At 29.5% G+C, this 281731-nt stretch overlaps 19 protein-coding genes across 35 annotated transcripts; 9 read left to right on the plus strand and 10 right to left on the minus strand.

Moving 5' to 3' along the window:
• Positions 1-4588: 4588 nt before the first annotated feature.
• On the minus strand, positions 4589-47080 carry LOC135962181 (probable lysine-specific demethylase 4B). Of its 3 annotated transcripts, XM_065513957.1 has the most exons (11): positions 46560-47080; positions 16442-16963; positions 15637-15975; positions 15410-15558; positions 15166-15333; positions 14767-15026; positions 14323-14706; positions 12860-13372; positions 8964-11325; positions 6829-7196; positions 6207-6343 (listed from the first exon to the last, which is right to left on the minus strand). In XM_065513957.1, exons 2-10 carry the CDS (start codon positions 16868-16870, stop codon positions 7160-7162), a joined length of 4641 nt encoding a protein of 1546 aa, XP_065370029.1. In that variant the 5' UTR covers positions 16871-16963; positions 46560-47080; the 3' UTR covers positions 6207-6343; positions 6829-7159. The 3 variants fall into 3 exon arrangements, with proteins under 3 accessions (XP_065370030.1, XP_065370029.1, XP_065370031.1); XM_065513958.1 differs by lacking the exons at positions 6829-7196; positions 8964-11325 and adding an exon at positions 4589-5028 and having other exon boundaries at positions 5907-6343; positions 46560-47067; XM_065513959.1 differs by lacking the exon at positions 8964-11325 and having other exon boundaries at positions 46560-47073.
• Positions 47081-48586: 1506 nt separating this feature from the next.
• Positions 48587-50185, plus strand: LOC135961827 (parkin coregulated gene protein homolog). The gene is given in 5 exon segments (XM_065513446.1): positions 48587-48950; positions 48986-49097; positions 49450-49621; positions 49815-49964; positions 50025-50185. Coding segments are annotated over 5 exon segments (921 nt in total). The 5' UTR covers positions 48587-48624.
• Positions 50186-51064: 879 nt separating this feature from the next.
• Positions 51065-52631, minus strand: LOC135960504 (uncharacterized). The gene is made up of 4 exons (XM_065511808.1): positions 52457-52631; positions 51930-52076; positions 51471-51603; positions 51065-51370 (listed from the first exon to the last, which is right to left on the minus strand). The coding sequence occupies exons 1-4, from the start codon at positions 52614-52616 to the stop codon at positions 51283-51285; spliced, it is 528 nt and encodes a 175-aa protein (XP_065367880.1). The 5' UTR covers positions 52617-52631; the 3' UTR covers positions 51065-51282.
• A 2731-nt stretch (positions 52632-55362) lies between these two features.
• On the plus strand, positions 55363-56629 carry Den1 (Deneddylase 1). Its single transcript, XM_065511245.1, has 2 exons — positions 55363-55432; positions 55492-56629. Exon 2 carries the CDS (start codon positions 55545-55547, stop codon positions 56190-56192), a length of 648 nt encoding a protein of 215 aa, XP_065367317.1. The 5' UTR covers positions 55363-55432; positions 55492-55544; the 3' UTR covers positions 56193-56629.
• Positions 56630-57187: 558 nt separating this feature from the next.
• On the minus strand, positions 57188-62353 carry LOC135959645 (fatty-acid amide hydrolase 2-A). The gene is made up of 3 exons (XM_065510639.1): positions 62056-62353; positions 61754-61973; positions 57188-58533 (listed from the first exon to the last, which is right to left on the minus strand). Exons 1-3 carry the CDS (start codon positions 62302-62304, stop codon positions 57350-57352), a joined length of 1653 nt encoding a protein of 550 aa, XP_065366711.1. The 5' UTR covers positions 62305-62353; the 3' UTR covers positions 57188-57349.
• Positions 62354-68475: 6122 nt separating this feature from the next.
• On the plus strand, positions 68476-74260 carry LOC135962369 (cytochrome b5 reductase 4). The gene is made up of 5 exons (XM_065514266.1): positions 68476-68611; positions 68669-69016; positions 72657-73647; positions 73711-73800; positions 73882-74260. The coding sequence occupies exons 2-5, from the start codon at positions 68692-68694 to the stop codon at positions 74090-74092; spliced, it is 1617 nt and encodes a 538-aa protein (XP_065370338.1). The 5' UTR covers positions 68476-68611; positions 68669-68691; the 3' UTR covers positions 74093-74260.
• A 1114-nt stretch (positions 74261-75374) lies between these two features.
• On the minus strand, positions 75375-80567 carry SdhA (succinate dehydrogenase, subunit A (flavoprotein)). Its single transcript, XM_065514265.1, has 5 exons — positions 80320-80567; positions 78040-78554; positions 76411-77287; positions 76129-76331; positions 75375-76059 (listed from the first exon to the last, which is right to left on the minus strand). The coding sequence occupies exons 1-5, from the start codon at positions 80371-80373 to the stop codon at positions 75729-75731; spliced, it is 1980 nt and encodes a 659-aa protein (XP_065370337.1). The 5' UTR covers positions 80374-80567; the 3' UTR covers positions 75375-75728.
• A 2207-nt stretch (positions 80568-82774) lies between these two features.
• Positions 82775-86833, minus strand: Spt-I (serine palmitoyltransferase subunit I). The gene is made up of 6 exons (XM_065512482.1): positions 86399-86833; positions 85037-85530; positions 84845-84974; positions 83673-83870; positions 83122-83487; positions 82775-83053 (listed from the first exon to the last, which is right to left on the minus strand). The coding sequence occupies exons 1-6, from the start codon at positions 86447-86449 to the stop codon at positions 82886-82888; spliced, it is 1407 nt and encodes a 468-aa protein (XP_065368554.1). The 5' UTR covers positions 86450-86833; the 3' UTR covers positions 82775-82885.
• A 2755-nt stretch (positions 86834-89588) lies between these two features.
• On the plus strand, positions 89589-92534 carry Ctf4 (Chromosome transmission fidelity 4). The gene has a single exon (XM_065511210.1). The coding sequence runs from the start codon at positions 89705-89707 to the stop codon at positions 92450-92452; it is 2748 nt and encodes a 915-aa protein (XP_065367282.1). The 5' UTR covers positions 89589-89704; the 3' UTR covers positions 92453-92534.
• Positions 92535-93297: 763 nt separating this feature from the next.
• On the plus strand, positions 93298-95461 carry LOC135959648 (arginine-hydroxylase NDUFAF5, mitochondrial). The gene is made up of 5 exons (XM_065510645.1): positions 93298-93514; positions 93585-93840; positions 93894-94118; positions 94936-95148; positions 95234-95461. The coding sequence occupies exons 1-5, from the start codon at positions 93351-93353 to the stop codon at positions 95393-95395; spliced, it is 1020 nt and encodes a 339-aa protein (XP_065366717.1). The 5' UTR covers positions 93298-93350; the 3' UTR covers positions 95396-95461.
• A 259-nt stretch (positions 95462-95720) lies between these two features.
• RN-tre (Related to the N terminus of tre oncogene) lies at positions 95721-108163 on the minus strand. 5 transcript variants are annotated; one of them, XM_065510644.1, is made up of 6 exons: positions 107239-108163; positions 103557-104238; positions 103079-103464; positions 102940-103004; positions 97152-97206; positions 95721-97092 (listed from the first exon to the last, which is right to left on the minus strand). In XM_065510644.1, the coding sequence occupies exons 1-6, from the start codon at positions 107388-107390 to the stop codon at positions 97026-97028; spliced, it is 1407 nt and encodes a 468-aa protein (XP_065366716.1). In that variant the 5' UTR covers positions 107391-108163; the 3' UTR covers positions 95721-97025. The 5 variants fall into 5 exon arrangements, with proteins under 5 accessions (XP_065366716.1, XP_065366714.1, XP_065366715.1 ...); XM_065510642.1 differs by having other exon boundaries at positions 97152-97257; XM_065510643.1 differs by having other exon boundaries at positions 95721-97206.
• A 585-nt stretch (positions 108164-108748) lies between these two features.
• On the plus strand, positions 108749-113388 carry Xpd (general transcription and DNA repair factor IIH helicase subunit Xpd). Its single transcript, XM_065512294.1, has 9 exons — positions 108749-108833; positions 108902-109359; positions 109419-109549; positions 109626-109846; positions 111007-111140; positions 111197-111444; positions 111500-111781; positions 112437-112715; positions 112771-113388. Exons 1-9 carry the CDS (start codon positions 108829-108831, stop codon positions 113320-113322), a joined length of 2310 nt encoding a protein of 769 aa, XP_065368366.1. The 5' UTR covers positions 108749-108828; the 3' UTR covers positions 113323-113388.
• Positions 113389-115084: 1696 nt separating this feature from the next.
• On the plus strand, positions 115085-141208 carry Pu (GTP cyclohydrolase punch). 3 transcript variants are annotated; one of them, XM_065513550.1, is made up of 6 exons: positions 115085-115129; positions 132313-132703; positions 134812-135021; positions 140567-140732; positions 140856-140972; positions 141042-141208. In XM_065513550.1, the coding sequence occupies exons 1-6, from the start codon at positions 115100-115102 to the stop codon at positions 141169-141171; spliced, it is 1044 nt and encodes a 347-aa protein (XP_065369622.1). In that variant the 5' UTR covers positions 115085-115099; the 3' UTR covers positions 141172-141208. The 3 variants fall into 3 exon arrangements, with proteins under 3 accessions (XP_065369622.1, XP_065369624.1, XP_065369623.1); XM_065513552.1 differs by lacking the exons at positions 115085-115129; positions 132313-132703 and adding an exon at positions 117660-117981; XM_065513551.1 differs by lacking the exon at positions 115085-115129 and having other exon boundaries at positions 131936-132703.
• LOC135962201 (uncharacterized) lies at positions 124924-128029 on the minus strand. Its single transcript, XM_065513983.1, has 3 exons — positions 126940-128029; positions 125780-126865; positions 124924-125423 (listed from the first exon to the last, which is right to left on the minus strand). Exons 1-3 carry the CDS (start codon positions 127921-127923, stop codon positions 125175-125177), a joined length of 2319 nt encoding a protein of 772 aa, XP_065370055.1. The 5' UTR covers positions 127924-128029; the 3' UTR covers positions 124924-125174.
• Positions 141209-145735: 4527 nt separating the features above from the next.
• px (plexus) lies at positions 145736-198016 on the plus strand. 9 transcript variants are annotated; one of them, XM_065514389.1, is made up of 14 exons: positions 145736-146329; positions 146420-146920; positions 146993-148712; positions 155407-155626; positions 155743-155837; positions 159932-160086; positions 160154-160447; positions 160523-160715; positions 160803-160930; positions 161073-161291; positions 161356-161497; positions 161575-161653; positions 193404-194177; positions 194241-197708. In XM_065514389.1, the coding sequence occupies exons 3-14, from the start codon at positions 147003-147005 to the stop codon at positions 196601-196603; spliced, it is 6372 nt and encodes a 2123-aa protein (XP_065370461.1). In that variant the 5' UTR covers positions 145736-146329; positions 146420-146920; positions 146993-147002; the 3' UTR covers positions 196604-197708. The 9 variants fall into 9 exon arrangements, with proteins under 9 accessions (XP_065370461.1, XP_065370462.1, XP_065370465.1 ...); XM_065514390.1 differs by having other exon boundaries at positions 145736-146035; positions 146395-146920; XM_065514393.1 differs by having other exon boundaries at positions 145736-146020.
• A 5135-nt stretch (positions 198017-203151) lies between these two features.
• Positions 203152-211922, minus strand: LOC135962395 (5-oxoprolinase). The gene is made up of 7 exons (XM_065514306.1): positions 211614-211922; positions 211260-211548; positions 206803-207115; positions 205256-206746; positions 204920-205180; positions 203659-204859; positions 203152-203586 (listed from the first exon to the last, which is right to left on the minus strand). Exons 1-7 carry the CDS (start codon positions 211806-211808, stop codon positions 203437-203439), a joined length of 3900 nt encoding a protein of 1299 aa, XP_065370378.1. The 5' UTR covers positions 211809-211922; the 3' UTR covers positions 203152-203436.
• Positions 211923-213574: 1652 nt separating this feature from the next.
• On the minus strand, positions 213575-215788 carry LOC135960362 (protein MTO1 homolog, mitochondrial). The gene has a single exon (XM_065511634.1). The coding sequence runs from the start codon at positions 215725-215727 to the stop codon at positions 213694-213696; it is 2034 nt and encodes a 677-aa protein (XP_065367706.1). The 5' UTR covers positions 215728-215788; the 3' UTR covers positions 213575-213693.
• A 6259-nt stretch (positions 215789-222047) lies between these two features.
• Positions 222048-231819, minus strand: LOC135960859 (KH domain-containing, RNA-binding, signal transduction-associated protein 2). Its single transcript, XM_065512259.1, has 7 exons — positions 231589-231819; positions 224377-224462; positions 224035-224298; positions 222813-223101; positions 222504-222743; positions 222275-222437; positions 222048-222203 (listed from the first exon to the last, which is right to left on the minus strand). The coding sequence occupies exons 1-7, from the start codon at positions 231653-231655 to the stop codon at positions 222092-222094; spliced, it is 1221 nt and encodes a 406-aa protein (XP_065368331.1). The 5' UTR covers positions 231656-231819; the 3' UTR covers positions 222048-222091.
• Positions 231820-241468: 9649 nt separating this feature from the next.
• LOC135959785 (uncharacterized) lies at positions 241469-252678 on the plus strand. Its single transcript, XM_065510855.1, has 2 exons — positions 241469-241560; positions 252024-252678. The coding sequence occupies exons 1-2, from the start codon at positions 241469-241471 to the stop codon at positions 252676-252678; spliced, it is 747 nt and encodes a 248-aa protein (XP_065366927.1).
• Positions 252679-281731: the final 29053 nt, after the last annotated feature.

A 281731-nucleotide genomic window follows, 5' to 3' on the forward strand; every position in this document is an offset into this window, starting at 1 on the left:
AGTAGCATTCTACGAAATTTTCCCCATATAATTATTATAAATGTTCATTAACCTTAAAACTACTTTTATTTTTTTACAGTGGGTCAAAGTTTTAATTTTTTGATCGAAGGTAGCATTATAAATTGATATAAAAGAAAATAAAAAATTAAGTTTCATTAAAATTCATTCATAGAGTTAACAAACAGCGAATGGCCTTTTTAAAATCCGCTAAGTTTTCAACTCTTTTTTACTTTAAAGTAATAAATAAATTTATTAACGAAAATGTTACAAATTTTAATATTAAACATAAATATTTAATATAATAACTCTAATGTTATTTTGAATGTTTATTGTAAGAAATAAAAAATGAAATAATCGTCCATTTTAAATCCTAACAAATATTAAATTATAGTGAAATATTCAAATTTCTATATTACAGTTGTATGAGAGTATTGGAAGTGATTTTTCATGGGTTGGGTTATGATGAATTTATTATAATTTAGAGAGGTATTTAAAAATGAAATAATCGTCCATTTTAAATCCTAACAAATATTAAATTATAGTGAAATATTCAAATTTCTATATTACAGTTGTATGAGAGTATTGGAAGTGATTTTTCATGGGTTGGGTTATGATGAATTTATTATAATTTAGAGAGGTATTTAAAATGAATTTGAGTGAATAAGTACCCAGCAAAAAAAGTGAGGAAGAAGATGCAGAATTTTCACAACAAATAGCATGCTTGATGTACTTCCAATTTTGGTGAAAAAGCTATGAATTTTACATTAGCTTGTCATTGGAGGGATGTTGTTCATTTTTGACAACTTTTTACTTAATAAATTCGATGCTTTCGATGCGATTTTAAGGTGTTATTTTAATGTAGGTAGTAGATACCTATATTTTTTGGCATCTCGGATGGAAATATAAATAATAGAAAAAAAGTGATGTAATTGAGCATTTATGAATTGATTTTAATGTAGTTATAAAATTTAGCATTTTAAAACCTAAAATTCATTAAAATTAATAAAATGTGATAATCACAATTTAATTAAAAGAAAACATATTTTAGTTTTCGTTTAATTAGTTGCAATTATATGAATTATTTAATTATAAATAATTTAATATTTATTAAAATTAAAGGCTTTCATAAAAAAACAGGTAAATATTCAATTGGAGGTATGTCTGAATGTAAACAAATTCAACTTTTGTGTTTTTTTAAATTTATAAAAAGTAAATAAAATATGTACATTACAAAACATGAATATATGAAACAATGGTTGATTAATTTTAATGATTAAAAAATGTAAAAATTGTTTGTATACCAATTTCTACAGGTTTTAATAAATTTTATAAAATTCAAAAAATGTAGGAAACAATTACATCAACGAAATATTTATAATTCAGTGTCAAATACCCATATTTAAAATCACATCTTCAGAGGTAGAAAAGATTCATTTGCAACTTTAGATGTGATAAAAATGTCATATGTAAAGATGCACTTCCATTATTTTTTACTGGGTACTAAAGAACTCATAAAAATATCCATTCTTCTTGAACTTCACTTTTTTTTTGGGTACATATATATCTTCAGTAATCGTTTGATCTATTTTTTTTTCACAGTGAGTTTTATTTTGATAAGCTAATTCTTGTGGCTGTTTGTTTTGCGGAGGTAGTGACACTTCCTGGAATTCCTTGTATATATCATTTAAAAAATGATTTTCATATTTGACAATCTGTAAATTTTGTCTTCTGTTATTCATGTTGGAGTGCATTTATTAAGTCCGGCTTATTATTTATCTGATGTTTTTTTTTTTTGTAATAATTTATTTATTTATCTGCAATTTATATAACGAAGCCTCTACAGAACACTCCACAAATTCTCAACAACATGGATATCTGGTGGTTAAACTGGAGTTTTAACGATGTGGGGACAGTTCCAAATAAGCCATAAGTTGCGACGTGTGCTTTGGGTGATTGTTCTGGTAAAACCTAAAATCGTCTCTTATACCCAATTTCGACGAAATATATTCAAAAACTGATTAACTCTATGCAATCTAGACTTAAATCACGGGAATCACGAAAGATAGGAAAATTAGAAACCATAATTAGAAAAATGTTCAACTACTGATAGGCTACAGATTTTTAAAATATTCCACAAAAAATGCTGTTCCTCGGGGCACTCTAATGAACAATAAAAACATTTAATATCTTGTATAATTTTAGAATTTTTTTTTTATTATTTTTAATTTCATTTATGAAATATGTTGGTTGTTTGTTTTTATTCTTATACATAAATATTTAATAATTAAATTGTAGATCTTTAAGGATTTATTAACTTTATGCTTATCATTATATATTATTACATAATTATTATGTTATTAATATCAGTAACTTAATAAAATACTATAATCTTTAATATTGAAACATATTTTAAATTGAAATTAAATAAATAAATAAACAATATATAATGTATGTATGTATGTATGCATTTGCGTATAAACGAATGAACGTATACATAAATAGCTTACAGTAAATATAGTTGGATAAATAATTTATTAACATGTTATGGATTTTTCTTATAACATAATGGCAATAGATTATTTTTTATGTTGAATAATAAAATGGTAAGTTGATTGGTTGGTTTGTTTGTTTTGCTTTAGTGTTAAATAAATTGTAAACTTAATTGTATAAATAAATAAAATAAAAAGATTAATACATAAAATCTAAAACAATAGAATGGTTTCTTTGTTTTATTACCATTTGATTAACTACATATATAAATGTTAAAAATATGATGTAATATTAAAATTAAAATATAAATGTGTACAAAGAGGACTTTTAATGTAACAAAGAACATCATAGTCTTAATAATGAAAAGTAAAAACGACTCAAACATTAATTCATGAAGTATTTATGTATGTATATGCATTATGGATGTGTGAACATATTAAAGTAAACAACACTACCACAAAATAGATACATATGTAAATGAAATATAACAAACATATTTTATACATCCATATGTAATAAATAAAGATCATTCTAAAATAAAGATCATTCTAAATAGTATATGAAAATCTAAAGAATATTATTACATATACATACATATATATGTATGTGGTATGTAGATTATTTTTACAGTTAGTATTCGTGTTTATTACTGATTTTTAATTACTATTACTATTGTTGTTTTTTTTTTTAATTTTCTCAGAGCAAATATATGTAGTTAGTTAGTTAGTTAGTGGTTTGTATGAATGATTTTTAATAAATCAATCTACAAGTATTTTTGCAGCTAGATGTCATCAGTTTAACTGATATAATATATCTATACGGAAAATAACTTATTCAAGTAACATAATATGTTTACAGCCCTCAAAATTCAATCAAATTGTTAAATTAATAAATTGGCGACAAAATGGCACGATTTTATCAAATATCGATAATTAAAAAAAAAAAAATAAAAAAAAATAGTAAATCTTTCAGATGCTTTTTCATTACTTCGCTTTACTATGAGGCATTATTTTAGAAAAATCACTAAAATCGAAGTTTTCATTTGAGAAGAACATTATGAAAGTGAACAATCAATTCGAAGATTTTTATGTTCACATTGATAATGTTCTAGTTGAAATTTGTTCGTAATATTCGGTGAAATTTGCAAAATAAAATACAGTTTTTGATTTGAAAGTATGTAGTGCTTAAAAGAAGTATGTAGTTGGTAATAACGTAGTTTGAGGATTACTCAAAAATCGTGCCAATTGGCCGCCGTGTAGACCCTACGCCAATATTTGTTGCTGTTGGGCTTTTAACAATGATTCATTTGATGTGATGACTGCAGTGTTTATGGATTGATGGACAATATTTGATGATGCGGACGATTGCCCTGATGTGGTTACAAGGGGTACAGCAGCGCCGTTTGGCGACAAAACAACTGTTGTTGAGGGTTGAAGTGCGGGTGAAGATACAACTGCTGGATTTGTTGATGATAAATTGAGAATGTCTCTTAGTTGAGAGTTTAGATCTTGTAAAGCTATAATCTGTTGCTGTCCTGGCTTTGTAGGATGAGGAGCTGTAGTTGCCAGTAAAGCTCCATTTGGAGACTGTAATATTATAGTATTTGGTGGTAGTTGAAAGCAAGTGACAACACCATTAGGTTGGACAGCTTGAATTATCTGTGGAGCTGATGAACTTGAGCTGGCGGCTTGCTGCTGACAAGTAGATGCCATTAATACACCAGTATTACTGTTGGTAGCCTCAATAAAATCGTCTGCTTCACCAGACATTAATAAATCTTGATGTTCCGAAGATTCTACCTCTTCAATTAGATCGCTTTCTTCTAATTCATTCTCTTCTTGCTGTTCACTTTCTTCATATTCGTGAAAATCGCACGATTCATTTATTTCTCCCATCTCTTCAACATGCATTTCTTCCTCCTCCTCATCATCTTCATCGTCGTCGTACACTTCTTCTACATATTCTACCAGTCCAGATGAATTGTCACCATCCTCATTTGTTGTTAGCGGAGGTGACATTAATGCGGTCGAAACATTTGTTACTACTTCCGTGGGACAATGTGTGTCTACGGTTAAATCGTGCGGAAATTTTGGAGTCAATGCTATACCTTTTGGTATGCGGAATTTTTTTATTATTTCTTCGGTAGTAACTGCAGCCGAATTTCTATTCTCTAACTCGGTATTTGACATTTCTCTAATGATGATCGATTCATCACTACATCGCTTCTGTATCACTCCGCCTGGCTTAGTTGTAGTTGCTATAGAATGGTTGAGTGGATTGTGTTGGTTGCTGGTATTGATAGTCGTTAGACCCCCCACAATTTTGCGTGCTAGTAAGATCTGAACCGGTTGACAAGGATCTGATAGTTGAGTGGTTGATGGCGCCATTGTAGCTTCCACTTTTTTGATGCTGTTTATAACAATTGGAGATTTGTGGTTTTTCCTTGATATAGTTTTGATTACTTTTATGTTGTTGTTGTTGGCGCATATTATTGGAGTTGATGTTATTTCGTTGCTTATTGCGGTATTGTTGTTGGTGCTAAATGATTACGTAGGAAATGTAAAAAAAAACAAATATAAATACATATTTACATATATTATGTCATTGCTTAAGAAACGAAACACTAAAGGCCCAAATGCCGAAAATTAAAGAAAAAAACAATATATGTATGTATGTATATAAACTTTAAAAAAATCTAAAATGCTTTACAATGAATTACCTATAAATTCAAAACAAACTAAAAAAAAACATCAATCAAATACTATGGAAATTTTTCTCTGTTTTAATTTGTTTTTACTGTTTTAAATGTACATTAGGACGGGCACCACGTGATGGCCAAAATTGTTTTATTTACGAAAATCTATTTTTCTAGTTATTTGGGAACAAAAACCTCACGCACAAAATCAATATATTTTATAAATACGTACATATGTATATATTTTTTATGTTTTAATATTTTAAAAACTAAAAGATTAGTAAGTAGAATAAGAGAACTACTGGTTAGGTTAATATGTGTTGATATACATAATGGAAAAATCCTGCGCTAATCTAATACCTACAACAATCTTTATAGGGAATTAAAAATATTTAGTTATTTTTCTCTAGTGTTATAAATATCATAACTGTGCGTTATAGTTTTCAATTAGCTATTCGAATATCCTAAAAAGTGAACAAGTTATTGCCCTGATGTACATATACACAGGCATTTCAAATAATCTTCAGTTACATGTTCATACATACTTACATACATGTATGTATGAACATAGGAAACATCTATCTATGTATGTATGTATATTAAGTAAAAATATAAATATGTTCAACTATGAAATTTGGGCCTATAGTTTATTAAACGTATGTATTTATTAATTACTAGGTGGAATAACGGAAATAAATAGAAATAATAAATTAACACCTACAAATGCATTATTGTTCATAACAAAATCAGTAAATTGATCGACGAAACCAAAAGATGTATTCTTCTTGGTAATATTGTATTGTCTGGCTTGGGCCGCAGCTTTTTCTTGTTTGGCTAAGACTTCTTCATAGAAAATTTTCACTGGATCTATAGTTGCCGTAGTTGTTGAATTTGCGTATTCATTGTTGCTACTACTTTTACTATTAATACATTTTGCATTTACTGATGATGGCGACGTCGCAAGTGATGCTGAAGTGGAGGATAATGAGGATGATGTTTTTGTGGTGTTTGTGTTTGTGGTATTGTTATTGTTATTATTAGTGTGTGATATTGATAGTAAGAATGATGTTGATAAATTTGAATTTTCATTCATTTGGGAAGGCTTAACAAATACATGGTCGCTGTTGGAGGACTTGGTGTTGAGTTCTTTAGAAAAATCTAATTATTTTCGGAATCCACATGATAAGGATGACGGAAAAACAAAAACGGAAAACCATAAGGAGAAATAAAACATGAAAATAAATAAAAGAAATTAGGAAAATAACATTGATTAGATTCTTTTACGTTTAGATAGATTTCAAAATTCTACATCATTTTTTATTTAATTTTATTTTTTTCAATATTATTAAAAAATGTAATGAGCGTGATATAAAATAAAATTTAAAGGAAACTAAATTTAATGATAATTGCATTCTTTCACGACTTTCAGATAAACATACACATATGTATACATTACTGTTAAAAATTTCCAAACATTTTTATTGTACTTGGATAATATGAGTAATTTAATGATAACGAAATCAATGCAATCATCTTTATTTACAAAATAATAATATAATAAAAAAAGTCAAGAAATAAATAAATAATGAATAATAAATAACAATAAATTAAAAGTAATTGAAAAATAATAAAAATCCACATACCTTTTGTTTAAAAATGTAGTTTTTGTATTAAAATATGTAGTATGTATGTATATGGAATAATTTGGAATATTAAAACAAAAACTAGCTGCAGCAGCCAACGTGCAAATTTGAGAGGTGTGTGACAGAAAGAATGATAGTGTATGAAGAAATGATAAAAGGAACATTTTAGGTTTAATGAAATTGTTAAATATGACTCGGAAAATATAGGAAACACGGTTAAAATTATGGACCCTGGTGATACATGATTGATTCCCCACTTTAAAACAAATAATACTTTTCCCAAATAATTCATGTATGTATGTATTTAATTCCTTGATTGATCAAGATATGATTAAAGAGCTAACAGCACGGCTTCGTTGATATCGTAACTAATAACAATAATTGAGGATAATTATTTTATTTTATTTGTGGACATATGTGAATTTTTGATTGTTGTTTTTAAATGAAAAGAGAAAAAAGAATTAAAAAATAACAAAAATAAATTAAAATTTGTTTGTAAAATAAAAAAAATATTACTAATAAAAAAACGAAAAATAAATAATGCACGTAAAAAAAGAAGAAAATATAAAATCGTTTAAAAGCAAACAAAGCTAATTTTGTCATACTTTTTTCACAAGAAGACTAATTCAAATAAAATGCACAAAATTTTACAAAATATATAAATTGATTTTTTATGTTTGTAACAAAGTAATTATAAATATGTATGTATGAGTAGTAAGTAGGGTATAACTGTTTGCATTTTTTGTAAATATGCAAGCTCCAGTTCCAAAATCGTGTAAGGCATGGAAAAAAAACTAATGGCGTTTTCTTTTCTGACACAAAATGTTGCCAACATATTTTGTATCATTTATTAAAAAATGTTTTACATTTTAACAATCACAATAGAACAAAAACCATTACCATTTATGCAATTTTCTTTTATGTACCTTCTAAATGTTGTAAAACTATACATTTGGCTGTTTAAAAAGTGCTGCATTTCCAACCCTTTGATAAAATTGAGGGTGAAACGTGTAGCATATCTTCGGGGTTTTAGGGCAACATTACACGTTGTTGTTTTAGAAAAGAACACATAAAATGGTAAAAGGCAGAATAAAGGCATAATTTATGTTAGAAAAGAAAACGCTTGTAATGTTGTTATTTTGGCCTATAAGGCTTAATATTACATAAATGAATAAATAAATAAATAAAAAATGGTGGGTAATGATTTTGTAAGTTCGATTATACATATGTATAAAAAACCACAAAAAAATATGTTATTTCAATAAAAAAATCTTTAATAAGTTGAAATTTATTTAATTTATTTGGTGCGTGAACTTTTTTTACGATCACGATCATATTTGTTTCCATTCCCTACAAGATTTTGGAACTGGAGTATGTCAACAAAAAAATGATAACCCTAATGTATAGTAGTATAAAATTATAAGTTTTAAAATGTACGTATGTATGTATGTAAATTGTATTTTGTATTGAAATAAAGATTGTTAACATATTATGTGAGGGTAGTACATAGTATAAGAGAAAACTAAAAACGGAAGTGAATTATTTTTCAATGTTTACGGAAAAGTAGCAGCAACAATTAATCCGTTTTCAGAAGAAGTTACAATACGAAAAAAAATAAACGTAAAAATTGCATGTACATACTTATTTATATACACACATATGTTTCTAAACTACAAATAATGGTCATATAAATTTAAATACGCAAAATTGCATAATAACCAATAACCAATGAATGACCACAGTTAAAATAAAAATAAAATTAAATAGTCGAATAACTACATATACGTATGTTTGTATGTATGTATGTATATGAGTATAGTTATTCGCTAAATGTATTATATCGACTTTTGTTACTTCGACATGTTACTTCATTTGAATTGATCTTTCAAATAAAATATACATATACTTATAGTATGTATGTACCGAAATATAATAATCTAATTAAAGCGGTACTTCCTGGATCATTTGTGAAAAAAAAAAATAAATACTAAAACAAAAACTGAAACTGAAACATAAAACTATTATATTTTCTAACTACTCTCAATTAGTCGATCAATCAATAAAATAAGTTTACGGGCTCTACAGATTTTAGACAACAAATAGAGATTAATGAAAATATAGAGTCAATGTGTTACCTAATTTCTTTGGTTTCCAATAGTGAGGATGAATTAACATCACTCACAGCATTAATCATAGAAGTGGGCGAGAAAGGTAAATGATACATTGAGGTGGCAGCATCCAACGAATATGTGTCAGAACTTTTTATAAGTAATTCGTTTTTCAATTCCATAAATTGATGATGCGGAGCAGTTAACGATGGCAGCTGATGATGCGCTGTATGATGATGTTGGTGATGGTTATGGTTATGTTGAGCAGAAGGATTATTTTGGTGATGCGATTGATGATGGATAGTTTGATGCTGTCCGTTGGAGCTAACAGTTTGCTGATGATGTTGTGGATGCATCGAAGGATCAGAGGTGGTAGTTAAATGATTACTGTACGTATATTGTGGTGTTGTAGCTGACATACTGTATGGACAGAGTTCAATTTCATTAGGCTCGAGTTTATTAGCCGCTGCTTGATAGCTTTGGAGGCCGTCGGGTGTTAAAATTTGATAGCTTTGCACGGTACCAATAACATGCTGTTCGGTAGACGCATGACTAGGAACTGTTGGTGTGGGAGCTGAAGATGATATATACGCAACATTTTCAAGTTCGTAATGCTGCTGTATAGAATGACTAGATGCATTATTGTTATTTGTTTGTTGAGTCTGCGGTGAATTTGATTCCACTTTAACATGCGTTGGATGTGTGGTTACCAATGTTTGCTGTGTAGATTGCGTGGGTTGGGCCTGTAGAATTTGTTGTCGAGGTGCTGATGATGGCGGAGCCGTAGTATAAATTGTCTGTGTACCGTCTAAAGTTTGCAATGACTGCAACGGTACTAAATTCCCAGCTTGATCTTGAATCATTATACTTTGACCTTGCAACTGTTGTTGCAGCAGAGCTTGCTGTAAATCAATTTGATTCGAATAAATCAATGTAGTGGTTCCAGCAGCTGCTGGGGAATGATTTTGAGCAGCCACTGCAGAGTGTTGTGTTGGCTGATTATTCAAGACCCGTTGTTGCGTTTGCATTATACTTGACGTGGCACCTGGATTTGCTAAAGCCAATTGTGCACCACCGGGTAAAATCATTCCACTAAATTCTAGGGATGGTAACTGCTGTTGTTGTATTTGCTGCTGCTGTTGTTGTATTTGCTGCTGCTGCTGCTGTGGTTGAACGGCTTGTACAATATTTTGCTGTTGAATTTGTAAACTACATCCAGATTGATTAGAATCCGCGTTTTGCACTTCATCCAAGACACTATCAATTTGAGCCAAACGTTTTTGCACTGCAGCATCTTTATTAGGGCTGTGGGAAACCATAAGTTCATTATTGTTCATATTGGCCAATGTGTTGCGAGGTTTCCTTGCTCTTGGTGTTTTCACCGCTGAACTTCGTGATCTTTTAGCTGGAGGTGGAGTTTCGGCAATTTGAGAGTTATTTTTTACAGGTGTACCAGCGCCGCTATTGGCATTTGGATCTGGCAACGCCATATCACCATGTTTATCTTTCTTATGCATTTTCATTTTGTCCGGCCGGGAGAATTCTTTGTTACATATGGGACAAGCAAATATTTTACGATTATCTCCCTCATGGAAGAGATAGGCGTGACGTTGGAAACTGTATTTATTTTTAAATGTCTTATAAATATCGTTTTTAGCACATACCAAACAATACGAGACACCATCAATAATGTGTTCGTACCTTTGAATGTCTAAGCCTCTAACCGACATTTTTTCCAAATATTCACCCTGTTCATCAGCCGCTACTGAACGTGTTTTACGTTTACGTTTTTGTTTAACAGTAGGTAATGTGCCTCCACTCGGTATAGCTATGGTTTCGGTAATCGTTTGATTTGATTCCTTATCATGGTGAGTTATAGTTTGGTAAGTTATTCCTGGTTGCTGATCCTTTTGTGGAGAGTGTGAAACGTTCTGGAATTCCTCATAACTATCATCATCTAAACTCTGATCTTCATATTTGACAATCACTTCCTGCTGCTGAAGCTGCTGATGGGAATGCTGATGTTGTATGGCGTTTGTGTTTGTTGTTTGTATAATATGATTGTCATTTATTTCACTCTTTATTACTTCATATTCTCCACCCTCGAATTTAATGATTGTACTTCCGTTCGGGGCAACGTCGCCTTCATAGTTTTCATACACAATTGTCGTTGTCGGAGTCGGGTGTTGTGTAACTTCTTCTCTATTTGTTGGACTGGTTGTGGTGGTGGTAATATAGCGGTACTGAGATTGTGACGTCTGTGTTGTTGTCTCGTTGCTGCTGTTGTTGGCATTGGTCGATATTGTTGTTGACAATGGCGGCGGTGGCGACGTTGAAGATGTTGTGGTGAGCAGTAGGGGGGACGAACTAATAGTGGTGACCACATTGTCTTAATTTTTAAAAATTTGTTGTTTTAAAAATTAAATGTGTATTTTTAAAATAAATATAAAAGATTTGTTGAGAAAATCAAAATAAAATTAAATCCAAAAATTAAAAAATATTTTAACAAATAATAATATCGAACTGTATGTACTGTATGTATGTATAACAATAAAAAATTATTTCCATATTTGTTGTAGTTGCAATAGTTTACTAAAAATAAAAACTACAATAAAAAAATTATAATTAAATTAAAAATATTTTATAGTTTACAGAGTCTTTAATAGCGATCATTTCTCGCTGTCATTGTAATACCAATGAACACAATAATGTACGCATGTATTTAGAACGCAAAATCTCATAAAGAATTCGGTCCATTTAACTAAGCCTACATTATTACAATTTAAAAACTAATAAATAAACTACTTACTATATACATACGTATATACGTACATATGTATGTATGTATTAAAAAAGAATATTTTATAACAAATTAAAAATACAAACAAAAAAAAATAAAAAAAAAAAAATAAAAAAAAAAAAATAATAATAATTTGAAACAATAAAATTGCCTTTCAATATTTTCAAAAACTCGAATACAAAAAATACGTCTTTCTAACTTTTACAGGTTCCATTTCTATGTGTGGTGAATTTTCATTAGTATACACACATACTACATACATACATACATATGTATGTATAGTATGTATCTAAGGATGTTTGTACATTATTTATCTGTATGTACAAATGCATACATATTTTGTTTATAAAGAATTTATAAAATAATTGTTGATAATAATTTTGTGCATTTTATAAAGAATATCTTTATTTTGAATATTATGAAGGAAGTTCCAAAGGATGTAATAACTACAACTATACTCAGTTGTTCTTGGATTGATTTAAATCATAAACAAGTATAATCAGCTGCTTTGTTTGTAGTTCAGAATAATTGCTTGAATTTTGCGATAAAATAAATAAAAACAAATTGTATTTTAAAAACAACAAAATGCGCACATAAACATTATTCGAAAAAGGATAAACAAGTAAGGTGAGTAAGTACTGGAGATGTGTAGGGAGTGTGTTGTAGTAGAATAAGGGGAAATGATAATACACCAAAATTATAGAAAATGGATATGGATATATGGGTATGGAGATGGAGATGGGTATGTGTGTATGTAAATGTTAAAAAAAATCATAATGGTTAATGAAAAGTGCTTCTAGTTTTAATGTCAGAGGATGAAAATAATTTGGCAAAATTCTAGAAAAATTTAAACAAACCAAAAATGACAAACTAAAACTAAATAAACTTCAAAAAAATAAATTAGTAAAATAGGATTAGATTATACATATAAACAACAAAAACATACAAATTGATTTTTATATTAAAAATAATAATGAGTTGTGATGAGTTAAAAAAAAAAAAATAATAATAATATACATATATATATAGTAGTATATAAAAACCAAAAGCAACAATAAATTATGAAGTAGACCAATTAACAACAAAACTTTTGTTTAGTATTAAATAATCAAGTAACACTTACCGTGATTATCATGAGATTGCGATGATGGTTGTTGCTGCTGTTGGTATCGATGTTGTGTATCACAAATAATTTCCGATTTGTACTGATAAACAGCGCCGTCAGTTGTTGTAGCCGTTATGGGACTAGATGCTGTATGTGTGGTAGGACTTAAAGTCGTTGTTGGAGCTTGCATTGTAATATACTGGGGCTGATGATGAGATGGAATGCCATTCAATGTAGTAGCGGCTGGCAACATGGTTGCATAAACTATCGTTTGTTCGGTTTGATTTTGACTAGAAATTACAGTTTCTGTCGATACACCTTCTGTGCCAACGACGTCAGCGTCTGTAGAAGATCCCGGAGAGGAGCAAGCAATAGTATTAGTTGTATTAACACTTGATAATGTGGTCATTGGTGTTGTTTGTTGTTGTTGTATTTTTGGTATTCTTCCTTCGAATTTACGCTGTTGTTGCATAAACTGCAATGACGGATGTTCACTTTTCGTTAGCGTGGCAATATGCTTTAGAGTAGTATCTGGAAATTTCAATTAATTATATAATTAATTACATTTGTTTGAGGCATATAGTTTATTCAGAGATTGTAAAGAAAGATTGCAATAGGACACATTTTAACGAAAATATCTAATATACAGTACATACTAGTAATTTTTTTTAATTTGTGGGTAATAATATTATAAAGTATCTTGAATAAGAACTTTGACTACATATAAGAAATATGTAAACAAATTAAATAAATTCCTTTTTTATTGGGACTTATTTAATTTCACTTCCTTTCTTCCAGTACTGTATATACAAATTAGTAGACAATTCAAATGCAAATGTGTCCTTTTAATATATTTTATTAATTTGTTAAATTTTTTAAAATAAACTACACTAAGTAAATGAACTATTATAATACAGGCCATTATTACAACTTGCTGATATAGTTAAATTTACCTTTAAGGGAACCTTTTTCTATTGCTTAAAGTTACCTTTAACTATAACGGCAAGTTGTAATAATGGCCCCCTAAGTGTATAAACAGAACTCCAATGATATTTAAAATTTTAAACATAGTTGATATATGTAGATATTTTTGGCAATTTTCCCATTGCAATTCTTTATACACAATAAGATAATAAAAACTTAAATTGTTAATACATAAATGTAGGTAGGTATTAGTTAAGCTACAATAAATATAGTATTAGTTTTTTAACGGAAAAAGGAAAAGTATCAAAAGTTTAACTTAATGAAAAAAGACATACATGGCGAATAAACGAATATGTGTTCTTTAAAAATGAGCAATGAAATGACGTAAAGGTAGGTGGTTAATTACATAGGGATTTGAGTATTTAGTGGTGTAAAATGGGTGGTGGGTAGGTTGATTTTTTTTTTTTTTTTGGTGATGATGTGATATAAAAGCGATTCAGATTCAAAATAAAAACACATAAAGTCCAATCACATAATGAAAGCTTTAAAGCTCTCACCTCCTCCGGCATTACCAGTTACTGTTGTTTGTGATATTGGGGTTGTTGATCTATTTAATGTTGGACTGTCTGAAGTTAAAGAATTTCTATCATCGCCTTTCTTTTTTTTAACTGGAGTTTTACGAGGTGTTTTCGTAATATTAATTTTTGAATTGGATCTGTTACCACGTCCAGACTTAGTTGTTGCTGTTGACGATGTCGACGAGGCCGGTGATATGGAACGGTCATCTTTCGATTTATCTTTGCCTCGAGAATTGCGCCCTTTACTGCTATTTCGCGAGTTAGTTCGTCGTTTGCTGGCCAACCAATCATCATCATATTCAGCATCAGTTTTACGCTTATTTTTACGTTTGTTAAAGTTACGATCATCTTCATCATCCTCATCTAATTAAAGTAAAAAAAGATCACACTCTATTCTAAAGTTTTCGACAGCGATTCCTATACCTGTACCATCATCTATATAAGCTAAAAGTTCTTTCTTTGTTTTTAGAACTGCAGGACCTTCAATACACCTATTTCCTTCGTTTTCATCGCCCACAATAGCAGGTTCTTCCTCTTCGGCATCTAATGTTAATACGCTTTCTTTCAGCACCGCCTTTATGTCGTCAGGTATATTTGGGTTTTGCTGAATCTCATCTAAATCCAAATCTGGGTTTCGTTCTTTAAACGATTTTGTTTTAGTTGGATTGCATTGTTTTTTCATTCTATTCAAGACATGTAAAGGTAAATCATCCTCAGCACCCCTATTACTATAGGGGTACATGGGGCATTGAAATAGTAGAGAAAACAAACAAACAGATAGTTAACAATCAAGTAATATATTGAGAATGTGATTCTAAATACTTTTTATTGCACATGACATCTAAATGCGAAGGTAAAGGAGCGGGTACTATTGCATTAGGAGGATCCTCCGGGTGTAGACCTAAATCTGTGCCTTCAAGCCAGGCTTGATATCGTTCTGGTTGAAAACGTTTTACAAAAGTGTCCATAGAAATCTTAACCATATCGTTGCTACAAAAACATGTGTCATACACAATTAGATTTAATTAAGAATTTGTTTGACAAAATAATGAAATGAATCAAGTACCTGCAGGTACATTGTGTGGCACGTTTGCCATATTCTATCCAACGTTCCATGGCAAAATTAGTTGATTCAGCACAATTAAAACCGTGATTAAAACCCGCATGATAACCAAAGGGAAATGTTATCATTATCTCCCCCGACTCTTGTGTAATCTACAATCACAAAACAAAAAATTGTCGATGAAAAAATTGTCTTGAAAATGTCTATCTCTCCTGTAACACGTGACTCACCTTATTTACAGGGACGTCATGTTGTTTTAATATTTGTGGGCTTATTAAAGTCATCTTATGTCGCAAGTAAGCATTACAGTTTTTATAACTGGCAGGAAAATACTGATTGGCAACCTTTTCTAATTTGCGGCCATATTCAGGTGGCACTGCATACCAAGTTTTCGGAGCACCAAAGTGCAAATAATTTATCGAATATAAATCCATATCTTCTGTATGCCAAGCAAATGTAGTTTTCCACATACCAAAATAAAGGTAAGCTGTATTTACACCGTCAATTTGAATACCATAATCTTCGTTGACGTAATCGAGTATGGTTCCCAAACGGTTAATATTCCAACTCTATGCCAAAGAATTTGAATAAGATTCATATATTAAAATCAAACACACTGGTCTGTCTGATCGGAAAGAAAGGGAAGTAAAAATCAAAGGTTTACTTTTTGCAAAACATTTTGTCAATCCTAAGCTTTGCCTTTTATGTTATGTTTATGTTTCTTACTTATTAGCAGGGCTGAAGCTTACATAATGAGCATATTACAACCTTCGTTTATAATTTCATTTAAGAAAATGGTACTTTTGAGTTTATATACACCCCACCCCACTCATCGGATAATGGTTTGTAGATCGCCATATTTTATACATATTTAGAGTCCTTATAAAAATTAAAGACGATCTAGCAATGTCGGTTCTCAGTCATTATACACGTAATACATGTTTTAGTATTATTTAAGACAATATTGATTGACAATTCACAAAGTAATCCTCTGATATTACAAACACCCTCATATTGTATTGTATTTTAACTTACACATTGATCTGGATCTGTAATGCTACCACTAACATCGGCTCCATATATTGGAGCCACATAAGTTATATTTTTCCAATATTTTCTTTCTAAGTCTTCGTAATCAAAATGTTTAGGTGTCTGATATCGCTCTGTGCTGGCCAATTCAGAGAATTGTTTAACAGTCAATGGCTTCTTCTGTATATTAATTTGTTGATACAGTCCCTGTTTGCCCGTTACAACTTGGCAAATGGGAGCCGGTATTGTTATCTTTAGAGCGTCTAAGTCATTGTAACCTGATTTTCGGGGAACCCATTCAGGCGGCGGTACTACTTTAGCCAAACCAGCCTTATGGGCTCCTTGAGATTCCATGTAAGCTACATATTTAGGAAAATCTTTAAATTCTTCCCATGTTGGACGAAATACCATAATACGCGCTATATCTGCAGACATTTTTCTTATTTACGATTACTTTTACCAACCAATCGCAATTCTATTACAACGGAATTATAATGTAATATGTATTTATTACTTCATATGTTTAATCTGCAATAAAGGAAGAATTATAGAAATATTCTTATTTTGAATCATGTTTCAATCATAGAGCCCTTTATTTTCTGCAATTTTTCATTTTCAAATTTCAACTACCCAATAAATGATAGAAAATAGAAGAAAATACACAGTCAGAAACATTTGTACACCATTTGTATTGGTTATTTTAACATAATAATGTCTAGTCATTTTGTAATATAAAATATACATACATACATGAATACATGTACATATATACATACATACATACAGCATGTAACTTAAAAAAGCAGCAGCTGTCTTTCAAAGGTATTACAATACATATCCTATGAGGAACAGCTGTATTATAAGGAAATTTTTATAATCTCGAAGTATGTAGATATTAAACATGGGAATGCAACAAAATGTAGAAATAAAAACACTTTAGGTAAAATAACTAAATAATATGAGTTATGAGGAAAATTGCTTGTAATACAATAATAATAATAATAATCTTTAATAGGGACGATCACTTCCTACTAAGAGAAATGTTGTAAACTTGTTCATAAACATGATATTTTGTTGGGACTTTCAGTGGATGATAATTTGAAAAATGGAGTACATACTTTCATAATACATAGTATGTACATATGTACATATATATTACAAAATAATAGTAATATCTCTTGGGAAGGATAATAGGGACATAGTATTCAAATCCAAATTTTTGATTTATTTTATTGGATAAATTTTTTGGAAAAAAATATTCTTTAATTAAATTAAGAGAGCTGACAATCTATCAGAAAATGTATTCAAATCAAAAAATGTTTTAAAAATAAAATTTTTATCTAGATAAGATATCGCAAAATGTGAAAGAAATTATAAAACATCAGCATTTTGTATTTCAAATATGTATATGTACTTAGAAATTTACTGTGATCATCACCAACTAGTTAAAAGAATTAGGCCCTAATTTTGTAAAGCACAGTAAAAACAAAATTCCACACATTTCAAAAATTTGATTTTTGCTTTATGTACAAATTCTGAACCAAACAAGCGCACCTTTCACAATTTGAAAATTTTGTATATAAAACAAAAACAAATTTTTAAAATGTGTGGAATTTTGTTTTAGCTATGCTTTGGTGATTGGTATTTGCAATACAATATATTGGTGACGAGAACTGGAATACTGGTTCGATAATAGAAAGACTTGTTTGTATCTGGCGAAAATTGTTTCTATAATACCCAAGAAACAAGAAATTTTAGCCAATATAGTTTTCAACTAAAATTACCATTTTTTAGGATGAAATATTATAAACGTGAACGTTTTTGCAGAATAGCGATTCCCAGCATTCCGCTAAAACTGTGAATTCATTTCAACAGCACAAAATCTATACATTACTCCATTACATGGATTTTGTGCTTTCAAATCCTATTAATTAAATGTGGGAGAAACAGAATCATACAATTGGATGAACCAAATCACAAAAATTAACATGAATTGTGGAATAAACTTAAAGTTACTTGGTCTTCCATATCACACGGAAATTGTGAGTTCTGTGAGAATAAAAGCGATTTTCGTCAGATATGAAAATAATAAATAAATTCGATGGCATTTTTAAACAAAAATATAAAATTTCTATATAATTGTCCCTTTTATTTTTTCCAGGCGTATTAGTTTTTCTAGAGCATTTGGAGATTTTTTAATATTTGAAATTTTTGACCGTACATATTATTTATTCCAACATTGTATATTCATTAAATTTTCCAAATTTTATTTCAACTGAAGTAGAAATAGGTTTGTATATGATTAGATCCGTATATTAAAGATACATAGACATTTATTTACATACATATGTATATTCATATACCTATTTGTCTTAAATGTAAATAATAGTTTTGTATATATGTAATTGCCCATATATCCTCAATTTTCGGATCCAATTATATGTACAAATATAGGACCCACATATTTTGTATGTGGGTATTAAGAATATTCAATATTTGGAAAGATTTTTTTGTGAAGATGTTATATATAGAAAGAAATTTAAATGTCGTAAAATACTTTTTTTCATTTAAATTTTTGTGAATGATTCATTTGAAAAGATTGACAAAAAATCTTAATATTAATCACCAAAAAAAAAAAATCAAGAGAAAATGGAGGATTTTTCATTTAACCGTTAAATAACAGAAAAAATACACATCAACATATACAAATTGTATATTATACATAGATACATACACAAGTACATATGTATGAATGTATGTATCTATGTATGTGCATTATATTATTAAAAGTATAATTTGCTACGCAGAAAACTGTACCCAACCACCCGTTCGGTCACAGAGCAGAACAACAAAAAGAAAACACACACATATGCCTATATTTCTATATATAATACACACACACACATACACATACGTATTCATGTATGTATTTGTTTGTTTGTATGTGTGAGTGAGTGAGTGAGTGAGTGTACATAAAATAAAAACACAAAAGGAAACGAAACAAAATAATTCGCATATGCTAAGAGCAGAAAAAAAGAAACTAATGCAAAAACAGGACATGAAAACAAGGATACAACAAAAAGTATACAAAGAAGAAAAGAAAAGAAGACAGAATAAAGATAATGTTGAACACAGAGTACTCAGATAATAAATATATATAAGATTCAGTGTTACCACCATTTTTATTGCATTTGAAAATTTTAATTTTCATAATTCATCGCTTTAGTTATGAAACAAATAATTTCCTTCCAAATGATTTAAACAATTTGACAATATTGTCTGTCAGAAATGGTGACAACACTTAATATAATAAATTAATAAATAGTGAATAAAAAATATGTAAGTACATACTAATTTAGCAAAGCGACTATTTTAGGAAAATCTGTTAGTAATAAATAATAATTGATATACATATTTGTACATTTAAAAAAAAAAAATTAATAATCACTCACAACTTGTAGTTTGGGAACGTTCTATATCCTTAGGAAATATTTGTTTGCATTAAATATGTAGTTGATTTATCCAGTTTATGTATTTAATGATTGCACGCAAATTATTAATTTTTGTTTTAATTATTTTACAGTTTTTCTCTCTTTTCTTTCAAATATATGTAAATATTTATGAGAAATACACAGAAATCGGCATGTTCCATGAATTTGGCAGTGCTTTAAGAATGACAACCATTTCCAAAACCTTTACACGGTTATAACAAAGGATTTTGCACTATTTTTTTTGTTTTGTTTTTTTTTTTACTTATTGCACAACTATAGATGTAATTATTCGAAAATATAGTAATTGAATAATATTTTACTAATATTCTTTTATTATGTTGTTTTTGTATCTTTGGTATATTTTTAGTTTTGTTCGTTGTTTAATTTATATGTTGTCCTGCAACATTTTAGAAAAATTATAATGTCGAATCCTTTTTTGTATGTATATCGTACTTTTTTATGTATAAAATGACTAAGAGAATATTGTATAATGCGCACTTCAGAATAAAAAAAAACATCAAGACACGTTTGACAGTCAAAATAATATAGTATTCTTTCTTGCGATACGTGTAGCGAAGCTACGTGCCTGAGATCTGAGAGTAAACTAAAATTTAAAATCCTAGCGTCACATTAGAAGAGTGTGTGTTTCAACGAAGAATAAACTAAAAAGGAATTCGAATAAACAGTCACGCACACACAAATACTACATTGGCTTGTTTTCGTATATACATACAGTATTATGTTCTCTTTTTTAAACTCTGAATACAGGATATATGCGTTTATGGTCATTATCCTTTTTGGTTTTTGTAAAACTGAACACAGTATATCTAACTATATGTATGTATGTATGTATGTAGAGAAAAAAATAATAGCTTATACGAGTAAAACAATGTTGACAAATATGAACAAAAAGGACTTTTTGTTATAATGACTGACTTTTTTTTTGTAAGAAATAAAAAGTTCTATAATGAAAACCATTACTGACTGCCTCTTAAAACAATTTTTGTTGAAAACTGTTAGACATAGACAAATTGGGCGTAATTCTTAATTTTTTAATAGTAATTCTCTGGTTTTTATAAAAACCTCGAATTCATTTATCAAAACTTTTTTTTATAAAAAAAAATTTGATTTTTTTGTTAAAACTCGATTTTTAAAATGGTTTTTATAAAAAAAAAATAAAATTTTAGGAAATCTTATTTTTTTATAAATTCTTTAGTTTTTCGTCCAAAGTATACTTTCAGATAAAGATTGAAATTTTGTTTGTATTTTTAAATTTTTTTGATTAAAAAAATTGTATTTGTGAAAAAAATATGGAATACCGGAACTAAAGCGGATATAGATGAATAGACGGAATTGGATATATATCCGTTTCAAAACGATCTAGAATATATGTAATGAAAAATGTTGATTTTACAAACAGAATGACACACTTATATATGTAAATATTCTATAATGTTTGTTTAATTTGTCACTAACACTACATTCCTGTTTGGAAATTCATCAGTGCACTGCATCTGATCTGAAGAAAGCTGGTGCTCATTTGTAGCCTTGTCAATCATTTGTATTTGCATATCAAACGCTTCAGTGATGCATATCAGAACAGTGTTGAGTTTCCGAAAAGGAACTATCATCTCAAATCTATACATGTTATACAGTGCTCATTGCCAGTAAGTCTTTTTCATTTCTCTATCATCAATTGAACATTTTCATTTTAAAACATTTTGCTTCAATAAAAAGTTTAGAGATTTCTATATGTATTTCGATTTATAACTTTTCATTACCGAAAGATTTTGTAATTTCACATACATATCTAGAGCTCGATCAACATTTTGATGATGCAAGTCGCATGATTATGACGTTAAACAAGTATTAATCTCAAGATGTTAGAATTAATATATCCATTGTTTCTCAGAAGAACAATTATAATTTTAAAACTTAAACTATTTAATTGTTAGTATAATTTAAAGAGTACTATCTGGTGATATCTCTGTTATGTAATTTTTGATCAGTGCGCAATCCAGAGTTAATTATTGTACGTTTTTGAACAAAAATATAAGTGCATATTATGATATATAACAAATTTGATACAGGTAAGGTCCGATGTTAATATCAGGTCGATTATTGTTGATCCACCCTGTAACTAGCAACATTTCTTTGATTTCTTTTCTTACTAGCTGTTATTGTGACAAAAACATGTAAAATATTTGCTCAAAGTACTCGTTTGTTAAATAGAGACTGATAATGAGACTACTTTCAAAGTACTTGGCTCATATGTAATACTTCAACTAAATATAAACGTTGAAACAAATGTAAAAAACAAAAAACTTACGTTTTTTCATCAAAAAATTAATTTCATAATACATGTAACTTCTACTGCCACTTTTCTCCCTTTCTTGATTTGTGGTCAACCAAATAATTGTTTATAAAAGTCTGCAAGTTGCAACGAAAGCTGCACATTATCATAAACAAGCACAGACTCAAAACAGGATCAAGCCTTTATACATACATACATATATATGTATATTAAATGTATGTATATATATATATTTAGGAAACAATCACTTAAAGCACAACATGTTTTCAAGAAGTGTTGCCGTTTGGTTACAGTTGTTACATTTTTCATAACTTTTAAACATGTATTAAATAAAATTCAGTTTGGTGCCTCTTCTTCGTAACTTTTTATAATCCTAGATAATTACATTGTTTTGAATACATAGTTCCAAAATAAACTTATCATATTTTTATGTTCTACACCACCATAGTGGGGAGGATATTATATTAGTCTATTATAAAACAAGTATGTTTTCGTAGAAATTAATACATTCTCTACAGATTGTAAAACACTTTTATTTTATCTTAAAAATATTTAAATTTTACTTCTCTTAATCAAATTAATAGTACATAGTTAAATTTACATTCAATTCATATGGTTGGTGGATGATTGATATGTTAAAATAATCCAATAAGTGTTTTTATATTGAATTTGTTTTAAAGTGTCCAATCCAAAAAAATTATTTGGTTTGATTTAGTAAATATTTATATTCAAATTTTCCAGCGAAAATCGGTTTCAAGACCGATTTCATCTGATTTCGATATAAAGTTTTTCATTTCATCAATATTTAAGATATTCGTTGAGGTCTGCATATAATAAGCACTTCAATTGTATTTTATATTTGGGAATATAAAATGGGGGTTTCCAGTACTTGAATTCAATGTATTGACTACTTTGGACCAGTTATTACACATTCTATGTGTAACCTATGTAGGATCAATTGACTGACATCTTGCTTAGGACACGCACATTTTAAAATTACGTAGTCACGTATGTAGCTATTTATGTAACTAAACGATAGGTAAAATTACTTGTTCGGGACAGTCAACCAGAACTGCTGGGTACATATACAGATATGTATATTAAAGCATGAGCTTCCGCTATGAGCCATATACATACATACATATGTCCATAAGAAACAAGCCGCTAGGACTTATATGCTCATTAACGACTGGACATTAGCATGACCCCATATACATACATACATATATGGAAAAAGAAAACAATTTTAAATGTTTAGTTTTTTGCGACGATTTCGAAAAATGTTTGTCGAAAAGATTCTCGTTACCCGATTGGCCCCAATTTATCATCAGTTAGTTTTATATAATACATACATACATATATAATGAACAAAATAATACCCATCCAAAGCAAATCTATTTGTTAATGTCAGATCTAGTGAAAATATAATGCATGCTAACCAGATACCGAAAGTAACAGGTCCAGTTTAATTTCAGTGGGTAATTGACACCATTTATCAGTTAAAAGTAATTTGTTGTATTTACTATATATGAGGCTATCAGTGCAAAAGTGGTGTAACTCCAAAATATTTATTTAGTGGTATATTCAACTTACACCACTTTTGCTACATTACTTTTTTATATTATGCTCTGTGCAATAACGATTTTTTCAGCTGTATCTGCTTCACTTTTGAACAGTGTATCCGACATTGGATGGGAAAGATGGGAAAAGTTCGTAGCTAACAATGGCCAGTTTATGTAGAAATTCAGTGCAGATATTATTTGTTTTCTATGTAAAAATTAAGCTTGTGTGCACTGTAAATCGAAAAAGCCTAATTGAAGTGCTACCCTAATGTACATACATCACTTATCAAAATAAAAGAGAGAAAAACAGAGAGAATGAGAAAAATGAGAGTTTTGCTTATATTTTCCATTTACACTAAACGCCAAAGAAGAATAATAAGGACAAAAATAGTAATAAAAGGACACAGACTGCGTTTTTATTTGCAGCTTATACAAATACAAGAAATGTTTTACCGTTAATAAATGGCAGACAAAAACACTAGATATACATACATACATACATACATAGGTCTATATATATAATTCAAATATCACTGAATTATGACCGCTGACAAAAACAATGTAATGTTGCTTAGCTTTCAATAAAAACCTAGGTATGTACTAGTATGTACATTAGGCCGGGTCGATTTGTATGGATGATCAAAAAATAAAAAATCGTATAGCAGAAACGCAATATACGGAAAAGGGTTTCTTGGGGAAAATTTCTTAGAATTTTCCGTAGAATGCGTTTATGCTATACGATTTTTCATGAAAAAAATCGACCCGCCCTAATGTACATATTATTTCTTTGTTATTAACTTTAAACCAGTAGCAATACGATAAAAGGATGACACATAAAAAAAACACTTTTTATAGCCAATTTATACAAGAAATCGAAAACAAAATAGTCGTTTGATCGGTCAGTAGTCGGCTGATAGGTGAGCATAATCTTATTTCCGATCCGATTTTCAACTTTTTAACCATGAAAAACTTTATAACTACTATAAATTCATATAACGAATATAAATGCAAATTTGTCGATTCTGTTCAAATTTCATATTTTATTATACATAGATTAATCGTTAATTACAATAAAGCTGTAATAATCTGTATATCGCAAAACGAACAATACAATACGATGATTCTACATAATATTAATAAAAAATGCGTAGGCAAAATATGGCGTTTTCCCATTAACTTTTTAATATTTTGTTTTAACATAAACATTGACAGTGTATGTACTCGTATATATGTAAATATCGAGGGGCTATATTCAAAATCCTCTATCTTAGAAAACACAAGTTTTCAGCAGATCAAAAAAACAGTTTATTTCGCTTATTTATATAAAAAATATTAAATACTTTCTTCTGCAATATATTTTTAAGGCCGCTACTAAATTCCACATATGATTTAATTTAAAAATTTTGAATTATTGGAAAATTCATTAAAGATATAGATAGGATTTTTTTTACAAAAATATTAATTTTGTATTAATAAAACTAATAGATAAAGGGTTTTGCATTGTAAGAAATACATTTAAAATTTAATTTAATTTGATCAGATTCGTAATCGTAATTCGAAATTAGATAAATGTCAATAAAAATTGCAAAAAAGTATAAGGCTTTCTTTAAAATGTACTCGCATAACTCATATATAGCTTGTTTGCTAAATATTTTGCCATCGAAATATCATTTTCATAAAAATCTAAGATAGAGGATGTTGAATATTGTCCCTCAATATGTACATGCATACTATGTAAAATAAAAATAAATATGTAAATATATTTTCATTATTCTTTCGATACAAATGTAAAGTTTTATATATTTATTTCACCACTGAAAAGTTCGTTATTTTAAATTAACATTTATTTCTTAGTATATACATACATATATATGTATTTACACATGAATGTATGTATTTCTTCATAATTTTGTATGTATGTATGTAATCGTAGCGTATAGTATAACTTGTCTTTTTTACTCATAACAAATGTATCCTTCTTTTCAGCGTTTTTCATGCCAAAGGACAATAACATTGTATAGCTAGTATTTGTTGTACAAAAAAGCTACAGAAGGGAGGAATAGATGAAAAAGCAACAAAACATGCGTCCCCTTTTATTTTATTATTATTTTTACCGCCGCTTTTTATTTATTATATTGTTACTATTTCACAAAGTAAAATAAATATAATATGTGTATGTATATGTGATACACACACACACACACACATCCATATACAAATACATATAAAAGTATAAATATTTCATGAATACTGCGCACGCTCTAAAATCCTTCGTATCTATGTGAATGTAACTATAAAGTACTTTATAATAATATACGTATTTATCACACGAATGTAGTGATGTATGTGTGTATTTTTACACATCTGTATAAGTGAATACCGCTATGTATGTGTCTGCATCAGAGTGAATAATAAATAAATCCATACATTCGTTTCGTCTTCCTGTTACCGAAGTAGCAACGGCGCGCCGATGATATTGAATAGGAATAACAGAATAAGTATAACACAAATATATTCATATGAATACCCAGTAAATATTATCCAACGACTTGCCTAAATTTGTGCCCTGATAGGCTAGTAGATAGTGTGCTCGACTATTAATTGCGGGTTCGATTCCCGCCAGAGACTCTGGGTGTAGCTGCAGACAAGCAAAACGCTTCGCAGTTTGTGTTTGTTTTTTAAAAATTCGAAATTAAATTCGTTAATTCGAAGTTATGTTCGAAAAATGTTTAATGATGTTAAAATAATCTCTAGATCATGCATAACCCTGATGAAAATGCAATATTATGTTCGAAAAATCGAAATTAAATTCGAAAATTCGAACTTATATTCAAACATTTTAGAAAGCTGTTAAAATAATCTTCAAGTCAGGAGGATTCTTAGTTTCATTTGTGGCCAATTTTTTACATTTTCCAATTTTGAAAAAATACATTGAAAAGTATTTTTTTCCGAATATATCGAGGGCTTATATTCAAATAGTGCTATCAAAAATTTGTCATCTGTCATTTTAATTAAAAAAAATATATATTTTTAATATTGTGCTATCTAACATACAAGTTATTTTGTTAGTAAAAAAGTGCTATCTACATAAGAAATATTTGTGTATATAATAAAATAATAAAAGTAGTTTTTTATAAAAAATAAAATTAGATGACGACACTAGAAATCCTACAATTGAAATGTCTTGAGAAAGTAAGCTGTCTACACACTTTCTTAAAACCACGAATTTCTTCACGTATGAAGAACTAACTACATTTGTCCTATTCAACTAAGCAATTGGAAGTACTTACAAGAATTCAAGCCTGTTATTCCGAAATAATATCATTATTTTTATGATAATTTAAAACATGCGGGTAAAGATTAATTCTTTGTTGCATTTCAAAATGGTTTAATATAAAATTAACTAACTATTATTTCAAATTCTTTTAACACGATAACGTGTTTCTTAATATTTTATTTATTCATTATTTTCTTTAAAAAATAACAAATTATTTTATTAAAAACACGTGTTACTTACATAAAAACCTCAAAGTTTTAATTAAAGCTCATTTTTATTTTTGTTCAAATAGTGCTATCTGCTTATTTCACTGCTAGAATCGATAAAACTTCAACTTGTAAAAACTGCTATCTAACATATAAGAGCGAATATCAGGAATTAATAAAACATTACGAAAAAACTCAAATGGCGCCACTGTGCGTCGGTACGGATTTTGACCGAATACGGCAAAAAAAAAAATGTTTAGTGGGTACATACATACATATGTATGTATCTATGTATGTACGAAAGTTTTACACGACCGCTAAACAACAACATTTGATGATTTTAAGTCTCAAATCTTAATTTTAAGTTTTTTTATTTGCAGTTATGTACATAATATACATACACAAACATATTATACTAACAGGACACGATTAGAATTTAATATTTTACTAAAAGTACTATGTACTATAGAGAAGGTTTTTTTTAAAAAAAATCTGTAGACAATATTTTCCTTATGCTACAAAAATATTTAAGTGAAAAGCTTAGAACGGGCACGCATTCTGTACGACAGAGTTTTAACAAAATTCAACAACTGCCTAGTTATAATTGATGGAACATATGTATGTAAAATAGACCTCAACATTTTATGCAAAAAGAGGATAAATTTGGTAAAAAAACAAGTAAGGAAGTATGGTCGGTCAAGCCCGACCATATAATACCCTACACTAAGTAAAAGAGCAAGAACATTTTTCTTTTAAAATTTCAATAATTTATATTTTTGAGTGATTTTCGGAAGTGGGCCTTATATGGGGGCTATGACCAATTATGGACCGATCGCCATGATATTAGGTCGTGTGATTTATGCGATTTATGCAGTGATCGCAAAGTGATTTTCGGAAGCGGGTCTATATGGGAGCTATGACTAATTATGGACCGATCGTAACAAAATTTGGTGACATGAATTTTGTGTATATAAAACTTATTTGGAGCGGAATTTGTGGAGATACATATATAAATTAAACATTTATGACCGATAAAGTCCAATTTCGGGAGGACATTTGTATGGGAGCTAGGTTTCAATAGGCTTGGTCCTTGAGCCGAAAAAATACTATGTACCAAATTTGATCGAAATATCTTCAAATTTGCGACCTGTGCTCTGCGCACAGAAAGTGATTCTAAGTCGATCGGTATACTTTAAGGTGGGTGTTAGACTAATATTTTTGGGCGTTACAAACATCTGCACAAACGCATTATACCCTCCCCACTATGGTGGCGTAGGGTATAAAAAGCAATGGTTTGCAAGCAATTTGTAGTTGTGGTCTGAAGAGCATCCCTTTTGTCACTTCTTCAACTATGACTTCGGATATTTATATAAAAGAATATCTACAGATAGATGTTTGCTGTCTCCTATTAGATTTCACTACTCTTCAGCAAAGTTTTAGCACAATTATGTTCACTGTCATTATTCAACGTAATAGAAAAATATATGAACCTATCCCTTATTAAAACCAGCTTCGGGAAATTGAACAATATTGGTCTATTGTCAAAGGAAAGTTAAAACTGAGTGGTAATGTTGTTCTTGGCAATACAAATTTGTTAGCGATTTGGAATAAGTATTCTTTTAGCTTTTCTTAAACATTAATAAATGAGTATCAATTTGTGGTTCAATAGTTTTCAATCGGTCTTTTTGTAACATAGATATTAAAAACATTTATGCGACCGTATTTTATGTGAACAATGCTTTGTGTACTTTATTTAAATCGTTTGGAGGCATAAACTTTCCATTATTCCTTGTAGGTGTAAATTTTGTTTTTATTTCGCCCCCTTAAAAACAGCATGAACCTAAAAATGGTAACAAGTTTCTTACTTAGCAATGAATACCTCTAACTGCCATAAGTCACCACAATAAATATTAACGATGTTTGATATAAAACCATTTTTATATTGGAAAAAGATCTTTTTGTTAAAAAATAAAGTAAAAAAAGTACGTTTTGTTAAAAATTAAACTAAGAAGTACGTTTTTATGCGTGTTTTTTTGTAACGATAATATTTTTAATGAATGTTTTTAATTATGATCTAATATGCAAATAAATTACACATTGAAATTAAATATATTAGTTTTCTCGTTTTATACTAGTGTTGTAGGTTTTGTTAAGTTGTAGGTTTTGTAAAAGCACCAAAAAACAATTTGTCAAAAAAATGCGAAAAAAGTACCTTTTGTGTGCGGCTTTTCATGTACATTAGAGTGTCGATATTGTGCCATCGATTTTTCGATAGCTTTTGGCATGAGCTTACGACATATCAAAAAAATCATTTTCGAGGCTCTCAAATTTCAGAAAATATCGATTGCTAAATCGACCCACCCTAATGTAAATAGTTATTGTTTAACAAAATATGTATATCGGTGCTAGGTAGAGAGATGTTTATGCATAACTATTGTTGTTTTATTCAATCTTCTGAAATACTTTTTGATCGTTACACACTATAAACATCCAAATACTCGTAGTTACATATCGTTACCTTAATAAAGAAAGGCCCAGATTATATGAATATCATATTTAGCCAAAAAAAAAACGAGTTAGGGACTTTCTATATTAAGTTAACGATATGCATCTCTATTTTATTGGTTTAGATGTTATGAAAGATATGAATGTGTGATTTTAAAGACTATAAACACAATAAACAATTGCCCAATTCACAATCGGTGTCGTAGCGTTGTATGTCGTAATTTTTTTTTATTAATATTTAGTTTTTGTTTCGAGAAATTTAGTGAAATTTAGAAAAATATTTATGACAAACAACTTACAACTCTACGACACTCATTGTGAATTGGGCAAATATTTATAAATCTTTAAGTCTTTTCATAAAAGTAAATCAATCTTTTTTTAAACTAAAGTATTTTTGTTTTTATACCCCCATGTAGAATATTTGGAGGAATGGCTTTCCTGATATGTATACAAAGATATGTTTAAAAATAATGGTGCTATGGTTAAACAAATGCCGGCTAAGTTAATGGGGGATGAATGTTTTCAGGCTAATGAACAAGTGGTTCAAGGACAGTAGACGTCCTTGCACCTAGAAAACATGCGTGTTTATTTTCCACCCCTTTTATGTAGGCACTACGTCGGATATAAACCCAAAATACAAGGCAAATAACACCACCAAGATACATGCCATTTTCGAACATAAACTTACTAAAGAGCTTGTTACCACTAACATTAATGGCAGTGGAGCAAGTGTCTGGTTGTGCACAACAAGAACGGTGGATGATGACGAAACTGAGGACTCCTTATGAAGTGATGGTGGATGAAGAGCTAAATATTTAGAGATTTCTACTGGTATTACTAGCTAGTGGTGGTAGTTCCAATCCTTGCAAAGAGAACACAAAAATATAAACAAATTAATAATAAAAATATGCAAAAAAAAAAAACACGAAACAAAAAACAGCTGATTTCAAAATAGTCAGCTGTTTTAGCAACACAGGTTTTAAACGTTCAAAATTTAAAACACACCTGCCTTTCCTTAATTCTTAAAATACCCATCTGCAGCAAAAATTTTGAAAATACTAATGGATAATTTTATGATCTCTAAAGCATGAGGATGCTGTCAAAAGAGAACGTGAAGAATTGAATGATAAATAAATGCTTTAAATGTGGATTCCATAATGTCAGCGACCTAAAACAACTGCAGGCAAGAAGCAAACATAAGGCGTTGTCCCGTATTTTAAAAGTACGTATAAAAAAACTTCCAGATGTTCAGACAACAAAAACAATCGTTGGTAGACGATGAACATTTTACAACTGCTGCCGAAAGGATATCACAAAGAAATCTATTGAAATAAACAAACACATAACCGCATTCGCATTCGCATTCACACTCACACACATATATATAGTATACTCTTTCATTATACATACATACATACATACATACATACATATGTATTATTGTTTTGAAATACATTCTACAAATACTTTTGTTAACGACATCTGGATCATTACTTCCACAGGTTTAACAAAATAAATGTTTACTAGTGAACGTATAACTTTTCTTTGTTTATCGTATAGGCGGTTTATATTGGAGATGGTTAATAGTTTTGTTTCTGTAGAACATTTGCTAATAGAAATGCTTCAATTTAAAGGATACATATTACTATTAACAAAAACAAAATGTTTTTAAAAATAAAACCACAGGATGAATGTATGTATTTACAAAATTCAGTTATTTAGTTTATAGCTGATATGATGAGATGTCGCGACATGTCGTCCTAAAAATTGTGTTAAGTTCCAGATCGCATTGTCTCATGATTCAGTCAAATTGGTCCATAAATATTTCGAGATATAAGTGAAAACATCAACACCTCGATCAAAATATTAATTAAGGTATTTACAGACGACAACAATAAGTATTAATATTTGTCAAAAACTCAAGTACAATATATACAATTTCATCGTCTAAACCATGATACAATAATTGTAGAAGGTAGCCCTATAACGTCACTTTGATTTTAATTTTTTTCATATTTTTTTAAATTTTTTTTTGTTTGATGTTACAAGAATTGTATAATTGAGAATTTATTTTCTACTGAGTGTACCTTACATTGTTGTATCATGGTCTAAACAAAAATTAGATTTTCAAAAAGTACAAATGATTTTTTTGATTTATGATTCAAGAATTTTTTATTTTCATATGTATCGGACATGTTTTTATGAATACAAATAAGGCGAAAAAATGGGGAAAAAATACAAAATAAAAATAAAGATTGCTGAAAAATACTATTTAAGACAAATACTTGAATTTTTTTTCATCAGCTGAATTTTAAGTGCGATAGAGCCAAAACAAAAGGACCTAAGGGTATGAAATTTATAATATTTAATATTTCTAATTTCTCAAAAATGTTTGGAAAAATAGGTACAACATATATGGATATGTGGAAATACGTTGACCCACCTCAGCGAACATCCGCTTTTAATAACATGATATATAAGTCGAACTCTCACTACTAAATTTTGTGACGATTGGTTCATAATTAGTTGTAGCTCCCATATATGGCCTACTTCTGAAAATCACTTTAACTAGCATAAATCTCGTAAAAAAAAAATTGGAATTCAAATAAAATTTAACACAAATACGTTATATATATACAAAAGTCATGTCACCAAATTTTATAACAATAGGTCCATAATTAGTCATAGCTCCCATACAAGGCCCACTTCCGAAAACCATTTTAACGCGTATAGATTTCTTAAAAATTTTGGTATTCAAATAAAATTTACACAGAAAACATGTCACCTAATTTTATGCCGATTGGTCCATAATTAGTCATAGCTCCCACATATTGCACATTTTAAAAGAAAACTGTTTATAATCATAAATATTCGTGATTCTTATGAAATTCTGAACCGATTTAACTTTCTCCGTATATTTCAAAATACAAGAAAACCAAATCCATGCGACCAAAAAACTTGTTGGTTGGTTACTTATAATGATTATGGAATACCTAACGAAAATAAAAACCTTTCATAATGTTACAGAAGACCAAAAAAAAATAAAAATCTTTAATGATTGTTATCAAAGACCAAAAAAAATAAAAATATTTTATAATTGTTATTAAAGACCTAAACTAATCGAGTCTCCATGGAATTTTTTTGCACGAATATAGTAGTACCATGTTCTTATCGGAGAAATCAGTCGATGGCAACCGAACTTCAGTTGCGTTCCAAGAGTGCAACGACAACGCAACTGAAGTTCGGTTGCAATCTATAATCGATCCAAAAATTATTTTTTTTTTAATTTTGACGAAGAATTATTGAAAATAATTAATGTAAACATTTTTGAAAAAAATCATTAAAGTTCTAATATATCGGTGGCCTTTATTCAAAAACCTTCTATCTTTGATCGACGAGTTCGATATATTGCAATATTGTTTTAATTTGATCTGTGTTTGGGGACCATTGAATTGTATTCGTTATTAAATATATTATTTAATTAATAGTTTACTAATATATTTAATAGCAATTTGTTCTTATTTGTATATATTCCCAGAGTGTTCAACATTGCACCGTTTTTCTAAATTTTTTATACATATGTACTCGATTTTATACGTAATTCGCATAAGTTTAAAATAACATTTAACACAGGTACATATTAATATTATGTAAATATTTGTGTATGTATTAGGGTATTCAATAAATCGGGTTTCTGGTTTAATCGTTTAATCGAGCAAATAATTAATCGAGGTTTAGATTTATTCGGTTAATTTAAAATTATTCAATTAACCGAATAATTTATATTTTCATTTTAAATTGAATTGAATACAACAACGAATTTTGTGTACAAAAACATAAAAAACAGCAAATAAGGTATTTGAGATAATTTTTGTAAACATATCGCCTATTTGCTGCAACAACGTCATAACTCAAAATCCGTGTTTTATGAACTGAGTAATACAAAATATTTTTAAAGTGCAAAAAAAGGAATTTCGGTTAATCGGTTAATCGACACAAATTAATCGGTTTATTTGTTATTTGAAAATCGGCAATTTCGGTTAACCGATTAACGGTTAATCGATTGAATACCCTAGTATGTATCTATGTAAGTATGTATGTGAGAAACTTAAATGACAGGAAATGTTGCAAGTAATTTTACGTGACTTAACAGGGAATTTACGATATTTATAAGATTTCCGTACCGATGGTAAAGCATTGTATGGGAAAATTGTCGATAAAATAAACTTAATAAGTGTTGACAAGATATAAGGTTACATCCATTATAGTAATATGAATATCAAAATAAATAAACGAAACTCTAATCAAAAACCATACATATATGTGTATGTATGATTATCCTTATAAAAGGATATCCAAAAAAAACATCTGTCTCTTAAAACTATTAAAGTACATTGAACTTAATAATTTTCGTGGGCAATAAATAAATATGTAGTATAAATTCCTAATTTCTTATTTGTATAAATAAAAAACAAACGTCACAGGTAAAAAAAATAATACCAGATGGCGTCAACATAAAATATACTCATACATATATGTATATGTATGTAGATACATATTTACGTATATACAGTCGAACACGATGACTCCGAATGTAATTATGAATGAACAATTCGTTTGAAAACTTTTGAATTGAATTTATTTGGTTCTTCCTTAATGTATGAAGCAAAAAGAAAACTTGAATTCAAGTCAAACATTACTGTGTTAATACAATTGAATTTTTGCCTTGAATTACAATGAAATTTAAGTCGAAAAAGATACTTTAATTCCAGCTTTGAGCCTCAAAAGTGATTATACACCAACAATTATTTGATTTTTTTTAAGATAATGAAAATTCTAGAATTTATCCTTCGATTAAAATTTTAAAGTCTTGGTTTGTTGGAGATTGGTTGTGAAAAAAAAAGATTTATATATGATTTTCATGATCTTAAAAAAATCAAAATAAATTCGCTGGTGTTTACTCACTTTTGAGGCTGTGTGTACTTTAATTATAATGCAATTTATTTTTATTTTGCAAAAATAATCCATATTTAATAATAGGTATTTAAATTCAAATCGGAGTGTAGTTACATTCTTGTAAGAATCTTAATTTCTGGTTTTCTTGGAACATTTTCAAGGTCTACTAGAATAATATGGATGCGCTTCTTCTACTTATATTCATTGAAATATTACATTCTGTGTGTTGTGTAAAAAAATTAAATAATTTTCTGAGGATTTGCTTATGAAATTTAATTTTGCCTGATAATTGCGAGCATTAGTTCCTCCGTTATTTTTTTTTTTTTTGTTAATTTTAATTATTTTTTGTTTGACAAAATTCGATTCAAGAAATTCAATTTGAATTCCAATTAAATGTCCAATACATGAATTTTTTGGGTTTCTGTTACATATGCTATGTCATAATTTGATCATAATACCATAAGTGAGACCACAAAAAAGTATTCACTATAGTCAGTATTCGTTATAGCCGTGTGCCTCTGTATATATACAGTGACGGACATTACAATAGAATAACTACCAATATTTCATTTAAAACCAGGAGCAATCATAAGGATTGGTGTGGGCCAGAAAATATAAAAAAATGGCAAAATGTGTAGTGGACGGACGAAACGACCATTAATTTAATTGGTAGTGATGATAAGACATGGGTTAGACGTCCAAAAAATGGCAAAAACCAAAAACGTTTAAACATGGTTGGGGAAATATTATTATGCTTTTCTTGGTATTGCGTTGGTCCAATTTATTGGATTAAAGAAAATATGGATAAGCACTTGTATGTAAATATTTTGGAGAATGTTATAAAGCCACATGCAGAATGGAATATGCCCTTAAAATGGCTTTTCCAGCAAGATAATGACCCAAAGCACACGTCAGGTCTTGCCAAAAAATGGTTTTTACCTGAAAAATTTAAAAACAAGGAAGAACTTTGTCAGAAAATTCAGGAAATATGGTATGCAATTTCCCGATCTACATGCGAAAGTTTGTTAAATTCAATCCCCAAAAGATTTGATGCTGTTATTAGAAATAATTGATATGCAACAAAATATTAAGAAAACAACGAATTCTTATGATGATTTTTTTATTTTTAATCATTTTAAGACTGATTGATTCTATTTGAAAGTCGCATATTTTATTTAGTCTTTTAGATTTGACATCGTTTTTAACATAAGAATGTGTTATTTTTTTATTTTATTTTTTTCTATTTATTGTTTACGTTATGAGCATTAATATATAATGAACAAATTTTTAAATGATATTTTGTAGTTTTACCGCTTTAATCGAATTCATATGTAGTGATTCTATTGTATTGTCCGTCACTGTATTTTCCATTATAATTGAGAAAATTATGAACATATGTACATATAAAGAATTTCTTTATTAAGAATTTTTTAGATTATGGAAGGTCAGGATCACTAACCTTTGAACAATAAAGGCAGACAAATACAACCGGAAAGCATTTCTTAATGTGGTTCAAACGTTGGCCAAACCTTACTAGAAAATGTCAGTGGTAGATTTCACCTTTCATACATTTAAATGTCATCGGAAACAAAATAATTCCTAACAAAGTATTACAATATTTTGATCGAAAACTTTTATCTAATTCAACCTATTTTCTTCAACAGTTATTACCAATAACTATCCGTGCCAAATGTTATTGTTCTTTAACGCCTGACGGTCATTTTCTGCCCATTTTTAATTCCAAAAATTAGTGATCAACAGGGACTATTTGGGGAAAATTGCATACTCCTTCCCTTTAGGCCCTATGGTGTCTTCAACAAACTTACAGAGGGACATAGCAAGTTTGTCTTAGAATTTTATAAAGACCCAGAATACATATAATTCTGTGAGTCTATGATCAATATTTACACGTGTTAGTAACACGGAATGACATAGCTGTATTAGGGTGGCCCTTAATAAACGAAAGTTGGATTTTGGCCATTCTCACCCCCCAGTTTGGTGAAAATTAGTAAAAAAAAAAATCATCCATAAAAAATTTTAGGTAAATCGGTTGGGGTTAAGACGTGCCGCAAGCCCTCTGAAGTTTTGAGATGCATTTACAAGGGGAAAAATGCATTTTTTCAGTTTTTGTAAAAATTTTGCCATTAAAAAATTACTTTTCCAATTTAATTTAAAAAGAAGAGAAATGTGTACGCAATTGTCGTTCTAATGAAACATAAAAAACAGAAATTGGTCAAAAAATGTTAAAGTTATTAAAAATTCGCCTGGCCATTAACGTGTCTCAGGCAACTAGAACAAGAAAGGTAGGAACAAAATTAATATATTTTCATAAATATTAAAATAAAAGCTCATTTTTACTTAAAATATGTCCATATTTACTTGTATATGAGTTTTTGTCTTCGTAGGATACCGTTAACCTATTCTTAGGTATGAACAAAAAAATAAAATTTTTAACGGCAGTTTCAATTCCCTATTATATCGAGCTTCCTTTCCTTGATTAAACGCTATTGGCCAAGTTAGCAAATTTAGATATTTTGAGTTTTTATATAAAAAATCGATTTTTGTTCAGAAATATGAGTGATCACAGATCGAGTTCCTTTTCTTGATTAAACTCTTATTTGCTAAGTTATTAGAGAATTTAGATATTTTGAGTTTTTATATAAAAAATCGATTTTTGGCTAGAAATATGAGGGATCACAGATCGAGCTCCTTTTCTTGATTAAACGCTTATTGGCCAAGTTATTAGCGAATTTAGATATTTTGAGTTTTAATATAAAAAATCGATTTTTGGCTAGAAATATGAGTGATCACAGATCGAGTTCCTTTTCTTGATTAAACGCTTATTAGCCAAGTTATTAGCAAATTTAGATATTTTGAGTTTTTATATAAAAAATCGATTTTTGGCTAGAAATAGTGATCACAGATCGAGCTTCCTTTCCTTGATTAAACGCAAGTTATTAGCGAATTTAGATATTTTGAGTTTTTTTATAAAAAATCGATCTTTGTTCAGAAATATGAGTGATCACAGATCAAGCTCCTTTTCTTGATTAAACGCTTATTGGCCAAGTTATTAGAGGATTTAGATATTTTGAGTTTTAATATAAAAAATCGATTTTTGGCTAGAAATATGAGTGATCACAGATCGAGTTCCTTTTCTTGATTAAACGCTTATTGGCCAAGTTATTAGCAAATTTAGATATTTTGAGTTTTTATATAAAAAATCGATTTTTGGCTAGAAATAGTGATCACAGATCGAGCTTCTTTCCTTGATTAAACGCTATTGGCCAAGTTATTAGCGAATTTAGATATTTTGAGTTTTTTTATAAAAAATCGATCTTTGTTCAGAAATATGAGTGATCACAGATCAAGCTCCTTTTCTTGATTAAACGCTTATTGGCCAAGTTATTAGAGGATTTAGATATTTTGAGTTTTAATATAAAAAATCGATTTTTGGCTAAATATGAGTGATCACAGATCGAGTTCCTTTTCTTGATTAAACGCTTATTGGCCAAGTTATTAGCGAATTTAGATATTTTGAGTTTTTATATAAAAAATCGCTTTTTGTTCAGAAATATGAGTGATCACAGATCGATTTGCTTTTCTTGATTAAACGCTTATTTGCCAAGTTATTAGCGAATTTAGATATTTTGAGTTTTTATATAAAAAATCGATTTTTGGCTAGAAATATGAGTGATCACAGATCGAGCTCCTTTTCTTGATTAAACGCTTATTGGCCATGTTATTAGCGAATTTAGATATTTTGAGTTTTTTATAAAAAATCGATCTTTGTTCAGAAATATGAGTGATCACAGATCAAGCTCCTTTTCTTGTTATTAGAGGATTTAGATATTTTGAGTTTTTATATAAAAAATCGATTTTTGGCTAGAAATATGAGTGATCAAAGATCGTGCTTCTTTTCTTGATTAAACGCTTATTGGCCAAGTTATTAGAGAATTTAGATATTTTGAGTTTTTATATAAAAAAAATGATTTTTGGTCAGAAATATGAGTGATCACAGATCGAATTCCTTTTCTTGATTAAACGCTTATTGTCCAAGTTATTAGAAAATTTAGATATTTTGAGTTTTAATATAAAAAATCGATTTTTGGCTAGAAATATGAGTGATCACAGATCGAGTTCCTTTTCTTGATTAAACTCTTATTTGCCAAGTTATTAGAGAATTTAGATATTTTGAGTTTTTATATAAAAAATCGATTTTTGGCTAGAAATATGAGTGATCACAGATCGAGTTCCTTTTCTTGATTAAACGCTTATTGGCCAAGTTATTAGCGAATTTAGATATTTTGAGTTTTTATATAAAAAATCGATTTTTGGCTAGAAATATGAGTGATCACAGATCGAGCTCCTTTTCTTGATTAAACGCTTATTGGCCATGTTATTAGCGAATTTAGATATTTTGAGTTTTTTATAAAAAATCGATCTTTGTTCAGAAATATGAGTGATCACAGATCAAGCTCCTTTTCTTGTTATTAGAGGATTTAGATATTTTGAGTTTTTATATAAAAAATCGATTTTTGGCTAGAAATATGAGTGATCAAAGATCGTGCTTCTTTTCTTGATTAAACGCTTATTGGCCAAGTTATTACAGAATTTAGATATTTTGAGTTTTTATATAAAAAAAATGATTTTTGGTCAGAAATATGAGTGATCACAGATCGAATTCCTTTTCTTGATTAAACGCTTATTGTCCAAGTTATTAGAAAATTTAGATATTTTGAGTTTTAATATAAAAAATCGATTTTTGGCTAGAAATATGAGTGATCACAGATCGAGTTCCTTTTCTTGATTAAACTCTTATTTGCCAAGTTATTAGAGAATTTAGATATTTTGAGTTTTTATATAAAAAATCGATTTTTGGCTAGAAATATGAGGGATCACAGATCGAGCTCCTTTTCTTGATTAAACGCTTATTGGCCAAGTTATTAGCGAATTTAGATATTTTGAGTTTTAATATAAAAAATCGATTTTTGGCTAGAAATATGAGTGATCACAGATCGAGTTCCTTTTCTTGATTAAACGCTTATTGGCCAAGTTATTAGCGAATTTAGATATTTTGAGTTTTTATATAAAAAATCGATTTTTGGCTAGAAATATGAGTGATCACAGATCGAGTTCCTTTTCTTGATTAAACGCTTATTGGCCAAGTTATTAGCGAATTTAGATATTTTGAGTTTTTATATAAAAAATCGATTTTTGTTCAGAAATATGAGTGATCACAGATCGAACTCCTTTTCTTGATTCAACGCTTATTGGCGAATTTAGATATTTTGAGTTTTTATATAAAAAATCGAATTTTGGTCAGAAATATGAGACAGACCGAACTCCTTTTCTAGATTCAACGCTTATTGGCCAAGTTATTAGCGAATTCAGATATTTTGAGTTTTTATATAAAAAATCGATCTTTGTTCAGAAATATGAGTGATCACCAGGGAAACCAAAATATGCAAATGCATGTTTTTTCTGGTGAGTCTAATGAGCACATGGATAAGATATTTACACGTTTCAGAACTATTTAAGAATTTTGGCATCGATTTGTTAGTGCATATTTTTGCATATTTTACACTTAAATACATATTTTTGCATATATTTGTTTTAAGAGCATATTTATGTCATATTTTGCGTTTTTAGAGCATATTTTACTGTTTAATAGCATATTTTGAGTTTATCAAAAACAAATTTTGTCTTACTTATTTTTCGCTGTTGTGTTACAGGTTTTTACTTCCTTTGTTTAAAATTCAAAATTGAAAAATAGATGGCTTTTCACCAAAAAAAATTTAAAAAACAGAAATTTTTTTTTTAAATTTAAAATAACAATTCGAAAAATTTTTTTATCCAAAAAATGAAAAAACTGAAAAAAAATGTTCAAGGCGTATTAATCAGGTGAGAGCGTCTCGGCAACAAACACAACAAGACAATATTTTTTATTTGTCAAGAGATTGAGAATGTCAAAACAGAAAAATTAAAAAAAAAATAAATAAATTACTGGTAATTTTTTATAAATGCGTCGAACGTGAATAAAAAGCTTAGTGATTACAATATAACTTTTAAACTATCCATTTAACAGTGTCCATCTGTTTGTGTAAAACTGTAGCAAGTCCAAAATATACAAACTAATTCTTGTAAGGAGTTTGTAATGAAAATCAGCATTTAGCTTTGTCTGTCTGTTTAAAATACTCACAAGTCCAAAATACACAACCTAATTCGCGAAAGGAGTTCTAAGCATTAAGCTGTATATGTAAAATACTCGCAAATCCAAAATACACAACTTGTTTAATTGATTTTCATAAATTTATTTGAATAATTTTTCGTTTTTTATTTTTTCAATTTAAATATTATAAATGTCAACCACAAAGAGTAAACAACTATTTGACACTTTCAAACTCAATATAAATAAACAAACAATAAATCAGCTGTGCTAGTAACTTCACCTTATTGAATACACCTTGAAAATGTTCAAGTAAAAAAAAAAAAAAATTTTCCAAAAAATTTAAAAAACTGAAAAAAATTTTTGTTCACCTAAAAATATTTAAATTTTGTATTTTGAAGTATAATTAGGTGAAGGGTATATAAGATTCGGCATAGCCGAATATAGCTCTCTTACTTGTTTTAATATAAAATAAGCACTATTTTAATAATAGCTCCATCTAAATATCAAATTTTAGTTCTAATTCAAACTTAACCGTTCTAAGTGTTAAAGAAATATTGTCTTTTAAATTTGCTCCTGTAACATCAGTTGACGTCGAAAGAACATTTTCTATGTATAAAAATGTTTTCAGATCCAATAGACAACGATTTTTATTTGAAAATTTAAGTAAATTTTTTGTGGTTAAAAATTATGTAAAAGTTTGTTTTTTTAAGAGCATATTTTTTAAATTTTAAGAGCATATTTTAAAGTTTTTACTGCATATTTAAAGCGCCTAAAACGCTTTTTTTGGAGCATATTTCCGGTTTCCCTGGTGATCACAGATCAAGCTCCTTTTCTTGATTAAACGCTTATTGGCCAAGTTATTAGAGAATTTAGATATTTTGAGTTTTTATATAAAAAATTTTGGCTAGAAATATGAGTGATCACAGATCGAACTTCTTCTCTTGATTAAACTCTTATTGGCCAAGATATTAGCGAATTTAGATATTTTGAGTTTTTATATAAAAAAATAAATTTTTGTTCAGAAATATGATCACTGATCGAGGTCCTTTTCTTGATTAAACGCTTAATGGCCAAGTTATTAGCGAATTTAGATATTTTGAGTTTTTATATAAAAAATTTTGGTCAGAAGTATGAGTGATCACAGAGCGAGCCAATTAGATAAATCAAAAAAAGTGGGCGTAAAAGTATGCGTGGTCAATTTTTCATTCCGTAAAAACCTAAGTTGGGCTATGACCAACATTTAAAAAAAAAAATTTGTCTAAATCGGTCCGGCCGTTCTCTACTGATGCAATTACCAACGAACGACATTTGATTTTAATTTATATAGATTCGAAGAGAATACGAAATTAAATAAATTATAAATACTTAAAGATTTCTGAATAAACATTTATGATTAATTATTAATTAATTTTAGCCAGCATAAAAAAAAAAGTATTTCACGTCGGCATTCCAAAGAAGATTTTTGGCAAACAAAACTCAAATTGAAAATTGGTGGAGACCATAAAACTGTAGGAAGTTCTTGGATGATTTATTTTACACTCAGAATTATCTTCTGTCGTCTTTTATTACAATCGCAGCATATTTAACACATTTTAGAGCTTTCAGACGATATTCCGATAGGATATTTCAATGGCCAAATTTTTAATTTTTTTCTTATTTTGGCTTCGCATTAACTAGAAGTATTGAATATGTATTGAAATAATTTTATTTTTTTTAATTTTAGATAGGTATCTTTATTCAGGATTATTTGTAATATGTACATATATGAGTAGATGTGATGCAAAACTCGTTCATTGCAAAAATTAAAAAAAATCGAGATAACCATTGATTCTGGCAGCCCTTTTGGGGCTTTATGGTAATCAATATAGAGATTGTATAGGATGCATGTGCTTTTCTATATTTTTACATGACTTAAAATTGCAATTAGCAGCAATAGTCATTTTCAAAACTCTCTCATTACATATTCCGTAGCAAAACTCGATGGTTCAATTGTGTTAATTATTCTATTTGAAGTGTGCTTATTTCTAAATTGTCAATATCTTAATTACTTCTGTACTGAAAGCACCAAAACAAATTTAAATTTAAAAAAAAAATTAAAATGATTCGAAATTTTTTTTTCCAAAAAATTAAAAAAAAACAACTTTAAAATTTGTATTTTGAAGTTTAATTTGGCGAAGGGTATATAAGATTCGGCACAGCGAAATATAGCTCTCTTACTTGTTTTTATATAGAGTTTGATATAAATGCGTACCGGCGAATATTTTTTATATGTGTAGTTTGACATTATCGCGTGCTATTTCTTTAATTAGCTGTGCTGGGGATGTTACCTTATTAAATTCACCTTGGTTGGGACTGTTAGCCAATTAGAGTTGTGCCGCTTTGAACTAAAACGCTCTTTTTTAGTGATTCAGTTAAAAAGTTATACTACGCCTACAAAACAATTACAAAAACAACCCTGTAGTACATAAAATAGTCGATTGATAAAAAAACACTAATTATAAATTAACTATTTTGCAAATGACTACAAATTGGTTTAAATCTCATTCAGATATCAACCAAACATATTGCAAAAAATCAAAAAAGCACACATAAGATGTAAATAAAAGCAAAATAAGAAAATCTAAAAAAGAATGAAACAAAAGAAGCAAGTCATGAAGTCTAATGTCACTTGTCAATCAAAGCAAACAAGATCTTTGAGGTAAAGAGTGCTAAATTTTAATAGAATTATCAAAAAAGAGAACATAATAACATTTAAATATTGAAGGTTTGTAATAATATTGTAAAATAGTTCATTAAAAATTATAATAAATAAATATACAGTAAGAGGCTTTTAATGCAAAAGTATAAACCGATTATTAATAACCAATATTTTAATTAACTGCAAATTGGTGAAAAATAAGTAATTTGTAGTCAAGTAATGCGCATTCATTATAAGATGGTGACGATAGTACAGGTGATTATTGATTGGATATCAACAAAACAACTTTGTCAGTTCCAGCCCAAGGTATATTAATTATAATTAATATACCTTGTTCCAGCCCAAGGCAAATTTATTTACAGGTATAGCCAATTTTACAACAAATACAACTTTACCAAACAGCTAAACAACAGCAGACTGCAAAAATCAAAAACAGGGGTGAAAATAAATACGTGAAATTTACTTTCATTAAGTACTCCATTCACTTTTATATTATCAATTATTCACTTGTCTACTATTTTATATTTTTTATTAAAAGAAACAAAAACGTTAATTTAAATTAATAAAGAAATGTAAACAAACTTTGACAGCTAGAAGTGAAAAAACAAATCGAGCAAAAAATAGTCAGCTGGCTTTTCGACGTCACCTTATTAGATACTCCTTGTTCCAGCCAACATAAACAAATTACATGTGGTTTTTATAAAATCAGCTGATTTTATGCGCTCACCTTGAGAATACACCTTACCCCCATTTTCTCAATATCTGGTTATCGTTTTTCGTAACGATAAACCTCCGATTAACATTTTTTTTGTATGAGAACTGTCACTTTATCGTCACGATAAAAAATAACCAGAGATTGGGAAAATGGGGGTTAGAATATAATGAATACGTCTTGGGTATAAATTTTTAAATCTGCCTTGGCTATCTATATACAGTTGCGAACAAAATAATAGCAGTAGCACGAAATTTTGAAATATTTTAACTTTTTTCACAGTGTACTGTGTTTGACATACAAAAGAGAGTGGACGTCGAATATATTAACTACAGCCTGAACTTCCAAATAAAACCAGTTTAAACCCTCCAGTTCACAAAATATTGCTATATTTGCTTGTAAACCAGTCGGCATTCAGCGTACTCCAAACAACTACCACTATGTATTTTTGTTAATAGTGGCTTTTTCCTTGGACTTCGTTCTGAGAAGTTTGCATTTAGAAATCATCTGCTTACTGTCATATCAACAACTTCTAAATTTCATTAGGTTTTTATTTGCTTGACAGATTAAATGGATTGCATTTGATGATTCTGATGATATTTCAATCGTTCTGAGGTGCAGTTTTCCGTTTGCAGTTCCTATTTTTTTCTTTCTATTCAATAGCGTTTGATATAAAGTTGAATATATGGAAAAGATTTTCCTTATTTTTTTAACTTTAAAGTTAATTTTCGCTAAGCAATGGTGTTATGTATTGCGCAACCCCCTAAAACAGGAATTATATAAAAAAGAACTATATTTAACATTAAAAATACAATAAATTCAGCATATTTAACTAAATTTTACTTTAATCTTAAAAAATATTTGACTTCTTTAAAAAAAAAAATAATTCAATAATCCGGCACTGCTATTTCAATGTTAATAAAAAATACATATTGTCATATATAAGAGCGTCTATTTCCGAAATTATCATTATTTTTACAAAAAGAATATCTCACAAAAAATGTACAGGCTTGACCGATTATGGATAAACAAAATTTTAAGTTTAAAATTTTTAAAGACATTGTACGCCGTTTCAAAAAAATTTCTTAGTGGTACTGCTATTTTCTTGTTCGTAACTGTACATACATATCGTTAACTAAAATGCAAAAAGGCGTAAGTAACAAAAATATAATTTTACAGGAGAAGCAAAAACCTTTGTAAAATGAAAACTATAACATGTTTAACGAAGTTTTTTCGAATTTAACTTTAAGTACACTGACAAATTTTTGATCGAAGAAGTTTAAAATTTTGCCAAGACATGTAGTTTAATGGCATTTATATAATAATCAATCAAAAACTCGATTTTGAATTTTTTGTTAGTTACGCCTTTTTGCATTTTAGCTAACGATATATAAAAATTAAATGGTCCATGTATGGAATGGCATCACGTGAGAACGTCTGGAGCGATTTGGCTGATTTTTTTTTATTCGATTCGAAATTTTCAGGAGATGGTGTTTGTAAAGACAAAATTCGAAAATTTTAATTTTTAATATATTACCACCTTTCATTTTTCTTAATAAGAAACATTTTTTTGAGAAACTTGAAGAACTAACATTAGTAAATATCTACCGAGCGATGCCGGGCGGTCAGCTAGTAATGATTAAATACAACAGAATGACGTTATGGGTTTTTTGACATAAACAGGTTATTTTCTACTGAAAAATTTTATGCGAAATCCTGAGAAAGAAATATAATTTGGTCGAAAAAGACTAGTTTATAACAAAACTAATCACTTTGGGATGTTTCGAACTGCATATACGTTTGCTCTGATTTAGGTCTTCACAGATATTGGTATTTTTTAAACAAAAATTTGGTACAAAACTTTAATGAGTGGCAACGTTGAAGAGAAATGGAATTCGACCTAGACGGCAACATTGATATCTATGCGAAAATATCAGACTGAAAGAAAAAATCGAATAAGATGTAAAAATTCGGTAAAGAAACAACAATGTCTAATGAGATTAATTTCAGCAAACTATACGATAAGAAGAAGCACATGAAATATATACATATTATTTTAAACAAAATGCATTTAACAAGAACGACAAATTTAAAACTGTGTTAATTTCCAAAATTGCAGAATCGATTTTTCATTCTTTGTTACTTATGAAAATGGCAGAATATGAAAAATTGCAGAAAACTTCGTTGATAATAGAGCTTGGGGTTTGTTTATGTATTATTAAAATTTTACTTACCGAAATTTCATATTTTTTCTAATTGTACATATATCTTTTCACTAGTAAGTTTTATTTAACTTTTTTTCAACATAGATTATATATAAGACACATTTTATTATTTTAATCAACACATTTGTTATGAGTCCACTAAACATGTAAGTACATACAAGAAATTATTTGATTTTTTGTTCAATAAAAGAACTTGCATTTAATGAAAAAAGGTGGCATTTAAACACAGCATACAATTTTTTTGCATTTCGACTATTTTTTACATGACTTTCTATGCAAAAACGAGACAAAATTAAAAATTTACAATTTACACAAGTGAATCAAAAACTTTATCCAGCTTGATTACAAAATTATTTCTGTCTATTGTGTACACTGGTGTACGTGACGAGAAAATGAATTATTCACAATAGCTGTTTATGTATATATGTGATGAACCCACTGTGAATGACTGAGGAAAAAAATATATGTATGCAGATACCTAAACAGTCATTTATCCTTTCACTTTACTAACATTCATTATCTTTTAAATAAATTCACTAACAAATTATTAATCATATATAAAATACCGATTAACGCAATATTTAAACAAGTGTTTTTCTATAATTTTGCAATTTTTGACGACAAATTTTCAGACGGTCGTATTTTTTATTAGCTTTGTGGTACAATAAAGTTGTAAAAGTATTGGGTATTTGTATACCGAGTACTCAACACTATTTTTCCAAGTACTCAATAAGAAAAATCAACTACTCAATTCTTTAGGGGGTCTGCAAAAAAGGAAAAATATCGTTAAGACTAAAAAATATATAATTATTGCAATTACAGTTGTGTCCGATATTGACATACACTTTAAATACACTTTCAGCGCAAAATAAAAATTAAATAGAATTCCCGCTATTGATGTTAACACCACACAATCAAAAACAAAATGCATGCTTGACGAGTCATCCTGCAAGTGTACACCAAACCATCATACCATTTTGATAGTGTATGTTGTATTGGTAGTATATATTGATTGATGATGGTATTTCAATCAACTCGATTATAAAAACCAAAAATTTGCATTTTCATTATTTAAAATTATTATCGAATATACGGTAACGGTAGTCAAGTTGATTGTATTTAAGGGGTAATGACAGTTTAGCGGTAACGGTAGCCACTCTTGGCTTGGCATACCGGTAACACTGATACCATAGCAACTAATTGTTTGGTTTTAATTAAAAAATCTAAAATAGTTTTTTTTTTTAACACAACTTATAGAAAAAACTTCTTGTCTCCGATCTTCAATTAAATTACTTATAGGTTAAAAATCCATGACTTTAAAGTTTAAACTATTGTGGTGCGAATTTAATACTTTTAATAAAAACATTTACATGTTTAAGCCCGGATATTAAAAGTTATATAGAAAAACAAAATGTGATTATTGAAATTAGACAGAATATTGTATAACCACGTATAATATTATGTAAATATTTGATTAATCGTCCCCTCAATAAAGCAATAGTGCAATAGCATATACACCATTATTTTTTATTTCATAATATGAATATACATTACTTTTGTTCTAGATGTCTACTAACACAAAAATTTTAAAATCAATTATTTCGAAATGGCAAAAAAATTATACACTATTGATTTATTAAGGGGATGAAATCATCCTTGAATTTTAGAATTTTTTATTGTTAATAACTGTTTGCCGGTGTGGGTAGATTTGGCGGGACGCACATATTGGGTTTTTACCAAAATTGTAACTACTTCAGGTCACCTATTTATGCTGAGATGTATTATAAAAATAATTTATGTATTCGATGAGTCCAATTTTATTCTTATCATCTAAACGTAATTGATGCAAATTTTGGAGTCAATCAGAAATGGAAACATATACCGGAAGTCAATTAAGTGTCTGAACATAGGTATAAGTGCGACTTGTTTTTTATTATAAATTGAACAGTGTATCCAGAAAAAGTGGACTTAGCTAAGGGATTTATCCTATATATTTAATACAATTAGATAATTTAATTTGACAAAAATAAGTTGAAAACAATTTTTGTATAATATAACGGAGACTTAAATTAAAATGGCGTATACAACACGTTCAAATTTTAAACATAATCACTATTTTGCTTGTTGTAAGACAGCTTTCGAGGAAGGTAGAGGCTATCGTTCGAAATCTGCCAATCCGCCATCATCATTGTTGTCATTGTATTCAGCTCCAATATCAGGGATTAAAACACGACATGTTCCACCATTTTCAATACAATCACAACAAAAGAATACAGTAGTAGCAAGTGGGCCTTTAGATTATTCTTCCGAAACTGCAAGTGAGCGAGGAAAAACGAAAAGTAAGTTATGGATTGTAATATTTAAAAAACAATAATCAACAATTAAATACTGTTTATTTAAGTTATTAAGTTATCGCTTTCTAATGTCGGTTCAAGTTATTGTTCAAAAAACTTTCATCACAGCAACTCCTTTCGCATGTATTTCGATCGCGGAGATCTGCCAATCAAAATGGAATACTTGTGTGGTGGTGACAAAATTGGCTGGACCGTAAGTAGTTTCATAAAACAATTAAATTTCCTTAAAAAGTATTTTGTAGCGGTTGTAAAAAAATGTTTTATAGGCCTATGGTAGATCCGAATTTCTAAGGCGTTATTTGGAAAAGTATTTGAATTGCCTTTCATTTGATAACAATATCGTCTATGTACATGACTTAGTAATCGAGATATAGGTCAGAAAATCGAGGTAGTCGTGATTTTCCGTTTATAACTCAGCCATTTATGGTCCGATTTTCCGGATTATAAATAGCGAATCGAGTTTAAGTTTTTTAGGACTACTCTATAAAACATAAAAAATTTAAGTGTTCTTATTATTTTGTCCATAACGGCATATGTACTTACAGGTGGATATAGAAAAATTGGATTATAGTTTATATCTTCCTTTGTTTTTTGATGGTCTTTGTGAAATTGAACATCCATACAAAACATATGCCAGGCAAGGTGTTTCAGATCTTTTATTAGCAGGAGGCGAAAAAGTACATGCTGTCATACCACAGTTAATATTGCCATTAAAGAGTAAGTAAACTTATTTAAAAATGTGGACATCGGACAATTTGTTCTCAATATATAGGTGATGCCAAACAATAACAGTATGATTGCTGTATAATACATTTTCATCACATGTGAAAAACCTTATGTTACAGGACATTTTTGTCCTCGAATCCATCCCGTTTAATACTAATATACATGTTTCTTTATTTACATGCAGATGCCTTAAGTACAAAAAATTTGGAAGTGATGTGTACAACATTGAAAATTATACAACAGTTGGTGTTGTCATCGGATCTGGTGGGACCAGCATTAGTACCGTTTTATCGACAGTTATTGCCAATGTTTAATGCTTATAAAGTCAAGAATTGTAAGTTTTACATTAAAAATTTTTAATTCATGATATTTTTTAATACGTTATTATATATAGTGAACTGTGGAGATGAAATTGATTACACTCAAAAGAAAAACATGAATTTGGGGGATTTAATTGATGAAACACTTCAAATTTTAGAAATACATGGTGGCGAAGATGCTTTTATTAATATCAAGTACATGGTTCCTACGTACGAATCTTGCTATTTAAACTAATGATTATTTTAAATTGTTTTTTAATTAAACTAAAATTCCATACTTACATTTGACCAACTCACAGAAAAAAGTGATTGATTCCTACGTCTCCCAAAATATTTTGGGTGATATTTTGATGATAACCGTTCAAAAAAAGCATTTATACTTTTTTCAAAATATTTTCATCATTTGAAAGGGATCTCCCAGCCGCATACAACACTATATGTATTTGGTTTCCTTTAATATAGAGATATTTCGTAATTTATACGACTTTTCAAGGATTTTTTATCAAAATTATTACTATTTCGTCCCCTTAATAAAACAATAGTGTATAATTTGTTTGCCATTTCGAAATAATTGAAATGTGGTAAACATCATGTTTCAAACATGGTCAATATGGGTACCAAAGTATTTGTTTTGATAAGTGGATACTCGTAGTGCATAAACAAATTGGAATTTTGCAAAATTTGTGCATTTTTCGTGGTACTGAAGAGTAAACTTTGGAGTTAATCCAGCTCAAAAGTTTTTTTTATTTTCAACATGATATATGGATGAAAATGGGGCTGAAAATTAAAAGAATTTATTACAACAACGCGTTAAAAAATTGATTTGCGTCAGCTAAATAAAACAATAATTTTGATACCCATATTGACCATGTATAAAACTTAACTTAACTGTGCGACAACATGCAAACTCCCAATAAACCATACATATACAGCGATGTGTGCAGGTGGAAGAGAATTTCTAATGATTCCCGATATTATATGTGTAGTTTTGGAAGAATATTTCGGGAGACATCCTAAAACAACCCAAGTGTTATTACAAATGGGGAGTTACAAAATCACTTTTTTCATCTCTATACTAAGCGAGTCGCTTTAACGTACATACATAAATAAAATATTTAGTTGTTTCAGTAGTAAAGTAAATGAAATTTATTTGCACCATTTATACATATATCTGCATACAAATACATACATATATACACAATCCGATATACATACATACGAAATATGTACATATGTACATAGGAAATAATATTACATTCATTACAATTTATTTATTTATACATATTCATTAAGACGAACAAATATTCTTTGTTAATGAGACCAATAAATGTTTTACTTTTTTTCCATAAAAGTCCATTCCTTACCGGTAGTGACAGCCATTGCTATATTATGAGCAATGGCTTGATTAGCAACAGCAGATCTAAAACGAAATAGACAATTTTGGTTACAGCAAACTCATATATTTAAAATATGTATTATGTATGTACATATGTATTTAAACATTTAATTAATAGACTTACTGCTGTTGCTGATTATAAGCAAGATCAGAAACGAGTTCATTGCTTTTTATATTATGGGGCGAATAACGATTATAGAATCCCCAAATTGAGTTCATTAATTTCTCATTGTACTTCACAGGACTATATTCCATTACTAAAATGTAAAAACAGTACAGTACAGTAATAAATGAAGTAATATATTAAGTATTAAATAAAGGACATCAAGCCCTAACCGCAAAAATATCTTAAGTACATAACAACAAACTTTAAAGGAGACGCTTTTTTGTGATTGTTTGCATATTTTAATTCAATGCAAACATATATATTATGCATTTAAGCTAAATCAGTTTTTATGGTATAAAATTGTAACGGAACTTTATACACCTAAGAAATAATCAAAATTGAATATATTATAGGTTAAGATATTTTTGCGGTTAGGGCACGACATACAGTACAAAGGTTTTGCAAAATAACACATACATTTTTTGTTGCCACTGAAAAATTTCGGCTCATTTTTATCTCCACTTGATTTCAATCGTGAAATTATTAAATCTCTATCACGATATTGTTCACGTAATTTGCATGCTACAAATGCTCCTTGAGGTAACGCTGCCATTTTTTTACAATCTAAATGTAAAAACAAAGAAAAATTATATACATACATACATATTTATATGTATATACATATGTACATTAAAAATTAAAATAATATGACAATAAATAATCAAACAAACAAAAATAACATTTATTGATCACACTAATTTTTTGCAAAAATTCGAAATGTTAAAATCGCTTCAAATAAAATAAAATAAAACCAAAGTTCAGAATGTGCGACCTTTAAAACTGATAAGAAAATTTAAATTGACAAATGGTAATCTAAATTTTATACACATAGTACATATTTATATCACTACTATGTAGTTAGAATTTAAAACTGGAAAATTTTTCATTGTATTTTTCGAATAAATAAATAATACTACTACTGATACTTTTTGCAGGAATATTACCTTGACAATCTCCGAAAATATCTAATATCACTTCTTTGACAATTGCGCAAAAATATTGATCAATTTGTTTAAAAATGTCTTTTAACAGCAACAATATATGTTGCAAATGTTGTGAAAATTGTTTCTCTGTATTAAATGTATCACGTTGCAAGGACACCATTCAAAGTATTTTATAAATTGTTTTTATTGTTTTTATTTTTTTTTTAAATAAATAATATGTATTTATTTAATCCGCTCGTCTTTTGTTTTTTTTTATTGAAATAGTTATTGTATGACTACAAAAAATATTGTGAAAGCTTTGTTTGGTATATAAAGCCTTTTATACTGCCGCTTAAGATGAGTTTTTAAAAATTATAATTTGAGAGATTAAGAAAATGTTGAAAAATACATATCGCTCACCTAATGCAAAACCGTCACAATTCATAAAATGCATTTTCAAGAAAAATTACTTTCAATGCCATTTTCTTATTCTTTAAATGTACTTAATCCAAATTAAGCATATGTGCAAGGTATATTAATATAGGTACCTTGCATATGTGAAAATATTATCTAACTCAGAACATTACTGGATATTAACAAAAAATATATTGAATTATCTCATTTGTTCAGTTGGAGAAAAGTTATTTTAGTACCCACTTTTAAAACTTTATTTTGACTTGTGACGGTCTTGCATTAAGTGGCGGTATATGTACTATATAATTAATATTATATGTATGTATAGTAGACAGTATCAGTATGTGTACGAATGTCCATATGTATGTTAAATGTTGAGCCTATTATACATACGTGTCTACATACATATGTAAATATACATCATATGAGATTACAAGATTAATTTTGTTTTCGAGCAGAATTTATTACAAATATGGACCCTTATTATCAGTGGGTAAAACGAAACAGAAATATATTAATAGAAAATTATGCGAATTTGAATAAAAACAACAAAGATATTTTAGTTTTAAAACATTGGCAATAGGTACTTGATTAAATTATTTAATATTCCAAGCTTTTAATATTTTACTTTAGTCACGTAGACTCTGATAAGTAAGACATACAGAAGAACTGTGCTGACAAAAACTTAAATACATATGTTCTCAAAAAACTTATACGGAGAGAATGTATTCATAAAAAAGATTATAATTACATATTATTGTTTGAGATTTTTGAAGTTTCTGTTCTATGTGTATTTCTATATAATTTAGAGATTCCTTAATTATTGAAAAATTTCAGGTATTTTTTCTAGATTATTTTTTATAATCACACACCTGTCTAATAAGGAATATACTATACATATACAATATTAAATACTGAAGTCGAAAGTGATAGTAAAATGAAATGAATTAGACTAAATACATATGTACATTAGAGTTCGTTTGTGACCAGGTCACGTCATTTGATTTTCGGGTATCATCATTTTTCTGAAGGTTTTTGCGCAAATAACAGTAATGGCGTCCCTTTTTTTTTGGAAAATTTTCACTCCCTGTGGTGGTTCAACGCACCTAAAGACGAGCACAAGGTGCATTTAATAAGGTGCCATCGGCAGCACAGCTGATTATAGAAATAGCACGCACAAATGTCAAACTACATATATAAAAAATATCCGCCAGTACGCCCGTATGTCAAACTCTATATATAAAAAATAAGTGAATTCGCCTGTATTTATTTCAATTCGCCACTGCTGTTACCTTGTTAAATACGCCTTGGTTTGACATTAACAAAATGAAAACAAAGTTTGACATTTACAAAATGTAATCAAAGTTTGACACAAGGCGTATTTAACAAGGTGACAGCAGTGGCGAATTGAAATAAATACAGGCGAATTCACTTATTTTTTATATATAGAGTTTGACATACGGACGTACGGGCGAATATTTTTTATATATGTAGTTTGACATTTGTGCGAGCTATTTCTATAATCAGCTGTGCTGCCGATGGCACCTTATTAAATGCACCTTGGTTTGACATTTATTCTACACCACGGCGAAAAATGAACATAGTAGCAAAAAACGATCAGCTCAAGCCTTGGATCAGCTGTTCTGATAACACTACCCAAGGCGTATTTAACAAGGTGACAGCAGTGGCGAATTTAAATAAATACAGGCGAATTCACTTATTTTTTATATATAGAGTTTGACATACGGGCGGATATTTTTTATATATGTAGTTTGACATTTCTGCGTGCTATTTCTATAATCAGCTGTGCTGCCGATGGCACCTTATTAAATGCACCTTGAATACAACAATGCAAAAACAACGCATTTTGTTTTTGTTAAAATGTAGGGTAAATGTCAAAATCAAGGCGAATTAAAATATTACTATCAAGGCGTATTTAACAAGGTGACAGCAGTGGCGAATTGAAATAAATACAGGCGAATTCACTTATTTTTTATATATGGAGTTTGACATAATGGCGTTCCGGCGAATATTTTTTATATATGTAGTTTGACATAATCACGTGCTAGTTCTGTAATCAGCTGTTCTAGTGAGGTCACCTTATTAGATTCGCCTTGATTACTATGTTATTTACAATAACAAATAAATGTAAACATAAACAAAGTTTGACATATAGTGTACATTAAACCACAGCGAATTAAGAAACAGCTGATTTTATGCACTCACCTTCTTAATACGCCTTGGAAGAAAATAAAAAATTTCATGTTTTGCGTATTATCAAGTTTTTGTTTAAACCAAAGTATATTAATAAAGTAGACTCATTAGAACAGCTGACTATTTTTTTTACTTTGGTCTGAACTGTCAATTCACTTGTGGTTGTTGTGGCGAAAAATACAACAAGCCCAAAAGCAAAAACAACAACAGGCAACTTTGACAGCTCAGACCTTAAACCAAAAACAAAATTGCTTGTTGTTTTTGTAAATGTTGTATTTGTTGTAGTACTGTCGCTACTTTATTAATTTACTTTGGTTTAAACATAACTAGATGTAAACACAGATATAAAAAAATATTTAAAAAGAGGAGGTATACAACTTGTAATAATTTAATTTCAGAAAGAAAAAAACGTTTTAATTTATTTTTAGTTAATTAAATTTGTTGCAAATAAACGATTTCAATAAATATTAAGGCAACTAAAATGAGTTCCTATACCCATGCCGATCCAATTGCTCTCAGCTTCAATGAAACTTGTTTACGGATGTCGGATATACAACTTTTGCAAGGTCCTCATTGGTTAAATGATCAAATAATTTCATTTTATTATGAATATCTTGAACGTGTGAAGTATAAAAATAATCCAGATTTATTATTTGTGCCACCGGAAGTAACTCAGTGTATGAAATTTGCCGATGACGGTGAGTTGGAAACTTTGTTGAATCAATTGGAAGCACCGAAAAAACCATTCATATTCTTTGTATTAAATGACAATGAATCCACACAGGCCGGTGGAACGCATTGGTCTCTGTTGGTATTCTCGAGGCCAGAGAAGTCATTCTACCACTTCGATTCTTGGGGAAATAATAATTCGAATGCTTCCCATCAGTTTGTGCAGCGTATTAAGGATGCCTTAAACTGTCGCATTTGTCAAATTAAGCCAATACGGTGTTTGCAACAAACCAATGGCTACGACTGTGGCATTCATGTGATCTGTATGACAGACAACATTGCCGATAATGTTAATCGCTATGAATGCGTCGAAGGTGTGGGGCATTTACATCAGGATATAATCTCAGCTAAAAGGTCAGATCTTTTAAAATTGATTCAGTCTCTCGGCGGCAAAATTTAATTATATATTTAAGTTTGATTTTTTTATTTTTGTCTCCAATTTTCTTTCCATCATAAATAACAGTATATATTTTATTTTACAAATTTAATTCACGAAATTATTATTTTTTTTTTTTGTTAAATTTAAGATCTCGACTAATTTGTGTGTTTAATGATAGTACTCTTGAATAAATTTCCTTATTTATAGATTTAATAAGCCTTTTTAAAATTTCCTAATAACGTAATCAATCGTAATTTTACAACATTAATATGTAAATGGATAAGAGATTTAGAGATCAACAAAAACCACTATTTACATATTCTACTTGCAGAAACAAAAATACATATACTAATTAATAACAAATTGATTAATTTATACATACATACTCAACATACATACCTTCATTTTGAATTAAATAAAATATTTAAATAAATAAAAACTCTATTATTATGACATAATTAAGGGGCAACTGTGCCAGTTGTCTGTCTTTTTTCTGAATTCATCAAGTTACACACATAATTGCGAATTTCTTAAAATGAGGTGATATCTTCTCATTCTAATTGTATTAACTATAAAGAATATTTTTTGGGTTTTTTGAGTATTTTCAATAATATTTCAAATAACTTGGATGATATAACGAATTTTACTTTTAGGGAGAAAAAAAAAACAAATAATACTGATAACTAAAATTTGCTAACAATTTATTTGCTCTTATACTTGGGAACACTTTTTTATATTTCTTTATTAACTTTTTGAAAAATTCATAAAATAATAAACGGACATTACGTCGTCATATATTCCAAATCTTCAGGTTCTACAAATTTCCAAATGATATAGTTCTAACCTTCACTAGTTGTCGAAAAGGTTAATATATTTACCTCCATATTAATAAAAAAATTTAAACAATGTTTTAAAGCAAAATTTCGATACAAAATTTGATTCTAAAACGTTGTTTAAACTTAAAAATTGTTTATGAATAAGGGCTTTCAAGAATGAATGAATAAATAAAATAAAACTATGGTGTGAAATATTTGTTTATTTCCAAAATACATATTATTAATACAATAGTTTATACAAGAACACACAAATAAATTAATATACATATATAAGTAGTATTTTAAAATACTTTAAAAAAATATTGAACATAAGTTAATTAAAAAATCGTTCAAAATCTAAGTTTAAATGCTTATTGCTGGTCTAGCCCAACCTCCAAACGCCTTTTCCAATTCTTCAGCCACAGCCAAACAGAGACGATCCTGATTAAAGTTGGCTATAACTTGAACGCCAATTGGTAAACCTTCTGATCCTAACGTACCCAATGGTACAGCTGTTGCTGGAAATCCCAAGACATTGATAATACCAGTATAAGAAAAATTAATAGGCTTTATAATGGGTTCATTGTGGTAAGGAGCTACGGTGGGGTGAGTTGGATATATTAGAACGCCGTTATCGCCAAGAAGTTTTTGCATTTCTTCGCGCAGTTCATTGCGTTTTTGAACTAAATGATGATATTTGGAGGATCCAAATTGACATTGAGATTTATCCAAGATAGCAGTGAGTAGTCCAATAAAGGTATGTTTAGATGCTCCTATAAACCATTTTAACAATTCCGTATAAGGATTGATGGCAAATTTTAAATTACCCAGTTGGTGTTCAAAGCCATAGCCGGAATCATCTTTCATATTAGCGAACCATATCGTAGCAGATTGCCGAAATTGTGATAACTGAACTTGTTCAACAGGAACATTTAGCTTGTTCTGCAAATGTTCAACAATGCGATGAACACCCTCTTTTATATCCTTATCAACTGGTGATACTAAACGACCACCACCATCGTTTTCCTTGTAAAAGAACTTAAGCTTTTTCAAATCGACTGGTTCATCAAGTTTCAACAGAGAGGATTTTTCGCCTGCTATAATCTTCAGTACAGGCTTCAAATCTTCAGCATGTCTCACCATAGGTCCAATGCCCAAAAATGAATTTTGCTCGACGGAAAATGGAATGGGAAATTGTCCTTCATTAGATACTACAAACTTTGAGGGTTTGTGACCAAAAATGCCATTGAAAAAGGAAGGCATACGAATGGAACCTCCAATATCGGAACCTAATCCAAAGGGTGATGCAGCTGCTGCCTGTATACATCCCTCACCGCCACTAGAACCACCTACAATTCGATTTGTATCGTATGGATTACGACTACGCCCATGGACTGTATTGTTGCTTTCCCACCACATACACACTTCCGAAACATTCGTTAAAGCAAATGGAATAGCTCCAGCCTGACGCATTAATGCAATTGTTTCGGCATCCTTTTCAGCTTTATAATTTCGTCGTTCATACAGTCCTGAAGTGTGCAACAATCCTAAGAAAATAAAGATTGGAAAATAAAATAAATCTACAAATCAAGTAAGAGAGTTATATTCGGCTTCACCAAAGTACACCTTAATATAAAGATTAAAAACAATTTATGTTAAAAATATTTTTTAGTGCCAAATATTTTTGTTGAAAATTTTTTTTAATGTGAAACAAAATTGTTGGTGTATAAATTTAAATAGCAACCGAACTAGCACGGATATATGTATTAGAGTGACAATCAGTTGTATGGAAAAAAATTATTTGTTAAAATTTTGAAGAGTGCCGGGTGGAATATTGTGACACTAGGCCTAAAAGTTAAGTGCTGAAAATTTGAGCCAAATCGGTCAACGATTTCTGGACGCACATCGAGGTCAAAGTTCAGATATATGCAAAATTTTACTATTTATATGGAATAAATAGGTGAAACTCGTTAAATTTCTGCATTGTTTTCTAGAAATGTATAGATTTATTTATATTAATGAATATTACATTAAAAAAAATTATTTGGAAGTTAACCCTGCATCTCCTTTGGGTTAAAATGACCCAAAAACTGTGTTATTGCCAAAATTCGGAAAAAATGCAAATTTTTCAGATATTTTAAAAATTTTGCTACTAAATAAATACTTTTGCAATTGAATGCAAAAGAATCGAAATGTGTACGTAATTATCATTGTAATGAGATATAAATGACAAAATTTGGTTAAAAAATGTTAAAGTTATTACAAATTCGCCAGACCATTAACGTGTTTCAGACCACTTGAACAAAAAATTTAGGAAAAAACATATTTCGAGAAAAATTAAAATAAAAGCTAATTTTTATTTAAAATATATTCGTATTTACTTGAGTATGAGTTTTTGTGTTCGTAGGATACCGTTAACCTATTCTCAGGTATGGCCAAAAAAAAATATTTTTTTTAACGGCTGTTTAAAATCTCCATTTTCAAATTTTGTTAAACAAATTTCAGAATTTTTTGATCATCACATTGAAATTGAGATTTTAATGCAGTAATGTACAATAAGTAAAAATACATTGATTACAAAGAAAAAAATTGGAGTTATCTCACTTTTTGTTGTTGTTTTGTAGTGATGAGCAAAAGCGCTTAGTCCAATTTATCACAAGAAAAAGCTCTAAATCCCAAGAAAAAGTACAGTTTAACCATTTCTGTCAAATTGTTCAATGACATGTATTAAAACAAGTAAGAAAAAATGCCCAACCATAATTTTCAGAAGAGGATCTTATTTGGGAGCTATGACTAATTATGGACCGATCGCCATCAAAGTTATTTGCGTTGAAATTATGTGTATACCAACATTTTTAAGAGATTTATGCTCGTTAAAGTGATTTTTGGAATCGGGCCCTATATGGGAGCTATGACTAATTATATACCGATCGGCATGAAATTAGGTGACATGATTTGCATAGTATTTCCAAGTATTTCGGGAGGACATTTGTATGGGAGCTAGGGGAAATAATGGACCGATTTCAGCTAGTTTCAATAGGCTTCGTCCTTGGGCCTAAAAAAAGTGTATATACACCACATTTTATCGAAATGTCTTCAAAATTAATCGACTCATAAAGTGATTCTGAGGGTATTAGACTAATATTTTTGGGCGTTACAAACATCTACACAAACGTATTATAGCTATGTATATTCGGCTGTGCCGAATCTTATATATCCTTTACCAAATTGTACTTTAAAATACAAATTTTAAATATTTTTAGGTATACAAAATGTAAAAAAAAATTCAAAATTGTTTTTTTCAAGTTTTTTTTTAAATTATTAGTGAAAAACAAGTAGGAGAGCTATATTTGGCTGTGCCGATTTTTATACATATATCTTTCTTAAAAAAGTTGTTTCCAAATTTTTTTAAAAATTTTTTTAAAATTTTTCAAAATTTATGGCAAAAAAATTTTTTTGATGAAAAAAAAATCGGGTTAAAATATATTTCCTGATTTTGACCCATTGTAGGTCCAACTTACTTATATAAATCTTTGCAATGGACTTTGAAATTTCTATCATTAGATACCCATATTGTCTATATTAATGACTTAGTAATCCAGATATAAAAACTAGTAAATAGGAAATGAAAGACAAGTTCTAAGAAAAATACCTAAATCCATAGAAAAAATACAAACTAAGCAATAGAATAAGTCCAAAAAACCTTTTATCTCGGCAAATACTTATGTTATCATTTTGCTTTTATGCACATCGAAAACAAAGAAAAATACAAAAAAAATTGCGTTTACAGAATTCAAAAATATTTACGCAAAAAAAAGTTTGAATGTTTTTTGTCTCTCCTGTACAATTTTAAAATATGGACTTAGAGCCTTTGCATGTATTTGTTATTTAGTGACTTCGAAAAGTTGATTTCAACAGGCAGACGGACATGGCTATATCGTATCTGCTAACAATAACGATCCAGAATATATATACAAATTCTACATACTATATGAGGTTCCAAATGCAAAATGTAGAAATTTCAAATGGAATTGCAAATTTCTATACAGCCCAATTATGAACATTGAATTTGAATAGGAAAAATGGCAAAAGGGAAAAAACTCCCGGGGAATTTTTATTCATAATTGGGCTGATATACTCTTAACTCTTTCAGCCACGCTTTTTTGTGTACAAGTGAGACGGACATGGCTATATCGTATCTGCTAACAATAACGATCCAGAATATATATACAAATACTACATACATATATGGGGTTCCAAATGAAAAATGTAGAAATTTCAAATGGAATTGCAAATTTCTATACAGCCCAATTATGAACATTGAATTTGAATAGGAAAAATGGCAAAAGGCTGATATACTCTTAACTCTTTCAGCCACGCTTTTTTGTGTACAAGTTTAAAAGCAAAACTTGAAAAAACCACCCCATTCCAAGGTTTTTTGTGGAGTGAAGTAGTTAGTTTACTAACCACCTTGGCGGTTGGCATTAAAAATAACCAAAGTATATATACTTTGAAAATAACTATGATACAAATTTTTGTTTCGTATAAATTTTTTTGAAATCGAATATTTTTGACTAAATTTTGTGACAAAACAACCGAAATATCAAAGTAATACTGAATTCGATGATCAATAAACACTCTGTGCTTTTTTATTGAATGCGTGAAAGTCTCTTAAAAAAAACTGATTTTTACAATATTTTCAAATTAATATATTTATCTAACCAGAGCACCCTGAAGACAAAGTAGGTATATACAAATTTAACTTACCCTTTACCGCTATGCAATCTTTGGTTGATATCGGCACTCCCAAAAACGGCTTTTTATCTGCCAATTCATTCTCAGAAAATTTACCAGATTTAATTAATTCATCTGCTTCTTGAGCCTCTTTCATTGCATCATCGAAGCGCTCATCTACTACACAGTTTAGTAAAGGATTCACATCTTTAATTCGTCGGATGAAAGATTCCAAAACTTGAACACTTGTCAGCTGCAATCAAAAGTGACATACAAATCGATACATACATATTTATAAATTGTAATTGTCAAATCAAATGCTTATTTTTATTTACCTCTTGTCTTCGAATCTTTCTAGCCAATGAACTTGCAGATTCTAATAGAATTGGATCAGTTATTGCGGGCATAGATTTTCCATTAACACCGTATATTAATTGAAATATAAATCGTGCAATTATATTTATTAAACGAAACACCCAACTCTCTAATGTTCTTGCAAATGATGACCATGTACAGCAGGCAGTTTCATTATTTAGTGTGGTGGGCTTTTTTTGTTGGGCATTAGATGCTCCTGTCTCCGACATTTTTAATGTCAATATATTTTATTTGTATGTATATATATTGGAATGTTTAAAATGCCACAGGGAAATAATCTAATGAAAAGAGAATAATTTATTTAACTTCTAATAAAAACATTGGAATAATAGTATGTCAATTATTTAATAATGCAGTGTCTAATTAGTTAGACATCATAATGAAATTTATAGGTAAAAAAATATGTACATATATATTTTTAATTTACTTTTTTATGGTTAATTTGTTTTGTTTATTTAAACGCTTTATTACTCATAAAATAAAATATAGATAGAAGCTTTACTGACTGGATAAAACGTAATAATAAAACAATCAAATGCAACGCAGTCAAGCCCTTACTCTTGTTACAACAAACTACATGTTAATCAATGTATTTTATTGTTGTTCCAGAGTATTTATTTTTAATATTTAATCTTTCACCTTCGCCTCTAATTTTTGCCTACGAAATTATCTTTAATCAATTCATTATTTATTTATTTATTTAATCAAAAATTTATTCGAATTAGGAATGAGTTTAATTTCTTGGACCGGAGCTTAAGAAGTCATGATAACATAAGCGATTCAAGCACATTGCAATTGTGTTTTGTAAGATAGTTTTTTAACGCCACATTAAACAAATATTTCAAGTCAAAAATCATTTATATTTGTTTGTCCATACCTGTATCAGTCAGTATAAACACAATCATTGATATTTTTAATATAGAGATTATCAATACATATGGATTTGTATGTACATATTCTATGTGTGTATACTGACAATGGAAAAATATTTGTAAACTTTGACCAACACAAAAATTAAGTAAATACAATATACAAGTTATTTTTTAGTACTGCACTGCAAAATGCTTCTGATCATTTCCTTACCTTACCGAAATACTTCTAATGATGACCGGGAATTAATTTTTAAATCCCTGAGTTGAAAAAAACAAAAGCGTAAAAATTTCCATTTTTATACGTAGTTAAGAGTGCGCAACAAAAAAAAAATTAAAAAAAAATTTGTCGTAAATTCAGTATTTGGTGTGCTGTATCAAAGGATTTTTTTTATTATATTTTTCACAAGGGACACATGTAATTTTGGCATCCTGTGAAAAACTAAACTTCATTTTAGTTTGGTTCATCGACACCTTATATATTTTCAATAAAAAGTAATATTACAAGTCTTCCACGCCAATAAACTTATACTACAAAAGGAATTTACAAAAGTAAATTCCTGAGTAAAATCTATTTAAGTAACTCTATAAATAAATCTAAAATTAAATAAATATTATTTATTTTTCCTCGTTACAAACGAGGACGCCCTAATGTACACATGAATTTGCCAAAAATGAAAATAGTTCCCGCCCTACTACAAATATACATATGTATGCACGTATTTTCGTTTAACTAATGGAAAACGCTACAATTCTCCAAAATGACATCATTTTACTATCAATACTGATTTCATGTATGTATATTGGACCTATCCTAAAAATCACTTGCCCTTGGATGGGTCCAACTTTAATTTACTCTCTTTGTTATGAATCCATATATGTATGTATATGCTATCAGCAAAACACACATCAAAAGTTTATTCCAAACATTAAAAAATATTTACAAGAAATTTTAAATCTCAAATTCATAGACTTGGATTTTTATATTCCAGAGCAAATTTGTGCCCCACCAAAGAAATTCTTACGTAATTGAGTCAACTACAATGTATGTACATAGTCATTTAAGAAATTTTCCATTGTTTTTTTGTATTATTAATCAGAAATGCAGTGCATGTCTTGTTCCAAAACTGGTTATAGAATTTTTTTTCATTACTTTTCGTAAAATAAAGAATTAAAATGTTTCTTTGTTTTGAAACATCAAACAATCCATTCTCCCTCAAGGAATGACAAATAATAAAATTATAAAAAAACTTACACTTTTCCCGGCAGCCGCTACAATACTAAATTAACAATTATTAACAAAAAAAAATGTAATTAAAAAAATGCAGAGCAATTTCCATTTAATTGCCAGCAGAAACAAGTGAATAAAAATAATATGATAATATTTTTACTCGTCGCAAATTGTTTTTGTAATCATATATCAAGGCGAATCTATAGAAGGTGACGACAGAACTACAACAAATACAACATATACAAAAACAACATGTACTTTGTTTTTGTAAAAAGATAAGTGAATTGTCAAAGTTGCCTGTGGTTGTTTTTGCTTTTGGGTTTGTTGTATTTTTCGCCACAACAAACACAAGTGAATTGACAGTTCACTTGTCTAAACAACTGAATAAAAAAAATAATCAGCTGTTCTTCTGTCGTCACCTTCTATAGATTCGCCTTGTCATATATTTTCTTTTGCATTATATTCGCCAAGGCGTATTAACAAGGTGAGTGCGTCCCGGCAACAAATACAACAATGCAAAAACAACAGGCAATTTGTTTTTGTTAAAATGTACGGTAAATGTCAAAATCAAGGCGAATTAAAATATTACTATGTTATTTACAATAACAAATGTAAACATAAACAAAGTTTGACATATAGTGAACATAAAACCACAGCGAATTATGAAACAGCTGATTTTATGCACTTAAAATATGCTGTTTCATAATTCGTGCATTTAATAAGGTGCCATCGGCAGCACAGCTGATTATAGAAATAGCACGCACAAATGTCAAACTACATATATAAAAAATATTCGCCCGTACGTCCGTATGTCAAACTCTATATATAAAAAATAAGTGAATTCGCCTGTATTTATTTCAATTCGCCACTGCTGTCACCTTGTTAAATACGCCTTGGACTCCACTAAAGGAAGGGTCACACATGGCAAATATTTTCTCAAAAAAGCGTAACCACTTTTTTTTAGTACAAATTTGTTTGACGTGTTTACTCTTACAAGTGTTTTGTATGATCAAACAGCATCAAATAAAATAAAACAAAATTTTTTGTTTTGAATCATCCTAAATAAAATAAGTTTTTGAAATAAATAAATGAATTCAAATGTATTTTATTTAGCGGTTACGTAGTTTTCGTCAAATATTTGTCATCTGTGACCCTACCTTAACACTGCAGCCACACGATCAAGTTTTTCTTGATAGTCTTTTACATATACTGTTTGCCAAATTTATAAAAATTGAAAGCGGTGACGTAGGCAGCACGCAACTTGAAAAAAAATTTTAGTACAAATTGGACATAAAAATGTAATCAGCTGTTTTCTTGAATGAAAAATTGAACACCAACTTGAATGTGAAATTGAATGCAAGTTCGTTTCAATTCTTAAAAGTGTGAGTGTATTAGTAAAAAAGTGTGAGTGTATTAAAACTTGAAAGGCAAAACTTGATCGTGTAACCCCCAAGTAAGGCGTATTTAACAAGGTGACAGCAGTGACGTATTGAAATAAATACAGGCGAATTCACTAATTTTTTTATATGGAGCAAAGCGTATTAACAAGGTGAGTGCATAAAATCAGCTGTTTCTTAATTCGCTGTGGTTTAATGTACACTATATGTCAAACTTTGTTTATGTTTACATTTGTTATTGTAAATAACATAGTAATATTTTAATTCGCCTTGATTTTGACATTTAACGTACATTTTAACAAAAACAAATTGCCTGTTATTTTTGCATTGTTGTATTTGTTGCCGGGACGCACTCACCCAAGGCGAATCTAATAAGGTGACCTCACGAGAACAGCTGATTACAGAACTAGCACGCGATAATGTCAAACTGCATATATAAAAAATATTCGCCGGAACGCCATTATGTCAAACTCTATATATAAAAAATAAATGAATTCGCCTGTATTTATTTCAATTCGCCACTGCTGTCACCAAGGTGCATTTAATAAGGTGCCATCGGCAGCACAGCTGTTTATAGAAATAGCACGCACAAATGTCAAACTACATATATAAAAAATATTCGCCCGTACGTCCGTATGTCAAACTCTATATATAAAAAATAAGTGAATTCGCCTGTATTTATTTCAATTCGCCACTGCTGTCACCTTGTTAAATACGCCTTGGCTGTCACCTTGTTAAATACGCCTTGCACTCACCTTGTTAATACGCCTTGATATGGAGTTTGAAATAAATGCGTACCGGCGAATATTTTTTATATGTGTAATTTGACATTAGTAGTGTTCGCGTACTTGATAATTTGTAATAATTTGTGCAAATTATCACTAGAAGTTACGAGATTCCGTTCGTTTACTTTTAAAACGTCACGGTCAAGGTGCATTTAATAAGGTGCCATCGGCAGCACAGCTGTTTATAGAAATAGCACGCACAAATGTCAAACTACATATATAAAAAATATTCGCCCGTACGTCCGTATGTCAAACTCTATATATAAAAAATAAGTGAATTCGCCTGTATTTATTTCAATTCGCCACTGCTGTCACCTTGTTAAATACGCCTTGGTCACGGTGTTAAAATGTATCAAAGTGGCAACACACATTTAACCCTAACATAAGAAAGGAATAGCAAATATGTATGAAAAATGTATCGCTATCCTCTTTCTTCGATGGGGTTAAATGAAAAGCTGATACCCCACTTTTGTAAACGTCAGTTTTGACGAATCTGTATATCAAGGCGTATTTAACAAGGTGACAGCAGTGGCGAATTGAAATAAATACAGGCGAATTCATTTATTTTTTATATATGGAGTTTGACATAATGGCGTTCCGGCGAATATTTTTTATATATGCAGTTTGACATTATAGCGTGCTAGTTCTGTAATCAGCTGTTCTCGTGAGGTCACCTTATTAGATTCGCCTTGCTGTATATTTTATTAATTTTTTACTGGAAAGTACGCGAACACACTTATTATCGACTGCTATTTCTATAATCAACTGTGCTCCCGATGACACCTTATTAAATTCACCCAAAGTAAATTAATAAAGTAGACTCAGTAGAACAGCTGACTATTTTTTTTACTTTGGTCTGAACTGTCAATTCACTTGTGGTTGTTGTGGCGAAAAATACAACAAGCCCAAAAGCAAAAACAACAACAGGCAACTTTGACAGCTCAGACCTTAAACCAAAAACAAAATTGCTTGTGGTTTTTGTAAATGTTGTATTTGTTGTAGTACTGTCGCTACTTTATTAATTTACTTTGAATTCACCTTGGAGTCTATCATAGTAGAAAAATAGAAGGTAGTTTCATTCTCTCTTTATTTTTTAAAATTCTACGTCTGACATGCTTAAGGATTTTGACGTTTTCGTTAAAATAGTAATGCCATATCAATTTAAAATTTTCCCTTTGGGAATACATAATTTTCATTAATTTGAAAATTATTTAAAAAAAATAGAAAAAATATTTACCCAACAACAACAACAGTTTATGGATATATGTAAAGCTTACGAAGAAGATTTGCCAAAACAGCCAATGGTGTGCTCCGACCATTTAGTTAAAAGTAATATTTCAGTTAAAACAAAGCGTGTGAGATTGGATATGAATGCTGTCCCAATGAACACAAGGTAACTTCAAAATACTATTTATTATGTAAACATATTTTGGGATATATATCACCGATTATTACCGATCATAATACATTAACTATGCACGCTGGAGTAGAATCGAAATTATTTGAAAATAAATCTCGTATTTCTAAACGGCGTACCCAAGGAATATTCGAGTTTAAGATTTGAAAATGAACCCCACAAATACTTCAATGGCGGCGCTATGGGACCCAAAGTAGGGCACCTTCGACATGTAAATTTGTTAAACGCGTGCCATTTTTTGTTTTCCATCCGATTTCAAAGACTTTTTATATTTTCTGAGAGTGCTCGGCTAGATCTCGAAAATACATTCTTCCGTGTACTACTTGTCTCTTATAATTAAACCTCCATTTAAAAGATATAAAATATTTACATAGTAATAAAAAAAATTAAGAAAATGCATACATATAAAAATAGTCAACGTGTTTTAATAAGTAATCGAACGTTAGGAATTGAATCAATAACTCCCAACACAACATAATACATTTTTATTTATATAATAAATTAAATTACACATTTTTTGTAAAAAAATTCTCGAAAATCATAATCATTTTTTGGAATGTGGCAACGCTTTTTATAATGCTCACAAAAAAAGGAAACTTCAAAAAACCTTATTTTAAAAAAAAAAAATTGATTGAAACTACCTTCTATATTTTTATCATGGAGTCTATAGTACAGCTGACATTGACATCTCAAACAACATAATCAAAAACAAATTGCAAATGGTTGTTGTAAATGTTTTACTTTTCGTAGAATCGATACCACTTTATAATAAATTTGCCTCGTTCCATATGATATTTCTGTGACCGTATTTACCCAGGTACTTTTTTTTATTATTTATTTGTAATACATATTGATATTAAATAAATATTCTTAGACATTTCTGCATATCCATCTCTAATGGCACAAAAACCATGCAATAATTTGCTCCCTCAATCAAAGGGTGCAAATACGTCGTTTTTGTCTGTGGCGACATCTCAAACATTACAAAGTACCGGTTCCGCTACGGGCAATCCTCGTAACAAATGTGCGTTGAAACCGGGTCATTCGTTAATGGACTGGATAAGGCTGGGAAATTCAGGAGTCGATTTATCTGGTACTGGAGGACGAACAGTGTCGGTAACAAAAGAAGAATTGGTTAAGCATAACACAAAAAATGATGCCTGGATGGCAATACGGGGTGTTGTATATAATGTATCACGATATATGGAGTTTCATCCCGGAGGTACGTACATAGGTATATGAATGCTGAGTTAAAATGTTTATGATAGCGATTTTAACGAAATTCAGTCACCTTTCTAATTACATCTATTAATCTTATTTCAAAATGTATAGGGTCACAGATTTCCTAATTTACAATTGCACAATTTATTTAATAAGATTTAAAATAAAAATAAGAAAAAAATTAAATAAGTCAAATTAACAGGTTTTCGTGAAAACAGTAAGATTTATACAGAAACATAACAAATTGTAGGTATTGACAGTTTGACTATGTGAAAACTTTCCTTTAAAACCAGAAAATCTATTAGTATTATCTGATAGCTTTGTTCCAAAAGATATGTATGTACATTAGAGTGCTCCAAGATTGTATGGACGAAAAAAACTTTCTAGGTACAGGCCGTCCCCCCCTCTAGAATTGTTCTATGTATTGTAGAAACACGTTGTGTAAAATATTAGGATGATAGGATAACGTTAACTGGTGGCGCAACGACGCTGAAGTTTTGAGGTGCATTTACAAGGGGAAAATATGCAATTTTTTCAGTTTTTGTAAAAATTTTGCCATTAAATAATGACTTTTACAATTTAATTTAAAAGAATCGAAATGTGTACGTAATTGTCGTTATAATAAGATATAAAAGACAAAAATTGGTGAAAAAATGTTAAAGTTATTAAAAAATCGCCAGGCCATTAACGTGTCTCAGGCCACTAGAACAAGAAATTTATGAACAAAATTAACATATTTTGAGAAATATTAAAATAAAAGCTTATTTTTACTTAAAATATATCCATATTTACTTGTATATGAGTTTTTGTCCTCGTAGGATACCGTTAACCTATTCGCAGGTATGACCAAAAAAATTAAATTTTTTTAACGGCAGTTTCAAAACTCCAATTTCAAATTTTTAAAAATTTTGTTAAACAAATTTCAGAATTTTTTGATCATCACATGGGGATTTATTGACAACATAATAGGAAATTAAAATGTGAAAAAAGTATGTCAATACCTCCTATAGTTTTTCCATACCTGCGATATAAATTTTGCGATTTTCGAGAAAAACTAATTTTTTGGCCATATTTTGGGGAATGACCAGAATTTCATTACTGTAATGATTTTTGAGTAAAAGCTATTCAGAATAATATAGTCCAGGTAATTTTAAATATAGTCTGAAAGTTTTACTAAAATCGGAAAACTTTAACCCTTAAATCGTGAAGGTCAAAGGTCAATTTTTTCAATATTTGGAATATCTCATGGAAAGATAGCGAAATATTATATATTTTTGTGCCGATTTTGATGAAACTTAAGAAAAATATAAAATGAAGTCTGGTATTCACAATAACAGTACAAAAATGGAAATTAACCCTTAATAGCACTTGGGGTCCAAATGACCCTCAACTTTTAAAATCACGAAAAACACATTAATTTTGACCCCAAGTACTCTTAAGGGTTAATTTCCATTTTTGTACTGTCATTGTGAATACTAGACTTCATTTTATATTTTTCTTAAGTTTCATCAAAATCGGCCCAAAAATATATAATATTTCGCTATCTTTCCATGAGAAATTCCAAATATTGAAAAAATTGACTTTGACCTTCACGATTTAAGGGTTAAAGTTTTCCGATTTTAGAAAAACTTTCAGACTGCATTTAAAATTACCTGGACTATATTATTCTGAATAGATTTTACTTAAAAATCATTACAGTAAGGAAATTCTGGTCATTCCCCAAAATATGGCCAAAAAATTAGTTTTTCTCGAAAATCGCAAAATTTATATCGCAGGTACGGAAAAACTATTGACATACTTTTTTCACATTTTTATTCCCTATTATGTTGTCAATAAATCCCCATGTGATGATCAAAAAATTCTGAAATTTGTTTAACAAAATTTTTAAAAATTTGAAATTGGAGTTTTGAAATTGCCGTTAAAAAAATTAAATTTTTTTGGTCATACCTGCGAATAGGTTAACGGTAACCTACGAGGACAAAAACTCATATACAAGTAAATATGGATATATTTTAAGTAAAAATAAGCTTTTATTTTAATATTTCTCAAAATATGTTAATTTTGTTCATAAATTTCTTGTTCTAGTGGCCTGAGACACGTTAATGGCCTGGCGATTTTTTAATAACTTTAACATTTTTTCACCAATTTTTGTCTTTTATATCTTATTATAACGACAATTATGTACAAATTTCGATTCTTTTAAATTAAATTGTAAAAGTCATTATTTAATGGCAAAATTTTTACAAAAACTGAAAAAATTGCATATTTTCCCCTTGTAAATGCACCTCAAAACTTCAGCGTCGTTGCGCCACCAGTTAACGTTATCCTATCATCCTAATATTTTACACAATGTGTTTCTACAATACATAGAACAGTTCTAGAGGGGGGGACGGTCAAAATTCGCAATTTTATTTTTTTGGAGCACTCTAATGTACATACATATTTATTAATAACAAATAACATTAACTACTAGACCAGATTTTGTCTTAAAAATAAACTATCAAGGTGCATTCAATATACGTTTTATATAAGATTTATGAAGTGTTTTAGGGCCTAAATTTATTTGATATTTACAATAATATTAACCAATATAATTTTTTTATTTAATATATGTATATACTAAATAGATAAACAATTTTAAATAATTAAAAAAATAGGCGGGGTATTCAATCGGTCTGCTATTAGGTCGTATTGTCATAATGTCCTAAAATATTATTTTATTTTAAACGAATTGTTGTTGGGCTAGAAACTAAAAAAACGTATTTATGACAAAACAATATACATATCGTCACCTAAAATGCAAAATAACGTAACATCACTTTTCATAAGTTTATAGGAGAAGCAAAAAACGATATAAAATGAAAACTTGAGATATTGAAACAAAATTTTCAAATCTGAATTACAATAACTCTAGAAATATATTTTATGAAAAAAGCTAGTTTTTCAAAGCACACTTTAAGGTATGTGGCTTACGTTTTTTTGAATTGTTATTTTCTGAAACAAAATCAATCAATATAAATTTTTATGAAAAAATAAAAACTTAAATAAAAATATTATTTTAATTTTAAATAAAAGCAGTTTATATATACATTTTTAATTCTATTATGTTTTTTTTTTATTTTAATTACTAACAACTACTTTCTTAAACTACAAAAGGTTCTTCATTAAATTTTCATTAAGACTGCAAAAAATATTCAATTGCAACAAATTTATTAAAAACTAATTAGGATAGTACCTAAAATAAGATAAAAACGATTTATTAATTAATTACTCAAAGCGTATACGTTATTTTGTTTAAGAAAATCGTATACTTGATGATACTTTAGTTTCAATTTTGGTTATAACTTGGTTATTTTTGATAGTAAAAGTTTAAAATTTTGTACACATATGTAATGTGATGTAGTGAATCATAATCAATAATAAAATCAATTTCGAATTTTTTGATACGTTGTTTTGCATTTTAGGTGACGATATGTATTTCAGAAAGTCTTATTAGTTTTGATTTTTTTTTTTTTTGAAACACAAAAAAATGTTTTACTAAAATAATATTTTAAGACATTATGACAATACGACCTAATAGCAGACCGTTTGAATCCCCCAAGTATGTTGAATTTCTTTCACACTGTATATATTTTTTATAGGCGTGGAGGAACTTATGCGTGGCGTAGGATCAGATGCTACCAAGCTCTTCGATGAGACACATGCTTGGGTAAACTATACGCAACTGTTGAATAAATGTCGTATAGGCCCTCTTACAAACACTGTTAAATTAGACGCCGTAATCAAAGAATCATTTAGTTTGCCGAATAACAAAACCTTTGATTCATTTGCAAAACCACAAATTCCAGCACAAGAGGCTGATATTTTACCACGTTTGGACTGGATACAAAAACTTGATGAAATAACTTTATACTTTTATACGAAACAGTTTTGCAATCCAGGATATTTAATACGAAATCTAAATCATGAAGATAATCATATCGAAATTTGGATATTTATTGGCGTTTATGTGCATACATTTGATTTTAAATTGCAAGGACAAATTAAATGGCCACCAAAAGGAGTACAAATGTCTACTGAAAGCGGTAAAATTGAGGTGAAGTTTAATAAACATGACAATCAAATAAAATTGTGGAGTGATTTAGGCAAATACAAAAGGTCAAAAATATTGGCTACCGACTTAGAGCCGGATACGTCATCATTAGATTTTAAAATATCCTACATAAATAAATTCAATAAGGATTCCTTCGTTATTTTGTTGGAAAATGAAAGCGTGCTGTATACCCTTCCAATAGGTTATCATATAACGATTGAAGGACTTGTAAATGAAATAAAAATTACTAAATGTTATACACCTGTTCCTAAAAAATATATCGGTAAATGCATAAACATTGAAATGGACACGGAATACGTAAATTTTTTAATAAAACAATATCCACACAGTAAAAGTTTTTCTCAATACTTGTGCCACTTGGAAAAGGATAACACATTAAAAATGTCCTTACCAAAGGGAAATTTTAAATTATCGACTTTAGCGTCTCATAGAAGATTTTGTTTTCTTGCAGCAGGGAGCGGCTTGACACCAATCTTAGGTCTGCTAGATCATCTACTAAAGAGAAGCACAAATCGAATGTAAGTGCAGTCAAATGCATAAATTCTATATACCTACTTTAACTACATTATTTTTAATTTCAGAGAAGTTTTAAAATTGCTTTATTTTAATAAAACTTCAAAAGATATTTGGTGCAATGAAATGCTAAATAACATATCTATAGAGGATGAAAGGCAAGAATTACGTTATATATTATTATGTTTATATATGTACATATGTATGTTAACAATATTATTATTTTTATTATTATTTAGATTTGAGTTTGTCAATATACTGTCAAACTGCGAAGAGTCTTGGTCTGGAATAAAAGGACGTGTAAGCTCAGATTTGTTATTTCCTATTGTAAACAAATCTATGGGTAAAATCTCTTATATTGCCGTGTGTGGTCCAAATAATTTCAACTTAAATGTGGAAAAAATACTAAACGAATTAAATTTTCCTAACGAAAACGTATTTATTTTTTAAATATTTTATACTTTACTTATTAGGTACTTTTAGTAAATGCATATTAATAATGGCCCTAAATAAGTAACAATGTCGCAACAAAACTAATATCGAGTATTTAATATAGTATGTATTTGAAAATTGTACAATTACAGAAATATAAATGTATGTTTGTCTTTCCGTTTGTAATTTCCACATTTTTCATTTGCGATCTAATAAAGTATATCAGCCCAACTATGAATAAAAAATTCCGCGGGAGTTTTTTCCCATTGAATTTGAATAGGAAAAATGAGAAAAGGGGAAAAACTCCCGGGGAATTTTTATTCATAATTTGGCTGTATATATATTCTGGATCGTTCTAGATGTCGAAGTCGAAATAGCCATGTCCGCCTGTCTGTTGAAATTAACTTTCCGAACGTCAAAATATCCACACTGTTCGATAATTCTTTTTTGACAACTTTCATTATGTTGCATGTCTTTACTAATCTGGACTGAAGGGCATAACAATATATGTTTCTGAAATATGGGTCGTTTTTTTTTGTTTTGACTATTTTTTAGAGTCCGTCCGAAACTAGTTTTTTATGGCGAAACCGAACGTAATATTCGTCCAAAAAAACATTAGGGCTAATCCGAAACAAATCGAATATTTTCTTTTTTAGAGTGTGTTTCAGTTCATTTTAGATACCCTGCAGCACACACTTTACATAGGGGACTCCATTAATCTTGTTTTTTCCAGGTTGGTACAAGTTTTTACAGGATGCTTGGACATTTTAAATAAAATATAACTTTTAGTATTCTTTTAATTGTATTTAAAATTTGTTACTCCTTTAAAATTCCATAATCTTTGATTTTCAAAATTTCGTGCGAAATGCCGTCATACTACATATAAAATATTTGCGAAATAATTTCGCAAACGCAGTACTCTGTTCTTCTTGATAAAAACATGTGAAATAATCTGGCAACCTTATTTTTTCCACACGAAATAACATAAGCAGCACTTCTTTCGTACGAAACAACCCTCGTTTTTCGCAAATATGAACAGTGTACTAAGCCTTATCTGAAACCGAATATTCAGTCGGAATCTACTATTTTTCTATCGTTGAACATTTTTAATACAGAATGAAAACAAAATATTGGAAAATTGTAATAGAAAGACAAATGGAAATGGTATTAAAAAAACCAAACATTATGTAATTATTTGTTTACAATATTAACTAAGTGTTTGTTGTCTTTGTTGTGATAAAATGAAAACTGCTGAGTTTGTTGATGTTTTAGAACTCATCCGGAATAAAAATACATACAATTTTAGAATATTTTCTTAAATTTCAATTTTTAATTTATATTTTACAACTACAACTTTTAAAGCGTCAAAAGGAGGCGAAGTGGATAGAGGAGATTTGTAATAAATAAAACGAATAGGAAAGCAATGAGGAATTCACACCTACATCAAACTTTTTTTTAACGTAGGACAACAAAAAGGAACAGGTAAATCTAAATAAAAATTGGTAACATTTGTAAAAAAAGATGGTTGTAGATAAAAATTTGTGTATTTCGTTTCACAATATTTAATACGTTGAAAAGTGGAAGGATGTAGCAATAGTGATATTAAATCTGTGTGTCCGAGGCTTTGAAATTAAGAAATTAAAAATAACGAGGTTTAGTACGAGCGGATTGCTGGTGGCACAGTTTGCACAGTACTGTCCAATGTTGAATCAATAACAGCTCTGTATTTAATGTCAACTGAACCTTGGTCGTCGGTAATCCATGTAAGTGTGTGTTTGCGCCAATGTTCTTCCTTGGGTTTCCTTTGTTGACCATCTAAAGGTTTACTGAAGTCGAACTCATCAATACGGGTTTTGTAATCTTCACGGGCATGAGCACCACGGGATTCTTTACGATTTTCAGCAGCTACAATGGTCATTCTAGCATTAGCTAAGAGATTTTGCAATTCCAAAGTTTCAACTAAATCGGAATTCCAAACCATGGATCTAAATTTTTAAAAGAAAAAATGTACGTTTGGATGATCAATTAATTAAAGAAATTTTGTGTAAACATACTTGTCGACAACTTTGACATCCTTGAATTGTTTATAGATTTCACACATTTTATCAACACCTTGTTTAAGTACTGGACCATCACGGAATACAGCAGCATGATGTTGCATAGTCTTTTGCATTTTCAAACGTAAATCAGCAGTTGTAATACTACCGTTAGCGTGACGCAACTTGTCCAAATTGGCAACAGACATTTCACCAGCATTCTGAAAATATGTACAATGTATATATGTATTTAACGACGTATATTGTATATTATTGCATGTAAATGTGTATAATACATACGTCTTTCAACGAAGGTGGTGTGGCACCTGGTTTGTTCTCTTCGGCTATAGTTTTTGCGCAAGCACGACCGAAAACAACCAAATCCAATAGGGAATTAGCACCTAGGCGATTGGCACCATGTACTGAAGAACAGGCAGATTCACCGGCAGCATACAAGCCAGGCACCACTTTGTCATCGCCATTCTCATCAATGGTTAGCACTTGCCCTTTGTAGTTGGTAGGAACACCGCCCATATTGTAATGAACAGTAGGTAAGACTGGTATGGGTTCACGGGTTACATCAACACCAGCAAAAATCATGGCAGTCTCCGATATACCTGGCAAACGTTGAGCCAATTGCTCTGGAGGCAAATGGTGCAATTGCAAATAAACATGATCCTTTTCGGGACCAACTCCTCGGCCTTCCATTATTTCAATAGTCATTGAACGAGACACAACATCACGAGAAGCCAGATCCTTGGCAACTGGAGCATAACGTTCCATGAAACGTTCGCCCTTGGCATTGACTAAGTAGCCACCTTCACCGCGACAGCCTTCAGTAATGAGGCATCCGGCGCCATAAATACCAGTAGGGTGGAACTGTACAAATTCCAAATCTTGTGAGGGCAAACCTTGACGAGCGACCATGGCAGTACCATCACCAGTACATGTGTGAGCAGAAGTACAAGAGAAATACGCACGACCATAACCTCCAGTAGCAATGACAGTATTGCGTGCACGGAAACGATGAAGGGTGCCATCTTCCAAGTTCAGGGCGATAACTCCACGACATTCTCCATTTTCGAAAAGTAAATCAAGAGCGAAGTATTCGACAAAGTAATTACAATCGTAGCTTAAAGACTGTCCGTATAGTGTGTGCAATAATGAATGTCCAGTTCTAAAATATATTAAGTGTTAAAAGAATTAATAGAAAACAAACGACATTGTACATTCACTATAGTGGTTCATCATAAATGTATAAAAAACACAAAGTACGTCAACGTACTTAAACATATGAAGGGAAATCTCATTCGTAATATCTAATTTCAAACATCCTACATAGCCGAAGATGTCTTAAAAATGTTTGTACATGTGCGGTAGCTTAACAAAAATAATACTGCACTAATTTTTTATGTTTTTTTTATCAACGACGTAAAAAGGTTTTATTTATATTCGATAATATTTCTTCGAAAAAAAAGATAATTTTGAGATCGCACCGTGTAAAAATTCGTGCAAGATATTTCGGACGATTTTTCTTCCATGTATTAATATAATTTGGAATGCTCATTGATTTGTTTTAGTCACGAGGACTAGCATATAGATAATAGTCAATATTCGAACGAACACTGCTGAATAAATGTTTCTTATGATTTATGGTTTATTTATATTCGATATTTCTTCGAAAAAAAAGATAATTTTGAGATCGCACCGTGTAAAAATTCGCGCAAGATATTTCGGATGATTTTTCTTCCATGTATTAATATAATTTGGAATGCTCATTGATTTGTTTTAGTCACGAGGACTAACATATAGATAATAGTCAATATTCGAACGAACACTGCTGAATAAATGTTTCTTATGATTTATGGTGAAGCAACTAGAAATGTTTTTCATACATGAGTATTTTCTTCAAACTATTCATTGTCTTACCTATCAGCTACAGCACAACATCTGTGTGCTTGTCCGCCTTTACCGAACTTTAAACTTTGTCCTCCAAAAGCACGCTGATAAATTTTTCCATCTGGTGTACGTGAAAAGGGCATACCATAATTCTCCAACTCTATAACAGCCTTTGGGGCTTCACGTGTCATATAATGAATAGCATCTTGATCACCCAACCAGTCAGAACCCTTTACAGTATCATACATATGCCACTTCCAATCATCATCCTCCATATTACCCAAGGCAGCATTAATACCACCCTGAGCTGCAATTGTGTGAGAGCGAGTAGGAAAGAGTTTCGTCACAACGGCTGTCTTAAAACCTTCAGCCACTAAACCGAAAGCGGCTCTCAAGCCAGCACCGCCAGCGCCAACCACGACAGCATCATATGCATGATCTACAATTGGATATTCCTTCGAGATGGCATCAGGTTTCGAAGATGCATTCTTGTTTCCATGTGTAATATGCAAAGCTCGTTGTGGCACAACAGCTGATACTCTAAGCTAAAATCATACGTACATAAATTATCAATATTATTTCATTTATAGTTATCATTCGAATACGATAATAAACAATCACTCTGTTCGTCTACCTGTTAGTTTTACTATTGCCCAATCTTTCATTTGTTTTTGCATTGAAAATTTCCAAATAAACGAAAAAAGCGAATATGTAATTGAAAACGGATGTATTAACAATTTTTCACGTAACAATCTACGATGTTTCATAAAAAGTTTCAAATAAATCTAGAATTTTTAAAATTTTGATTCCAGATTAGTTTTCATTTGAGCAAAGAAACCTATTGCATATTTTTAATGTAATAAAAATATCTGTAAGAAACCCACACATTTGTACACCTAGAATTAATTCATCTTTTTTGAGAGAGTTTTACTGTTTTAAAATATTTCATTCTACTCTTTTTATTGAAAATTTACTTTTTTGATATCAGGTTTCATTGCTATGTAATATTAAGGCGAAATAAAAAACTTAAGATATCTAGGAAAAATTTCCATATTAAAAACTGTTCATTGCTACAAACTTGTAAAGATTTCAGTTTTTCGAAAAAAAAACATGTTAAATTTCTATAGTAGTTAGTAGACTTGGGCATAATAATTGGTAATTTTCGTCCAGAACAAATAACTGAACAAGTTCGTTCTTTTTGTTCAGGGGCCGAATTCGATATCGAGTAAAATGTATCGTAATTTTATTATTTCAGATAATGGCATTTAATAAAATGGAAACAATACAGATGAGAGCCTTATTTAAAAAAAATCAGATTTTTCCCACATCAACATGAATCGTTTCGAGTTGTGTTTCTACAAAATGGTGTTCTACGAGGCAGTCTAATTAATACAAAAACTATAAAGGTTATAAGAAGTAGGAGCTGAAAAATCTTGTAGTCTATTGATAATCTATGTTAATTTATACATACAAATGTAAACCAACATGTATTTGTTCAACGTTATAAAATTTTTAATAAAATATACGTTGACAATAATGCATATCTGTGATATCTAGAATGTTATTAAAACGAAAATACCTCCAACAGCTTATACTAAGAGCAGTTCTGCCTATTGTTTACGAAACCGGTCATTGCACTATTAAATAAAACCTTTTTAAAGAACTACCTGACACTGCCACAACCAATAAATATCTATCTGTATTTTGTCTATTTATTCATTGTCAATCAAAATTACCTACTACAAGATTCCTTTATTTATAATTTATCAGTACATGGTAAAGCTGAATGAAGTAAACTTTTAGAAACGAAGAAGACTGGTCTGAACTTAAACTAAAAGATATATGTATATATATATGTACATATTTTCTTTCATTTATACAAGTGTCAAAAAATATGGAAATTTTAATTCGTGAATATGCACGTAACATACCTACATATACTAATAATAATATTAGATAATTTCTAATCACATGCTGGCAAATAAAAAGCAAAATAAAGAACCTATTTAATTGTTTGACTATATAATTTTTTTTATAAAGTTTATTAAAAATTGCTAGAGAAAAAATTACATAACCGCAAAATATTTAAACACTTTTCGAGAACTACGAAAACCCATTAATATTTAATATAATTTTCGTCGCGGGGGTAGACTTTCGATAATTGTTGATTGTCATTGCTGAAGTTACAACTCTATACTTTAGATGCAAATTATATTATTTGCAAAATAATGATTGTGTAATTACAAGTCAAACGATTTTCCTTTTACTAAAAATTTATACGTTTTATCACACCATCCAAAATTCACCTACCATTGCAGCCGCATTTTTTGCCAAAATCGATGGCACACGCATTAAACTTGCCATTATTTACTTTAATAAATATAGCACCGTTTAAAGGCAACGTTTTTAAACAAATTTTGCGATTTTTATTGTTGTCACCTTTTTGATGAAATAATAACCAATTTTATATTTTAATTCGTTTTTAAATTAAGTTCTCTAAAAAAAATTCCCCCAACTGTTAAACTCTCCCACACACACACGACTTTTCATGCGCTCGAATTTTTTGTGACTGAATGGAAAATAGTAGTAGGCAACAGAACTGGTAAACATAAATCTCAAAATGTACCAAATTGTACTTTCAATTACTTAAAAATGTACCAAAACTATGCATGTAGTCAAGGCGTATTAAATATTTCGAAGCGTGTTATATTTATTTAAATTCAACTATGTAATATGAAAAAAATCAGTAGGTCATTTAAAATCATAATTTAAAAAAATCAAATATCTTATCTTATATATAAATAGGCCACAAATTTTTTTGTGATACACTTTTAAGTATGTTATTGTCCACCAATATTGAGGAAATATATATGGTTTAAAACAAGGTATTTTAATTATAATTAATATACCTTGGGTCAAAAGGTTTTTTTCTGTAGATGTGCACAATATTTTTTTATAAATATTTCAAAATTCTTTGAATAAAAGTGGTCAAAAGAGTTTTAAAAGTGGTCGAATTTCGGCCACCAGGTCACAAAGTATACAGAGGCGACACGGCAAAAAAAATATATTTGTCTCTTTCGTTCGAAACAATTTCAACTGGTTTGGTTTTGTGCAAGGCGAATTTATACAAGGTGGTGTCAGTTCTACAAAAACAACGATTGGTCTTAACAAATGTCAAAAAACCAAAATGAAAAATTAAACAAATAAGTATTTAAACTTAATATAGTGTAGATAATTGAATAGTGAGGGCTTTACTAATTTATGTAAACAATAGATATTTTGTTAATAAGCTTAGAATATGTAGATATTTAAATATAAAAACAAGCTTTGACAGTTGTTAGAACCAAAAAGCGAAAAAAAAAAATTATCAGCTGTTTGAATGACTCCACCTTGTATAAATTCGCCTTGGTTTTGTGCTTATTTATATAGTTGTTTGTTTTAACGCACTGTCTGTATTAAACCGCAAATTTGTTTTCTCTTTCTATCGAAACAATTTCAAAAAAAGCTGATTTTAGTGTTTTTGAACTGTCAAATTTGACGCCTCTGTATACTTTGTGACCAGGTGATCCTAGTATTTATTAATAGTCAATAAGGTGCCATCGGCAGCACAGCTGATTATAGAAATAGCTCGCACAAATGTCAAACTACATATATAAAAAATATTCGCCCGTACGCCCGTATGTCAAACTCTATATATAAAAAATAAGTGAATTCGCCTGTATTTATTTCAATTGGTGAGTGCAAGGCGTATTTAACAAGGTGACAGCAGTGGCGAATTGAAATAAATACAGGCGAATTCACTTATTTTTATATATAAGTTTGACATACGGGCGGATATTTTTTATATATGTAGTTTGACATTTGTGCGTGCTATTTCTATAATCAGCTGTGCTGCCGATGACACCTTATTAAATGCAACTTGCACACAAAGTAAATTAATAAAGTAGACTCAGTAGAACAGCTGACTATTTTTTTTACTTTGGTCTAATCTGTCAATTCACTTGTGGTTGTTGTGGCGAAAAATACAACAAGCCCAAAAGCAAAAACAACAACAGGCAACTTTGACAGCTCAGACCTTAAACCAAAAACAAAATTGCTTGTGGTTTTTGTAAATGTTGTATTTGTTGTAGTACTGTCGCTACTTTATTAATTTACTTTGCTTGCACATATATATATGGCGCGCACCAACACAAACTAATTTTGACAATTTGGATAAAACAGCTGATAATCAGCTGGGCTAATGAGTACACCTTATATGAATTCGCCTTGGGCAAAAACATGCTTTTTGTTTTTGTGAAAAATTCGGCCAAATGTTAAAAACAGCTGTCATTTATAAATACAAATTGTAAACAAATTTTTTTGTAATTATTTCCAAAGTTTTATCAGAACCAAGGCGAATCTAATAAGGTGACCTCACTAGAACAGCTGATTACAGAACTAGCACGTGATTATGTCAAACTACATATATAAAAAATATTCGCCGGAACGCCATTATGTCAAACTCCATATATAAAAAATAAGTGAATTCGCCTGTATTTATTTCAATTCGCCACTGCTGTCACCTTGTTAAATACGCCTTGATCAGAACCAAAAGAAGAAAATTATCAATAAAATCAACTTTAAATTGGAATTGAATTGGTCATTGAACAACTTGTACTTCATATAATTCACATGATGCTATAAAATTTCGGAAAGTTGATTTCAACATTAAGTATTCAGTATTCTGCTGCTTGCAATTAGTTTTGTGAAAAAAGAAAAATAAAGCTTATACATTTGTTGTCTTAATTTAATATACTGAAATAAGCATGTACGACGTACATACATATGTATGTACTATGTTTGTAAATATTTATGCCAATCATACATATCAAACAATTTATGGCAATATTTTTTTGGAAACTTCTTCAATAGTATTGAAGGCATCTTCAATCTCTCGTTTAGACAAAAGACGGTTTGTAGTTATACGCAGGCTATGGCGTATAGGATGTTTCTCCATGTTATGAAGATAGCAAGCTTGAACAACAGCAATTCCTTGAGAAATACACTGAAACATTTTAAAATAAAATGTGAATCGAAATGATTTCATCTATGTACATGTATATATATAATTACCTTTTCCGAAATAGCAGTTAGAGCTTTATCTTCTTCGATGGCATCGTCCAAGGGCGTTGCAATGTACAGATGTTTAACCGGAGACAATTCGTTGCCTTTAAGTTGAAGTTTAGAAAGCTGTGAAAATATATTGTGCAACAGTTTAGAATTCTTTTGTAACTCTTCAAATATCTGTGGTTCTTTCTCAAATCGATTCAAAGCAGAAATTGCTGCCTGACACAACATTGGAGGTAATGAGGCGGAAAAACAATAACCAAGACCAGAAAGACGTTGATGCTCTACTATAAAATGGGAACCAACACAAAACCCTCCAATAGAAGCTACAGCCCATTCCATGCCTGCACATATCAAATCAACATCACCACGCTAAAAAAAAACAACATATTTTTCTATTATAATTTACTGTTTGTTAGGTGTATATAATTATCAAAAACGCAAAAACCATTTAACTAACGAAAAATACAGAATCGATTTTTTTACTAATGGTGATTAAAATGTTAGTTAGACTGTTTGCGTTTAGGTATATCATCACCATTCGTCAAACAACTTACATTGACATTGAAATGTTCAGTAAGACCACGACCATTTTTACCTAAAACTCCAAATGAAACACTTTCATCAAGGAACAATCGAAGTTTGTATTTGGCTCTAAGCGCAACCAATTCGGGCAAAGGACAAATTTCTCCGGTATTTATATAAATACCCTCAACTACTAAAAATCGACGAGTTTTTGATGACTTTTTGGGATTCTGAAATATGATTATAAATTTAGTGTTAATATTAATTTCATTTAATGTACAAATGAATGTACAATAGAGTGGTCGGTCCAATTAAATTAGTTTATCACTATATTTCAACGTTTATAAATTTATAGAAGGGTAATGTGTATATATTTCATAATCAGCCTCATCGAGTAAGGCGTTGGCGTTTTTTACGCCAAGATGTTGTTAGATATCATAGATGGGGGTAGTGCACTAATTTTGCAGTTTGCACTAATACTTAGTGATAGTGCAAAATTAGTGCAATCATTTTGTTCATATTTAGTGATGAGTTGAAAATTAGCAGCCTCACTAAACATTAGTGATAGTGAGTTAAAAAAATTTACAATCAAAATTAAATTAGTTGATTTAAAAAAATGCAATCATCAGTTTATTGCAACTTTTTTTCTGCACTAATTTGAGTGCAACTTCAAATTGTGCACTAAATTTTTAAGTTCAAAATGGTTTAAGTTTATTTCTGTACACTAATTTAAAACATAAGACTAATATTTCATTAAAAATATTTAAAATTTTTCGAATTTGGATCCAACAATTTCATGACTACTCATTTTTGAAAATTTAGTGATAGTATGTTTAATGCAGCCTTTTTTTGATTGCAGGTTAAAATTTTGCACTAATTAATTGTAGTGCAGATTTTTTGCACTAAATCTTGGTTTAGTGATAGTTAAAAAATTATCACTATCACTAATTTTTTTTAGTGCTAGTTAAGAAATAAGCATTATCACTAAAGCTGATAAAAAATAGTGCAAACTAAAATTTTTGCAATATTAGTGAGTTATAGTGCAATGCTGATTTCAATCATCATTTAGTGCACTACCCCCAACTATGTTAGATATGATGTATGTATTCTTTTATAATTTTAGGTACGTTGAAATGTAGCAATTAAAATGCAAATTTTGATCACTAGAATGTACATAAATATTGACTATTTCCTATAGTATAACCTTTAAATCTCTTGAAGCCTGTTCATCTAATAAACGTTCCAAATCGTTCATATTATTATGTTTAAAATAATAGATTGTACTACGTGATGCGTCAAGTCCTTTTTGTATTGCAAAATTACAAGCTTCATCGCTAAAATAGAAACGAAGTTATTTACTTAACGTCTAATAAAATTATAAGGAAAATATTCGTACACAAAAATTATATCTCCTCGTTTGGAGTATGCTGGAATGGCACTAGCGACGGTCGAAAATCCATATGAATAAACAACAGCTTCTTCCATTTCCATGAATTTAGCCACGCGTTCTTCCAATTCCAAATGAACATCCATGGTACCATAAAAACCCCTGGGACCACAGGAACCGACACCATATTTTCGAAGACTTTTACAGGCATCATCTAAAATTTGTTCATCCTCTAGCAAACCCAAATAGTTGTGAGTTGCTAAGTTGAGGCAATCATTACCATCGACCACCACACGTTTACCTACTTTCGATTGCACTACATGGGTACGTAACAATGGGTGATTAGGATCAGTATTTGCCACTAAAGGTTCTGGCTCATAGCTGGCTATTATTTCCTCTTCCTCCTCTTTGCTATAGCGTTTGCGCCCGTTGCGTTTGTAAAGTAAGAGCCAAATTACAGATAATAGAAGAAAAGCTTCCAAAACTATGGCATACAAAGGAGTCTGTAACAATACTATAATTAATATACATAACGTACACCCAGTTCAAAAGTGACTCAATTCAAAATTCATTTTTCGGATTTATATGCTTAAACTATGCACAATACACTTGTTTATCTCTAAAAAAATAGTATTTTGTTGTTGTTAACTGTTGCTAAAAAAAACAGTTCTATTTCATTAGTTTCGATTTCTGAAAAATTAAAATTTTGAGTTGTGTCACTTTTGAACTAGGTGTGCGATATGGATGCGTATTAGGATGTTTGGGAATGTCCCAATTAAAATTAAGTTTAGTTTTTGTATGTACATATGTACATACATACATACAAATGTATATATAATTAATAAGCAGATATGTTCATATCGTCGATGCGCCAACAAGCAGCCCTATGTAATTTTTTAAAAATAGTTTTAATCGATCACTTGATCGAAACATATGTATACATAGATGATTGTTCATTGACTTACCTAACTATTTCGAGATATGCCAAAAAAATGTGCCATTCAAAATAAAAAATATTTTTTGTTCTCCAGAAATTAAAAACACTCATAGGACTTATGTTGAGGCTCCGACGATAGGTAGCATCTTCATTAGACCGGCCCTTAAAAAATTGATTTTAACACAGAAAATTATCTCTCTAACAAGGTATACCAATTAATGTCGAGTGAAAAATCAAGTTATAAACATTTTTCAGACCATCATCGTCTAAAGCAAAATCAACTGCTTTAACCATATTTCTGTCTAGAAAATTATTGTCCACACAACTTTTGCATAAATGTGTGAACAATAGCCAATCAATTGTTTAAGGGTTGGGTCTATTCTACATATATACATACATATTTGAATAAATTTGTTTATAAAGCATTCACTTACGTTTGTAAAAATTCTTTGAATTTCATCAAATAAATATGGAATGGCCACCATTTCTGCCGTGTTTCTTAGATTATATTATGTACTTTGATTGAAAAATGTCTACGGTGTTGTCACAAATTGCACAATTGAAGCTCCACCAATAATATAAAAGCGATAAAACGTCACTGTTAAACTCGTGCAAGTTATTAATTAATTAATTTACTACAATGACGACATAACATGTTCAAAGATATTCCAATCCTTTACTTCTTCTTTTTTCCTCTTATATGAATGACCATGAGCTAATGAAAATGGAATGACTAATTTTTCATTTAGAAATTTTTAATAAAAACAACTACTGTTCTGTATATTTTTTATGCGTGCTGTTGAAAGATAAGTTTTTGCTAACACCAAGTTATGTTTGAATGGTAATTACTGATAGGGTGTGCTGTTTACCTGTAAAAGAAGACAATATTATTTATGTGTACAGTTTTTATTTTGTATGTTGTGTTTTACCGTAATTCCTTAATATTACCCATTAGCTTTAATAATATTTTCAGTGTATTTAGTAAATAATATTTTCTATCTCAAACTATAATGTTACCGTCAGTGCAAATGTGCATTACAATGCGAATTTATAGAAGGTGACGACATGTACAAAAACAACAGATACTTTATTTTTGTTAATAAAGATAATTGAGCTGTCAAAGTTGCCTATGGTTGTTTTAGCTTTGGAGTTTGTTGTATTTTTCGCCACAACAAACACAAGTGAATTGACAGTACAAAAATCTAAACAAGTGAATAAAAAATTAATCTGCTGTTCTTCTGAGGTCACCAAGGGCACAAAGTATCGCGTGCAAGGTGCATTTAATAAGGTGCCATCCAAGGCGTATTTAACAAGGTGACAGCAGTGGCGAATTGAAATAAATACAGGCGAATTCACTTATTTTTTATATATGGAGTTTGACATAATGGCGTTCCGGCGAATATTTTTTATATATGTAGTTTGACATAATCACGTGCTAGTTCTGTAATCAGCTGTTCTAGTGAGGTCACCTTATTAGATTCGCCTTGGTGCCATCGGAAGCACAGCTGATTATAGAAATAACACGCGATAATGTCAAACTACACATATAAAAAATATTCGCCGGTACGTATATATGTCAAACTCCATTTAAAAAAAAAATAGGGAATTCTCCTGTTCAAGGCGTATTTAACAAGGTGACAGCAGTGGCGAATTGAAATAAATACAGGCGAATTCACTTATTTTTTATATATAGAGTTTGACATACGGACGTACGGGCGAATATTTTTTATATATGTAGTTTGACATTTGTGCGTGCTATTTCTATAATCAGCTGTGCTGCCGATGGCACCTTATTAAATGCACCTTGCTCCTGTTATTATTTCAATTCGCCACTGCTGTCACCAAGGCGTATTTAACAAGGTGACAGCAGTGGCGAATTGAAATAAATACAGCCGAATTCACTTATTTTTTATATATAGAGTTTGACATACGGGCGTACGGGCGAATATTTTTTATATATGTAGTTTGACATTTGTGCGTGCTATTTCTATAAACAGCTGTGCTGCCGATGGCACCTTATTAAATGCACCTTGGCAGTGGCGAATTGAAATAAATACAGGCGAATTCACTTACTTGTTATATATCAAGGCGTATTAACAAGGTGAGTGCGTCCCGGCAACAAATACAACAATGCAAAAACAACAGGCAATTTGTTTTTGTTAAAATGTACGGTAAATGTCAAAATCAAGGCGAATTAAAATATTACTATGTTATTTACAATAACAAATGTAAACATAAACAATGTTTGACATATATCAAGGCGTAATTAACAAGGTGACAGCAGTGGCGAATTGAAATAAATACAGGCGAATTCACTTATTTTTTATATATAGAGTTTGACATACGGGCGAATATTTTTTATATATGTAGTTTGACATTTGTGCGCGCTATTTCTATAATCAGCTGTGCTGCCGATGGCACCTTATTAAATGCACCTTGACATATAGTGTACATAAATCCACAGCGAATTAAGAAACAGCTGATTTTATGCACTCACCTTGTTAATACGCCTTGTTATATATAGAGTTTGACATACGGACGTACGAGCGAATATTTTTTATATATGTACAGTGAGCCGCAAAAGTGAGTATACACCAAAAATTATTGGATATTTTTTAAGATAATGAAAATTCTAAAATTTATCCATGATTAAAATTTTAAAGTTTCGGTTTGGCTTGAATAATATCTTTGGTTGTGAAAAATATAGATTTAAGTCGGACTATAATGATTTTCATGATCTTAAAAAATCAAAAAATTCGCTGCTGTTTACTCACTTTTGAAGCTCACTGTAGTTTGACATTTGTGCGTGCTATTTCTATAATCAGCTGTGCTGCCGATGGCACCTTATTAAATGCACCTTGGCTGTCACCTTATTAAATACACCATGATTCCACTTTAATATTGAATTCGCCTGACTTGTGTTTCTTGACAGATTGGGTAAAAAGAAAAAACAAAATGTTTGTTGTTTTTGTATAGTTGTACTCAAGGCGTATTTAACAAGGTGACAGCAGTGGCGAATTGAAATAAATACAGGCGAATTCATTTATTTTTTATATATGGAGTTTGACATAATGGCGTTCCGGCGAATATTTTTTATATATGCAGTTTGACATTATCGCGTGCTAGTTCTGTAATCAGCTGTTCTCGTGAGGTCACCTTATTAGATTTGCCTTGGTTGTACTCAAGGCGTATTTAACAAGGTGACAGCAGTGGCGAATTGAAACAAATACAGGCGAATTCACTTATTTTTTATATATAGAGCAAGGCGTATTTAACAAGGTGACAGCAGTGGCGAATTGAAATAAATACAGGCGAATTCACTTATTTTTTATATATGGAGTTTGACATAATGGCGTTCCGGCGAATATTTTTTATATATGTAGTTTGACATAATCACGTGCTAGTTCTGTAATCAGCTGTTCTAGTGAGGTCACCTTATTAGATTCGCCTTGATATAGAGTTTAACATACGGGCGTACGGGCGGATATTTTTTACATATGTAGTTTGACATTTGTGCGTGCTATTGCTATAATCAGCTGTGCTGCCGATGGCACCTTATTAAATGCACTTTGGTTGTACTTGTTGTAGGGACGAGTACACCTTATATGAATTCGCCTTGTTTAGGATGATGCAAAATGTCAAAACTGAGCGCCAAAATTGTTTACACTTCCATATAATAATTGCAAAAAGAAAAAATTTATCGAACTCTTGGAAAACATTGAAATAATTAAAAAGTTAAAATGTACGAACGTAGTTCTTTGCGTTATGCTCATACTACGGGCTTTACAAGTTTAATTTATACGGATAATGGAGAATTTATATTGACATGTGGTTCCGATGGTGATATTCGTAAATGGCGTGGCATTGATGATGATGACCCTTCATCAAACTGTTTGGGAGAATACATTGTGTGTTTGGCTCAAAAAGGAGACAAGTTGTTGGCGTCTACAGATCGCAATACGGTACAGGCTTACACTTTCCCAGATATGGACATCGATGGTACATTAATGCGATTTACGGCGCCAGTTGTAGCTATAAAGGTGAGAGAAGATTGTGTGGCGGCTGGTTCCGAAGATACCAAAATAAAAGTAAAAAATGGAGACCTTGAACCGATTGAATTAGAAGGACACAAAGGTCCAGTGCTGGCATTGGATATACATCCAAAATTATTGTTCTTGGCTTCTGTTGGTGGCGAAGGCGTTCTCAAAATCTGGGATCTTAAAGAATCAAAAGAATTAAAAACAATTACTGGTTTAACTAAAAGCAACAGTTTTGAAAACGCAAAATTTTTTGGTAGCCCATGTTTTGAGCCAAGCAATGGCAACAGTCTCGTGTATGTTAGTGGTAAAGAAGTTTGTGTATTGAGTACATCTACGTGGGAAATGCTATACTCCCTCACAGACGAGAAAATTAAGGGAGAGTATACATGTTGTCAATTTTCTATGGACGGTTCGTTCTTAGCAGCTGCTACTGATAAGGGAGAGATTTCCATATTTGACTTCAACAGCAGACAGGTTAAAAAATGTGAAGCTCCGTCTAGCGAATGTCAAAGTATAACATGTTTGGCTTGGAATAGCAAAAGTAATGGTGAAATAGCATACTCTGATGCTTCAGGTCAATTAGGTGTATTGTTTTCTACGGACGATGCTCCAGATGAGGAAAACCTGGAAGGAGATACTAACGATATCGACAATGTTTTTGGAGAAATGGATTTCGCTGAAGATGACTCCAAAAGCAGTGATAAGAGAAACCTAGGCAATGATGATAATATCGACAATGACGGAGATGACGACGATGCTGTATCTATAGAGAAATTAAAAAGTAAAATTATGTCTTATGCTAACGGAGATATACCATGCGATGATGAGACCAGAGATTCTATTGAAAGAGCACGTTCAGAAAGTCCATCAATATCAGGGGCAGCCTACAGTAAATCATTTAAACAACAAGTGACTTTTCAGCCCAGTTCAACTCCCGTCCACTTGGAACATCGCTATTTAGTATGGAACACTATTGGTATAGTAACATTGCACGCCGATGGATCAGATGGAGCTATAGATGTTGAATTTCACGATGCCAGTGTACATCATTCCTTGCATATTCCAAATCATAATAACCATAATATGGCAAGTCTGAGCTCCTCAGTTTTGGCTATGGCATCAGAAACTTCATCAAAAATAGTGTGCATAGCTTTATCGGATTCTGGAAACCGAGAGTGGTCCGTGCAATTGCCGGATTGTGAGAGTGTGGAAGCTATATGTGCAACATCAAAAATGGTGGCTGCAATTTCAAATTTGCAATACCTGAGAATTTTTACAGTGATGGGAACGCAAAGAGAAATTATTTCGGTACCAGGACCGGTAGTATGTGTGGCAGGATATGAAGATCGTATTTTAGTTTGCTACCACAGTGCTCCATCGAGCGAGAAGCAGCAAAATATACACGGAATGTTATTGCAATCAACAAGCTTAAAAATAAAGTGCCAAAACATAACAATACCTCTGACGCCGGAGAGGCAATTGGCTTGGCTGGGCTTTTCTGATTGCGGTTCCCCAGTTTTTTATGATTCAATGGGTTTGGTACAGTTGTTTAATCTCAAATCTAATTGTTGGTACCCAGTTTGCGACACAATGAAGCAATCTTCAAGTGTCTCAAACAATTATTTTATGATTTCTCTTTCAGAGAGGTCGCAAATTCTTCAAGCCGTACTATGCCGCGGTACTTCATATCCTATGACTACTCCTCGTCCAATGATACAGGAATTGCCATTGCAGCTGCCTCTTTGTGATGTAGAAAGTGAAAAGTCTTCTCTAGAAGATTCTTTGTTACGTGCAACCATAATGTCAATGGATAACGCCGAAAAAACTGTTAAGGAGACGGCTATAAAATTATTTGCTCTGGCCTGTCGCAGTGAAATTGAAATACGTGCAAAAGAACTAATAGAAACCATAGCTTGTACAGATCTGCTAATGCTGGCTGTAAAATATGCGACAAAATTAGGTAGAATTCACTTATCCGATAAACTGTTGGATCTGATGCCACAATTGGAAGAAGAGCAACAAGCAAGAGAACATGAAGAACAATTAGTTGAGCAATCACTACCAGCATCACCTCTCATCTTGTTAAAAGCCTATCAAAATGGCTCCATAGCGAATTCCAAAAAAATAGCACCTAAGTTAATGGATTTGGGTTCAGCAAAAAAAACTACTTTGAAAAGGTTTTCATATAACAATTCACCATCAATATCCTTGTTTAAAAAATCTGCAAACGAACAATTGTTGCCAACTTCATCAGAAACATCCCAAGAGAATGTTTGTACTTCTGAATTAGATTCTCAATTATCAAAAATATCATCGAAGGATGATGAATCTACTATAAAACGGACACCTTTAAATTCCGCAAATCCGTTTGCTTCTAAACGCAAAATTTCAGATGTTGATAAAACCATATTAATGGGTTCTGACAAATTGAAAATCGCTAAAAAATGAAACGTTTCGCTAAAATTTTAAGATTAATATTAAGAATTGTATGTATTAAAATAAAGAAATCAACGCTTTTATTCAATTCAAATTTGTATTAAAAATTGTTTATTTTCATATTTATAGTAATTATACTTTGCATCTAAATTTAACCAAAAACTACTTGTTTTTTTTTACATCATCCCCAATAAACTAATCAGCTGGTAGTCGATGCTATTACAGATGTGGACAGACAAATAGTTGAGTGTTTTGATGCGTAAAATTCATGTTTTTTTAATGCTAAAATACAATTACAATCCATATTCTGACTAAATCCTCTGACCAAACATTCGGAATTTATAAACGAAAAATTCTCTAATAAAAGTATTCGAGGGATTATCTGTAATTTATTTATTTATTGAAATTCATAGTAATATAAAAAGTCCTTTTTTTCAAAATAACATTACGATCATTTCCAGAAACATAAGTTATTACAATACACTTTTGCAAAAAAAGCAAGATATACTTGTATATTAGTGCAATTTAAATAATTTTACTACACAATTTAATGTTATTTTTATATGTTTATCATGAGAGGTAAGTATATAAGTTAGTTATTACGATTTGTTCATCAACAATTTTTTTTGACAAAAAATAGTTTTCGTAAATTTTTTATACAAATTTTTATTTGGAGAAAAGAAATTTGGAAACAGCCGAACTATGGATACAATAATTATTTCTGATGATTTTTTAGCAAGTTATAAAATAGCTCTTAAATATGTGAAACAAAATATAGTACATATGTATGTATGTACCTATTTTTGTGTCCACATGTGTATATACTATGTATGTTCATTTCATGTTCATACGTTATGTGGTTGAATTTTTATAAAGTTGTTAGACTGAATTATAATAGAAAATAAACACAATGTTAAGTAATTTTCACAGATCAAACTTCAAGCAATTAAGTTTAATAAGATATGTGTTAAATCGACTTGAAAATGTGACACACCGTTATAGTACACAAGCAATATTTCAAAATATATTTGATAGGAATTCCAAAAAGCTACAAAAGGAAAGAGCTGCGAAAAGGTAATTTGACTTTTTTCACTTTATTACCGCATCCAGCAGCAGTATTATTAACGATGGCATTTACTTGTAGTGAAGATGTGGAGTTATATGATTACCTCAAAGAAGAGGTCGGTTATAGAGTGGCTGATCGAGTATTTGATATCAAAAGGGAATTTAAAAACGCTGCAGACTTAGGTTGTAATCGTGGCTTCTTATCACGACACATTTTGGCCGAAAGTGTAAAACATTTAACCTTATGTGATATTAGCCCTACTATGCTTGCTCAGGCCCAAGGAACACCTGGCTTAGAAATTAAAAAATTGGAACTAGATGAAGAACAATGGAACGTCTGTATCTATTATTATAAATCAATACATAAATTAATTTAATCGGTTTATAGTTTCCAGAAAATTCTTTGGATTTAGTAATTTCATCGTTGAGTCTTCATTGGGTCAACGATTTGCCAGGCTGCTTTAGTAAAGTAATAAGGAGTCTAAAACCCGATGGTGTATTTATTGCGTCAATGTTCGGTGGCGATACTCTATATGAATTGAGATCTTCATTACAACTGGCTGAGTTGGAAAGAAAAGGTGGTATAGCTCCTCATATATCACCATTTACTCAGGTATGATTATTTTTAATATTGTTTGCAAAGCAATCGAAAATTTTATAAAAAACATTTTACATAAAAAAAGGGAAGATTGCTATACCTATTCGGCTAAGCTATTTTATATGTACATATGTGCAATTCCATGCCTTCGTACGTGACATTTATACGCCTATAGAGTGGAATAGATTTTTTAAAATAAGAGTATCTGAAAAATAATTTGGTCTTTATGTTTCATTCTGAGGGTTCGAAACATTGTTGTCCAAAATATCGAGCGAAAGAAGAAATAAGTATATCGTACGTGACATAAAACGGAAGTAATTTCGTGAGAGGCGTTATGTTTTCTTTACAATCCTCCATATTTAAATAAAAACAATCTTTGGATGATTTTATAATAAATAAAATTTAATATCGTACGTGACAGATTCTTCTCTACAAAAACTAAAAAATAGATAGAAAATGTATATTCGGTGTGAATAAACAATTTGATAATATCAAAAAAAACAATCAGAGTCAAATTCATTTCATACTACATTCCAATTTTGAGCTTAGTTTTCGCCGCAAATTTTGTCTAAAACATACCAATTAAATTAAAAAATTAACTATAGTGACGAAAATCACCGTAACCTGAACAATATGAACGCCTACCATGGCTCTAGATACATTCACACAGTAACATCTTAGTGTTTTCTCCTATTCAAATCATTTTGAAAAAAAGTTTCAAGGGTTTTTTGTTTTTTCAGTCGTGGTCGTCTTTCTCGTGGAATTGCCCATATGTATATATATCCTTCATCTAAGTATATTTAAACAACTTTTGTTTTATTATATGTAACAGATTCGAGATGTTGGTTCATTACTTAATCGGGCAGGTTTTACCATGCTCACCATAGATACTGATGAGATTGTCATAGGCTATCCTACTATGTTTGAACTTATGTGGGACCTTAAAGGTATGGCTGAAAATAATGCAGCATTTAATCGACCCATACACTTAAGCAGAGACACCATGATGGCTGCCAGCGCCATCTACAAGGAAATGTATAAGAAGGTACAATAGTTTAAAAAAGCATGATTTTTTTTTTTTTTTTTAAAAACTTGATCGTTCTAATATCAAAAACTTTATTAATTTTTAGGACAACGGTATTCCGGCTACATTTCAGATAATTTATTTTGTCGGTTGGAAACCGGGACCTGATCAACCTACTCCACTGCCAAGAGGTTCTAGTGATGTATCATTAAAAGATCTGGGCAAAATGATAGAGAGTAGTGCAAATAAAACAAAGAAAAAGAATTAAACAAGACTGTTGACAATAAATTTACATTTGTGCAATTACATATGTATAAATGTGTGTATGTTTACATATCATTGCATTTTATATTATACTAGCTGAGGTAATGTTTTTCTGACATACAAATTATTTCTAATGAATATTTTGGTTCTAGCGGTATGAAATATACTTCACGACCTATTCTCATAGTTACCAAATATAGATTAAAAATTGCATAAGAATAGGTAGATCCGTTTCTTTTACATATATTAAAGAGAATTTTAAATGGCAAGTTAAATGAAAAGAAATTAAAAACGCAAACATTTTTTTCATATTTACTTTAGACAATATGTTGTTGACTGTTTATTTTTACATTTATTTTTCATTTAATATAAACAATTAATAATAATAATAATATAATATCGTATAAATAATAATTAATTTTTTTCTTAAACTCAAAGAAAAAATAAATGCTATTTTATAATAATCCGAATATATCGCTCATTTGGGACAAAATTTGGGTTTTGAACTGAGTCCCATAATATATTCCCCATAAGAGAGAGAGAGTTATGACTATCTCGTCGCAAATGAGCTATATGTAGATGTATATACATATATATATTTTTTTGTTGTTGGAAATTATAAGTTTTATAAACAATGGCAAGTTTTAACAGATTGTAGAATATTTCTTGAACCTAATTTAATAAAAATAGTTTCTGTAACATTTAATATGTATGTATGAACTTGATATTTATTGTATTGAAATGTCTCCTCGCACTCCAAGTGTTTGAAAAGGGAATGATTTTTGTATTAAAGTAATAAAATATTTTGTACAATATAGCAATTTAATTGGTCATTGTGGTATTGTTTTCTGTTGCCGAATTATAGTGATTCAAATATAATATCGATAATTATAAAAAAAATTAAACTTTGTCATTTATAAAACTCAAGGGTAAATTTTAAAGTCATATTCATAATGTAAGAAAAAAATGTTAACCAAAAGAGGTCCAATTTTTGTTTTTAAGTAAATTCGAATGTGGGAAGATAAGTACTTATTTAGTGAGCATAATGTTAGCTTAAATGCAAAACTACGTACATACTTCAGTTACTACTTTCGGTATTATTCTTACCATTTTCAGTTGCGCCATTCTAAAGCCATGTTCAGAGTATGACTTTTGTTAAAATCCGAAACAATTAGTTAATTCGTTTAGCTTTGCATTTAAACTATCCATATGTATGTATTGTTTTTGTTATGAATACGGCGAGCGATAATTGTATATAAAGAAGTGGACACGCTAAAACTAAAATATTTGCATTATAAAAATCTTATTTCTAAATTTTAAACAGTAGCTAAAGGCGTAGATGAAGGTGTTGAATGTGTTCGTAATGGCGTTGACGACTTAATCGGTGTTGCATTGGGAGTAGTGGGTGTTGCAGCTTCAATATTTAAGTTAATCTGCTGTCCGGAAGAACTGTGCGTTCCACTGAGTTGTGAACTGATTAATGTGTTTAAGGAAGACGCCATTACAACATTAAATGTTTTGGAATCCGCTATTTCAAACGTTTTATTTTCTAATGCTGTTGCTGTAGTTACGGTTAGTGGTGAAGAGTAGCACGGCTTGACACAGTTGTGTTGAGGCGGCGTAGAAGGTAAACGTCAGGTACCCATTAATATTTCACGTTGCGGAGTTTGTTGTAAAGCATTAGCCGTTTTCAGATGTATACTAATGAAAATAAATAGATGAATATTAAACAATATATATAGACGTTTTTATCAGCATACTTATTGTCCTCCAACGAAAAAGTTTCCGATGATCCATGTGAGGCCATTGATGTACCTGCAAGCGAACTTCTTATTGAATGATTATCCTCGGGTACGGTTAATGTTACTATTTTTTAGTCAATTATTGTATAAATGTATATTTTGTATTTTTATTTTATTTTTTTTTTGTTCAAAATACCATGCCAATTGATTTTTGTGGGTCGTTGAAGGATATTGGGGGATGTTGTTTGTTTTTTATTTTAGTTTTTAAAGTTGCAACGTCCAATTATTCAATATTATTTCGGTATTTAGCAAAATTTCAAGAACAAAAACAAAAGATAAATGCCAATTTGTATTATTATTAATGTTATATCATAATTAATAAAAAAAACTATAACAAAAAATTAATTTTTAACGAATATTGAAAAATAAAAACTATATAACGTAAGGTGTTAGTAAAATATTCGTATTGAATTTGGGCCTTTTCGGAAATGCATCACCGCGCTGCATTTGATGCGCATCTGTGATTAGTTTGCGATGCTCATGCAAATCAGCTGATGCTGATGCGCAGACAATGCATCAGCCATTTTTGTGATGCTTGTTTGATGGTTTTTGCGCATCATATGTTTCACTGTTGCTTTTTAGAACTCATGACATTTGCAGTGTTGGCAACTTTTGCATTTTAGAATGTACTGCGCATCAGATGCAGCGCAGTGATGCATTTCCGAAAAGGCCCTTTGTTCAAGTGGAGTGTATTAATTACTATAGTACAATATAGTATTGTAGCTTCAAATAAACATGCATAAATTTGTATAAAGCCTGGCACAGTTGGATTGGTTTCAGAAAATAAGAACAATTTTTTTGTACTATTAACATGAGTACACTCGTAGAAATTTGTTGATGAAATTTTTCAGTATTGATTTGTGGATAAAATACTCAAGAAATTTTATTTTCAGAAAGTATGGGACGGGCAATTGTGACAGTTTTTACACCCTACTTTACAGTTTACCCCGGTCTTCTCGCAACTGTTCGTTCGTTAAGTTAATTAAATATGAAATCACAATACGATTTTTTGGATTAAAATTTATTTTGGAACAAATATGTACGTAGTATGTATATTAATAATTTTCATTGGATTACAAAATATGAGGAATTTTTAATTTTATAATATCATTGGAGATGAGAATAATACAAAGTTATTAATGAATATACATAGATTTATGCAAGGACAGAAAAGGAATGTTATGTTTTGTTTGTATTGTATTGGATACATAAAATACTCATAAGTTAAACAAATTAGAAAGAATATTAGTGACGGTTAGGATACATAATTTAGCAACAATAAAATCAAGTTCACTACTCAATAAAATTATAAGAGACATCATATTTGGAAAAGTGAAACTGGAATTTCATAAGTAGTATGAATTAATCTAGATCAAGCACAATACAGAAATCAAATACTTGCAAAAACTAAGAAACTTTTTTTGTGTTTCTTTTTTTTTTTTTGTAATTTACATCTGTAATTAAATGTAAGCTATAAGTCTTATAAAAAATATGTAAATTGTATGTATGTATGTATATAAATATATTAATTTTAAATTCTTAAAAATACAAAATGCAAAATAACAAATGAAAACTGTTTATCTAATAATATTTAATTTCATACAAATTAATCAATCAAATTTGTTGGCTTTTTGAGTGCAATGTAAAAAAAAAAAAATTAATAAAATAAATTATGTATGTATACAATATTTCTACTAAAGTTTAGTACAATTTTAACAAAATTATTTATAGGCAATATTTATATTTTAAACAAATCATAATAAATAAATAGTAAATGAAAGGAATTTCTTTTTTTTTATATATTAAAGACGAGTATTTTCCACACTAAGTTCATCGTCGTCGTCGATGTCAGCGTTATCAATATTATCACCACAGTTATCATTATTTTTTAAATGGGACATTTTCTTATCATAATTGTTAATCAAAATCTTTATATCAGTATCGTGCCCATTTAGCTGTTCGTCGTCAGTGTTAGTGTTATTAACAATTTGATGATTGTTATGTAAATGATGGTCATCGTGAGAATAAGAATCATTGTTTTTGAAACTAATACGATTCGATGTTGTTGTTTCTTCTTGACACAATATCGGTGTCATAGTGGAACTATAGGTTTTAATTGCAGTCGTTGGTATGGCGGTGGCAGAATTGGAATTTTTAATATTGTTGTAGCTAGATTGTGGTGGCGGTTGTGGTGGTGGTGTAAGAGTAACAAAAAATCCATTGCTATACAAAGAATTACTGCTAATAGCTGGTGAGGTTGCTAAACTAGTGATACTTTGATAAGTTTTCATGGAGTATGCATCACCTATAATGTGGACAACATACACACATACAGAAATTAATTTATAAACAAACAAAAAAAAAACAACATTTTTAATTATTGACAAATGTGTATTGAATACAATTATTAAATTATTCAATTCATTTGGAAGTACTATGAAATTGTAATTAATGTAGAATGGGGTGTTAACATATTTACAAATGTATCTTAACAATAAATTAATCTATCTATCTATCTATCTATCTATCTATCTATCTTTCTATCTATCTATCTATCTATCTATCTATCTATCTATCTATCTATCTATCTATCTATCTATCTATCTATCTATCTATCTATCTATCTATCTATCTATCTATCTATCTATCTATCTATCTATCTATCTATAAGCTTTACAAATAAATATGGAATATTGAAAGTCACCGACAACATATTTCATTTATAACAATAATTTAGCATTTAAAGATTTTAATTTTAATTGGGTTTACTCTCCCCTGGCTACTTTTTACAAATGACGTCAGATGTGAACATTTTGTGATTCATGATTTTTTTCAACATTTCATCATATTATTTAGAAATTGCATTATCAATTTGAATTTAACGGTACGTAATGTCTGCTTGTAACACGCTGTTGTTAACATTGTTTATTAAAATGACGACAACATTAACCATAAACCAGCTTTAAAAGCAGTAGGGGATCATTGTGGAAATAGAACATTCTAGTATTTCCGTTAGATTATGCATGATACTTTTAGAAGATGGCGCTGTGTATTTGAAAAGTAACAGCAAGTTCGTAGTGAGTCAGTATATCGAAAGCGCTTTTAAACTAAATTTACGTCGTGTTGAAAGAACGTTGGTTACGAGGTGTCGTAGAAAAAAACCATTATACTGAGATCTCTGTTTAAAATTGTATTAAACGACAGAGACAAACATACAAGATATTTGCATCAAATTTCACCATCCTAGTTCCGTTGGACGAACGGACACTTGTTTTCGGACTCTCAATATGGCTTATCATAGTATACGTATACATATTTTGTATTTCCAAGATAGTTTACAACAACAACGTAAATTATTCGAATCCGTGAGTGTTGTAAGTGCAAAAGAGTGGGAGATAAGCAAATTTTCAAAACACGTATGTATGTATTGCAAGTGAATGTTTTTTTTTAATAAGGTATATTTATATTTAGAAAAAAGTGCTAACAAAATCGGGCAATAAATTTTAGTTTGACCTTTTCGTTTCATATCCCCCCCTTAATTAAGCAATAGGGTATAATTTTTTTGACATTTCGAAATAATTGAGTTTAAAATTTTTGTGTTAGTAGACATCTGGAACAAAAGTAATATTTCAATTGATCTTTTGACCCACTTTGTGGAAGTAGAATTTCACCAAATTTTTACCACATATAGAATCAGTTATGTTTTATTATGCAATAAAAAAATAATGGTGTATATGCTTATACACTATTGTTTTATTGAGGGGACGATATGTAGGCGCATTAAATAAATTTCTAACCAAGTCCAGCCATAAGCATGGGATTCTACAATTAATTTAATTAAGTATTTCGAATTGAAATATGTAAATTTGGTTCTAAAAATTTTACAAAACTAAAACTTATTAAAATACCCAGTAAGATTTTTTGCTGAAATACAAGTTGAAAACCAGACTTGAGGCCAGTGTCAAGCAATTGAATTATAGTTGTACTACCCTCTATATCTATAGAATTATCAATTTTAAAACACAATTATATTTGCATTCAAATAAAATTTTAAGAAATTGTTCAAGTGCTTGAAATTATAAGTCTTTAGTGCTTTTTGGGTAAATTTTGTATTCCCATAAATAATTTTTGATTCATAGTAATATAGAATATTACATTATTTTTTAAGTTTTGAAAAATAGTAATTACTAAGTATTATTTTGAAGTGAGCAAGAACTTGAAAGATAAACATTAAGAAAGGCATGCATTAAATTCATAAGTTTGTACTAATATCTATTCTATGTAAAGAGTACAGAAAGAAAGAATAGTCAAGGCGGAATATGTAACATCTAACATGCACAGATGTTTACATAAATACATATGTACGTATGAAAATTAGAGCGGCTGACCAGAAAGAGCTTGTTCATTTTATGATATTGTTTCGCTACTAATTAGACAAATTAATTTGTAGAAGTGAATGGTTTGTGTCTCGTCTGTCTCTATAGAGCTTTAGAATAGACAATTATAACATATTCCTAAATAGATATTTTCTCAAATTTTACATTTTAAATTAAAAATAAAAATGATGACGAAAATTAATATGCATGAGCAAAAATCGAATCCCTTGTAAATTTGGAATTTTTGACCTGAAACGTTAACTAAAAACATTTCAAAGCTTTTATTTTTTTTATTTATTTCTAATATTTGTTATAAAAGTTTTTTTGCAGAAAATATTCTTCATCCTTTTTGGTCTTGGAATGACTTTCAATCAAACATTATCTCTTTGCTCTTTGTCTAAACAAAATGCTGGAAGACTTGGGCTGCTTCATTATGACTTCTACAGATCTGATCTTAGGGAAACGCTGCTTTAGCGTAAATCTTCCAACATCACCCAAGTGAGCTGTTAAACCAACTAATATTAACCTATTACATGTATTAAAATGTTATCAGGAAAAAGTTAAAAATTTTGCACCAGAAACAATATCAAGATATCGTAAATTTGCTCAATTAAATTTGAGCTTAAAATTGAAGTAAATATGGAAGAGCATTTTTAATTTTTAGTGGAGAACCAAAAACGGAAATTTTTATGAAAATCTATCCAGTCAAGTAATATAAGTATTAAAAAAGTGTAAATTTTTTCAATATTTTTTCATTACTTTACAAAAAATAATTATCTACACATTTTAATAATTTGACGTTGAGAGATATTGTTTATTTTAAAAACGCGTTCGTAGGAAGTGGTTGTGAATGATAGAGTAAATAAATATTTATGTAATATGTCAGGATAAATACATATATATGTAGGTACGTTCGCGAGTGATTGTTTGTTCACAGTATAGTTCGTTAGTATGGCGTAGATAGAAATAGAAATTTGTAATTGTTTCTAAAATAATTATTATTTAGTACATTCTAATACATTCAAAAATAAAACAATTCAATCACAAAATTAAAGTTATAAACAAATTATATATAAGATGAAGATTTGTTTAAATAAAAGTTAAGAATGAAAAATGTATAAAGGATTTAGTGACACTAGTAATATAATTTATACTCGCATCACAGTTATGAATTTAAAATATTGGAAATAAAAGCAAATACACTTGTAAACATATTTAGCATAGTTTATTAGTTCATGTCTTAAGGTTCGGTCACACAAGGCAAATACTTGCCCTTTGCGAACGGCCCTTTGGACATTTTTTGTGTGTCAAGTAGTGAGAATGTTATTAGTGAGAATAATATTGATATAGCGTTTGGTTGTTCAACTTACCAGTAGCACACTCAGATGTTTCATACGATACCGTTGATTGTACTTCAATAGCATTTTGTTCTTGTCTGGAAAAAATTAAACATTGCTAATTAGTACTCCTGTGAATGAATGAATGTATGTGTTGGTTTTGATTTTTTACCTCAATATAACATCATTAATAACCTGTTTTTCTGTGTCTGTATACTCTGATCTTCGTCGCCCAATTTTTTTTTCGATGTCCGCTTCTATAAATTGGCCTAAAGGCTTTGTGGGAAATTCATTTACTTTGGCTGGTGGAGGAACATCCAGTTTGTGTTCCTTTAATTTTTTCATAACACGTTCTAAGGCATCTATTGCTAAATCGTCGTTGTAACCGAAATTTTTATGTAGTTTCACTTGTAAATACTCTAAAATAGAATCCATATCTTTGAGTCGAAGTAGTTCTGATTTGTGCAGGTATAATATGGTAATAGCCATAGCAGTAATGACGCGATCACCCTCTAACAGAAATATGTCCCAGACACGCAAACTTAAACTAAATGGTATCTGCATGAGCAAGACAAAGGCAAAGATAAATTCAAACATTTTAATGATTTTCATATTGTAAATAAGAAATAGAAACAGAAACAGAAACTTACACGTTCTACGAAGACCACAAAAAACCATTTTATTGAATATAATATTGCATCAACATTATGCTTCATAAAGTGTTTGTGTAATTTTGGCATTATTTTCAACATAATACGATCATGGTGTTCCAGAAAACGCGTGAGCTTGGGAAAACCTTCAATAAATAGGCCGTGCATGGCAAACTTTTCATTAACTATTAATGAATTTAATGCCCAGAATGCTTCCTCCTCTTGCATGTACAATAATAGAACACCAGCTACACATGCCATACCCTGGCAATATCCCAATTCTGGATTGTAAACACTATACGCATTTAGTACATTGAACAATGAGACCTGCTTAACACTGTAGCGTTCTCGGAATGCTAGATTATCGCGAAATTGCCGATTGACATCGGAATCTATTTGTCGTACTTCTGTCGAGTATTTTCGGGATATGTCCAGCATACGCTGATAGACATCACGATTTGTTTCCATAGATTCTTCGACATTCAGTAGTTTCTTCCACGCTGGCCAACGCATACGATCTGGTATTCCCTTAAATACCCGCTTCCTTAATTTTTCATGATGTGGGTTCCACGAAGCAAGCATTTTCATCCACTTCTTGTCACGTTCTAATTCAATTTTAGTGCGTTGAACTTCTTGTGAATCACGTGTATCCGGGAGTCGAGAATCGTGCATAAAGCCGTATCTGCGAAAAAAAAAACCATTTTAATCATTACAAATTTACGAACTTCATATATACATATATATGTATATATATATACATATGGGCTAATCCTGCGTGACGAACGTTTCATTCGTACACGTTTTCATATTTAAATATGAAAATTTTTTGGTTTTTCAAATAAGATAACTCCAACGTATACCATAGGCTATAGTGAGATTTAAGTGCAATTCCAAATAGCATAAGACATTTTTGATCGGAAAATTTTGTGACGCACGTTACAAAAAGTGGAAGTAACTTTAAAAGTTGAAGTGTTTATTCGTAATTTTAGCGAATTTGGCATATTAAAGCAAACAAAATCTTATTCCTAAAAGAAAGATGAATGAAAGAGAATTCTAGTAAAACTTATTTGCATGAACAATCATTTGCCGTTTTCATAAAAAGCCGAGAACATTTTGTTACGCACGTTACGTGACGCTCGTTACAAATTATCCAGATGCTAGAAAATTATCTCCTTTTCCGTGAGAAATTGCGAAAAATTCCATTCAAAGTGAAATTACTCAAAATTCATTTGTATTTAAATTGAATGGTCAAAAATATAAAAAAAATTATAAAAACACATTAAAAAATTAAATTTTTTTGTATAAAATTAAGATATCTGACCTAGTGTTGGATTTGATAATCTGTTTTGTATGAATGACCATCAAAATACATTTTGTTTATATATAAATACATATACATATCAGGGCACTGTGCTCTGATACATATCATGTCTAATATTACAATTAAGAATTCCAAGTTTGATTCATTTAAACAATTTTTTGTTGGTAGACTGTTTCTGGGACTTGCCCATATGACAAAATATCCTTTAAAACAAGTATAACAGCATAATCTAACAAGTATTTTATGCGTTACTCAAAAATCAGTTTAATTTATAAACACAATTTGATTATCGCAAACGATCACAATTATAAATAAGATCTTGAATTTTGTTTGCGTGAAGTGTCGTGTGTTGAAATCAGTAATATGTTATGTATTATAGAATAACGGACTGCTTTTCTTAATTATTATTTAAAAAATTCAAAAAAGTGTTATACTCTATTGAAATTAAAATTTAAAACCTTTTATTTATTAGTATAATATGTAGTGAGTGTTAAAACTTAGCACTATGCGAGTTTAGTGGAGATTTGTTTAATAGCACTAAATTTAGTGATAGTGAAACATCACTGAGCTGGTGACAAATCAAATTTGTGTTAGTGAAATGCACCTCGTTCCATTTGTAATTTCTACATTTTTCATTTGCGACCCAATAAAGTATATATCGTTACCTTAATATAGAAACGCCCTAACTCGTTTCTTTTTCCCAAAATTTAGTTTTCTGCATACTTCGATAGATAATCCCGTAATACACCACTAATAAAATTAAATGTCACATAAAAATCTGTGTTAAAAAAATTGCAACTCCAGAACATTAAGTTTTATTAAGTTGTTTCCTTCTCCTCTAAAATAATGAAAATGTTAGTTAGGGCCTTTCTATATTAAGGTAGCGATATATATTCTGGATATTTATTTACTTATTCAAGATTGTAATACAAAGCCATTTTAGGCCAAATGTATTACATAGAAATAATAAAAATCCTGAGATATCAACTGTACTTAGTAAAAAACAAATAACAATAAAAATAAATGGTCAAACAAAATTAGCTCATTAAATTAGCTATACATTAAAAAAGTAAAATTTTTAGAAAAATTTATATGAAGATACCAATACCAATTAGTGGAGATTCGTGCTTACTCCAACACCAAAGAAAATAAATATAAGGTCAATAAGTTTAAATAGGTAAGTAACAGTTATAAAATCATTAATCTACGGTACCAAAGTAATTCGGAAGTGTAAAACGAAAACCATTGTTGGATTGCGAAAATATGCGAAGCTTATAGGCAAGCAATTATAGCGAGAAATCCTAACTTCAAAAGATCTCTCATAAGATTCTAGGAATAAAAACCTGGGGTTTCCTATCAGATCTCAAAAAGACAAATTTATTACATAAGGTGGAAGGAAACCTCCTACTGAAAACATTATGAAACAACACTAAATTTATATACATATTTAATAAAATTAAAAAATGAACAACCAAGCAATTTGTGAGCAAACCTCTCAACTGTATTGATAATTCGTTGCAACCTATTTAAGATAAGACCTGATGATCCAGATACCACCTCAAGGCAATACAAAAACTGAGGCATTAAATTAAAAGAGCATGGGCCAATCTCACCCTAATGCGTAAAGGTAAATACATATTAGTTGAGTAAATTCTTCGAAGTCTACCCAAATTCCTACCAGATATCAAGTCAAATTTTCAACATAAAAAAAATAATGAAAGGAAAAAATATTTTTTAAAAAAACTGGATAATTCCATTTTTTTCGTAAAAAAAAAACGGATACATTAACATGCTGAGTCAAATAGTCAATGTTTTACTACAAATGATTACTAAAGTTGCCTTAATTCCGTAAAATATAAAAATAAATTAACGACCACAGATATCGTTACCTTAATACAGAAAGGCCTAAGTAGCGTTTTTTTTGTAAGCCCTGATTTTCGTTTATTTTGATAAATGGTCTGTTCATATATCATATTTAGCCAAAAAATCGCGACTTAAAAAACATGGACTTAAAATATAGGCACTTTCTATATTAAGGTAACGATATATGTATAGTATTATATTTCGATTTCGAACATAATGTAAACCGATTTACCAGTTTAAAACCCTTCCGCCAGAATGAATGCCGGCTTTCAAAAATATTTTTTTACCCATAGTAGAAGTTGAATTCATATTTTCGAGATAGTATGATATATGAAGTTGTAATAATGGCCCTAAGTAAGTTAGGGAATTCCATTATATTGGCACATTTATTAAAGCTATAATAATGTCGAAATACATACATAATAACATTTAGCCATATCGAATAGGATGTGAACTTTACTAAAATCATTAAATTGATTATGCGGTGTTTTAACTTACTTATCTGTAATATGATAAAGCTCATATTTTGGATTTTCCCAGGGATCCACCTGATTGGTTGGATCTAAACCCAAACTGTAACGATTGAATATTAATTCTCGTTCCTCTGCAGCGCGCTTTAATAAGGCCTGTTGTTCTTCGTCGATGTTCATGATGTCGTTTTATTGTTTGAGTCAACCAATGTTTAGCGTTTATATCAGTAGAATAACATAAAAATCATTAAACCCACTTTTTTAATGTTGAATTGAAATGTTTTCAAATCAGAGCCTTTTTTCTCTTCGGAGGTAATGTTAAATCAAAGTAGGGGAATATTAGAAAATATATTTTATTTTGTTTTTTGCACAAAATTTAGTGTTTCGTGAAATTACATTTTAAAATGCTGATTGTGAAAATCTTTTAGTAAATATTTATAATAATTAAACAATTTTTAATTACACATAAGCAAACACACACACACTACGAAAATCTAATTTGATTGACGTAGAGTTTAAATTAAAGTCTCCTTTTTCCACAAACAATTATGACGTGATTTTTAGGGCCTCTTTGTGTTTAATTATATATGATGTCTGAGTTGCCAATAAACGCCCCTTCTATCAAACTCTTATTGGCATATTTTGTTTTATTTTAATATTTCTTGTTATTCCCTTGTATTATCTGAATAAACTTCCTGTTTCTTTACATTTTCAGTAATTTTTTTTTGTATAGTATGTATGTATGTATGTATATAAGACATTGCTTGGCTTTCACATTTTTAAAGTAATATTTCTTTAGCGACTTGATTTTGTTTTTTGAACACTTTGCAAAGGTGGTTACAATGAGCCAAAGTTAAATATTTTAATAATGGTATAAATTTTTCGATTTATTATGATTTATGCATAATTCCACCAACACAATATTTTACAAGCGATTTTTTCAAGTATTACAAAAAAAAGTGACATGTTGTTGTTGTTGCAAATTTGACATTTAAGAGTAGTGTTGTATTTAATAGTAGTATTAAATAGTGTTGGTTAATAATGATAAACCCTGCAATATTAAAAGTTCTGTTTTACTCAAAACGATTCTTTTTGTCGTTATAACACATTTTCGACTTTGAAAAAAAATATGTTCTCTTCATATGTATATCTTTATTTGTGCTTAAAATACTAAAAATTGTATTAGGTTTTTAATAAAAAATAAAGTTTGTGGAAAATTTGTTTGGATTTTTTTCAATACTATCGTGTTAATAAGAAATTTATTTTTTGAAACGATTTCTGGACATATAAAATAACTTCAATAATATTTTAATTTGAATTTGAATTGGAGTACTACACAGAATTTTCGTCTGTGAATACCTTTATGAATTCTCGAAATTGTATGATGAACTGTAAATTAAATATGTAAATGTATTTTCAAAATGTACAACTCTACAGCATTGCATTGTAGCAAACGAAAACGTACAATTGTACCAACCTAAACATCCCTGTTGTGGATTGTATATTAAATAGTATAAAAACAGTGGTTTTATCATTAAGTAGACAACACTGTAAACAGCCGGCACACATTAACATTTTAGAATATTTTTCTTTTTGTTTATGTCGAATAATAATAATTATGAAGTAAATATTCATTATAAAATTTCAAGAAAGTTGACTTATAATATTTATTTGAAAATTTCTTTTGTCAGAATAAGCGTTGATGGTTTGTTGGTATATTTCCCCTATGAGTATATTTATCCAGAGCAATATGCGTATATGCTCGAACTTAAACGCACATTGGATGCAAAAGGACACTGTTTACTGGAGATGCCTTCGGGTACAGGAAAAACGGCGACCTTATTATCACTTATCGTAGCTTATATGATAGAGTATCCAGAGACTGTCCGTAAATTAGTCTATTGCTCACGTACAGTACCAGAAATTGAAAAGGTCATAGCAGAACTACAAAATCTTATGGTTTACTATGAGAAGAATGCTTCCCAACAGCCGGGCTTTACAGGTCTAGTATTAAGCTCTCGCAAGAATATGTGTATACATCCTGAGGTTAGTAAGGAGAGAGAAGGAAAGTCAGTTGACGGTAAATGCTACGGTTTAACTGCCAGCTATGTGAGAGAAAGACACGAACATGATGCAGAAACTCCAATATGTAATTATAATACCGTATATACTTTTAGTAATGCCACATAATACAAACTTTATTTTCAGGTCAATATTTTGAAGGTTTCCATCTGGAGGGCAAAGAATCTACGTTACCGGTCGGTGTGTATAGTATAGATGATTTAAAGGAGTTTGGACGAATGCGTAATTGGTGTCCTTATTTTTTGGCCAGATATGCGGTAATACTCTAATAAATGCTAAAGATCACTTTGTTTTTAAAATACAGTACTTATCGTTTATTTCATTTATATGCAGATATCTCAGGCACATATAGTGGTATACAGTTATCATTATCTACTAGATCCTAAAATAGCAGAGGTTGTTTCGAAGGAGATGTGTCGTGAATCATGTATTGTTTTCGATGAAGCTCACAACATTGACAATGTGTGTATTGATTCCATGAGTGTTAAAATTAATCGTCGCACTGTTGAACGTAGTACCAATGCTTTAAACAATCTTCAGAAATTAGTTCAAGAGTAAGTAATAAACTAGAAAATACATACATATAAGTTTGTAGCTATATACATACATAAATGCCTTTATTCCTAACATAAAAGAAGATATAAGATGGTAGACGGAAATTATGAATTGAAAACACTAAATTTTAAACTATGACTCGGCGCCGGGATTTACAATATAACCCACTAAAAGGCAGGCTTGCCGGTTAGAGGGATAATGATGCTCTATGTTTTCATTGAAAAAATAGAATAAATCAAATATTTATCTTTTCAGTTCAAAAAGAAGTAGAGAGATATTTATCACAAAATTTCTAAATAATTTTGTATGTATGTACTCCAAAAAAGTATTTGAAAAAACTTTTTGTGTAAACTTGTGTAAAATATTCGCTCAATTACAACAACATGAGAAAGTTGTGTTAATTCGCAAGGGTAAAAATCAGTGACGCGAATACCTTCATAATGTTCCTTTTTCTTATTTTACAAAATAATTAATAAGAAAATAATAAAGTAAACTTTGGCAGAAAACTGGAATTTTTATTATTAAATTGAAAAATATTGAAGAAAATTATTAGACGCTAATAGAGTGTGAAGAAGTAAATACTTTCCTTATGATATAGTTTTCACTATCATAATTTTCAATAAAAAGAATGGTAAACTCCCCATGCTACAGAATACATAGTTGGTTTTAAAAGTATTAAAATCTAGTTTCTGTATTTTTTGAACTTTAATGCGAAATATTTTTGTTGCAAACTTAATAAACAACGTTTTCCGATCCTTGTTTAGTTTTAAGGTACTAAACAATGTGTATTCAATAAGGTGAAGTTACGGACACTCAATTGAATAACGCAAAATAAGCCTTGCAATAATTCGTCATATAACTTAATCGGAAAAAAGTACCCGTTGTGCTAAAACTGGCGGTGTAATATTTTTTAAATTTATTATCAACGTAGTCAGACATATAATCTAGCTCACCGAATAATAATAATAATAATAATAATAATAATAATAATAATAATAATAATAATAATAATAATAATAATAATAATAATAATAATAATAATAATAATAATAATAATAAAATAAAAAAATACTATTTCGAATATGGAATATGAACAACACCGATTACAATGAACTATGATGAGTGATATTTAATTATTGTTTAAAATTCTTACAACTAGAATACGCGATGAAGATACAACCCGTTTAAATGAAGAATATCAGCGTATGGTACAGGGCTTAAAGGATGCTAGTGTACAGAGAGATACAGATATGGTTTTGGCCAATCCCATTTTACCAAGCGACGTTTTAAAAGGTAATTGAACGAATCAAAATAATTATGCAATTTCATATGTTTTTTATTTATTGTAGAAGTTGTGCCGGGAAATATACGAAATGCAGATCATTTCTTAAGCTTCTTACGTCGATTTATTGAGTATATTAAGACGCGTTTAAAAGTCCACCATGTAGTTCAAGAATCGCCAGCTGGATTTTTAAAGGATGTGGCTTCAAAAATTTGTATAGAACGTAAACCTTTGCGATTTTGTGCTGAACGTTTAGCCAGTTTATTGAGAACCTTAGAAATAACTGATTTAACAGAGTATGGAGCCCTGACGTTGGTAAGAAATTATTGTTTACAAATATTTGAAAATATTTTATTTAATTATCTTGCAGATTACACATTTTGCCACATTAGTTAGCACATATACAAAAGGATTTACTATAATTATAGAACCATTTGATGATAAAACTCCCACAGTTGCCAATCCTATATTACATTTTAGTTGTTTAGATTCTTCGATAGCGATGGCTCCTGTGTTTCAGAGATTTCAGACAGTTGTTATAACTTCTGGTACCCTCTCACCGATGGATATGTATCCAAAAATTTTAGATTTCGATCCTGTGGTAATGAGTTCATTTACAATGACTTTGGCTCGTCCCTGCTTATTACCAATGGTAAGTTACATATTTTTATATATACATACATACATACTTATGCAATATTTCGAGGGCTTTTATATTCAGAGAGATTAGCTGCAGGTTTTCCAAATATGAGGTTTTTAGTATTATAATGTAATTTTTATAAAATTATGATATTTTTTTTTTACAAAAACTAATTTCACAAAAAACAAGACTGTAAAAGTTTTCATATAAATGATTTTTGTTTTAAAAAAATTTGCATGGATTTTCATGGATTTTAAAATTGAGGTGTTTTACATAATAAGGGGTTAATATTTTTAAATTATTGGTTCGTAAAAAAATACCCGAATTCGAAAGCAGTCCGGCAAAAACGTTCATTAAGAAGTAATGAATTACTTACACAATAGCATTTTAACTCATTATTTTAACACGGTGATGTCATTGAAGGTAAGTACTTACCATAAACGCTTATAAATTAGTAAATATTTTGATATTACTAAAACTAATGCATTATGCAGTTGTCATTGAAATGACGAGATTGTATGAGTTCATTTCATTAATTTCTAATAAACATATCTTTAGGTTAGTGTGCAAACGTGCTAAGTCCACTTCTTATGCAAATTGAGATTATATAAACTTTCGCGCCGCCGAATATTGCACTAACTTGTTTTATTTTGATTTATATGTGTAGATTGTTTCGAAAGGTAATGACCAGGTAGCGATATCTTCAAAATACGAGACACGTGAAGATACCGCAGTTATCAGAAACTACGGACAGCTGTTGGTCGAAACTGCGAAGACTGTACCTGATGGCATTGTTTGTTTTTTTACTTCGTACTTGTATCTGGAGTCAGTAGTGGCATCCTGGTACGATCAGGGTATCGTAGACACATTGTTACGTTATAAGCTACTATTTATAGAGACGCAAGATAATGCAGAAACGAGCTACGCTTTAATGAACTACGTTAAGGTAAGCAAAATATTTAATTGCATTATGATTATGTTTTTCATATGGTCCCATGCAGGCATGTGATTGTGGCAGAGGTGCAGTTTTGTTGGCTGTTGCACGAGGCAAGGTCTCTGAGGGTGTGGATTTCGATCACCATTATGGTCGAGCTGTTCTAATGTTTGGCATTCCATATGTTTTTACACAGTCGCGGATACTAAAAGCTCGCCTTGACTATTTGCGAGATCAATTTCAGATTCGAGAAAACGATTTTTTAACATTTGACGCCATGCGTCATGCAGCTCAATGTGTTGGACGTGCTTTGAGAGGTAAAACGGATTATGGCATCATGATATTCGCAGACAAACGTTTTTCACGTCAGGATAAACGAAGCCGCTTGCCGAAATGGATTCAAGAACATTTGGTGGATAGTTTTTGTAATCTTAGCACAGAAGAATCCATGCAACTGGCACGCCGTTGGCTGAGACGTATGGCCCAGCCATTTACGCGAGAAGATCAGTTAGGAATATCTTTGTTGACCAAAGAACAGTTGGAAAATATTGCAAAAGAAAAATTGGAACGTCAAGCCCAAGGCAAAGAGTCGGCAGGAGGTGAAGTTATGGAATTGTAAACAATTTTACAATGAACTAAAATATTAACTTTGTAAAAATAAAGCTTAGTGCTATTTTTAATGAAATTTTTTTGTGGTTTTTACATATGTATTTATTTAGACAGACAAATTATAAAGCAGATTTACTAAAATGTAAAGTCAAAGATATTGCTAAAATTATAGAATATTTGTTGATTTTCAATGGCTTTGAATGTTTTAAGAATGGTTGGAAAGCGATTAAAAACGATTATTTCGGCAACGGTACCTTGTTTATAAGAGATTCAATTAATCTTGTATAAATCGCGTGTTTAGAAAAGTTAAATTAAACACTCCTCGCCACATGAATGGGATTCCCACTCGCTTTTTATTTCTTTAACTGTTTTTATTTTTGTTTATTAAATAATCATATTAATTTGCTCTAAGAAGTGTACCGTTAATGTTTTTCTATTTTGTTTTGTGATTGCAAAAAATTCGTGTGAAAGTGGTCGTGAAATCTTAAAAAATAATAAAATTCGTTTAAATTGGTCGGTCGAGAAGAAGACTTAACTGAAGCAGAAAAAATAAAAACGTAATCGCGAGTAAAATCGGATTAAGCCGAAATGTGGTGTCTATTTTTTTTAGAAAATGAGGCCGTACCTATAGTGCACTTTCAGCTGCTGATAAATGTCTTTTGATTGGCATCGAATTCCTACGACTCAGTAGCAAGCAAAGCCCGAAAAGATCTCACATAAGTGGCACCGCATCGTTTTCTGAGATGAGAAAACAATTTAGATGGACCTGATGAATTTAATTACTACTTTCAAGAGAAGCATCATTTGGATCGTTTACATAGTCTAGTGGGAGGTGTAATGGTGTGGGGCAATCTCCTATTATAGCAATTGCGAACTACAATTTTTATACACCACCATCAACTCAAATTGCTATATTGAAGTGCTACAGCAAGCTTTTCCATACTTTAACGTATATTAAATTCAATATTGTAACTGCAAAGTATACAAAAACTAACTACCTTTTTTGGAGGGGGTTATATTAAAGAAGTATTTCTAACTTAATTTGGTAAAAGATTTTTTTAAAATCAACCAATGTTAAAACCTTATTAATTTGTTCATAACCTTTTCAGAACAAAGTTATCTTTCTAAAAAATAATGTTGTTAAAGTCAAAGATATTCAGTTTTCAAAAAAGGATATTTTGAATTTTCGTAAAGCGATTGAATTATTTGACAGATGTTAGTTAGTCAGTTTGTACATATGTATGTACAATACAAGTATTGCAAATTTCCAATTATGACTATCTGGTCGCAAATGAACGAAATGTTTGTAACCTTGATCAAATCAAGCCAATGTCGATTCTCCCAATCGAGATTAGCGCGTAATCATGATCAAACTGGATTTGTCGTATTTATTTTTAATGTTAATATTTTGTAAAATAATTATATCACATTTTTGTATGGTTTCAATAAAAAGCTTCCGCCTGCTTTCAAGTTAATTTTCTGAACAGAACCAGATGTTAACATTTTTTTTTCAGTTTACGAGTAAAAATACAATTAAAATTAAGTTAATTATCAATTGTAAATATTTAAATGCAATCGATTTATTAAGTGAATGGAAAAATAAAAATTTATACTAAAAAATATTAACTACATCTGATGACAGTAAAAAATAACGATCAGTACCGTCATTAATTTTTAAGTTTAAACACATCTAGTTTTTATTATTTTTTTTTTGTTGAATAAGTAAACTACATGAACAATTTCGAGGAACGCAATTGAAAGGGGTATTCCCTGGTATAATATGACACATGTTTCCGAAGCCTAGTCACGAATTAAGAGTAACTTATGCGTTTTTTTGTGTATTGTAATGTTAACAAGTGAATTAAAAGAGTAATTTATTTGTAATGAACACAAAGAAACGTTTCCAAAACAATTAAGTTAAATAAAACAAAGTAAGAGTGTTATATTCGTCTGTGCCGAATCTTATGTACCCACCACTGACTGACAGCGATTTTTGTACATTTTGTATAAAAACATTTATTTTTATCAGATTTTGCCAATTTTCAATACCAAATAGACATAGAGCCATATTCCGGGAAGATATTTGTATGAGTGCTAGGAGAAATCATGGACCCATACTTACCATTTTCAACATAATTTGTTTTATAATAGAAATAACGTGTGCAAAATATCAATATAATTAAAAAAAAGTGCAAAACAATTTTAAAAAATATCAACTTCTTTTGGAGGATGTATCAATCACACTTTGGTCCATAACTCTGATTCTACTTGACCGATTTTGCCCCTTAATTCCTTCCATGTACACACATATGTATGTACGAACATCGTCGAAGAATTTTATAAGGACGCAGAATATACATAACATATACATTTGTGGATCTGCGGTGAATATTTCGATGTGCTACAAACGGAATGTCAAACTCAATATATCCCCCATATTTTGGCGGTGGTTATAAAAAGTGGTTTTTACTAGATGAACAAGTACAAATGTACATAATAAAGTTGTAAAGAACTTAAACTTGAAACGGAAACTTAATAATGGGTGTTTGTTTTAAGACATTCAATGCATGCATGTGTGTGTATGCATGTGTAAAGCTTCCTCTCAAAAGCTTGAGCTTTATATAGTCAAAGAGAGTTTGTATGCGAACAAAAAGTTCCTGTATAATCCTAGAGAGTTAAAATCGTAATGGGAATCTGATATGTTGGTTTTTGGTGGTGGTGTTGATGGTTGAATGACTAGAGAAAATGAGTTTTTTAAAGAAATAGACAAACTATTGTATGTACATATGTATGTATGTACTCTTAATATAAAACATCAACAAGTGCTATACATACTTATGCATCTATGTACGTACATACATACATATGTATGGACATATACATACATACATACTTACATAGTATTTAATTACAATGAACTAACATTAACAAAGTAGAGTGTATTTGCAAATACAGTTCGCTATTAAGTATTATTTCGAGGGACTATATTCAAAACCTTCTATCTCAGAAAATAAAAGTTTTCAGGAGAGCAAAAAAAAAACTGTTTATTTCGTTTATTTATGAGTAATATTGAGTTATTTCTTCTACAATATACATACATACATATTTCTAAAGCCGCTATTAAAATTTTGCATTGTCAAATTTATTATGAATAAGTAAAACTGTTCGTGATAGAAGAACTACTGGTAAGAATTACATTTTAATTTAGAGTTAGTTTAGAAAGATAATTTTCTCTAGAAGCTTAGGTTTATTGAAAATGTTTAAAAAAAAGTATTTAAATAGGGACATTTTTTAAGATATCGGAAAAAGTACCATTATTTACCCAATTTTACAACTTTCAATCGATTTCCGGCACGTGTTCTAGTTATCCGCATTCACTTAAATTTTGCAGTAGTTAGTTTTAGCTACTAACGAACAAAATAAGACCCATCCAAAGCAAATCTATTTTTTAAGGGCATGTCTAATGTACGTACATACTTATTATTATATATAAACAGTAAATGGGCGATATATCGAAAACGCTTTAGTAAATTTAAAATATTTGGTCAGATTCGTGATCAGCATATCCAAATTATTAAGTTAACATATTTTGCAACTGAAAATAATATAAAATAATTGATTTAGTAAGTAATTATTTAAAAAGATAGAGGTTTTTGTATTCAGAAATACCTATGTACTATGTATAATATTTTATGCTTATTTTAAATGTTTTTTTATTATAAATTAAAATACCACAGGTGAGGTGAGTTATTTTGTCATCAAAAACTAATTTTCATGAAAATCTAAGATAGTGGATATTGAATATAGTCCCTCGAATTTTTTTTTTGTGATTTTTTTTTTATTCGAATGAAGACAAATCAAAACGTACAAGTTTTGTTTTGTGTTGTTACAACAAACAAAACAAAAACAAAAAAGAACTTTTAAACTTGAGTGTTTAATGGCAAATGAAAAAAAAAAATCAAAATAAAAGGTCGCAAATAAATGAGAAACTGTTTAGTCGTTGATTGTCGGTTAAAGGAAAGTGAAATAAAAGCGAAAAATAATAAACCAAACATTAATTAATTCATTTACAAAAAGTGAACGTTCTGGACAATAATACACAATAATAGTAGCAAGTTATATAAACAAAAAAATAAATAAAAATAAAATAAAACAGATCCAGACGTTGTTAATTTATACATACAACTACAACCAACCTGCATTACATTGATTATTTAAGCCACTGCTAGAAAAGTGTTAAATACATATTTATTTTTATAGAGTAGTTTTACTGGTTACATAGATAGTATTAAGTATTATCGAATTCTTTCGTTTTGTATTTATTAACTACTTAGATACTTATTGAATATCTTTCGAATAAAAATGAAACAATTAACAAGTGAAACACAAAATATTGGACAAAACAACGTTTCCACCACCACCACCACCACACTACATAATGGACATAATGGTCAGCACCAGCATCAATCAAGTGAGAACGGCGATGCGTCCAATCAGAAACGGCTAATGCAATTTAATGCTAACAACAGCAGCTGTAATATAAACGGTAGCAATGCCATCACCACCACCACCAGCACAACAGCCGCCACCAAATCTGGCCTTCACTTGAGTTTTGTGGCCAATGCAAATGAGAGTATTGGTAGTGCGAATTGTAAACAATGTCAAATTGGTAAGTACCAAGTTATTTTCATACACACACACATACATATAAATACATTCATACAATTATCTATGTATGAGCATATGTATGTACATATATGTACATATGTATGTAACTTGCATTGATTAACTATGGAACGTATCGCTCATTTGCCTCAACAGAATCATAACTCAAAAAATCATTGTATGTACATATATGTACATATGTATGTAACTTGCATTGATTAACTATGGAACGTATCGCTCATTTGCCTCAACAGAATCATAACTCAAAAAATCATTGTTTCGAATGCTTTAACTCATTCTATTATTATTATTTTTTGAATATGTAACCAGAGCTTCGAATTATTTAATTAATTTAGTTAAGCTTAATTCACTAAAATCTTAGCTTCATTCATAATACGTAAAATTCATTAAAAGTTTGAATGGCTAAATTTTGGTTATTTCTAATCCAAATTGAATGAAACTATTACCCTTCACCATGAGTGGTAAGGGTTACATACTATCCACCATGCCACAGAATTACATTCTGATCGAAAGTGCAATTAATTCCGCATTTTCATTTTTTTCGGAAAGAAACCGAAACAATTTCCATCATGTACCATTTTATAAGATGTTCTTTTTCTGAATGAAAAAAGTTTGGGGAAAAAAAGTCATGTTCGATTAATAATATTTATTACAAAATTCATTCCAATTATGAATTTCTTTTTTCTGTGTACATATGTATTTTTAAATAATTTCACAATGCACAAAATATTGAAAAATTTAATTTGGAAATTCAGAATTATAAAATATTTTTGGAATTGAAAAATCGATCGGAATATACGTGACAGGCCTGGCATGGTGATCGAATGAGCTATCGTATCGAAAAATGATTTCGATATCGAAATTATGATAAAATGTACTAAATGTCTTGCTCGATATCGAATGCCATAATCTCAAATAAGAAAATTACGATAAATTTTACTCGATATCGAATGCGGTAATTTGGGCCCTGTATGTATGTATGTACATTTTCTCGATTTTAAATAGCAACTGAAACATCATTATACACTATCAAATCATGTTTATAAGTTATTTGGGGGCTCCAGAAAGTTGATTTCAACAGACAGGGCTTTATCGACTCCGATATCTATAACGATCCATAATATATATTCTTAATTGGGTCGCAAATTATTTATTTATTAGAAGTCCTATGTGTCTTTAACAACTCTTCATAAGACAATAAAACTGTATATTTTTTTAATCTCTTCTGATAACTTTGGATCCAACGTTCATACATATGTATTTCATTTAATTATTGTACTTAAAGCCTGTTTCACGATGTCGAAAGAAAAATGATTCGAACAAAATTGTATGAAAACTATTCGAAAGAATTTTAAAAACAAATATTTTTGACTCATTTTTCTTTCGACATCGTGGAACGTGCAGTAAGATTATACTTTTTGATTAATTATTTTTAGGCCCTCATAAATAAAATTGGGCCCATTCAAAGCTAAATAAAAGCAAGATCATAAATCTAACCAGGTTATATTTTAAAGAGGATAACAAAGACTGTTTGTTTTTTCTTCTTCAAACAAAGTGAGTTGGTCTAATGTATGTGCATATGTATGTATGTGTTTAAACAATTTTTTAAAGTTTTAGAGGTTACTTACTAAGTACTAAAGTACTTTTTTTCAGCGTGCAGCAATCCTTGAAGTAATAAATACATACCAATGAACTTTTATTTTTTGATAAAACTTTGAAAGTCAAGGCAATTGAAATGAAACTCACATTCACATTTGTTAGACGACTAATTATACATTTTTAAATACTCTGAAATAGGTATGCACACAGTTGAAAAGTAGCAAATCTAAAAATTATTAATCATACTAACAGCTATTGTCTATTAAAATAAATATTTAGAATGCAATAATTGTTACCTTCATCTCAAAGAATGTTTAAAAACTGTTACCAATTTATTTATCAACAAACTTAATATCTTTAGAATTACATTTATGAATATGAGAAAGTAAAACCAAATTTAGAATTTTCTGCCAATTAGAAGCAACGACAAGTTTACTAAGGTTCTCATTTAATTAAAAGTCTTTTCTAATAATATCCTGGGAGGAAAAATTAATATTTTCAAAATGCTATAAAAAACAAGTAAGAGAGCTATGTATATTGGGCTGTGCCGAATCTTATATACCCTTCACCAAATTATACTTCAAAATAAAAATTTTAAATATTTTTAATTAAACAAAATTTTATTTTTTTTCCAAACTATTTTTTTTTTATTTTTTTGAAAATTTTTTTTTTTTTTGATTGACCGATTCTTACAATTTTCAACAGAACTAGTATTTTTATCAAAAGCTAAATTGCAATATATTTAATTAAAAAAGCAAAACATTTTCCAAAAATAGCAACTATGGTATTTTAGAATTTGTCTCACATTTTGGTTCACACCTCTGGTTGTACTTGACCGATTTTGCCCATTTTCAATACCAAACATTTCTGATCAACAAAGAATACAATTTCATATCGGTACGTTCTTACATTGAGGCCCTATCGTGCCAACAATTGACGGAAGGACATATCAAGGACCAAGAATATATACTTATATATACAATATTTTGATATTTTACAAACGGAATGGCAAACTCAATATACCCTGTATATTCTTTCTATCTGGAATTAAGTGCACGGACTGTACAAAGTAGTACAGAAGTAGTAGCTGCAAAGAAACCATTTATAACGCAGAAAAATCCTATAGCTCACCTTAACGCATATTGTTGCCAATTGTCTACATTCCAGTTCCATTCCACTTAATTCAGATTCTAATTCAGAAAAATCAAATGGAGTACGAAAAGTTTCAGCTTACGAAATTCTAAATCAAAGTAAAGCTAAAGGAAATATAATAAATAAAAATCAACTAAATATTTGATACTTTATAGTAATAATATACTTTAAGGCGGGTGTTAGATCATTTTATATGGGCGTTACAAACATCAGCACAAACTCGTGATACTCTTCACACTATAGTGGTGTAGGGTATAAGTATTTATTCGAGGGGTATGAAAATACTGCAAACTGTTAACAGTGTTTTAATAAACTATTTTACTGTGCAAACAAAATGTGTACATAAATATTTTCAAAATGTGTATGATGAAATCGTAACAACAATTTTCATTAAAACTGGAAACATAAACCTCAACAATTCGTGCGAATCTTTTGTCATTATAAGCCACAAAATTATATGGAATTTCAAACGTTTTTTCTTTTTTTTTGTTGTTGTTTAATTTAATTTTACAGTTGAAATCTTTCAATAAACTTGTATTTAATACTAAATCGATCTAAGAAATAATGTTTTAATGCACTCTTTTCTAACAACAACATCAATAAAATAATCTGAGATTTTGACATTGACTTTGGGATTTTAGTTTTAATTTCAACTACATACATATGTACATATGTATGTTTGTATGTATGTAGTAAATATTTAAATACCAAAATATGTACTTACATACTGTATGTACGTACATAAATACATTTAAAAACTTAAATAGATACATATGTATGTATGTATGTATGTACTTTCATAGACATTTCATGTATGTACTCATAGTATCTAATTATACCCTACACCACCATAGTGGGGAGGGTATTATGCGTTTGTGCAGATGTTTGTAACGCCCAAAAATATTAGTCTAACACCCACCTTAAAGTATACCGATCGACTTAGAATCACCTTCTGAGTCGATTAAACGATGTCCGTCCGTCCGTCTGGTCGGCTGGCTGGCTGTCCATGTAAAGCTTGTGCGCAGAGTACAGGGCCCAAGGAACAAGCCTATTGAAACTGGCTGAAATCGGTCCATCATTTCACCTAGCCCCCATGCAAATGTCCTTCCGAAATTGGACTTTATCGGTCATAAATGTTTAATTTATATATGTATGTATCTAAACAACTTCCGCTCCAAATAAGTTTTGTATACACAAAATTCATGTCACCAAATTTTGTTACGATCGGTCCATAATTAGTCATAGCTCCCATATAGACCCGCTTCCGAAAATCACTTTAACGTGCATAAATCTCTCAAAAATGTAAGTATACACACAAAATTCAACATATTTAACTTGAATATAGACATAAATCACACGTACTAATTTCATGGTGATCGGTCCATAATTGGTCATAGCTGCCATATAAGGCCCACTTCCGAAAATCACTTTAACGTGCATAAATCGTATAAAAATGTTGGTATACACACAAAATTCAACATAGCTAACTTTAATATAGACATAAATCACACGACATAATTACTTGGTGATCGGTCCATAATTGGTCATAGCTCCCATGTTAGGCCCACCTTCGAAAATCACTCAAAAATATAAATTATTGAAATTTTAAAAGAAAAATGTTTTTGCTCTTTTACTTAGTGTAGGGTATTATATGGTCGGGCTTGACCGATCATACTTTCTTATTTGTTTTTGTTTGTATGTATGTACAAAATTATCTTTACAATAAATTATTATGGATGAATGATTGCATTATACTACATTTGTATACACTTGCCTTCTTTCAAATAATCCAAGATCAAACACACAAAAATAATCATCTAATCAAGTTTTATTTTTATGGTTTTTAAAAAGAACGAACAGTAAAAAAGCCACTTGAACTACTTAAGTAACTAAAATAAAATAAAAAAAAACAAATAATTAACAGAGCCAAACTTACGCCGGACATAAAATTTCGAAGGTTATTATTGGTACAAAAAAACCATCCAAAACAAAAAAAGCACTCATTATTTAGGAGTAACTTACCTCTGATTTATTTAATTAGTAACAGACTCATGATATGTAATGTAGTATATGGGCAAAAACTATTTTTTTTCTTCAAATTTGATTAAATTTTGTTAACGATTTTTTTTTGCTCAGCACATCACTAACGATTTGTATGAACAAAAGTAGTGGTCCAGCATGTAAAAGTTATCGCGGTTAAAAAGTATTTTAAACATGATTTTTAATTTAATATTTGATGTTAATTTAAGTGATTATCAGCATGTATAAATATTTTTCAATTCTATTATATTAAAGGTAGCTTAGCGATAACGGTAATCGAACTGAAAAGGTATTTTAGTAATAAGGATAGCTTAGCGGTAACGGTAGCTAACCTTTCTAAAAATATTGATAATCATATTTGTCATAATTGTCATTTTGACAATTACGTCTCGTCTCTATGTTACCCTTTGCCTTGAATTCTGAAATTCTGTAATTTTATTGCTAGTAGCGTCATTAAAACAAAAGTGTCATTTTGACAATTACATCTCGTCTCTATATTACCCTTTGCCTTGAATTCTGAAATTTTGTAATTTTATTGCTAGTAGCGTCATTAATACAAAATTATTTGCTATTTTGTCAAAATCATAAACACTTAATAATGAACAATAAGGTAGGTTTCATAGATTTTAAAAGAAAAGTGTTTTAACCCATATACATACATACATACATACATATGTATTTACGTACATATGGTCGCTGCGCATACAAAAAGAACTATACGTAGTTTTTCCAAAAAAAAATTCACAATCTGAAAGCCTTTTTTTCGAATATCTCTATTGTGTAAATCAGATAGAAAAAAATAAAAATGAGTTTAACTAATGCATGTTTTTGATCAAAAACTATTAAATCATTTATGGTATTAATTTGGTGTGAAATAACAAACGATTTTTCACGTAACAGTCAAATCTGTGTCAAATAAATGTCGCTTCAAAATTAAAATATCTGTCCTTGTAAATTTTGAAATACGATTAGAAGACTCGATATCGCTTTAATTACATTATTCCCTCCCAATATATTGCAGAGAGTATGAAATGCTTGGAATGCGAGTGTATCGCAAATGGTTAATAATTTGCAAAAATTAACTTCAAATTAATGTAGGCAATTATATGCTTTACAAATATTCTAATTACTTCTGGACATAATATCTTTTCAAAGTAAATTGTTAGAAAGCAGCTAAGAGACTTTTTTATGGAAGAGACTTTAGTATGATATAGGAAATTGACGAAAATAATCAATATTTCACATGTACCTAGTTTTGTAACCGCAGCGACGATATGTATAAAACTTATTAATCTTTAGATACAAATTAAACAATTAAGATGTACATTAGGGTGTCTCTTTTGTATTAGTTTTTTTATGGGAATTTCGAGGAGTGTAGATTGTGTTATTGTGACAATAGTCTATACTCAAAATTGTATGTATGTATATCGCATAATGTTATCCTGGGCCTCATCAGCTTTGATTTTTTTTTCGTAAAACCGTATATCCAAATGGACATTTATAATACGCACAAAATTAATTGAAATGACATTTTCTTATTTGAAATTAAGAAAATAACAATTGAAAATGAGTTTTTACATAAATTCGAAAAATAACAATTTAAGTTGAGAATTCCCCTTTGTAATTCAGAAAAAAGAATTGGATATGTCACAAAAAAAATCAAAATGCGAATGATACAATTGGGTTAAGTATGTACATACGCATATATGCAACAATGTTTTATATGATAAAGAAAATTAAAAATAATTAATGAAATTAAGTTAAGTCATATTCAAAATAAAGAAATAGTTACACTCTAAATTAAATTAAATCTATCATCTATCAGATCAAATAAAACTATGTATGTATATATTTGAAATACTAAACATAGCTTTTGTTTCATGATAACCTTTAAAAATGACCCAAGATTTGGTTTTTCATTCCCAAAACAAACAAAAACATTAGGTACGATATTCGTCATTCAATGAGTACACAAATGAACACTTTATCATCCTTTCTGAAGACATATTTAATCATAATTTATTGGAAAATATCCACACACATGTACATACGTACATAGACATAGATGTAACTGATGTAACTGAAGCCAATGAAAACTACATTTTCTAATACAATTTCTAATTTTTTCAATACCATTACAGCCAATCAAGATAATACATAACATTTATAAGTAAATATACATGCATGCATACATACATACGAATGAATATACATACATACATACATAGTATAAATATACAACATAATAAATAAATATGTACATACATAGTAATTTGTTATTGAAGAAATACAAAACATAAATAGGGTTTCATTCAATTAAAAAAATACACAAAGTTTCGAGAGCGAATATGAAAGCAATGAACAAAATTGTGAAGAGAAGAAATCTTAGAAAGGATCCTGGCGTAATTTTTGTTGACGAAGATTCCTAGCTACTTTATGATTGCGATAATCGGACGATTTCCATAAACGAAAATGTTGAATGTCTCGAAGTCTTGATGGCATGTAGGCAAAATAGGTTTTACGCGGTGGTCCATTGGAGCATATGTATCCGCGCATAGCAAACCAAAAAACGCGTGTATGATCCAGAAAAGACGAATCTAAACGGCAGTAGTATTTGTTCTTAATATGTTGCACCTAAAGCCAGAATATAGAATATAAAATACATCATATCGTCCCCTCGATAAAACAATAGTGTATAAGCATATACACCATTATTTTTTTATAGCATAACAAGATTCTACATACATATCTGATTCTAAATGTGGTCAATTGAAATATTACTTTTGTTCTAGATGTCTACTTACACAAAAATGTTAAACTGAATTATTTCGAAATGCCAAAAAAATGATACACTATTGTTTTATTAAGGGAACGATATATAGATGAAATAAATGTTTTCTTTTTTTTTTTAAGTATAACAAATGGGAATCATTTATGTATTTCTAATTTTCAAACTTCTGTATTCACCGCAGTGCATACATAATACTTACTTTTCTGTCCAAATATCTTCGACAATTGTAGTTGAGAAAAAGATTTCTACCAGTTTGTTTGGCATTTGGTATCGGGAATTCCAAATGATTTTTATCTAAAGCTCGAAAGATTTTGCATGACATTCGATATGATTTGCATCTTTCTCGGGGTGTATACTCCTTGCCAAAACGGCGTGCTATCCATTCCCGTAACAAAGGTATCTTATGGGCATCCGGCAATTGAGCCCATACAAACTTAGGGTTTTTACGCAAATATTGAAAAGCATCCGACAACATTCTATCCATCAGGAAGTGATCTTCTGCATTATAGTTGGCTAAAGTGGGATATTGATTGAGAGGCTTTAGGTTTTCTGCCGCTTGTGCTGCAAACGTGTCCTTCATATTTACTTCATAACTTTTTACTTCATTGTCAAATGTATTTTTGGCACATTTACGAACGGCTTCGTCATATTCAAGGCTCGATTGATTTGACAAATTGAACGTATTTTTGTCCAAAGCTGCGAGGAACATTTCTTTCAAACACCTTTTGTTATTATCTTTGTATTTTGACAAAAATATTTTTGCATAATCAAATATAAAGGGCTTGTGTATCAATGGCCATTTAAAGACTGCATCGGAAGAGGCAACAGTAGTATCGCTGGCATTATCATAATCATAATTATGTATTTCGTACATTTCACCAAATTCATTTACATCTGGTGCTCTTAAATAGCTCTCTTTCTTCGATAACAGATATCCACTGTCTTTTAGTTTGTGTTTACGATCATTCAAAATATTCTCTACTTTGTTTTTACTTGTATGAACATTTCCGTATTCTTTGTTCTGTATTCCATACGTTTTGTTGCTTTTACCACTGGTCAGATTATAATTTTCGTTGTTTAGATCCACTGATCTGATAACATTTGAATGGTTATTACAATGCCCATCAAAATTGTCCCCGAAGATGACATCGAATATTTTGCAATCACTGGTAATGGTTTTTAATGACTCCGCCTTCTTTCGTACCGCACTGGTTTGTTTGTGAAATTGGTACAGTTGCTGTTGGACAGCATTGTCCAGCAGCTCGCTGATTTTTTTGGCACGATTCTAAAAAAGAAAAAAAAAAAAAAACATGTAGCATACTATGTATGTATGTATGTATGTCAGGTCACTAGACTTACATCTTTGTTCTCATTAGACATGAAGTAAGATTTTAAACACTCGTTTCTTGATTTGACTTTTAGTTCATGCTCTAAATTAGTTTGCAAAGCTTTAGTTGTCTTGTGGTAATCACACAGTACAACAATGGTCGTGGACCACAAACGGGAGGCCTCCAAGTTATAAAATATATTTGTGATAACTTCCCGAATAATTAAGTGCGAAATGCGTTTGCCTGGATTAAAGCGGTAATTCGAATGCCAGCGGTTAGATTCGTTTTGTACAGTATGATTTATATTGTCATAGTGACTGTAAATATCCATGTCAACTTTGAAATTAGGTACCTCCAGCAGTAAGCGCTTGCCATAATGTCGAGGACGAGGATGTTTTTCAAAATAAGGCAATACATATTTGTGTGAAATTCTTTCATTATTTCGTTTTATAAAGGATTCCTTAAGTTGTTTGCGTTTTAAACCAGCCTTCTTCATTTCAATTCTTGATGTGTGGCCACTTGGAAGAATTTTATCTAGTTCCCGAAGCGTTGTTACCATGTCTAAATGGCAGATAGCCGAACAAATTAACTGTTCGTTAACACTATACGAGTTGTGGACATGCTTGGGAGTTTTGTAATGCATTTCCATGAGAAACCACAGAAATACTAAATCATTGCCGCGACTTAGACGCATTAAAAACATAATTTGTTTGGATGTTATCAATGGTTCCAGTCCGATTAGGTTCAAACACGATCGTACTCGATGTGTAGTTCTTTGCTCTGCATCGTCTCGTAGAGCATTGAGAAGCTTATCGGCGCCTTGTATGTGAAGATGTGATGTACCACGAAACCATGGCGCAACATCTTTTTCCCTAAGATATTTCATTACAATTTCACTTCCGGTTGTCCTCACTTTTTGTCCATTATTAACATTGCGAATGAAGTCTTTTCGATTTCGTTTCAATTTATCATTATTTTCTGGAAAATCTTTTGAATATCGCCTTCCAATATCCATTGTTACTTTCAATCGAATTTATATGTACATACATATGTTTATACAATGAATTTAAAATGCAATCAATTATGAAGAAAAATATGTATAAAATTTAGATACATATGTACGTATTTTGATTATTAAATAAAAAATAAAATGTTTCTAATCCATTGTTTGTATTCGTTGTTATTGTTAGAACAACTTTTTTCTACACCATTTATAATTGAATTTTAGAAATTTCTAATTGTACTTCAGAATTTTCCGTTTGTGTCTCAGAAATTCCTAATTCTTCTAAAACTATTAGCTACATACATTTTATGCTATCAGCAATCATCTCGAAAAAATTGCAAATATTCCGGAAAATTTATGTTTTAAAGTTACAACATTACTAAACTGTGTTTTAGATTCTTAATTTCAGAAAGAAAACTTGAATTAAATAAAAGTTTTTTTTTTTTTTTAAAAACATTCCTTTTCGATTTATTAAATCCTCAAAACGTTGTCTGGTTTTGAATTGTACATTCGTACTTCATCCGGTTATGATAAAAAAAAACACTTTATAGCCATTCTAGGTCTTTGATACACATATAGTACATACATACCAGCCATTTATGGTTATTAGGGGTATAAATCTGTTATTTTCTTTGTAAATATAAAAGGGGCCCTGGCATAGTTGAATATGCTATTAAAAATTATATTATTTATTCACGGTTGCTAAAATCTTTCCATTTAATTATCGAATGCCACAACCTGATTCGAAACCGTATTTATTAGGCCTGCCACACATTCTGTTCGGTATGTTTCTAATTGCTTAGTTGCTATTCCGATTAGAGTTCCTAATTTCCCGGACTTTTTTCTTTCCCGGGAGGAAATTAAAATATCGTTTCATTACCGGGAATTCCCGGGATTATTTTTACACTGAATTAAACCAAAAACAAGAATAAATTTACTTATAATTGTACCAGGGTTTTAAAAGAAGTACAATTTTGGTCCAGCCTTTGTAAGGGTTTCTAATTTAATAGTGGCATTTTATCGGTATTGTCACAATCTAAGTTTTAATCAGTATAATATCAATAAATTCTTTGTTTAATTAAAGAACTTATTTTGACTATGTTAAATCTATAAAACATACGTAGTTAGAGACATTTTTCATATCTGATTGTAGATAAACAAATTTGAACCACTATTATTTTCTCTAAATATGAATAATATTCGTTGAACATCCCTAAAAGTTATAATGTTATGCATCTTAATTATTCCTTTAAGAGCATAAACTTTAAATTAGATTCATTCTTAATAACCAATTTTTTCTGCTGTGGCTTGAGTTGAGTGAAAAAAATTCGGTTATTTCAACCGTAATACTTCTTTGCCAACTGAATATCTGTTGCTAGAACCGAACAAATTTATGGATATAATAGAATGATTCAATTAGCAACAAATTTGGCCATCGAAACAAATCTGAAAATTTTAACTTTTTGAAGAAAACTTATGTAGAAATTCCCGACAAACATTTCCCGAAAATTAACAAAAAATATTCCCGGGAAATTTTTCCCGCGTAGGAACCCTAATTCCGATAAATGAATTTGAGAATAAAACAAATATCAATTCCACTATGTTTACTAAAAGTGATTTCATTTGGAAATGCTGTGCCAATGGGCTATAATATGAGGTGCAAAGGAATGTATCCGCTATTTTAATAGTTTTTGACCCTAATGTGCATACATACATACATATGTATACATATGTATGTATTTATTTGTATTATGTGGTTAAATACTTTATGCAGTTTTTGTTGGCCGTTAGTGAGTGAATCATGTAAAAATACAATAAAATACACTAGCTAAATTAACCTTGCACGCATGCTAAAACTGTAAATATACCCAGCGGGAAAAATGCTAGGGCTTCACTCTTTGTAGGCCTTCTAAACCACATACATACATACATATTTACACATTCTAAAAAATAACAAATCTTTATTTATAATTCAAACAGATTGGTTTTGCAATTCTTCTTGTATGTTGTCTATATCAAAATATATTTTTGGTCTCATTCATTTCAGGTAAAAATCATTCTAAAAAAGGTTTTATGTAGAATTTATTAAGAATATTTCCCCTGATAGCTCTAATTAAAGGGCTTGTTTCATCAGACCTTCAATTAGGCTTTAATTTTCAGGTCTTTTAATAGAAGTTCCTATGTAGACATTCTATGAGGCATTACGTGTCTCGTCGATTTTAAAATGCAGCTGGGTGTCCTTGTGTCTGCAAAATAAGGCCTTTCGGAAGGCCACTTTACTGCATATTTTTACCGCTATGTATATATGTATACATACTATGTATTATTTATGTATATCTTTAATAAACCATTTTGTACTTACATAGTTTTAATAGTTTATTGCAATTCTGTTGAATATTATTGTCTAATATAATAATATGTATTTAATTGCGGACGTACATACACACATGTGTACATTAGACCTGCTTTTAAAGAATAGATTTGATTCGAATACGTATTTAAGGTATAGGGGCATGTATTCGCCATTTTAATAGAAAAATATTTTAAATTTTTATTCAAACCACAATACATATTCTTAATTTGTTTCTTGTTTCGGATACTTAGATATGTTGGCTTTAGTTTTGATCATTTCAATCTTGCCTATCTCATATTAATATACATATTTTTTAACATTTCTAGACTGACCAAAAACGGCGAAACCACCCCACCCATGGGGTAAATACGCCTAGGGATGGGGCAGATTTGTCATTTGTAAAATAAGACAAAAAAATCAAAAAATATAAACGTATTTTACTCTTATACCTTAATTCACAAAAAAGATTAATAAACTAGATATTTATTGTTTATTTCACATAACTTAGCAAAAAAAAAAAATTAAACAAATTGTGACTGATTTCTTCTATATTTTATCAACATTTTGCTCTAAATCACAGGGATTCCTTGTATCTGGCGTATGTGCCCCAGGGGGAGTTTTGAGGTTTAATATACATTTTTTTCATACTACAAATTAAATATATCACAGAAACTAAGGAAGTTAGCACAAAAAAATCGCACGCTGAAATATTTTCACAGCTTGTTGAAAACCAATAAACGCGTCTGGCTCACATCATATATGTATATGTAAAATTAAGCTTTCCAAGTTTCAGGGATGTTTAATAATCGATAAAGGAATACATAACTTGATATTGTAATAAAATCGATTAGTCGGTTTTTAAGTTATTCGGTGTTGGCAGATGTGCCCCTATGGCGAAAGATCCTCCTTCTACCCTACATGTATTATTTCTTTTTATATTGTTGAAATATTTGACAAAAAAAAAGCGTGGCCACTCTTCCTTTGCACACATACATATTTATTTAAATAAACAAGCTTTAATTTAGAAAATATTTCAATACATAAAAGAAAATGTTTATATTGTTGTTTGTCGTTGTTTACTCTTATCATCATCTAAAATCCAATAAACACCTGCTGAAAAAAATTGTGGTTACGTTTGTTTGTCATATAAACTGTCGGTCTCGTTGTGTTCGTTATAAGCGTGTTTGACTGTAAAAAATAATTAATATATTCACATCGAATTACCAGGTGTTGTTATATCGTTCGCAGCTTGATGATGAATAATTGCATTGAATTGAAAATTACAACCACATTTCAACTTCCACATTCTTGCTCACACGCTACCTCATTGACATTTGAGAGAGTCAGAGATTTTATGAAGCTTTTAAGCTTTTGAGGTGACTTGAATGTTCTGCTAAAGTAAATTCTTTATTTATTCGTAAAACACGAAATAACGGTCAACAAGTAAGAATTTTTGAGAGCGGGGGTATTTTTAAGAGGATTTCACTTAAAGCTTTTTACAATACTATGTCTGTATGAGTGTAAGAGTGTATATGAGTGTGTGTGCATCTGTGTTATACTGAGGATGATTTAAAAATTCTCAGTTCAAAAAATCAAAATCGACTTCTTACACGAAAAAAAGTATATGTAAAAATATATAAAAGATTTGAATTTTTGTATACTTGAGTAGAAAATTTAGTTGTTGAATACAATTCGTCGAGCAAAGACGAAGCAACGGTCGCATCTGAAATTTAACAAAAAAAAAAAAACAGAAAACAATGTGTTAGAGAAAAAATATTGATAAATAATACAATAGTAAATAATAATAATAAATAAACGTACATAAAGCTCGCCGTTTTAACTTTAATTTAAAATAAACATTAATTAATAAATAATATTTGTTTTACTTGTTTGAATTAACAAAGTCATTAACTATTTCTAATCTGGTATACATACCTACATAGTATAAGAAAATTTTGAAACAAAAAATAATAAAAAAAAATCACACACTCGCAAACAAATACATCGCAACAAATAACATTAAACCTAACATGAGTTTTACGCGACAGTTGTCTGAAATGAGTGCTAGCGAATTGAACGATGCCATCGATGATACAAATTTTCCACAAGCTCATGTCCTTTCACGTGGTCGTAACAATAGTGTTTGTTCAACAAGTAGTACTTCGGGCACCTCATCTCTAATGGACCGTAATCTATCGCAGACCGATGATGTTGCTGTGAGTGCCAATACAAATGCTCCTACGAATGTTGTTGCTTCGTTAGCTGGCAGTAATAACAGCTCTGGATTGGATAATGCTGTTGTCGCTGACATTGCCACGACCACTAAGCCCAACACTAATCGGCCCAAACTGATTTTAAAAACAAATGGTATAAATAATGACAACGAATCACTTAGGTCGCCCCTAACTCCAATGACGCCAAGGACATCTACAACACCAGGTAGTTTTAAATCATTAAATTAATGATTTGCAAATCAAAATTTTGTTTTCACAATACAAATCTTTAAGTTGTGATTATATAATTTGAATTGCGTCAGCAGGTATTTGGGTTTCTAATCTGAATTTCACTTGCCACAACCGAATCGTTCGATTGTCAAACATATTGGTTATGTCAACCAAATCTGTATTATTATTTGTGTACATATAAATATTTACATCAAATGCGAGATTAAAGATTAAAGCCTAGTTAGTAGCTACACAATTCTTTACGTATTTATTAATTTATAAAGCATTTTTATATGCAAAATTTTATAAAAAACTGTTAACTGTTTTAATTTAAAGTGGCGTAAGCAAATGAGAAGACATATTTAGTTTTGTGTTTTATCACGTTAACAAATCTACTATGTATGTCTCTTAAATTTCCTTATCATGTCAGTCAATTGACCTAGTTTTAATTAAAAATAAACGTTTTCAACAAATTTTTAACATTTAAGATGTTTAAGTTGGAATTTGATTTAAATATAGACCTATTGATGTGATAAAATAATGAATATACATACAAATATATGGACAAATTTCATATCATCGTATGTCACGTACGCCTATAGAGTGGAATAGATTTTGCAGAAATAAGAGTATCTGAAAAATAATTTGGTCCTTATGGTCCATTCAGAGGGTACTATATATTGAGCGAAATAAGGGTATATCGTACGTGACAAAAAACGGAAGTCCTTTTTTAGGTACATGTAGAAATATGCGAACATTTACGAATTGTGAGAGGCGTTAGGTTTTGTTTTAATTTCTTACACTAAACGAAATATTTTTCCTTTACAATCCGTCATATTTAAATAAAAACAATCTTTGGATGATTTTATAATAAATAAAATTTAATATCGTACGTGAATAAAAAAATATATATTCTGTAAATATGTATACAAAAACTAAAAAAATTAATGGAAAATATACATTCGGTTTCAATAAACAATTTTATAATAGCAAACAAACAATCAGAGTCAAATTCATTTCATACTATATGCTAATTGGGAGCTTAGTTTTAACCGCAATTTTAGCCTAAAGCATGCCAATTAAATTAAAAACATTAAATATAGTCAGTTTAAACTATTATTTTGCCAATAAAATGTTGTAATAAACTCTAAATACTTACACATAGTAATATTTTAATGTTTTCTCCTATTCAAATCATCTTGAAAAAAAAGTTTCAAGGGTTTTTGGGTTTTCAGACGTGGTAGTCATTCTCGTGGAATTACCCATATGTATGTACATACAAATAATGAATAAAGTGATTTAGAATATGTACAAAAATTAAATATAATTTACAGAAATACCAAAAACATTTAAGAATCATATAACTTTTAATTCGTTGTAACGCCATTGTACATTGTAACTACACCATTTCCATTTGTATTTCAAAAATTTATAATAGCAATACCAATGGAAATTTCTGAAATACAAATACATAGAAACTTCTGAAATATAATTGGAAATGGTGTAGTCTAGAGGCGACAATTTTTAAAATTCCTTATATGCCTTTGTTGTAATTGGTTGGAATAGGTTAGTTATTGAACCTACCCGGAATTCTATTATTCTATTCCGCAAGTTTTGGGGGAATAAGGACTAAATAGTTCCAAAAATTGCAAATCACTTAGAAATAGTATTGATATTATTGATAAACTTCAACACAAATTTCATATAAACAGGAATCACATACATATGTATGTAGGTATATTTTGGGTATCGGTACAAAGCTCGCATACAGCCGCTTTTTTTTTAAAAAAAAATCTCAATCGTTATATTTAATATATGTACGTATAAACATACTCGTATAACACCCTCTAAAAATTTTAATACTTTTCCATACACATGAAAAATCGATATATGTATATCGATTTATGTTATCAAAGGATAACAAGTTTTTAAAAAAAACTATATATAAAATAAATATACATACATACATACAAATTTATGTATTTGATTCCAAAATGTTGACATTCTTAGCTTATGTTTGATACCTATTTTTTTTCTCGATAATACTCGATTTATTCTTGACAATACAATAAACAAATGATAACGTTTCTTTCTTTTTTCCAGGTCACGAAAATTGTACATTCCACCATGATCTGGAATTAGATCATAAGCCACCTACAAGAGAAGCTCTATTACCTGATATGGCAAGATCGTATCGTTTACTTTTAGGTGGTTTGGGCGAAAATCCCGATCGCCAGGGACTAATCAAGACTCCCGAAAGAGCAGCCAAAGCAATGCTTTTTTTCACCAAAGGCTACGACCAATGTCTAGAAGGTAAAATTTCCAGTTCTAAATAATTGAAAAAATAACAACAATATCATTTCGAAATTCAAAGAAACCATATTAAGTATGCATAAATAAGTGAATCATTATTAGTATTTAAAAGTAAATTGAAACAAGTTTTTTTGAGTTTATACATACATATGTACATATGTATGTATTTACCCCATACGCATGCGCACAAAAATCCCCTTTACCGCGAAAACGATTAAAATAATTAAACATGTACATATGTACATTTAAAGCTGTGGTTGGTTTGTCGTCATGAACAACAGGTGGTTTCCCAAATTCAAGAAAAATCCACAGTTTGGCTTTTTAAATAAAAGATTCTTGCAGTTTCATGATAATTTCAGTTTTAATGGCCGGCCGCTTTATGTGCTTTGTCATGTTTAGCACTAAAAAGTTTAAACTTTAAAATAATATACCCATGTTTATGAGTTTGTATGATGGGAATGAATGAATTTACATTAATAAGCTAATTAGTGACTATACTTCTGAAGAAGTTATTAAAACCTGTTAGTTGATTTAGGGCAAATGTCTAAAATGCACGTAATTTATTATTGTGTGGTGAGTGAGTGAGTGAAAATTAAAACTGAGAGTTTGATGAAAAATTAGATTTTTGTTAAAAAAAATATGTTTTTGGATATTTTCGGTGATTTCGTCTTCGCCTATATCTATGGTCGTTATTTGGATCCAGAACAAAATTTTCATTTAATATTTTTGTAAAAATAAAAAACAAACCCCCATATTCATAAACAATTTTTGCAAAACATAATTTTTCAAACAAAATTTATTTTATAAACCGTTGATAAATTTAAAAAATTGTGTATGAATATGGGTGCAAAACTTTAAAATTACATCATTTCCAGTTGGTTTTCAGAAATGTCCCATTATATTTTTCTAAATTTCTAATTTTATTTTAGAATTAATTAATTTAGAAAATTCTGAAAAACAATTAGCGAAATAATCCAAATTGGCATTACTGTGTTTCCAATCTGTAGCTAAACTTGATGAAATTTACATGCTACACACTTACAGGTCTGTCAAACATTTCGTTCGGAATGGTTTCAATTCGGTATCCGATCGATTTGGTTTTAGCTTCTTCAGAATCCGTTTGATTTTGTTAATTCGCAAAAGAGTTAATAATTTTGTACATTCGAAATTATTTTTGCAATGTTTTGTATATTACGAAATAAATGAATAAATAAATAAATAAAAATAAAGCAAATCAGCAAGAAGCGTTATTAAGAGTTAATAACATATATGACAACTAGATAGGTAACTGATAGCCAACAACCTAAGTCTATTGTAAAAAATAATTGTCATGTACATATTTTGTTATTGTATCACCTATATGGGCAATTCAATGTCATCTTGCGTGACATTTGTATGCCTATAGAGTGGAATTGATTTTGCAAAAATAATAGTATCTGAAAAATAATTTGGCCTTTATGTTCCATTCAGAGGGTACTATATTTTAAAATAATAAAAAGTTCTTTCGAAACATTGTTGTCCAAAATATCGAGCGAAATAAGAGTATTATCGTACGTGACAAAAAACGGAAGTCCTTTTTTAGGTACATGTAGAAATATACGAAAATTTTCGAATCGTGAGAGGCGTTATGTTTTCTTTTAATTTCTTATACACAGAAAAAACTATTTCTTAAACCGTTTCAATTCAAATATATATCACATATTGAACTGGTTTCAATTATTTTATAATTGAATCGTATTCATGTGCTCAAAAACAAAATTTTCTGATATTTTCTATTGAATTTTGAGTTTCAAATTTCATAATTTTGACAAGAATATAAAATTTTCGTTATTGGATGAAATTTAAATACAAAAATTATTGAATAGATAATTTTTGTACTTAAAGTTCAACCAATAACGAAAATTATATATTCAATTGTCAAAATTATCAAATTCAATAGAAAATATCAGAAAATTTGGTTTTTGAGCACATGAATACTTGATTCAATTATGAAATAATTATTTCAATTCAAACATTTATCACATATTGAATTGAAATATAATTTTTTCTGTGTACATTCGGTTTCAATAAGCAAATATATTTTTTGTATTTACAAAAATGATTGTTTTTTAATAATAATTAATAGTATAACAATGGATTTGTCATAATTTTTTTCTGTGTATGCTAATTGGGAGCTTAGTTTTAACCGCAATTTTAGCCTAAAACATGCCAATTATATTTAAAAATTAAATATAGTCAGTTTAAGCTATTATTTTTACCAATAAAATGTTGTAAGAAGCTCAAAATACTTACATATGTATATTAATATCTTACATATAAAACATCTTGAAAAAAAAGTTTCAAGCTTTTTTAGGTTTTCAGTCGTGGTAGCCATTCTCGTGGAATGGACCATATGTGTGAAAATAAATTTCTCTCTCCTTCCATTCTATGTACAATATTTATTCTATGGTTAATAACCTACATAAGTCTGCTGTCAAATAGGTAGCCTCATACTACATACATACATATGTATGTACTAGTCAATCAATTTACATATGTATTTTGTTATTGAATCAGCGATATGATTTTTATGAAAGTAACTTATTTTGAATATGTTATTCTATGTTATTCAACTAATGTTGTGTACAACTAATATTCAATAAAAAAAAGCACGAATTGCAACAAATCTGAAAATCAAAACTCGTATGTTTCTGATCTGGTAAATTCATAAGAGTACAACTTTGAATGGCATTGAGTATATTAATCAACAAGTATTCAGAATAATATTAGTATTTTAGTATTTTTAATTGCTTACTTTATTTACTGTGCCCGAACGAAAAACCGGTTAAAAACACAATTGGCTTATAAATAATAAAAATACATTAATTTGCGATTGAATGTCGCTTTAAAAATCAAAAATCATAATAACTAAATGAAAGTAATTTACCTTCCATTATAAAAGTATGTACAATGTACATACGTGCACACGTGCATACATATGTAGTTATCTAAAATTTAAACCGAAAAACAAACAGGTGTGTTTAATTAAGAAAAACAAACAGAGTACTGTACAGATTCAACACTTTTATTGAGGAGTACAAAGACTCAGAATAAAATTTATGTACATATATTTACGTTCATTAGACCGATGCTCACTGCTAATAATGAAGTTTAGTTCATTTGTTTGCAAAGTTCAGTAAGCTGTTTGGTTTGGTATACCTAATTTATTGAAAGAAAACCAGAATTGTCAGAAGATTTTGCAGTTTTTTATCAATACAGAAAACTGAAACCCTGATTTTAATAACGAAAACCACTATTTCAATTACTTTTTTAAAGTCTTACATAATAATTACAAATTAAAGTTTAAATACAATCTCAATTATTGATTGTTTAAAGAAAAGTAAACGTTTAAGGAAAACTTAAAGTAGGTATACAGTTTTATTTAGTTTCATAAATAACAAAATACAATAACATAAAATATAGACTTTACAAACATAACGGTAATTCTTAAAAAAACGATAAAATTCACTCGACAAAAGTTTAAATATTTTTGAGGTGTATTTAAACTTTAGTCTCTGACTGTATATGTACATATGTATATGTATGCATGTATGTATTTATGGTACAAAATTTCCTAGATGGGTTAGCCGCTGTCCTTTCTCCTTCCTTTTTTCTTCGTGTAAGTGATTTCATTAGAATACTTATAAGTATAAAAAGGTCCAGGAAGATCTTACAGAATGCCTTATAGCTGAAGGCCTCAAAAATTTCGCCGCTGGGTACACTTGTTTACACGAACATTTGCCCATTTAATATTAGTAAATTTAAAATTTACCCTAATGTAAAATAAATACATACATATATTGCTGTCCTGTCTGTCCATATCCATTTTAAATAAGAAATACTTCAAATTCGATATATTTCACTAATGGAATCTCCTTAAAGCCCTTAAAGTTATGCTACATTAAATGTACATTCATTCATTCATTCATCCATACATGCATCCATTCATAGATACACATCACAACCTTACACACTTTATAACTCCTACGCTCCAGTAATGATGTGAGAGTAGAAGTAGTAGTAGTGGTGGTAGTAGAATTATGACAATGACATTGTTAAATAAAAAGCACGTACCATATTTATTATTACGCAAATAAACTGTGCTTTCAACACTAAACTATACAGAGTGAAAATCTCATCCATCACAAATACACAAATAGATACATACATACATACATAATATTTAGGTATGTATGTATATACATATGTATGTATAATTGAGGCAGAGGAGTTTGGGGTAAATTTAGCAAAGTGATTTCGATATAAAAAAAAATCCAAACACTGGCTGATTTTGTTAAAGGCCGTATTAAAATTATTATTATTGCCTTCATCATGAGTGGTAAGGGTATATCGTACCCTTAATAAAACAATAGTGTATAATTTTTTTGCCATTTCGAAATAATTGAGTTTGTAGAAAGAAGTAGAATTTCACCAAATTTTGACCACATATAGAATCAGTTATGTAGATTCTTATTATGCAATAAAAAATAATGGTGTATATGCTTATACAATATTGTATTATTGATGAGACGATAGATATATAAGTCAATCCGTTTGTAATTTCTACATTTTTCATTTGCAACCCCATAAAGTGCATATATATTCTGCATGGTTACAGATAGCGGAAGCCCCCAAATAACTTACAAACTTGATGCGTACTTATATCCGCTAGTTCTGGTTCGGTCGCTATTTAAATTCTGGAAAATCGGCCAACAAATAGCTGAGATATAAACAAAAATCCGTGACTACTTCGATTTTTAAAATATTTTGTTACTAAATAATTAACATGGACAATATGGATATCTAATGAAATTTGGAACGACAATGGGTTGATGTCAGAACAAATGTTTGATATACATAAAATGTAAAAAACCGAAAATCAAAGATATATTCGTCTGTGGCGAAATTTTTTTTTAATTTTTTAAAAAACTTTTTCATTTATTTAATTTTTAAAAAAAAATTTGGGTAAAAAATATTTTTCCCGATTTTGACCCATTGTAGGTCAGATATACTGTGACCTTATATACGTCGTTGCAAAGTTTTTTGAAATATCTATCATTAGATATCCATATTGTCTATATTAATGACTTAGTAAGCGAGGTTGACCTGGTAAATAGCATCCGAATCGGGTTGATATGTTGATGTATGTATGAATCATGTACATATGTGTGTTATTTGGGGCTACGAAAAGTTGAGTTCAACATACAGACGGACATGGGGCGGGCTATATTGACTCCGCTATCTATAACGATCCAGAATATATACATATACTTTGTGGGATCGCAAATGAAAAATTTAGAAATTACAACGGTTAAAAGATATCGAATGTTTTTTTCTTTTTTTTTTTTTAAAGTCCCAAAGAGGAAAATTTTTGCCAAAAAATTCTTAAATATTTCTTCCTTGATGTGTCATTATGTACAACAAATTGTTGTTATTTATTTTTGTTGATTTAGTGTTAATTCTTCTGAACATTAAAGCTGATATATTTTTACTTTAAATATTACAGATGTCCTAAATGGTGCTGTGTTTGATGAAGATCATGATGAAATGGTTGTTGTCAAGGATATTGAAATGTTTTCTATGTGTGAACATCATTTAGTGCCCTTCTATGGCAAGGTGTCTATTGGCTATTTACCTTGCAATAAAATTTTGGGTCTTAGCAAATTGGCAAGGTGAGATAATTGATAAAATTTATTCATACCTATTGTACATACATACATACATACATATCTACCTACTATAATTGTATTAATACATATTTTATTATGTGTATGTATACCATTTTTAATTTCTAGAATTGTGGAAATCTTCTCCCGACGTCTACAAGTTCAAGAAAGGCTAACTAAACAAATAGCTGTTGCCGTAACTCAAGCAGTTCAACCCGCTGGTGTTGCAGTAGTTGTGGAAGGAGTGTAAGTGTTCTAAATTTGTATGTAACTGAATACAGGTGTAATTGTGTTTTTTTTTCTTTTTTTCCACAGGCACATGTGCATGGTTATGCGAGGTGTTCAAAAAATCAACAGTAAAACTGTAACATCTACCATGTTGGGTGTTTTCCGAGATGATCCTAAAACCCGAGAAGAATTTTTAAATTTAGTTAATAGCAAATAAAGCTTTAATTAAAAATAAGTTGACATAATAACATTAATTGAACAAGTACTTCAACAATCACTTTTAAGGGAAGACAATGTAAAAACACATACTTACACGCGCACACACACACACACTCACAAATACATAAATATATACACAATCATTTAAAAAAGGTGTATTAACAATAATATTAATTATATATGTACACACGTTTTTCTTATCTATATGTACATACATATGTATGTATATACATACAAACATACATATGTATGCATTAAAATGATTATGGGTGGTTAAATTTTGTCCATTTTGCAACCATGGACCACTTTAATATACATTGATATGTACATACAAGCGTATTTTTATACATAAATAAGTATGTATGTATGTATTTATGTATTAAGTATACCAATAATTTAATTAATTGAATACAAATATAAACTATGTACATACATATGTATGTACACACAAGCTTAGATTAATATGTACAAATATACATATGTACATATGGATGTATTATACATACGTATACTTATATAATATGTATTTATACAATATTTTTGGAAATACATACATATGTATATACATGCGTTGGTATATACATACATATGTATGTATGTATATTAGAGTTAATTTCAAAAATTTGATTTGCGAGTATCATCATTTTTCTGAAGGTTTTTATATTGCAAAACTGATTATATTGAATATATTGCAAAACTGATTTCACCAATGGATTCTGCATCAAAAATTAATACAATTTGCACACAACAGGTGGCGCAAATCTCATAAAAAAAACATGCACGATGAAAACCATTTTAAGCTTAGCAAAACGGCACCAATATTTCCAAAATCTTCAGAAAAATGATGATACCCGAAAAACAAATGAAGTGACCTGGTCACAAACGAACTCTAATGTACATAATATATAGGTTTTACTCTTCGATTCAAATTAATTTTATTTTTTCAAATGAAACTAAATTTTGTTCAAAGTTTTTTTAAAGTTAAATTAAATTTTCTTAATTTTTATTAAATTGTTTTCTATTCAAATTCAATTTATTTCACATCAAATTCATTTTTTCTTGAATTCAATATATAGGAACCTATACAAAATTCCTTAGTTTGTTTTGTTTTGATCTTGATTTCGATTTCCTGTATTGATCGTGAAAATTAAAAATTTTGTGGAAGAAGGTTGAAACTGGGCATCTTGTTTAAATGTACAAAAATGCTTTTGTAATGATGCGGAATCGAAAGTAAATCTGGAGAACCATTGCAATGAATATTTTATATAGCAAGTAATAGAAACTTTGTCTAAATTTAATGGTATAAAAAGAAAAATGGATTTTTAAGTACATGTATGTTAATAAACTTAAAGTTAAGAATATGAATATGAGTGGCAAAAAGTTTAATTTGAGTTGAAAATATTTTAATTTGTTTCAAAAAAATTTAATCGAAAAACCTGTAATTTGAGAGTGAAAATCTATAAAAGTATAAATACATACTACATACATACATACAGCTGCGAAAAAAAATAGCACCACCACCCAAAAAAAAAACCCCTTCATGTTTAATGATTTTTGTAGTATATTTTGGATTGTATGAGAGTTTTGAGGACGTCTGACGTATAAGCGAGAACCTTTTCCATCAAATATGACAAATTTACTCTCATCTGTCCATAAAATATTCTTACACTTTTGGACTGGCCAATTTTGATGTTCCTTTGGGAACTTCATGCGCTTGGCGATATGTCTAGCATTTAAAAGATCTGCCATTCTTGGACTATACGCTTTTAAATTATGTTCTCTGAGACATGTGCAAACTGATTGTCTTATCGCAGTTATATTAAGGTCCTTTATTAGTTCGGTTACAGCTTTGAAAGGAATCTTTTTGCTCTCGCGGATCAATTTTTTTGGCGTGAAGCGGTGTCAGAACTCGTTTTCTTCCACGACTTTCAGCATTTTCTTTATAATTAATTGCGTTGTGAATCATTTTGTTCGAAACCCCAACCCATCGACCAACTTCTCTATAAGATTTTCCATCCGATATTAGTTTATTGAATTTTTCGCGTTTCTCCGTACAGCAGTCATTTCCACGACCCATTTTATTTAAAATAGTTGCTTTTTGTTAAACTTTATGATCGAAATAATAAAAATAAAATCTTTTAAACACGTGCTTTCCATTAAAGCAATTTTGCGAATCAAATCAGTTTTTCTAAAAAATGTGCAAGTGGTGCTATTTTATTTTTTCGGCATTTTTTTGTAATTTTTAATTTAAAAAAATACCAACACTAATTATGTGTTTTTGGGAAAAAAAAGTGTCCTCGTGGTGCTATTATTTTTTCCCCAACTGTACATACATATTTATTATTTGCAATGATAACAGATGCAAACAAGTCTACTATTCGAAACAAAGAAAAATTAAATTAAAATAAATGAAAATACTTAAATAATTTTATATGGAAAAAACTGGGTCCAAACATGTACTACTTACTAATACATATTGTAATTAACCAAAATCGAAACTAAGTTTTGATGTTGAAAATTCATGATTGTGTTTTTGGAAACAAAAAAAAAAAACATAAATACATATCGCCACCTAAAACAGAAAAGTCCAAATTAATATTTTATTTTAAGGATAAAGTATAAATGGTTTATAAATATTAGGTGACGATATATACACACATATTAATTTAATAGCATCTACATTTTACTTTTGAATACTCACTTTTTCTACTTATTTATTCGTAATTTCCCACTTATGTAATTTAATATATAATTTTCAAAAATTTAAATTTTAATAATTATTTTTTATACTTTGAAATTGTGTTTGGTCAAAAGTCCAGGGATATGCATATAAATATTCATATGTATAAGTACATGTATTACATACATACATATATACATATATGTATGTATATACTAATTTACTCATATTTTAAGATTGTTTTGTTCTGTAAATGAATTTGTTAAATATTTTGGTTTTGTATTTCTCATGATTGTTTTCTTTTCGTGGTGACTGGGTAGATTTAAGTCAATATAATAATCTATTTCTATGCACAACAAACAAGATACTTATTTATATTTACTCTACATATATTGTACATCACTTTGTTATAGCACTTAGTTAAACAAATTTACATTATGAATGTTATTAATTTTTATAATTAGTTAAATTAAAATTACAACCATAAGTTTCTATTACAAATTGTAAAAAAAATGTAAACGTTTTAGGGAATTTACAAAAATAAAACGAATTTTTTAAAAATAAAAAAAGCTATCTATAAGGTTTATATCGTCCATTTGTCGTAATCAGGAGTCATAAATCAAAAAGTTGAGTACTACAAATGTTCCTTTAATTAGATTTAATTGAATATATGTATTAACTAAAGTTTCCGTTATTTTTGGTGAGATACTCTTTTTTATTTATGTATTTTATGTATATTTTATTTGTAAAAATGTGACTTAAAACATTAAAATCCATTTTACTCGAACTTTTTTTCTTTTTTAATAATGACTCTATTGCAGCAAATGATGGATATGCCTACATATACATAGTTCAGTTAACAGAAAAAAAAATATATATATACTATATAAAATCAAAATTTAATAAATATTGATATTGCATATACATACATATAATATTTACATAAATATACATACATACATATTTTTAAATAAATAAAATATTCATATTTGTTGAAAACTTTAACGATGTCTCCTAACTTTATTTATTTATGTCTGTTTTTATAGTTAAACTATTATGACCAGAGGTGTACGCGTGACATATATGAATGTCATTAGATAACTAACGAGTTTTCGCCCACACAATTTCCTATAATTAATAGTTCCGTCTCCTATCACACATTTCATAAAGGACGACAGGTTCTTTACATGTAAACCGTTAGAACTAAAACAGTTCGGAGTCTAATTATGTTAAGTGTCTCTTTTTCATTTCAAATCTTTTGAATTGGCCATTGGATTACTCTTGTAAAATTGGGAACTTTCGCACAATCACTTTTTGTGGTAAAAAAAACTGTTGTTTTTATTCTCAACCATGTTTTACTTAACCTATTGGTATTCGTTATTCATAAAACATTTTTAATTTTAAAAAAGGTTTGTAAAACAAAATTTCCATATAAAATATATTTTATAAAACTGCATTTTAAATCTAAAATAAATTAAAAGCTAAACAATATAAATTATTTTTATCGCCAAGCCGATAAGAATTCATTTACAAACAATTCCGTATTTGGGTACAAATTTGCTAAACTGGCAACACTGAGGACGGGAAATGACATTCACTCTATTAAATGGAAATGACAACACATTACATAAATATATTAACTTGGTAGCACTTCATTGTACATTCATTCACAATAGCTGCATGTTGGAATATAATACAATAACTTTCAGTTTGCTGCATTTGCACAAAATAAAGTGATATGTAATTTTCACAATGTAATTAGTGAAATATTCCATTTGTAAAGATTAGTTACGAGGGCGAAAAAATAAATGTTTCTATAAATGTCGTCGTTAAAAAAAATTAAAAATTCTCAGCCGGCTCTGTACAGCTGTTAACGTTTTTATGACAACGCCGATACATTTTGTATGTCGGCTTCGGATCTCTATTCTCTTTGTTGTTCCATAATTCCGATGGAAAATTAAACAGAATTTGTGCCCAGTAAAAAATAATTTAATATTAAAACACACAGAAAGTTCATATATTGTAATTTAGTTAAATTACGTAAACCTTTTTGCAAGCGTAAATCTGTGTAAATATTTATTTTAATTAGTGAAAAGAGTTTACAAAAATAATTCCAAACCACCGAATACCCGAATCAACGTCACGAAACGAATTAAACGAAAAGAAAGTGTGTGTGAAAAATGTAAAAAGACCTTGTATGAAATGAATTTATTGTTAAACAACAGGATTAAATAAAATAAAGCGAAACGCATAAAGAAAAATATAATAATAATATGAAGTTGAAAAACATTTGTTTCCACTTCTAAAATGAAAATTTTGAAAAATAGTGTCATGATACGATTAAAAAATAGCGAATTAATAAAATTGGAGCAAGGTTTTCCCTGGTGACGATATACGGGCTTTTCTGTTTTTGGTTATAAAGAATATAATATTAATAAAAATAAACTTAACATATTTTTAAAGTGTAGTGTAAAACGTAAAGTAAAACCTACTTAATATAAATTACTTTTTTTTTTTAAAAAAATTCACATTTTTTTTTAGTTTATTACACATTTTCTTATTTTAGCAAAATTAGAACTCTCCATTCATTCATTGTTGTACGTTTTCACTGCTCTCCCTTTTGTTTATTCTACATTGTATACCTAAATGCAACGAGACAGCAACGACAGCAATTGTGACTACTCTCCGGGTGGGATTTTGTGCAACTGCATACAATTTTATTAAAAATATTTAAAAGCTTTTTCATTGTGCTATATGAATAATAAGAAAAACTAAAATTTATAATAATTAAAGTTCCAATGAGAATATGACAGACAGTGTTTAATGCTAAATCACAATAACATTATTTCAACTATACATACGAAAATGCACATCCACCAACAATAATAATAATAAAAAAATAAAAAATCAAATTGTATACAAAAAAATGAAATAAAATAAAATAAAAAAATAACAACAAAAAAGTGCCTCAATGTATTGTACACGAAGATTAGGAAGAACAAGAAACCATTATCTTTTTATGTCAGGATATATACAATTTTAAACGACGTACATATACAAATTTCAGGTAAAGTTTGTGATAATTTAAAACATGTATTTATTATTATATATTGGAAATTATTGATTTACCTAATTATAGCCGCACAAGAATGGAAAAGGCCAAAGCATATATAAAAAATGAATTAAAAAGTGCTAATTCACAACAACAACATCATCTACAACAGCCGCAGCAGCAGCAACATCACACTGAACATTCAGTGGCATCACTGGCACGACCAACATCAGCAAATCAACAACAACAACAGCAGCAGCAGCAACAATTTAACTTGAATCAATCTCAATATTTTCAACATTCACCCCATGGCAGCAATAGGCAAACTCCACCACCGCCATTACAACCACGACACCAGGCAGCAAGCACGGATGGAACAGATTTAATTCCGTTGTGTTACGTGTGCGGTGGCCAGGGTGGCTACGAGCCAATTAGGATTAGGCCCAACTATGAAAGACCGTCCGAATCGTACTTTCCATTTTTGGAAAGACATGAGCCACCTGTGGGCGTGCCGCAGGTGACATCCAGTCAAATGTACGCAATGGCCTGCCATCTCTGTTATCGTTCACTCAACGAACAATGGGACGCGTACGAAAGGGAGAAAAAGCCACATATACAACGAATTTATCATATGAAAAGGGTGGATAACAAACCCTACATAGGCGCTGATATTGCTACTCAGGGTGAATACGCCGCCCAGATGTTGGGATTAAGTGCTGAGCATCTTGCTCAGTCTACTATGGGGTCGGATAATCAACAATATTCACCCCAAATATCGTACGGATATCAAAGAACTTCACGGGAACCCTCTCATTACCGAAATGAGACGCCTTATCTTGTGCACCCAACTCCATCTCATCAACAGGCGCATTCGCTTCAGGGAGCTACTTCAAGAAACTCTTCGCCCTCCCCGGCACCGAACATGTCTCAAGATTACTATGCAAGGAATTCTCCCTTGTCAACAACACGAAATCCAAGTGAAAGGCCACACTCTTCAAGCAGACCACAATCCCGAGAGGGTGGTAATCACCAAATAACCTCGCCATCCTCGAGGCCGTCTAGTGTTCAGGGCAGTGCTTATGAGACACTAAATATTAAACCATCTTCTTACGCTCATCATAAACTCAAATTAGGTCAACTCTCTTATTCAAATTCGGTCATACATAACACCTATGCCAATGCACAGCAGCTTTCGTCTGCTCATTATTCTCCACACAATTTTCAAATGGATCATATGGCTGCACAACAGCAGCAATTGCAACAACCAAGCCATAATTTTCAAATATTTAAACAGAACACTGTCATGTCACCCAGTGATTCTCCAGCAGCTGCTCTACAGAGAACACCATTATCTAGTCCATTCGGTGCAGACTTTCAAGCGTCTCGCGAAACAGAAGATGTTTTAGATTTGCGTAATACATCAAATATAAGATCTTCGATGCCGCCAAAAGCATCAACGCCAATTGCTACACCAACTCCTATTAACTCCACAATACCCTCAACTCCACAAGTAAACAGTAATCCACCAAGTACGTCTGTAGAAGTTGGAATTTTAGATCTTTCTATGCCCGATAAAAATTCAACCACAGAAGTCTGTTACGCTTGTGGCGACGAACAAAGGCGTGGTAGTTTGATAGAAATCAGCACACTCAAATCAAAAGATGACAAAATCGATCGTCCATATTTTCCCATTTTCTACGACATGCATCCAAGACCGGCCCGTTCACGACCAATGGATCCCAGGGGTATGATACAGGCTTGTCACTTGTGCTACGAACATTTAATGAAACAGTGGCATCATTTCAAGGCAAGTACATATAATCTAGATAAGCTTCTAACATAAATTGTATCTTTAAAATATTATTAGGATATAAAAGGATACTATTTTAAAATTAACTGTTTAATCATTACAATTCAAAAATAAAAGAATCCTTTAAATCATTGGTAGGCAAAAAGAGGCATTTAATTTGTGTGCTCTTTTGGGTAAAAAATAAAATATCCACAACAACATCAATAAATCGAATGAATTGTGTGTATTTTTACGCTCTATTACGCTCTTTTGTTCACATTCGTGTTGTTTGACGAAAATCATCGTAACCTGAACAATATGAACGCCTACCTACCATGGCTTTAAATTTTAGGTCACATAGAAACGAGACATGTTTTTAAATTAAAAACTATTTTTTTTTTAAATTTTTATTTTTAGAAATTTTTTGGTAATTTTTTTACATTAAGCGTGTTCGCGTACTTTCCAGTAAAAATTATCCAGTAACTTTAATTTAGAGCGTAAAAATACATTTACTCTCAATCTAAAAAAATATCCAAAAAAGTACGCGAACAACAATTTGTAAAAATAAGTTGTAGGTATTTTATTATAAATGAATTTAAAGATTTGTTTTGTGTTATTTTACTTCTTTTCTTTGCAAGACTTGTAAATTGTGTTAATTTTCAACTTTTTTGTGTTGTTTACATTTGCAACAATATGTTTTATTTATTTTTTTTTTTTAAATATGTTTTAAATATTTTTTATGTTGATATTTTTTACTGGACAAAAAAACGAACTGTCACTTTTAACACTCTCTTGCTCTCTCGTTACAAGTTTTTAAAAGTAAACGAACGGAATCCCGTAATTTCCAGTGATAATTTGTACAAATTATTACAAATTATCAAGTACGCGAACACAACTATTCTCACTAATCGTCTGCGCCTTCTTTTTTTCTAAATACATATTTTGTATGTACTCAAGCATAACAATTAAAAAACGCTAATTCCGTTCGGAATGTGCGGTGAGTTTCGTACTTTGCTTAAGCAATTGACAGTTTACGAAACTTTACGAAATGTTTGTTTAAGGTCAATAGTTTTATACATATGATTTACATCAAGCTAGCTCATACACGTTATGGTTGGGCCTTAAGGCGGCTCACAGGACGCCATATAAATTCAAATAAGTATTTTAAATGAACAAATACAAACTTATATGTTCAATGACAAATAATAACATTTTTGCTCGGCTATGAGCCATTCCATTATTTTTTCGATTATTAAGTGACTAATAAGAGCTAGTTTCTTATTTGTCAGTTAAACTCAGCTTAACACGCTGTTATATTAAACCAGAAACATATTTTTTTTGCCGGAATTTAACCAATGATTGTATTTCTCACTAGTGGATTAATTTTGTTAGCATTGCCATACTTTCAGTCAAATCACATGTTTATTCCACAAAATTTTTCATATAAATATGGCAATACTTTAAATTTTTATAAGAAAAAGCAACCACGTACATAACTTTTTTTGTTAGTATATAAAATGTTTATTAAAAATTATATTGATGTTAATAAAGCTAATCAAAACAAAGAGCTGATGTGCTGAATTGTTTATTTTATTTTATTTTTCATCTTTTTGTGATTTGTTATTTTATACTTAGGTTTAACTCACCAATGATTCTCAGTTAAACCTAGATTATATAGCATATAAACAAACACAATTTTTAGTTTAATTTAGGTTTAAACGAAGAATGTAGATTATCTTTATCCCAGTAACTAGCTCTAAGTGCAGGAGAATTTGCTCATCATATTTTTGAAATTTTAAAAATTCCCCAAAAATTTGGTGTCATACATTGATTTTTTTGTGAATAACGATTTGGTATATAATTTTAAATAACCGGACTTATTGTGAGTGTCGTTGTCATAGTTTAAATAGAGACATTTTCTTAAATTGACTTAAATGTGTTAAATACCACTGACAATTAACTGAAAAATTAGAATTTTGCATTAATTACATGATCTTCCTTGAATATTGAAATGTCAAATTTTACTCACTTAAGAGCTTATTTTTTTATTTTAATTTTCATTCACTCCAGTTTCTTTATTTTATTTAATTTTTGTTTTTTCATTAAAAAACCTATATAAACTTAGGAATTTTTTTAAATTAAAAACTTTAATCTTAAAAATTTCAGTTAAATTGGAATATCAGTATGATAACCATTTCCATAAAAAATTCTATAAATTATTGAATATCTCAAAATTTTCTAAAACAAAATAAAATTGCAATCTACATTTTGTCGTTGTAATTTTTAAGTATCCTGCATTTTGCTTTAAAGTTAGCAAAAACATAAGATAGAAGTTTGCTGTTTCAACCAATTTTAACTACAGAACAGAACTTAAAGTGTAAAAATTCGACATTTGGGTTAAATGTAGACATAAATTGTTGAAAGTTTCTAACCGTTATCCAATATTTTTCATACGTTTCGAAATTCAATCTTATGTAGTTTACCTTAATAATGTTGCTTTTGTTTTGCACAGTACAGTAGATTTCAGTTTAAGGCCTTTTTGTTTACTATTTTTTTTTGTCTTTATGTTTTTTTTTTTTGACTGAGAGAATATTTATATTTTCTTTCTCAATAGTTAAGTTGATTTGTTTATTAAATTCATTTTTTATTGCGGCTTTTCTGTTACTGATAATAATAGCTGTTGTATATCACTACTCACATGGGCAATTGACAAATATGTGTGTATGTATGTACACTAGACCTGTACCTAACAAATATATTTGCTTAATAAAGTATGTGATCAGGGAAAATTCGTGCAGCTTGGCTATTTTTGATTCGACGTTAATCATTTTAAAATGATATTCTATATTATTTAAATTTTTTTAGGGCACGTCTAATGTATAACCTTTAGTTTTAACAGCATTATGTGTACTTTGCGTTACGATTTGTATTAGTTCTGAAAACATAGAGAAATATACAGAGGCGAGACAATCCGTTTTGTCAAACATAAATACATACAACAAATTATGTATATGTCTGAACAACAAAACACATTGGCTAACATGTATTTTGTTGTTGCAATAGTTAGGTTTTTGACAATTACGTCTCGTCTCTATATTAACATATGACTGAAATTTTATTACCATTAGTACACTTAATAAGCTTCAACCATAGAGAAGCATAGAGCGGAAACTAGAAAAAAACTCAAACAAAAAAATTACTCAAAATAATCACACATACGAGTATTGTTTTTGTTATAACATAGTTTTTTCTACTAATACATTCTCAAAACTTAGGTTTCTGACAACTGAGTTAGGTCTTTGACAGGAGAGTTTTCGATCTATGTCTATTCTCTATGGCTTCAACGACAATAAATGTATTCTAATAATATTAATAATCTATTAGTTTGTATTAAGTATGTATGTATACTAAATCCAAAAGTCTTAAAGATTTATCAAAAATATTTTTTTTAAGAATCATGTTTTCTCAAATTAATAAAAAGAAATCCAACATGTTTATTGAAAATTACAACATTCTGCGATAAATCTCAGAATATATTCAAAAAACGTTGAAACCAATCTCAAATGAAATCCTAATATGAAATTCTAACACCTCTTTTTGTTTGATAAACCTTTGAGAATAACGTTTCCTATTAAGTGAATATAGCATTATTTTTCAACGTTTAACTTAGTGTTTGTTGGGTGTGTTTTTTGTTCGTTCTTTTGTATTAGTGAGTGGAACAAGTGTTTTTAGTGAGTTTTCTTTAGGTTTGAACCGTTCTTGTTCGATTGCCGGTTCTCAGTAGAAAATTAGAAGCAAGCTGACATGTTGTTGGCTTCTTCCACAACGTGCCCCTATAACTTATTAATTTATTGACTAAAATATTTTCGCTATTGCTTCAACTGCTTCATACAAGTTTATGTACAAACGTATGTACATATGTATATATGGTAGTCAGATCGGTTCTCTCGTCTCGTTGATTAAAAAAGCGGTTAAATGTGTGTGCGTGTGTGATTAAAATAATTCATTGGAATCATTTGTTTAGTATATTTTATTGCGTTATTTATTTTTCATTGTGTTCTTATCGCAGCAATTAATCAAAAGCATAATATTTTAACTATCAATAATAATTTACCCACAAAAAAAAAAAAAAAATAAACATTTCCTAATGTATGTATGTATGTATATGCTACATTAGGATGATCCCATTTGAATGGAGGCAAACTAATTGTGAATGTTCCCAACAAAAATAGAAAATGCAGTGCAACAGAAATATTTGAGAGTTAAATTGGTTTTATCTGAAGTTATTAGCTAAAATTTATACTGAATAATCCACAAACTGGGAACTAATTTTTTCGAAATTTATTCTAATTCGATTTTTAATTATAACCGATATCAATTTTTTGATCATTCTGATGTGTGTTTTATTTATGTATTCTAAACGTAAACAAAGAATTGTTTAATTTTGTGGGTATGTGAATTATCATTCTTCAAATAACCTAATAACTCACAATTTTATGTGAAAATGTATGTCGCTTTTAACTCTAAAATGGGTGAACGTTTTAGAAATCTGACAACCAACGATTTGATATACATACCTTAGTGTTGATGTGTAATATAAATATTAATGAAGCTTTTCTTATTCATAATAATAAATTTTTAATTTAAAAAAAAGTTTTATACAGCATAATGTCCATATAAACATTTTTTTAAGGCCGGATAACTTATTAAATTTTAAACATAGTTTAAAAAATATATATAAACATTGATTAAGCCTTAACTATGTTCAAAATTTTGATAAGTTACCCGGCCTATGTTTATAAATTTATTTTGAATAAAGCCTTTATTAATATTTATTTATTTATTATTTTAAATAAAATAGCCTATTGGCCATAATCGGTCATAAATTTCTACTTAATAGTATTTGTGATCAGGCAATATTTATAAGAAATATTTACGACATAAATCATTATGATTTCGTTTTTTCCTGTAAATATTAGTTAGAACTTTTGAATTTTGAAACTTATCAGTCATTTTTTATAAAATGAATTATTTCATGTTTAAAATGGGTCAATCGAATCTTATTTGTCGGGGTATTTAAGATTATTAATTACAATTTCTTTACATAAACACTGCTTTGGATTTTTAGCTGCTAATAGCAGCAACAATAAGAAAAACTCGTGTGGTTGAAAACTAACAATATATTTTCCGGTTGTAGAAGTACATAGCTACATATATTTGGGGATAAGCACATTCAAACAAACATATATTGTGTATAATCATAAGCATGTCATATAAAAATTAAGATCAAAAGTGCAAGTGTAGTACAAATGTAATTATCACATAAATACAACATATTTTACAGTACGAACAAGCAACTACTACTACTACTACTACTAACTAATAATAATATAAAACAACAACAAAAAAATGTCTAAAAATGATACGGTCATTGCCACCATCGTTAAAAGTGACACCGTTAATTCCAAACAAAACAAAAATAACGATAATAAAAAGAAAAATAATAATACACAACTAAATGTTGTTGTTCAAAATACTGTTACATTGAAAAGCAACAAAAACAAAGACGACTGTGGTTTAAGTGAATCTTTTGTGGGCACCAAAACTACTTCTAACACCAAAGTTGGCGAAACTGTGGCTTACAATAATAGCAATGTGTCAGAAGCGAGCAACAACTTTGTGATTATAAATAAATCATTGGATAGCTGTGATACCACCAATGTATGGATGGACTATAAAAAATTAAAAACTTATTTAATATTTAAAGATAAACAACATGAAAAGGTAACATTACTTATTGAGTTCAACAGCATAATTAATTTTAATATGAGACAATTCTAATGAGGAGGTATTATTGAAGAATAAATTTATGGAAGGAGAGAATGCAAATGTTTACCAAAATAAATCTCCGTTTACACATACACGTACATATGTACATATGTATATGAGAAGTACCTTTATTCAGATTTTAGTCTCAAAGATTAATTTAAATTAATACGAGTTGGAGTTGATGAAAAAGGTGTCATTAATTTTCGGTATTCTAATGCATTCCGACTTCTAACATTCGGAAATTTTCAGATCTCCTAATTTTCATTATTTAAACTATTTTACATGTCCTAGTTTCAAATTGCAAAAACTATTTTTTGTTTTTGCTTAAATTTTTGTTTCATAGATTTCATATGAAATTTCAAGCGATACTTTTAAATTTGACCTTAAATCCTTGCTATTGACAATTACGTATTATATCTAATGACATATGTACAAATGTTTGACTTTGTCTTTTTTGAATAGATATTATTACATTTTTAAGGTCTGATGGGAATTGTAGACAAATTGAATTTTAAATTTCTTTAGCTCTTTTCTGTATTATACATAAAGTTCAGTATAATAAAACCAAATTATAATTCGTAGGATTAATTCTTTTGTACATCATACGTATTGAATTCATTTCCTTAAGAGTTCGTTTTGCTTTATAAAATATATTGAATCATACAATTTTTAATCAAATCTATTACAAATTGTCTAGAAAATGTTTATCAATTAATAATTTTGCGATTTATTAGATTTGAATTATCAAAAATTTAAGAATTCAAAGGTTGATTGAATACTATATTTTAAATATTATTTAAAATAATTCGTTAAATTAAAATAGAATAAGATATTTGTTTGGCGCAACATATTGATAAAAGTATTTTTTATATTATCTTTTTAGACAAATCAGATTCCGGAAAATGAACGTAATTACTATTTACGTAAAAAACCAGCATCAGCGGTCGAACGTGCAAAGTTTGTCTGCTACACGTGTGGTGTTGATACACCCTCCTCTCAATTAAGGCTGGTATATTGCTGTCCTAATGCAGAACGAGAACCGTATTATCCGTTTATACAAACAATGACGGCTTACAAAAATGCAAGTCCAATAAGTCCGCAAGGTAAGTAAAAACACAGCATAAAAATGCAATTTTCATACATTCCCAACCAGAAGCATCAATAACCAACTAATAACAAACGTATCTATTAAATTTATAATAATTTTATTTCGTTTCAGGAATGGTTCAAATATGCTTCACTTGTTATGAAAAACACTCTAGTCGTGCAGAGGGAATCCAACATTCAACATTAGTTGTTTCATCTGCAGAAAAGGTAAAACAAAAATAAACAAATGTAAAGGGTGTTTTTAATAGAGTCGGAGAACCTTAAATTAAAATAAAACAGAGCAAAATATACATCCAATTAGCTTTATTTGTTAGATAATTGTATGGCATTAATGTTTGAGGTTTGCTCGTACATGGCGTAAGCTGGAGGTCCAATTTTCACGCACCCTTCGCAATAAATCTGGCTGCATTTTGGCATTAACGCGTCGAATATTCGCTTCCAAGTGCTCGGTCGTTTCTGGTTTATCTTTATATATCCCCATAAATAATAAGGGTGTATGAAAATTAGCCATGTACGCGCTAGCCGCGGCGGTCAAATGTTCAAAATCATATATAAACATTAATACCATACAATTATCTAATTAATAAAGGCAATTGGATGGATATTAAGAACGTTTTTCTCTGTTTTAATTCAATTTAGGATTCTTCACCTCTATAAAAAGCACTCAGGGCATAACATAATTTCATAGAGTAAAATGGCTTTGAATGTTTGAATTGATTTTGTTATTCTTTAAATCACTACTATCCAAATCGCTTGTTTGAAAAAATAAAACCTGATATATATTGTTACGTTTTAACCTTTTCAAAACGTTTGGTTTATTTCCTTTAAATAAACCGGATACTTTTGATTGCAAATAAAAGCCGTTTAGTAGTTTGAAAATTGTAACAACTCTTTATTTATTTAAAATGTACAACAGAATTAAATAGTCACTCAGTGTTTTTTTATACACGTTTATAAATTCGCAGAAATAAATACACACTTTATAATGTACACGAATTTACTTGAAAAACACAACACACTTTAAGGCACTCAGTTGATGTTTATTCGAAAAGCGTCTCTGATAAACTCCCTCACGACTGCAACCTCTGCCACTATTTATAACACTGCATTACCATCTAGAAAGCTCTATTTCTACAATGTTCCTTAACTGAATATTCGAATTCAAACAGCGTTGCCAACTTACGATCAATGGTCAACTGAAAGCTTTTATTTAATAATGCCCACAGATATGTTACAGTTTGCTATTACAGCACTGTTATTATGCTACTTTTAAATCAGCCCTTAAAATCGTTATATTTGAATTCAAGTACAATTTCGTAACAATATATAAAGAAATTTATATGTTTTTCAAGTGAATTTAAACCAAAACTAAAATTACCGATACGTAAATTAATCAATAACCGTCCGCAAAGTATAAGATAATTTGGTACTCATAATGAATTATAACATTTCCAAATCTTTTTCTGAATTGAGAGTAAAATTCAAAAAATAATAGTCATACTCATTACTATCAGTAGTGGGGATTAAAGAAACGAAAAATAATAACAATAACAAAAAAACAAAAAAAAAAAAAACAGGAATTTAAACAGTACTAATGTGAAAGTATTTATATTTATTTTCATTTAAAAGATAAGAAAACACAAAGGTGCCTCATGTAACATGGGGTTATCACATTAACAGCAACAAAACAGACATTGCGGGTTAAAGGTTTATTAAAGGTGGTTTATACTCACTGATATAAATTCAGAAAGTTTTGAAAAACGCCTAGAAATACATACATGTCACATATTAGCGTAGAACGCATAGAAATAAAATATTGTTAGGTGGTACAAACCGGGCCATCCTAATGTGTCGTCTGTATTATAATCTTATCTTTATTTATTTTTAAGTATACAAAATTAATACTACAACGAGGAACTTCTTCTGTTTGTCAGTACAGATTCTAAAACATTTCAAAGTTTGTTTGTTTGTTTGTTTGTTTTATTCACATGTTGACATTGTATATTTGGTCGCTGATAAGAGAGTATCAAAGCATATTAAGAGTTTGTGTAGGCAGATTTATTTCAATGATTATTTGACTGTATGACTTGAGTGTCAAATAAAATATAATTAGCCATCTTACATATTTGCTTTTGTTCGCATATCTGTGTAAGCTGACATATCAATATGTTGGTCAAACAACGGTTTAATTCGAATTTCTTGAACTCTACAACTTAAATAACAATGTTTAAAAATTCCGCAATAAAAATTGAATTTTATTAAACCTTGTACAATGCACAAAAAGCTCCTTAGGGTAAGGTCCTTCGGTAAAATAAACTATTCCTTGTCTTAACAATTATAAATAGGTTTTTATTTACTGTCGAATGACAAGCCACAATAATCGGTCTGTGCGTCCTTAAGTAATAACCAGATTAGAATTACGATTTTGAGATTATTGTGTTGAATTTATTAATTAAAACTAAAAAAAAATGTTGCATCAACAAAATCACAGAAGTGCCAAAAGTGAAAACAAACTTTTTCGTAAATTCGAATTTTTATTCATACCTCCAATTCTTAATATGAATTTTATTTGTAGTTTATTATATAGTTAGTAGCTTTTATTAACCATATAAGAAGGCCCTAATAAGAGTTCGGTTATGTAAATGAAAAATTAATGAAAAAAATAAAAAATTATCCACGAGACAATAAGTGTAACAATGATTATGGAACATGTTATATTGTAATCTTTATATTACACACTGGTTGTTATCGAGTGTTTAATTTCGAAACGATTAAGAAATCTAATTGAACACGATTCAACATTTTGTTATTTTCCCCAATTAAGGTGAAATGATAAGAGTTTTTTTTTTTTTTTTATTTAATTACTTTGTTATCATTGGAGAATATATATGTTTTTGAGCTTTTACATATTTTTGTTTATTGATAAGGATGCAACAATGATTTAGTGCCATTGACCCATTCATACAAATTGGCATGTGTTTTAAATAAGTAGTATATACCTTAGAATGTTGGCGATTTTAATACCTCCATACCATATGTTTTTTGTGAAACGACAAATTCCAACTATAGCTAATGTTTTCATCACTTTGCTCTTGCTTGTTTATTTTCTCTTAGTTGTCGTAAAGTGAATGCATTGAAAATAGGTACATATGTAAATTTAAACACTGGAAGTGATCAGACAAATTACACAGGTCAACAACAAAAAAAAGGCTTCAATAATCACTATATAGATTTGATGCATCATGGTTACCTAAGTAGAAACATTTTTTAATTCTATCTATCCATAGATTTTTTTAAAAAAAATTTTTTTTCTAAAATTTTGAATTTTGTTAGATGTTTCTCCACATAATTTATGATAACTTAAAAAGCGTTAGACCGATATTATCAAACTTAGAAAAGTTCAAATTTACATAACCTTTAATCCGTTTATATATTGCGTTTTAATCGGCTCAGTAGTGTAGTGGTTTAAAAAGACTCCAAAATTTTTTCGATTTTGTTGAACTGTGGAAAATTTTTATGGAAAATTTGTTGAAACGTCGTTTTGTGATTCAATGTACAATATAATACAATACTCAAATTTGTATTATTGTTTGGAATCTGAATTTTATAACGATAGGTCTATAAAAGCAGAGTTTCCGATTAATATGTATGTATTTATCTATGGCAGAGCTGTAAATGAATCATTACTTTTTTGATTTTAATTCAATTTGAATTAGCTAAATTTTGAATTAATTCATTGAATTGAATGAAATTTGAATCAATTCAAACGAATTAGGCAGAAATGAATTTAAATTCATTTCCAATTCAAATGAATTTGTAAAAATGAGTTGCAATTCATTTCCAATTCATTTGAATTGAATTGATTTTGAATTAATTAAAATGAATTAGAAAAAAGAGTCAATTGAAATGACTCAAATTTCATTCAATTAATTTTTGTGTGTGAATGATTCGCGAATTAATTTTCATTTACAGCTCTGATCAATGGTTATAACGACAAAGTTTGAATTTTTTGTTTGAACTGTGAACATTTGAACATGAACATGACAATAATTGAAAGAGTGTAGAATTGGTAAAAAATTCAAAAAGTTCTACAGATAAAGAAACAAATTGTCGGTTACGAGGTGTGAACCATCGTGGCCATCGATATACTTATGTGTATGTACTTTAAACTTAGGCATTAAAAATGTATTATATTACGCATACAATTTGTTAATATGATGACATACATACATTGTATATATGCATATCAAATATGACAAATATGGTGACACATTATTTATTTAATATTTGTTTTTATTTAGCCATCCGAAAATAATTCCAATCATTCGTCCACGCACCAACCTCGGGATATAAAACCTTTAAGAAACAATGATTCACGACCAACGACACCCACACTCCAAGTGGGAGCACCACAACAACAGCAGCCTCAAATTGAAAATGGACATGGCCAATATCCGTAAGAGAAAACCAACGAAAATATTAATGATTTCTTTATTTAAAAACAAAATTCAAATCGTTTACAGATGTTACATATGCAAAACTTTATGCGCTTCCAATAAAATGGAGTGGTTATCCACAAGTGCTGAGCACATGAATTCCCACGCTATGCATTTTCCTTGTCTTAAAGGCAACACAAATTCGAATTCAAATAATAGTAATAATAATGGTCGTGATAACAATATAAGCAGTAGCAGCGGGTCTGCCGTTAATAATGATCCAAATGGTAATCGTGTGTTGGCATGTAAAGATTGCGTAAATCATTTGGCGCGCCAATGGGAAACAATGGATGCAGAACGAGTACCGTTAGAACACAGAAGGTGCGTTGAAAAATCCTAAAAACATTTAGTTTAAACGTAATTTTATTTATGTATGTGTGTTTTCTTTTAATTTAGATATAACATTCCGTCTCCAGTCATTACCTCTTCTTCGCCCAATGGTTCTAGACATGGAGGTTTGAGTATTAATACCCCGCCGTCTACACCATCGGTTTCATCGACACCAGCTACTTCCACGTCAATATATTGCTTTTTATGTGGCTTACATTCTGATTTAACGTTGGCTAGAGTTTTATATGCCAGTAAAGAGGTACTTAAACACAAACTGAATTATTATTTTCAACATCTTTATTATATTAACTAACTAACTAACTAACCTTGTGCTAATTATTTTTAGGGTTCAAGACCATATTTTCCTTTCTTACTAAAACACAGTTCCTTGCCAAATGCTGAACAATTACGGCCAGATTATTCAGCTTATGTTTGTACCTTCTGTTATCATTCTCTATTGAAGCAGTGGCGAAAGTAAGTAAACTATAATTTTTTGCATTTCTTTTTTTAAAATATCACATTTCAATATATGTATGTAACTACATTTGTAACTACATTTGTATATTGTTTATTGCTTTGTTTTCAATTGATATGTATGTTGCATATTTACTTTCAGATATGAATCCCAAAATCCTTCTATAAATGCAGTAGACCGTAAATATAATTGGCACGATTATATTTGTCATTTGTGTGGTATAACCACTTATAGGAAACGAGTTAGAGCTTTGCCAGTCAATGAATTTCCCTTTGTGAAAAATCGAAAAAGTGAAGATGGCCTGCTGTTAGAAAATGGTGAATATGCTGTTGTCTGTTTAGATTGTTATGAAACCTTAAGGTAAATTTTGTTAAACATTTGTGGCATACATATGCATTTATTAAATTTATGTTGTTTTTTAAAGGCAACAAGCTTCACAACATGATCGTTTTGGTGTTCCAATATCTAAGCGTGCATATAATTGGGTACCACAACCCCCACCCCCAGAAGACAGTCCAGATGTGGCGGTCGCGCGTTTACCTTGTGGCGAACGTTCAGACAGAGTTGTATGTCATCCTTGGTTTATTGATTGTAAATATTTAGTATTTCCTTTATTTTCCCTTCTTTCTTTTGTGCGGTTTAGCCAATTAACACTGCCATGAGACCAGTTGCCTCAGCTAAAAAGAACAGTTCACCCAAGCTATACGACAAGTCTAGAGATGGTAAGTGCTTATTCGAATATCATATTTCATAAAAACAAATACAAAATTATAAGCAGTTTATTGAGCAAGACAAATGTTAACTGTTGTGTACTATAAACACAAATACAGAAATTAACACACATTGCTGAAAAAAATCAAGTGGCAATAAATGAATAAATATCAATTGGCTTCACTCACTTAACATTTAGACAAGTGTTCGATAATAATACCAATATGCTTTCGTTGTTGCAATTTTAAGTTGGAAAGCGAGAAAACAAAATATAATGCATACTTACGAGTACATTACATGGTCTTCAACTAAATCGGCTTAGTATATGGTTACAACTACATTTACATAAATACATACATACATATGAACATGTAAAAGAAACAAGAAACACATCAACTGAAAATAATTTAGTTGCTTTCATTTTAAAATTCATTTCTGCTTTTCTACATCCAATTGATATTTAAATAAATGGTGCTGATTTTTAGACTTACATATAACTTTATTAACATGCAAACAAAATGTTTATCAACATTTAGGTAAATCTTTTGAAAGGGACTTATTGACATATCAGATAGAGTACATAACATAGATGACAACTAGATACATAGAGATACGAGTGTTGATTTTGTATTCAAATACTTTGTTTACTAATACATTTTCATAACTTAGGTTTTGGACAACTAGGTTAGGTCTTTGACAGGAGAGTTTTCGATCTATATGTATTAATCTATGATTACGTCTAGTATCTATGTTACCCTATGACTAGATAGGTAACTGAGAGCTAATAACCTAAGTCTGTTGTCAAAAACCTAATTCATGAGAATGTATTGCCATGTATTTTGTCATTTTATCACCTATATGTATGAAAAGAGAGTTTGTTTAATTTTGTTCATGACATTTCTCTCTCCATCCGTTCTATATACATACATATTTATTCTATGGTGCACAGTTTTAAAATTATAAAATGTTTTAAAAATCCTCTTAAACGCCAAACTAGAAAATATATAATCTTTTTTTTTTACAAATGTCAAAATGAAAATATGCAGATTTTGACAATAACAGTAATAGTATTGCATAGGGTGTTAGAATGTACATTTCAGAGCTAGTGTTACAGCAGCCACCCTTATATACACTCTTTCACATTTATTTTCTCTCCCTTTATATTCCGAAATGTGTATACAGTTTATAAAAGTATTTACAAAACACTTTACCATCGCCTTTATACCCCCAAACATGCATAGCTAACAATGCAAACATTATAAAAAAGAAACAGTAACTCTTTCAAACATGGGTACAATATCAAGGAAGAAAACTCGAAACATAAACAGATCATAAAACTACAAATAGCTATTTACATAAATACATACATATTAAAATTAAAGAGAAAAAGTATAACAAACAAACACACCGCCATATAAATTTTCCCTGACTGCAAATACATTGGTAAACATGTTTAAAAACAAGCACGAGTGCTATAATCAGCCGTACCGAATTTTATATTCCCTTTTAACCTAATATAAAGAACAAAAATTTAATAAAAACAATTTTTTGATTTATTGGTTATACCTATGACAATTATTTACCGATTTTGCTTATTTTCAATGACAAAATTCTTGTGAATATCTGATATATTGATATCAATATTAGATCCGTAGGGTACCGGTGGGCCTGGGAAACCATAAATCGACTCCGCTTCTTCTTTATATTGCCGTAAATTAATATTATAGAAACTACAAACGGAATGACAAACATATATAACCCTTACCACAGTAGTGAAGCATATACAAAAAATAAACATTTATATCAAACACATTAACATCAATAATGTAAAGTAGTATTTCGAATTGAATTACTTGGTGTTATCATGTCAACCATGGTAAAAAACACTCAAATCCAAACGCCCCACATACATACGGACATATGTATGTATTGTACATTAGGGTATACATTTTTGATAATAAAAAAAATGGTTTAATAGAAATTTATTTATAACAAATCCGGCCATAAATTTTTTTTAAAATACACATTATTCTAAAGTTTAGAATCTATACATAAAATTATATTCTGTAATGTTGAGTATTTCCAAATTATTTTAATAATAATTACGTTCGGCACTCCGTTTTTTGCTTTTCCATTTTCAGCACACTAACGGCACCAAAAAGATGTTATACCCTTAATATATAAACTACATGCATATATACTAGCTATGTACATGTAAATGAAAGCGTACTTATAGTTTTCATAAGTATTGTACAATTCAGAATGAGAAACCCCCCAAAATAAGTAAAAAATACATTCATTCATACATACATACAGTGGTGGCCATATAATTTAAATATTCGTAGATTCAAGTAATGAATATCCAATTGAAAATATTTAATGCCCGTAATTTCAACAAATAGATATCTACGGTGTTAATTACCCAGCAGATAAATTTACCTAAAAGGTAACTTTACATTAATTTCAAATCAATATCTACGGGTAAAAACAACCAAATATTTTTACTCCGTAAGTAACTGAGCACTGATAGATACCTATTTATTGAAATTACGGGCATAAGTCACTGTTTTGTACCCTTGCGAAATTGCAAACTTTTGCACAATCACAAAGTAGATCCGGATGGATTCACAACTCGCTCGTCATTGTAATTATTTATTAAGGGCAATCAGACTCGTTTTCGTTTTTGGCCTTCGACAATTGTGCGTCTCGTTCTGGCGCGTGTTTGATTTAAGGTTTCGTATAACAGTTTCTGTTCTATGTCGTTTACACAAACCGCGTGGATAAACCCTGGTGTAGACCATAAAAACTCATCGATACTGGTGGAGTACCATTTATAACTCGATGTATGAACTGGTGGAGTACCGTTATCACTCTAGATTTTAATAACAAGGTTTAAGTGTTCCAGCTTCCTATATCTTGGTCGACTGGGGATTTATTTGAATCGACGTGGGATTTGTGAGTAGTTATACTCCGCCAACAAACTTTAAATATAAAAAAATTAACTATCGCTAAAAGACTAAAACTATGTACATTAGGGATATAACTATTGACAATTTTTGCAAATATGCTAATTGGCATAGCATAGTCGTATAGAGTATTAAAAAATACAAAAAACCACGGTATTATTTTTTCGCGGTTGTTAAAAAAGTTCACGCACCAAACGCAATAAAGTTTTTGATTCAATTTTTTTAATTATTTTGAAAAACAATATATTTTATTTTAATAATAACTGCGGACTACTACAAAAGATAATTTTTAAATAAGGGAAGTGTCCCTCACACTTGCAAAAAAAAATTAAATTATTTATATAATTTTTCAAAGAAAAAAAAAATTTGGTTTATTTTAGAAATTGCTGTTGGTGCGCGATTTTCATTACTTATACAACATTGGCCATCATGTGGTGGTATGCCAAAAATATCGCCAAAATTAGTTATATGCCTAATGTACATACATAAAACTTATTGTTGTTGTGTTTGTGTAAAAATTTCAATTTTGCAAGGGTAAAAATGGTTACATTAATTATCGTATTATATGAGTTTTAGAAGAGTCATTGGACGAAAAAAACTCATTATTATTATTTTTTATAAATTATTGGAAAGTCTGCAGACGTCTTAAAAAAGCTAAGAACATTTAAACATTATTAGCCGTAAAACGACAACGCCTTACACCATAGGGCAATTAAAAAAATTATAAACAATGTTAAACGGTCAAAAATTTTAAAAGTTTTAATTATGTGACCAACCCAGTAAATATTGTACTTTAATATTTTTTTATTACTGAATTTTATAATTCCATTTTGTGGTATATATGTAAGTTTCCTTTATTGACCTTTAGATTTAAGAAAATAAAAAACAATTCTATTTCCTTATTAAAATTTAAAAATAAAATGAGTTATAGTTAATATACACATCTGCTCAAAATAATAGATACACCTAATTGGAAAAAATTTAAATGGCGGTAATATTGAAAATTTCCTCGCAAGCGTTAAGAATACATCATATTATTAAAATTTCTATCTGGCAATGTCATGTCAGTCAAAAATCTGGCAACTATTTGCTTTCATGTTGATTTTTAAAAACGAATTTATTTGAATTACAAAAAATTATTTGCTCATAAAAATAGATACACATCAGTAATTTGTAATTTGTTTATATACAATTTTTTTTTTGTGCAATTTTTTGTTCCTATTTACGTGAAACAGTAAGTATAATTTAAATTTTAGCAACAATTTTATAAAAAATAGGACTCTTTTGAAGAAAATGGGACGAAATCATCATTGTACCGAAGATGAGAAAAAAATTGTTCAAACGATGAGAAATCAAGGAAAATCATTACGGGAAATAGCAAAGAGCATAGGAAGATCTTTACATTTTGTCCAAAATGCTTTATCTAAAAAACAAAAAAGAGAAACTCGCGGTAGACCAAAGAAAACCAGTCCAGAAACAGATAGGCGGATCGTCCTTATGGTTAAAAAAGACCCTTTCATATCATCGAAAGCTATTTCTGCGGAGCTATGTAACGAAATCAGTCCACAAACAGTTCGTCGTCGTCTTTTACAAGCTAAATTGCCGGGAAGAATTGCCAGAAAAGTGCCACTAATGCGCCAAAAAAAATATCAAGACAAGATTAGAATTTGCTAAAGAGCACTTACAATGGTCCGGGTGTGAAGGCGAAAAAAAATGGAGAAATATTTTATTGAGCGACGAAACAAAAATAAATTTGTTTGGAAACGACTGCCAAAGAAATGTACGCCGACCAAAAGGAAAAGAATTCCACGTTAAATTTACAAAAAAGACGGTAAAACATGGCGGGGGAAACATAATGGTTTGGGGTTGCTTTTCATGGAATGGTGTTGGTCCGATATTCCGAATAGAAGATACCATGAATGCTAGTGGGTATAGAGACATATTGGAAAACGTAATGCTTCCATATGCATCGGAAAATATGCCATTAATATGGACATTCCAGCAGGACAACGACCCAAAACATAGTTCAAGATTAGTTAAAAACTGGTTCTTGGAGAATAACGTACCTGTTTTAAGCTGGCCCAGCCAATCCCCTGATTTAAACCCAATAGAAAACTTGTGGAGTGAATTAAAGATAAGGCTTTCGAAGGAAGTTTTCAAAAATAAAGACGATTTATGGGAGAAAACGCAAAAAATATGGTACGAGATTCCATTGGAGAAGTGTCAGAACTTGATATCCAGTATGCCCAGAAGAGTGGAGAAAGTTTTACAAAACAAAGGTGGATATACTGGATACTAGCTTTACTTTAATAATAAACTAATTTTTTTAAGATAAAATTTATTAGCTTTTGTTTAATAAGAATTTTTAAAAATGTATCTATTATTATGAGCACCAAATTTTTCGAAATTTAAGAAATTTAATTTACTTTATAATATTTATTATTAATTATGAAATATTTTGTTTTTGTTTTTTACTCTCCTTTTAACTATAAATAAAAATCGACTTAATTTTTTTTATAATTTTACAATATACCATTATTTTTTTTCGTTTTTAAAAAATAAATTTTGGTGTATCTATTATTTTGAGCAGATGTGTAATTTAATTGTGTTTGGCCACCACTGTACATACAAACGAATATACATATTAGGTAGTATTTATATTAGGGGGTTTCGCCAGAAATAATTTTATTTTTCCATTCTTAAAACGAAATATAAGATTCCATGAACCTAACGTTTGAACATCTATTCATATTTTTGGAAAGTTCACTAATTATCTCTTAAAGAGATTTTATGACACAAACAATGTTTGGAAATTTGTTTGAAAGTCAAGAAATTATGTTATGGAATATAAAATAATTAAATGTTTTGCTCAAGATCGGACAAATCACTTCTAAAGAGCTCCAGCGAACGTAATGTGTTGAAAGAAAATAAACAAGATTTTTTGTGGTCCTCCCTAATTTACATGTTAACAAACGTACGACAAACCGTGGTAGTTCGTCTAACTAAGTATTTATGCTACAAAGTCTTTAAGCATTTGCAAAAACGTAAATGGCGAAAGATAACCACTAATTCAGAGTGGTTGAAAGCAGTTGGATGAATAAAAATATTTTATGTAAGAGGATATGGTAACCATTGAATTTATGCTTATTGCATCCACAAACATTTTGTTAAACACGTACTAATACATACTTACCGACATCCATACATACATGTGTATACAGTCATCTAAAATTTAATAGCCCGTAAAGACACAAATTTGATGTACAGATCCCAGACATATTATGTATCTTCCTAGAAAATTATATACATATACATCCCAGCAGTTCTAGGAGACAGTACCGAACTAGTGATTTTACCCATCATTTAGGGTTACTTCAATAGCCACGTGACTAGTCATTTTAACACGGGCATGTCCTAGGCAGGGGGTCAATTGTCTCTTTTTGATTACAATGGGACTGTCTAATAGCTGGTCCAAAGTAGGCAACGCATTGGATTCACAAACTGGTTACATAGCGTCAGTTACATTGCTAGCTTTGTAACTGGTTACTTGATCAGCTACTTGACTAGTTATTTTAACACGTGCATGTCCTAAGCAGGGGGTCAAATGACCCTTTTGATTACAATGTGACTATCGGATAGCTGATCGAAGGTAGTCAACGCTTCTGGTGGGTAAAATAAACTGCAGTACAAAAAAAAGTTTAAAGTGACTTCACCATAGGTTACTAAGACACACTAAAGTGACTATTGACTTCATGCTATGTTACATACGATATCCGTATACTTAAGCAAAAATAAAAATAAACTATGAGAATTATATTAACACAATTTGTAAAAAAAACAGTTTGTACGAATTACTCACAAAACGTTTAAAGTGACTACACTCAAGATTACTTAGAGACACTTAAGTGACAATTGTCTTCACGCTAGATTACTTGGGATGCATAAAGTAACCAATTGTCTTCTCTCTGCACTACAAAGTGCACACACGTGTCAAATGACCAAAATATATAAAATGGAGTCAGCCAAGTGATAAAACATTTGTGACAATTACTGTCTTTAAGGGATACATTGACTACTTGCTTAACTGCTGGGATATGTATGTATGTCTAAAAATTAAGTAACAAAAATTAATATGTCACAAAAAAACTAGTGGTTTTGAAAATGTGCCAAAATGCCCCAAAATTCATTTGTAAAAAGAGCAGTTTGGCATTATTTCATGCAAAATATTTTAACGAATCAATTTTATTGAAACCCGATTCTTTAGTAAAAACTGAAAATTAATCATAAAACGTTAAATGTTCGAATGTGTTTTCATATCGCACATTTTTTACCAAAATTTCAAAAGTACTTAATTTTAAACGTTTATTCTTCAGTAAAATCGGTCCCGTTAGCTAGGAAATTGCTTAACAAGTGTTATTATATAAACTTTTAGCAAAAGAACATGTAAGAGAGCTATATTCGGCTGTGCCGAATCTTATATACCCAAATCAAATCACCAAATTATACTTTTAAAATAAAAAATTTAAATATTTTTATGTAAACAAAATTTAAATTTTTCTTCCAGTTGTTTAATTTTTTTTTTTAATTTTGAAATTTTTTTTTTTTTATTTCTGAAAACAATTTTTTTGGTGAAAAAATCGGGTAAAAAAAATATTTTTCCGATTTTGACCCATTGTAGGTCCAACTTATATACATCGTTGCAAAGGTCTTTGAAATATCTATCATTAGATATCCATATTGTCTATATTAATGACTTAGTAATCCAGATATAGGTCAAAAATATGTAAACAAATCGAGGTTGTCCATTTTGCAACCGAGTCGGAAGAATTTCGGAGATATTGATGTATGAATCGTGTATGTAAGTTATTTGGGGGCTTCGGAAAGTTGATTTCAACAGACAGACGGACATGGTTTAATCGACTCCGCTATCTATAACGATCCAGAATATATATACAGTGGTGGCCACCAATTTAAGACAAATACTTGAATTTTTTTCATCAACTGAATTTTAAGTGCGATAGCGCCAAAATAAAAGGACCTCTAAGGGTATGAAATTTATTATTAATGTTTCTAGTTTCTGAAAAATATTTGGAAAAATCGGTAAAACATATATGGACAAAGATATGTGGAAATACGTTGACCCACCTCAGCGAACATCCGCTGTTAATAACATGATATGACCGAAACTAATGGAACTAAAAATAAGAAATTTGGTCCGAATATTTTATAATAATAAAAATATAATGATATAAATGTGAGAAAATATGTTTATTTAAAAAAAAAAATTGTTGGTCAAGTTGTTGAAAATTTGTATGTGTTCGTGTGAATATGTTTGAATTGACACAGTCGAATAAAACACACTTGTGTGTTAAAACAGACCTCATGCATACATATTTGTGGAAATATTTGAAAAAATAATTGACAATCACGTGGAATTTAGCAAACAATTTTTGTCTTAAATTCCTGGCCACCACTGTATATTGTGGTGTCGCAAACGGAATGATAAACTTATATATACTTATATATACAACAGATTTGCGAATAGGAATAAAGGTCTTGAAATTACAATTTTTGCAAATTTGTAAAACTCCAAAGGGTTGACAATGGTTTTGCTATGACCATTGAGAATTTTCTAGTGACCCTCGCATGTGAGCGTGTCTTATTTGGTGGTGTGAAGTAAATACTACAACCACATTGCCACAATGTCAGTGAATGTTTTATGCTTTTAAACATATTTATTTTATAGTTTGGTTGGGTTTTTGGTCTGATGACTAAACAGTGAATTTCTCTTACTTACATATACGTACTTGTTAGGGGTAAGTTAAAAAGAGACAGGCATCAAAACATTACATCTATGTGCCTTTCTTCATAGTTTTTTTTTTTTAATATTTTCTGCCAAAAAATGCAATACGGTGGCAAAAGACATAAACAAGAAAATGGATGGGAACCCGTAATATTTATAAGGTGTATTTAATAGGGCCTTCTATTCTATAAATGAAATATTGCAAGTGAGGAACGAAATTAAAAAATAAACTTTTAAAAAATGTAAATTCAAAAAAGGTATTTTTAAAACATTTAATCTTAATATGGTATTTTCTAAAAAGTATGGAGGATCAAAAAGTAAAAAAATCGTATAGCAGAAAATCAATTTACGGACATTTCTAAGATCTAAAATCAAATCCTATCTTGCGCAAAAAAAGTAAAAAAAAAATGTTATCACCTAAATTTTTTGGAGTAAGTCGAAAATGAGAAATATGTAGATGACAAAAATTTAACGATTTTAAAATATCGATTACCTAAATAAAAGCATATGGGGATTCCATATCATCATACGTGACATTTGTACGCCTATAGAGTGGAATAGGTTTTGCAAAAATATGAGTATCTGAAAAATAATTTGGTCTATATGTTCCATTCAGAGGCTACTATATTTTAAAATAATAAAAAGTTCTTTCGAATCATTGTTGTCCAAAATATCGAGTGAAATAAGAGTACATAAATAAAGGTACATGTAGAAATATGCGAAAATTTTCGAATTGTGAGAGGCGTTATGTTTTCTTTTAATTTCTTACACTAAACGAAATATTTTTCCTTTACAATCCGTCATATCTATATAAATAAAAATCAAATGTCGTTCGTTGGTAATTGCATCAGTAGAGAACGGCCGGACCGATTTAAATATTTAAATATTTTTTTTAAATGTTCGCAATACATAGTCCACAAAAGTTTTTACATAAATAAAATTTGTCCACTTCCACTAATACGCCCACTTATTAAAAACATCTGCAAAATACATCGGTCTGTGATCAATCATATTTCTGACCAAAATTCGATTTTTTATATAAAAACTCAAAATATCTAAATTCGCTAATAACTTGGCCAATAAGCGTTTAATCAAGAAAAAGAGCTCGATCTGTGATCACTCATATATCTGACCAAAATTCGATTTTTTATATAAAAACTCAAAATATCTAAATTCACTAATAACTTGGCCAATAAGCGTTGAATTAAGAAAAGGAGTTCGATCCGTGATCACTCATATTTCTGACCAAAATTCAATTTTTTATATAAAAACTCAAAATATCTAAATTCGCTAATAACTTGGCCAATAAGCGTTGAATCAAGAAAAGGAGTTCGATGTGATCACTCATATTTCTGACCAAAATTCGATTTTTTATATAAAAACTCATAATATCTAAATTCGCTAATAACTTGGCCAATAAGCGTTGAATTAAGAAAAGGAGTTCGATCTGTGATCACTCATATTTCTGACCAAAATTCGATTTTTTATATAAAAACTCAAAATATCTAAATTCACTAATAACTTGGCCAATAAGCGTTGAATTAAGAAAAGGAGTTCGATCCGTGATCACTCATATTTCTGACCAAAATTCAATTTTTTATATAAAAACTCAAAATATCTAAATTCGCTAATAACTTGGCCAATAAGCGTTGAATCAAGAAAAGGAGTTCGATGTGATCACTCATATATCTGACCAAAATTCGATTTTTTATATAAAAACAAAAATTATCTAAATTCACTAATAACTTGGCCAATAAGCGTTGAATTAAGAAAAGGAGTTCGATCCGTGATCACTCATATTTCTGACCAAAATTCAATTTTTTATATAAAAACTCAAAATATCTAAATTCGCTAATAACTTGGCCAATAAGCGTTTAATCAAGAAAAGCAGCTCGATCTGTGATCACTCATATTTGTGACCAAAAATCGATTTTTTATATAAAAACTCAAAATATCTAAATTCGCTAATAACTTGGCCAATAAGCGTTTAATCAAGAAACGCAGCTCGATCTGTGATCACTCATATTTCTGACCAAAATTCGATTTTTTATATAAAAACTCAAAAAATCTAAATTCGCTAATAACTTGCGCCAATAAGCGTTTCGCCAATAAGCGTTTAATCAAGAAAAGGAGTTCGATCTGTGATCACTCATATTTCTGACCAAAAATATATTTTTTATATAAAAACAAAAAATATCTAAATTCGCTAATAACTTGGCCAATAAGCGTTGAATCAAGAAAAGGAGTTCGATCGGTGATCACTCATATTTCTGACCAAAAATCGATTTTTTATATAAAAACTCAAAATATCTAAATTCGCTAATAACTTGGCCAATAAGCGTTGAATTAAGAAAAGGAGTTCGATCTGTGATCACTCATAATTCTGGCCAAAATTCGATTTTTTATATAAAAGCTCAAAATATCTAAATTCGCTAATAACTTGGCCAATAAGCGTTTAATCAAGAAAAGGAGCTCGATCTGTGATCACTCATATTTCTAGCCAAAAATCGATTTTTTATATAAAAACTTAAAATATCTAAATTCGCTAATAACTTGGCCAATAAGCGTTTAATCAAGAAAAGGAGTTCGATCTGTAATCACTCATATTTCTGACCAAAATTCGATTTTTTATATAAAAACTCAAAAAATCTAAATTCGCTAATAACTTGGCCAATAAGCGTTGAATCAAGAAAAGGAGTTCGATCTGTGATCACTCATATTTCTGACCAAAATTCGATTTTTTATATAAAAACTCAAAATATCTAAATTCGCTAATAACTTGGCCAATAAGCGTTTAATCAAGAAAAAGAGCTCGATCTGTGATCACTCATATATCTGACCAAAATTCGATTTTTTATATAAAAACAAAAATTATCTAAATTCGCTAATAACTTGGCCAATAAGCGTTGAATCAAGAAAAGGAGTTCGATCCGTGATCACTCATATTTCTGACCAAAATTCGATTTTTTATATAAAAACTCAAAATATCTAAATTCACTAATAACTTGGCCAATAAGCGTTTAATCAAGAAAAGGATCTCGATCTGTGATCACTCATATTTCTGACCAAAAATATATTTTTTATATAAAAACAAAAAATATCTAAATTCGCTAATAACTTGGCCAATAAGCGTTTAATCAAGAAACGCAGCTCGATCTGTGATCACTCATATTTCTGACCAAAATTCGATTTTTTTTATATAAAAACTCAAAATATCTAAATTCGCTAATAACTTGGCCAATAAGCGTTTAATCAAGAAAAGCAGCTCGATCTGTGATCACTCATATTTCTGACCAAAATTCGATTTTTTATATAAAAACTCAAAATATCTAAATTCGCTAATAACTTGGCCAATAAGCGTTGAATCAAGAAAAGGAGTTCGATCTGTGATCACTCATATTTCTGACCAAAATTCGATTTTTTATATAAAAACTCAAAATATCTAAATTCGCTAATAACTTGGCCAATAAGCGTTTAATCAAGAAAAGCAGCTCGATCTGTGATCACTCATATTTGTGACCAAAAATTGATTTTTTATATAAAAACTCAAAAAATCTAAATTCGCTAATAACTTGGCGAAAGAATCAAGAAAAGGAGTTCGATCTGTGATCACTCATATTTCTGACCAAAATTCGATTTTTTATATAAAAACTCAAAATATCTAAATTCGCTAATAACTTGGCGAAAGAATCAAGAAAAGGAGTTCGATCTGTGATCACTCATATTTCTGACCAAAATTCGATTTTTTATATAAAAACTCAAAATATCTAAATTCGCTAATAACTTGGCCAATAAGCGTTGAATCAAGAAAAGGAGTTCGATCCGTGATCACTCATATTTCTGACCAAAATTCAATTTTTTATATAAAAACTCAAAAAATATATAAATTCGCTAATAACTTGGCCAATAAGCGTTGAATCAAGAAAAGGAGTTCGATCCGTGATCACTCATATTTCTGACCAAAATTCGATTTTTTATATAAAAGCTCAAAATATCTAAATTCGCTAATAACTTGGCCAATAAGCGTTGAATCAAGAAAAGGAGTTCGATCGGTGATCACTCATATTTCTGAGCAAAATTCGATTTTTTTTATATAAAAACTCAAAATATCTAAATTCGCTAATAACTTGGCCAATAAGCGTTTAATCAAGAAAAGCAGCTCGATCTGTGATCACTCATATTTCTGAACAAAATTCGATTTTTTATATAAAAACTCAAAATATCTAAATTCGCTAATAACTTGGCCAATAAGCGTTGAATCAAGAAAAGGAGTTCGATCCGTGATCACTCATATTTCTGACCAAAATTCGATTTTTTATATAAAAGCTCAAAATATCTAAATTCGCTAATAACTTGGCCAATAAGCGTTGAATTAAGAAAAGGAGTTCGATCTGTGATCACTCATATTTCTGACCAAAATTCGATTTTTTTTATATAAAAACTCAAAATATCTAAATTCGCTAATAACTTGGCCAATAAGCGTTGAATCAAGAAAAGGAGTTCGATCGGTGATCACTCATATTTCTGACCAACATTCGATTTTTTATATAAAAACTCAAAATATCTAAATTCGCTAATAACTTGGCCAATAAGCGTTTAATCAAGAAAAGCAGCTCGATCTGTGATCACTCATATTTGTGACCAAAAATTGATTTTTTATATAAAAACTCAAAAAATCTAAATTCGCTAATAACTTGGCGAAAGAATCAAGAAAAGGAGTTCGATCTGTGATCACTCATATTTCTGACCAAAATTCGATTTTTTATATAAAAACTCAAAATATCTAAATTCGCTAATAACTTGGCCAATAAGCGTTGAATCAAGAAAAGGAGTTCGATGTGATCACTCATATTTCTGACCAAAAATCGATTTTTTATATAAAAGCTCAAAATATCTAAATTCGCTAATAACTTGGCCAATAAGCGTTTAATCAAGAAAAGGAGTTCGATCTGTGATCACTCATATTTCTGACCAAAAATATATTTTTTATATAAAAACAAAAATATCTAAATTCGCTAATAACTTGGCCAATAAGCGTTTAATCAAGAAAAGGAGTTCGATCGGTGATCACTCATATTTCTGACCAAAAATCGATTTTTTATATAAAAACTCAAAATATCTAAATTCGCTAATAACTTGGCCAATAAGCGTTGAATTAAGAAAAGGAGTTCGATCTGTGATCACTCATAATTCTGACCAAAATTAAATTTTTTATATAAAAACTCAAAATATCTAAATTCGCTAATAACTTGGCCAATAAGCGTTGAATCAAGAAAAGGAGTTCGATCCGTGATCACTCATATTTCTGACCAAAATTCGATTTTTTATATAAAAACTCAAAATATCTAAATTCGCTAATAACTTGGCCAATAAGCGTTTAATCAAGAAAAGCAGCTCGATCTGTGATCACTCATATTTCTGAACAAAATTCGATTTTTTATATAAAAACTCAAAATATCTAAATTCACTAATAACTTGGCCAATAAGCGTTGAATTAAGAAAAGGAGTTCGATCCGTGATCACTCATATTTCTGACCAAAATTCAATTTTTTATATAAAAACTCAAAATATCTAAATTCGCTAATAACTTGGCCAATAAGCGTTGAATCAAGAAAAGGAGTTCGATCCGTGATCACTCATATTTCTGACCAAAATTCGATTTTTTATATAAAAGCTCAAAATATCTAAATTCGCTAATAACTTGGCCAATAAGCGTTGAATCAAGAAAAGGAGTTCGATCGGTGATCACTCATATTTCTGACCAAAAATCGATTTTTTATATAAAAACTCAAAATATCTAAATTCGCTAATAACTTGGCCAATAAGCGTTGAATTAAGAAAAGGAGTTCGATCTGTGATCACTCATATTTCTGACCAACATTCGATTTTTTATATAAAAACTCAAAATATCTAAATTCGCTAATAACTTGGCCAATAAGCGTTGAATCAAGAAAAGGAGTTCGATCTGTGATCACTCATATTTCTGACCAAAATTCGATTTTTTATATAAAAACTCAAAATATCTAAATTCGCTAATAACTTGGCCAATAAGCGTTTAATCAAGAAAAGCAGCTCGATCTGTGATCACTCATATTTGTGACCAAAAATTGATTTTTTATATAAAAACTCAAAAAATCTAAATTCGCTAATAACTTGGCGAAAGAATCAAGAAAAGGAGTTCGATCTGTGATCACTCATATTTCTGACCAAAATTCGATTTTTTATATAAAAACTCAAAATATCTAAATTCGCTAATAACTTGGCCAATAAGCGTTGAATCAAGAAAAGGAGTTCGATGTGATCACTCATATTTCTGACCAAAAATCGATTTTTTATATATAAGCTCAAAATATCTAAATTCGCTAATAACTTGGCCAATAAGCGTTTAATCAAGAAAAGGAGTTCGATCTGTGATCACTCATATTTCTGACCAAAAATATATTTTTTATATAAAAACAAAAATATCTAAATTCGCTAATAACTTGGCCAATAAGCGTTGAATCAAGAAAAGGAGTTCGATCGGTGATCACTCATATTTCTGACCAAAAATCGATTTTTTATATAAAAACTCAAAATATCTAAATTCGCTAATAACTTGGCCAATAAGCGTTGAATTAAGAAAAGGAGTTCGATCTGTGATCACTCATATTTCTGAGCAAAATTCGATTTTTTTATATAAAAACTCAAAATATCTAAATCCTCTAATAACTTGGCCAATAAGCGTTTAATCAAGAAAAGGAGCTTGATCTGTGATCACTCATATTTCTGAACAAAGATCGATTTTTTATAAAAAAAACTCAAAATATCTAAATTCGCTAATAACTTGGCCAATAAGCGTTTAATCAAGAAAAGGAGCTCGATCTGTGATCACTCATATTTCTAGCCAAAAATCGATTTTTTATATAAAAACTAAAAATATCTAAATTCGCTAATAACTTGGCCAATGAGCGTTGTATCAAGAAAAGGAGTTCGATCTGTGATCACTCATATTTCTGACCAAAATTCGATTTTTTATATAAAAACTCAAAATATCTAAATTCACTAATAACTTGGCCAATAAGTGTTGAATTAAGAAAAGGAGTTCGATCCGTGATCACTCATATTTCTGACCAAAATTCGATTTTTTATATAAAAACTCAAAATATCTAAATTCGCTAATAACTTGGCCAATAAGCGTTGTATCAAGAAAAGGAGTTCGATCTGTGATCACTCATATTTCTGACCAAAATTCGATTTTTTATATAAAAACTCAAAATATCTAAATTCGCTAATAAGAATCAAGAAAAGGAGTTCGATCTGTGATCACTCATATTTCTGACCAAAATTCGATTTTTTATATAAAATCTCAAAATATCTAAATTCGCTAATAAAAAAGAAAATGAGCTCGATCTGTGATCACTCATATTTCTGACCAAAAATATATTTTTTATATAAAAACAAAAAATATCTAAATTCGCTAATAACTTGGCCAATAAGCGTTTAATCAAGAAAAAGAGCTCGATTTGTGATCACTCGTATTTCTGACCAAAATTCGATTTTTTATATAAAAACTCCAAATATCTAAATTCGCTAATAACTTGGCCAATAAGCGTTGTATCAAGAAAAGGAGTTCGATCCGTGATCACTCATATTTCTGACCAAAATTCGATTTTTTATATTAAAACTCAAAATATCTAAATTCGCTAATAACTTGGCCAATAAGCGATGAATCAAGAAAAAGAGCTCGATCTGTGATGACTCATTTTTCAGACCAAAATTCGATTACTTATATAAAAACTCAAAATATGTACATTGATTTACATGTATTCTTTTGTTGCAAGACTTAGGTTTTTGACAACAAACTTAGGTTATTTTTCTTTCAGTAGCGCTTCTATGTATATTTTATTCTATGTCCTATATGAATAAAAATTATCATTCAATAGTTCGTGTTTTTTTTTAAACTATTTTTTCCCATTTTTTAAACCGCTTCTTAAAATTCACAATCGAACACAATATCGTACGTGACATACCGTACGTGACAGATTTTTCTCTTCTAATAGAACAATATATATATAACAATATGGAAAATATACTTTCGGTTTCAATAAACAATTTTATAATAGCAGATAAACAATCAGAGTCAATACTACATGCTAATTGGGAGCTTAGTTTTAACCACAATTTTAGCCTCAAACATGTCAATTAAATGAAAAAATTAAATATATTCAGTTTAAACTATTATTTTTGCCAATAAAATGTTGTAATAAGCTCTAAATACTTACACATATTAATAGTTTAGTGCTTTCTCCTATTCAAATCATCTTGAAAAAAAGTTTCAAGCGTTTTTAGGTTTTCAGTCGTGGTAGTCATTCTCGTGGAATTGCCCATATGTAAATAATTTAAATATTATGTAGATAACTTTTTAAAAAATTATTAAACTGTATCTCTACTACACACTTTCCTCTACTACTGTAAAAACACTGAAACTTCGTATACATAGTATAGAAGGAAATGAAAAAAATCGACATCAAGTACTAACAGGCATATGGCTGGCGGTTAAAGCATAAAATGTTTCATATATAAAAGTACATACATACACTGTGGTGCAAAAGTGAGCCAATTTTTATAGAGGTTTTGAATCGGCGCATTTAAGAAATTTAAAACTGCTTTTAATTTTAAACATCATTAAGTGTGTATATACTCTTCGATAACTTCGAATATATGGGTATTTTTTACATTAAGGTCATTCATTGCCTCACTTTTGCACTAAAGTAAAAACGTTTTATTATCAATGAATTATTAATTGTTTCTTAGAAGTATGAATCTTAATTTTAAAGAATTGTTCATATTTGTTTGTAATGAGATTTATGTGTTTGAGAATTAAGAAATTCTACGAAAATCTTAACCAGGACCAACATTTTAGAAAAAATATTTGAATTCCAAAAAATGTTTACGATAGGACGCATGAGCTTCTGAACTTCCACATACTGCGATCAGAAAATAAACTTATAAGAATTCATTTCGGGAATGAAATGAACAAAAATTGCAAAATTTGAAGTTAGAATCATGCAGCTGCAATTACAAATCTTAGACCTTATTTCGATAAATCCTACGTGAAATTCACTAAATTCACTAAATTTGTAGAATGATGTCTTGTTTTTTGTTATCGAAGAATGCACACTTAGGGCGGGATTTTGACCTGATGATTGAAAATTAAATTAAGTTTAATCTACAAATGTTGTTTTTGGGTCCTGAAATATTTTCATTTATTTACTACTCGTAGTTAAAGCGGCCAAACAGCTGGTGGCAAAATGTTTGTGTAGAAAAACAAAAACCCCGTCCTTAATTATATTGACAATTTTCCAAAAAAAAAAAAAGAAATGTAAAAAATTGCTCTATTTTTGTACCACAGTGTATATATTTGTGATATTGCTATTAATTCTGATATGAAAAAAAAGAAAAGGTGTTGTAGTTGTATGTATTTGTTATAAAAACTGATACATTTTGCTATAGCCCAGAACAAGTGTCAATGGGGTCAAGTGTTAGGTTGGTCGACACATTGCTGGGTGCAAACCAACCACAAAATTGTTGTACACAAAAAGTACGACCGACCATACAAATCTAAAAAAAAAAAAATTAAAAGAACGAAATTGGGAACGAACCAGATTCCTAGTCGGAGAATTTTCTCATTATGTTTTATTTATGTAGTTAACTACTCTTAAAGCATACACATATTGGGTAATACCCAATATTTTGGAAATAGGTAGGGAATTTGTGTGTATTTAACATGTTACAATAATTAGATTCTTTGATTCTGGTACATTTTTCTCACTTTATTGCAGAGTGCAAAGTGCAAATGAAAGAGGTTTTCATATTTGCAGTATCGGTATTTGTGTATACATACTACCAATTCATTATTTGAAGCATCCCCATTTTGTGGTTGCATATTAAACTTTTGTATGAGAAAAGCATTGCATTTGTACAGTGTTGAATGAACATAATAGACAGCAGAGAGTCATGGGATGGTAGAACATTTGTTGTGACTAGGTGTTTTATTAATGTACTACGTGTTTGTAAGTATGTATGTATGTATGTATGTAGATACACACGTTCAAACATACGTACATACATACTATGTATACTAATTCTCTTTACATATTTTGCACTACTGCTGGCTGCAGTTCGATAAAACCCTTTTTATAACTTGGTGTTATTGTCATTTCGTACTGATTCCTTAAACCGCAGTTAGCTCTTGGGTAAGATGTTGTTTACTCTCTCTCACTCTCCCTAAACTGAACAAAACATTTCCAAATACATGGAGAGGTGTGGTTGCAACATCAACAATTCCTTTGAATGTTATATTATATTATATTATACATATGTATGTACTACGATTTATTTTCATAATCCAATTTCTCTTGATGTACAAAACAAATTCATTATCATCAACATCATCAACATCATCTTATAAGCATTTTACTTTACTTAACTTAGTACAGTTAGCAAGTAGTCTTGTGTTTGTCAGACGTTTCTAAGTCATCATAATAAAAGTACTTATAAATTGATCATTTATCCTTTATGCTGTTCCTTGTCTGTAAATAAGTGTGAAAATATAAAAATAACAACAAACAAAAGATAACCAATGTAGTATTTAGACTTCGTTTACCACCGGATATTATAATGGTTTCATAGTTGTAACTAAACACCAACACAATAAAAACAATAAAATTGTTTAAAGGATGTGGGGGTTCACAACACTAAACACAAAAACAATTGTTTAAAGTTGTTTTGGCTTGTAGTAGTCCTTAAATGAAAATTGTTTGTGTTTTTTTTTTCATTTCTTAAACTACGTCATACTACTCTCTTTTTCTCTCACTCTCTGTTTTTTTTCCTCTCATTTTTAGCAATAATAAACAGCAGAATAAAAACAAAGTACCACCAAGTTGCCACATCATTTTGCTTAGTCCTTTAACGAACTTATACATACATAATCATGAAAATAAATGGTTTTTGGAAACGAAATTAAATAGAAATAGAACAAACAAAAATTTCTTCATTAAATTCATCTCATTTGTATTATTGGTGAATGGTACCAACAAATCGGAAGGAGTACTTCTATTAGGCCTGTCACATATTTTGTTCAGAATGGTTACAATTCCCTAGTTTTTACTACGATTGATTTCGTTTTAGTTTCTTCAGATTCCGTGTGATTTATTAATTCTAAAAATATTTAATAATTTCTGTACATCTAATTTTAATTTAATGACAGCGTTTTTCTTTATATTAAAACAAAAATAAAGTTTTTGGTACAGAAATTTATTAAAAAGTTTAGAAAAACAAATTATTACAAAGTAATATCAATTCCATTTTGAAAACTGAAAGTCGTTTCATTCCGTAAGAATGAAGCGACATACGGAATTAATTCCAGATTCGATCGGAATGGAATTCTGTGACAGGCCTGTATATGTGTATGTATACATGTAGCTTTGTTTTCTATTGAACGTTTCAAAAACGAATCTGAATGCTTTTATGATAGGCACGACGTTTTATTACCTATGTACGCCGTGTTAATTACCGGACATGAATTCTATGAAGAATGTTAAGGCCAAAAAAGAGAAAAGCTTTTCAACAAATATTTAAAATATTTTGACAAAAAATCATCTGGTAACCTTATGATTATATTTAAAGGAGTTTGAGAGTCGTGCTATGCACACTTTTTGTGTGTACCCTTATAATGTGAATATGTAATACCATCGTTTTACACAAACATTCATGCATACAAAGAAAGGCGCGCGGAATAAATTCTCTTTTGAGAGTGTCGAATATTGACTGTGACTTGGCTATATGGTATCTTTTGAGTCGTAGTTTAACAAATGCGAGCAGCAACAAACAAGAAACAGGCAAGAAAGTATTGTCGGACAAGCCCTTCATGTAATACCCTACATATATTTCAAATAGATATATGTACATTTATGTATTAAAAATTAATACAAACTACAGCAGGATAATGACTTTTCGTCTGATTTTTGGAAAACATACATATGTACATTTTATAATAATTTCTATATTATTATTTTCTAAATTTATTTTGTCTACACATTCACACCAAAAATCTCCATTTCGTTTTAAAGTAAAAAAGTTGCTAGTATTGATTGAATTACACAGTACAACACATGATTTTGGGACTCAATTCTGACAATTGCACGTGAAAGTAGCCCCAAAAATAAGAACTTCTGCATCATTAGTTTTGTCAAGTTGGCTGCCGTAAAAATTTAATGACCATACGAATTGTTTTTCCTCAAGGGGGATTTTTATCACTTTTTCTATATTTTAGCACGGTTATATCTCGTATACCGTACGGAATATCTCTTTTGTGGCTGAAAGAAAGTTGTAGATATTGAATAGTAGAAAAAAAGTACGGAACATACCTACCCGAAAAAGGTGCATCCAGTGCCTTAAAAATCGCAAAAATGCCCATTTTTTAAATTTTTTTCCAATTTTTCACCTTTTTTGCTCAATAACTGGACTACAAATCCAATTATGGACCGATCACCATGAAATTAGGTCGTGTGATTTGTTTCTATATGAAAGTTATTTATCATGAATTTTGTATGTATACCATCATTTTTAACAGATTTATGCACTTTAAAGTGATTTTCGGAAGCGTGTCTTATATGGGAGCTATGACTAATTATGGACCGATCATAAAAAAATATGGTACATATAATTTGTTCGGCCCAAGGAAGAAGCCTGTTGAAATTGGCTGAAATCGGTTCATTGTTTCACCTAGCCTCCATACAAATGTCCTCCCGAAATTGGACTTTATCGGTCATAAATGTTTAATTTATATATGTATCTACACAAATTTCACTCCAAATAAGTTTTGTATATACAAAATTCATGTCAAAAAATTTTATTATGATCGGTCCATAATTATTCATAGCTCCCATATAAGACCCGCTTCCGGAAATCACTTTAAAGTGCATAAATCTGTTAAAAATGATGGTATACATACAAAATTAATGATAAATAACTTTCATATAGACACAAATCACGCGACCTAATTTCATGGTGATCGGTCCATAATTGGATTTGTAATCCAGTTATTGAGCAAAAAAGGTGTGAAATTGGTAAAAAATTTTAAAAAATGGGCATTTTTGCGATTTTAAGGCACTGGATGCATCTTTTTCGGGTAGGTATGTTCCGTATTTTTTTTCTACTATTCAATATCTACAACTTTCCTTCAGCCACAAAAGAGATATTCCGTACGGTATACGAGATATAACCGTGTTAAAATATAGAAAAAGTGATAAAAATCCACCTTGAGGAATAAAAATTCGTATGGTCATTAAATTATTACGGCAGCCAACTAGACAAAACTAATGATGCAGAAGTTCTTATTTTTGGGGCTACTTTCACGTGCAATTGTCAGAATTGAGTCCCAAAGCAATGAACTGAAAAATGTTGTACTGTGTTATCAAAGTAATTATGTAAAACCAATTTTAATTTCTTATAATCGATTAATTGAAAATTTGTACGTTTTTGAGTTATGTCTTACTTGTCGCAAATGATATTTGTGATGAAAGTCATATTTCAAACTTTTTATATATTATTTTATACATACTATGTAGGAATATATTTATTAAAGTTAATACCTAGTATAAATTCTTACTTATCTACATCGTGAGCTTATTCTGACAAATTTCAATTAGTAATGCGATCTGTACTTCGATCGTACAAACAATAAAATATATAAATGTATATTTTTCAAATTGGGCTTATTTTTATATAAAATAATATTTATTAATCTAAAGTAAAACCGAACAAAACTAAAAATGAAACCGAAACCGCGGTTTTAATTTTTGTGTTTTTTTTTGGAAGCTTTAGTGTAGGGTATCAGAAACACACACTCATATAATTATACAAATAGGTACAATTGTGTATAGATAGGCATACACGTGTGCTCAAACAAATAGGACATTAATTCTATGTTGGCTTCTGTTTATGAAAAAACTAAATTTTAAAAAAGTTTTTTCTTTTTGCGAAATATTTTCAAACTATTAGTGATGATCGTACATTTTTTTAATTTAATTAAATAAAAATTAAAATCCAAAACGTCGTTAGCATAATAACGACCTATAACATTAAATTTGGAATCGAAAGTCATAGCTGGACTAGAAAAAAAATTAGGGTTCTAAGAAAATTAGGGTTCTTTTGGGGACCTAGAAAGGGCAGTTACAGTGAAAAATCATTTGATAAGGATGCTATATGCAAGATTATTCAAAAAGTGTGTAATATCAGTCATAATCGGAGCACTGACAGTGAACAGCTGGAGTGAATAATTTCCAATTGCTTAGGTTAGGTAATCAGGCAGCAGTGCAAAACCTTTGTCTCGTACAGCTCACTTGGGTCCATTGATCGTTCTCTTTGTGGTACCTGAGGAGAAAATAGAAACAAAAGGGAAAGAGAAGTAAAAGGTGAGGGAAATCTGTAGATTGAGTAAGTTTGCAAGATAAAAATATAGTTAGAAATTGGATGAGTTAGAGGAGAAGAGATTAAGAATTCAAGGACAGTTACTGGGTCACTATGAGGTGCAGGCGTCTATGCACCCTAGGTCCTTCCCAGATAACCCGGAGATATTACTAAAGGATCGCTCACTTAATATCCTGGCACGTAGCCGGACAATTACAAAAGAATTGTAGGATGGTTTCTTTCCCTCCTCATTTCTGTAGAAGTCATGATGAGGCAGCATAAGTACCAAAAGTGCAATGCCCGGTGAACATCGCTACCAAATTCCTAAGTCGTATTCGTTGTAAGCGAAGTAGATACGACGTGCGTTTACAGTTCAACGCAGGCCATATCATCCTCGTAATGGCACAGTGGATTCATTACCCCACCTTGTTTGGGCAAGTTCGTAATATGCATTATTTATCCGTTGCTTACAAGTCTGAAAGTGATTTTTAATACATATTGATTTTTTTATAAAGTGAAGACATTATCGTATGAGTGACTTAATTGTGTGAGCACAAGTGTATGAATATGTATACATACACATACATACAAACACGAAATATTGTAGTCCTTTGGGGTGACCAGACATAAAAATTAACGAAGTCTACCATTAATTGCAATGTATATTAACAACCAGGAACCGCAAATAATTTCAACTACCGTTATTCGCATTAATTTATATTTTTACCCCCGTATTCATAAAAAAAATTTAAATTTAAACAATGTTTTAAAGCAAAATTTCCATACAAAAATTGATTTTAAAACGTTGTTTAAATTAAAAATTGTTTATGAATACGGGGGTTAAAGTTTATTAGAAAACTCAACAACAACATTATAAAATAAAAAATTTCACAAGTTTGACAAAAATCGAAACCCAATTACTGATATGAGCAAATACGAATGAGACTCCGAATGAGCAAATACTTATTATGCATAAGTTTCAGCTAGCTCAATATGAGTTAGCTTTCTTCTTTCTTTTTACTCTCTGTAATGTTGGTTAATTTCTGTATCAGCTTTGAGTGTGGAAAATGTTAGTTCTATACTTATTGTAAAGAAGTCAGATAGCTCATCTCTTCATAATTTGTTTAATTACTTTAATGTCTGTTGTAAATGATAAATTGATTTTAAGAAGATGTTATAAAAACAAATAGCTCAACTCTGCATCATTTTTGAATTACATACTTCAGAAGTCAGTTGATACTTCATAAAAGTCCAACAGGGGAGTATGTATGTATGTATTTAATGTAATTGTAAATTGTTTTTTTTTTATGCATTGATAACCGCATAATATGGTCACCCTATTTGAAAATGTTTACTTACCTCTACTCAGTTGCTCCTGTTTTTATGTTGTACGGCATGCTAAAAAGTCCTTACGAGTAAGAGACAGCAGCAATACATACAAAGCGGGAGCAAATAAGTTCTGAGTTTTCAAATTTAGTCCTTTTGCAAACGTCGTCGTGTTCTTGTCAAATGTTCAACGGATGAACAACGTGTGTACCCATTTTACATATAAACGCCTACAAATACTCTACCGCTCTACCGTTATATCTATCCACAAAATATTTTTGCAGCTGCAGTGACAGTGAATACACCAACCACGTACATACATATAGTACATTCAAGCATTACTATTGACATCCATAGTCAAGAATTTCAACTTGTGATGAAAAACCAACCTTTTTGAATCGTGCTAACTAACTCTCTTTGTCCCTCGCTATTATTTTGTCTTCTTTTTTAAAATAATTTCGTAACTACACATTATTTCTTAATCCTTTAAGAGTTTAAAACTAAAGACAAATTGTAAAAATAATAAAAAAAGAATAAATTAAACTACAATACTTTACAATACATTTTGCTCGCGAGAAATAAAGAAGAAAAATAAATAAATATTGTGTGCATTGAGGGGGCAAAATTTTCTTATGTGTCGCCCATTCCCCTCGGTACATGAAGCAACATACAACACCCGCATGTATCATATCTCTGAAGTGTAAATGTAAAATATACAAAAAAATAAAATAAATAAATGAAAATATAAAAAGAAATTATGGTGTTTTATGCCACTTAAAGAAAGAGTATAATAAAATAGAGAAGAAGAAAATAAAAATAAATAACTGAAGAAAAGAAAAAGACAGCGAATCTATACTCGTCATAAAGTACAATACAACAATAGTTTAGTTGATGTGTTGTTTTTATCTGTTCGTCTTTGTGTAAATACTTAACGGTAATGTGCGCGGAAGTTGTTGTTCAACCGAAAAATAATTAATACTCGTATATAAATACATCTATCTATATATCTATCTGCAGATACTTACATACATATGTATGTATGTTTGTGTATTTAACATGTGCTCGTGTATTTGTTATCTGTAAAGGAATTGCATTTTATTCAGACATCCATACACATACACAGTATGTATGTATGTGTATTTGCATCCTTAAAAGAAGGGGATGAAAACGAGACTAAACGAAACGAAGTTTTATTGCATCATTTGAAAAACATATTAAAAAACTGTGCTTTTTAACTATAACAAAAATAAAAAAAAACACAAGATTAATACAAAGTTCAAAACGAGTCGCCACCTAATCGTACGGCCCTAAAAGACCTCTAAGTTTGTTAATCTCCGCAAAAAAAAATAAGAAAATACACACAAAGTACTATCCTCTGCATATGTAGTGTTTTTGATTATTTGTTAAATCTGTTGTTCGTGTTTTTAAATCGTGGATACGTCGTCGCTAAAACGCATACAATCAATTTTCGTAACACATACAAACACGTCTAATGCATTCATTGTAATTGTGGTGCGTCGATGAGGATTTCCAAAGCTGTGTAATTGTTAATATGTTATCCATAGTGCTGATGGTGTCCTTTTAAGTTATCATCTCCATTGATGTCGATGTCCCATCCTCCCATTCTTGCTGTGCTATTTGTTGTCTGGTCCATATTGTATGTACATATATATGACAATTAACACCATTGGAATGTACCTATTGCAAATTTGAAATCAACAGCATCTTAAAAAAAAAACCATCAATCCGATTAGTAACGAACCAATCCGAACTATATACATCTACCAAATTCTTTGTTGCTCTATGCGTATATACATATGTATGTAAATAATCGGGATATATATACATATGTACAACATACATCATGCATAAATATTTGTAATATGTTTTTATGTGCAACATATTAAGAACATTGAAATATACACGGTGTAAGACATAACAATATAAAATATAGCAATTGAAACTACATTACTTTTGTTAAATTACTACCTCTGGTGCAACATTCAAAAATTCTTCTTGAATTTAACCTGAAATATATGATGGAATGGCTACCAAGAGGATTGCCCAGCATACATGCGCCAATACCAATTTGCGGTGAGTCGTTGGTAACGTTATCGTATGTACACACAAGCCAATATGTTTAAGTGCGCTAGTGGAAATAAGTGAAATCAAATCAATAACAATATATTGTTCATAAACTATTTTAAACATCATCTAATGATGACTACTACTCTTTGAGCTAGTTTTGTGGGATAAATATTATCGATAGCTTTTGGGATAAAGATTTTTATTTTGATTTGCTTTATTAACATCATTAGGTGTATTCATACGGTCTACTATTTGGTAATATTGCCATAATGTCCTAATATATTATGATAGTTTAATCAAATTTTTGTTGTGTTTGAAACAAAAAAGTTTTAAACTAATAAGGCTATTGGAACTATGTTTATTTGGTCAATTCACAAGCCGCCGAGTCGCGATGTATTAGGACATTATGACAATATGACTGACGAATTGTTTTGTCATAAAATAATACTTTTTTTTGTTTAAAACACAACAACAACTATTAGAATATATTAGGAAATTATGATAATATGACATGATAAAAGACCTTGTGAATTGACCAAATAAACATAGTTCAAATAGCCTTATTAGTTTAGAACTTTTTTGATTCAGGGCAAGTTTTTCCCCAGGGCAAGTTTTTCAAGCTATTTACTTGAATAGTAATTTTTCATATTTCACAAGTGTTCATAAATGTAAATGCACATTTTGTAAATGTGCATATTACATTTTGCTTCGGCTATAATTTATTTAAAGAAAATATTAGTTATGAGTTTTTCATCCACCGTCACACATATGTCCTTATGGACTTATTAAAAATATGATTAAGCTTTGTTCGTCAGCAAACATATTTTTTGTCATGAATTTTTTTCCTTACTCGGACTACCCGTTCTGTATCACAAACAAAATAAGTAATTGCTTATTGTTTTTGTAATTGTTTTGTAGTCGTAGGTAGTACAAACTTTTAACTGAATCATTAAAAAAGAACGATTGAATTCAGAGCGGTACAATTCTAACTTGGAACTCTTAAATATTTTAAAAAGAATTCAATACAAATTTTACTATTTTCTTACATAATTTAGTATTAAAAAATTCCCAGGAATGAATTTAGATTTTTTATTATTTTTCGGAATGGAAAAAATCCCGGAAATTATAAACGCTATATATCTAATACATTTTAGACTTATTGTTAATCTATATTTTGATTTTTTTTTGTTCGTTTTAAGATGATTCCCAAAATTATTACGTCTATATTACTGCCACTGATTTTCATTTTTAAAATATCTGCAAAAATACTAGGAATAGTGGAAATTTATATACATATCCTTTTTTACTCGAATTATTTGATTATCCGATATATACTCGAATAATTTTGAACTTGAAATTTGTCATTTTATTTGAACAATTACTTGGCTTAAATTCCTCGATTAATCCAGTAATGATTCGAGCACGTTTAAAAAAATGGATACAGTTTTGTATGTCATCGTCTAACTGCAAGAAAAAAATACGTAAGCTCTTAATAATGAAATTTTCAATTGTATAGAACAAAATTATAAATAATGTTTACTTATTTTTAATAGTATTAGTATTTTATATTGGAATCAACTATTCATGGATGTTTGTAAGTAATAACATCATAATTCTTCAATGATTTCGGTACTTTGTTTAATCTTGCAGTTATTTTTTTATTATTAATGATATTTGAACTACCATTATATTTGTTAATAAATCAATTAAAATAAATTAATAATATCCAAATATTTAGAAAATAACACTTCAGATATTTACGAAATTGTCTATAAGAATTTTGTGTTTTGACAGCACGCAATAATGTGACACGCACTCGAAACAACATACTAAATACAGTATGAAGTAAAAATGTATCATTTAAAAATGTAATATTTAAGAAATTGGTCAAATTAGATTTTAATTTAAAAATCTAAAAGAATCAATTGAATAATTTCCAAATTTGCAGTTGCAATTACTTACTCTTAGACATTATTTCGATACACTAAACTAATTAACATTTCATTCAAACCTAATAAATGTTTTAATAATAAATTAATAAAACAATAGTGTATAATTTTTTTGCCATTTCGAAAAAATAGAGTTTAAAATTTTTGTGTTAGTAGACATCTAGAACAAAAGTAATATTTCAATTGATCTTTTGACCCATTTTGTGGAAGTAGAATTTCACCAAATTTTGACCGCATTTTGACGTGTATATGCTTATACACTATTGTTTTATTGAGGGAACGATGTGTTCATCAGCGCCGAATCTTATAAACCCTTTCCCAAATCATAATATTAATAGGCAAGTCGATTTCTTTATACCCCTTTTACGCTCACATTATACATATATATACAATTTGGGCAAAAAATATACCATTTTAAAGGGATTTATTCACAGATGTGCAGAATATATATTTTATTGAAATCTGTTCAGTTTTTTAGGAGTTATATAAGCGTTTAAAGATGTTACTAACACATATGCAAAGACGTGTACATGTGAACCTTAAGCTAAAAAGTAAACAAAGCAATGCGTGTTTGTCCAATTTGTTGTTGTAAATAAATAAGAGAAACAATTAAGCAGTATTGATTTCGCTCTGTTTTAAGTGAGAGTTGTTATAGAAAACAAAGAAGAAGACTATAGTAATTTAAAGTCACTTAAAAAATATATATTTTGAAGGTGTTTTTTTTTATTTTCTAACTCCTATATGCATAAACAATTTTTAAATTTATCAAAGGTTTATAAAACAAAATTTCCATTCAAAATTGAAACATGCAGGATGCAACGTAATGGTATGGGGGTTGTTTTTCTGCTGCTGGAGTTAGCCCATCGCTCTAAATTAATGAAATAATGGATGGATTTATCTATAGAGACATCTTGGAAAGAGTAATGCTTCCAAATTCTGAGGATAATAAGCCTCTTGGATGAGTTATTCAGCACTGTAACGACCCAAAGCACTCTTCACATGTTGTTAAATCGTTGTTAGCACAAGAAAGAGTTTCGGTAATGGAATGGCCACCACAATTACCAGATCTAAATCCCATTGAGAACATTTGGGCAATCGTTAATCAAAGAATCGACACCGAAAATTGAACTAATTCAGATATTATGTTTCAAGGATTGGTAGATGCTTGGAACGCTATTCCTGCAAATTTTATTGCCAATTTGATAGCTTCACAGCCTTGCCGATGTAAGGCCGTCATTGAAAATATAGGATTTGCCACGAAATATTAAGTTTTATAGACAGAAATGTTTTAAAAGCAATTAGTTGCATATGTTTTGGCCATTGAAATATCAACCCATAGGTAGTTTTTTAATTTTTTTTTTCTTTTCAATGCAAAAAGTTCTGAATTAAATTTCATATTCTTATTTTTAAAGCATTAATTAAAAAATATTATAAGCAAATGAATATTTTTGTTTACATCTTAAAGTAGTTTAAACCACTTTTGTAAAATTCTGTTGCTGGTTGCATATGTTTTGACCACCACTGTATTTATGTGCAAACATTTTAGAGATGATCACCACATGTTGAAAATAATACGGACAGAAAATTTATTTTAAAAATTTGTATGAAATTCAATCAGTTTTCAAAAAATATTTGAGTGTTTTCCATACAAACGTTTAAAAATTGTTTGCCCTTAGTACATATTTCTGCTGAAAATAGATTTTTTTGATAAATTTGTACTAAAAACCTCCCGCATTAACAACGATGTTTAAATCGTGTGTTTTTTTTAACATTTTAAGGTTTCATCCTAAAGTATAAATAACATTCGTCAGTAGTTATGTACTTCTTTTTCCCCTTGTTTCATTTACAAATCCATTGTAAAATAAATTGCGTAAACTACTTTTGAGATATCATTGATTTGTTGTTAAATTAGAAAAAAATTGCTTTAAATATTTCTTAAATTTAATGCGATTTAAGTTATGATTACGGTTTTTAATTTCCCGACCTTTTTTTGATTCCCGGGAATCGGGACCTTTTTTTCTACATACCCGGGTACCCGGCTATTACCGAAATATATAATGATACTGTACATTAGGTATATTATAGCCAAATTTCATATAAAAACTTAGTGATACAATTATTAAATATTAGAGCTTCGAGTTAATTAATAAAATTTGAGCTTAATGCACTAAAATCTTAATCCGTAATTAAAGAATGTCAGCCTTTCATTCCATATATCAATTTCTAATAATTAATATTTTAGATTCATTCCAAAGCCTTTGTTTAAACTGAAATAAAGTTTTGAAGCTATTTTGTAATGGATTTGAAAAAGAAATTTAAAGAAATTAGAATGATTCAATAAGAAATAAATTCTATAAATAATAAATTCACTTTTTAAATTTTCATAGGAAAAACCCCAAATAAATAATAATAAACGGTATATTATTGCCGAGATATAAGCAAAAAACTTTTCACTGTTTTTTGGTGAAAAAAAAATAGAGTTCTAACTTGTTTTCTATGTATTTTCGTCAGTTTTTAATTCCCGGGGTTCCCGACTAAAAATCCCGGGAATCGGGTAGTGAAAAATTGGCAAAATTCCCGGGAAATTTGTACCGGGAATTCCCGGGATAAAAACCCAAGTTATTATAGTAAGTGTCTGGCCTGTCACTCCTTTCATTCGGAACGATTTGAATTCCGTAGTGACTATTCCGATCGATTCTGTCACTCTGTTTTCCAGTTGGATTTTTATCAAAACGAAACTATATTTTTGATAATGAAAATTATTAAAATATTGTGAAACCCCAAAAATAAAAATAAATATGAATTCAAGTTAGAAAAGTAACAGTGATTTCATTCCGATATCGTTCGTTTTCCTTTTTCTAAAGAAGCTTGATCGGTATGGAAATCTGATGCAGTGGATTTTGTTGATTTAAGTTATTTAAGCATACATATTTCGGATTCAAAATATATAAATTGAAAGTTCTTTCTAACTGTTTTATAATATATTTTTATAAAATTCAAAAGGACATTAGATGTCGTGTTTATTGCAACATATATACAAATATTATAAATAATTTTTATGTAAAAAAAACTCACATATTTACTGCATATACATATTATTTTAATATAAATAAAACAAGAATATACATAAGTATTTTGTTAAATTAAAAACTACATTTTTTTGTTGTTATAATTGTAGTGCCACCAAAAGCTACTCAAAAACGACCAGCTACTAGTCCAGCTCCTGTAGTGCCCACGCCGCACCACTTACAATCTCCGTCGACCCCGTCGGCCACCGCGGGTAATACGACAAATGTTGCACAATCACAATCAACAACAGCAAATTTAAATCATAATTTAGCTAGCAATCACCTTGGCGCTCATTCGCCTTCTTTGGCCCAACAACAACATCAGGCACATCAACATGCTGTTGCAGCTGCAGCTGCTGCTGTGCAAGTTCAGCAACAATTGGCTGGTGTACCAGGAGCTTTAAATAGCGCCGCAACGCAAGCTCGAGGACCATTTGCATCTGCTTTGCGGAATTTAGCAAAGCAAGCAGACATCAAAGAGGAAGAAGAGGTTTCTTCACGAGAGAGAAACGAACGAAACGTGGCTCCAACTGTAGCGGCCCCCAGTGTGGGCGGTACTAGTACAAATGTTTCGATTACATCAAATCCAAACGTTAATAGTAGAACTTCAGTTTCAAATGAACGAATTGGGAGTTCATCGTTGACACAGACAGTTAATAATGAAGACCGTTCGTCGGCGGCAAAGAAGCGATCAGCCCCTTCACCCCAACCAGTTGAAAAGATAGCCCGTCTTAATTCTCAATCCAGTTCTGGCATACAACCAGAGTTATTGGCCAGAAGTGGCTTTCAACCATACCGGTCAGACGAAAGACTAATACATCCAGCGGGTGCTTTTCCTTTGGACGCATATTCCCCATTCGCAGGAATAGCAGGCATGCCACCAGGTAAATGTATTTAGCTTTATGTGTAGGTGTTTGTATGGTATTTTAATAGTTTTTATTTTGTAGGCGCCTTCATAAATCCAGCTGGTCTACCTTACACTGATCAAATGTATTTGGACCAGCGTTTTCAGTTACTAAGAGCAGCAGGTGCACATCCTTCTCATCCTCATGCTGCTCTGTACCCTCCAATGGCATCGCCGTATGCTTCTCATTTATATTCTATGATTCCTAGTGCAGCATTGGGACTTGGTCCTAGTTTACATGACCGAATTAAACTGGAGGAGGAGCACAGGGCTAGGATAGCTCGAGAAGAGGAACGTGAACGAGAAATTCAACGAGAAAAAGAGAGAGAAATTCGTGAAATGCGAGAGCAGCGAGAAAGAGAACAGCGCGAAAAGGAGCAGAGAGAACGTGAGCAGCGAGAAAAAGAGCAGAGAGAAAAAGAGCAGAAAGAAAAAGAGGCAAGGGAAAGAGAAATGCGCGAGAAAGAGAGGGAAGCTCGAGAAAGAGAACGCCAACAACTATTATCAGCTTCCCATCATTATTCTAATCCTTTGTATAATCCATTGAGCCGAAATATACTAGGATCTATGATACCACATTTAAATTTAGGTCTACGTGCCCCACCAGCCGGACTTCAGGCCTGCATCTCGACCATGTCTCCCTACCATGTAACTAACCAAAGACAAAGTCCTCATGGGGCAATGGGATTGAACTTAGGCTTACCGGGGTTGTCCGGAGTTTCACCACTGTCCCATGTGCCCTCAAATATGCCGCATCATCTGCAGCAAGCTGCATTAGGTTTAACCCATCCTGGTTTTTCTGCAGCAGCTTTAGGTTTAGCCCATCACAGCATGAACTTGTCCCATCCCCACATGTCGCCGCATCACCCGACAATAACGTCCACGCATCAACTACCACCTCACTCTACTGCAATGCTCACAACTTCAGCTGGATCTTCCCCGCATGGAAACATTAACGTAGTTAGTTCCAGCAGTTCAATGTCAGCAAGGCAGTCTGAGTCAAATATGATAACTTCTTCGGCGCCTACCATTCAGGCTAGCGGAAGTATAGCCCAACCAACAACTTCATTATCCACGCATATGTCTCCAATGAGTAGTTCATTATACTACACCCATCATCCCAGTCATTTGGCAGCAATGCATGCGGCAGCGACAGGAACTATGTCGGCAGCATCAAATCAAAATAGCGGTTCACTACAGATTCCAATGCCAGGGTCCGTCAATCCAATGTCTTTTTCCACTGCCGTCATGCCGGGAAAATTAACAACATCCACAGCATTGTCATCAGGCAATACCCAGAACGGAAGCATTAATAACAGAACTTCGCATAGCCCGCACGCCATGCGGCATCACATAGCGAATGTCGTGCCACAGGCTACATCAATGGACAAACCGAATACAACAGGTATCTCCAATTCTACACACGAACCAACGACATTGGACCTAACTGGATCTAACTCAAACTCGAGCAATCATGCACCTTCAACAGTCAGCAATACGGAGTCCGTGCGCGTAACAAATTTGCAAATTCCTTCCAGCGAAGTTAACGGGGTGGAAAACAGCAACGATGCTGCAAAAGAACAGGAGGACGTTTCAAAGGCAGAGATGCATTTAAATGAAAAGAAACCACCGTCTTCTCCATCAACGACAACAGCCACAACTAACGCTCCATGTACTGGCAACAAAGAATTGTCAGACGCTGATCAGCAACCTAGTCCTAGTACAACCGATGTACAAAACCGCCGGCACAGCAGCCCCGGTCAAGGTAAAATTTCTGGTTCTTACACCTCCTCCACTACAACTACTATTATCACTGATCAACACCAGCAGCTGGTTAATGAAGTAAAACCATCATGTGGTAAAGACTTTTCAAAAGTAGTGCCGTCTCACGGCATTAAAGCAACACACACAAAAAATTCTGAAATCTCCCAAAGTCATTCATCGCCTAAACCAACTTCCCCTCATATTGTGGAAAGCGGCAAGAATTCCAAACTACCACCAATACCTCTAGCAACTTCACCTCCCAGTACTGCTACTACTACTACAACTTCTTCTAATTCTACTTCTACCTCTAACAAAACGTTCAAGACCCAGACGGACTTCCAACAGCTACAGTCTACAACCGAACAACCACCAACACTACACCCACAGCCCCCACCATCGACTGGGGCCATTAGCACATCGGCAAACCCTCGTTCCTCACAGGCAGGTGCAGCCAATCAATCGCCGGACGTTGTATCCACATCCGGTGTCACTTCGACCACAAGTGGTACAACCTCACCACCGGTGGTTAGTAGCAGCACCAATGTTGCCGGCTCTTCGCCACAAACGAATTGCATCGATGAGGCTGCTGTCTCCAGTGCTACACCCACCACCTCAGTTCAGGCTGAGGTGAGTAGTAGGTGATTGTATGCAAATCAAACGAGATTTATATTGTTTCTATTACATACATATTATCTCTTATTAACCCGACCACCAACCACCAACATAATTTACACACAAACTAATGAAAAGAAACCATCGATGCGTTTCATTTATGAAAATGACACACTTGAGTGTCATAACTTTGAGAGGAATTAACACCTTCATCTTGACTTTATTCTGTCGTAATTATTATTCGTGACATGATTTATCTATCTATCTATCAAAGCAATAAAATTATCACAAATGGTGGAGATTATGTTGATTTGAACAGATTTATTTATTTATTTCAGACGAGTCATTATACAAATATTCGACACACTCTTTTCTTTTGTTGGTGGAAAAATTGAGAAAAACTTATTGTGTCCTTAAAACTGTTAACAAGATTTAGTGTTTTTATTTTATTTTATATTATTATTTGTCAGTTATTACTACTATTTTATTATTATTATTTTAATTTGTTTGCTCAACTAAATTCTAAACAATGATGTACAATTCTAATATAATTTTCTTAATACACGCATATACATATAAATATTTTTAGTTTGTTATTATTTTTACATTTTCACACCTACTTACTTACTTACTTCATTTGTAATAGTTTAATGAAAATATACATACGTAAATACATACATACATATTTGGAGAATAATCAAATTACATACTTTTAAGTTTAAGTTTCCCTATTTCTTATTTTTATTTTTTATTACAATATGAAAAACACAAAATAAATAAAGAAGTTGTAGCTACTACTACTGCTACTACTATTACTTTATGTGGTTCTAAAAGAAGACGAAGATGATAAACTTTTCTTTTTATCGATCTTTGCATCGATTTTCATCTAAACTAAGAAAAAATCAAAATGTATTTTATTTTTTATTATTTGTTAAGTTTTTTGCTTTAAATGAGTTATATTCATAGTGCATTATGTTAACACAATAAAATGATTACATATATACATATATAAACAACAAACAAACACATATATACATATATATGTATACGTATATATCGAATGGAGTATGTATAGAGAAATATCCAATTGCAAATTTAATCGTAAATAAATGTTTTGAATTATTATAATTTAAAATTCGTTGTATTGTTTTCATATTTTAATTTGATTTGATATTTTCATTTTAGTTCTCTTTGTTTCATATCGAAAGTATACAATAAATTTCGACGTGTATTAGCCAACATGATTGATTGATTTATTTATTTATTTACTCAACTTTTTCTTACAGATACAGAAGCTAAACATGCGATGATAACGGTGAACAACTTTCCCAGCAACACAGAAGAAACATCCACCTTATGACATCATCTCTTCAAAAATATAAATAATTAGTCAAAATAATAAAAAAAAAAAAAAATATTATAATAATAAAATTGTACAGATATGTAGAACTGCACACGTACATAGCATACGTATTTTCACTATTTACTTTTTTATTACTAAATGTAGTAAAATAGCAAATACACCAACCAACCACTCTCATTTTCTATTTGTTATTAGACGATTTTCGGCCTTGTTCTGTAAACTGAGTCCCGATAAGTTGCTCAAATATTTAGATTATTCATGTTACTTTCCACTGAACACTTTTAAATTATTAATGATACATGCAATTTGAAATATTTTCTATTATTTATATAATTTATTCTAAAACTGAAGAAGGACTCAAATCATGTAACATTATTGAAGGTATCTTGAAAGATCTCGAACTATTATAAGTTGCACAAGTCCAAAAATCAGTTTAAATTTTTTTAGTTATCAAATTTTACATCACTTAGTTTTTGGTACTGACGAATAAAATTATACCCATCCAAAGCAAATCTTTTAATATAAAATTAAACTGTCAAAAATAGAAAAACGATTTTGTTTATTTATTAAATTCATGATTCAATTTAGAGAGCAATAGTTTTGTGTTTATATTTTCAACTTGTTTTACAGAACATGCAAGTTACTGTGTTGATCGATTCGAAAATGAAAAATGTCCATTGTAATGTGAAAGTATTTCCTTTCGAATCGAATTACGAACATAACCCTAGTCCGAATTTGTTTTTTAGTTAGTAGTTGCAGGAGTTTGCTATGTACATGAATAATAAGTTGTTGTAAAAGTAATTTCATATTTATTATTTTAATTCTAAATAATCTAAATACCTATAAATGCATACATACATATAATATGAATGTTTTACTCGTATCCTACAATTTATTGAAAATAATTTCAGATCAATAGCAAAAACAGTTATACATACATTACAGTTAAGAATTTTTACTTAAAATTTACAAAAATAAATCAGTATACATACATACATATAGACATACATACATACCTACATACTATATGTATGTTATAAAAGTATTGTATAATATTTATTACATGTATGTAATAATTTAAATAAAATATATGCAAATCATTCACTTTGCCTTTTTTCGAAAAAAAAAAATTGGACTAAAACACTTACCTAAAATTATATGTAATAAAAAATAGCATTTCAAACTAACGATTTATAATTAACTTGTTTAAAGTACTTGGGTACATTCATGCATGCACATATCGTTCACTAAAATACAAAATACTCTAACTATATTTACAGTTATAACTACATTTCGATAATTTTGCAGTCGTAGCAAACCAAAGTAAAACTTGCTAAAATAAAAAAATATATTAAGTGCAAATTTTTCAGAAAATGTATCAGTGCACTAAAAAAAAACAATAAAATTTGTGCTTACTTACGTATGTATATATTTTTTATTTAAACAATGATTTTTCTGTAAAACGATTGAAATGTTTGTTTTGCATTTTAGGGACCGATATGTACATTATGGTGTTCGGTTATATGACGGTAATTGGTAGATTTCGATTAAACTCAATTTTAAACCGATACTTTATTTTATTTACTTACAGATAACAAATATAAAATGGAATTTTTTAAAAAAAAAAAAAAACATGGCTTCAGTCTGGTGCCATTCATTAAATTTCATAATAAAAAAAAATTATTTACAATCTCTTGAAAAAACTCTGTTTAAAAAATGTTTTCCATACAAATTTTGATCAACTCAGCTTTTCGACATGTTCGACTATGTACAAGATGTTATGTAAAAAAACGGAATTTATGTAAATTTACATAAATTATTGATTCTATTGTATAAATCGGTCATTGATTACAAAAAATTTATACAAGTTTGGCCTTCATGGCCAAACTTACATATTACAAACTTCAAATTTCATACTAATTACAAAAATTATGTTGTTTTACAATTGCTAAACTAAAAAAGACAGGCTATTTATGATTAACATTACTGAAATATTATCAATTATAGAGTAATTCAAATCGTTCGCAAATTCATAAGGGTGATGTGAATAATATCTTTAATAAAGGTATTCAGTCTCCGAATATTGGAGTAAAATTTCATTCCCTTTATTCTTCCTTGTAGGCCCTATCGTGCGTTCAACAGACAGATGCACGGACATAGCTAGATCGTCTTAGAATTTTATAAGGGCCCAGAATATAAATACTTTTGTGGGTCTAGATGAATATTTCGATATTTTTGTTGTAAGTAATTCAAAGTGTTAGTAACTCATTCAGCACTCATTCAATAAAATACATTATTAATGGTTTTCTAAATTTCAATAAATTTTCTAATAAGGAAATATTAAAAAAATAATCACCCTTATCGTGGTTGGCGTAAACGTCATACGCCTACGACAGTTTCGTACTAGATTAAAGAAACAGTTTGCATTTTATCTTTAATCTAGTACGAGACAGTCGTAGGCGTAAGACGTTTACGCCAACCACGATAAGGGTGAATGCCCTAAAATGTGTGAGAAACGTTAAAATTTTAATTTTTAGACACAACAGTAGAAGAAAAAGTAAAGGCTTTGAAGAAAATGTCTTAAAATGCTGCAGCCAACAATGACAATGATGTTTTTGTTTTTACCGCTTTTAATATAGGCCTTTTTTGTTTTAAATGATAAATGTTTTGTTAAATATAAAAGGAAAAAAACATATATTTTTTTTAATTTGCCAGGAGAAAGAACTTCTATAAATGTAAGTGCAATAATTTTGCTATGATATTTTAAATTTATCTTTGAAAATATTTTTCCTGCAGCAGAATTCGGTTTATGTGCACTTTTTATATACAATTTTGGTGAACGAAATGAGGTTAGTTATTTCGTCGTTTCGAATGGGCAATTCGTTTTATAAAAACGGAAATAAATACAAAATGATGGTATATTGTTTGTTAATTTTGTTTATTAAAATTAGTTTGTACTTTCATTTTATTATCTCAGTATATCATTGTCCAATGAAAAACTTTGTCGATTCAATCGAATATTTATTGATTATAAAGATAAATTAGGCAAAACTAAATAGAATATTGTCAGTTCCGTCAAAGCTAATGTTTAATTGGAAAACACAACTAATTGTACTTACAACAAAAATAATTGTATTTTCCAAAAATAATGGCTACACTTATTTGGTTAAGCTTAATAAAAATTCAGTTTTCAAGCTAAGTAGCGTGTGTTCCATTGTCAACTTCAATTATAAAGCAATATTTTACTATTTAATTAGCCAACAATGATGATAAACAACTGTATTACAAGGAAAAACTGCAAATTATCAAAAAAAAAAAAAAAACAAAATTGTTTTCTAGTGAACAATGTATATTTTGGTATATCTTGTTAGAAAATTACATGTAGTAAATTAAATGGCTCATAATTCGATTGAGTAATTAAAACCAATGGATGTTGGATTAATAGACGACGTTTTTCATTGGTGACAATGAATTCATATTCATATTCATTATGGATTATATTTTATATGATTTTCGAGAAAAGGTGAAATGTATAATAATTTGAATAATAAAATTTAACAAATGTATACATATTTGCTTAATTGTATTTGAAAGATTTTTTTAATTTGATAAAATTATAGATTGAAGAAAACTATTAAAATTCCCGTAATTCACAAAAAATATTTTAGGTTAAATAAATTAAATGTGATTAAAAGAAGAAATAAAATTATAAATTTAATATTATATTGATAAGCTACACGTAATTGAGAACAAACTAAATTTCGAAATTTGAGAATTATAAAAACAACTATAATAATTTTTAATTAAAATTTTGTTCGCATATTTTACACTTTTTTGAAAATCTTGAGCCATCTGTGATATTCTTAAAACAAACAAACAAACAAAAAAATGTGTAAAGTAAAACAGAAATGAAATGAATGTAAAACTCCAAGATAAAATATGATATACAATACATAAATGTATTTGTTATCATGATTATTTTATATAAAATTAGAAATTGCTTTAATTTTCTCAGTATATTCACATAAATATTGTACATATATATAAATATGTTCATATATCTACAGACTTCTGATCTTAATCAATATGTAATTTTCTTTTCTGTTTAATTATTTGTAGTAACTAATATTCTATGTTTTCAATTTTTCATTTGCCTCAACTACTTATAACATATAAACATGTATATTTTAAAATGAAATAAATAAATAAATAATGATTTTAACAATAACTAATAAAACGTTGTATTAAATTAGTTTATAGAAAAAGCAAATACTACATTATAGTGGATCATATTTGTATGAAAAACACAAAGTATGTACATCGTTAAAGTCAATGTTCTTAAAATTATGAAAGGGGTTGTCATCTGTAATATCTTGACCAAATTTCATCGATATTATGATAAATATTACACCGTCCTATAATATCATATACATATGCATACTAATCAAGGCGAATTCATACAAGGTGATGTCAGTTCTACAAAAACAACGATTGGTCTTAACAAATGTCAAAAAACCAAAATGAAAAATTTAACAAATAAGTATTTAAACTTAATATAGTGTAGATAATTGAATAGTGTGGGCTTTACTTATTTATGTAAACAATAAATATTTTGTTAATAAGCTTAGAATATGTAGATATTTAAATATAAAAACAAGCTTTGACAGTTGTTAGAACCAAAAAGCGAAAAAAAAATTATCAGCTGTTTGACTGATTCCACCTTGTATAAATTCGCCTTGCTTGCTAATGATCTCAGAACTCAGAAATCTTAAATGCAACGGCTAATGCAGGAATACTAATATTTATTTTTCATTTTAGTAGGAGACCTAGTATATTATCTGACATTGTCTGCAAAAAAATCACAAAGAATATATTAAAACAAATATTTTATTTTTTCTTGTTCATCATTAACAACATACAAAACCTAACACCAGTTGGATAATAAAATAGATTGCTCATTTACGGGAATGCCGTCAAAACTCAAAAACAACGATGAATTAAAATGAATTTTTTTGAGAGATGTAACCTAACTATTGTACATATATCAATTAATTGGTAATCAATATAATGAAAACATTTTTATAAAACTTAATATCCAGTATAAATCCATTTACTTTGGATTCGAACATTTCTCTGGAATAGTTTCCAAGCCATGTTTATGATAAAAATTTTTCGGATTTTTTTACTTCATTTGCTCACCAGGTCATACTTATAGTTTTTATATTGGTATTTTATGTATTTTTATTTAATTTCAAAGTTGTGGTTAAAACAATCGGCAATATATGTATTGTTTAAATAGGTATTATCATTCTATTATTTACATCATGATAAATTTTTCGAGTACGTGAACGCTTTTTCAATAAATTACTTTTAACAAATTTTCAATAATTCATAATAGCCTTTAGGTATTGAACAGTCCTAGAGATTACAATAGTAAGGACAACTTGTTGTATGTTTTGACGGTCTTTCCTCGGTCATAAGTGATATTAGAAATAAAAAGTTATGCAGATTCCTGTGATTGTTTATAATCAAAGACAGAACCTCGTTCTAAAAATTTTATATTAGTAGCAGTTGATTTTTGGATTGTATCGCCAGTACCATCGATTTCTCCGTATCCACCTCCTCCGGGTGTTTTCATTGCAAACAAGTCCTTGAGTAAAGATTATAAATAAAAGGATTAGTATTTGATGTAAGTATGAGGTATGTTTCTGAAATAACGTACCCCTGCGTCTACATCGATGCATGTTTTGGCACCCAATGATATAATACGTCCATCGCTTTTATGCAGCAAATTGAGGCCTCTCTTTCCTGGTTCCCCGCCATTCATACCGTAGGGTTGTAAGGTTCGACGTTCAGTAAGGACAGAAAGCGTGACGGGTTTGCGGAATAAAATATGTCTTTCGACTCCTTCGCCACCTTGATATCTACCTGTGCCTCCGGATTGATCGGTTCGCAGACAAAATCGTTGCAAAATCATTGGATAGCGCAGTTCTAGTATCTCGGGGTCGGTTATGCGTGTATTGGTCATATGGGAGTGAACACCGCCTGCTCCGGTCCAAGACGGTCCAGCACCTGATCCTCCAGCCACAGTTTCGTAATAACCCCATTCTTCGTCGCCAATAGTTACATTATTCATGCAACCTTGAGAAGCAGCACATGCACGGAATGCCTTCAGTACTGTATCAACTATACGCTGGGAAGTCAACACATTGCCTCCGACAACAGCTGCACCTTCTGATGGATCTAATATTGAATTTTTGGGAATAATGACGTTAATAGGGGCCAAGCATCCCTGATTCAATGGAACATCATGGCCCACCATACAGCGCAAGCAATATATAAGAGCAGATAAGGTTATTGCCCTCGGTGCGTTGCAATTACCCCAAACCTCTGTACCAGAACCAGTAAAGTCACAAACAGCCGAACCTTTGTCTGCATCGATATTCACCTTCAATCGAATTGGTGATCCATTGTCCATGAACTCTTCAGCTTCTAAAATGGATGATCCGGTTCGTGACAAAGTGTCTTTAGCAATTTGTCTGAGCATATCGCGGACAGCTACTTCAGCGTTTTCTTGTATGTAACTCATGTATGCTTGCACCACCTTTAGGCCATAGGAATCTATTAATTCAGAGACCAGTTGTATGCCCTTTTGGTTAGCTGCAATCTGAGCTTTTAAATCGGAAATATTGTCGGATAAGTTTCGGGTACCAGTTGCACCTTTAGCCGATGTTGGCGTTGTAAATCTTTTGACTACGTCTTCTTCTTGGAAAGTGCCGTTTTCAACTATTAGGAATGATTTAAATGCGGCACCTTCTTGTGCTAAAGATGTAGAATGAGGCGGCATAGAACCAGGCGTAATACCACCAATGTCCGCATGATGTCCTCTAGAGGCTACAAAGAACACTGGACCTTCATGATCCCTACAATATTTTTGTCAGTATAAAAATTATAATTTGTGATAATGTAATAAAAAAACCCACTTGTAAAATACAGGAGTAATAACTGTCAAATCTGGCAAATGCGAACCACCGGCTTGAGGATGATTGGACAAAATAACATCTCCATTTTTCAACGTTTTACCTCTTACTTTCAATTGGTATTGTACTGTTTCCTGCATGGCACCTAAATGGACTGGTATATGTGGAGCATTGCTAACGAGTCCTCCATCAGGTCCAAATAAAGCACAAGAGAAGTCCAGTCTTTCTTTTATGTTGGTTGAAATGGAAGTTCGCTGTAAAACCCTTCAAATAGAATAGAAGAAACTATTAAATATCTAATTCGGTATTTTATTTAATGTTGAAATTTTAATTTGTTACCTTCCCATCTGCTCTGCTATACTCATAAAGCGATGGCTGAAGATACTTAGTTGAATTGCATTAAGCGAGTCATCCACTGTGGAGTTATTAAGAGACTCGACATGAATTACTAAATCACCACATTTTGTAACTTCAGCTTCACAATTTGGCTCCACTAAAATTGTGGACAATTGGTCAATTATAATTGCTGGCCCTTGTATTTTATGTTTATGCCGAAGATTTTTCGTCATAAAGATGGGAGCGTTAAGCATTCCTTGTTCAAAGCACACCATCGTAGTGCCAATATCTGTTGGTTTTTCATTGGCTGCCACCTCTACTTCCAATTCGGGAGGAGTTGAATTTTTTCCTAAACCTCTCACACGTACATCATCTACTATGATACGACGATTTTGCAACACAAATCCGAATTCGGTGCGATAACGATTTAAGAATGATTCTTTAAAAGCTTCTAACCAGTTAGAGGAATGTTCTTTTGAGGGTGAACACATTAATGCACAGTCAGTGCCTTCATAACGAAGATGTAAGAAGTGTTCCAAATTAATATTTTTAAATCCCTGATATTCCAAAATTTCATGGCATCTCTGGGCCAACTTAGTAGCACTTTCTTTGAGTTTATCCTCGTTTGCTAATGAAAATTCTAAGCCACAAGGTTCTTGAATTTCCTGTACAACATCAGCCAAAGCCATTCCGTATGCTGATAAAATACCTGCGTATTTATGTACGAGAACCTTAGTGATGCCTAGTTCTCTAGCAATGGCACAAGCGTGTTGGCCACCAGCTCCACCAAAGCAGGCTAGCACATGTTTAGAAGTATCTAAACCACGAGCTTGGGTTAAAGCTCGTATGGGTCGACACATAGCCTCATTAGCTACCCGTATAAACCCTAAAGCCACTTCTTCTAAGGTCATTTCCTTTCCATCTCCTTGCTCCTTTAAACTGGTGTTGATTTCCTTTAAGAGGTCTTCGAACTTACTTTTGGTTGCTTCATAGTCTAATGGTTCATTTTCATTGGGGCCAAATATTTTTGGAAAATATTGCGGCAACAAACGGCCCAAAATCAAATTGGCATCGGTAACAGTCAAAGGTCCTCCCTTTTTGTAACACGCTGGTCCAGGATGTGCACCAGCACTTTCCGGACCTACCACAAACAAACCAGATCTGAAAAATAACCTAGAACCTCCTCCAGCAGCCACAGTATTTATATCCAACTGTGGCGCCTGTATTGTAATTCCTGCGGTTGTACTTTCCACAACATGTTCATACGTGCCAGCAAATCGCGAGACATCCGTAGAAGTTCCACCCATATCGAATCCAATCAGAGGCATATCTGTTTCCCTAGATCCAGTCATAGCGTAACCAACAACACCTCCTGCTGGCCCTGAAAGTATAGCTCTTGATGCTCGGAATTTATTTATTTGCGTCAAACCTCCGTCTGATTGCATGAACAGAACTTCTACACCAGACAGCTGCTTATCGAAACCGGACTTAAAACTGAAATTAAACAAGGATCAATTAAATAATCAGAACTTTCAACGCGCTAATGTTACCTATTTAAATAACGATCAACATGTGGTGTAAGATATGCCTCAGCACATGCAGTATAACCCCTCGGCACTAGTCTGTACATTGGCATAGCCTCATGCGACAGCGTTACATACTGAAATCCCAAATCCTTAGCAATATGTCCAACCTTCAATTCATGTTCGGGACACGAATAGTTATGAGCCAAAACAACAGCCACTGAAGAAATTCCTTGTTCTTTTACTTTCATTAAAGCATTACGGACAGCTATCTCATCTACTGGTGTCATTTCTAAGTACCTTGAACCACCAGCTCCCTCCAAAACTTTCCATTGATTTTCTACGGAAATACATATTTACATATATATTAGAGTATATTTGAATCTTGATGAGACCGGAAGACTTTTAAATATAGCAATTGGGCAAAATCGATTTCTCGATTTGTGAAATTGTTTCTAGGGTTGAGTTTTGATGATTTTGTCAAGTTTAGGAATATGTTGCTATTTTATAAAGTCGTTAAATATAATAGACCATTTGCATTGTATACTTCTTTTGTGTTTTCCCGATCTACAAGAAATCCGCAGATTTGCATTCCCAGAATTTCATCATCATTCTGGGAGAGATCTTTTGTAGTTCGCATTGCTCGATTGTGGAATGTATTACCCTATTCGTTACGCATTTTTTCTCACTCCAATAATGTCTTTCGTTTAAAAATTTTTCAATACTATTCTAATCATATTCAATGAAAATTATGTTTTATAAATTCTCTATTCTTTTTTATAAATCAATTCTGACAGATAAGTAGAGTATCAGCATATTCGTTGGGATTTAATTTTTACCATTTTCTAATTGCTTATTTTTTTCTTTTTGTGTTGATAATTCATTATCAATGCTAGTATCCATGGTAAAAATAGGAAGCAAATGATATGAAATAATATGTACTATATTATACTACATGTATACATATGCATATATATATGTATATGAACTTTTAAAACAATTTGCTACTGAATGGGGCCTATTCTAGAATTTTTAATTTAAAAAATATTTAAATTTTGTATGGCTGGGGAGCCAAAATAAGAAAATAAGGAATTAAATGAATTAAAAATTGGTATAAATCAATGAAACTATATTATGTATATATTTTAATTATATTTAATTATATTCTCAGGTATTATTGTTTTACTATGTAATATTGTTATTTTGGCCATTATTATGGCTTTATATTACTGAATTGTGATAATAAATAAATAAATAAATAAATAAATAAATAAAATCGATCGATTTTGGGACAATTCATACATAATTTGTGTAACGAAGTTAATTAATTCAGCTTTGTATGTATGTATACATCACACGATTACAAAATAAACTGGAAAATATCTCATGCAAACCAAAGCGACTCACATTGGGTTGAACAGTATCTGAATCGAGGATTAATTCAAATGTTGAACTTTCTATAATATAATGTAATACATTTTTATACCGGGTAATATAATATAAAATTTGTCATCATTATTTGTTGTTACCTTTTTTTGCTTAATTTTTATTAATTTGGTATGAAGTGGTAAAAAGTAAAAATCGAGTTTGGGTAATTTTATTTATTTGACTATAAAATATAGGATCTCAGTTTGTGTACAAAAATTTTGCCAATATTTGTCAACTCGTAAAATATTTAAGATTATTTAAGGAAACACTTGTTTTTGAAGTATTTTCGTTACTGCGATTGTTGTTAAAAATCAGAGGAAGCTTGAAATAAAGATTTTAAACATTACAGAGAACGCTGTGATCGCAAATGAATTAGGGAATAGTCAAATGAAGGAATATTCAATATATTTCATCTTAGATCCATTAATTAGCAACAAAAGTACAAATTATAAGAAAAAATGCAGAATATACCAAAGGTTAAAAAATCATTATCTCCATGACTATGTGGATTTGTAGAAGATTATGATGTTTAAGAAGTTGTTGATAAAGACAATGAAGACAAAGTTCATAAAATGTATCTTTAATTATGTACATACATAAGTATGTACATCAAAGATATTAAAATTTTGTCATTATTTTCAATATTAATTTGTATACATACACATCTGCTCAAAATAATAGATACACCAAAATTTATTTTTTAAAAACGAAAAAAAATAATGGTATATTGTAAAATTATAAAAATAATTCAGTCGATTTTTATTTATAGTTAAAAGGAGAGTAAAAAACAAAAACAAAATATTTCATAATTAATAATAAATATTATAAAGTAAATTAAATTTCTTAAATTTCGAAAAATTTGGTGCTCATAATAATAGATACATTTTTAAAAATTCTTATTAAACAAAAGCTAATAAATTTTATCTTAAAAAAATTAGTTTATTATTAAAGTAAAGCTAGTATCCAGTATATCCACCTTTGTTTTGTAAAACTTTCTCCACTCTTCTGGGCATACTGGATATCAAGTTCTGACACTTCTCCAATGGAATCTCGTACCATATTTTTTGCGTTTTCTCCCATAAATCGTCTTTATTTTTGAAAACTTCCTTCGAAAGCCTTATCTTTAATTCACTCCACAAGTTTTCTATTGGGTTTAAATCAGGGGATTGGCTGGGCCAGCTTAAAACAGGTACGTTATTCTCCAAGAACCAGTTTTTAACTAATCTTGAACTATGTTTTGGGTCGTTGTCCTGCTGGAATGTCCATATTAATGGCATATTTTCCGATGCATATGGAAGCATTACGTTTTCCAATATGTCTCTATACCCACTAGCATTCATGGTATCTTCTATTCGGAATATCGGACCAACACCATTCCATGAAAAGCAACCCCAAACCATTATGTTTCCTCGCCATGTTTTACCGTCTTTTTTGTAAATTTAACGTGGAATTCTTTTCCTTTTGGTCGGCGTACATTTCTTTGGCAGTCGTTTCCAAACAAATTTATTTTTGTTTCGTCGCTCCATAAAATATTTCTCCATTTTTTTTCGCCTTCACACCCGGACCATTGTAAGTGCTCTTTAGCAAATTCTAATCTTGTCTTGATATTTTTTTGGCGCATTAGTGGCACTTTTCTGGCAATTCTTCCCGGCAATTTAGCTTGTAAAAGACGACGACGAACTGTTTGTGGACTGATTTCGTTACATAGCTCCGCAGAAATAGCTTTCGATGATATGAAAGGGTCTTTTTTAACCATAAGGACGATCCGCCTATCTGTTTCTGGACTGGTTTTCTTTGGTCTACCGCGAGTTTCTCTTTTTTGTTTTTTAGATAAAGCATTTTGGACAAAATGTAAAGATCTTCCTATGCTCTTTGCTATTTCCCGTAATGATTTTCCTTGATTTCTCATCGTTTGAACAATTTTTTTCTCATCTTCGGTACAATGATGATTTCGTCCCATTTTCTTCAAAAGAGTCCTATTTTTTATAAAATTGTTGCTAAAATTTAAATTGTACTTACTGTTTCACGTAAATAGGAACAAAAAATTGCACAAAAAAAAAATTGTATATAAACAAATTACAAATTACTGATGTGTATCTATTTTTATGAGCAAATAATTTTTTGTAATTCAAATAAATTCGTTTTTAAAAATCAACATGAAAGCAAATAGTTGCCAGATTTTTGACTGACATGACATTGCCAGATAGAAATTTTAATAATATGATGTATTCTTAACGCTTGCGAGGAAATTTTCAATGTTACCGCCATTTAAATTTTTTCCAATTAGGTGTATCTATTATTTTGAGCAGATGTGTATATGTACATACATAGGTACATCCTTCAATATTTGCAATACAATTTTTGTTTTTAAGTAAATTTCATAATATATCATTATCATTCTTCAATTTTCAATTTTATTTCTTTGATATTAAATTAATGAAGGCCTCATTTAGCCTCTTTTTGTCTATCATTCAACCCACCGTCTATCATTCAACCCACCTTCTTACTAACAAACAACAATATACATATCGATGGCTTAATATAGAAAGGTCGTATCTCTTTTTTTTTACAAAATCGAGTTTTTTACATATTCTGGTATACAAAACTCAATTTCAAGACGTCCCTTAAAAAATTCAGTTTCCTATGTTGACGAATAACAGATTTATAGTAATTATAAAAAAGCCCTAACTCATTTAAAAAATCGTTTGAAAGAAAAACCCCTAACACATTTAAAGTTGAATGCATATTTTTTGGTTTATATTAACACAAACAACTTTTCTAAAAATATTTTTTTTAATATTTCAAATTTTTAGTTGTTTTTTATTCAATTTCACTTTCTGATATTATTGTGTTTTTCCTTCTCCTGTAAAGTAACTAAAAGTTGAGATACGACCTTTCTATATTAAGCCATCGATATAGACGAGTACATATAAAAAATATTTACACAACTTAAACATGGTGATAGTTAAAACCACTGTGTAATTTACATTTTCTTTTAATATTTTTGATATGACCCCTATGTGTTAATGTTAATTTAATAATAGATTTAAACTTACTCTCTTTCAAATGACACCTTTCCTTTGGCTGTTCCGGTATTATGCGACAGTCAACTTCAACCACTGTTTTATACAAGTTAGAAGGTTTTTTAATGTTCAATTCAAAGATCTTTGGTCTAGCTTGATTTCCAATGTATAATAAATCACGGAAACCGCTGTTGACAACCAACGCAACGGGATCGCCCTTTCGTTCTAATAAGGCATTGGTCGCCACAGTAGTGCCCATACGAATCCAACCAATCTGCGAAGTATCAACTAAACCCGAAGAATTCACATCTATTCCAGTTTCCTGTACATTATTAATTATAACATTTAATTGTTATCTGTTGAGAAAAAAAATGAATAGTAAATTACCTCTTTTAAAATCCTACGTATGCCTTCTCGCGGAGCATCACTGTAACGCGCAGGATCTTCCGATAATAGCTTTAAAGTACGCACTCTTCCATCGGGACACATACACATGACATCGGTAAAAGTACCACCACGATCTATTGCGAAACAATACTTTCCTCCAGTTTTATTCTGATTATCGCTATTTAATGAAAGCATTTTACTAGTGTCTGTTTGATGTGGACGGTTGCACTCGAAGTAAAGAACTAATCGTTAAACAGGTCGACGGTGTGGAAATTTTACTACTACTAGATTGTTTTAACTGATCTGCTTTTATATATAAAGATAAACAACTTATTTACAAACAACGAAGTCACTGGTTAAATTGGAACAATGATAAGACACCATAAACAGCTGTTTGATTATTTATTAATGAAAAACTCTACATATCGTCATCTAAAATGCCAAATGCTTAGCATTTTAATAAAAAAGCAGAAAAAGATAGTTATTTATATAAAAAATATTTTATTCTACATATAATTTGAAAGTAAATTATTAATTAGGCTTAAGTTCATTTATTATAATAAATCTGCAAAGCCTAATTAACAATAAATACATATATAAAATAAAAAGTTCAAATAATTACCAAGAAAATCTATATTTTATTTTTCTTATCCACTTCCCATATAAAATACAAAGAAAAATATAAGTTTAAATTTGCTAATACAGGAAAATATCGGTATGGCGAATGATATAATGTCAGACCCAAGGCGAATTTATATACAAGGTGGTGTCCAAGGCGAATTTATACAAGGTGCTATCAGTTCTACAAATACAACAATTGGTCTTAACAAATGTCAAAAAACAAAAATGAAAAAATAAACAAATATGTATTAAAACTTAATGTAATGTAGATAATTGTATAGTGAGGGCTTTACTTATTTATGTAAAAAATAAATATTTTGTTAATACGATTAGAATATGTAGATATTTAAATATAAAAACAAGCTTTGACAACTGTTAAAACCAAAAAGCGAAAAAAAAATTATCAGCTGTTTGACTGACTCCACCTTGTATAAATTCGCCTTGGTGGTGTCAGTGACGAAATCAGGAAAATACGAGCGAATTCATTAATTTTGTATGTATGGAGTTTGACATTTGAAACAACTCTCGTTGTTTCGAATGTCAAACTCCATATATAAAAAATGAATTCGCCTTTGTCAGACCTTTTCGTTATATCAAACAACATTGATTAATTTATTTTAATAAAATTTCAGCGCAATTGCAGATACATATTAGTCCAATTACTTTTATCTAAAATAAAATTTCAAAAGCCAAAAATTTGTCGAAAAATTGTTTACCGGTCCTGTGTCACTTATACTTTAAAATACTTTAGTTAAAACGTTTGAATCGGTTATTATTAAAAGAAGAGGAAGGAAAAGCGACTTCACCTATTCATGATATTGGAAGTAAACTACTGTTACGAATTTGCATTATAGATATCAAGTTAACGGTTTGTAACGGCTGGTTGCTAAATTCATCTTAAAAACAATGTTGATAACACGCTGGTTATAAGTATGAACTCGCTGCTTTAAAAGTTTCTAGATAATATTGGAAATTGCTAGAAGATGCCGCTGGTGTGTATAAATACTTATAGCAGGAACAGCAACCGATTAGTTTTAAGTGTGTTCTAAAACCGTAATTTAAGTGTGAATACTCACACTCGTTATAATTGTTATACTACTTGGCGCTTTTATTTGCAATTTAAAAAAACTCTTTTTTTTAAGGAAATAAGCCACGTAAAAAACGTAACAATACGTTCATTATTTGTTATATACGGTTGGCAATGCTCCTTATATTCGATTTTCGTTATATCGGAATACATTCACGGATGGAAATTTTTTTTAAAAACTTTTCCTACAAATTTGTTAAAATAAGATTTACGTCCGTGTTTATGAATCAGAACCAAATTAATAAATGGGCAATTGTAAGGTAAATAAACTATTTTATTTTAATTGGTTATAAGAATTTACATTGAGTTTTATGTAATTTATAAAAACAGAAATTTAACTATGTATAACAAGTAACAGTTCTGCCAAATATATTAAAGTTTCTCACTGCAATTACTCGCCATTCGAATCGGAGAGTCAATATTTTGCACTCGTTTAACATGTTTCAGTAGTCTTACAATTGTCGCAGGCGTTACACCTTGAATTCGGCTAGCTGCTGCTATTGTTTGAGGCAGTAACATTGTCAGCTTTTGCCGTTCCTCATTTGATAAACTTAGGGATTTTGAAAAGTAATCGATATCCTTTGGTATTATGAGACTCTCTTCGTTCCTTACTTGTTGGGCATCTTTTAACTGCTCCTCAACAAAATGTGCATATAAAGCTTCTATTTTAATTCTTTCTGCTGTAGTGTTAACATGTTGAATGTGACCCAATTCTTGTGGCATTATTTTGAGTAAATCTTTTAATGTGATATTGTCCGATGGTATTCCCAGCATATCGAAAGCAGTTTTCTCCACGGACGATTTGGCTTTCACAAGACCTAAGCGTTCACGCCAAAAATTTGAATGTCTTTTTAGACCGGTAAGTAATTCTTTTGTTTCCTGTAAGTGATTTTTAACAGAAATGAAATGTTTATATTGCTCATCTGATACTAAACCGAAATTGTAACCCATTTCGGTTAATCGGAGGTCGGCATTATCAGGACGTAATGATAATCGAAATTCTGCCCTACTAGTAAACATGCGATATGGCTCATTCGTGCCAAGGCTGGTTAAATCATCTATGAGAACGCCAATATAACCCTCCGTCCGACTTACAGTTAATTGTCGGGGTTCATTATTGTGATCAAACTGTTTCGTCTTGGCTGCAGCATTCGCACCGGCTATAATACCTTGAGCAGCCGCCTCTTCATACCCCGTTGTACCATTCAATTGCCCAGCAAAGTAAAGATTATTAACTCTCTTTGTTTCTAAACTTGGATATAGTTCTCTTGGATCTATAAAATCATATTCTACACCATATCCGGGTTGCACAACTTTGGCATTCTCCAATCCATGTATGGAATTAACAAGTTCAACTTGTTGTTCATATGGTAGGGTACATGATAGACCCTGCGGATAAATTAAATCACTATTGAAGCCTTCTGGTTCCAACCATATTTGATGTTGCTTTTCACCAAAACGTAATACTTTTGATTCTATAGATGGACAATAACGAGGCCCAGTGACTTCTTCGGAAACATGACGATTCAAATGCATATTTTCTTTGACAATTTTATTAACTTGCAATGAGGTGTATGTTAAATGACAGGGCAATTGTTCATCAGCATTTATCCAAACTTTTTCATTCATAAATGAAAATGGTACCGGTGGATTATCTCCAAAATGAGCCTCAAGTTTGTGGTAATCGATTGATTCTTTTGCAATTCTTGGTGGAGTTCCAGTTTTCAGTCTTCCCATGCGAAATCCCAAGTTTTCTAAACTTCTTCCCAATGCTACGGCAGGAGCATCACCCATACGACCTGCTGGCCTTACTTCCAGTCCAAAATTAATGTTAGCCCTTAAAAATGTACCCGTAGTTAAAACTACTGTTGAACTATTTATTATCTGGCCGCTTTCTAAAACAATTCCTTTGCATTTTATGTTGTTCTCATTGTCTTGATCAGCCTCTATTAACAAATCATCAACTGATGCACATAATATTTCAAGATTTTTCATATGAAAAATTTCATTTTGAATAGCTTCTTTATATAATTTACGATCAATTTGAGCTCTTGGACCCCAAACAGCTGGTCCCCTGCGTTTATTTAGCACTTTGTATTGCACTCCAGATTTGTCACACATCCTACCGCATAAACCTCCCAAAGCATCTACTTCACGCATTAAGTGTCCCTTCCCAATACCTCCAAAGGATGGATTACAAGACATCTCTCCAACAGTTTCTTTTTTATGTGTAACCAATAATGTTCGGGCGCCCATACGTGCGGCTGCAGCACATGCTTCAGTTCCAGCATGTCCACCGCCAATAACAACAACATCGAATACACTAGCATCTCTACTACGTTGTGCATAGGATAGCAACCGCCTTTGAACGATGCATTTAATACAAGTTTTCTGCAAAAATAACATAAAAATATGTTTAAGCTATACGATTAGTTTAATGTTACAAAATAACTCAACTCCCGTACAACAGTTCAGTACTACGAGACAACAACAATTTAACAACAGCTGACTAGAATAACAAGTAGGGTTCTATAAACAGACTTTCGAAAAATCGTACAAACGACTTTCTGATGAAAAAAATAGAAAAAGACTTCATAGAAAAAAGTCTAACAATTGATTATGATATTGAAAAAAGTTATTTTTATTGAAAAAAATTTAAAAAAAATTTTTTTCTCATTAATAATATTTAGTATTCATGTAAAAAGTATGGAATAATCAAAAATATTAGAATTTGACAGCACTAATCAAAGTCGACACGAACCTTTAATGACATTTTAAAGTGTTTTAGTCAAGGGAAATGATTTTACAGGTGTGTTCAGCCGATCAACTGGTTGTTTGGATCACAGATATATAATCATAATAAATATATAATTCATAATCTGTATTATAAAAATTAATGAATTCTCTCGTATTTGCCTGAATTCGCCACTGACACCACATGGTATAAATTCGCCTGGATCTGTGGTTTGGATGTTGAATCTGTCAAATTCAGTAATCTTTGTTGCGGCAAATAATACTACAAACGTAAAAGCAAAAAAATCAGGCAGATTTAACAGTTCTTGTTACTTGTTCAAGGTGCAAGGCAAGGCGAATCTATAAATTCGCCTTGGTGCAAGGTCAATAAGGTGAATTCGCCTGTAATTATTTCAATTCGCCACTGCTATCACCTTATAAATACGCCTTGTACTTGTTGTAAAATTGCCTTGGTTTTAGTCAAGGCGAATTTATATACTTATAAGTTCGCCTTGGTTTTAGTTTTATTCATCATTAAGTATACCTACTTACGTACTCTTAAATAACAAAACAAGACTTTTATTTAATCTAAATTTATTTTTACAAAAGGAGTAAACATTATTTTTAAATCAAATTAACAAAAATATGTTTCGACAAAAACTACCAGGAAACCAGTATCACTTCCCAGGTATTTCTACTTCATTATTTTTTGTATCATGTGTGTTTGTTAATCGTAAATTGTACAAATATGAAAATTTTATATTTAATTTGGTGCTAAAGTGAGGCAATGACCTACTTCAATATTCATATATTAAGACAAGGTGGGTAAATAGAACTTTTGTTCTTAGTTATTGAAGAGTTATCACTTAATATTTTATGAAACTAAAAACTGTTTTAAATTTCTAAAATGCAGCGACGATCTATTGACAATTTTCTAAAACCTATACAAACATTGGCTCACAGTGACAGTTGGGCAATTTTTTTTACCACCCTTTAAAAGTAAAACAATTTTTATAAATAATATTTTGCTTCAAGACATTTATTTAACTCTCTTTTAATTTTTTGAATTAATAATTAATTAATTGATGCTTTTTATTTAGATTTCTTTATTTGTTTAAGTTTGTTTATAAAGCAAAGCACATTGACAAAAATAATCATTGCTCAAATTTGTATGTACTTTTTAGTGTTTTTTTATTCACTTTTAAATATTTATTTATTTAATTTAACTTTAATTTGATTTTTTTAAATACATTTTTAAATAAATATTATTTGTTTGTTTGTTTATTTATGTATGTATTTATTTAAATATTTTTATTGCCAAAAACATTAGAAACAACATTCACATAAACATGCATGTCTTGTGTTTAATGGCTAAATTTTGAATTATTTAATTTGGGTGATTATTAAATTTGTTATACATAGTTAATTTGCATTACTTTTTTGGTGTTTTAATTTGTTTAGTAAATAACAATTTCATATTTGAGAATAAATAAATATTATTGGTGTTTTTATTATTATATAAAGACATATAAATGTAAAAAAACATATAAAAATCTAAAAATATATAGTTATGAAATACAGTAAAAATATCATAGATTCATATGAAATTTAAAAGAAACCCCATTTTGAAGGGTTAGTGTTGCTTGGTTGGTTGGCTAGATTGTTTCATAATATAATGAATGAAATGTTTGATTGACGTTCACAATAAGAAGAGCTCTGAATTCGAACTTATACATTAGAGTGGCTTAAAATTTACTCTTTTGATCGCAACATTTCAACTCATAAAAAAATATGAAAGGGATTAACTTTCGTAATAAATATCTTGGTCAGATTTCAACATCCTACGATAATTGGAGCACGATGCTACCTACACATGCATCCCAGAAATGAAATGTGGCTCATAAATAAGAAAATTTTGACCACCCAAACGAAAGAATTCATTATTTCTTTTGAAAGATAGCTGAATAGATTTTTAAAGCAAGATCTTAAGACATGTGTATAGAAGAAATAAAAACCACTACATTTTGTTAACCAACTTTTGATTTTCCATGTTTTATTTTAGTTTATTTTGATCAATTTGAAACCTCTTGTTATTGAACGTACATCATCGCTCAAGGAAAGTATTCATTCAATATTGCATTGTAAAAAAAAACAAAAAAAAAAAATAATTAAATTCATGTACGGTAATGGACACGCTAATAGAACCACCAATTTTGCTATTGTTGTAACTAATTAATGGGAAAAGGTAATTTTTTGCCCATCCTACATGGGTGTGAAATGTAATTTTTGATTCATTTATACCTACGTGTATACTATGAAAAATATTATTTAATAAAAAAAGAGTTGGCGAAAGATTTTGTTAGATGGGATAGTTCAAAAAATAATGTTTCATGTGTATACATATTTCCTCTTTATTCTATTGTAGAATTTTTCAATTTAAAGGCAAATAAATACTTAAATAATTACTGTTATTCCAATTGCTACATCTTCATTGGTGGTACTATTTGATCAGCTTGACTCATGTAAATAAATATGTAGGTACGTACATTAGAATACTAAAAGATTGTATGAAGGAAAAAATCGTTAATCAGTTCGCCGTATCTCCCCATATTGTTTCTTGAATTATAATAATAATAATAATAAGAGCTACTAAAATTATAATAAGAGGTATTTATCAATTCACTCAGATATCCTCAATAAAACTGCAAAGAACTAATCTAATTTATTTTTTAATATGTTTAACAAGTTTTCAATATTATAGTACAATTTCAGGGAATTTGGGTTTTCCTTCTGTTTTTTTTCCTTCATACAATTTTCGAGCATACATAAGTATATTAGGATGATTATTTAACTTTTTCGAATTCAAAGAAGTACGGTCGTAATTATATGACACATAAAACTGCAACACCGAAAGTTTTAGTCAAATTTGACAACATGAGCTCTGGATTTTTTTTTAACTATTTACACCATATTGAGAAATCGAAATTAATATTGAAAAAATAAAAATTTAAATCAAGAAGTCCAAATTAATATTGAGAAAATACTAAGAGAAATACTAAACATTAAGAAAAAAAATCAAAAGAAAAAAATAGAGAAATCAAATTGATATTGAGAAAATACAAATTAGAATTAAAAAAATTTAATATTGAGCAAAATCAAATTGAAATTCGTAAAATGAAAATAGAAATTGAGAAAACCTAAATTGATATTGAGAAATAATAAATTTCTCTTAGATTTAAAATTTATACTCGTAGTATGTATTTTGTAAGAACTAGGAATGTGCTATTAATCTAACATACTAATTAATTAAACATTTTGATTATCATATTCAAAATTATTTGTATGTATTATTAAAGCAAATAATAATTGATTTTGAATAATTTCCAAAAGAAATATTTGAATTTTGTGTAACTTTTGCTTTTATACTTATTTCTGAACAAAATTATTCAAAAAGAAACTTTGATTAATCAATAATTAATCGCACATCTCTAGTAAGAACAAATTGTTTAAAAATGTCCTACAAATTTTTAATTTCAGTTTGTGTTTTCTTGATAAAGAGTGAGTCAGAAAAAACTTATATGTTTTTCAAATTAAATAATTTTAAACTTTTAATTCGGTCAAAATGTACAGCCAAAATAAAGTATGTACGTGAAGCACCGAACATTTCTATTAGCAAAGCAGCTCGTAAAGTTAAATGATCTGATTCTTTTGTGCTCAGAGCCAAAGCTAATGCTGGTTTGAAGTCGCATATAGTTCAGAAAGTTCCAGATTGCAGTGCGGTAAAGAACTGGGTCAAGAATAATACCGGACAAAAAAAAATAAAAAAAAAAATTCTCAAAGAAGATTCTTGTGTGGCAAGCCATTTGCAATTGTGCAAAAGAAATCAATCATTTGTGATATCAGGCACAAAAACGGTTTTTAACTTTCTTAAAACAGCACACAGTGCCTTCATATTTCTGACCCGATTTGGCATCATGTCGCTATAGAAATAATTGAACGGTTTAAGTTGTATTTAACTTAAGTAATACACGTATAAGTTTTCTTGGCTCACTCTTTATTAATTTCGATTTCTCAATATACATATTATTAAGCTAATTAGGTATGCATTTTCAAACATCAGCGTTGCAGTTTTATATCAACAATTTCCCCATTGGTCCTGCACGCACTTTTCGAAATTGATAAAAAAAAAATGTTTCGTACACATATTTAGTTAAAAAAAAAACAAAAAAAAATATTTTAAAAGTAAATATGGATGAATTTAAATTACAACATTCATTGAGTGTGTGTTAGAACTATTATTAAACACGTTAAAAATTTGTATTTTCCTTGTTTTTTTGTTTGTTTTGTTAATAAATATTTATTATTTTTTGTTTTTTTTTTTTTGTTAAAGTAATCTTGTTAAAGTAATTTCGTTATCAGGTTAGTTGTTAAGTATGTATTTATGTATGCATATATAAATATTTTATAATTTTTTATTTATTTAAATTTTTCCTTTGTTAATATTTTCTATTAATTAACTATTTTCGTTTTTCTTAAGTTTTATTGTAATGTTTTAATGGATTTTGTTTAAAATTAGAATATGTATGTACTATGTATGTTTATTAGAGTTCGTTTGTGACCAGGTCACGTCATTTGATTTTCGGGTATCATAATTTTTCTGAAGGTTTTTGCGCAAATAAAAATAATGGCGTCCTTTCATTTTCAACTCTTGTGGTGGTTCAACGCACCTAAAGACGCGCATTTTTAGCACATTTTGCTGTAGAGCAAGAAAATAATATTTGGTAAAAAAAAGTTTAGAAATTTGTTTATTAGCTTGCCTTAACAAAACATTTTTAAAGCCACATAACTTTTTAATGGTTAGTGATAGAAAAGAAATATTGGTGCCGATTTGCTAAGCTTAAAATGGCTATTCATCGTGCATGTTTAAAAAAACTAAAATTCTTTTTGTTATTTTTTTTATGATATTTGCGCCCTCTGTTGTGGGTTTTTGGAACTATTTTTAAGGATTCAAAAAGCATCAATTATAATAATTTTTGATTCAGAAACGACTAGTGAAATCAGATTTGCAATATATTCAAACGTTTTTGCTCTACAGAAAAATGTGCTCAAAATACGCGTCTTTAGGTGCGTTGAACCACCACAAGGAGTGAAAATTTTCCAAAAAAAAAGGACGCCATTATTTTTATTTGCGCAAAAACCTTCAGAAAAATTATGATACCCGCAAATCAAATTTTTGAAATTAACTCTAATGTTTATATTTAAGTTTTTTGTTGTGGTTGTTTTAAAATTATTTTATTTATTTCGTATTTGTGTTGTTTTGGTTGTTGTTTGTTATAAAAAGCGTTAGTGTCGTCTGTCTTATTGTAAATTAGAAATAGAATTTGTGTATAAGTTTGTATCCTTTTGTTATGCATGTGTGTGTGTGTCTCTGGGTGGGTGTATTTGTGTAAGTGTTTTCTTATTTTTAATTTTAGTCCCTAAATATTGGTATTTTCATTTCACTTTTCACCTTTATAAGTCATCGATCGATCGATCGTTCGTAAAGTAAATCAATTTAATCAATATTACTTTGTTGTTGTTGTTTTCTTTTTTATGTTAGTTTTGTTTTGTTTTTTTTTGTTTTTGTTTTTTTATCTTTTTGTAAATATATGTATTTATTTATTAAGTATTATGTATGTATGTATAAATAATTAAGTTCTCTTACATATTTTTTAGCTTTTTTTCTTTCTTTTTATAAAATAAAAACCAACAAATGTTCTTGTTGATCGTAACATTGCTCAGTAATTGTTATTTTGTGGTAGATCTACTAAGTAGTTTAAGGAGGCGGGGGATTTTTTTTGTTGTTGTTGAGGATCGCAGTATAATTCTGTGGTTTTAATTAAATATTTGCTCAAGTATGTATGCACTTGTGTGTATGTGTGTATTTGTAAATCATACACATGTAGTTTTACTTACTTTATCATTCATAAACAAAGAAAAATAATTAAAAAGGGTAATAAAACAAAAACAAACTAATTGTATTTGAAGATTATTGCTCTTAGACACCTTGGGCCAGGCTCTCTTTGGACAACGCCAACATTGTCTGATCCATGGGTTGATGATGATGGTGATGGGGTATTATAAAAGGCGAGGCCAACATCTGGAGTGGGCTTAATTATTAGATAAACGTTATTTCAATATGCTGATGCCAAAAAAAAAATATCGAAATTGTTTTACTTACTCGGTAAAATGAGTTGGTTGCGCCGTTCCTACTGGATTACGTACCGTATGCAATGCTTGTGAGTTTTTAGCTCTAGCTAATAGTGTCATTACCGTGCGCTTGGTCGGATTCATACTGGATCGTGGCACACCCAATAAGGGACGTTTACGTGTCAAATTTCCAGCTTCAAAACCACACAAATGTTTAATTTTAAAGTACTTTGCTTTAGTTATAGGCTTAAATAACTTACCGATATTAATTGTCTTAATATTTCTAAGAGCGGGATGGAGTATTGTACCCGCAGAATCTAGAAGAGTTAAAGCTGATGTAGTGCTAGCTTCTGTTTCATTTGGCAAAGTCAAGGTAGTGTTTGGTTGGGCTGGTGTTAGACCTGTAACAGCAGCTACCGCCGTTGATGGTTTTAGTAAGCCTCCAATACCAGCCGCTGAAAATTGGTGCTGCAGTGTAACAGCCATTGCACAAGGATGTACTAAAATAACATGATAACAAAATTGCTTTAATTTACTGTTACGCTGAATTTCTCTTCATGCATGCTTACATGAGGCTGCACTTGTTGGTGGTATCTTAAGAGAATCTGTAGGATTTGGTGTTACTGCACTTGGATTTGAAGAATTATGTGTTTTTTCCATTTTCCCGGGTGCCATGCAGTCCATGACAGATAATTCGTTGTCAGATTTTTCATCATTTGAAGTATCCATGTCGGTAATACCACCCTCAATAATGCGAGAGGGACTTGCCTGATCACTGCCAGAATTTTGCAGAGTAGTGGAAGAAGTCAACGCCTGCATTTCCCACATTTGTTCGTGCCGTATGTCATCATGGTAGTCCTTGATCCGAAAATAAAAATCATAATAGCGAAATTTAGTAACTGACAGTTAAAGATAAACTTGATTTAAGTTTTGTAATCATTAGTTATTTACCAGTTGTCAACAACAAAACTCAAAATATTAAAAAAAAATTACTTGCAAGTTTTAAAAACTTGTAGAAATACATACATATATAAATTTTATGAATTTGAAAATGTGGTATTATGAAAGTACGCTTTATAATTTTAAATCCAGTACAGAGATCCAGTTTAGAGAGTTATACATACAGACGAGACATTCCAACATTGTCTAGCATGTATGTTGTTGTTGCAAGAGTTAGGTTTTTGACAATTATGTTCGTCTCTATGTTACCCTATGTCCAGTACAATAAAATCAGTTTTCAAATTCGGTTGGCTTATCTTATCAAAATGGCATTTAGCTCAAAGCTGAATTCTAATAGAGTTTCATAAGGAATCAAAATGAAATTAACGTAATTTAAATAAATAAAACATAGTTATGTTCCACACATTTTATGTGCAATTTGTATCTAAAGTTTTTTTTTCTCAAATTAAGAATTAACTCCCATATTTGTTGAGAATATTATTATTTATAATTATTCACAAATTATTCAATCAACTTGATATCAAATGTGTGAATTTGTTAGTTGGGTACATACTGTACTCACTTAATCATGTACTAGATGTGTATTTACCACTAGGAGCAGCATTAGTGAAAAGTATGTAATTAAAAAATTAAAATTTCATACATTTGGTTGTGACATGTTTTTTTTTTTTTTTTGTAAATGGTAAATAAATGATAAATGTGGTTTTAAGTAATAATTGCACAGTAATAAATGTATTTATTTATTAATTATTTTATTTATGTATGTATATATGTATTACTCGTTGATTGCATCATACAAAATATAAATTCATATATTCAATTTAATCTTACCGGTACTAGAAATCGTCTTACTTCTGCTAGAGCGTACGCAATGCGGGCATGGGCCTCTGCGGGTGCCGCAAACGTAGAAATTTCTACATGCAAATCATCAAATAGATGGGCATAGCGGCTGTCACCACTTGCTCGCAGCTCTTCTTCCTTTTTTCGGTCCCTCATGGAGCCGCGTCCAAGAACAGCCATTTTACACATTGTTTCTTCTTGCAAACGTTTCATAGAGTTGCCTTTCGGACCCAATAATTTGCCCACAAAATTAAACTAAATCATAGAATTAATATTTGTTATACATCCATTAATTTATATGCATATAAATATGTATGTATATTGTATATTTACCTTTGGATGGTCTCGGACGGGTACAGCTACCTTTACTGCAACTTTTACTGGCCGATCTCTAGTTATATCTAGCATTTTTGATTTTTCTATTAGTAAAATATATAAAATAATTTATTAACGTAGTTCTTAATGTGTATAATTGAATAAATTAAATTTTCTCAAAAATATGGGGCGTATATTGATTAGTCCTTATTTTCCGGCCGTCTGTCGGTTGAAGGTACGATAGGGCCTAGGGGTATGAAATTTTCCGAAATATTCTCTGTTGATCAGAATTGTTTGGTATTAAAAATAAGTAAAATCGGTCCAACCAAATAATTTTGAACAAAATGTCCGTCCTTCTGACATTAGTTTTAATTGTTAATATACACACTCAGAGAAAAAATATAGTTGGGCATGGTTACTGTAACCATTTAAATATTGTTACAAGTTTTTTAACTATATTATAGTCACAGTAACCATTTATATGATTGTGGTAACCATAATATGGTTAATTTACGATTCACATGATTGTATCAACCATATATATGGTTACAGTAAACAAATATATGTTTGTGACAACCATTCATATGATGAAGGACTTATCATATTATGTTGCTCTCGACATAAGGCTTATCATAATCTGAGAACAACATATTATAATAAAATTATTCATCATAAATATGGTTGCCACAAACATATATTTGTTTACTGTAACCATATATATGGTTGATACAATCATGTGAATCGTAAATTAGCCATATTATGGTTACCACAATCATGTAAATGGTTACTGTGACTATAATATTGTTAAAAATCGTGTAACACTATTTAAATGGTTACAGTAACCATGCTATAAAAGCTAAAAGTGAACTACATATAGTGACTCAAACGCAACATTGTCTGATATAAATGTGCTCTAAACATAAAACGATGTACCAGGAACAAACACAAAATCGGACAGAGTAAAATAGGTATTCAAAAGTGGGCGATAAATATTTAGTTGCATATCCTTTGTTTTCTCGAATGACCTGTAATCGCCTTTGAATCGATTTTACCATGTTTTGGCATACTACCGGCTCTATTGAGGTCCATGCTTTCAGTAAGGACTCTTTTATCTGAACTAATGTGTTAAATTTTATTTGATGCACTCTCCTAGCTAATTCCTCCCATTAGAGTCTGGGCTATTGTGCAGTAGTTTCTATAAATTTGGGACAGTTATGGATCAACCAAATTTGCAACACCTAATGTGAGCTTGGGATCGTAGTCTTCATAAATGGAAAAGATGTTTTCTGTACCCACTTTTTCGCACTTTGTTCTAAATTTTGCTCCAAAATGTTGAGATAGACAAATTTGTCCATTTTGCCATCGATAAAATGCAAATTATTTCTGTTTGAAATCTAACAAGTAAGAGTGCTAAATTCGGCTAAATTCATCAAATACCTTAAGATAAATATTAAATATTAAAAACAATTTGTTGGCGAAAAAAAATAAATATATGTATAGCAACCAAACCAGGACCATATCCCATATACTTATGTATCAATCGTGTTTGTAAGTTATTAAGGTGAAAAAAAGTGAAAATTACTCATGGTGAAGGGAAAGTAAAATTTTTTTTTAAAATATCCGAAAAGTTCAGCAATTTTCCAGTTTTAAACTTTCATTGCTATTATTACATATAGTTCGTGGAAAATTTAAGTGAGATAATTTGCTTGCTTTCCGCAAATAGGTTCTACCTACAGTGTGCTCATAAATAGGTCCAGTTTTATGTTTTCGTATACATACTTTTACATGTATGTAGGTATGTATGTATGTATGTATTCAACATAACCTTTGATAGCTTTCGATTTAATTATATACATACAATAGGTTAAGTTAAATACATATATCATATACATATGTATGCATATGCGTTATGTTTTAAAAGTTCAAGTAAATATGTCATCGTAATGTCACCCAGATATTTCTGGCTACATCCATATGTATTCCTTTTAGTTTCATATTGTATATTATAAGTATAAGCATGTATCTGAACATATGTACATTAGGGATATAACTTTTGACATTTTTTGCAAATATGCAAATTGGCATAGCATAGTCGAATAGAGCATTAAAAAATATGAAAAACCACGCAATAAAGTTTTTCATTCAAGATTTTCAAAAACAATATATTTTACTTCGATAATAACTGCGTACATATTTTAAAATATAATTTTTAAATAAGGGAAGTATCCCTCACACTTGCCAAAAAAATATGAAATTATTTGTATAATTTTTCAGAGAAAAAAAAATTTGGTTATTTTAGAAATTGATGTTGGTGCGTGATGTTTTTGATTCCAAATGACCTAAAAAAATGATTTTCATTATTTATACAACATTGGCCATCAAGTGGTTTGGCCAAAAATTTCGCCAAAATTAGTTATATACCTAATGTACATACAAACATACATATGTACGTACATTAGGGTATAAACTAACAAGCAATTTTATCTCATATTTGAACTTTAGTACCTACAAAATCATAATTCAAAATTTTTTGAACTGACATGACATTCCTCATACTAAAATTATTTCAGATAGTTTAAGCCATAGATGACAACTGAAATAGAGAGGTAACTGAGAGCCAAAAGCCTAAGTCTGTTGTCAAAAACCTAATTCATGAGAATGGATTTGTGTGTGAAAATATGTAGATTAATTTTGCTTAATTTTTCCATTGATATTTCTTCCTCCTTCCGTTCAATGTACATACATATGTATTTATTCTATGGTTTAAGCTTTTTATTAAAATGTCAGTGATTTTCGGAATGAGAGAGACTTGTTGCAATAATCATCAAAAGCTAAAACTTATGTATGTTTTACTTATTTGATTCAATATCAACCCGAATGTTAGAGTTACACTCTATCGGAAAGTGTGACAATTGGTTAATTTCGGGGATTATATTTATTAACAGGATTTTCTTTATTAAGGCATGTACTTAGACAATATGAATGAATATCTAATGAAATACCTAACCGGCTACACATATAGTATATAACGGCTTAGAAATTCGATACACAATAGAAAAGTTTCGGTGGAATATTTCACAAATTTTATTTTTACTTTTCAATAATAGTTTTTAATCTTATTCTGAAATTTTACTTTTGTGAAGGACTGGGCCGAATTCTTACTCTTACTTGTTTCAATGAGGTCAATATTTTACCACATTATTTCATACTTATCTTCCTATAGATGAAAACGTTAACCCTTTCACCTCCACAATCTAAACTAAACATTTTTAATATTTGGAATTCTTCATTAAAATAGTGGGTCTTGATGAAACTCCAGAAAAATAAATGCACCTTAATTAATTAATATAGTACATACATACATACATACATAAGTACATATGTATGTATTTTACTATAACTACTTTTTTGTTTTTTGTTTCTTTTAGACAAGCGAGCACATACAAACATGCTTATTTATTTACATCGTATGTATGTTTATTTAAAGGCATTTTTAAAGTACTCGTATGTAGATAAAAGGCTTTAAAAAAAACTATAAAACAACCTACTATGTTAGCTGTTTATATTCGGTAACACCGAACTTGTTACACCTTAGTTTATACTCGAAAAATTGTTTATTATAAACATTTATAAAAACACAACAACAAGATCTTACAAACCGATTGCATATTTATTACAAAACGACCGAAATAAGCATTTGACGAAAAAACTGTATGACATTCAGAATTTCAAAAAGATCATATCTATTTCATTACTAAACAGATATAAAGTAAACTTCTGTATTATCTGCATGGTAGCAAACAAACTCTTACAACTATAATACGTATGTAATTTTTTTTTTTATTTTTAAAAAATAGTTACATTTGGTTTTGCATAAAATGTGGCTGATCTTTTTGAGCTATAAAAATGTGTTGTGTTTACATAATAGACATAGTATTCTTACATTCATACACGTACATACATATTTACATATAATTCTTAAAGATAAGCTTAACATTCTTTGATAACAAAAGAACCATCCTGTTTAAATAAAAATAAGAAGATGAAAAATAAGAAAAAACGGAAAAATTATGTTACTGCTACTGACAGACTAGCTGAGTAACTGACTGAGTGAATGGATGGATGAATGAATGAATGAATATTATAATGTACATTAGGGAGATAACTTTTTTTGTATCGCTTTGTTAAATAGGAATTTCTATGAAGAAAATGGTTTAGATTTTTCGACGGCGTTCAAAAAGTTTTTTCACTGCAATTATTAAATAAAGGTTTTTTTTATAAAATAAATTATTTAAAAATGGATTAGCATTTTTGCATACCACACACAGTATAACAATAAGAAACAAGTAAGAATGTATAGTCAGTCATGCCCGACCATATAATACCCTACACTGAGTACATGTGCAAAATTTGTTTCCGTTTAAAATTCAATAATTTGTTATTCGTGAGTGATTTTCGGAGGTTAAACTTATTAGGGACCGATCACCATGAAATTAGGCAACGAAATTTCTATCTATATAGAAATTATCTTATTATTTTGTGATTTGTTTTTTACATGCAACTTATTTTTACCTATTCCATAGGACATATGTAGCTCAATCGACTTAGAATTGCATAAGGATCAAGAATATATATGTATATGTTGTTGGATATCAGATAAATATATCTCAATGTTACACACGTAATGACAAATTTCTATATATGTATACTAGGGTATTCAATCGATTAACCGTTAATCGGTTAACCGATTAATTTTGGACGGTTAACTCTTCGAATAATAAAAAAAATTGCCGATTTTCAAATAACAAATAAACCGATTAATTTGTATCGATTAACCGAAATTCTTTTTTTTTGGACTTTAACATATTTCTTTGTATTTATTTTTCCATTTCAATTCAAATACATATGTATTTCAAATTAAAATTATATATTTGTTCGAATATCCAAGAAAAATGTTTAGTGAGAATAACAACTGACATATTTAATTTACATGTATTTTAAACTTTGTTTGCATTTACATGTATAGACTTTTTTTGAAACGAGTCTTTTATCGGAACTTAACGAAACTATAAAAAGTATTCAAAATCTAAAACAGTCCAAAAAAGACACCAATGGTGTAACGAAAGATTTGATATGCTTAGAAAAAAACTAAAAAAAAAACTGAGATATTGGATATTCTTTATCATGCTTTCGATTTCTCCAACATCTACAATCAGCGATAGAGTTTTTTCCGTGTCAAGTTTTATTAAATCTAAAGAAAAAAATCGTTTAAAAGGAAAAAACTTAAGTTATATTCTTTTTTTAAAAGATTATTTCAGAAGATCTCAAAAAAATCAAATGTGTATACAAAAAGGATCTCAAATAACATATTTGCTTTTATTTTTTCTTCAATTTGTTATATTTTGTTTGTTTTTTATGTTTTTGTAATTTCAATTTAAAATAATTAACCGATCATTAACCGAATAAATCCAAATCTAAATTATTTGCTCGATTAACCGATTAAATCAGAAACCCGATTAATTGAATACCCTAATATATACCCTCATTTAACATTTTTGGTGGGGGAGTTTGTGTATAAATAAACTGTAACTTCAAGGAGTGCAATTATTTTGATACACATATCAGACATATCAGATTCAGGGACAGTTCGAACTTGCAACAACAAACTGACAGATTCAGGGCACGGATTTAAAATAATATCTACAATAAATCACAGCTGACAAGTATTAATTTATTAGTTTAATTTCGTAATATCTGTCCGTCTGTACGAATAGGAGTAAGAGGAGTTCAGAGGAAAAAACGTCAGCCATTTTAGCATAGAATTTATTCTTTGCTAGTTCTGGATTGTTTCCCTTTATTATTTACAAGTAAATGAATGTTGATGTTTAAAGCTCAAAGCATAACGAATATAAAACGAGCATAACGTCAAAACAAAAGAGCGGAGAAGGGAAAAATGATGGCAGATTATTAGGTATCAAGTTAACTGCATTTTAGTGTTTGTTTAAACTCGTTAAGTTGTATTAAACAGTTACAAAATGACAAAATCCCATACAAGTATATAATGTCTATGTATAAAAAAATGTACTTATGGGCAAGTCCATGAATATGTCAACCACGACTAAAATAAAAAAATAAAAACCCTTGAAACTTTGTTCAAGATAAGTTGAGTAGGAAGAAAAAACTCTCAAATTTTATTAGGTATTTACAGTTTTAAAAAAAAAATGTTAAGAGCAAAATTACAGTCTCTAATTTGATTAGTTTGTAGCAGACTAAGCTGGCGGCGAAAACTAAGCGCAGATTTAGTATGTAGTAAGAAATGAATTTGAATTTTTTATTACTAAAATATGTAAATGTCAATCTAACTGTCATACTGCGCTCACTTTATGACAAATCTGGTAAATCATCACGAATTAATATGAATATTGAGGTTTGAACATTGACGCTACCAAATTTTCCAAATTTACTTTGAAAATCAGTCGTCGATTCGCTCAACTTATAGACGACTTCGTGGTGCACATAACCGTCCATATGAGCAAGTCATCTATCGACCTGTGGATTGATAGATTTCAATATTGAAAATCGCCGCTGTAGACGGAAGTGTGCAAAAAGATCATAATACGCTTTGTCAAGAACAGCGGCGGTGGCCATATGCCCGAAATCATTTTCAAATGTCAGTGAAAAATATTTGGTTTAGTGGAAAAAATTAAATGAAGAAATACCTCCCATTATTGGCAGATTTAGTATAGCATCACAAAGACCAAATTATTTTTTAGTTATTCTTATTTTTGCAAAAGCCCATTCCACAAATGTCATGTACGATGACATGGAAATGCCCATATGTATCAATATGTACAACCGTAATGCAGATTAAAATATAAAATATGGATGTTTATATGTTTGTATGTTTGTATGTACATACATATTTTGTGTTTGTGAATAGTTTTAGATAAAATCTAAAGACATCAGCCCTGGCCTAAAGCCTTAAGGTAATAAAACAAATAAACATATAAACAAACTAATCTGACTGGTTGTTTTAAACTCTACTCCACTCCACTCCACCCAATAAGAAACCAAGAAGACAACAGCAGCAGCAGCAGCAGAAGGTTGAAAAACAAGTGCAAAAGTTTTGTAAAACAATAAACTTTAAGGATGAAAGGATAAAAGAAAAACTAAGAGAAAAGAATTAATAATAAATAATAAATAAAACTATTCGTAAACTAAATAACTTACCAGAACCTTTGGGAGACCGTTGTTCTTCAGGTGTATCCATTTGATTTGCTTTCAAAATGACATCCATAGTGTTTTCTTTATACGATTATTCGAATAAAATTCAATATTTTTTCTTTAATACCTTATTGTTTGTTCTATGATTTAACACAGTTTCACCAAGTTGTTGGTTCGAGAGACGCACAGCACGTACATATTTGATTTAATAAGCTGTTTAAATATCATTCACCTTTTATTATGTGCCACATATGTATATTATAAGTATATATGTACTTATATAAGTATGTATTATGTATGTATGTAAAGTATGTAGGAATATAGTCTTCAAAATATATGTACATACAAACATAAAAATATTATTATGTATGTACGAGCATATTGAAGATGACAGACAATCCTTTTATATCTTTCATATTTATTTTTTATTTTTTTGTTGAATTTTTTATTTGTAATAAATACTTAGCAGCACGTTTTTATTAATGCACCAACATGTATTGTATTCCTGCAATTTGTTAACAATTCATTTCAGTTTATTTTTTGTTTTGCCACATTCTAACGTAATCTTTGAAAGTACCAAAGTAACATTTAGGCTCCCCATTAAATGTAAAATTTTGTGACAAAATTCAGAAAAGTTATTATTTAAAATAGAAAAAATAACATTTCTAAAATAAGTCGTCCCCTTAATAAAACAATAGTGTATAATTTTTTTGTCATTTCGAAATAATTGAGTTTAAAATGTTTGTGTTAGTAGACATCTAGAACAAAAGTAATCAGCCTTATTCTACTTGGCGTCGTCGACATCGTCGTCAATATTGAGTCAAAAAATGGTATATTTTACGCCGATATCGATAACAATTGGTTACTTTTGACAGCGTTTTGTACTTTAACCCGACTTATAAAAGTATAAAATGCTGTCAAAAGTTATCAATTGTTATCGATTTCGGAGAAACACGTACCATTTTTTGACTCAATATTGACGACGATGTCGACGACGCCAAGTAGAATATGGGTGAATATTTCAATTGATCTTTTGACCCACTTTGTGGAAGTAGAATTTCACAAAATTTTGACCACATATAGAATCAGTTATGTAGATTTTTATTAAAAATAATGGTGTATATGCTTATACACTATTGTTTTATTGAGGGGACGAAATATGGAGATGCTTAACTTTAAAACTTGTAAGAATATTCTTATTTAGAGAAAATAATGACAATAATACTGATTTAGATTTGTTTATATACATTTTGATTAGAAAAAGTTTTCTTTCGATTGGAATTACTCTCATTTTATCCAGATTTAACTTAGTCGGTCTTTTAAAATCAATTAATAAACGTACATTAATAAATAAACATTACTGAATTTAGAACTATTATTTGGCTTAATTTAATATTAAAAAATTTCCTGGAATTCACGGTGAATGAACATATTTTTTTAAATTTTTGTCCGGGAATGAGAAATTAGAAACCCTAACTATAGTCGATGTACAACTTGCATTTTTGTGGTTATCTAATCATCAGTTGGATTTCAATTTTAATATTACGTCAAGATATTTCAAATCATAAATACGTTTTCAAATAAAAGGTATCTAAGATATATTTCTGTTTATCATGTAGGCGGTTGAATAACAAATTATAAAAAGTTACTCATACGCCATCTAATAAAAAACATTCCATGGAATAAGAAAATAAATTTTGATTTCGATTAAACAAAACAGTTAATGTAGGGTCACGCATTGCTAATATTTACTCATAAATGCGATAAAAGACGAAATGCGCAAGATAGGATTTGATTTTAGACCTATGGTTTCTTGATGAAACTTTCTTAGAATTTTCCGTAGATTGCGTTTCTGTTATACGATTTTTCGTGAAAAAAATCGACCCACCCTAATGTATATTCTAGATCGTTGTAAATAGCCATGTCCGTCTGTAATCAATATATCCGCTATAGACCCGATTCGGTTGCTATTTAAAATCGTGAAATCGGCCCACAAATGTCTGTGATATAAGGACAACCTCAATTTTTGTCCTATTTTTTTATCTATATCTGGATTACTAAGTCATTAATATACACAATATGGATATCTAATGATAGATATTTCAAAGTCCTTTGCAACGATGTATATAAGGCCAAAGTAAGTTGCAAGTCACTAATAAATTTAGAAAACAAATTTGAAAAAATTGTAAAAATTAAATTGTTTACCTAAAAATATTTTAAATTTTTATTTTAAAGTATAATTTGGTGAAGGATTCGGTTAAACCGAATATAGCTCTCTTAATTATTTTTTGTATAATGTTGATGTGTTTTTTTAATTAAAAAATTTTAGCAATTTTTTATAGCATATTTTTATACAAAAAAATCGGAGGACTGACTGCCATTCCACTTGAACACATCGAAACATTTATCGCACACCCACATTAAAATACATATATGTATCTGTGTCCGTATGAAAGAATAGCTTAAGTCGAAAAAAAAATTAAATATAAAAAAAAACTGTAACTTAACATATTGATAGGTCAAAGGTACACATTTTCTACTTAAGAGCTTTTTCGTTATCAATTAGTCCTTATGTCGACTTAAGCTACTCTTTCATATGATCACAGATATATTCTGGATTGTAAGGCAATCTACACTATAGGACCCAAACGAAGGCAGCTAGCAGGCTGAAATTTTCCACAAATATGCAGTATTGATTTGATTTCATTCAAATACTTCTATAGAACTCGATTTATTGAATTATGTTTCAACATCTTGGTATCGGTTTAAAAACTTTTAATTTACATATATATCCACAAATTTAAAATGAAATAGAAATTAAATATGTTTTTTCTAAATACGAATAATAATCAAGGTTGAAATAACTGCAATTTACCGTTACCGCTAAAATATTGTTACAGAAATATACGAAAATACTTGGATGTGATCATCAGTACGTTTAAAATGAAATTAATATATTATTATTTAAAATGTATTGAAAACGATGTTTAAACAGCAGAAAAAATACTGTTAGGAACCCAACTGTGCAGTGGAGAAGAAAGATAAATGCTATCGCTACATTCGATTTATTATTCAATGTTGGTTCTTCTGTTAAAGGAGAACTTGATAGCTCTTATACGTTCTATACATTTGTACATACAGAGTAAGTATATAAAATAATAGAATGGAATAAAAACTAAAATAAAATAAGGCATCGGTAAGGAAGTGGAAAATAACTGTGATAGGAAATTTAAATCAGTTGCATTTTCTATTTATTTCTATGTATGTATGTATGTATTTCCTATAAGTGTGAGATAAAAAATTGCAAATAGTGACCCAAATAAAACTTTGATCTTTTTCACACGCAAATATCGATGGTACAATAGAATATGGCAATGTATTGTAAAAACACCTGACAGCATAGAGACTTGTTCCGCCGACAAAAAATAGCCTCATTGTGGCCTCAACGTAAGTAATTGAAAATTTAGGGGAGATAATTTTGGTTGGTTATTGTCGCCTAACCGTGTGTAGACAGACTATTGTTCTAGTTGTTATTGTTTTTCTCACTTTTCAATTTCAAGGAACTTAAAGTTGTTGTTGTTGCTGTTTCATTAATATTTTTTATACTTGTTTTGCTTTTATCTATGAATTGTTGTCATTTCATTATATTTAGATGTACATACACACACACACTCACTCACTCACTCAATCTCGTACATATACATATATATATACATATGTATTTATAATTTTCATTTTTCCTTTGCCATAATCCTTTTTTTTATTTTATTATTTTTTTTTTGTGGCGTATACGCAATTAGATAGCGTTTACTACAGTTTTCAATAATATTTGAATCACTTAGAGCTCTGTATCGTATTGAATATCTTTATGTTATTTTAATTTTCTAACATCAATTACGTACATAGTATGCAAGGTATGTATGTATGTATATATGTGTACATAAATATGTACTTGTTTTACCATGTAAACTATGTATTTTGTTTGTTGTTTTTTTATTTATTTATTTATAAATAAACATAAATTGCTTAATATTTGTATTTTTAGCTTTTTTCTTTTGTTTCTTTAATAATAATTTGTTTAATTTTTATTGTTTTCGAGCAGGTATTCTTGGTGCAATGGAAAACTTAAATATGATTATAAATTAATACACGTCCTGTTCCCACAGCTACATCTTTGCACTTTTAATATTAGAGAGCAACTGAAGTATTTTGAAAAGTAAAACAAGTATTTGTTTACACGTACATATGTACATGCACACACACACATGCTCACACATACTTTGCGTACCTTTGTTCGTCACAATGATGCTGATGGTGACGATAACAAGAGACTTTTACTACAGTTATTTTCGAAAGCTTTTTCTCCTTTACTCTCTTGTGCTTTTACGCAGTATTATTCTTTACTTGTTTTCTTCTCACACCATGAATAGTTAGAGGATGCTGGAGAGCAAATACTGGGTTTAGTTTTGTTATGAAAACAACATCAAAATGAAAATGAAATAATAAAAAAATAAATGTTAAAACGAAAACATCGTCAACCTGTAAACAAATTTCATATTTCAAAATTTATGTACATATGTACCCAGCAGTTCTAGGAGACTAGTTATTTTAATACGTGCATGTCCTAAGCAGGGGGTCAATTGACCCTTTTTGATTACAATGAGTCTATCTGATTGATGGTTAAAATTAGTCAAGAAAGTTACTTTACTAGCTATAATATACCTAGCTAACTGGTTACTTGTACTTACTATAGTCAGTTAAAAAGATATCTCATATACAGTCCAATAACCGATTGCTTGTTAAAAATAAACGTTTCTAGATTACTTAGAGACACTAAAGTGTCAATTGGCTTCACACTAGGTTACATGCGATGTCAGTATAAATATATATGAGAATTATATCAACATAATTTATGTATATCAAACCTGTATGTACGAATTACTCATAACAAAATGCAATACACAATTAACGTTTAAGATTACTAAACTCTAGATTACTTAAACAGACTTAAGTGACAATTGTCTTCACTCTAGCTTACATGGGATGTATAAAGTAACCAATTGACTTCTCTCTGAGCTACAAAGATCATTTACTTGTTAAATGACTCGAAATATATGATCTGGAGTCAGTAAAGTGATCAGATAAGAGTGATAATTACTGACTCTAAGGAATACATTGACTACTTGCTTATCTGCTGGATACATACTTATAAACACATGTACTATACAAACTCTGCCAACAATTTCTATCAAAAAAGTCTGCCAAACGTATCATCTTGAAGTTGAAACTCATCGAATATGATATCGCTTTCTTATTTTCGGATAAAAGCTTTCCACTATTTCTTTTCATCTTATAGTCCACTATATAATGTCGAATTATTATAAATAGGAGTATCACAAATTATATGCAAAAATTGTCTAGAAAGAAGAACGTGTTTCTAAATGGAAATATTTTATTGCAATCCAGTTTTGCTAACAACTAATTACTTATGTATTTCCATTAAATATAAATAAAATAAAATAATTTAATATCTAAATAACTTAACTTAATATAACTTTAATTAAAAAAAATTCACTAATTCTTATTATTTTTGTAAAAAAAAAAAATATTTACTGGCACACTCATGTTCTTATTCATTATTTTAAAATTTAAACTGTCTAACAAAGAGAAGCTTTGGTGTTAAAAATTTGATACCAATGTGAAATGAATAAAAATTTTGCGAAACGAAGTAGAAACATTTTAGTGTATGAATCGGCAATGTAAAAATATACATGTGTATATATGTAGTAAACAGATTTAAGATGTATAAATCACAAGTAATAAATTTTATTTCCTTTACGAGTACAAAACTACACACATAGTACATACATACAATTGTGTACGTAAGTTAGCATTATTTCCTGTTTGTGAAAGAAAATAAAAGTTTGTTTTTTATTTATTATTATAAATTTGTATTTATTTAGGATTTCGGTTATGAAAATCCTTTAATAGTAAAGGTGCATATTTATTACTCGTTGATAAGTAAATTTTTTATGACCAATATATCGTTACCTAAAACGCAGAAATTCATAATTAACATTTTTATAAGTAAAATTGTACAAAATCAAAATCATTGATAAATACACATACATACATACATACATACATATGTTACCCTATGGTTTGAAATTTTAATAAAGTTTTAAATCCTACTCTATTTTAATAATAGTACCAATAAAAAAAAGTTCGATTGTAGTGATCAGTAAAATTATGTTTGATTGTATGTGTGATTTTAGTGATTGAATATGAATTTTTATTTTTTCTCTACACTGATAAAGTTTGTAATAAAATTTATTATAATTTTCAAAATTAAAAACACAATATAATAAAAACAAATAATCGTGCTATACTTACATTCGATATGCATATTGTCTATCAAAAAGTAAAAAATCGTATAGCAGAAACGCAATCTACGGAAAATTCTAAGAAAGTTTCCTCAAGAAACCATGGGTCTAAAATCAAATCCTATCTTGCGCATTTCGTCTTTTATCCAATAAAAAAAAAACTATTAAAAAACAAGTAAGAGAGCTATATTCGGCTGTGCCGAATCTTATATACCCTTCACCAAATTATACTTTAAAATAAATTTTTTTAAATATTTTTTTTTTCAAAATTGGTTTTTTTCGATATTGTTTTTTAATTTTTTTTTAAAAAAGTTTTTTTTAAATATTTTTTTTTTTGGAAAAAAAATTTATGACAAAAAATTTTTTGATGAAAACAAAATTCGGGTCAAAAAATATTTTTCCCGATTTTGACCCATTGTAGGTCGAACTTACTATAGCCTTATCTACATCGTTGCAATAGACTTTGAAATATCTATCATTAGATATCCATATTGTCTATATTAATGACTTAGTAATCCAGATATAGATCAAAAATAGGTCAAAAATCGAGGTTGTCCCGGTTTTTTGCTCATATCTCCGTTATTTATGGACCGATTTTGCTGATTTTAAATAGCAAACTTCTCGAAAGCATGTCTGACAGAATTATTGAAGATTTGGAACCCGAAGATATCTGGGGTCTTCAGAAAATTGATTTCAACAGACAGACAGACGGACATGGCTTAATCGATTCCGCTATCTATAAGGATCCAGAATATATATACTTTATAGGGTCGGAAATGAAAAATGTAGAAATTACAAACGGAATGACAAACTTATATATAATATACCCTTCTCACGAAGATGAAGGGTATAAAAATATATACTGAAATATCAATGGATAAAAGACGAAATGCGCAAGATAGGATTTGATTTTAGACCTATGGTTTCTTGGAATTTTCCATAGAATGCGTATCTGCTATACGATTATTCGTGAAAAAATCGACGCACCCTAATGTACATGATTTAATATAAAAATTCGGGTTAAAAAATATTTTAGGTGACGATATGAACATGCATATGCATATAAATAAATATAAATATATGTATGTATGTATGTATATTATTTTCATTGTACATATGTATGTACTTGTGTATGCCTATATTATGTGTGTGTTTATGTTTTAACAATAAAATTGTATTGTATGCCATATTTTAGACCATAATCCTGTTGAGCTTATTAATCATGCTTTTTGTCACACGACGGCATTTAGTCAAATTGTGTATTTCGTGTTTACAACCATGTTTTTTTGCAGACATTTTATTTGTCCTTTTTTCCTTTTCGCCAAATCCTTGTAATAATTGAGTTAATTATGTGTAAAATATGTTGTTTCTATTCCGTACACTGGGAAAATAAGGTAAGTGTCATACAGTCATTAGGTCCCTATAAGAAGTTACACGAATCCAAATTCGAGATATATAAAATATAACTTATTTTTTGCGTATTTTCCCAAAAAGATCCTCATATTATTTCTCCTATTAGTAACTGTTAACAATGTACTAAAACGTATACTTAATATAATTAATATAATTTATAAATAATACTCATACGCTCAAGTGCGAAAATTTTGCATAACTAAAATAAGAATGTTAAATCTTAATTCATTTTCAAAATTTAAAATCAGCTTAAAAACAACAAACTTATAGTTTTAACATTAAGAATACCATTTTTGAACCAATAAAATCCTTAACAACAATAAGATATCCGTGCTCTATGGACTTCAACAAAACAGAATTGATGTACGACTTTTATATGTTCTACAAGGAGCATCAGACCGTCCAAGAGTGTCCAATTTCTAAATAGGCACAATAATATATTTTAGCAACTATTGAGGCAATCGTTTTGCTTTTATTCTAATTTGTTGTGTACTTAAATGAATTGAATTGCAAAGTAAAGCAAACGTTTTCAAATCCTTGTTACATGTTCACGGACTTTTTATTTGTTATTAGTTTCTATTGCAGTTAATACCATCTATACATTTCCTGCATCCATCCATTCACTTAACCAGTCATACAATACAATACAAAACAGCAGCAACTAAAGCTAAAAATAATTTGTTATGGGGTTGAATGAAAGTGGTTGGTGGATGGGTGGCTGAGTGAGTGGTGCCTTTATATTTAGAAGATGGTTTCTTTACAAAAGTAGAACAAAACATCTTTTAGTAAAAATTACAAAAATTTTACCATAGATCAAAACAGTTTTGGTGGTTTTACTTTTTCTATTACTTTTTTCCTTGTATCCCCGTTCTATCATAAAAAAAACAATATAATTGTATGCGTGTGGGGGTGTTTATGCACATACACACCTACATACAAACATAGATACATATATATGAGGCAGTAATTCTGAAAGTGCTCCAAGTCAAGATATTGAACAATTTACATAAATGATAGATTCTTCAACTTTCACAAACAAAAAAATACTTTTCCAAATAATATACATTTAAAATGACATATTGAGCAGCAAATTCAACAATGATATTTACCAAGCATTTTTTCAACAAAAAATTTCAAGTAGAATACATTTTTATAAAATAAAGGTTTTGTGGCTTATAGGGTTCCTACGCGGGAAAATTTTCCTGGGAATTCCCGGGAATATTTATTTGTTAATTTTCGGGAAATGTTTGTCGGGAATTTCTTCTAAAAGTTACAATTTTCAGATTCGTTTCGATGGCCAAATTTGTGGCTAATTGAATCATTCTATTATATCCATAGATTTTTCGGTTCTAGCATCAAAATAATTACGGTTGAAATAACCGAATTTTTTAACATAGTCGAAATTCTTAAAACTACAACTGTGATAATACCGATAAAATGCCACTATTAAATTAGAAACCCTTATAAAGGCTGGACCAACATTGTACAACCAAATATAGTTATTTTATACTTCTTTTAAAACCCTGGTACAATTATAAGTCAATTTATTCGAAAAAAAATGTCTGGTCCCGGGAAAGAAAAAAGTACGGGAAATTAGGAACTCTAGTGGCTTAAAATGATTTACGATATTAAATTTGTTTATTAAAACTTTGATCGACCTTTATAATATTAAAATAAAGAAAAATAAATCCATAGCCAATTAGTGAGTTGCAAAATATTCTACAATATTTAAAACTTTGAAAATGAAAAACAGTATGACTTGGGACACTTTTATAATAACGCCTCATATGTTTTTTTTTTATTTTTATTATTTTTTGTTGCCTTATTCTATTTGGATTTTATTTAATGGAAACAGTATTTTTTTAATACTTGAAACTTTTGGTTATATTGTGGTTTTTATATTTGTTCGTTGAATAAATTCTCTTAATTGCGACTGGCTGCAACTTTAAATTGGGTTAAAAAAGGAGTTTCTCACTGTATTTAGGGAATTTCCATTCACATACCGGGAGATATACACACATACATATAATATTTAAGTATACTCGTAAATATAAACTATTTAAAACTATGTCTAGTATTAGTCTTAAACCATGGAAGAGTTTGTTACAGGTTGTCGATCTGAACAACACCATGATAATCAAACTAAAATTCAAAGAGAAATGTCCCATGATGTCTCCAGCATGTAAACCTCATCTGTCTGTATAGTCTCTTGTGGATGCGTATGCGACAATTTTGTTTATTAACAAACACGTTAAGCCAAAAATGAGTCTCATCGCTGAACACACTTTTGCTATAAAACAGTCGTCTGTCTATAAGTTGCATGAATCGATGACTGATTTTCAAAGTAAATGTGGATTAGTTGGTAACGTTGTTCAAGCTTCAATCTATTCATGATGATTTGCCAGTGTATACTGATAATTTTGGTTGGAAACATCGTCAACAACTTCATTGGCCCATCCAAAATTGCATGTTAACATGTACCTAATTACAAAATTAATTCAGTAATTAAATAACAAATTATTTTGCTTAAGTGCTACAATTAAAATCGTTTAATTTTATCTTATTTTCATCTAAGAACAAAGGTTGAGAATTAATGTCAACACATCCTTAACAAATTTCATTACACCAGGGAATTGTTATTACTTAATTAACATGATTTAAGATTAAATTTTTAACTAAAATTGAAGAAATTATAAAAAGGATTTTTTTTACAAAAGAAAACCCGGTAAATTGGTTAACGGATTTACATAATTGAAAGTGGAATTTTTTTTAAATATCAAATATACGAAAACTGGTTTTTGAAAAATGTACATCTAAATAGTTGATCCCGTCCAGGCCCCTAGTAGCTATGAGTGCCGACCACTGCCTAATTCATACTTCCACATATACTTACATATGTACTATGTATTTGTTTATAGATTTACTTTTATGTTTAATATTGTTACGTTTTGAAATTGAAATTATTCATACAGAAAATTAAAGTAAAAAAATAAAAACACAAACATAAACATAACTACTAGTACAAGTACAATGTCACTGTATATGTATACGTCTGTATAGTGATTATATTCTCATACTATATGAATAACACATAAATGCATAAATACATATGTACATAAATGTACCTATACATACATATGTATTAAAGCACATACGTATTATACATATGTATTAGGGTGGATCTTCCCCACTAAAGTAATCGTTGTATTCAGTCTATTATACCGTATCTCAAAGTTTTTGTTCTCAATTCAATATTTGGTGAGAAATATTTATATTCTTTTTTTAAGGTTTTTATGATTTTTCTTAAGATACATACATATGTATATTGGTATCATGTGAAAGGCCTCTGAAATACGCTTTCAATCCATATCTAAATTATCGTGTAAATCCAAAAGAATTCGAACTTTTATAAATTTTTACATATAAAATGCAAAACAACGTATCATCAAAAAGTTCGAAATTGATTTTATTATTGATTACGATTCACTACATCATATTACATATGTGTACAAAATTTTAAACTTTTACTATCAAAAATAAACAAGTTATAACCAAAATTGAAACTAAAGTATCATCAAGTATATGATTTTTTTAAACAAAATAACGTATACACTTTGAGTAAGTAATTAATAAATCGTTTTTACCTTATTTTAGGAAGTATCCTAACTTTTTTTTAATAAATTTGTTGCAATTGAATATTTTTTGCAGTCTTAATGAAAATTTAATCAAGAACCTATTTTAGTTTAAAAAAGTAGTTGTTAGTAATTAAAATAAAAAAAACATAAACAATTTAAAAATGTATATATAAACAGCTTTTATTTAAAATAAAAAAAATATTTTTTTTTAAGTTTTTATTTTTTCATAAAAATTTATATTGATGATACGTTTTTTTGTTTCAGAAAATAACAATTCAAAAAAACGTAAGTCACGTATCTTAAAGTGTGCTTTGCAAAAAATTAGTTTTTTTTATAAAATATATTTCTAGAGTCATTGTAATTCAGATTTGAAAATTTTGTTTCAATATCTCAAGTAGTTTTCATTTTATATCGTGTTTTGCTCCTCCTATAAACTTATGAAAAGTGATGTTACGTTATTTTGCATTTTAGGTGACGATATGTATGTACAAAATTTGAAGTTATAACTATCAAAAATAACCATAATAATAACGTATGTATACCTTTTGAGTAATTAATTAATAAATAGTATTTTACCTTATTTAGGTAGTTTCATAATATTTTTTAAAAAAATTTTTTGCAGACATTCTAAATTAAATTCTAAGTAATTAAAATAAAAAAAAAACATACAAATTACAAAAATATCTATAACTGCTTTTATTTAAAATAAAAAAAAATATATTTTTATTCAAGATTACATTATTTTGGTTTTATAAAACAACTATTCAAAATAACGTAAGACACATAGCACAAAGTGTACTTCTAGAAACATATTTTTTTTATAAAATATGTATATTTCTAGTTAATTCATTTTATCGGGAATATCTACACCATAATTGTCATCCATACAAACGGGGCCACCCTAATATGTATGTATTTAAATTAGCATGGCCCTTTTGTATGATACAAAAAAATATTCATTAGTTTGTTTTGCAAATACGAGATCAAAGGATAGAGTATATAATAAATTCATTCTGTTAACTTAAAATTAGGATTATCCTAATATTATCTTATTTGATGTAATTTCTTTCTATCATTCATTCATTCGTATTATCCAACATGCATATGTATAGAATTCAGAAAATTTGATTTTAAATTTGTATTCACCGATAATTTCAAATAAAAAGGGATTCACGAGCTACCGATTTATTTACAAAATAAAGTTTGTTTGCTTTGATTTTGGGCCTTCCCAATGTAAAATGTACTATATGAGTTTGCAATTTATGAGTGTGAATTAAATTTACAGTTGTGTTCAATATAATAACAGTTTTTGTAAAATGTACTAATATTTGTATTATATTTTGTATTTTTTTAAATCCATAATAATAATAATAAAAAATATATGTATGTATATTCATATAAGTTGGGCAATGCCATCAATATTGAGCATACATACTTATATGTACATGTGTATATAAAAATATAAGAAAGCACAACACCTATTATTTTAAACACAACTGTTAATTCACTGCTTTAATTTGCATGTCATTTACGTTATCAGGTTCTTTGTCTATGTGTGTGTAGGTGTGGTTCAGTGTTGCCACAAGTTTTAAAAATTAGTTTCACATAACGGGATTTTAAAACTGGAACTAAGTACGTACCATACATGACAACTAGATATGTAGGTATCTGAGAGCCAAAAACCAGCCAGTATTTCTACAACAACAACAGCTATCTCTTCTAACATACAAGTACTATGTGAATTCAACATACCCGTGAGAGAGAGTTAATTTTCAAACATTTTCTTTAAAATTGCACTTTTTACACATTCTTTCACAAACACATAACATTTTTTTTTATTTTATCCACAAATTTAAACCATTAAATAACCGAAACCTGCTAAAACAACAAAAAAATATTTGTTCAACTATTCAATTTGTTGCGATTGAAATTAAAACCGAAACAACATATTGTTGTAAAATTTGGTATTGAGAATTAATAAAAAAAAAACTCAAAAAAAATTAAATTTTTTTATACAAATTATGAAATAGAATCTTTACAGATCAAATATGCATTAAACATTTCAAAAATTATTTCAATATAGAATCATAAATGTAATTTAATTTGTATATACTTTTTTAGATCGCTTTTTTACAACTATGAGTGTTTGAGAAGTGCGGTGAGAGTGATTTGAAAAGCAGTCCATATAAACAAAGTTTACTAATACATTCTTATAGTTAGGTTTAGTTCGGACAGTAGAGTTAGGTTTCACTTCTTGTTATTCTTTGACTCGTACATTGAAAAGTTACAACGAACATTTAACAAATGTACTACAAAAAGGCAACACTGTTGTGATTACATTTAATACACCATTCAAAAATATGATATTTTTTTTTTCTTTCCAATTGTGTTACGTGTTTATTTATTAAATCAACACCTTTGTAAAAATGTTTATAATAATCTATTTATGACATACAGTATGTTTGTATGTAGATTATACCAAAATAAATACGGGCTTAATACTGAAATACTCCATAACTTTGTGCAAAAATAAAACTAGTTTAATTAAGGAATCATTAAAAATACATCAAGGTACTACTAACCAATGATGCAAAGTAATTTCCGTTTATATATAAAATTCTTCTATGTACACAAAAAAAAAAAAACTATAAAAGATATATGTATGTATGTACGTGATGCAGTACATATATATAAAATGATTGTGTAAACACAAACATCACGCAATGAACATTAATTATATCGAGTCCTTTTCGCAAAACGGACGTAAGCGACATGATATTAGATTTTCGTTTTTTTATGGAAATCGATAATTTAGCATCATTCCTAAAAATTTCTTAATAATAGATGCAATAGTTTCAATTTTACGAGAAAAAGAAAAAAGACGTAAGTACTAGGATGATCGGTCCGGTTTTTAATAACCGGTTATGGCCGGTTTTTTTGGTTAAGTCGGTTTCGGTTTTTTTTAAAAGCTCACATTTCGAATATCGAAGAAACCGGGTTTTTTCCTCGAATAGCCGGTTTTTTTCTAAAAGTGTGTTTTTATGAGTTTTAATGTATTAAAAACATTAACTTTAAAAAAATCGATATACTCCAAAGCATTTAAAATGTGTTTTATTCCTGAGAGATTATTTTAGCCTTCATATGGGATTAAAATTTACTGACGTTAACGATCTTCGGGTCCAATTGACATTTGAAATTAAATAAAAGTCATAAAATATCAAAAATATCAACTACTCACTTTTTGAAAAAAAATCAATTTTAATTTCAAAATGGGTCAAATTTGACCCGAAGACCTTATGAAGGATAAGAAAAACATAGCTTTCTAACCGGTGAAACTCAGTTTTCATACAAGTATTATATTTTAGTGCTACCAAAGATCTGAAACCGTTTAACTTAATTGTGCGTAACAAAAATTCAAGATTTTTGATCCAGGGCAAATATGACCCAAAGACCTTAAGTGCAAAAAAATGGATAGATATTTTTGCAAATTTGTTTTCCTATAAACATATCGTAGTTGTTGACATTTGAAATTAAATAAAACTCATAAAATATCAAAAATATCAACCACTCACTTTTAGAAAAAAATCAATTTTAATTTAAAAATGGGTCAAATTGGACATGAAGACCTTGTGAAGGCTAAAAAAGTAATCAAAAGTTTTTGTTATTAGAATACATGTTTCTTCTTTATCATAATTATCTGATCTCTTTTTTATTTTGTTATGTTTTTCCATGAACTGTTTTTGTTTTAATAACTATTATTTTAATAAATAAAACTTTTTTTCTTCTTATTTCTATGCGTTATAATATTTTGCAAAAAAAAACGGTTAACCGGTTATTATTAAAAAACCGAAACCGAAACCGGTTTATATTAAATTGCAATTTTTCGAAGAAACCGAAAACCGGTTTCTAAAAAATGTCGAAGAATCGATCACCCTAGTAAGTACACATTTATTTTCTATTTATGCATTTTGTAATAGCAAGGTGTCGGTTACGTCTAAATTTTCTTTTAAAATATGTATATGAAATTTTGAACATATGTATTAATGTTTTAAATGTGTTTATATGTACATATGTATATAAAATGTCCAATACCTTAATATACTTGTTTATAAATTCCTTTGATTATCACTCTACCATTGTAATTTATGTGGTGTAATTTGTAATTTGTATTTATACTTTTATATGAATCGTATCCATTCATAATTAATATTCACATTAAATTTATATTACTATCAATTTACCAACTCTAAGATTTTGTTGCAAATGGCGTCATTGATACCAAAAGTAAGTATATATTTTTCAAATTAGCCAAAATATTATGCTGGTTCAAAAAAAAAAATCTCATTTAAAAATTTGCGGTCAGCATAAATAACTATGGATACTTTGAAGTATCGAAAATAATAATGAACTCAAGATCTCGATCACGCAATTCCAAAAATATTATTAAGGAGCCTTTGCCATTGCCACTCCCTTAAAATAAGTGCCCGTAAATACAAAGATTTGAAATAACTTTGTGATAAAAATACAATCCCTAAACAATATTATAATGAATTTTTAAATCTTAGATATGACAATAATGTAAACGATGCATTGCCTGAAACTGGCCAAGAACATGTTATTTAATTTTTAATTATTTTTCCATTAAACTTTAAATGTTAGTTACTTAAATTTGTTTGTTTGCTTGCTTATGTATTAACTTAATTAAAATTTAGGATGTAATACACTTAAATTTCCTCTTTTTTAATAAAAAAAATTTAGTCGTAACCGACATAATTTTATTAATATTATAAAGACGTAAGCGACAAAAAAATCGGATATAGTGTAGTATATATGAAATTAAAACAAAACTGAATCCTATATCTTAGATATAATAATACTTATTAACGGAGTTTAAAAGAAATACCATGGCCTACTTTAAAGACATTTAAAAAAAACTGCTCTCCTGTAAAATTTAGTTTTTGTCGGTTACGGCTCGATATTCAAACATAATTTTCCGTTTATAGCAGAGAGTGATAGCAATTAAGAAATTATGGAACTTGAATTATAAAAACCATGTAATGTTCTTTATTTCACTGTTGTAATCTGACCAGCTATTGATTTTGATTTTTGTTAATTTTTATGAATCGATCAAGTTCGGCCCCTAAGGCTTACATATGAGTGTCGACCACTGGATTGGAGTAACTGTTGTACTGAGACATAATAATTCCTATTTAAGAAAAATGCATGTAACAATAACTTCTTTTAGATACTGGCCAACTGCATTGCATGCCTTATTAAATATTTATGCAAATAAAAATCTTGATTAACTGTACGCAACATTTAAGCAACTATATAATTAAGTTTTATGGCATCTGTACGTACATACATATTTATATACATATGTTTTACATATTCCTTCCTGCTGCTCTATAATGAATGTTTAATTAGTAAAGTATGTAAACGCAATCATATTAGTATTAATTGTCCTGCACATAATTATTATTCAATAAAATATGTAGCACATACAGATTTAAGTAGAATTCAAAATTTATAGCACTTTGTGACGAAAAACGTTTTATTTCGTTACGTAAAATCAATATTCACAGGTGTTTATAGGTCAGTCACATAAATTTATATGTACATAGGTCAAATAGTAGGGTGATCGACTAGGCTTTTCAGTCGAATTATTTTTTGCGATTCTTAATCGATTGTTTTGCATAGGTAAAAGTATGTTTTTTGAAAACGATATTATTATATTCAAGTAATAGAAACTTTCCAAATCAGGAAGTCCATTAAGTGATTTTTAGTAAATTGGCATACTTTAAGGGGGGTGTTAGAATATTGTTTTTGGGCGTTACTCAGTCGTAAGAAAGGATATTACTTAATTAAATTCAAAATAATACTCGTATGAAAGTATTCATGTATTTGATGAATTGTTTCGAATAGTATAAGTTTGTTTGTTAACATTTCAATCTAAGTATGCTCTTAAATATTTATATATGTATGTATGTATGTAGTTCTATATTATAGTTCAGTGTGATTTTTTATTCAACCCCTAATCTTTTAAAAATATTTACACTATTATAATACATATATCTTATAACTTCTTAACATGATTTAGCAGTTTTTTATTTTTTAAATATGTATAGAGGAGTTACATATGTATGTTTGGGTGAATATAGAAACAAGGGATACTCCATACAAACTTACATATTTTATATTTATATGAATGCGGTGGGTTATATATACACTAGGGTGACCCTTATTTTGAGATTTTCAATGCTCCCAAAATCTAAAATTATTTTTGTCACCTAAAAACCATAACAAATAAATAACATCGAAATACATATTTCATATTTTTTTTATTGATGTCTTGGACGATTTAGTTAATTAATAGTGCCCTAGAAATATAAAATTACAAAGTCGTAAATCAACAATCAATCCAAAGAAATAATCTGAAGTTAAATAATAGATAATAGGGTACGAAATGTATTTTAAAGAAATAATTTTAAAACATTTGTTACCAAAAACTAAATACAAACGTTAAAATTAAAATTTGCATTTTGAATCATTATTTAGTATTTATTAAAACTGAAAATTTTTTTGGAATTTTTTGAAATTTCGTTAAAAAAATATTTTAAATAACAAATTTGGGATTTGAGATATGTATGAAATTTTGTGTTTTTTTTTGATATCAAATTAAGGTTATCGATTTCAGAAAATGTTTATGTTTAGTTTATATTTAAATATATATGTATATGTACACACAGAAAACAGAATGATTCGGTTGCACACAAACGCATTTTCGGTTCTATCAACAGAAAATCAATTGATAAAGAAGAATATTGGTTAAATCAACCAAACTTTTGTTACTCCTTCTAAAATTTTGTAGCCACAACTGTAAAATTATGTTACGAATGATTCGATTGGTTACAATCTCGGTAACTACAAGGGTATTCAATTAATCGGGTTTCTGGTTTAATCGGTTAACCGAGCAAGTAATTAATCGGGGTTTAGATTTATTTGGTTAGTATAATAATATCTATTTTAATTTTAAATTGAAAATACAACCACGAATTTTGTGTACTAAAACATAAAAAAACAAACAAAACATAACAATTCAATCAAAAAATTATAGCAAATATGGTATTTGAGATTTTGTATACACATTTGAGTTTTTTTTTAGAATTTTAGTGAGATCTTCTGAAATAAAACTTTATAAAAAGAATATAATTAATTTGTATCCCTTTAAACGATTTTTTTTTTTAGATTTAATAAAACTTGACTTGGAAAAAACTCTCTCGCTGATTGTAGATGTTGGAGAAATCGAAAGCATGATGAAGAATATTCAATATCTCAGTTTTTTTTTTCGTTTTTTCTAAGCATATCATTGATGTCCTTTTTGGATTGTTTTAGATATTGAATACTTTTGATAGTTTCGTTAAGTTTAAATACATGTAAATTAAATATGTCAGTTGTTATTCTCAATAAACATTTTTCTTGTATGTTCGAAAAAATATATAATTTGAAATTTGTAATTGAATTGGAAAAATGAATACAAAATAATATGTTAAAGTGCAAAAAAAGGAATTTCGGTTAATCGGTTAATCGAAACAAATTAATCGGTTTATTTGTTATTTGAAAATCGGCAATTTTAAATTATTCGAACAGTTAACAGTCCAAAATTAATCGGTTAACCGATTAACGGTTGATCGATTGAATACCCTAGTAACTACTACGAATCTGTTTTCTCACACTTTTTAATTGAAATTTTTTCAACATTTAATTCTTATCATTATTTTTAATTTGATCCCTATATATTATCCGTTTTTTCTCAAATATTCAACATAAGGTTTTAGATGAGGAAGAACAATTTTAGACCTTGATCGCAAAAGTGCAATGCAAAAGGCCCACCCTAATATGCACATATATTTATATGAATGTATGTAAAAGTATGTACATATCTATTTACATCAACTGGGGTGATTTTAAATTTATGACCTGCAATATGATTAAGTTCGGTCGATTGACCTTAACTCTAACGTGAGACATATTATACATATCCATTTTACACACTTATGTAAATATGTACAAATCAGGGTATCCAAATTATTCGGGTTTTTTTTATTCGATTATGAGATGCCAACTTGTTCGAATAATTTGATTACATGTTTAAAATAAATAGAATTATTCGAATAATTAAATATTTTTGTTTAAATAAAGTAAAATATTAATTTTTTTCTTCGTCATGTCGTCTTACATAAAGAAAGTATCGTCTAAAGCCACCTTTTAATAACATTTCATCACTTTTATAACTTTTAAGATCATATTCTTCGTCTATTTCATTAATATAACTGTCAAAAACATTTTCAATATCATATTCACCATCACTTTTGTCTTAGTTAATATTTGCATTAGTATTATTTATTTTAACAAAAAAGGATCACTAACGGCCATTTTTATAAAGTGGTTAAATCCATTCGTTTTGAGTGGGATGAGCTATTCTGAAAGCCATACAAAATATTATTAATTGTTAAAAATTATGGAAAATGGAAACAAAACTTAATATGTAAATTAAAACAAATATATTTACATATTTGATTAATCTTCATACAATTGATCAAATTATTCGTTATTCGAATAGTAATTTTTAAATTCTTAAAAGAATTATTTTTAATTGAAATTGTATTTTTAATTGATTATTATTCAATGGCATACCCTAGTACATATACACAAATATAACCACCTAAAATGGAAAAAGCTCTAAAAAAATTTTAGTAAAAATTTTATAACAACTGAAATTGTTCTCAGATTTTTTTAATATTTCGAAAATTTACGTTTAATGCAAATTGGTTATTAAATAATGCATTATTTAATCTACAGTAAAATTATTAAGGCATTTTAGCGTTTTAGGCAACGATATTTTATTAAGACAATGTTGCGTACATGCGTGTGTAGTAGGATTTGTAAAATTACATATACATACCCTGCAATTCTAAAAGTATGAATTGCCAACTTTCTATTGGCAAAGGTTGAACCAACCATACTATGGTTGGGTACAACCATACTATGGTTGGGTACAACCATACTATGGTTGGGTACAACCATACTATGGATGGGAAAAATCATACTATGGTTGGGTACAACCATACTATGGATGGGAAAAATCATACTATGGTTGGGTACAATCATACTATGGTTGGGTACAATCATACTATGGTTGGGTACAACCATACTATGGTTGGGTACAACCATACTATGGTTGGGTACAACCATACTATGGTTGGGTACAACCATACTATGGTTGGGTACAACCGTACTATGGTTGGGTACAACCATACTATGGTTGGGTACAACCATACTATGGTTGGGTACAACCATACTATGGTTGGGTACAACCATACTATGGTTGGGTACAACCATACTATGGTTGGGTACAACCATACTATGGTTGGGTACAACCATTCCATGTTTGGGTACAACCATTCCATGGTTGGGTACAACCATTCCATGGTTGGGTACAACCATTCCATGGTTGGGTACAACCATACCATGGTTGGGTACAACTATACTATTGTTGGGTACAACTATACTATTGTTGGGTACAACTATACTATTGTTGGGTACAACTATACTATTGTTGGGTACAACTATACTATTGTTGGGTACAACCATATTATGGTTGAACCAACAATATTATGGTTGAGAAAACCATATTTCTAAAAGTATGATGGCAACTTTATAAATTTTGCCCCCAACCATATTATGGTTGACCTCAATCCTATTATTGTTGACCCCAACCATAGTCTGATTCCAACTAAATCATAATATGAGTCCCTTCAAACGAATTTAATTGGCCACTAATATTCACCAGTGAAAGTAAAAGGTGTTTTTAAAGCCCGATAAAACTTACGGGTTAACTGTCAAACGAACTGTAATACTGGGCTCACTTTTTGTCATTAAGGATCAGCATACTCTGGGAAATCATCATGAATAGATTGACGTTTTGACAACGCTATCCAAATTTACTTTGAAAATCAGTAAACGATTTGCGCAATTTATAGACGACTCTTTTATACCAAAATTGTGTTCAGTGATTAGGCTGAATTTTTGATAAACAAAATTGCCGCATTTGGGGTGAGACAAATCCACAACAGACCCTACGGACTCCATTTCATCCAGAAAAATGCACCGTTTTGAGCGGTTTGCAACTTATTTCTTTAAAAATGAATCCGGAACCCGCGTTACGGTCAATGGAGATAGTTACCGTACCATGCTCAGTGATTTTTTGTTTCAAAATATGGATGACATTGATCCGGACGAAACAATTAAATTTTAGGATTAAAATTTAATTGTTTGTGTTTCAAATGGTGAAGATGCCAGCCAAAAACATTTCCAATATATTAGCAAAGGCATTCATCAATGCGGAACTAGTTCCATATACTGCAGGGCATACACACAAACAAACATGCGTATACAATCTCTATACAAACTACATACTACCTTCTATGTAAAATGTTTATTTATTTTATAAATAACAGACATTTGTATGCGTTTGTCGGTCTATTTCTACCGTAATTGGATTGAATTCCGAAATATGTACATAATATCATAACATAACATAATGTAATCATTAAAAATTGAGAATGTTAAATTGTCCATAAAAATTTATTATTTATTTTATTAGAGTTTACATATCTATCCTTTTCCTATTATTCTTCTGCAACTTTTTCTTTTTTTAATGTTTTGGGTTAACAAATATAGATGAACAGATTTATTGTATTTGTGTTGTAATTTGAAATCCCAGCAAATATTATTTAATGCGTTTAAATCATTTCGAGGATATTACGAGTTCTTCTATACAGTTAACCCTTAAATGCAGGATTTTTACTTTTATTTTTCTATATAGAGTATCAAATATTTAGGTGATTTTTATTTATTATATTTCCTTTAGCCTAAGTTCGATTTAGAATTTCTTTAGCTGAAACTTTTCGTATTCCATTTGATTTTTGCTGAAGGAGAATCTGAATTAGTATCAAGCTTATGTTCGTCCAAAATTAAGTGGAACTGGAATGTAGACAATTGGCAACAATATGCATTAAAGGGTTAAGGGTCAAATCATAGAGAATTATACATAGAGACGAGACACTACGATTTGTCAAACAAAAATACAACAAAAAATATGTTTGATACAACAACAAAATACATTGACTAGTATGTATTTTGTTGTTGCGAGAGATAGGTTTTTGACAACAGACTTAGGTTTTTGACAATTACGTCTCGTCTCTATGTTACCCTATGGGTCAAATATTGTAAAACAAATTACTGTAGTTTTCATACAAATATTTTATTTTTATCTAAAAAGTTGTATTTGTTTTTTGCCAGACATCAAAATACCGTAATTTTTAAACTTTAATGTCGAGGCCTAACAGCGAAAATATCATAACCAACAATATATTTGATTTTCATTTCTTTATTGTGTTGAAATTTCATAGGTGTAACAAATTTAATACTGTTTAAATTTTATAGCAAAAACAATTTCTGCTTAACGGCACATCGCTATGTAATGTTTATTGTTATGCACTTAAGATAGTTTTGCGGTTAGGGCTCAAAATGTTTGAGATTTATTTGATATTGAGAGAGCCATAATCAAGTGTTTCCTATAAACAATAATCTCTCAATCTTCATTTACTTTAAAATACTTTCTACATTATCTAAATTGTTTTAAACTATGATTATTTTCATAATAAAGTTTCCTTGTATGAGATTAATATACATATTTTATTGAGTAAATGGTCACGTCTATATGTACATATCGATGGCTTAATATAGAAAGGTCGTATCTCAACTTTTAGTTACTTTACAGTAGAAGGAAAATACTCAATAATATCAGAAAGTGAAATTGAAAAAAAACAACTAAAACTGGTTTTGTATAAAAAAATATTTTTAGAAAAGTTGTTTGCTTTAATATAAACCAAAAAATATGCATTCCACTTTAAATGAGTTAGGGGTTTTTCTTTCAAACGATTTTTAAATGAGTTAGGGCTTTTTTATAATTACTGTAAATCTGTTATTCGTCAACATAGGAAACTGATTTTTTTAAAGGAGATCTATTTGAGTTTTGTCTACCAGAATATGTAAAAAACTTGATTTTGAAAAAAAAAAAAAAAAAAAAAAAACGAGATACGACCTTTCTATATTAAGCCATCGATATGTATGTTCCTACAATTAACATAAATCGAATAGATACACTTGTTGCCAACGTATAAACAATTTGTAGAAATTAATAATCTTTTGAATAAATAAAGCAACATATGTATTAGTTACAAGCTGAATATGTAGTGTTCTAAACTAAACATAAGTACCTACAAACATACTAAGTGAAGAAAAATAAGACAAATTAAAACCCTTAGGGATAATTTCATTTCCTAGGGGAGCAGTTTCAAGATTTCTGGTAATTCCACTGTGAATATGAAAACTAAAAGAGAAGAATACATTTATTTATTTATTTCCTATTCAAAGTGGTAGCAATAATCATAAAAATAAAAATAAAGATACGAAGAGTAGGTATGTTTACCAAAAGTTTTCGTTGCTAATAAAGAAATCCACGTATTCCAACAAGACATAACTGTAAATTATATAGATTTATTTAAATGATTTTCAGTTAATTTATTTAACATTTTATTTTGTAAATAATCACAACCGTCTTATACAAACACATACACAATTTACCAAATGTTTTAAGCTGCCCAGTAAACTAGTCCCTCGTTTATGAATTTGTTAACTTTAATTGCTAGGAAATTCCATAATGGACTTTTAAATTCCGCATAATGTGATGGGAAACAAAATTAATACTACTTTTATAACGCTGGAAGATTGGTTGCAAGGGAAAATTAAGGAATTCAAACCTAAATTTTTTTACCTATGACTCTAAAATTCCAATAGGCACGATCATTTGCATATTTCAGGCTGAAGAAGTATATGCAAATGCTATGGCAGCAAGACAAATATCAAAGTTACGTATATACTGATGCGATATTAGTTTTTTCCATTGATAGTCAATCTGTTATAATAGCACTGAATACAGGTAATACTGCGTCTAAAGTGGTCAGCCGCTGTTACAAAGAGCTAAAAGCATAATTAATATTAACCTTTGCTAGCATCCAGGCCACACTTGCGAGAATCGGTGCGAACCTACCACCCCAAAGCTATAGAATTTGATATTTTTCCGAAATATTTGAACTATTTACACGTTCCTGGGATGAAACAAAAATCAAGAATAGTAAGAAGCAGGAATGGTAGACATATATAGAAAGCAATTAAGGTAACTCTTGATAAGCATATGGTAGGATTAAGATTTATTGATGATGGTGCAGGGAAGCTGTCGAGAATAGCTATCAAATAGGTGATTTAATATAGATGGATCTCATTTCTCTCTGAACCTCATGATAATTTTAGGAGGATGGATTTTGGGTGAAATAGGAAGTGAAGAAAAGGAATCATAATAGACCTTATTGGCCTATATGGGCGATGATTTCTTATTGGAATTCGTTCATTCCTAGGTTAGTGCCAATTACTCTTCAATCTACTTTAACGCCTTAAGATGGACAAATTTAACACGCCCATGTTACTGCTTAGGTGTAATGGTCATGCACATCGTCAGATACATTTGATTGTTTAATGGTGCCATCAACAGATATGAGTAAATATAAATATTTCTTAGTTGCTTTGACAAAACAATTTTATATGTTAGATTAACAAAATATGTACCCTCATAAATACATAAATACATACATACAAATATGTATATTAGAACGACTCACATCGAAAAAAATATGTGTTTAATAAATGTAACTAAAAAAATTTTTATCGCTAGACCTAAAATATTTTTGAGAAACATCCATTCAAAGTGAGTCACTATAATGTATTTGTGTGTAGTTATACTCGTATTTGATCTGTATGTATGTATATTGATTATGATTATATTAGACATAAATATTTATGACCAGGGCAAGTTTAATTTTCGCCCAACAAATTTTAAAATATGTATAAGCTATTAATTAATGTGGGTTACAAAGTAAAATTCTGCAACTTTAAGTTATCTGATTGAAATCATATTAAAATTTCGATTGATCATAATAATGGGAAATATGCAAAAAAAAACATAGATTTCAAATCAAAATCCAGAAAAACTTGCCTTACTTCTGACTCATATGGTCCATGACTATGCGTCTGTCTGATGTTGATTATGAGGAAACAATTTGCTTTGTTCTTTCAAAAACTCATACTCGTCAATTTAAACAAAAAATAAATAAATATCGAATTTACATCATACACCCATACAAACTCTACTCTATTTACATGTGTATGTGCGGAAATAAAGAGGGGGTGGGGGGTAGGGAAAGTACAAAACAATGTGGGGGATAAGCATAAGTAATAGAACACCATTCATAATAGTCCCTTTCAATACCCTCAGATTAAATTCAATAAAATTGGCAAGGATTTCACTCAAATATTCATGTATACTTCGTATATGTACAGCCGCACTCCATTACTTACATATTTATTTATTTATGAAAATGAACTGTAATCTCATCCGCTCACACCTTCGCACATACATTTTCCCACAAACTGTTTACAACAATCAATGTTTAGTTAACAAATAATACCTACTTGTAAACTATATGGGACCTGCAAACATCATAAACGAAATAAGATATTGAAGTCCAACGTATAAATTCTCAGGCGCTCTTGGATTGCTCCGCAGTATCGCATCAATTGAATTTACCGTGTGTTGGTTTACTACACGCAGAGAAAAAAACATTGTAATTTATTATAATTTCAGCATTTTTAAATTTGAGTACAGTTCACTGTATAATCATGTATGCAAACAAAATATGTTTACATACTTTTAATTACATTCTCACCATTTCACTATGTTTTCAAATCGAATTTTTATGGCATAAATTAAAATAATCATGTCAGAGCTTTTAGTTTCAGCACATTTAATGTCCATGGCATATACATAAATTTAAACAAAACAATAATCAATTGGACCACGCCCACACTCTACGCTAAATCCCATTAAATGGGAAGATATCCAAACTGAAATATTTTTTTAATATGCAAAAGCAAATTATATACATTTTTTTTATTTGATTTTTTTTGTTAATAATCAGATTTTTAATGATTTTTTGAACAACCCACTCTATTAGTACATCATATTTGCGCCCTTTTTTTGTCCAATCCGAAAGCATTTCGGTACGGGTAATCAAAAATTGTATATAAAAAAATAAAATGACAATTGTGGGAGTTTGCTGAAAAATGCTTTGGCGAACACTTCCACATTTAAACTTCCATGCAAGTCCACGGAACTTATAGGTTATGGCGAGACTACAAAACTACACAATCACAATATCAAGAATTACGAGAAGGACTCAACAAAAAATAAAATTCAAAAATATACCATGAAACTACTTACCTTGGGCTACATTTGCTATTTTTGAAATACTTTATAACTTTATTTTTTAAGGTTTGCTCATTATGCAATTGTAACACTGTTCTTTAATTTAATTTAAGAACACGTGTTTAAAGTTTCAACTTTGAAATCCTAGCGGACCGGCTATTACTATATTTAATCATAATATCATACTAATAATGATTATATTATGTTTGGACGACAATCATAAATATTATCATAATATGTTTGCTTTTTACCACAAGCATGTTTTTTTCTGAGTGTACAACATAAAGCTTTAACCACTACATGTCCAGCAGTTTTACAAGTAGTCAATGTATCCTTTAGAGACAGTAATTGTCACTAATGTCTGACTCCAATTTATATATTTTGGGTCATTTTACACGTACGTAAATAAAAGTCAAATGGTTACTTTACACATCCCAGGTAATCTAGCGTGAAGTCAATTTTCACTTATGTGTCTCCAAGTAATCTAGAGTGTAGTCACTTTAAACGTTTATTTTGTACTGCCCTTTAGAAAGTAGTTATTTTACCCACCAGAAGTAATTTATTTGAGAGTAGTCGGAGGAAGGTTTGTTTAGAAGCAATTGTTTATTGGACTGTCCAGGGGATGTATTTGAGGTCAACTAGCTCCCGTTTAGCATCAGTACATGTTAAAATAACAAGTTAGCTAATCAAGTAATCAGTTAAGTAGTTAGTAAAGTAACTAACTCCATGTAACCGATATTTAAATACAATGCGTTGACTACTTCGGAACAGCTATTAAACAGTCTATTTGTAATCTAGATAGGGTCAATGAACATCCCCTGCGTAGGATTCATGTTAAATAACTTTGCACGTAGCTAATTATGTAACTAGTGGTCACTCTAAATAATGGATAAAATGTCTAGTTCGTGACAGTCACCCACAATTGCTGGGTATATATTCATAAACACATTCTACATACATACATATGTATGCATGTATAGGCAATACGTGTATAAATAAACACTATAAATGTTTATGTATGTTTGTGTGTTTCAAAAAAATTATTGAATTGAATATACCTTTGTATGAAATTCCATAAGAAATTTATAGTTTTTTTTTATGCTTGAATGATTCACCACAAAAGATTTGAGTGCCGTAAAACTGAATGAATGTATTGACAAAACCATAATAATTGAGCTTTTATGATTTTGTTGTCTTAAAAATGAGTAATGCCCGGAATCAACAACAATTCCTTCTCATATTTTCATATTTTACGCCACATATTTGCTGTATTATGTTTCAACAAAAGCCACAAGACCAAGGATTTGTCGTAATAAATAATAATAAAAACAAATCTAGTGCTTTTTCCCCAACACAGTACAACAGCTATTTTAGGTGATTTTTATAGATGTTCGCTTTTAAAGTTTTAGGTTCAAATTCATATTTTTCCCTTTCCCGAATCTATTTAAATTGAGTTTGAAAATTTAGTTAAACGCTTCTCGGCATATGCCAAAATAAAGAATTTTTATTAATTATACCCTTCACCTTCGTGAGAAGGGTGTATTATATATAAGTTTTTCATTCCGTTTGTAATTTCTACATTTTTCATTTCCGACCCTATAAAGTATATATATTCTGGAGCCTTATAGATAGCGGGATCTATTAAGCCATGTCCGTCTCTCTGTCTGTTGAAATAAATTTTCTGAAGACCCCAGATATCTTCGGGATCCAAATCTTCAATAATTCTGTCAGACATGCTTTTGAGAAGTTTGCTATTTAAAATCAGCAAAATCGGTTCACAAATGGCTGAGATATGAGGAAAAACCCAGGACAACCTCGATTTTTGAGCTATTTTTGACCTATATCTGGATTACTAAGACATTAATATAGACAATATGGATATCTAATGATAGATATTTCAAAGACATTTGCAACGACGTATATAAGACCATAGTAAGTTGGACCTACAATGGGTCAAAATCGGAAAAAATATTTTTTAACCCGAATTTTTTTTCTCACAAAAAAAAATTGAAAAAACAAAAAAAAATTTAAAATTTAAAAAATAAAATTTTTCCAAAAAATTTAAAAAAACAACTCGAAAAAAAATTAATTTTGTTTACCTAAAAATATTTAAAATTTTGAAGTATAATTTGGTGAAGGGTATATAAGATTCGGCACAGCCGAATATAGCACTTACTTACTTGTTTTTTTTTAAATAATTCTATGAAAATTATTGAAAATTGTTTAAAAGTTTTTGCGATCTTTAAAATTCAATTCAGTTATCAACACTTAAATGGACATTTATTTTTTTTTTTACAAAAAGTTTATTAAGACACTGGAGATTGTTGTGGATATGTTTATTTATTTATATACTATGTAGTGTTTGTATGTATTGAGTAAAGTTTATATTAAAATTAACCAAACTTTATATTTTATTTTTACAACCAACTTACTTTTTCAGATGAAAGGATATGTGACTTGGTATATAGTTACAGCTCTACCCAATAAGCACTTACATTGCTGTAAAAATTCAAGCACTTGAACATTTTTTTGAAATTCGACTTGAATGCAAATATAATTAATTATGTTTTAAACTTGAAAAATATTTGAAAAAATTAAATATTTTTCAAAATTGTGGCTTGAATTTATGTTTCCTTTTTACTGGAGAATGCTATTGATATAAAGTGTAATACAACTACAATTAAATTGCCTGACACTGGACTCATGGCTTGAATTACACTTTTTTTAAATTGAATTCCAGCACAAATGTTTATGGGGCTAACACTTTAAGTCCAAACCGTAACGCATCTGCCCAGGATCTGAAACTCTTTCATAAACATATAACGAACTATTGTTTATTTATGGAGAACAATGATAAAACAAAACAAGTTTAGTTTGCATTACCGCTAAGCTACCATTAACCTTCAGCTTGAATACCGTTACTAATTCTAAATTATGAAAATACCCTTTTTTGTTATCCGTAATTAAGTTTATTGAAATCTAAAGAAAATGTAATAAACTACCAACTTTGTTAACTAATTTTTAATTTTAGAAAATTTTATTGATAATTTAAGACGGAAATAAGCCAAAATATCGTTGCCACTAAATCACCTTTACCGAAGATATAAAAATTTTCGTTACCGTTACCTTTTTATCGTTTAAAAAAAAAACATTTTCTTAACGCCTGCTCGAATTAATGTCGATATATTGGCATATAGTGAACGACTCCTATTATGCATATCACGTTGTATGTAATGATTAAAATTTTTACAAAATGGTTCTGTAAATAAAACGCATGTATGTATACTTACTGTGTATATAATGAATTTTTTTCTCACAATATTAAAAATTTAAATATGTTGCCTTCATTTTGCAATCTACAGCGTCATGCTTTAAACACATAGACTGTAGCAGGCTACACGACTACAAATGCCGTTTGCAGCAATCGTCACTTTGTAGTGATCTACTTAATTAGCTTAATAAACTGATATTGAAGTTTGACGTTTTGATACATATTGTTTATTGTCGCCTACGAAAATAGAATTTAGACTACAGCAGGCTAACGACCACAATCTGTCAAAATTAAAATGCTCACATTTATATAAAGTCGATTATTTTGATGTCATCACAGCTACAAGGCTACACGACCACCTTTGCCGCTGTAGCCAACTTAAGATATGTATCGAAACGTCAAACTTCAATATCAGCTGGTTACGATGTTGCTGTCGTTTTCATTACAATTAAGTAGCTGACTGAAAAGTGACGTCAAAATAATCGTCTTCCTATAAACATGTGTATTTTAATTTTGAAAGATTGTGGTCGGTAGCCTGCTGTAGTATATGTGTTTGAAGCATCAGTTCCAATCAAGCTCAAATTTGTTTAAAGCATAAATGCTCTTTTTTAAGTTAACACTTACCTTTCCACATCACTGATGGCTGCAGTTTGACTCCATAACTGGGTCAAAATGATTCACAATAATAAAATCCCACATGTCTACAAGCAAGTGCTTTCTTTTATTTAAGGCACAACCAGCCAAACAATTTGTTGAAATATGTTGTATTTGTGTGTATTAAGATGGTCCCCATTTATAGGCAGCCGACAAAACGAAACTTTCCAAATATCATACTATTAATTTTAATTTAAGAGCTTGTTTCAGAACATTTTAGAAATATTCGATCGGACTTTACAAATTTGCTTATATTTTGACACCATTTCCGGCATTTCTGAAATCATATTATTGTAGCTCAACTCTCCTGCTAAGTTGAGAACATGAAAACAATTGTTTTTGGGGCCATCATACTGAATTTATGTATTTGTTTGTAAGTTTATACTCTCACTCACTGAATCAGTCATGCATTTATTCATTCATTCATTCATTTATTCACTCTTTCATTCACTTAGTATGAGGAGTGCATGTGTTTTTATTAATAATAGCACTGCAATTGTAATTGTTTTTGTGAAAATATGCACAATTACATACAAATTTTCATTCTCATTCCCGCACTCCATAATCAAACACACATACGTTTTTTGTACAGTTAAACCAAAAAATATTTATTGATATATTTATTTAGTTTTGTTTTTTTTTTTTTTGGAAATTATAATACAACGTTTTTGGAAAATCTGTAATTGAGTATTCTATTAAATAATATATGTATGTATGTAATAAATTTAAATGTTAAAGCATATGAAGACTTTTCGTGATCACTGTATTTATGTATAGGGTATGAACGAATTTAGTGTGAGTGTTTGAGTGTAAATATGTTCATTATTTAAACACCGACCATAAAGCCGCGCTGATTAATTTCATTGCATTTCGAAAGTGTTCATGTGTTGAACTGCACTTAAAGTGAGAAACAAATTGTTTGCCAAATTAATCAAAGTAAAAACATAAGTAATCTATCTTAAATTATTGACTAACAAAACCATATACAGGCGGATTCTAGAAAATTATTTTAATGATTTCTGTATATTTAGTTGGAGAAACACTCGTGCACATGATAAACTTATGAATTTCTGATGTAGAATCAAAAGTATGTCTCGTACAAATAATATTTAATTTAAATAAAAAAAAAAATATTTCATATCAAGATTAGTTTGCGCTTGATAGGGTGTTTTATAATCGACCTTGTTTTGCCACAGTTATAAAATGAAATCCCCAAATGCTCAGGAAAGTTGCGCATGAAGGCTGCTCAACACTAAACACTCAAAAACTGCTTGGTACTAAAGTGTTTATTCAACATTTTCAAAAAGAAATTCAATGAATTTTCGATAACCCTAATCCAACACAAATACTACAGACAATTGCTTATGTTGTACTTTTACAATCATCATTTTTACTTATATCGATGAACTACATACAACACATGTATGTACATTAGGGTGCTTCAAACAATATTGTTGAATAAGTTTAACACCTGAAACTTTGATGCAAAAAAAATCTAATTTCAATTCGCAAAAGTGCAACTGTTTAACTTTTAACAAGACTTGATACAAAATAGAAATCTTAGAATAAGAATTCTTGAAATTTCCAATTGTCCAAGAATTAATTGATGGCCCTGGTAGAAAGTGCTCAAAAATCGTAGCGTGGAAGAAATAATCATGTCTCGAAACTTGCAGCAGTCTAATACATACATACACATTACCACAACGTATACTTAATGCACAAACATGAATAGTAATACGTAATACGTAACACTCATACGTACATTAAACCTGACCTAAAAATAATTGTATCTGCAATTGGTCTATATTGGGAAAATATGGTCATGCCAATGTACAACATATAGGATGAAAGCAGGTCTAATATACATTTACTAGGTTCGCTTCGCTACACCAATCATAGTAAAACTATGAAAGGATTTTGTAAAAAAATTACAATATTTTACATATTTAATAACGAGTTTTTGGTAGTTTTTAATGATATATCATTATAAGTGCTTTTGACATCTAATAACAAATAATCTATAAACAGTTATGCTGTCAAATTAAAACGCTGAAACACACATTTATTCTTATTCACTCAGAAACATATACATATGCACTATTTCATGTTTCTACATACTTTATTACACAAACTTCAAAAAGTACCATTGTTACTCCCTATATTTGATTCTAATTCCACTCTGATACACATCAGCTAACTTTTATGTCGATAATATTAATGAAAGTAGTCTTAGGAGAAAAAGTACCAATTTTCCTTTTCACTCTTGAACACTCACCCGTCAATTTTAAATTTTAAAAATATTCCAAAAATCTGTATTCATATTTTAAAAAAGTACCAAACTGTTTACCCGGATTTATCTACAAAGACATTTGAGAGTTTCATACTAAAATCGATTTTTGGTATAAAATATGAGTGATCACAGATTAATTTGGATTGAATTTATCTATAACTTCACACTCGAATTCTAAATAGTTTAACTGCAGTATAAAATTAGTTTAAAATTTAGTAGTTTAAAATTTAATAAAAATTGGCTTGTTAATTTCGAATAAAATTCGAAAAAATACGAGAAAAGTAAAAAATATAAATTTTAAAACAGATAAAGCAAAGATACTAGCAGAAGAAATTATTAAAAACGTCCATCCAGTTAAGACTAAATTAAAAAATATATTTGTACATGTTTACTGTAACCATTTCAACATTTTTACACGTTTTTATACCCTTCACCTTCGTGAGAAGGGTATATTATATATAAGTTTGTCATTCCGTTTGTAATTTCTACAGTTTTCATTTCTGACCCTATAAAGTATATATATTCTGGATCCTTATAGATAGCGGAGTCGATTAAGCCATGTCTGTCTGTCTGTTGAAATAAATTTTCTGAAGACCCCAGATACCTTCGGGATCCAAATCTTCAATAATTCTGTCAGCGATGCTTTCGAGAAGTTTGCTATTTAAAATCAGCAAAATCGGTCCACAAAAGGCTGAGATATGAGGAAAAAACCAGGACAACCTCGATTTTTTACCTATTTTTTTACCTATGTATATCTGGATTACTATGACATTTACATAGACAATATGAATATCTAATGATAGATATTTCGAAGACACAACGACGTATATAAGACCATAGTAAGTTGGATCTACAATGGGTCAAAATCGGAAAAAATATTTTGAACCCGAATTTTTTTTTCACCAAAAAAAAAATTGAAAAAACAAAAAAAAAAATTTAAAAAAAAATTTAAAATAACAATTAGAAATTTTTTTTTCCAAAAAAAGAAAAAAACAACTTTGGAAAAAAAATAAATTTTGTTTACCTAAAAATATTTAAAATTTTTATTTTGAAGAATAATTTGGTGAAGGGTATATAAGATTCGGCACAGCCGAATATAGCACTCTTACTTGTTTAACAATATTATGGTCACTGTAATTATTTATATGATTGCGGTAACCATAATATGGTAAAGTTACGATTCACATGATTGTAGCAATCATATATATGTATGTTTGCAGTAAATAAGTATATGTTGGTGACAACCATTTTTATGATGAAGGATATAATGATTCATCATAAACATGATTGCCATAAACATATATTTATTAACTATAATCATATACAGTACGGGCTCGATTTGCGCAACCGAAAGGAAATCGAGGTTGTTGCGATATTCGAAATGTTGCAATAAGCAACCACTATATACGCTATTATTTTGTATTCTTTTTTTTAACAAAAACATGCAATTTAATTAACAAAAAGTAATTAATTCATTTATTAAACAAAACAAAGTAAAAATAAATGGTGTAAATAAATATAATATGTACTCGAATGAATAAAAAAATATTTTAATAAAGAATAACTGTGAATAAACAGCCAAAATTCTTTATGAAAGCAGTGTCGTCATGAAAGTATTTTTTAGGTGCCTATGGTTTGGCAAATAGTTTTGAATTACGCTTCTGATTAAAAAAACAACAATAATAAATAGAGAAGAGAATAGAATAACTTCTGAATAATATTACATATGAAAAAAAAATAAAGTTGCACTTATCGCGTCTGTTTTCTGAAAAAAGTTGCAGTTATAAAGACTCTAATGTTAAAAAATAGGCTGTTGCGCTAATCGGTCAGTAGTAATAATAGGTAGTTGCACAAATCGAGCCCGTACTGTATATGATTATGACAATCACGTGAATCTTAATTTCACCATATTATGGTTACCACAATCATATAAATAATTACTGTGACCATAATATTGTTAAAAAACGTTGAAATGTTACAGTAAACATGTACAACTATATTTTTTCTCTGGGTGTATAATTAAATTTAATAATAAATATTTAAATGTAAACGTTCTTTAACGAAATGTATTTGTTTGAGTTTCCAAAAATCCAAATAAAATCAAAACCATAACAAGTATAATTGATTCAAGTCATGAAAATATTGTTTCGAAATTGCATAATCAATTGACGGTATGTTACGGCTGCTTGCAACATTCATTATGTTTATAAACATTTCCGTCAGTAGAAACTTCTACTTATCAACAATGTTGACAACATTAAATATCTAGGTGCTCATTGTGGAAATAGAACATTCGATCCAAGGTGAATTTCATTAAAATCGGAAAAAATATTTTTTAACCCTATTTTTTTCACCAAAAAAAAAAATTTGTCATAAAATTTCTTTCACAAATAAATTTAAAAAAAAATAAATTAAAATAAAATAAAAATTTGAAAAAAATTAAAAAAAAAATTTGTTGGCATAATTTTTTCACTAATAAATAAGAAATTGTTTTTAATTAAAAATAATAACTACAGTTTGATTTTCAGTTCAAAATTTTAAATTTACTGCTAAAAATAGTTCAAAAACTGAAGAATAATTGCAGGTTTTCGGTTTTGAGCGATTTCGGTTAAAACCGAAAACAAGACTTTAATGTAAATACATATATGTATGTAGGAATGTGTGTGAGTATCTATGTATATCTGTGTGTGAGTGTATATCTAACTCTTACTTCATGGTTTCCGCAATAAAATAACGATGGTAACATAAAAATGTTAACTTCTCTATTCAGTTCATCGTATTTGTTCATTTCTTTTTGTTTTGTTTTCCGGACTTGCAAAAGGTTATGCAAAAATGAACTGTAAAATTGTGTTGTAATGTTGAACAATGTAAAATACATACCCATATACATAAACATACACACATACATACATATGTAGTATATTGTTCAGAAATAATAACAAATAAATAAAAAATATTGCAACTTTTAAGATCAAGGTCGTTCTAGTTAAATGTAAATATGTTTAAAGCATGATTATTTGAACAAAAAAATGTAATTTAAACAGCAGATCGATCACATAGAAAACATGGTTAATGTGTACATTTGTTTTTCATAATTGAAATTTTAATTTTCACTATGTCAACTTCAGCATATACATACATACATATACATCATGTGATTTACATTTTCACTTTTATTGCAAACATAAGAAAAATTTTTTGGAGCACAATCTAAATCGTTATTTGTTCATAAGCGAGAAATCAAAATCATGTTAAAATTTTCCTTTAGGAATGCAGTTCTCTTATTAATTTTCTATTATTTTTCTCCATGTACCGAGTGGATTCTATCAGTCAACAGGAATTATTATTTGTGTTTGAACTCAATGAAAACAATTGAAGTGAAAGCGAAATCCAAACCTCAAGAGTTTAAAACTGTATTTAGGTAATAGATTTATAGTAGTTTTCAAAACATGACAACCTACCTACATACACTGAAGATACATACATATGTACTCACACATTTAACCCTAAAAAAGCACAATATAAATTTATTATTATCCAATTGGGAAAGAAGGTACAAAATAAATGTTCATCTAAATATCATCAGTCAATTGCAAACAAAAATCCATACATTTCTATTTGCAGGTAGGTGCACGTTATTTGTATGAAGGAAGTCAAAAAAGAGTTGAATGGATTTAAAAAAAAAAATGTGGAATATTCTGTATGATTTCAAAATAACTACACAGGGAAAACAGACTGTTAGCGGCAATCGAATAATTCGGATGCACACATAGCAACAGAAAATCAGTTAAGCTGGGTTTCCGCATACACCGTAATCGGCGCCGATAACGAAAACTGAAACTGAAAAACGTAGGTGTTCGTCACCGTCTCATTTCTGAATTGTTTTCGTTTCAGTTGGTTGCTTTGCGGCATAAAACATAAACGAAATTATTTTTTAATTTTGGATGTCGCACATTAAATTATTATTTGACAAAATATATTATTTTTTCCTCTTCCAATAAAGAAAATTTATTTTTTTTATTCATTTTGATTTTCTTTAAAATTTAAATAAAAAAATAATTAAAATAATTTCGTTCCTACAGCACAGAAAACAACCTACTTGAAGTTGTTTTCGTTCCGGCCCCAAATGACAGGTTTTTCGTTACTGATCGGTGCCGTTTCGTTCCCAATTTTCGTTGCAGATTTCTGAAACGAACTTTTTTTCGGTGCAAATGTATGGAATTTCGTTTTCGGTGCCGATTACGGTGTATGGGGAAACGTAGCTTAAATAAGGAAGAATTTCGGTTGGACCAAACTACCAAACTTTTGTCACCCATTCTAAAATTTTCACCAAGGCAAAATTATATGATTGGCAACAAATTCGGCGGTGTAGTACATATATAAATTCAATAAACGATCGGCATTTTTACTATATGAGGTCAATTAGCACCCGTACATGTTAATAGATAGCTAGTAAGGTAGTTGGCTACTTTGGACCAGCTATCAGACAGCCTCATTGTAATCCAAAAGGATCAAAAAACGTTCACGTGTTAAACTAACTACTTATGTGACCAGTTGACACCCTAAATGATAGGTAAAATCACTAGTTCGGTACAGTCTCCTAGAACTGCTAGTGTGTTGCATTAACACTATACGTACGTACATATTATGTACCTTGCAACAATTGATTCAATTAATAAATGTTCGTTTCTTACTTCCTTCGTCTTATGAAACGGAGCAACAACGTTAATACGTTTTCTTGACCACAAACTCTGATTGATGCTGCTTCAAGTTGTGGACAGCAAATTAATATACAAATTCAATGTAGTATTCAGTGTTTAAATTTAGACTAGATGTTGTTTTAACGCGATTAGGGAGACCAAACTCTAAAATACAGGAATTTCATAAAAATAACAAAGGGATTAACTACTTTTAAAATGTGTAAAGCACTTCAGTATTTTTTTTATATACATAAGTATGTATATTCATATTTAATGACTGAATTGTTCTCTAAAATTACTACAAATTTACAAAAATATTAAATACAGCATTCTTATGTCAACACTTTAGGAATTGTATTGTGGCCTATGAAATCTGGAATTTCGAAATTAAATATCTAGTTCTGTTTGGTATCCCTAAACATGAAATATTCGCTAGCTTTAAACGGAAACAAGCAGTAGAAAACTGCAAAGTTAAATTGTTAAAACTCATGGTACCTAAATATGTATAGATTGTTGTTGTATATGTATGTATACATATGTATAGCAGTAGAATGTATGTATGTATGTGTATTATACATAGTCTGTTTACAACTTTAGGCATTGGGACATTCAAAAGAGTTCACAAGCAAAACTACTGCTTCTGCTTGAAACAAATGTCTTGATTAAATAAACATTTTGTAGCTTGAAAAGGACTAATAACTTAAACCTTCATTTCCTTTACATACCCAACTGAACACACATAGTACATACATACATATATACATTCATCCATATGTTGAGTGAAATTTCAATTTTATTAGCCAAGAGATGTGTTAATAATTGAGTAGTATGTGAATTACTTAGGTCTTGGCATGCCATTATTTTTATACAAACTTAACAAAAATTCCTTTAAATAACTACTATTTACTATAAACATCTACATTTCTAGTTGAAATTGTGGTATACTTATTGTGTAACAACTTCAATGTTAAATTTCTTAGCAAAATTTTAAATTGTGTTCCCAAATACATGCATACATATGTACATAATACAGGAATTTGTACGTAGGTACTAAATAATTATTTGTATATGAATATATTTAATTGTTTATGCCATTGTTTTGCAAAAGTAGTTCTTTCTTTTTTATAAATATGTACTTCATTGATGATTGAAGAACTTTGAAACACAAAAGAGCTTTTTAAAAAAAATTCTCTTTTCGCACCGTCCATTAGGATGGCCCCGTTTAGGAATAGGAATAGGAACTTGTAAATTGTATTTAAACAAATAAATCTGAATTTCGTTATATCAGTTTATATGTCAGCCATTACCAAACTACTTATAAGTAATGCTGATATAGAACAGTAGTCACTGATAAGTAAGGTAATAAGTAATTACAAGTCACTGCCTAGCTCTCCTGGCTGACTCCAATTTATATATTTTTGGTTTATTTAACACGTTATGCTTTTTGTAATGCAAAGAGCAGTCAATTGGTTACTTTATACATGCCAGAATTTTTTTGATGTGTCACTTTTGTGTCTCTATGTAATCTAGAGTGTAGTCACTTTCATTTTTATTTTGTATTTAAGTAGTTATTTTATACACCTATTGGAGAGTTAATTGTCACTAAGCGTCCCTTTGTAATCCGGACTTTAGTATTTATTATTTATATAGGGTCAATTGACTTACTCCTAGGAAACGCTCATGTTAAAATAACTAATCACATACATAGTTGATTCTGTAAGATGTGATGACCCTACTGATAGGTAAAATCACTAGTTGGGAATACTAAGCTAGAACTGCTGGCGTAAATTTTATGTGTAAATTATGTACATACATACATACATATATATATTAACATATGTATGAATAGTACATGGAAGTGGTTAATAACACAGTGCAACAAAATCGAAAAAATTTTAGAGGCTTTTTAAACCACTACACAATTTTGATGTATTGTGGTACCAGTAGTAAATAATGGGCCAAATTTTACATTCTATGGAGAAGTTTTTTTTTAAATTTTTGTTTCTAAAATTGCGAATTTTTGTAGATGTTTCTCCACATAATTTATGATAACTCAAAAACGGTTAGTCCGATATTACTGAAATAAACTTGGAAATGTTCAAATTTACATTTACAAATTTACACATGTAAATGTACACTCAAAGTACACGCTTGTACGCACATACAATTTTCTGAAAATATTTAAGCGAATTCACTTAATTGTGAATAAATTCGAAAAGAATCAATCGATTTTTTAGATCGATATCTCATTTTGTTCCTATTTCATGTGGCTTTTCGATAATGTAATAAATCTGAACACTTTCTCCCGATTTGGATTTTTCATGATTTTTATAAAACAAAAAAATGCATTTTTCACGTAAAAAATATATTTTTTGCTTAATTTTGTTATTATAACTCCGAAACTACTGAGCCGATTAAAACGCAAATATATAAAAAGATTAAAGGTTATGTAAATTGGAACTTTTTTAAGTTTACTTCAATAATATCGGACTAAACCTTTTAGAGTTATCATAAATTATGTTTAGAAACATATAAAAAAAAAATGCGCAATTTAAAAAAAAAAATTAAAAAAAAATCTATCCATAGAATTCAAAAATTTTACCATTTTTGTATTTAGGTAACCATGATGCATCAAATCTATATAGTGGTTAGTGAAGCCTTTTTTTTTTTTTGCTGTTGACCTGTGTAATCATAGGAATAGTGGGAATTTATGATTTCACACAAACAAAAATGGGAAGAGTTAAAATAAAACGTTTCTTTTTGATATTTGAACATCAGCTGTGTATGTTATGTGTTGTGTGTTGATGCTTCCGTTTAACATTTAAACGTCTAAATATGTATGTACATATACAGCCAATAAAAATATGTTATATGTTTTTATTGTTTTTTAAATTATGAAATGAACGTTTTGCTTTTAAATAAAAGACATTACAAGCTCTTACGAGCATCATTAAGTTAAGGAAATGTCTACAAATTTACACGTTAAAAGTTGATATTTAACAACCATTTGAAACAAAACTCACACACATACTTTTACTAAAGTATAGCCTGAATGATGATTTGTTTCATACTTATTTTGTAATTTGATATTTTTTAAAATATGTATATTTATTATTAATTTTTATTATATTTGAATAAAAATAAGATTTTTCACTTAAATTTACATGAGAATCATTCAATACCGTTGTTTGAAACTTCTTTGGTAATAGAAAGTTTACATGTGCTTACGTTTTTATCCGTTTTTTTTTTTGCCAAAAAAAAAAAACAGTTTCGATAGGACTCTAAAAAAAATTTCACTTCCAATTGTTGACAGGCAGAATTTAAATGTGTGAGTAAAAGCGAAGATTTAGTTTAAAATTGATTATGAAATACACAGACAAGTTTGAACTTTTTACTTATTAGGGCCACACCAAAAATATAAGTTGTGAAAGTCTCCAACCAAACAAACAAACAATTTTTTCAGATTAATAAATATTTTCGGTTTTCTAAATTGTCTCATATTGTTTCCAAAGCAAACAAATGCAATTGTGAAACCAATGAAAGGAGTGTGAAATACGTATCGAATAAAATGAAAGAAAGTTACATAATTATCCCAAATTCAAATATGTTATCACAAAATATGCAAGGTATTTTTATATATTATCAACTGATTTTGTTTATATAATATCAATGGCTAATATATTAAATATTAAGATATTATGGAAACAAAATCAATTGATAATATATAAAAATACCGTGGAGGGCATTTAAATGAAATTTCTATCTTTAAAAATTAATATTCCGACATAGGTTGTTTATATTAAAAGCCCTCTATATATCTTTGCAAATGGAAATTATAAAAAAATAACTAATTATTCAAAAAGATAGAGGTTTTTTATACCCTGCACCATCATAGGGTTGCAGTTGCCCTTTATAAAAATAGTCTAGCTAAAAAAATTCAGCACAAATAAGCTTAACTCGCACTTCCAAATATAGTACCGACTATTCTCGAAAATTTCCTTAATGAGCATAAATAACTGTTATCCAGAAAATTTAAACTCAAAAACTCTTCGTTTTAGAGTCGACGGCGACCTATACTGTCATATAGTTACTATAGATTCGTATTGAAGTGATCTTTCAGAACCTATGGTGATATTAAAAAAACGATCTCAACTCCACAGTTAACACTTATTTTGAACGAAAAAATAAAACTTTTAAGTTGAAACTCTTAAAAAGAAAGTTTTAATAAATAAAACTCATTTAATAGATGGTATTGTGCCACGAAATTCGAAAATGTTTTTTTAGAGTTTTTTCAATATTTTCTATAACGATATTTTAAGTATCACGTTAATTGTGTATTTATTTTATCGATGTATGTATTTTAAAGGTAACGGTAGTCTAGCATTTGATCCATATTGGGAACGTCGACAAAGCTTTGTTTGGTTTTTTTGTGCCAGCCTAATGTTTAGATTAAAACAACCAAGAAACTTATTATAGCTTGCATCTGTGGTATTTTACAAGATTTTCTATTTATATTGTAACTATATCGTTGTTAGAAATTTTATTAAATAAAGAACTTTTGGGGTTTTTTTATTCTGTTTTCTGTTTTCTTTAAACCACAACATAATGTAATTTTGATCGATAAAGTTTGGGGGTTTCTCTACTTAAATTTTAAACAATTTGTTGCAATTGTTTACTTATAAACATACAGTAACATGCACAAACATGCATGCATACATACGTACATAACTACGTATGTATGTGCGAGTACAACACATTAAAAAAAAGGTCGTCGTATATTATAAATTGTACGTATTGTTGTTCTTAATTTTGTTTTTCTATACTCGTACTATATTCTGATACATACATGTATGTACATGTTTATTTTTATTCACCCAGTTGGAAATTTAAAGTGTCTGCTGAGGACTTGTTCACCTGGGCACAGAATCAGCTGTTTATCGTTAATACTCTACAACATTCTGATTTTTACAAACAAGTCAACAGAGAGAGGCCTTCAATTGCCAACTGGGCATCTATGAAATTTGTCATAGATACATTGTATGTTTCCACTGAGTCTAAGGACCAACAATGGGTTGACATGTTTGTTGCCTTTGCATGATACGAGTAGATCTGAAGTAGTGTAAGTGAGGATACCAGGAAGGCAGACATTACTAACACACATCCACATAATAATACATTTTTGTTTGTATGTACATATGTGTTATACTTAGTACACAATAACTAATATAAACTTTGTATGTAAGTTATACATTTAGGAAAAAACACTGTAAAATTTGTCAGTTGAAATAACAGGTTGTAGATACGTTATCAGCTTTTTGGTTTAAAAGTTTTGTTGTAAAACATATGAACAAACAATTTGATAGCAAAGATGACAGAAAAAAGTTAAAACTAAATACAAAATATAAATTACAACTTGATATAGCACATAATTGTGCGATTTTACTAACAATTGCAGTAAATTATTTGTTATGAATATTAATAAAATGTCTTTCTACATTTACATAAATGACAATAAAACTTAAATATCCAAATAGCTATTTTAAGTATTTATGTCAATTCATGGCTTCGTTTATTTTTTTACGAGTGTACATTAAAACGAATACTCCCTATTATGGCTGCAGTTAAGGAATGTCAGTCAATTATTTGTTTTATTCCAACAAAAGAAAAATCAAATAATTTGGATACCCTAATACATACCTATACATTAGGGTGGCCCCGGTTGTTTATAAAATAAGTGTCGATGTTCCCAACTAAAATGAAAGTTTAGCTTGCTCGAGAAGACCATTTCTCAATATTTTTATGCTGGCGTCTGTATTTGGTGAGCTGGATCATAGGATAAAAAGCAGCTTTTAAAGGATTTTATGATTATTTTTTTATATTTCTCGCAAGGGAAACATATATAAGGGGCTTTTTAGCTAACATCATATCGAAAAGGCAATAGTTTTCCAACAATTCAAATAAAATTCGAAATACATATGTAGGTTAAAAAACAAAAAAAAATAAAAAAAATAAAATCTTTTCAAATATTTTCTAAAAAAAATAGATTTTAGTAGATGAAACTTACTGATGCAAATTTGAACCCGGAAGTTTCATAAGTTAATTGAATGTTGTAAAACTGGCTAAATAGGTAGTTTTAAGGACAGGTCTAATATACATACCTATACATAAGTATGTATGTATATGTTTATGTTGTGTTAAAAGTATGTTGATAAGAGTATCATTATGTATTTTTTCTATTTTTTGTTACTCATAACATTATACATATATTTTCATACTTGTGTATGTATAAAACACTCTACTTACTATGTAGTTACTTCGACATACTCCAAAATTTTGTGAAACTGTTGTAATTAGTGTTGTATGTACCCTAGCATAGCCCATTCCCCACCTCCTTGACAATGTTCTTCACTAAAACGAAAGTCTATTTTGTTTCTAGATACCATTTCAAAAAAATGTTTTCTCTTGCGTTAGTCGTAGGTTGAATTAAATAATTCACATAACTATTTGCTACAAGTAAAGCTGGGTTTCCACATACACAGTAATCGGCGCCGATAACGAAAACAGAAAAACGTTTGTGTTTGTCACCGTCTCGTTTCTGAATTGTTTTCGTTTCAGTTGGGTGCGTTGCGGCATAAAACAGAAATGAAATTATTTTTTAATTTTGGATGTCGCACATTAAATAGAATTTCATTATTTTTGACAAAATCTATTATTTTTTTCTCTTCCAATAAAGAAAATTTATTTTTTTATTCATTTCGAAAAAAATAATTAAAATAATTTCGTTCCTACAGCACCGAAAACAACCTACTTAAAGTTGTTTTCGTTCCGGCCCCAAATGACAGGTTTTTCGTTACTGATCGGTGCTGTATCGTTCCCAATTTTCGTTGCCGATTTCTGAAACGAACTTTTTTTCGGTGCAAATGTATGGAATTTCGTTTTCGGTGCCGATTACGGTTTATGCGGAAACGCAGCTTAAGCAATAAAATAAATTTTCAATTTAGACCATAACCGAAATTTATGAAATATATTAATAAAAATGATTTTAATTTAATGTGGACCTACTAAAAATTGTCGTCTAATCGCATTAAACGGGTTTTTGTTTATATCCACTACCAACAAGATAAAGATTAGATTGACAATCAGTTGTATGGAAAAAATTTTTTGTTAAAATTTTGAAGAGTGCCGGGTGGAATATTGTGACACTAGGCCTAAAAGTTAAGTGCTGAAAATTTGAGCCAAATCGGGCAACGATTTCTGGACGCGCATCGTGGTCAAAGTTCAGATATATGCAAAATTTTACTATTTATATGGAGTAAATAGGTGAAACTCGTTAAATTTCTGCACTGTTTTCTAGAAATGTATAGATTTATTTATATTAACGAATATTACATTAAAATTTTTTTTTCGAAGTTAACCCTGCATCTCCTTTGGGTCAAAATGATGCAGGTGCAAAATGATATTTTAAAAATTTTGCTACTAAATAAATAATTTTGTAATTGAATGCAAAAGAATCGAAATGTGTTCGTAATTATCGCTGTAATGATATATAAATGACAAAATTTGGTTAAAAAATGTTAAAGTTATTACAAATTCACCAGACCACAAAAAATTTTTTTGGCCATACCTGTGAATAGGTTAACGGTATCCTACGAAGACAAAAACATATACACAAGTAAATATGGATATATTTTAAATAAAAATTAGCTTTTATTTTAATTTTTCTCGAAATATGTTAATTTTTTTCCTAAATTTTATGTTCAAGTGGCCTGAAACACGTTAATGGTCTGGCGAATTTGTTATAACTTTAGTATAAAAAATAAATAGTATAATTTTGCATATATCTGAACTTTGACCTCGATGCGCGTCCAGAAATCGTTGCCCGATTTGGCACTCTTTGAAATCTAAAAAAAAAAAATCGGCTGTCACTCTAATAAAGATATTGATTTTGTCATTCCTTTTTTCTTTTTTTCTGGGTTCCTATACAATTCTAAGACGATCTTGATATGTCATCCGCCTATTGAAGGACCTGAGGGATTTAATATTATCTGTTTATAAGAAATATTTGGTATGGCAAATGGGCAAAATCCGTCCTACTATTTTATAAAAAAATGTCCTTCAGTCCGTTGTTTAACAGTCACCATATAATATGTTTGGTATATAGGAATCGGCACCCCCGACAATATTATTTGTTCATAATGAGATAAAATAAATTCAAATTTGTTTGACCATTAAATAATTATATTTAAACTATATTGTGCAGTTTTATATATAAAAAATAGAAAAATTTATGATTTAAGGATGGAATCTAAAACTAAAAATTAAAAAATAAAACCCATGCAAGACAGAGTTATTTTTATGGGGAGGCCTAATGTACATTTGTATGTATTTAGTACAAGTATTGTGTTTAAATTTCATTATTTCATTGCATTTAGTTGTTGAAAATTAGTTTGTTGTTGTGAGTATATTCGATTTTTCCATTATGATTAATGTGGACTAATTGTTACCGCATGTGGGGGGTCTCTGCTAAACACATTAATTTATATTAGGGTGATGTTTTCTTTGTTGGCATTTAAAATGATTAAGTTCGTAAACACACTTATAATCTTCTGAGCCGATTCCGCAAGAGTTACCATTATCCGATTTGATTCAAAATGTTATCGTTGTCTTCGAAATACGAACAAAAAATTAAAAGATATCACCCTAATGTATATACGAACTTACCGTTTGATTATTTATTAAGGTCCAGTTTTATTACTTGTCAAAAACATTGATAAAATTTAAATATAGAAAATAATAAATAAACTACAACATACATACATATATGTATGTTTATTTAGGTAGACTACGTTTTTATATTTAACAATTTTAATCATTATTCAAGTATTTAGTAAATAATTTAAGTAGATTTACAATAAATTGCCATAAACACTGTGGAGACAAAAACTCTCTCACACAAAAAATAATTGACTTTTTTTGAAAACTGATGAAACTATATGAAAGATTATAGAGCTGCGCATATTTTGTATTACTCAGATCATAAAACACGGCTTTTGAGTTATGACGTTTTAGCAGCAAATAGGCGATATGTTTACCAAAATGATCTCAAATACCTTATTTGCTGTTCTTTATGTTTTTGTACACAAAATTCGTTGTTGTATTTTCAATTTAAAATGAAAATAGAAATTATTCGGTTAATCGAATATGTAATTTTAAATTACACGATTATTAACCGAATAAATCTAAACCTCGATTAATTATTTGCTCAATTAACCGATTAAACCAGAAACCCGATTAATTGAATAACTTAATAAACACACAGATATTTTATTTTATAATTACTAAATAACATTTGTGTTACTAAGAAGTAGTTTAGTAATGGCTGGATTATAATCTGTTATACGAAAGGGCTAACTGTCAAATGAATTGTTACACTGCGATCACTTTTTGACATTTATATTGAATATACTCTGGCAAATCATCATGAACAGAATGACACTTAAACAACACTACCACATTATTTACATTTACTTTGAAAATCAATCATCGATTCGCGCAGTTTATAGACGACTGCTTTATGGCAAAATTGTTTGGCAAATGAATTTGTTAATAAATAATATGCATCGTTTGGTGCTATTTACATTCTGGTGGCATATATCTTCAAAAGTGATCGCGTTACGATCATGATCAATGATTTTTTGTTTAAAAATATGGTTGACATTGATCCGGGTTACAGCGACCGCAACATCGATTTATTGAAATTCAAATTTTGGCAATGAGTTGATTTCAATAAATGGACCTGTCAATTGGCCTCCAGGGTCGTCTGATTTTACAATTCTCGATTATTTCCTGTTGGGCCACGTGATGTCACTGGTTTATGCTGATAAACCAGCACCAAATTTATGCTTTGGAGGCCAACATTGTTCGTGTTATACGGCAATGACATACGGCAATGCTCGAAAAGGTTGACCGCCACAGTGGCGAAATCATTTTCAAATGATAACGCCATGTATTGATCTGTCGAATAAAGTTTTTTTTTTGGGTTAAAATTTACTTGTGTTATTTTTACAATTTCAAGTTCTTCGGGCTTAAAAAAACAACCTTTATAAATACTTAACAAAATTACATCAATTTAAGACAAAGTTATTTTTAAAGTGCATGATGCATACCAACTTCTTAGAGAATAAAATAGAACACTACTACTTGTCTTTCTTTATACATACATATGTATATGAATTATTTCTTAGTGTTCCGTTTTTAAAAGGAAACTTATTTTTGGAAAAACAAAAATAAATAAACACATACATACACAAATAGTATATGCATAGAGAAAATAAACATAGAGCGGAAACTAGAAAAAAAACTCAAACAAAAAAATTACTCAAAATAATCACACATACGAGTGTGGTTTTTATTTTCACATAGTTTTTTCTACTCATACATTCTCACTACTTAGGATTTTGGCAACTGAGTTGGGTCTTTGACAGGAGAGTTTTCGATCTAGTATAATCTATAGATAAGTACGAATAAAGAGTTTCAAAAGATTTTAGTTTATTTACAAATTTTATTATTTTTGTATCCTTGACCATTAGTGGTAAGGGTATACATATATAAGTTTGTCATTCCTTTTGTAATTTACTCATTTTACATTTGTGATCCCATAAAGTATAAAAAATATTCTGGATGGTTGTAGATATCGGAGTCCATTTCTACAACTAATTAAATCCTCCAAAATAGGTCGATTATTAAATATTATATATGTTAAAGGTTGCCATAACTTTTCACAGTTCGGTTGGTTATTTGTTGTATAAAATTCTATTAAAAGGTCTTGTATATATATACATAGGGTTCAGATGAATACTTATATGGGCAATTCCCTTTTTTATCAACTTTTGTGGAACCAAGTTTACACCTCAAATATGTCCTTTAATTCCTTTGTAAACAATTTACTGTTGTTGAATTTATATTAAAAACGTTTAACAGAGTAAGATTACAAAGGTTTAACACAAAATAGTAACTAATATTCACTCCAGATCAGCAATTATAATGTGTGTGTAACATATAATAACAAAATTTTATTTGTATTTTCTTTCGATTAAATTTCTCATCAGACAGATCTAAAATTTATATTTTGGATTTTGTTAAAGTTTTAAATTTTAACGCTAAATGTAAAAACAAATAGAGTATTGCCCATATATACATATACATACATATTTATGTATGGATATTTGCTTAGTTTTTCTTTAGAAGTTTTTACAACACTTTAAGTTTTAAAGCAACAAATACAAATGAACAATAATTGAAAATATTTTCCGTCGAAAAAACAAAGTTTTTTTTCGTGCACAAATATAAATTTATCTGCTTGTTTTGCTGACTTGTTTCTAAAAGTTTTGAATTTCACTTACACATACATATTATAGAAATTTCGATTTTTGTCAGAAAGTATTGTACATTAGACCAGCCCTTAAAAAATTGGCCTCATTTTGTTGTTGAATGTTGTGAATTTTTGAGTTTTTTTTGTTGTTTATCTTTCCTTTGATTTCAATATTTTATAACTATAATTTTCATTGGAAGATAAGATTGATTTGAAAGGTTTAAAAAATGTTATAGTAGGCAAAAAATTGTTAAAGAAATTAAAAAAAAGACCATTGCTTAAGATATTTTACAACTTACAAGCGACTTCCGGCACGTGTTCTCTTTATCCGATTGTCTTCCATTTTCAGTTTTACCTACTATAAGACCCATTCAAAGCAAATCTATTTTTACGGTCCTTTCTAATGACTGAGTATACGTTTGCGTATACTTGTTATTTGTAATAAATATATATTAATCATACGTCATGCACAACGAACCAAAGCGAAAATCTGTGAGGTGATCGATCACACATTCATACATATTTATCAGCAAAAATCAATTTAAAAAATTTCCATTGCAGAATATCATCATTGTTATTTTCTAAAAAAAATTGATTTTATTTTCTAAACTATAAAATTTAATAACTTTCGACTGTCTTAGTTGAAATTCTCCACGCCCACACAGTCAAGGCTTCACAGTGTTAAAATACGACGCAACCATAAAATTTTATGATCTCGTTATGAAACAAAAATTACACGTTGAGATAAGACGTACTCATGTATCAGAACACATAAAAATGTTAAATAATTTATGCATAGACACTTCTACGCATAGACAAATATACATAGAGCGGAAACTAGAAAAAAAAAACCCAAATAAACAAATTACTCAATATAATCACATATACGAGTGTTGTTTTTGTTTTCACATATTTTTCTACTACTACATACCCACCATTTAGGTTTTTGACAACTTAGTTAGGTCTTTGGCAGGAGAGTTTCCGATC

Source organism: Calliphora vicina, chromosome 5 (assembly GCF_958450345.1).
Source record: "Calliphora vicina chromosome 5, idCalVici1.1, whole genome shotgun sequence".
Classification (NCBI taxonomy): domain Eukaryota; kingdom Metazoa; phylum Arthropoda; class Insecta; order Diptera; family Calliphoridae; genus Calliphora; species Calliphora vicina.

Coding starts and splice junctions, on each gene's coding strand:
- LOC135962181 (XM_065513957.1), bottom strand. CDS start 16,870: ATGTCTGCAGATATAGCGCGTATTATGGTATTTCGTCCAACATGGGAA. Junction 15,559..15,636: donor ATGACGTCCCTGTAAATAAG/GTGAGTCACGTG, acceptor TTGTGATTGTAG/ATTACACAAGAGTCGGGGGA. Junction 7,197..8,963: donor TTGGAAACCAAAGAAATTAG/GTAACACATTGA, acceptor TATTGTTATTAG/TTACGATATCAACGAAGCCG.
- LOC135960504 (XM_065511808.1), bottom strand. CDS start 52,616: ATGGTGTCCTTGCAACGTGATACATTTAATACAGAGAAACAATTTTCA. Junction 52,077..52,456: donor TATTTTCGGAGATTGTCAAG/GTAATATTCCTG, acceptor TTTTACATTTAG/ATTGTAAAAAAATGGCAGCG. Junction 51,604..51,929: donor TTTCAGTGGCAACAAAAAAT/GTATGTGTTATT, acceptor TTTACATTTTAG/TAATGGAATATAGTCCTGTG.
- Den1 (XM_065511245.1), top strand. CDS start 55,545: ATGAGTTCCTATACCCATGCCGATCCAATTGCTCTCAGCTTCAATGAA.
- LOC135959645 (XM_065510639.1), bottom strand. CDS start 62,304: ATGTCGGAGACAGGAGCATCTAATGCCCAACAAAAAAAGCCCACCACA. Junction 61,974..62,055: donor GAAAGATTCGAAGACAAGAG/GTAAATAAAAAT, acceptor TTTTGATTGCAG/CTGACAAGTGTTCAAGTTTT. Junction 58,534..61,753: donor AGATTGCATAGCGGTAAAGG/GTAAGTTAAATT, acceptor TTATTTTCTTAG/GATTGTTGCACACTTCAGGA.
- LOC135962369 (XM_065514266.1), top strand. CDS start 68,692: ATGGCACAAAAACCATGCAATAATTTGCTCCCTCAATCAAAGGGTGCA. Junction 73,648..73,710: donor AAGAGAAGCACAAATCGAAT/GTAAGTGCAGTC, acceptor TTTTAATTTCAG/AGAAGTTTTAAAATTGCTTT. Junction 73,801..73,881: donor ATATCTATAGAGGATGAAAG/GCAAGAATTACG, acceptor ATTATTATTTAG/ATTTGAGTTTGTCAATATAC.
- SdhA (XM_065514265.1), bottom strand. CDS start 80,373: ATGGCAAGTTTAATGCGTGTGCCATCGATTTTGGCAAAAAATGCGGCT. Junction 78,555..80,319: donor CAAAAAATGCGGCTGCAATG/GTAGGTGAATTT, acceptor GTATGATTTTAG/CTTAGAGTATCAGCTGTTGT. Junction 77,288..78,039: donor TGTTGTGCTGTAGCTGATAG/GTAAGACAATGA, acceptor AATATATTTTAG/AACTGGACATTCATTATTGC.
- Spt-I (XM_065512482.1), bottom strand. CDS start 86,449: ATGGTGGCCATTCCATATTTATTTGATGAAATTCAAAGAATTTTTACA. Junction 85,531..86,398: donor TTCAAAGAATTTTTACAAAC/GTAAGTGAATGC, acceptor GTATTGTTACAG/ACTCCTTTGTATGCCATAGT. Junction 83,054..83,121: donor TAACTGCTATTTCGGAAAAG/GTAATTATATAT, acceptor AAAATGTTTCAG/TGTATTTCTCAAGGAATTGC.
- Ctf4 (XM_065511210.1), top strand. CDS start 89,705: ATGTACGAACGTAGTTCTTTGCGTTATGCTCATACTACGGGCTTTACA.
- LOC135959648 (XM_065510645.1), top strand. CDS start 93,351: ATGTTAAGTAATTTTCACAGATCAAACTTCAAGCAATTAAGTTTAATA. Junction 93,515..93,584: donor AAGGAAAGAGCTGCGAAAAG/GTAATTTGACTT, acceptor ATTTACTTGTAG/TGAAGATGTGGAGTTATATG. Junction 93,841..93,893: donor TAGATGAAGAACAATGGAAC/GTCTGTATCTAT, acceptor ATCGGTTTATAG/TTTCCAGAAAATTCTTTGGA.
- RN-tre (XM_065510640.1), bottom strand. CDS start 107,390: ATGAACATCGACGAAGAACAACAGGCCTTATTAAAGCGCGCTGCAGAG. Junction 103,005..103,078: donor ATTAATGATGTTATATTGAG/GTAAAAAATCAA, acceptor AATTTTTTCCAG/ACAAGAACAAAATGCTATTG. Junction 99,499..102,939: donor AACATCTGAGTGTGCTACTG/GTAAGTTGAACA, acceptor TCCACATTATAG/GTGATGCATACTCCATGAAA.
- Xpd (XM_065512294.1), top strand. Junction 109,360..109,418: donor TGATGCAGAAACTCCAATAT/GTAATTATAATA, acceptor CTTTATTTTCAG/GTCAATATTTTGAAGGTTTC. Junction 112,716..112,770: donor CTTTAATGAACTACGTTAAG/GTAAGCAAAATA, acceptor GGTCCCATGCAG/GCATGTGATTGTGGCAGAGG.
- Pu (XM_065513550.1), top strand. CDS start 115,100: ATGTTTCCGAAGCCTAGTCACGAATTAAGA. Junction 115,130..132,312: donor AGCCTAGTCACGAATTAAGA/GTAACTTATGCG, acceptor TTTACGCGACAG/TTGTCTGAAATGAGTGCTAG. Junction 132,704..134,811: donor AAGGACATCTACAACACCAG/GTAGTTTTAAAT, acceptor TCTTTTTTCCAG/GTCACGAAAATTGTACATTC.
- LOC135962201 (XM_065513983.1), bottom strand. CDS start 127,923: ATGGATATTGGAAGGCGATATTCAAAAGATTTTCCAGAAAATAATGAT. Junction 126,866..126,939: donor TGTCTAATGAGAACAAAGAT/GTAAGTCTAGTG, acceptor TTTCTTTTTTAG/AATCGTGCCAAAAAAATCAG. Junction 125,424..125,779: donor GAAGATATTTGGACAGAAAA/GTAAGTATTATG, acceptor TTCTGGCTTTAG/GTGCAACATATTAAGAACAA.
- px (XM_065514389.1), top strand. CDS start 147,003: ATGGAAAAGGCCAAAGCATATATAAAAAATGAATTAAAAAGTGCTAAT. Junction 160,448..160,522: donor GTACCGTTAGAACACAGAAG/GTGCGTTGAAAA, acceptor CTTTTAATTTAG/ATATAACATTCCGTCTCCAG. Junction 194,178..194,240: donor AATAGCAGGCATGCCACCAG/GTAAATGTATTT, acceptor TTTATTTTGTAG/GCGCCTTCATAAATCCAGCT.
- LOC135962395 (XM_065514306.1), bottom strand. CDS start 211,808: ATGCTTTCATTAAATAGCGATAATCAGAATAAAACTGGAGGAAAGTAT. Junction 211,549..211,613: donor TACGTAGGATTTTAAAAGAG/GTAATTTACTAT, acceptor AATAATGTACAG/GAAACTGGAATAGATGTGAA. Junction 207,116..211,259: donor AAGGTGTCATTTGAAAGAGA/GTAAGTTTAAAT, acceptor GTATTTCCGTAG/AAAATCAATGGAAAGTTTTG.
- LOC135960362 (XM_065511634.1), bottom strand. CDS start 215,727: ATGTTATTTTTGCAGAAAACTTGTATTAAATGCATCGTTCAAAGGCGG.
- LOC135960859 (XM_065512259.1), bottom strand. CDS start 231,655: ATGGATGTCATTTTGAAAGCAAATCAAATGGATACACCTGAAGAACAA. Junction 222,744..222,812: donor ACCAACAAGTGCAGCCTCAT/GTAAGCATGCAT, acceptor ATGTTATTTTAG/TACATCCTTGTGCAATGGCT. Junction 222,438..222,503: donor TATTAAGACAATTAATATCG/GTAAGTTATTTA, acceptor GTGGTTTTGAAG/CTGGAAATTTGACACGTAAA.
- LOC135959785 (XM_065510855.1), top strand. CDS start 241,469: ATGGAAGAGTTTGTTACAGGTTGTCGATCTGAACAACACCATGATAAT. Junction 241,561..252,023: donor TCCCATGATGTCTCCAGCAT/GTAAACCTCATC, acceptor CTATTGGCAAAG/GTTGAACCAACCATACTATG.